The sequence below is a fragment of the Dysidea avara genome, chromosome 1, assembly GCF_963678975.1.
Source record: "Dysidea avara chromosome 1, odDysAvar1.4, whole genome shotgun sequence".
Classification (NCBI taxonomy): Eukaryota; Metazoa; Porifera; class Demospongiae; order Dictyoceratida; family Dysideidae; genus Dysidea; species Dysidea avara.
The window spans coordinates 30,863,750-31,127,005 of record NC_089272.1 but is presented as its reverse complement, the minus strand read 5'-3'; the positions used below and the strand labels follow the sequence as shown (position 1 = coordinate 31,127,005).

The 263,256-nt window shown below is 37.0% G+C and overlaps 9 protein-coding genes and 2 long non-coding RNA genes across 21 annotated transcripts; 4 read left to right on the top strand and 7 right to left on the bottom strand.

Moving 5' to 3' along the window:
- Window positions 1–11,678: 11,678 nt before the first annotated feature.
- Window positions 11,679–18,701, bottom strand: LOC136261777 (uncharacterized). Its single transcript, XM_066055834.1, has 5 exons — window positions 18,397–18,701; window positions 15,405–15,681; window positions 14,643–14,844; window positions 13,906–14,027; window positions 11,679–12,118 (listed from the first exon to the last, which is right to left on the bottom strand). The coding sequence occupies exons 1-5, from the start codon at window positions 18,601–18,603 to the stop codon at window positions 11,823–11,825; spliced, it is 1,104 nt and encodes a 367-aa protein (XP_065911906.1). The 5' UTR covers window positions 18,604–18,701; the 3' UTR covers window positions 11,679–11,822.
- Window positions 18,702–23,768: 5,067 nt separating this feature from the next.
- On the bottom strand, window positions 23,769–29,446 carry LOC136261556 (uncharacterized). Of its 4 annotated transcripts, XR_010703948.1 has the most exons (7): window positions 29,250–29,445; window positions 24,801–24,866; window positions 24,510–24,756; window positions 24,316–24,456; window positions 24,203–24,263; window positions 24,006–24,148; window positions 23,769–23,959 (listed from the first exon to the last, which is right to left on the bottom strand). It is a non-coding gene; the product is annotated as an uncharacterized lncRNA (long non-coding RNA). The 4 variants fall into 4 exon arrangements; XR_010703947.1 differs by having other exon boundaries at window positions 24,203–24,456; XR_010703949.1 differs by having other exon boundaries at window positions 24,006–24,461; window positions 29,250–29,446.
- Window positions 29,447–36,347: 6,901 nt separating this feature from the next.
- On the top strand, window positions 36,348–41,460 carry LOC136261782 (uncharacterized). Its single transcript, XM_066055846.1, has 5 exons — window positions 36,348–36,543; window positions 38,660–38,915; window positions 39,178–39,373; window positions 40,302–40,432; window positions 40,892–41,460. Exons 1-5 carry the CDS (start codon window positions 36,436–36,438, stop codon window positions 41,107–41,109), a joined length of 909 nt encoding a protein of 302 aa, XP_065911918.1. The 5' UTR covers window positions 36,348–36,435; the 3' UTR covers window positions 41,110–41,460.
- A 7,097-nt stretch (window positions 41,461–48,557) lies between these two features.
- On the bottom strand, window positions 48,558–127,783 carry LOC136261526 (protein mesh-like). 3 transcript variants are annotated; one of them, XM_066055548.1, is made up of 12 exons: window positions 127,503–127,780; window positions 124,563–124,847; window positions 123,816–124,131; window positions 123,509–123,769; window positions 122,784–123,390; window positions 122,298–122,539; window positions 121,340–121,891; window positions 120,896–121,150; window positions 51,562–51,660; window positions 50,997–51,113; window positions 49,811–49,969; window positions 48,558–48,923 (listed from the first exon to the last, which is right to left on the bottom strand). In XM_066055548.1, exons 1-12 carry the CDS (start codon window positions 127,698–127,700, stop codon window positions 48,733–48,735), a joined length of 3,282 nt encoding a protein of 1,093 aa, XP_065911620.1. In that variant the 5' UTR covers window positions 127,701–127,780; the 3' UTR covers window positions 48,558–48,732. The 3 variants fall into 3 exon arrangements, with proteins under 3 accessions (XP_065911620.1, XP_065911613.1, XP_065911625.1); XM_066055541.1 differs by lacking the exons at window positions 48,558–48,923; window positions 49,811–49,969; window positions 50,997–51,113; window positions 51,562–51,660 and adding exons at window positions 118,868–119,380; window positions 119,848–120,006; window positions 120,100–120,213; window positions 120,261–120,359 and having other exon boundaries at window positions 127,503–127,777; XM_066055553.1 differs by lacking the exons at window positions 48,558–48,923; window positions 49,811–49,969; window positions 50,997–51,113; window positions 51,562–51,660 and adding an exon at window positions 120,261–120,395 and having other exon boundaries at window positions 127,503–127,783.
- On the bottom strand, window positions 58,143–64,395 carry LOC136261547 (protein mesh-like). The gene is made up of 6 exons (XM_066055565.1): window positions 64,044–64,395; window positions 62,818–63,102; window positions 61,879–62,206; window positions 61,442–61,720; window positions 60,074–60,677; window positions 58,143–58,387 (listed from the first exon to the last, which is right to left on the bottom strand). The coding sequence occupies exons 1-5, from the start codon at window positions 64,245–64,247 to the stop codon at window positions 60,241–60,243; spliced, it is 1,533 nt and encodes a 510-aa protein (XP_065911637.1). The 5' UTR covers window positions 64,248–64,395; the 3' UTR covers window positions 58,143–58,387; window positions 60,074–60,240.
- Window positions 83,534–116,090, bottom strand: LOC136261518 (sushi domain-containing protein 2-like). Its single transcript, XM_066055529.1, has 12 exons — window positions 115,878–116,090; window positions 111,103–111,387; window positions 108,321–108,648; window positions 106,666–106,944; window positions 105,429–106,032; window positions 102,906–103,147; window positions 100,163–100,714; window positions 97,776–98,033; window positions 95,663–95,761; window positions 89,349–89,468; window positions 87,618–87,770; window positions 83,534–83,925 (listed from the first exon to the last, which is right to left on the bottom strand). The coding sequence occupies exons 1-12, from the start codon at window positions 116,070–116,072 to the stop codon at window positions 83,720–83,722; spliced, it is 3,321 nt and encodes a 1,106-aa protein (XP_065911601.1). The 5' UTR covers window positions 116,073–116,090; the 3' UTR covers window positions 83,534–83,719.
- An 80-nt stretch (window positions 127,784–127,863) lies between the features above and the next one.
- On the bottom strand, window positions 127,864–159,319 carry LOC136261507 (uncharacterized). Its single transcript, XM_066055519.1, has 5 exons — window positions 159,111–159,319; window positions 155,534–155,807; window positions 129,648–129,843; window positions 129,102–129,280; window positions 127,864–128,194 (listed from the first exon to the last, which is right to left on the bottom strand). Exons 1-5 carry the CDS (start codon window positions 159,219–159,221, stop codon window positions 128,013–128,015), a joined length of 942 nt encoding a protein of 313 aa, XP_065911591.1. The 5' UTR covers window positions 159,222–159,319; the 3' UTR covers window positions 127,864–128,012.
- On the top strand, window positions 158,450–191,561 carry LOC136261465 (cadherin EGF LAG seven-pass G-type receptor 1-like). Of its 6 annotated transcripts, none has more exons than XM_066055485.1 (34): window positions 158,450–159,692; window positions 159,748–160,174; window positions 160,281–160,325; window positions 160,380–160,440; window positions 166,901–167,184; window positions 167,453–167,746; window positions 167,801–168,063; window positions 168,727–168,842; window positions 168,968–169,068; window positions 169,118–169,218; window positions 169,264–169,371; window positions 169,429–169,507; window positions 170,460–170,570; window positions 171,723–172,005; window positions 173,945–173,990; window positions 174,441–174,518; window positions 175,042–175,156; window positions 176,098–176,223; window positions 176,278–176,347; window positions 176,541–176,646; window positions 176,707–176,750; window positions 178,815–178,947; window positions 179,053–179,159; window positions 179,215–179,326; window positions 179,504–179,660; window positions 188,146–188,212; window positions 188,807–188,873; window positions 188,923–189,020; window positions 189,350–189,476; window positions 190,239–190,280; window positions 190,341–190,409; window positions 191,042–191,105; window positions 191,220–191,309; window positions 191,367–191,561. In XM_066055485.1, the coding sequence occupies exons 5-34, from the start codon at window positions 167,121–167,123 to the stop codon at window positions 191,423–191,425; spliced, it is 3,297 nt and encodes a 1,098-aa protein (XP_065911557.1). In that variant the 5' UTR covers window positions 158,450–159,692; window positions 159,748–160,174; window positions 160,281–160,325; window positions 160,380–160,440; window positions 166,901–167,120; the 3' UTR covers window positions 191,426–191,561. The 6 variants fall into 6 exon arrangements, with proteins under 6 accessions (XP_065911557.1, XP_065911549.1, XP_065911567.1 ...); XM_066055477.1 differs by having other exon boundaries at window positions 158,450–160,046; window positions 160,101–160,174; XM_066055495.1 differs by having other exon boundaries at window positions 158,450–160,174; window positions 167,801–167,854; window positions 167,906–168,063.
- A 14,511-nt stretch (window positions 191,562–206,072) lies between these two features.
- LOC136261456 (adhesion G protein-coupled receptor L3-like) lies at window positions 206,073–221,871 on the top strand. Its single transcript, XM_066055466.1, has 31 exons — window positions 206,073–206,195; window positions 206,242–206,306; window positions 206,487–206,777; window positions 206,879–207,138; window positions 207,503–207,618; window positions 207,666–207,772; window positions 207,825–207,925; window positions 207,980–208,087; window positions 208,164–208,284; window positions 208,440–208,559; window positions 209,458–209,740; window positions 210,085–210,130; window positions 210,447–210,542; window positions 211,075–211,210; window positions 211,440–211,553; window positions 212,417–212,486; window positions 212,862–212,967; window positions 213,263–213,315; window positions 213,899–214,031; window positions 214,976–215,082; window positions 215,152–215,263; window positions 215,573–215,729; window positions 216,822–216,891; window positions 217,992–218,058; window positions 218,124–218,221; window positions 219,116–219,242; window positions 219,338–219,379; window positions 220,161–220,229; window positions 220,422–220,482; window positions 221,595–221,693; window positions 221,745–221,871. The coding sequence occupies exons 2-31, from the start codon at window positions 206,249–206,251 to the stop codon at window positions 221,801–221,803; spliced, it is 3,387 nt and encodes a 1,128-aa protein (XP_065911538.1). The 5' UTR covers window positions 206,073–206,195; window positions 206,242–206,248; the 3' UTR covers window positions 221,804–221,871.
- Window positions 221,872–226,500: 4,629 nt separating this feature from the next.
- LOC136261348 (uncharacterized) lies at window positions 226,501–249,923 on the bottom strand. Its single transcript, XM_066055342.1, has 3 exons — window positions 249,752–249,923; window positions 244,271–244,455; window positions 226,501–228,069 (listed from the first exon to the last, which is right to left on the bottom strand). The coding sequence occupies exons 1-3, from the start codon at window positions 249,833–249,835 to the stop codon at window positions 226,755–226,757; spliced, it is 1,584 nt and encodes a 527-aa protein (XP_065911414.1). The 5' UTR covers window positions 249,836–249,923; the 3' UTR covers window positions 226,501–226,754.
- An 8,214-nt stretch (window positions 249,924–258,137) lies between these two features.
- On the top strand, window positions 258,138–259,260 carry LOC136261450 (uncharacterized). Its single transcript, XR_010703904.1, has 3 exons — window positions 258,138–258,258; window positions 258,353–258,394; window positions 259,192–259,260. It is a non-coding gene; the product is annotated as an uncharacterized lncRNA (long non-coding RNA).
- Window positions 259,261–263,256: the final 3,996 nt, after the last annotated feature.

Here is a 263,256-nt window from a genome sequence, read left to right as displayed (position 1 = left end):
TTACAGTAGTTAAGCACTGACAAGATTTTCTGATTGTGATTTGTTGTCATCCACACCTACTAGACAAAGAACTAGCTGAATTTCCATTGAACTTGAGGGTGTGATTGCTGAACTACTGCCACCAGCTACAGTATCCACCTCCTCCAACTATAGAATGTTTTTTAATACATCTTTCTAGAAATTCTAGAAATGAAAGATGAGTGTTGTGTTCTAGTGCAAAATAACTGCTCTATTAGAGTGGCTAGTACTGTTGTATGAGTGCAGAAGCAAAACCAAGTCCCAAAACTACCCATATACATAGACAGGCTTTGAGCCTTGCAAATTACATGACATCTAATCAAAAGCCATGCTGGTTAAAAAGGGTGTGGCCTTTTAAGCTGCTTAAGTGATATCAATATAAAATTTACTGTAACAATGGCAGCCAAGAGAAAATTTATTTTCATAGACATTAGCTAATAATAACTTATATCACTACAGCCCCATTTCTCAGCTGCCAGTTTTGTACAGCTTTTTCACACAAGCTGTGTTTGAAGAGGTCACATCTATTTACACTGTATATATATATATATGTATAATACGTAGCTGGTAGTAGGAATACATCATCACATATAACTCCTATTAAAGAGAGAAAACCATCACTGATGAAATGATGAAACTTTATACAATATAGTCCTCGGACACATGTGACCATGAGTATGGTCCTATGAAAGAACCTGCATGGGTAGGGGACCACCATCATAGGATATGGATGGAGAAAATTTCAGTTTTGTATCTTTCTTCAACACCAATTTATGGTCTTCCAAGTTCATAGAATTGGATGTGTGTGGAAGACCCCTTTTTGCAAATCCGGTCACAATTATTGCTGTTATTCAATCACGTGTACACATATTTTTATGCTAAGTACAGTAGCTAGGCTAGCTACCATTTTACAGCACAACAAATGTAACTTGCACCTCAGAAATGGTGGTAAAATGTAAGTGTTAGTTCTTAAACGGCTTTAGCTAACCTTTATAGTAACAATTTGGAGTACTTTCTTTAATAATGAATAATGAAAAATGACCTCCCGCCCGCATGGAAATCTACATTTTTGTGAGGTAATCAAGTTTGCCAGGCCTTAGTCGGTAGTGCATGGTGTACATGATATGATATGAGCAAGGAAACACCCTATCATGTCTCACTTTCCTGACCGTTTTCTGCCCTAGGCCTTATGTTTTAGTATTATATATTATGCAGAATGGTGTGGGAAATTTGGTTGGCCAGGAGTCTTGACAAATAGAAAGTATATTACATAATTGTGTATCTCATCATTTGACAGTCTACCCACTTGGCATATAAAGATATAATCTGAGGTGCAGTTGCTGTAGTTATGTATGTTCAGTCTTATTGGGCTGCCTAATTTCAGTGGAGTTCACAAAATATAATTTATGATCCAGCACCTTCAAACCGTCCTGAATGGACACATATACTGAGAATGGTAAGGTCCTGTATGGAAAAGGTCTGGCCTGCAACCAACCACGTGTGTCTCATCTATGTACCACTCAAATATGGATTTACTATTGTTGCCAGTGACCTTGCAACAAAATTAAAGAGTTACCATGTATCACAACTGACTGCTATTTATGAATGTGGAACCTGCTGCAAGGGATAAAACTGTTATAATGTTTTGCATTAAATGGTAACTGTTGTGACTACCCAAATTGCCTCATAGCAGTGCTAAAGGTTCTTATTTTTGTGTGTGGCAGAGGTACAAAATTTAAATATTTTTAGGAAGTAGATGACAACATGGCAATGTGTAGTGTTTATTTTTCTAAACAGGCATTGAAAATCCCCAATGATGTACAAATTCAATATCTTTCAACAAAAGTCCCCTAACTCTTACATTTCCTCAATATCTTCATCACCATGGTCACCTGATACCATCATGTATTAGATCATGAATTCATTATAGCTGTACTTGCAATGTACACATTATCACCTTACATGAAACAATTTCCGCCTGTTTGTTTTCAGACAAAATTATGTACTACACGTGTGTGTGGTGAATTCCTAATAGTTGTATCCTTGTGGTATGCACATTTGAAGCAGGTGTATAGTAAACTATAGCCAATGCATGCGTACTACTTGTAGAATGGTACACAGTTACATGCTAATTGAAATACTGTGTTTATTATCTTAGAAATAGATGACAAGTGAGGTGTGTTTGGTTGGCAGTATTCCACTCAATGGATATATGATCACTCACTGTCCTACCTGTGCTGTGAGTAATGATCGTCATTACGAACCACTTGATGATGTCATGTCTGTCTGATATTTGAAGAAATCAAAGAAGTCAAATGTTTTGGAAGTCATGTTTCCTTGTCACTCCCTCCTTTTGTCATTTGACTCAAAATCAAAAATGGAGCAGTTAAATGTGACAAGTTAGTTTGTGCATTTCTGTCAATATCATTAGTATATGCAAAATGGAATATATATACTCTCCCATTTTATTGTAGAGGGTTTCCCCTGTCAATAGTTTTGTGAATCTTTCCTTACCTCAGATAAATCACCTTTGGTCAATCAATATCATTTGTGCTGATGTAGTTAAATGTCTAGCCACAGGCAATAATATGATTACTGAACAGCTGCACTATTTCCTGTTGTTTGCATAGGCAATGACATGTACTGTCTTTATTTGTGTAGGTAATGTTCTAGTTTTCCTCATGCGGTCAACTAATAGGACAATGAAGTTAGGCTACTACCTGCTGCAGTTCTACCTTGATAAAATGATCTTGTACACTGCCACCAACAAGGAAGTGGCTTGGGTGTGGAATGTGTCACATATTCATAGCTACAAGTACAGAAAAGATTTTTCACAAGTCGAGATAGTTGTATCAAGGTCAGAAAAGTTTGTGTCACTTGTTGAGACAATATTTTGTGAAAGTAGTTAGCATATACCATATTAAACAATAAACTTTGCTAGGACACAGTTAAAAATAAATTCACCAAACCTTGCATATTATAACAATATTAACTGCATAATCAATATTTGTTTGATAATCATTGATCTACGTACACACCAGTGAAGTTCACTTTCACCATGAATGGATAGCCACACCAATACACTACACATTTGTACCACAGTCATACCACTGATTTGCTCTGGCTGCATTTCACATTTCATGAGCGGATATCTAGAGACATGTGCCAGCCACTGGAAACACTCTGGCTCCTTGAAATTCCACTGGTCAGCTGAAACACACGGCTAGAGACATGTACAGCCTTAAACAAATTTCCAGATGTTTTCTACATTAATTTCTTTAGTTTTCAGTACCACAGGTGGTCTTGAGAGCCGAATATTAAGGCTGGAGACACCACATGACCTACTCAGCTATTTTCTGTTAATATACCAATTGCCCACCCACCACCCCTGCCACCACCCATGGTGATGTGCTTGTGTTACAGATGCCATCATGAGAATAGGTACTCAAAGTCATGGTTATATCAATAGTTAGGTTGCTATGGATTAAAGTGAGATAAAAACTATGGTTAGCTGTATTCACGGTTAAAATTTCAAACTTGTAGATTTTGATCATGACCTTCCCATCCTATAGTGCATTGAAGTGTTTAAAATTGTATATACTGTCACATCTATTGATGTGCATAAATCAACAGTTTCCCCCAAATTATGTCACATTTGCTACCTGATTCACCAAACTTAGTCTCATCTTACCTTCACTGTTTGCGATATGGTAACATATTTGCAACACATGCTTACAAGTATCAATGTGTGTGTGTGTGTGTGTGTGTGTGTGTGTGTGTGTGCGTGTGTGTGTGTGTGTGCGTGTGTGTGTATGTGTGTGTGTGTGTGTGTGTGTGTAGTGTGTGTTTGTGTGTTGTGTAGTATGTGTGTGTGTGTTGTGTAGTATGTGTGTGTGTGTGTGTGTTGTTGTGTAGTACAGTGTATGTGTGTGTGTGTGTGTGCTGTGTAATATGTGTGTGTGTGTGTGTGTCTATATGCGCGTGTGTGTGAGTGTGTGTACATTGAATTATGATGTTTCTGACAGGTATTCAAGCAACCACAATGGCTACTTCACCTTCACTGGAAAGAGACTTGAATTAGTGAGTCAACAAATGCAGGCCATTGCTTCCAGGTCCACCCTACATACTGTACATAATACTATCCTATATTCAAGTAGTAACATAACTGTTGTAAATCTTTATCTAATCAAAAACAGCCAAGCTGTAAAAAAGGGTGCGGCATCAAAAAAGCCAGGGTAAAAAAAGATGTGAAATCAAAGGTAGTGGCAAAGAAATGGCTGTGATGGTAGTTTAATGGCAAAAATTCTAATAACAACAATTCAGGTGAATTTGTGTTACCTCCTCTATTAGGATTTGGCACCAAATTAACCTGAATTGTCGTTATTAAAAATTTTAACCTACCATCACAGCCATTTCTTGGCCGCCACCTTTGATTTCACATCTTTTTTCACCCTGGCTTTTTGTTTTTCACCCTGACTTTTATTTGTTATGCTGGCATCAAGCATTATGCCAGCATAATAGGACTAAAATATGCCATGCGCGTGCCAAAAATATTAGCATACTACACCTTAATATGTACTACATTTCACATCAAGAAAATATGCAATGTTATTTTATCAAATGGTACGATAGTACTGTTTAAGTAGGGATTGCGGTGAAACTTTCGCGTGCTGCCCAAAATTCCACCTTCAAAAATCATCCTAAAAACATTTTACGCAACAAAACTCACCTTTATGAAATAATACTAGTCCATGCATATGATACATACTACAGCATTAAATATAACAAAACACTTACAGGTGGCCGGATGTAGAATTTTTTTAAAATCGCCAAAACTCAAATTTTAGTCTCACTGACTGCCTGACTGACCACAGTTGCAAGACTAGAGGCCAAACGAAGCAGCGTATGGTCACCATTTGTGACCGGGCCTGCGAAAATAGGGCATGTGGGCACATAAAAATTGCCTACTTTTTCAAACTTTGACGTGTCATAACTTTGTATTCCATGACTCGGTAGCCATGAAATTTTCAGCACTTATTAAACATTTAGTTGGCTTTACAATACAAGTTACAGAATGAAAATATTCTATCCCAATACTGCAATATGACATGTTATGTGACGGGGTGTAGTTTGTGCCCACATGCCCTATTTTCGTAGGCCCGGTCACATTTTATGTCACAATAACAAACTCACCAGTGGGATGTGCCTTTTGGGGTTCCGACGAGTGTAGGTCCTCTGCGCCTTGTCTTTTCTTTTATCTTCAATCAGGCTGCATGTCTTCTTCTTCATCCAACGAAACCATATCGAGGCATTAATTTTAAGTATCAACACTTTCTTTCAACAACGTATATAGATGCCACAGAATTATTTCAGAGCTGGATTTCAGAAGCGCTTCAGTCCTGGTGCTACTATGAGAGGTACATTTACTAGATATCTGCAACTTCACGATTGCAATCCAGTTCACGATAGGTTTGCGACCACGCCCAGTCGCCCACCAAATAAAGATCTATATTAGTGAAAGAGTACTGAGACCCGACCTCTTAACAATCTAGCTAGCTATTTATTTAACACAAACAAGATCACCTCAGGTCTAACCAGTTGCACACCTCTTGGCTGACTCGAGATATACTGTAACGCAACTGTAACTCTAATACAACAGTCACGTATGATAGAACAGTTACAAGTTACATTAATTGCTATGGTAGACATAATTATTTTTATTAGAAAAAGAAGCAAGCACAATTATAAACTTAGTACTATTGTTCTAAAGAAGACAGGTATCCCTCAGCAACAGCAAGGTTGACAGCTGGAGGCACACAGGGATGCTTGGATCTAGAACGTTATTCCCTGATACGCATTACTGAAGAGTGCAGTAAGGAGAACTCCAAACTACAGCGAAGCCTGCCCATCACCACAGAATATCGGGAACTCCACTTCTCATTGAGCAAATGGTAAAGATGTTTATAAGTGATGCTATCTGCCTTTCCCATACCTACAGATGCGGAAAATACAAGTGGACTAATCAAGACACACGGTAGTGTGTCGTGCGGCCCAAGAAGACGGCGCGCCACACCGTGAGTATATTGACAGGAAGAACGAAAACGTCATTTTCACACCTTTGTATCTCGGTGATCACTTATCTGATTGGAACCAAATTTGCTACACAGTTGCCCGCCAGCCAAGGGAGTCTACATTCCAAATTTGAAGGAAATCGCTCCAGCCATTTCCGAGATACGAGCTTCCAAAGTTTCGTTTTTTTTTCTTCGTTTTTTTTTTCTTCTTCTTCGTCTTTTCGCACACTTGCAAAAATTGCTATAACAAGCAAACGCGTACTCCGATCGCCTTGAAATTTGGCACACAGAAAGGGAGTCCAAAGGCGAATCCTAGCATCAAATTTGGTACAAATCCGATGAATGGTTCAGGAGTTATGACCGATTATTCGCGTAAAACAAGATCGATTTGTTGTCACGCCTACAGGGTAAACCGCTTCATGGAATGAGTTGAAAATTACTATGTAGATGGAGTAACCATCGTAGGAGTGCCTTTTGGTGGTTTGAAAGGAATCGAGATAAAGACCACGGAGATATGACACAAAACCCAACCTGTGTCACAGTTACGCGATCGATTTTTATGAATAAAAAAGTATTAGTTTTCACGCCTACTAGGCAAACCGCTTAGAGAAATGAGCTGAAAATCGGTGTATAGCTGGAATAATCTTCATTGAAAGTCCTTGTAGTAGTACAGAAGAATCGGATTACAAACCACTGAGTTATGATTCGAAAGCCAACTCCGTGTAGCAAATGCGAGATCGAGATACTCTAATAGAACAGTCACCCTAATAGAGCATTCGGCTAATTTATTTACTCCATTATAGAATTTTATTGCATCACAAGTTATTCTGTAGGGAGTTCAGCTGCAAACAGTTAATCTTATAGACAGTTCAGCAAGAAGACAGTCACCATGTGGAGAGTTAAGCAAATATACCACTATAGAGATTCAGAACATTACAAGTCACACTGAAGAAAGTTCAGCTATAAACAAGTCATGCACTGTGTAGAGAATTCAGCTACAATTAAGTCACTCTCTAGAGAATTCAGTTACACAGAATTCAGCTACACACAAGTCACTGTGGAGAGAGTTCAGCTACAAACAAATTACCCTTTAGAGTGATCAGCTACAAACAAAACACTTTGCAGGGTGTTCAACTGCAACAAATCAATTACCTTTAGATCGATCAGCAATGAACAAATCAACACAAATCTACCTGTAGAGAGATCAGCTAGAAACAAATCACCCTGAAGAGAGTTCAGCTACAAAAAATCACCCTGTAGAGACATCAGCTAGAAACTAGACACAATGTAAGGAGTTCAGCTACAAGCAATCACCCTGTAGAGAGTTCAGCTAAAACAAATCAACCTGCAGAGAGATCAGCTACAAACAAATCACCTTATAGAGAGTTCAGCTACAAACAGATTACCTGTAGAGAGATCGGCTACAAACAAATCAACCTGCAGAGAGATCAGCTACACACAAATCAACTTGTAGAGAGATCGGCTACAAACAAATCACCCTGTAGAGAGATCAGCTAGAAACTGCACACAATGTAAGGAGTTCAGCTAAAAACAAATCACCCTGTAGAGAGTTCAGCTAAAACAAATCAACCTGCAGAGAGATCAGCTACAAACAAATCACCTTATAGATAGTTCAGCTACAAACAAATTACCTTGTAGAGAGATCGGCTACAAACAAATCAACCTGCAGAGAGATCAGCTACACACAATTCAACTTGTAGAGATCAGCTACAAACAAATCACCCTGTAGAGAGATCAGCTAGAAACTAGACACAATGTAAGGAGTTCAGCTACAAGCAAATCACTGTGTAGAGAGTTCAGCTACAAACAAACCAACCTGTAGAGCGATCAGCTAGAAATAAATTACCCTGAAGAGAGGTCAGCTACAAAAAATCACCCTGTAGAGATATCAGCTAGAAACAAATCACCCTGAAGAGAGGTCAGCTACAAAAAATCACCTCGTAGAGAAATCAACTACAAACAAAACATTTTGCAGAGAGTTCAGCTACAAACAAATCAACCTTTAGAGCGATCAGCAACAAACAAATCAACCTGTAGAGAGATAAGCTAGAAACAAATCACCCTGTAGAGAGTTCAGCTAAAACAAATCAATCTGCAGAGAGATCAGCTACGTACAAATCACCTTATAGATAGTTCAGCTACAAACAAATTACCTTGTAGAGAGATCGGCTACAAACAAATCACCCTGCAGAGAGAACAGCTACAAACTAGACACAAAGTAAGAAGTTCAGCTACAAGCAAATTACCCTGTAGAGAGTTCATCTACAAACAAATCAACCTGTAGAGCAATCAGCTAGAAACAAATCACCCTGAAGAGAGGTCAGCTACAAAAAAATCACCCTGTAGAGAGATCGACTACAAACAAATCAACCTGCAGAGAGATCAGCTACACACAAAGCAACTTGTAGAGAGTTCAGCTACAAGCAAATTACCCTGTAGAGAGATCGGCTACAAACAAATCAGCCTGTAGAGAGTTCAGCTAAAACAAATCAACCCGCAGAGAGCTCAACTACAAACAAATCACCTTATAGAGAGTTCAGCTACAAACAAATTACCCTATAGAGAGATCGGCTACAAACAAATCAACCTGCAGAGAGATCAGCTACACACAAATCAACTTGTAGAGAGATCAGCTACAAACAAATCACCCTGTAGAGAGATCAGCTAGAAACTACACACAATGTAAGGAGTTCAGCTACAAATAAATCACCCTGTAGAGAGTTCAGCTAAAACAAATCTACCTGCAGAGAGATCAGCTACAAACAAATCACCTTTTAGACAGTTCAGCTACAAACAAATTACCTTGTAGAGAGATCGGCTACAAACAAATCAACCTGCAGAGAGATCGGCTACACAAAATTCAACTTGTAGAGAGATCAGCTACATTAACAAACAAATCACCCTGTAGAGAGATCAGCTAGAAACTAGACACAATGTAAGGAGTTCAGCTACAAGCAAATCACCCTTTAGTGAGTTCAGCTACAAACAAATCAACCTGCAGTGAGATCACCTACAAAAAAGCACCTTGTACAGAGTTCAGCTACAAACAAATTACCCTGTAGAGAGATCGGCTACAAACAAATCAACCTGTAGAAAGATCAGCTACACACAAATCAACTTGTAGAGAGATCAGCTACAAACAAATCACCCTGTAGAGAGATCAGATAGAAACTAGACACAATGTAAGGAGTTCAGCTACAAAGAAACCATCATGTAGACAGTTCAGCTGCAAACAAATCACCCTGCAGAGAGTTCAGCTACAAAAAAAATCACCCTGTAGAGAGTTCAGCTATACGAAGTCACCTTATAGAGAGTTCAGCTACAAAGAAACCATCATGTAGAGAGTTCGGCTACAAAGACACCACCATGTAGAGAGTTTAGCTGCAAACAAATCACCTGTAGAGAGTTCAGCTAGAAACAAAATACCCTGTAGAGAGACCAGCTAGAAGAGGTTACCTTGTAGAGAGTTCAGCTACAAAGAAACCATCCTGTATATAGTTCAGCTACATTTCAAGTCACCCAGTAGAGAGATCAGCTGCAAAAAAATATCCTGTGGGGCATAATGGGCATGTAATAAATATATATATATAATTTGTATAATTACTAATAAAATCAAAAATAATTGAAGTACTAAAATTCTTCTTTAAGTTCTTTTCTTCTTCCTGTAGTAAAGAAAAAAACACATGGGTTAAAAAAGCCCCAAAGCCAGCCATAGGCCGGCTTTGCAGTATACAAATACAAAAAGAAGTGATATCTAATCAAAAACAGCCAAGCTGTAAAAAAAGGTGCGGCCCCCAAAAAGGCCATGGTGAAAAAAGATGTGAAATCCAAGGTGGCGGCCAAGAAATGGCTGTGATGGTAGGTTAATGGTTACATTTTAATAACAACAATTCAGGTGAATTTGGTGCCAAGACCAAGCGGCACAATATTCACCTGAATTGTCGTTATTAAAATGTAACCATTAACCTACCATCACAGCCATTTCTTGGCCGCCACCTTGGATTTCACATCTTTTTTCACCATGGCCTTTTTGGGGGCCGCACCTCTTTTTACAGCTTGGCTGTTTTTGATTAGATACATGTTACATTGTAGCTAACTGTGCTACAACAAAAAAACTAAACAAACTAGTATTTTAATTTAAAGATTGTTAATTTAAAAGTGAAGTAGGGATTTATGCAAAAAAAAAGTAGTGAAACAAGAAATGAATGATGGTGTTACAGCATAGCTCAGTGGGAAAGTCCCTACTTTGTTTGGCACATAAGCTATTATTATTTTGTTCAATGCCAAAATAGGGACTTCCTACTGAGCTATGCTGTAACACCATCATTCATCTCTTGTTTCACTACTTTTTTGCATAAATCCCTACTTCACTTTTAAATTAACAATTTTTTAAATACTAGTTTTTTGTTCACACTTTGTAGAAATATGATTGAGATACTCTAATAGAGCAGTCACTACCTAGAGCATAATCTTGATTTAGAAAGCACAATTTTTAGCATAATTGGCTAGATTTTAGCACTGCTCAAAAGAATAATAGGCTATTTTCAAACTCTCTAAGGGTGACTTGTAGTATACAATGTAACTGCATGAACTCTATCATGACTGGCTTGTAGCTCTGCAATTAATATTCTACAGGGCGACTTGTATCCTAGCTGAACTTCCTACAGGGTGACTTTCTACAGGTTACTTGCAACTTAGCTGGACTCCCTACTTGGTAAAACTTGTAATGTAGCTGAATTCTCTACAGGGTGACTTGTTTGTAGCTGAACTCAGTATAAGTTAACTGAGCTGAATTCTATACAAGGTGACTTGTAACATAGCTGAATCCTAGCTATGAGTTCAAGCAGATTCCAGGAAAAAGCATTTAATAACAATTATAGTAAACATACATAAAATTGGTTTGTTATAGCATCAAGGACATTATGGCCATATGTACTATACATACAAACAGTGTAATAGTTGGCATGAAAAATACTTGTTGAAGTAGTAATAGTTAAGTGAGTTATATAAGTTATAGACTGAAAGATATATCGAGTTCAATATAAGGTTTAAAATAGCTATTTTCATGCTACAGTATATGTGTGACTGGGCCTGTGAAAATAGGGAATGTGAGCACAAACTACACACCTCCACATATGTGTGACTGGGCCTGTGAAAATAGGGCATGTGGGCACAAACTACACACCTCTACATACAGGTCATATCTCAATAATGGAATTAAATATTTGCATTCTGTAACTTGTATTTTATAGCCAATTATATTTCAAAAATAAAAGCTGAAAAGTACATGTCCATAACATAATTCTGACGGAACAACTGAAGGGATTTAGTCCCAGGTCCTCTTCATCCTTTTTACCTACTGTAAGTTTATTTATAATCTAATTTGCTCAATCTCTGGATGGTGCTTTGATTAAAGATTAAACAACCTTCTAGAAGGTCTGTTTCAGAATTAGTCAACTTGTTATCACACCCATACCTTCCTTTTAAACTAACACAAAATTACTGCAATAGTGACTTGGAGATGTACAGTGGCAGTATCTGGTCCTCTTCTAAATAATGCACTGCGTGTTAACGAACTGACAATAAGATATTAATTAGTAAAAAATAAGGAAGAAGCATAAATTTCAAATTGTATACACAGAAGCATATTATGTGTAAATGAGTGAGTTAGTAATATTCATCAGATTCTGACATCTCTGGTGAAGTTTTTGGTCAAGGTTTGACTTGAATGTATTCATACTCTTCAAACTCATCTGGTTGATCATTAACATACAACTCGAGCTCCTCACCTCCTGGTGGCTGGTCATTTACAGCCTTATGTTCTGGTATTTTATCATTATCATACACAACTTGGTCTGTCTCATCAACTACACTTTTGTGTACGGGACGTGGTGATTCTGGCAGTACACCATATGATGGGTTGGGCTCCAGTGTATTCACTAATACCGGTGATTTGATGCTACTTTTGGGTGAATGCATATCACCCCAAGTCTCTTCTTCACAGTCACCTATGTCATTAAGAATCAGTATTATTGCATTTCAGCATACAATGTTACACTGACATAGAATTTAAGACATGTATAAGCTATAAATTAATGTACAGGTAGGCCTGGCATGTCAATGAGCCCAGCATTTATGTAATAGTTAGACTTCAGACCACAATGCTCTAAGTAGTTTAGTAACCCGATGGGTCTGTGTCGTGGTGCCTGAGCAAAGCGAAGGCACTACTACAGGGCCTGAGGGTTACTAAATTACTTAGACGATCCCTGTGATCTGAAGTCTAACTTATTTAGCCCCTTTATGCAGTTGTTGTACCTTAACACTGTTGACAGCTGCTTGTAACAGAGAAATTTATCGTTAATTAGTAGAAACACGCCATCAACTGTGGTTTTAAATTAATTTTCAGGTTGTGATGTGTTTCCAGCGCTACCAATGCAGGTGCATGCATGTAGTAAACATGAAAATGGTCTAAGTAACTTAGATACCTCCAAAATCCACCACAAAAGGGTCTAATTACAAGTATCTATAGCCTTTATGGTGCAACAGGGCTACTACTGTACAATAACTGCAACTATACAATCATAATGTGGAAATAGTCCTTAAAAAAGGAAATAGTCAAAATCTATACAAGGGTTTGTGTAGACCAGCCTACCACTTTTTTGAACAAGGAAAACCCATAAGAAATGTAAAATATTAGATGAGGGATATGGTAGTTGGCAAACACATTTCCTCCTTTGGATATAAAGGCTGTTTTTGGTCAGTCTATCCTTACAACCGACATAATGATGTGATAAATTTAGACAATAAATGTTTATGTCAGTGATAGAAATATTCCCAAAATAAGCAGCTATGTAGACATGCTATAATCAGAGTATGCAACAGTGCCTGCAAGAACTGGTCAGATAGACATTGCTATTTTTAAACCAATAATTTGAACAATAATATCACATACTTTGCTTCACCAGTGCTCTTCGAACTTCATATTAAGTGATACTTATACAAGAAAACCTGTCTGTTTCAGTCACCTTAGGGTCAAACATTACATTGGTGGCAGGTCAACAGCTTTGGGGATTTACAGTGACAGGTTTGGCTTTACAGTCAAACAGTTTTCTAATTCACAAATTAGATTAGTACATATCATTGTGATGACCATTCTCGATGCAGTTACATATTGAAATTTGACTATATTTCATACCTAATAGTACATATTGACCAGGTAATAGTCATATATACTGAAGCCACTTACCAGTTACATAACTATGTACCAGTTACATAACCATAAATCTTTTTCTTCTAACTATATAATATATTTTTGTCCAAGCCAGTGTGACAGCCAAAATGTACTATATTGTATGTGCATACTGTAAGTTTCTTGCACCCCGCTAGCTACACAGGCTTTCACAGTAGCAGGTTTCTAGTGGGATAGTGAGGGATAGTAAAGTAAGCATACCACTACATACAGTAGGCTGCAGAAAAAAGTTAACGTTTCGTAATTTTAATTACGCTGTAGTAGCGTAATTACAAAGCGTAATTACGAATTATGCTCTATTGGTAACTATGAGTATATTGTATATATGGCTGGTGAAAAACTACTTTTTTGCATAATTACGGATTACGGTCAAAATGTAATTACAGTACAAACATGGTAATTACTTAGTAATCACACCGTAATTACAATTACGAAACGTAAACTTTATTTTGCAACCTACTGTACATGTTTAAGTATGCACGTATAATTTGTACACTGTACAAATGTAGAAATATTATGGTAAATATGAGACATATAAATGGTCACCTTTTCTACAGTGCTTTACTGGCTTATCACTGCTCTTAGTCACCATGCTATCCATTATACTCTTACACAGATTCTGTACATTTGGTCCAATGAAGTGGAAGTTGCCATGTGCACTTGAACCACTAAAGTGTAAAAGCATCACATGATACAATTACACTAACACTGACATTACACAACTAAGAGGCTACTACTGTGTACACAAATGGAGTCTACTGGCACAGGTACTTATTCTGCTACAATATTGAAAGAAAATCGCTTTCACAGTCAACTTTAATCAGCATGTAGACAATGCCACAACCTTGTTATTTCCTATTACATGTACCATAACTACACCATCATTCCTCATTCTACAGTAAGAATGTAGGAATTTGATGCAACCAACAATGCCCTTCCTTCATGAGTCCTTTTGTTTACCTTAGTACGAAGTATTCACTTGATTGCACAATAGAACTGAAAATTACTTTCACACTGTGACAGTTACACACTGTGACAGTTAACAACTTTCAATTTTATAACTGCAGCCACATACTGTCAGTCAGCTGCTGCAGCAGCTAGCAGTCATACACTAACACACATAGTGTGTACTACACATAGAAATACAGAAGCCAATCCAATGGAAGGATGGAGGGTACACAAGTATGACTACTTATCTACTTACTACATATACGCAAAACATGCACCATAACATTAGCAGATCAATAGTAACATTAATGGAACAATTATTACATGTCACTTACATTCCAATAATTATTTCCACTTCTGGGACAATTTTCTTTTGTAGCCTGTAAGCAAAGAAGTCACGAGTGTTCCAAATCCAAGCAACTTCTTTAGTGCCAAATGCTGTGTATCCAATAATCTTGTCTGACTGAACATGTAACACGTAGGGAGCTGGTTTGATAGTTGTATTTGAGCTGCTTATCAGTTGAACTAAATAGTGTTCTGTAAAAATGTTTTGTTACATGTCATACATACATTTTAGATATTTAAATATGCCAACTACTTAGCATGGGTGAGAAACAAAGGTCTTTAATTCTTAATGCAACGTGATACATACAGTAGTCCCACAAATGTCACTATTGTTTTGCATCTATTAATTGCTGCTATATTATATATATATATTATCCAGATACAGTATATTACTGTATCCTCTATTTCTACACATCAGCTACATACACATAACCAATACTGTACAGTGTAGTGTACATATGTATGCACATAATTGATGCAATATGTGACTCGGTCTCAGTGCAAAAACCAGAAACCATCACATATTAAGTAACAAGTCATACACTGTGTTTCACTGCCACATGATAATTAATGTATTTTGTAACTTAGCTGCAACACAGTCACTTAATTGTGTAGTAAGGGCTGAATATTAGCTGCTACAGTTGTACATGGCACATAGTGTAAGATAAAAAGTAAAGCATCACCACACAAAAGAAACACCATAGAAACACCACACAATCTATAGGCACATAATATCCATTAATGTAACGTACGTCTTATGTCATTCAATCGTTCAATCCAAGATGTCATTGTAGTTTGTGCTTTGAATGCAAACAGCAGTGAAAATGATTCATATATGATTGACATCACATGAAACTTGTAATTAGACCTTATGTGCTCCACACAAACTATATCTTTTAGTGGTTCACAAACACTAATCTTGTTCACAGATTTGGATGGAGTCAGCCAATGGTCCTCATCCTTATGGTAGTCAACTCTACAGTTCTCTATTTCCTTAATGGTAACAACCACCCAACCTTTCTTCCATTTCTATAAACAAAACAAAAAATTATTTATTGACCAGGTGACAGTCATGCTACACCACAGAAGCCATTTATATAGTAACCATAAAACTTTCCCTTCTAGCTACACTGTAAAATAAGGTTTCTGTAAAACAACTTTTGGGATATATTATAGCTGCCATTTATACCAGGCTCCTCTGAGCCTGGTGTTCTGTTACACCAATAGGGTATTTCAATTACAACCATGGGGCGTATAAGATATTTTAAGAGAAACTGGAAATGGACTGTTTTCTATTATACAGCCAATCACATTTTCACCAAAAAATTTCAAACATCATCATTCATATCATTGACACAAAGAACGTACAAAAAACATGGATATATGATAGTAATACATACATTCAGTATCATCAACTCTTCCTACCTATTATGATTTTCAGTTTGTATTTATAACATAACCAATAAGCATGACTTTCAATTGTGGGTTTCATTTTAAAAGGTTCTGAAATGAATTACTGCAAGGTTGTCACAAGAAATAATAGGGACCCAATAGTAGTGTACAAGTACATGATAATGCCATCACACTGTCATCTCACTGTAATTAACACCTACACAAATCTATTGCATGTATATCTTATGCATGTGCATGAGATACATTAGTAGTAGAGTCACATGCTATATGTCTTTCATTGTTTTGCCTTGTTCATTGTATGATTTAATGTATGTGCAATGCTGGAAGATATTTTTGTTTGTAAATGCTAGCCTGTATGCTCTTATTGACTTACAAACTTAAGGCCTTTTCACACTTAATGCGCATTGAATGCGGATCCAGCTGTGGTCAGACTGAGAATGGATCGAATGCGCATCAATCCATTTCACACTACGAGTGTAGTAACTGAATTCAATTCGCTTTCATAACACGTGATTAATTACCCAATCACGTAACAAAAACTTAAATGGCGTCAGTCATTGTACTACCTTCTTCGTATTCCTTGGAGTCAGAAAAGTATTCGCAGCGAAGTATGTTGCTAGTACAGTTACAAAACGTTGGGTGCCAAGAAGCTGGTTAATTCTTAAGAGGAAACCTGTACCGGGCACGATGATTTCAGAAGAGTACGCTATTCCTTCGACACTCACTCATGATTACCATATCACTTCCACAAGTAGAGTATAACATTAGGTATGCCGTCGCTTTAGTCTTGGCGCAATAGCCATGCTTTGCGCGAGATATCAGGAGACTGTACGGCGCCTCTTGCTAATTGAGCTAATGCGCATTAAGTCTGGCCAATTCACCTCTCGAAGTGGATTGACATGAAACCGGATTGAATGCGCATTGCGGTCAATCCGGCTCAGGTGTGAAATCGTTTGATCCGGCTTCGATGCGCATTCGACTGTAGTGTGAAAAGGCCTTTAATGTGTGACCGAATTGTGTTAATTTTATTAACTAATTTAAAACCAGGTGTACATAAACACCAAAGGGTATTGACGAACACCTAGAAGTGTTCAAAATTGAATTAGTGCAGTGCATACACCCAAGGGTGTTCCTACTACACCATAACAGGTGTGGGTGTTTAGGTAACACAGCAACATTGGTGTTTGAGAACACCCAACTTTAACACAGACAAACTATTCATGTTGTACAAATTGCATGTATTTTTGGGCTATGCCCTTGGGTACTAGCTACTAGCTATTTACTGTAGCTACATGGCTAGATACCATTGACCATCACTTAAAAAACAAACGGTCCCTGGAGGGCCACGCAAAACTGTCTAGCTAGCTAGCTAGTAGTTAAATACTGTAAAATTAATAGGCATTCCAGTATCTGAGATTTTTTAGCTAAAGAACCCTGGCACAAAATAACAACTCTCATTTAACTTGGGATTGCTCTGTCATCAGAGGATGAAATCACTATGGGGTTTGTCCACACGCTGACCATCATGGAAATCTTAGTTTTATTGTGTGCATTACATATAAGTTTTGTGTTGTTTTGTAATCTTTTTAAGCCTTGTAATGTATGTAGAATACTTTTAAAATCATACTGTCGGTTGGAAGGTAGTCACTGGTGCTTATTATTAAGAGCGTAGTTACTTACTTCACTCGGGTTAGCGATTTTCAGCTCCACAGCGATTTTCAGCTCCACAGCAATTTTCTGATGGCTGTGTCATCACCTCAAAAATATAAACCACTTCAAAGTAGGCATAACAATTCCGTAATTGAAACCACAACTCCACCTTAGGTATTGTTGCATCATTGTGACACCTCTGCTTTAGTTGTTTACCTTTATAAGTTGTTAACTTGATTTTACTTACTCGAAATAGCCACTTTCCTATGGGAATACACCATTGTATTGAGAAGTGTGCAGTAGGTGAAACATATTTGCTCACCACAAAGCATACAAAGGTCGCTGAGATCTGATAGGACCTAAGGTTACTCTCATTACATGTACAAACTTGCAGCTAGAAGCAACTGTAGTTTCAAGACAGTCCAGATTGCTAGATGGCTTCCTAATTCAATTGTGCCATTTTTCCCCTTTAAAATGTATGGGTAGCCCTGACGTACCTTTTTTCAGCTTTTAAGCACTGTGCATGCCAAAGTAGCTAATTCTAACCCAACAAATTATATATTTCTGAGATCAGCAATCAATACTCTATCTATTGAGCATATAAAATTTCCAAAATTTAAACATCGGGTTGGAATGCCTACTCAGCATGTGCGGGTTTGTATATAAATGCTTAAATAGTACCTTTAACTTATTGTCTGATTTGGTAGTTTTAACCTTCCTTTTCGATGTTCTCACTTTACGTACGCTCACGTAATCACAGAGCAATAGTGAATCTGGCTCCATCACTTTCCCGTGGCCGCTCCGTGGTTCATCATCCATATTCGATGTAGAATCGGACCTGATTTCAAAATCCTTGGTGCTTTGCCTGTAATCAGACGTCTCAGCCATGCTACACTAACTCGAAGTTGGGAAGTCTTGTATGTATTTAGACCAGGAAATCGAATCGCATGTATCATGAGCACGTGATCTACACTCGGTACGCGATGTAGGTCGATCTGCAGCCACAGTAGAAAAATCTTCACCAATTATTATGATTATGATTACCGAGCAAGGTTTCATCTTGGCCTGTGGCTTGAACCGCTTGGCATGTAACCTGAGCGTTTCTTCTCAAAGTTTAAATAACATTAACAAAAAAAAAGTCTTGGTCGCTGTTAATGCACCTATCAATGTCAAGCCCCACCTACCCCAGGTCGGGCAGAGGTGGGGATTGTTGGGGATTTGCAAATGCGAGAATGCAAATTCCCCACCCCTGGGGACAACTTTGAGTTACGAATCCCCTACTAATTATCCCGGGAATCACAACAGTATGGAAAAGTACGGAAATTCGTGTTGCAAATGCCCCTACCCTGGGGACGAGCTTGGGTGACAAATCCCCACCTTCTGCCCGACCTGGGGTAGGTGGGGCGTGACATTGATAGGTGCATAACTTATAGTGTTTATGTCCAATGCGCGCCTGCGCTTCTACTGAACATCTATTAGTATTAAATTATGGACAATGTACAATCATTACAGGTAACTTAATAATAGGCCGAGGGCCTTTTAGTCTGTCCATATCTAATTTGATGCCAGTAATTATCTAAATTGTTAATTTTATGAAAGACTTTGCAGCACAGTACTGGAGCTTTGAAACAGCTTGCTAAAAGTTGATTGTACAGTTTTCAATTATGCTCTTTGTCTGGACTTCTTGATCCTTAACTCACTGTAGCACTATTTTACAGCCTTGATCGTTCACCTTGAATTAATTTGGAATTGACCTGCTGCAAGTGACTGTGTATTCCTATTTACCAACACAAGAGTTGTCCAGTGTCGCAATACCTCAGAGTCAAGTATTTTGGTGAAACACTGTGTGAAAAATACAGACCTGATGACCATAACATTGTTCTAACCAGGGGCGTAGCCAGAATTTTTTTGAAGTGGGTTCGGATTTAAAATGGAATGTCTTAAGGGGAAGGCCTGGATGCTTTCCCACGTTTGAATGAAAATGATGCATACACAAAATGTGCCCTTAGGCAGTAATACAAAAAGATGTTTGTGCATCTAACTAGCTAAAACCTACACACTGCTGTTTATGCAGCTTATAGAAACTATAAACCTTTTGTATAACTAACTATAATCTTCACTTTCAGACAGCCAACCTCAATTTCCTAGCACACGGAAGCCCTCCACACTCGAGTCCCTTAGTTGGCAATACTTCTTTCCAGGTATGCATTATTCTCAGCCAGTCCTCCTGTTGATGGTCAATAACTTCAGACTTGGCTTGTACTCCAATATGTTCGTGACATCACGTGCCCACAACATGTAACAAATGAACAAACCATTCATCAGGTAAATATACACCAAAAATTCAGTTTGTGCTAACCTGACACATGTGTAACACGACCACTCAAGTTTAGCAGCTCATCCCTTGTAATATGTCTCAGTCAACCATTGAACAGTCCTTCGCCATTTCACTCGTGGGTAATGGTAGAACCAGGAACGGAGAAATAGGAAATGAGAAATGGAGAAATGGATGGAAATGGAATTCCTTTGCTGCAGAACACTCTAATTTTGTAATTTAAGGGGTAGTAGAGCACAGATTTTCTCACGGATTTGGTGGCCTAAGTAGCAGTGACTGCTGTATTAGAGTGTTTTGCAACTCAATTGCTAAAAAATCATAAGCATATACAGTAAGTGTACTAGGCAATTGTATAATGTCTTGGGTCAGATTTGTGATAGTGGATCATAGTAATGCAGATCATCCTAGTGGTATAAGTGGCTAGATTGTAATCCAGTTAGCTAGCAAATGCACTACCACTATTATGACATTAAGGCTTAAATCCAAGTTGGCATGTATACTGTATTATTAAAAAGCTCGTAATGACATTAGTATATGTAATAGGATGGATGGCTGTGGTATTAGGGATTAATAGTGCGAGCATTGTAAACAGGAAAGGAGTAAAATAGTGCTCGGCTTCGCCTCGCACTATTTCCTCCCTGTTTACAATGCGAGAACTATTAATCCCGAATACCACAGTCATCCGTCCTATTGCAAATTAATCCGACAACCATAGCAACTGTTACTAGGCAACTGAAATTCAAAAAATAACCACTGCAAAAGACCAATCACACTTAGCAACTAACTGTTGCCTGGCAACCGTTGCTATGGTCTCAAAATGACATTTACCTTAGCAATGATCACCTAGCAACCGTTGCTAAGCAACCATATTGTGTCATACCTTGGGGGCAACTATCACTATGGTAACAATAGTTGTCAAGTCGGACATTTAATTCTAATAAAAACACACCACACTATTTTAGCCAATCAAATTAGTATCATAGATTTTTGTCATGGGACCTTGACAAACAAGTATAATACTAATTCTATTGGTTAATTGCTTGACGTATTTCAATATAATACGTCAAGCTGCTATTGAGAGTTTTATACAGTAACACATTCAGTTGTTGGATTAAACTTGTAATAATACTCTGATCATGTTGTGATAGAGCAGTCACTTCAATTTAAGCCACTGATACTGCTGGGGTGATATGCATTAGTATCCATCAACAGAAATTTGACTATTATTATAATTATGTACTGTCTAAAAGAGTTTACAAACACATGCAGATAATCATACAGGGGGTGCAAGGGATATACGTAAGTAGAGTTCAAGTGCTTGCATAAAATCAACATCATTAGTGACTGAGGTAGATCATTACTGATAAAGGCAAGAAAGAATGTAAATATATTTCAGTCAGTTCTAAATGGTGGATTGATAGCATAACGACAAGATTGACCACAAGTACATGAGGTTAAGGGAGTTAATTGATGAGACTTCAACAAGACAGTGAATCAATTTAAAGAGCATAAGTAGTTTAAGACATTTCTTCTTTCGTTCAAAAGTTGCCCAGGATAGCTAGGTGGTCCAGCATGCTGCTGAATCAAGAAAAGTAATTCATAATGAAATAGGCTGCACTCCTCTGGACTTTGATAGATTTTATCATAGATAATATATACCTCCAGACACGTGTCCGGAGGTATATACTATCTATGATTATACAATTTCTTACCTTATGACTTTTTTAGCAATTGAGTTGAAAAACACTCTAATACGGCAGTCACTATATATACTACTTCGGTCACCAAAGTGGTGAGAAAATCTGCGCTCTGCTACCGTTTCAATTACAAATAAAGAGTGTTTTGCAGCAAAGTAATTCCATTTCCACCCATTTCTCGATTTCTTGTTTCCCGTTTCCTATTTCTCCGTTCCTGGTTTTACCATTACCCTTCACTCGCGCCATTTTAACCATGTATCACGTGCGCAGTTGATCACGTGATTCAATAGATATGATTTGCAATGGTTCAGCATTAATGTGATGTGACTCTCAAGAGTAGTACAGAGGAACCCCAGTGGGCAAGCAGCTACCGGAAGGCTCCAAGGCTGTAAGATTTGGTGTGATTTTTAATCAGTTTTAAAAAATTCTGCCTCTGAAAGGGGGGTTCGTCCGAACCATCCGAACCCCCATACCTACGCCCTTGCTAACTAGGCCTATGAACCACTGAATTGGTTCCCTACTGACCCGCATGATGACGATCATGTTATCTATAAATAAGTGAAAATAATGTATGCGGACACAAACGATACCCCCACAAGTCGTATCTCAACAGGTACTGGAATATAATATTTACATTCTGTAACTTGTATTATAATTGTCAATTAAAATGTTTAATAGCTAAGGGCTGAAAATTACATGCCCGTGCATAGCATGATGCCATTGACAGTAGTACTTTGTAGTTACTACTGATCGGTAGCTATTATTAGACAGTTGCCTTATCACCACTCTCTCAATGACACATAGTACAGCATAATCGTTATTTATACTGAACAGATTACAACAGATAAAATACAAATATGACCACAATACACACAACTATGAAAATGACAGATAACTACAGTGATACTACATGCATGTTAGCTACAAACCACAATGTAAAGACATAAGATGAGTTCAGTGATTGCAGCATTTGCTGAGAGGATGAGTAGCTGAGTCAGGGTTGATGGGTCAACCACTGAGAGTCACAGTTGCTGATAGTGTTGCTACATCATAAAAAGTTACAAGCCATGAAAGTGTGCAAAAGTAAGAAAATAATAATGTGCCCAGATGCCCTATTTTCGTAGGCCCATGCATTCATGCAGTGACAAATACACACTGTTTATCAATGGGTATCAGGGGCGTAGGGAGGGGGTTCCAAGGGATTTAGGAACCCCCTGTAAAATTTACACTTCTGCAAGCAGGAACCTAATACACCATTTAGTGTGGCAGCTAGGACAACACGAGTGACTAATAAAGTGTAATGACAATTGATAAAGCTTGTATTCATCTCCCTGGGAAGGATTTACAGAAGTAACGTGAGCCTTCTTCAAAACTTGTTAAGAAGATCAATATACTCTAATAGAGCAGTCAGCTATATTCTCTATAGGGCAGTCAGGTATAGCTAGTCTAATAGAACATACATGTAGGAATATCCATATCCATATGAAGTTTTTCAGACATTCTAACATTAAATGCAAAACTGAGCATGATCTTATACTGCTGTAGCTTTGGTGTGCAGTGTTTAAAGATATAGAACTCCAGTAATTTATCACTTGTGTTATGCAAAATGCTATGCATATTTGTATAGCTAGTTATATTGTTTCGATTGCAAGTCATGACATTTGTATCAGTGGATTTATGGTCCCTATACCAGAGAGATAACTATCACTTACAGATTACTATATGTGTCTCCAGTGGCGTAGCTACCATTTAGGCAATTCTCACTATCAAAAGATGAACAGGCCTGATTTTTGACACCCCTGATTTTCTACTCAAACGTTTATACTATACAGCATTACTGTATCACACACATAATAGAATCTATTGCTGTAGTACTAAGCAGCAAACTGAAGTATAAACTTTGTACCATATTTGGTATAAATGGATGGCCTCAGGGGGCATACCTTTTTCAAGTGTAACCCTTACTCTATTTAGCCCCAAAAGAATAACCTTTATACCTCCCAATAGTGTAAACATTATACTGCATAATTTATATTTTTAATAATTATTGTAAATACAAAATAACACATGTGTACAAATGTCTCGACAGGTCCTTTAACAGCTTGCTGGACATAGAGAAACCCTCGGAAGTCTCCAGATCAACTGTCAATCTCCAGACCAACCATGGCAGCTGCAGCTCAGTTGTACTTCTCCAATGTTGTTTCACTGGATCCTATTGCATGTACAAATGATACATTGTACACGAACACAATACTTACTTGGTCTATATGCTGCAGACACACGCTATTATTATAGTAGCTCCACTGCACATGGATTAACGCCATCATCATCGTAGTATAGTAATTCAACACATTCAGTCAACTTCACACATAGCCTAATGTCATCTCACAATGGATGCAACCTAAAAAGATAGACATATATAATGACCTAAGAATTAGAGTAGCTGTAAATGCACCACATTTAGTTCACTTTAACCAATGTTTTATACACATTATGATGAACAGCACATGTCAGTCCTGTATAATAAACCAGCATAAACAATGACGAATAAAACAATCACCTACTTACTATTTCAATAGTCTATATAAGCAGCTGTAGTGTAATTAGGTCCTTAATGTTGGCCGGTAATCATGACCACAACATAATGGTACCAGGTGACCACAATTACTTACCTTTTCAGATGCATGTCAAAGTACCCAGCTTGGTGGACTGCACTTAAAAGAAATGATATAATAGCAGCACACAAATATTACTTCACTTGCTTCAACAACATGATGGCATCGACAAGGATGCCCATTTTGGCACCAAATTATCCAGGTTCACTAAAATCCAGCCTCGTTTAGGTCGCTTCGCCAACTATCCCTTCCATATAAGCATTATAAACACAGGCGAGTCTTCACCGTGACATCTCTACGACTGCAACAATCATGCTGAGTCCATTTGGATGTACAGTCGAAGACCTTGCTCCACGGTAGGTAAAGATCATCGCTTTCGTACAAATGCTGTGCTCTAGTGAAACAAGAGTCTACAATGTTCAATGGAGAGTAACTCACTGGCAGTGTAATTAAGAAACACTTCCTCCACTTCAATGGCAGAAAACCGGTGGGCTACCATGGCGACTAAAAATTATTAAAAATTTACGACAGTAAACGGAAACGTACTACATTTTTTTAATTACAAAAAAATGCACAACAATTAATGTAGAAAAATGTACAGTTAGAGTTCAGGGTAGCTACAGTGTTGCTTGCTGACTTGATGATAGTAATATATGCACCACTCTGAAGTTAGTTGAAGTGCAAACAACTGCAGTGTGTTACAAGAACCATTTCAAAAGGTAGTCACTATCATAAGGCCTACAGTATAGTGGGTTTGATTTAACCTATCAAAGTGACTACCCCTTTTATTATACAGCATATTTCATCAATTGATGATACATATATGCATACTGTACAAGCACAAGTACATGTACATTTGAACACCAACAGCCGGTTCTTAACCAAACATGTGCAATTGCTGTTTCACATTAAACAATAACTTAAATATTTGATTTAAATGTCTGTAGCATAGACAATTCGATTCCAGGATGGTCTTGGAGAAAAGAAATTAAAGGAAATTTCTGATTTTGCTTGATATTGATAGTGAACAAAATTGCTCTGGTATTTAGAAGGATGGCGATCAGTTTCCCAGTAACAAACAACACAAGGTCCCCATTGGGTGGATAAGGGTTATGCGAGCAGATAAATATGACTGAGCAACAAAAGAAATTGATCACTAGCTTTCAACGTACTACTTAAATGTGCTGCCTCACACACATGCACACATGCATTTCACTTTGACACACACATAACACACTAGATGTCTGTATGCATGCCCTATGATACACACAAGGGAAAAAGCAAAGGCAAGCAAATAGCAAACACACACAGACACACAATGCACACATGCGACACACACACACACATGACACAACACACACGACATATGACACACACATGACATACGACACACACACACGACACGACACGCTTACACACATCACACACATACACACAACACGACACACTGCACACATCACACACACATATGACACACAGACCTACACACAAATGCATACGTTACATACACACAAATTATCAGAAATATTTATTGGTCCCATTTGGCTGCACACATGATATGCGCACGCGCACGCACGCACGCGCACACACAGACACACACACATACGACACAAACACATATGTTATATAAGCAACAATACACACAAACTATCGAAAATAATCTAATAGTCCCATTTGGCTGCTACAAGTAATTTGAAGTAGTCCCTGCTGCTTGCAAGTACGAGATAGTGTGATAAGTGTGCGTCGTGTGTGTGCAGCCAAATGGGACCAACAAATTATTTCCGATAGTTTGTGTGTAATGAATGACTGTCAAATACCTCCATTATGGGGAAAAATTGATGCATTAAAATATTTAATTTTGTCGCCCATTATAAAACTACATGTGATTTGTTATTTTGTAGTTTCTGACAACTTACTCATGATGATGGGCAAGACCCATTAAAGTTATGCATTTCTAAGGTAACCACTGGTCCAATGATGTCAACTTGGTTTTTTAAATTTATCCATCTCAGCATATTGTGCACTCAGAATTACTCTCAGAAGGTTGTAAGGGTAGTATAATCCCCGTGTTATAACTGCGACCAATGGTGAGGATTTGACACAATAGGTTTATCCTACTATGCAGGCATCTGACATTCGGCTGTGTCAAATTCCCTATATAAGCTGGGGGTGTAGTGGGGCAATACATTGATGGAAGTGTTGTGAGTAACCAAATATCATATCATTTCATAGCCATGATACATTTTACACACTCTGTGCAAACAACAGTTGTCCATTGGCCATTCTCAGTATTTCACGGACAAAGACATTTTGATGGACTGCATATTTTCAATGTGCCACAAAATTGAAAACTACAAAATTCCTGTGGCACTAAGGGTTGCCCAATTATTTCTAGCCCACATACACTGCCATAAATCCCATGAGACAACACACAGACACACATTAAACAAACAATTGAACAAATGGTTGCTCAAAGCCAAAACTGTACTGACTAGTCAGTACCATACATAATGTTCTTGTGCAGTGATGCAAGTAGCTACACAAGCACATTGATAATAGCTTGGGTAAGTTGGTTAGGGTACAAAACTAATACTAACACCTTCCAATTATAGCCAATCAATCAAAGCAAATAAGTTCAAAGCAATACTATTAAAAGGGCCTTGTTATTATATATACAAAGACTTACTACTCACAGGGAGACTTGTATCTCCAAGAGACTGTCTCAGGCAACCTGCCAGCATTCGAATTTTACGTTACCGACTTCTGTCTCGCTCGATTGTGACCAGGTGAGCTAGTCTACTTCATGGTTTAGTAATCCTAGGGTGAAATATTAGACTAGCCCGTCTCCACCGCTAGACAAAGCGAATCGGCTTTGCTCATGTTTTTTGGGTGCCTTTCTTCGTAAGACGGTAAATTTACTGAGTAGATTTCCGGAGGTTTAGTATAAAGGTTACTCCTCGTGAAGTCGAAGTATAAAGTTTAGGATAGTTATAAAAACCGGAATCGAAACGGGAAACGAAACGAAACGAAACGAGCCTACAGTCTAGTGGAGGACAATCACTATATTATGCACAGTTACACTATAATAACATTATATGCACGCACTACCTAGTGTTTATGCATCAAACAAGACTCCAGGTGGAAGATTTCTCTGCACGGCACTTATCGATTAGGCCACTCCAAATAAATTCTCTGTTTCCCGTCCACCACCCGCATCTGGTTACTGCTAGCTCTAAATATTCCATTATTCCGTATTCTTCCATTATTTCCCGGTTATTCTTGCATACTGATATGCTCAGTAAAAGCTATCTTGAAACAGCGTCAGCTCACGTGTCAGCAGTGCTATCAAGTCACCACAAACTTCACGTTGTGTTATCACAGTGATACAGGCGAATGATTGTTACATGGAAAGCCCAGAATGCAATATTGGTGGGGTCAATTCTACCAACTGTTGATCTGACATGACCACACACACGCACGCACGCACGCACACACCTTTGGTATTACCAATGGTTAGCCCCTAACCACAGGTCAATCAAAAAAACCTCTAAACGTACATGTACAGGCGAATGATTGTAAAATATGTACATGGAAAGCCCTGAATGTAATATTGGTGGGGTCAATTCTACAAACTGTTGATATCACATTACCACACACACCATTGGTACTACCAATGGCTACCCCCCAACAACATGTCAATCAAAAAAAAATAATCTTAACATATCAAACAATTAAGCGACTTTAAAAAAATTTTTTTTGGTTTACAAGATACACGCGTCTACACTGGAAGCAGGTTTTCAAGGCTCTGTCATGGAGCGTCAGATAACTTTACCCCGGTTCTAGCAGGAATGGCCAAGATGACATCTACTTTCACGTAAAACGCAACAGCTTAATACGGCCTTTTTCATGGTACAACAGGGCCGTAGCCAGACTTTTATCTGGGTAGGTTCTTTTAGAAGAAAAGTGGACCTTTTTATATGACATGATTCAGATTATATTATGGTGTGCGCACCCAGCATGCTTTGCATGCTGAAACTAGGGCGATCTGGGGGCATGCCCCCCCAGGAAAGTTTTTGAAAATAGATACTAAAAGGTTGAATTTAGTGGCATTTCAGTCAATAAAATAACAATTTTTTAGGTAAGCTGAAGACCAGCTGTATGGATGATATCTGGAAAAATATCTCTACTGCTACTGTAATTATACCATCTGCACATGCATGTGTCTAAATATAATATATTGGAATGTCACAGTGAATAAGAATGGGAAAGATAGAACACTCTGCCATGATCAACAGGGGCAGTGGAGCAGAACAAAGGGTGTCTTAAACAATGAAATTTACGCATTGCATGGAGTTGAAGCATGGATACTATTCGTGGGCTCTGCATGGAGGGAGTATGTCCACCAAAATCTTATATTTTAATGAAAGTTTGGTTTAGACAATCTACATGTACATTAAGTAGCTTTTAAAAGAAAATATAATTGTGACTGTTCTATTAGAGTGATTGTTCTATTAGTGTGATTGACTGCTCTATTAGAGTATCTCGATCTTGGCATTACATTTAATACAATTAAGCACTGAATGAGTTACTCGGAGCACTTAATTTAGCTTCTTATTAGTGGTAGCTATCTAGTAAACTGTAGCTAATGGACTTTTGCTCCTGAAAATTTGGACTTGTATACTAAAATTGTGGACCTTTTTGGTTAAATAGTTAAATTATGGACCTTTTTGCTAAAATTGTGGACCTTTTTACTGAACTGATTGTGGACCTTTTTCCAAGAGGGCGGTTCTTCAGAACCCCCCGAACCCCCCCCCGGCTACGGGCCTGTACAAAGTAGGGGGTTTAACATTACATATAAAACCATTGGCAATGAAAGTATTGGCTCACCCCAACAATCCAGGCGCGAACTTTTTAACGAATCCCGGTGATACAAGTCTAGATCACTCCTTGCTTGATACTTCAGCTAGTTATACCGTTCGTGACGAACGTTATACATGATACAAATAATTTTCGCTCGATAATTTTATAAAAATCACCATCTCAATCCAATAGTCGCATACCCCGGCTGAGCACTAATTATTAGTGAAGCGCGCGCTATATTGCGTGGGCGAGTTGCAATGGAGAAGCATTCCTTTCGTGAATGTTTAATTCATCAACTTTTCAATGGTCAATAGCCATTGTACATCATGCTAATAACACGTTAAACTATTTTGATCACATGATCCAACTTTGTAAATGTAATCAAATAAACATTAATTTTTAAAAAAAATGGTCAATATAAAACTTTCAAGTTAGCTGTTTGCAGATCTCCAGAATGTAAACCTGTGGAAAAAACGGTCACATTTTAATTGGTGAATTTAAAAAAATCTTTATCACGCACACACACGCACATGCACACACACACGCACACACACACACACACACACACACACACACACACACACACACACACACACACACTCACTCACACACACACTCACTCACACACACACTTTTACATACACAATGAGTTAGATTGTTTCATTGTTACAGGACTGCAGAAATAAGTGTTTTAGTGCATCACTTTCAGTGGTGAAGCTAGACAAGTTTCTGTTACTGTAGTTCCTGTCCAAACCACTTCAAAAATTTTCTCAGCTGAGTAGGTAGCTGTGTTATTGCTGTGTTTATCATAAAGCACTATACAGTGGTAGCTATGCATACAATGGTTTAACATCCATCAGCAGCTCTTTACTTTTCACCTCCCATTCATTAAATCAATCAAGATACTGTAATAAAATGAGCTGTCAAGTAAAGTTAAAGCACTGGTTTTCATATATGACACTTTTCTGACAAAAGCATTGCTTATGTTCTAAAATTAATATCTCTATAAGTATTAATTAACATGTTAGTAATCATGTATGGAGTAAAACTAGGATGCATGGATCAATGGCGGATCCAGGATGGGGCATTTGGGGCAAATGCCCCCTCCCCCTTCAAGAAATTGCATACAAGATCGAGATACTCTAATAGAGCAGTCAATTACTCTAATAAAGCAGTCACAATGCAGTGCAGCTTACTTATGAAGCTATAAATAGGATTTTATTTTACATAACATACGTGATATAATATATCTAATCCAAAACAGCCAAGCTGTAAAAAAAACAGTGTGGCCCTCAGAAAGGCTATGGTGAAAAAGATGTGAAATCCAAGGTGGCGGCCAAGAAATGGCTGTGATGGTAGGTTAATGGTAAAAATTTTAATAACAACAATTCAGGTGAATTTGGTGCCGCTTAGTCTTGGCACAAAATTCACCTGAATTGTCATTATTAAAATTTTTGCCATTAACCTACCATCACAGCCATTTCTTGGCTGCCACCTTGGATTTCACATCTTTTTTCACCATAGCCTTTCTGAGGGCCGCACTCTTTTTTTACAGCTTGGCTGTTTTGGATTAGATTTCACTTCTTTTTGTATTTGTATACCCCAAAGCCGGCCTGTGGCCGGCTTTTGGGCTTTTTTAACATATGTTTTTTTCTTTACCACAGGAAGAAGAGAAAGATGAAGAAGTTTTTAAATACTTTAACTAATTCTGATTTTATCAGTAAATGTTCAAATTATATATATAATAATACATTTATTATATGTTAATTATTCCCTACAGATAACTTGTTTGCAACTCTCTACAAGGTGATTTGTTTGTAGCTGAACTCCCTACAAGGTAACTTCTTCTAGCTGATCTTTCTACAGGGCGATTTGTTTGTAGCTGAGTTCTCTACAGGGTGATTTGTTTGCAGCTGAACTCTCTACATGGTAGTTTCTTTGTAGCTGAACTCTCTACAATGTGATTTCTTCTAGCTGAACTCTCTACAGGGTAACTTGTATCTAGCTGATCTCTCTACAGGGTGACTTGTTTCTAGCTGAATTCTCTACAGGTGATTTGTTTGCAGCTGAACTCTCTACATGGTGGTTTCTTTATAGCTGAACTCTCTACAAGGTGACTTCTTCTAGCTGATCTCTCTACAGGGTGATTTGTTTGTAGCTGAACTCTCTACAAGGTGACACTTCTAGCTTATCTCTCTACAGGATGACTTGTTTCTACCTGAACTCTCTACAGGGTGATCTGTTCAAAGCTGAACTTTCTACTGGGTGATTTGTTTGCAGCTGAACTCTCTACATGGTGGTTTATTTGTAGCTGAACTTTCTACAAGCTAACTTCTTCTTGCTGATATTTTTACAGGGCATATTTGTTTGTAGCTGAGTTCTCTACAGGGTGATTTGTTTGCAACTAAACTCTACATGGTAGTTTCTTTGTAGCTGAACTCTCTACAAGGTGATTTCTTCTAGCTGATCTCTCTACAGGGTGATTTGTTTGTAGCTGAACTCTCTACAGGTGATTTGCTTGTAGCTGAACTCTCTACAAGGTGACACTTCTAGCTTATCTCTCTACAGGATGACTTGTTTCTACCTGAACTCTCTACAGGGTGATCTGTTCATAACTGAACTTTCTACTGGGTGATTTGTTTGCAGCTGAACTCTCTACATGGTGGTTTCTTTGTAGCTGAACTATCTACAAGGTAATTTCTTCTAGCTGATCTCTCTACAGGGTGATATGTTTGTAGCTGAATTTAGTACAGGTGATTTGTTTGCAGCTGAGCTCTTTACAGAATGGTTTCTTTGTAGCTGAACTCTCTACAAGGTAACTTGATGTATCTACAGGGTCACTAGTTTGTAGCTGAATTCTCTACATGGTGATTTCTTTGTAACTAAACTATCTACAATGTGACTACTTCTAGCTGATCTTTCTACAGGGTGAATTGTTTGTAGCTGAACTCTCTACAAGAAAACTTCTTCTAACTGATCTCTGAACAGGGTGAATTGTTTGTAGCTGAACTCTCTACAAGGTAATTTCTTCCAGCTGATGTCTCTACAAGGTCACTAGTTTGTAGCTGAATTCTCTACATGGTGGTTTCTTTGTAACCGAACTCTCTACAAGGTGACTTCTTCTAGCTGATCTCTCTACAAGGAGATTTGTTTATAGCTGAACTCTCTAGAGGTGATTTGTTTGCAGCTGAACTCTCTACATGATGGTTTCTTTGTAGCTGAACTCTCTACAATGTAACTTCTTCTAGCTGATATCTCTACAAGGCGATTTGTTTGTAGCTGAACTCTCTACAGGGTGATGTGTTTGTAGCTTAACCTTCTATAAGGTGATTTGTTTGTAGCTGAACTCTCTGCAGGGTGATTTGGTTGTAGCTGAACTTTCTACAGGGTGATTTGGTTGTAGCTGATCTCTCTACAGGGTGATTTGGTTGTAGCTGATCTCTCTACAGGGTGATTTAGTTGTAGTTGATCTCTCTACAGTGGGTGATTTGTTTGTAACTGAAATCTCTACAGGTTGATTTGTTTGTAGCTGAAGTCTCTACATGGTGTTTTGTTTGTAGCTGATCTCTTTACAGGGTGATTTACTTGTAACCAAATTCCCTATATTGTGTCTAGTTTCTAGCTGATCTCTCTACAGGTTGATTTGTTTGTAGCTGAACTCTCTACAGGGTGATTTGTTTGTAGCTGAACTCTGTACAGGATTGTTTCTTTATCACTGAACTCTCTACAAGGTGACTTGCTTCTAGCTGATCTCTCTACAGGGTGACTTGTATAGCTGAACTCTCTACAGGGTGATCTGTTCATAGCTGAACTCCCTACAGGGTGATTGTTTGTAGCTGAAATCTCTTGTTTCAAACTGATTTCAATGTAGGGTAACTTTTTTGTAGCTGAGCTCTCTACAGGATGGTTTCTTTGTAGCTGAACTCTACATAGGATGATTTGTATGTACCTGAACTTTCTACAGGGTAATTTGTTTTTAGCTGAACACTCTGCAGGGTGATTTGTTTGTAGTTGATCTCTCTACAGGGTTTCTTTGCAGCTGAGATTTCTACAGGGAAACTTCTTCTAACTGAGCTCTCTCTTGTTTCTAGCTGTTCTCTCTACAGAGTAACTTGTTTGTATAGCTGAACTCTTTACAGGTGGTTTTTTGGTTGCTGAACTCTCTACACTGTGACTTGTTTGTAGCAAAATTCTTTACAGAGCGACTTGTATGTAGCTGAATTCTCTACAGAGTGACTTACTTGTAACTGAACATTGTATAAACTATAAAGTGACTTGTCTGTAGCTGAAATCTCTACAGGGTTACTTGTTTGCAGCTGGTCTCTATAGGTTAACTTGTTTGTATAGATGAACTCTCTACAGGGTAGTTTCTTTGTAGCTGAACTCTCTACACAGTGACTTGTTTGTAGCTGAACTCTCTAGAGAGTGTAGCCGAACTCTCCACAGGGTGCAAGACTTGTTTATAGCTGAACTCTCTTCAGTGTGACTTGTAATGTTCTGATTCTTCTGAATCACTACAGCGATATATCTGTAGCTGAACTCTCTATAGTGTGACTTGCTTCTTGTTGAATTGTCTATAAGATTAACTGTTTGCCGCTAAACTTCCTACAGAATAACTTGCAATGTAATAGAATTCTATAATGGAGTAAATAAATTAACTGAATGCTCTATTAGGGTGACTGTTCTATTAGAGTATCTCGATCTCGCATATGTTACACGTAGTTGGCTTTGGAATCATAACTCAGTGGTTTGTAATCCGATTCTTCTGTACTACTGCATGGACTTTCTATGATAATTATTCCAGCTACACACCGATGTTCAGCTCACTGCTCTAGCGGTTTGCCTAGTAGGCGTGAAAACTAATAGTTTTTTTATTCATAAAAATCGATCGCGTAATTGTGACACAGGTTGGGGTTTGTGGCATATCTCGATGGCCTTTAACTGGATTCCTTTCAAACCACAGGTAGGCACTCCTACGGTAGTTACTCCATCTACATAGCAATTTTCAGCTCATTCCTTCAAGCGGTTTACCCTGTGGGCGTGACAGACCTTCGACCTTATTTTAAGCAAATAATCGGTCATAACTCCGTGAACGTTTATCGGATTCCTACCAAACTTGGTACTGAGATTCGCCTTAATGAGCCCTTTAAGTGTGCCAAATTTTAGCCCGATTGGAGCACGCATTCGTGTTTTATGGCGGATTTTGCAAAGTGTGCCAAAAGAAGAAGTAGAAGAAAAAAACGAAGAAAAAAAAACCCAAACTTTGGCCGCTTGTATCTCGGAAATGGATGGAGCGATTTTCTTCAAATTTGGAATGTGGACTCTCCTACCTAGCCGGCACTTCTGTAGCAACTTTGGTTCTAATCGGATAAGGAATCACGGAGCTACAAAGGTGTGAAAATCGCGTTTACTTTCTTCCTGTAAATAAACTCACGGTGTGGCGCGCCGGCTTCTTGGGCCGCACGACACACTACCGTGTGTCTTGATTTGGTAAAGGATAACTAGCTATTATTGTTGTGAACTTTTTTTTTTATTTTGCTCTTCAACTTTTTTCAGCAAGGTGCCCCCCCTCTTTCCAGACTCTGGATCTGCCCCTGTGGATACCAAGCATTTTACTGAGTCACTATGTAAGAACTATTCCAAGGACTCATGAAAGTTTTGGAATTGGGTAAACTCCAGCAAAGGCAGGTGTGGCCTTTACATGATGTTATCATCACTGATGACACTGAAAGAGGATGAAGTTTAGGCCTGCATGAGTCAAATACTGTATGCTCAAAGTTTTGCACTAAAATGCTTTAATGCTTTTAGGAATTTTCCAAAATTTTCACCAATTATGCTCTTCAGTACTAGTGTTCCTTATGTTTACATTATACTCCTAAGTTAGCAACATTTCTTACAATTATCTTGGAAGATTTAATCAGTGAATGCTCTATTAGAGTACAGTATTTCACTATAAGTCCCCACCTCAAGAGAAGGGCTTCTATAGGGGATTTGATTTAGTCTATACCTATCAAATTGGTTCAGCAAACTGCACTCCGCCATCAAAACCCCCAGGGGTGGGGCTAGTCTCGTCCTCGCAGACCTATTCTCCGGGGTGGCGCTTATCGATTAGAGATTATAAGCGACCCATTCTCCTTATAATCTCTAATCGATAAGCGCCACCCCGGAGAATGGAGCGCTTATAATCTCTAATCGATAAGCGCCACCCTGGAGAATGGGTCTGTGAGGACGAGACTAGGGTGGGGTAAGTGTAGTCTCGAGTGCCAGACGGTTTGTGTGGGGGCGGAAATAAATCGTCTGCTAACGACTCAGTGTTGCACACATTCCGTGACCACTGCCGGAATGTTGGCATGCTGAGAGCCAATCAGATCGCTTTGCGGACTCTGTGACGAAGCAAACACTAATAATTCCAATTCTTTGTGTAATAAAGAACTGAATTTAGGCTACAGATTACTTTTTCTAAAGTTAACAACGCCATGATGGGCTTAGGATCTTTGATTCCTATAGTACAGGGCTCCTTGGAAAGCGTTGGTTTAGGAACGATTATGGTTCACTACGGATTTGTGGAAAGGCGGAAACGTTGCCGGAGGAAGACGTTCAGTAATGTTTCGAATACGTCACCAGGACATAACCGGTACAATTATCGTCTTAGTGTCCTCACAGAGGTGATTGGAACAATTATTACATCATCCTTGGCACAAAACAATATAAATACCGTGATGTAATGTAATTGAATTCCAGTGAGTTCACGGAAAGTGTGCAACAGTGACCAGACATTGTGGGGGTGGGGCTTGTCATTGATAGGTACTTAATAGCTAGCTATCGGATTTGACTAATACTGCCACCTAATGTATCTCGGTAGAGTAACAGTGTAGCTATGTATTGTCTCGCGTCGCAAGACCGCTTTTTTTTTTTTTTTTTTTTTTCTTTTTTTATTTGGTCGGGAAAAAAACTCGACCAAATGAAAAAGAAAAAAAAAGCTGTCTGGCCACGCGAGACTAGTGTATGTATTACTCCACATCTGATTTTTATACGTGAAGCTCGGTCGACGAGCTCGGTTGAAGGGAAAAATACTGACAGCACGTGCATTGCTTGCGGGGGTCTCATTATCACGAGACTGGGAGACGTCTCGCCGCGTCATCTGTATATATACTGTAAATATCGGTAATCACGAATATGATACCCTTTGATACTTTTAAAGACAGGCAACAGAATGGAGAAATCTGATGATCCGATTCTCACAGGTACGGTAGAAGTGCTTAGCCTTGTAATGGAACCAAACAGTCTCGTGTCAAGACTCGTTAGCAGATTTTCGGCAAAGGTACTGTAGCTACTGTACGGATGAACACATGCTTTACGTAATACATGATCTGTGTCAGGTCACATATCGCCATGTGTGTACTGTGTATAGCCAGCATCTCTGTACGAGCTAGCTTTAGCTCTATATATACTCACCTGAAGGATAGCTAGCTACAGTTTATTTATTTTATTTATGATTACTGGGCAGTCAGCACAGCTGGTGTGCCCATGTACTCAGACTCAGTGTAGATAGGATTATAACGATATACTTAGAGTGGTGTACCCATGCACCAGACAAAAAAATGTTGTTAGTTGGTAGTGCATGGTGTACATGATATGATATGAGCAAGCAAACACCCTATCATGTCTCACTTTCCTGACCATTTTCTGCACAAGGCTTTATATTTAGTATTATATATGCAGAATGGTGTGGGAAATTTGATTGGCCAGGAATCTTGACAAAACAGAAAGTATATTACATAATTGTGTATCTGATCAGTCATTTGGTAGTCTACCCACTTGGCATGTGATCTGAGGTGCAGTTGCCATAGTTAAGTTCAGTCTTATTGGGCTGCAACTAATCTATACTGTGCACTAATCTAGCATGAAGTCGTAACCTTTGGATTTCCATACAGTTTTGCCTTAAGGTTGCTAAATGATAGCAAGCACATGATCACTAATCTATAGTATATTAGAATGTATCAAAGGGTGTAACTAATCACTGGACTGAAATTTACTTGGTTTTTACACATTCTGAGGTTGGTTTTATTGAGTCTTGCTAGCTAAGGGCCTTCAGAAAACTTGCAGTCTGCTACTAAAATGATGAGTGTGATGAGTGGAGTAAGCAAAAAGTGACTTCTCACCACTTGTTATGCTCTACAGCATTTTTACACTTCTTAGTATTGTGTTTTGGAGATTGCAATATCTAGCAATAGCTAACCAAAAATCATTTTACTATATTTGTACTACCTATGATACACTGTATCCTTGAACTAAATACCTCAGACCCCTGGGACACAACCTATCCTTCCTAAGATTATGCTGTAGCTAAGTTCGTTCCTACATGCGATGTACAAACTCATTGTACAACTGTAGGTATTTTCTGCTATCATGATTAGTTCTTACATGTGCTGGTTGGTGTACTACTACTATATGTGACCAAATTTACAAGCTTACTACTATCTCCAACATGTTATTGTTGGTTAACCATAACTAGCACATTCCCTGCAGTATACTGATAAGGAGTATAGGTATATGTACTGTAGAAGAAAATAATAAATAGAGGAGAAATCACTAGAAGTCAATTTTTGCTTACTCTATTCCTCACACTCATCATTTTAGTAGCAGACTGCAAGTTTTCTGAAAGCCCTTGGCTAGCAAGACTCAATAAAATGTGTAAAAGCCAAAAATATGTCAGTCCAGTGTTCCAGTCCTGTAGTTCAGTAAAGTTACACCCCTGCAGTGTAAAACATGGCAATAAGTTTGCAACTGTGCTTAGAATACTGTATAGCAATTATTTCCAGTGGCCTTGTAACAGAATTAAAGAGTTACCATTTATCACAACTGACTGCTATTTATGAATGTGGAACCTGCTGCAAAGGATAAAACTGTTATAATGTTTTGCGTTAAATGGTAACTGTTGTGACTACCCAAATTGCCTCATAGCACTGCTAAAGTTTCTTAGTTCTATGTGTGTGGCAGAGGTAAAATTAGAATAATTTTAGGAAGTAGATGACAGCATGGGAATTTGTAGTGCTAATAGGCATTGAAAATACCCAATGATGTTGGTAAATACACAAATTCACAATCTTTCAACAAAAGTCCCCTGACCCTTACATTTCCTCAATATCTTCATCACCATGGTCACCATACCATCATGTATTAGATCATGAATTTATTATAGCTGTACTTGAAATGTACACATTATCACCTTGCATGAAACAATAGCTGCCTGTTTGTCTTCAGGCAAACTATCCGATATACACGTGTGTGTGTGGGGTGAGATTATATGAATTACTGTATCCTTGTGGTACAGTATGCACATGCATTTGAAGCAGTTGTTTGGTAAACTATAACCAATGCATGCATATCTACTTGTAGAATGGTACACAGTTAAAATACCGTGTGTTTTATCTTAGAAATGGACGACAAGTAAAGTGTGTTTGGTTGGCAGTATTCCACTCAATGGATATATGATCACTCACTGTCCTACCTGTGCTGTGAGTAATGATCGTCATTACGAACCACTTGATGATGTCATGTCTGTCCGATACTTGAAGAAATCAAAGAAGGCAAATGTTTTAGAAGTCATGTTTCCTTGTCACTCCCTCCTTTTGTCATTTGACTCAAAACCAAAAATGGAGCAGTGGTATTCTGAACTCTTAAATGTGACAAGTTAGTTTGTGCATTTCTGTCAATATCATTAGAATGCATATGCAAAAAGGAATTTATATACTTTCCCATTTTATTGTAAAGGGTTCCCCTAGCTTTGATTTCTTATGAAACTTTCCTCAGATAAATCACCTTTGGTCAATGAATATCATTTGTGCTGATGTAGTTAAATGTCTAGCCACAGGCAATAATATGACTACTGAACAGCTGCACTATTTCCTGTTGTTTGCGTAGGAAATGGCATGTACTGTCTTTATTTGTGTAGGTAATGTTCTAGTTTTCCTCATGCGGTCAACTAATAGGACAATGAAGTTAGGCTACTACCTGCTGCAGTTCTACCTTGATAAAATGATCTTGTACACTGCCACCAACAAGGAAGTGGCTTGGGTGTGGAATGTGTCACATATTCATAGCTACAAGTACACAAAAGATTTTTCACAAGTTGAGATAGTTGTATCAAGGTCAGAAAAGTTTGTGTCACTTAACATTTTGTGAAAGTAGTTAGCATATACTGTAAACAATAAACTTTGCTAGGACTAAGCTAAAGATAAATTCACCAAACCGTGCATATTATAACAAAGTTAAATATTTGTGACCAAATTTTTGATAATCATTGATCTATGCACACACCAGTGAAGTTTACTTTCACCATGAATGGATAGCCACACCAATACACTACACATTTGTACCACAGTCATACCACTGATTTACTCTGGCTGCGTTTCACATTTCATGAGCGGATATCTAGAGACATGTGCCAGCCACTGGAAACACTCTGGCACCTTGAAATTCCACTGGTCAGCTGAAACACGAGGCTAGAGACATGTACAGCCTTAAACAAATTTCCAGATGTTTTCTACATTAATTTCTTTAGTTTTCAGTGCCACAAGTGGTCTTGAGAGCTGAATATTAAGGCTGGAGACACCACATGACCTACTCAGCTATTTTCTGTTAGTATACCAATTGCCCACCCATCACCCCTGCCACCACCCATGGTGATGTGCTTGTGTTACAGATGCCATCATGAGAATAGGTGCTCAAAATCATGGTTATATCAATAGTTAGGCTGCTATGGATTAAAATGAGATAAACACTATGGTTAGCTGCATTCACAGTGAAAATTTCAAACTTGTAGATTTTGATCATGACCTTCCCATCCTATAGTGCATTGAAGTGTTTAAAATTGTATATACTGTCACATCTATTGATGTGCATAAATCAACAGTTTCCCCCAAATTATGTCACATTTGCTACCTGATTCACCAAACTTAGTCTCATCTTACCTTCACTGTTTGCGATATGGTAACATATTTGCGACACATACCTACAAGTGTGTTGTGTAGTGTGTGTGTGGTGTGTGTGTACGTTGAATTATGATGTTTCTGATAGGTATTCAAGCAACCACAGTGGCTACTTCACCTTCACTGGAAAGAGACTTGAATTAGTGTGTCAACAAATGCAGGCCATTGCTTCCAGGTCCACCCAACATTATACTGTACATGATACTATCCGATATTCGAGTAAGAACATAACTGTTGTAAATCTTTATTCAAATAGTTTACTATACCATACTATACACAATTACAACAGATATCATATAAAAAAATGAAATATAAGTTGTCTTACAAAATAGCCAGTAGTAGATATGTGGATGAGACGGAGTGTCTATTTCTAAGTGACTCCGTGTACAGTACAGCTGTATGTGTATGGTTAATGCTCCATTAAACACATTGTTAATCCCAAGAAAGATGTTGTATATATACAGTCAATATACCAGGTAAAAGCACTACTGTGTATGTGATTGTTGATTGGATTGTATTCATTTATCTTGAGGAATCTTTACGAGATTGACTTTGTGGTACCTATAAACTATGACCATTTTAAGATTTGCACTGATAAACGACTGATATTTACATACACTGTACTGATATATTAGTAGGTTATGTGTTCATTTACCAATCTTTCTACCGAATATCCAGGAATGAAGAATGCCAAGCAAACATTATACCCTGAAGCACACACTCATCCTGGCACCAAATGTGATATCCACTTGAGACACAATCAAAGGAAAACTCTAGCATTGCGAGTATCTCGTTCATTTGATAGTCTTGACATATTTTCTAGCAACGAGAAATTAACAGATCAGCTCCGGGATGATCACGATGGCACAAAGACACTACAACCGACAATACATTAATAGAAAATCAACAGTTATCAGAGTAAACCTGAAGTTCACTTTCTTCCAAGTTGTCACAGTGTATTTTTACTGTGTGTATGGCTACTGTTGTATGTTTACTGTCTGTTTATTATTTTCACTATGTGTATGGCTATTACTATAGAATATATCTGTACGTATTGTTTGCATTTCATAGATTGTAAAATATGTTACTATGGGGCATACGGCTATGTAATTCAATACTAACTTTACCTACTGTATCTTTCACAATTTTGTTCTTGTTATTGTACTATACATATTTCTTACATGTCATAATTGCACAACTGTGGTGATTTGTTTACAAAATATAATTATTTTTACTTTTCAAAATAATTTTCAGATCCACCACCAGTAAAATTTCAGTTCTTGAAATGCTTGCACTATTAAACAGGGTATAGTTGAATCATACAATGTCATGTATATAGTACCATAATTGTGTACATAGCTACGCTGTTATACATACCTGCTATGTTATGCATTGGTATTGTAGTAGCAAGTAAAGTGTATAGATAAGTACTGTACACTGCACCAGGCATGTAGATTTTTAAATTTTATGAATCATAATTATTTTAATTCTATTATGCTATGGCCATGCACATGTAGATTTTTTAGTTCTTATTTGACTTTAAAAATGCTAAATAATATCCCCTTAATTATATGACTTGTTATGAGATGGGGTGTACATGTATTTGGTGCCCATAGACATGTTTGGTATTTGCAGTCCTAGGAACACTTGCATGTGGCTTTTCATTGCCAATGTATTTTGATTTCAGTGTATTTTTATGAAGGCTGGTGTGTTCATGGTCACATGTGTGCAGTGTTAAGGATACTATTAGCATTCATTGAATGATGTACGTGTCATCCCTTCCTTTAATGACACATATTCATGTTGCTAAAGTGATAAAAGTGTATACACTCAGCAGAAACTTGCAAGACAGATAATGGAGCCAGGATAGCTGTGACAAAGTATACTATTACTTTTATTATTGTTATTATTAACACTTTACAGTGACCAGCACTGAAGGTCTGACAGCAACATGTGCTGCAGCCTTAGGATTACCTAACCTACTGTAATTTCAAGGACTTAGACTTAATCACTTGGCTTACTGACTGACTTAATGACTGATAAGGTGTAACTGAAAAGGGCCCAAAGTAAGGAACGAAATCCCTCCAACCCCAGGATTCGAACTGCAGGTCATCCAATGTCTAGTCGGTTTAGTGATTACTGATTGCTCAGTTTAGCAATTACTGGTATACATGATGTACGTAATATATACAACAATTACAATAACAAACAGATACAGGTGTATATTATACTGTATGGTCCCAGTAGAATATTGGTAACATGCTGTACAGATTTCTATAGTATACAGCCGGATGGTGTGAATTATAACAGCAATACATTTCTAGCAGTAGAATGTACAAGCTAACAAGCAAATATTATCCGGTTCACCAGATAATTCATGGCTATGTTCTCTGGTATTAATATCATTGACCTAAATGTAATCATTGCCATAAAGATGTTTTGCATTAAATGATAACTGTTATGGTTACCCATAGTCGTCATTAACAACTACAACTTCCCCATAATCTACATGCATGTGGCAAGACAACTTCTACTAGGTAGCTTAATATTTGGTTTATGTGTGGTAGCTAGTGTCCTTAATTTCTTTCATCATTTGGTCTGTAAGTTGTTATGTACTGTATATTAGTGTTTATAAAAATATATAGAAGGGGATTGTAAAACTACCAGGCTTCATTGCACACATATGATTACATGGGGTAAATACCTGTTTACTGTAGTACATAGCTAGCTATTACAATTTTATGCATATTGGTGCTATTGCTAAAGTGGTGTCCAAAAAAGTGCATTCATACCTGGCTATGCAATCTTAGTCAGTGTATTGGTAGACTGACAATACATTTTTATCGGTATACACACATATACCTCAGTATATATGACAAGCTAAGTACGTCCAGCATGGTTGCATGTGTATGTGCTCATCTGTACTGTGATGATGCTATGAGCATTCATTAACAATTCCTCACTGTAACATAATCATCATCTGTGGGTAATACCTAATAAATTGTCTTTGTTCTGTAACTCACCGTACTTGTCACCAACTCTTCTGCATATTCAATCAGATCTTTAAAAGTAACAAGTAGCACATTGCTGGTCATGCAGCTGGTATTAGTCATAATATAGTATATATTTTACTCAACAGCATGTGATAGCATATTGGTTTCTCTTTGTAATAGTTGGGCATATTAGTTTGAAAATATTTCCAATCAAATACATTTTATATCTCATAACTTGACTTCTACTGATACGCTTAAGGTGGATTATATCATTATACAGTATGTACAGTTATCAGTGGCTGAACTTGAGAAGGCTATAAGATTGCAAAGGTGGTCATATAGTTATTTGTTCTGTGTATAGTGTTTTCCAATTAAAAATTTAATAGCCTTTTTTGTTTGCATGCAAACCACATGCATACGTAACTACTATTGTAAATGATTATGATATTGCACGATACATGTATTGTACATGTCACACTGTATGCCACCAACTACGTGAGATTTCTCCTAGCACAATTGTACGATAATAGATTTGTGCTTATTACAGTTTCTATTGCTCACACTCAAAATTGCACATCATAATCAAATAAATTGGCCATTAAGTTGATTCCAAATAACAGTAACAGTAACAATTAGCCATTAACAATAAGTATAAGTACACCTACTATTTGCAAAAAAATTTCAATGTAGGAATTATCCCATTTCCTGTCCATCTGTTCATCAGGGGTGGCAGAGAGGGGAACTGTAGCCCCTGTCAAAGAGACTTATGGAGGAGCTTAACCCCTCTAAAATTATCTATAGCTGTACATGTCATTGAACAATTGTATGGATTGTATTATACCAAGTAGCTATACAAATGCTTACAGTAGCTACCTGTAATTCCAGTGAATCAACTGGATTCTACTTTAGCTACATGCATCAAGATCCATATATACACCCTATTAGAGCAGTCTCCCTAATATAAAGGTAAAAAATATATTAATGGTGACTGCTGAAATCACACTCAGATTCTAAAAGATTGGGGCATGCACTCAGATCCCTCTATACTAAGCCTAATAATAAAGCAGTCACCATAGTACAACAGTCATGCTAATATTAATAATAGCATTTTGATAACTGTTAAATGCACACTCTGTGTTCTGTGAGTTTAATTTTTAGAATTTCCTGGGGCATGCACTCAGACCCCTTAGAATCATGATAGTGAGTGAAGGCATGTGATAGGCTATACATACACCTTAGTACTAGCCCCCTAAAAAGGTGTATCTTCATCCTCAACTAAAACCGTATTGTGTTTCTACATGTGTATACTGTAAATACATACACATCCTTTGATGGACAACAGCTACAAGTGTGCGACCAGTTTCAAATTTTGACCTGTCATTTCATATACTATGGATTATGTGAAAATTCTCTGTCAATAGCATCCTAGCTGGGTGGTCAAGTTAAAATTGGTTAGAATTGGATGTGTGCGGAAGTCTGGTTTGTCAAATTTGAGACACACGGTAGTGTGTCGTGCGGCCCAAGAAGCCGGTACGCAACACCCGTGAGTATATTGACAGGAAGAACGAAAACGCAATTTTCGCACCTCCGTAGCTCTGTGCTGCCTTGATGAAACAAGACGATTTTTGCTGTGGACACTCCGTCCAACTTCAGCACATCACATTCCAAATTTGAGCACAATTGCTTCAAGCGTTCCCGAGATATTCGACTTCAAAAATTGGCTTAGTTGCTTCGTTTTTTTTTCTTCCTCTTTTCGCACACTTACAAAAACTGCTATAAAACGCGAACGCCAAATGCGATTGCCTTGAAATGTAGTACACAGAAGAGGGGTATAAAGGCGCATCTTGGTACCAACTTTGGCTGTAATACAATAAATAGGCAAAGAGTTATGAGCGATTATTCACGAAACATAACACCAATATGTTGTCACGCCTACAGGGTAAACCGCTTATGGGAAGAAGCTGAAAATCGGTGGGTGAATAGGTTAACTATTGAACCTCAAACCTTTTGTGGTTTAAAAGAAATCGAGCTAAAAACCATGAAGATACAACGAAAAAACCAATAGTGTGTAAAAGTTACGCAATCGGGATTAGCTAATAAAAAATAAAAACCACTGCTTGCCACGCCTACCAGATAAACCGCTTGGGGTAATGCTTTGAAAATCGCTGTACAGATGGAGTAATACACTTAGAAAGGCTCTTCAATGGTGTAGAAGAATCAGACTTAAAGCCACGGAATTATAATACGAAATCCAACTTGGTGCAGCAAGTGCGAGATCGAGATACTCTAATAGAGCAGTCATCCTAATAGAGCAGTCACCCTGAAGAGAATTCAAGAGATCAGCTAGAAACAAGTAACCTGTATAGAGATCAGCTACAAACAAGTCACCCTGTAGAGAGATCAGCTATAAACAATTTGCCCTGTAGAGAGATCAGCTAGAAGAAGTTACCTTGTAGGGAGTTCATGCAACTTTGGAAAGAGATAGTTCAGCTTAAGAAATCGCCTTGTAGAATTCAGCTACAAAGAAACCACCATGTAGAGAGTTCAGCTACAAGCAAATCGCCCTGTAGAGAGATCAATAGAAGAAGTTACCTTGCAGAGAGTTCAGCTACAAAGAAACCATCATGTAGAGAGTTCAGCTGCAAACAAATCACCCGTAGAGAGTTCAGCTACAAATAAATCTCCCTGTAGAGAGATCAGCTAGAAGAAGTTTCCTCAGCTACAAACAAATCACCCTGTAGAAAGATCAGCTAGACGAAGTTACCTCGTAGAGAGTTCAGTTACAAAGAAACCACCATGTAGAGAATTCAACTACAAACTAGTGACCCTGTAGAGACATAAGCTAGAAGAAGTTACCTTGTAGAAAATTCAGCTACAAAGAAACCATTCTGTAAAGAGCTCAGCTGCAAACAAATCACCTATACAGAATTCAGCTACAAACAAATCACCCTGTAGAGAGATCAGCTAGAAGAAGTCACCTTGTAGAGAGTTCAGCTACAAAGAAACTACCATGTAGAGAGTTTAGCTACAAACAAATCACCCTGTAGAGAGATCAGCTAGAAGAAGTTACCTTGTAGAGAGTTCAGTTACAAAGAAACCACCATGTAGAGTGTTCAGCTACAAACTAGTGACCTTGTAGAGACATCAGCTAGTAGAAGTTACCTTGTAGATAGTTCAGCTACAAACAAATCACCCTGTAGAGAGATCAGCTAGAAGAAGTTACCTTGTAGAGAGTTCAACTACAAAGAAACCACCATGTAGAGAGTTCAGCTACAAACAAATAACCCTGTAAAAAAATTTCAGCTACAAACTAATGACCCTGTAGAAAGATCAGCAAGAAGTCACCTTGTAGAGAGTTCAGTTACAAAGAAACCACCATATAGAGAGTTCAGCTACAAACTAGTGACCTTGTAGAGACATCAGCTAGTAGAAGTTACCTTGTAGAGAGTTCAGCTACAAACAATTCACCCTGTTCAGAGATCAGTTAGAAGAAGTTTTCTTGTAGATAGTTCAGCTACAAACAAATCACCCTGTAGAGAGATCAGCTAGAAGAAGTTACCTTGTAGAGAGTTCAGTTACAAAGAAACCACCATGTAGAGTGTTCAGCTACAAACTAGTGACCTTGTAGAGACATCAGCTAGTAGAAGTTACCTTGTAGATAGTTCAGCTACAAACAAATCACCCTGTAGAGAGATCAGCTAGAAGAAGTTACCTTGTAGAGAGTTCAGCTACAAAGAAACCATTCTGTAAAGCACTCAGCTGCAAACAAATCACCTGTACAGAATTCAGCTACAAACAAATCACCCTGTAGAGAGATCAGCTAGAAGAAGTTACCTTGTAGATAGTTCAGCTACAAACAAATCACCCTGTAGAAAGATCAGCTAGAAGAAGTAACCTTGTAGAGAGTTCAGCTCAAAGAAACCACCATGTAGAGAGTTCAGCTACAAACAAATCGTCCTGTAGAGAGATCAGCTAGAAGAAGCTACCTTGTAGATAGTTCAGCTACAAAGAAACCATTCTGTAAAGAGCTCAGCTGCAAACAAATTACCTGTACAGAATTCAGCTACAAACAATTCACCCTGTACAGAGCTCAGTTAGAAGAAGTTTCCTTGTAGAGAGTTCAGCTACAAGCAAATCATTCTGTAGAAAGTTCAGCTAGAAGAAGTCACCTTGTAGAGAGTTCAACTACAAAGAAACCACCATGGAGAGAGTTCAGCTGCAAACAAATCACCCTGTAGAAAATTCAGTCACAAACAAATTGCCCTGTAGAAAGATCAGTTAGAAGAAGTCACCTTGTAGAGAGTTCAGCTACAAAGAAATCATTCTGTAAAGAGCTCAGCTGCAAACAAATCACCAGTACAGAATTCAGCTACAAACAAATCACCCTGTAGAGAGATCAGCTAGAAGAAGTTACCTTGTAGATAGTTCAGCTACAAACAAATCACCCTGTTGAGAGATCAGCTAGAAGAAGTTACCTTGTAGATCATTCAGCTACAAAAAAATTTACCCTGTAGAAAGAGCAGTTAGAAGAAGTCACCTTGTAGAGTGTTCAGTTACAAAGAAACCACCATGGAGAGTTTTGTAATAAATATATGTATTATATTATAATTTGTACATTTACTGATAAAATCAGAAATATTTAAAGTATTTAAAATCTGCTTCATCTTTTCTTCTTCCTGTGGTAAAGAAAAAAAGGTAAGTTAAAAAAGTCCCAAAGCTGGCCATGGGGTATACAAATACAAAAAGAAGTGAAATCTAATCCAAAACAGCCAAGCTGTAAAAAAATAGTGCGGCCCTCAAAAAGACTATGGTGAAAAAAGATGTGAAATCCAAGGTGGCGGCCAAGAAATGGCTGTGATGGTAAGTTAATGGTAAAAATTTTAATAACAACAATTCAGGAGAATTATTGTGACGCTTGGTCAATTGGCACAAAATTCACCTGAATTGTCGTTATTAAAATTTTTACCATTAACCTACCATCACAGCCATTTCTTAGCTGCCACCTTGGATTTCACATCTTTTTTCACCATAGCTTTTTTGAGGGCCGCACTCTTTTCTTACAGCTTGGCTGTTTTGGATTAGATATACCTATCAGCAGTGTGTACGTAATATCTAACATTTTGATAAATGTCCAGGTTGACACACCCATCCATCTGTTGATTTAGTTGATAGCTAACATTTTGATACAAGACATTGTTATAGGAAACACTCTGACACAGTTATAACACACCTGTGTATAAAATGTAATATAATTATATCTCCTATTCATATCCTTTACAAGTAAATAACTTTGATTTCCAATGTATGACCTTGTCCACACCACCATCCTTTTGTATACAAACAGCACAATATTATGAACTACACTCAGCAATTTTAATATTTGTATATAGCTGCATAATAAAAAATTTACGACAGTGCATGCATACAAAAGTCCCTATATGCATCAAGTATAAACAATGACTAAGAACTACATACAATAAAAATAAGTTGCTAAAGAACAACACTACAAGTCAAATGGCTATAGCATTATATGTAGGATTTTGGCACCATCTGGTTACCAGCTTGGTAGGCATTTCCTCCTTGTATCTGAATCATATTTTGTTGATTAGGCTGATAGGAAACATTTTGATACACTAATGCTGGACTGCCAGCAGCAAATGGATGTTCCACTTCAGCAGGTGGTGCCTCGTATCCTGGGTTATTTACGATCAAATCCCCTAAAAAAGCAAGCAAAAAGTATTTTAGCAAAGTAAAAAAACCAAATTATCATTCCACCCCACTAGTCATCCTAAAAGTTAAACTCTTGGATACAGGAAAATGTTATAGTCCAGATGATCAGTTGTAGTGACTAGATCCCTAAATAGTTTTCAGCCCCAATTCAAGCATGCAGATGGAATTGTCACAGTCATATTGTCCCATCAAGAGTTTGGATCACTTTCCTTTTTTGCTGCTCTGCTCAACTTGTACATACTATAGTGTGTCTACAGGGAAAGCTGGTCTTCCGATGGCCTGTATAATACCCACACATGCCAGAGATGTCTGCAGTTCTATGAAGAACATTAACTGAAAAGCAGTTTATAGTCGGTACACGTTCACCTGAGCCCCCGCCAAATATAGTAATATCAAAGAGGAGAACATGTGTTCACTCCCAATGGTGGAACAAGCATGTTTTCATGTTGTAAACATGTTTGCACGCCTGAATCGTCCATACTAGATATTTTTAAAGCCTCATAACTCACTTGTTCTTGCCCGTATCAAAGCGCTTTTTTGATTAACAGTTCTGGCATTTGAAGGGCTTCATGGTGCTACTAAATGTTTGGGCAGCTGGCCCTTGTAACAAGAATTATTAACAAGAAATGAAGGCTCAGGGGAACGCAAACAGACTATTGTTGAAGGTAATTTTTAATGCAGAAAAGTGTATCAACTTTGAATTCATGCTAGTGCTATTTTGACTAGTTTTTGCACCCACATGGTTGGTCCTACAAAATCCACTCCTGTTTTTATCTTGTTACTTAATAAAAATTACCAGTATAAAAATGAGAAATGATCAATGCATATAGCTTGATCTACGTATATACTATATAATACTGCCATATTCACTCACTTTTGTCTTCTGCAACTGGTTTGGCACCCTTACGGCAACAACAGATCACAGTACAACATAGTACTCCTATCAGAACAGCTGCAACCAATGCTCCTGCTACTGCTGCTGCTATTGCAATAATGAGTGTCCTGTTATCATCATCATCATCATCACTAGGTACTGTAAAACAATAGGTACAGTATCGTCACGTAAATACACATACATACAGACAGTATCAACAATCATTACAGCATTTTTGAAGCTATTACACAGTCAGTTACAACTACTTTCAAGGGAAGCTCCAGGTATTTTGGTGACAAGTTTCCAAATAATTTTGCTGCATGCACAGGAAATATTTTGAAAGTTATGCATGCTGGTATTTTCACTAAAAATATTGAAACATGACATTTAAACATGTGCTGGGGATTGATATAGGCTGCTTATGCTGGTACAATGTTGGTAAAAGTGGAGCTATGTAAACTTTGAAACATGCAACAGACATGGATTCCATCTCCTGGGGACACATGCCTAGAAAAGTTAATTTTGGCATATTTTTAGCATGTTGGTTCAAGTGTAAATTGGTACTGTTTGTTATTGTTGATTGCTCTATTAGAGTATTTCCTCTTCAATACCTATGGAAACCTCAGAAACCCCCTGTATCTGCCCCTGACTCCAAGAGTGTTATAGCTACAGTTTTTAGTACATAATACTACCTTTATAGTAAGTTAAAGAAAAAGTGTAATTATAAAGCTTTTCTTTGAGGCTTCAGTGCTGCCTTGCTAGCCATTCAGTACTATAGTAACAATTCAAAAATTTACATATCCTTGAACCTTATGAGAATGATCTTACTTGTAATTTTCTAATGCAATGGATTTATTACCAGTTAATCAGAAACAACTCCACTGTTCACAGTGTAAAGAAGACTTTTGTGCACTCACCAATCAGACTCATTACTGCACCAATGATCATATGGTAAGGCTTCAGCAAACATGTACATACACTGTATAGTGTAAGCTACTGAGCTGCTAGTGATTTGTCAAAATGTTTGTCAACATGAATGAGTGATTAAAGCTTGTGGAAATCCACCAGTCAGATATGAAAATTAACGGAGGAGGTATATATAGCAACACAAAGCAGTGCACTGTACAAGTATTATGCATTAAATGAGCAGTACTGTTGTATTGTTACTGTATGTACATGTACGTACCACGTGTTTCACAAAGTATTCCTGTATAGCTGGATGGACAATCACAACTGTAAGACACTCCCTGTTTAATGCATGTTCCTCCATTCTCACATCGATTAACATCGCAAACACTGTACACTATGAACATGTGATAATAATTATATAAACATTACTACACTTTGTAGATTTACATAGTTATGTACAGTATGTTAATACTAAACAAACAATTCAGTAGTACACATTGTACAGTTTTTACCAGGAATGTCTGTGTATAATATACTTGAAAAGTGCATAGTAATTTGTCAAGATGAAATTTTCTATTCTTAGACTAGCCAAAAATCACATCAACAAAAAGACACTGAGACTTCGCAATTAAAACTTTATGTCTACACATTTGAATCCATGAAAGCACACATTTAGACACTACCTTAGCAGTGCAGTGACAAGGATGCAATAGTTCAAGTTTGCATTAATGTAATGTTATTAGTGCACAACATGCGATAATCTATTGTAAGCCTTGACAGAACAGTCTATGATTTAACAGTGTATTGTGGATTGGTAAAGAAAAATGGTATAGAATGCTTACCTGGTGAAGTACACCGGTCTCCTTCATACCCAAATTGACAGTTACAAGTATCATTAGCAACACAAGCTCCTCCATTTGCACAAGGTGGGTTACATACAACTATGAAAAACAATGTAAACAAACACTCAGTATAAATGTCGTTTAAAATTTCTGCTGTGATGAATGATCGAAATACACAGGATACAGCAATTCAAATAAATATGATTTTTTTTTAAATTCCAACAGTAAATTTTCAAAGTAATATGTACAGCATTAGACTCTATTTCTGGATCGGTTGTTTTGGGTGGGTAATAAATCTCATATATTCCTCCTTGTTTTCTAATATACTCAGTGCCTTCAGGCACAATATAGCACATGCCTCAAATCTAGTATGCATTCCTATCTTAGTTGGGGCACTTAATCGTGCCTCTGTATGAGCATGTATGGTTGCTATAGTGCTGTTATAGTAAGCTGCTTTTGTCAATGTTATGACAGCCATGAAACTAATTTGAGTGTAGTATAAAATATAAGCTTTTATGTAAACACTATGGATTTCATAAACCCACTGGCTCTTAGTAGTTCCCTAACTATGCTCATGTGCTATAGCCTTGGGTTTTGGGATTTATAAATTCCATGAATACAAAGCAAATTGCCTTGATTTCTTCAGTGGTAGTCACACCAATACACACAGCACAGATAGCCATATGGTACAGTACTGAATATGGCTTTATCACTATGTCAAGATACTCTTGGATTGTATGGGATACATCTACAGTATGGTGATGCAAAGTATACTGTACTAACCTGGATAAGACAGTCTCAATATTTCTTCAAATCCCATACTGCCATCTAATGTGGATAATCCAATGTCCATCCTACCAGTGGCGGCAATGTCATACAGGCAAAAAGTGTCATTATTGCAAGCTAAAATGGCTTCTGCTTCTAGTATTGGATCACCGAACACTGGACTAAAAGTAGGTGTGAAGTATGGATCATGAAAATTCTGCCAACTTTGTCCACGTTGATAAGTAAATAGGCTTTGGTTTACATGAGAAATAATCCCTAAGAAAGAAAAAGTCTATAATACAGTATTATTTTTACTATGATTATCTTGACGGCTTTGCCAATGGGATCACAGTCTGACTGCTACACAGAATACCAAATACACCGTAGGATAACAATTGTGATTGTGAAGGATTTGCGTGTAAATGTACACCAAGACACAACATAATTGATTTTAACAGGTATTTCAGATGCTGAAGCACCCTTTGGAAAAATCTGATTATACAGTGTACTGTATGCTAACTAGGCAGTGGATGTGATGGAACCTATACTTGAATTTGGGAAATCAAATGTGTTGGCAGCCAAGAAATGAGCAATGTTAATGTCAATAAATTGTAGTAATGAAGTTATATACGTACATATGACAAGAAATCTGACCACTGTACATGTGCCTCCTTTTGTTAGAAACTTGCATTATATTACAGAACCATTTAGTAGTCGAGTTTTCTATTTGGTGGGGCAGAAAACAAAATTGAGTAAATCATCCAGCCATTCCTGAGATATACATATATACCATATACCAGAAATTTCACAGTATGATTGTATATTTCACAATTTTGTCCTTAGTCAGGATTTTCAAGTTTTAAATTTCACGGATGCCTCTTAGTCCAGGATTTTCGCATTTATATTTCGCAGATTGCCTGTTGCTTGATTCAAAATTTTTGTTCTCAATCACACAGCTACAAAGGGTCTCCATTGATATTTACTTCAATCATCGTACAGATTGCTAAAGCATGTCTGAAACAAGTAGAACAGTAGCAACAATCTCTGAACAAGGCAACAAGGCAACCAGACTAATCGGTTTTTTACAACATAACTTAAAGAAACTATTCATGTGCACTTAAAGAACTAAGTTATAAACAATTTGTCTTACCTGTGCTGATATATGCTGCTGCAATTTGGGACCCATACCACCTAAAGGACATAAATAAAATAGAAATGATACAACATAGAGCAGCTAGATTTGTCCTGAATCGACCATGGAGAAGGAATATGCGAGATAGTATAACTGAAATGCTAACATCATTAGAATGGCCACCACTCCAATTAAGGAGAAAATGTGCAAGATTAACTCTATTATACAAGATTATCCACAACCTAACTGAAATACCTAACAGCTACTTACTAACATTATCACCTGTCACCATTACAAGATCTAATCATGAACAAAAATTCCTACACTATCATACATCAATAGACAACTATAAGTACTCATTTTTTCCAAGAAAAATACCAGAATGGAATGGACTACCACAAGACATCATCAACCAACAAACTATTGACAGCTTCAAAGAATTATTATGCAATCACTTTTAATGTACATCAGCACTTATGCCCCAGGCGGGCTCTGCTAATTAAACAATATAATAACATAATAAGGCATACCGGTAGTCTTGCAATAGGCCAGCTTCATTTGTGAGCCACGCCCACTTAAAATATTATTATATTGTGTACTGTGCAGGAATCATTTAGACAGTCTATGATTATAACGCACAGGTGTAAGTATATAAGTGTCCATATCATTACAAAACTCAGTGTATGTGGGAGCGTTGACAATGTTCTGGGATGGATTGTTCTATAGTTTAATTATTCACTGAAGGGAAGAAGGAAAATTTAAAACTGTCCACTCTAGTATTTATTAAAGTAGCCACTTCGTAGAAAGGAGGGAATGGGAGTTAAAAAAATTGGGAAAGTGTGATATGGTTTGTAAGCATACCACATATGCCTACAACACTATCACACACCAGGAGCCACACTGATTTATTAGTTTATTAGTAAGGTGAGTTGAAGTTTATAGGACTTACATAAATTTTCACTTGATAAAATTTCACAGTACAGTAGCTTTGCTGACCGTGAAAACCGTGAAAATTACGTACCACGAAAATTTACGGGTATACGGTATGACATTTCTCGGGGTTGGATTTTTCTTTTTGCATAATTTAATAAAGTCACCAACTATAAAACACAAATTGTGACCCAGTCTGGGAAAACCGGGCTTATCGCCTACTTAAAAGTATCGAGAAATGCCGGTTTTAAGTATTTAGTGTGTTGTAGCTCACCAATGGTTGAAGCTATGTGTACCAAATTTTCACACGAATTACTTACCTTCCACAGCATCCACTATGCAAGTAGCCAACAACTAAGTTTCCCACCATTTTAGATAGTTTTTAAACCGAGGTTGACTGTATCAGGCGAGCTGCAAAATGGGTGGGAGGTGGGGGCCTGGAAGGCACGCAAGATGGTGTTCAAAAATTGAAAAGGAAGGCGTAGGGATGAATTAGGCGCCATTGCGGTCTCAAAATTGGCTAAAATGAAAAGAAATCACATACAGTCATCCCCAGGCTGACCAGAGCACCATTAAGGCCCCATATCACATGTACGGATCGCCACTGGGCTTGGGAAAAGCAGCCAGCAAAACCAGACCACTCAAGTCTAGCTGATTTGATTGTGGAATTAGATAGTTTATTTATGTAGCTTTGTGTCCTGGGTGAAAAATCGAATCTGCTGACATGGACGATAAGACCGGTTTTCTCAGACTGGATCACAATTCATAAATTATTGATCACCTTGAAATTAGGTGCACTAAAACATATCATACAGTATGATAGTAGGGATTACAAAGGAGTAGGCATTGCCCATGAAAAAAAAACATCACCTCAAAACCAGCCTTGTTTTTCCCAGACAACGATGAGGCAGTATTGGTTAGGTAAAACAAAGCCCAAACAAACCTTCAGATTGACCCAAAATGCTTTCATCAAGTTGCTACGGAATTTTTCAAAAAAAATTTTAACAGAATTTTCTACTGACTGAGTGACTGACCGATTCCTTCAGACAAGCGTAACTCGATATCAGCTAAGGCTACGTGTATGCTACAGGTTTTATTGTTTCACTGTTCGACTTCTCTTTGGGCCGAGAGGTGTCTTTTGGCATACCGCAGTATGTACAGTGCATTCTTCATGGACTCACCAGTGTCCTTCTCTGTGTCCCATTCATCTTTGCTGACAGTGAAATGTGTTAATTTGGCAGTAGTATGTGATGGCTTCCCTTCGTAATGGAAATTTTCTGTATTTTTCATTGTGGCTACTTTGATTGCAGAGGTGCCTTACGAACGGTTTTTTGATTCATCGTGCTACATAACGGGTTGAACATAGCTGACAACGAAGCGTAATAAGTACTTCATTTTTCAGATGAAAATTAATATCTGGGAGGTGCGGCGTCTTTTCTTTCTTTTGATGAGGTATGTGTGGGTTCACCAGTCATAATAATTCTATTTTACAAGAAAGGTTAAAAAACAAGTACACAGGAATTTTCAACTAGAGTAGGGACCATAGCACATCGATAAAAAGTAAAAACAAGCTGGAGGAGTGCACGATATTAAATCACAATAAAACAAATAAGAAGTGTTATATTCCTACTGTGCTCAAGATACTATAATGGAAATGCACAGTAGGGTTATAACACTTCTTATTGTTTTACTGTGATTTAATATCGTGCACTACTCCAGCTTGTTTCAGTACTTTTATCAATGTGCTATGTTCCCTACTCTAGTTAAAAATTCCTAATTTTTTGTGTACTTTCAAAGATATACAATCATTCACATACTGAGTTTGGAGCAAATTTGATAAGCATCTACATGTACAACATTTTATGGACAATTTTCACATAGAAAAGATCAATTGTTGGTATGGGAATGACTTGTAAAAATGGCTTGCACAGAGAGGATTGAAGCTCTAACCATTTGTGGTTTACTATTAATTCGCCATTAAACTACTGTTAAAGAATGGCTAATAGCCAGCTTTAAAACTTGTAAAATACAAACAAATGTTAGCTATACTAGGTATTGACCATATTCCAAATAACGTCACACGAATTTTCTATTTGGGAGACTCTTATATTATCACCAATGGCGATTGAGATTTTGAAGCTTGATATAGAGGCTAACAAACAATATATGTGACCCGGTCTGCGAAAAGGGCTTTTATAGCCTTTCCAATTATCCATGTTTGGCTAATCATAACTCCTAATCTACTAAAGCTATCACCATGTAATTACACCCACAGCTACTGCCAGGTTAGGGCTGTTGAGTGACCAAATTGTAGGATTGTACTATATTCACCTGTCAAGTTATGGGTTACCATATATATGCAATTGGAAAGGCTATAAGAGCCCTTTTCGCAGACCGGGTCACATATTGAGGTGAAACTACCAGGTTTGGTTATTACAGCAAAGAAACAATAGTATTTCTTCTAAACTTTAAAAACCAGCTGAAAATTCTAACCCGGCATTACAGAATAGATTTTATACCCTTATAACTGCACCTGCTAGTTTTAGCTCAATATCTTCTTCCAGGATTGAATAGTGATTTGAATCTTAATAAGTCCCATTGGAACTCTCACTTGAAATTGTTAGAATACCCCAAATAGCTGCAGCCATTTTATTTCATGACGTCATTTGGAATACGGTCTATTGTGACAAAACAAAAGATCATTTACCAACAGAGTTTTTACAGCTTAACTATTTTGGTGTGGTTTTTATCACTTACAGCCTAATCCAAACTCATGAATCATTTCAATTGTTGAGTTAAGTGGCAGGTATTCACTGGAATTTCTTCTCATCAGATCATCAGTCATATCACCATTGAACACACCCATTAAACCAGATGTAGAGTTTCTGTAAGTGTCAGAAAGACTAACAAGTAGAACTGATATTATCCCATTCTCTGCTTTAGCCTGCACATATGCTCCACTGGAAAACAGTGCAGAGAGTGTTTGGTTGCCCATGTCAGAGACGGTGACATTAGTAAACTCCTGCTTTTGCAGATCATCAAAGACAACTCTTTCTCCATTAACAAGAGCATCCAACCCACGTCGGCTCAACTCAAACTGGACAGTGTCTGAGTCATCTTGTTTAGCAGCTATTGCTGTGAACACAGTTGCACGCACAGCTAATCCATTAGAATCTTCTGCTTCTTCCATTCTAGCTTGTAGTGTAAACAACTCATCTTCATGTTGCACTAGTGTGAATTCTCCTTTACCATTGAAGGTGTACTTGAAGCCATCCAGTGTTACCATATGAGGATCTCCATATACACAAGCTAGAACATAATAATGTACATATTACCACTGAACCTTCAGTGTTTAGAAAATAGTTCCAGCAGGCACATGCATGATAAGTTCCATTTTGTGGAACAAGTGTTGCAGTTGAAAAGGCTCATATGCAGTATTGATAAAGCATGCATATATGCATCATATAATTACTGCACTTGTAGGTACATCATTCAATCAGTATTAGCTTTCTTGTATCAGGTATGTGCAATAGTTGCATGAGTAAGACATCATGGTCAGATTTATGAACAATGTTTTGCTATAATTATTATTACTATTTTGGCAGAATGTTTTGCTTGTTTTTAATCATAGCAGATCTAGAATATAACAATCTTAATAATTATTTTATGTGCAGGGCACTGTGATCTACAGTATTACATAAGAGCACTTGTATTGCAATATAACACTAGTGAGTATGTATATATGTACCTGGTGGTTGTAAAACATATCTGCTACCGTCGTCAGATGGACGATGCTTGTAATATTCTCTACAATCAGAAAACTCTCCCTTACAACAGTAGTAGAAAGGACGGACATCATGATAGAAATGCCTCCACTTCCCAATTAAATTAAAGAAACCAGTTGGAGCATAAAGGTCCACAGTTCCACCTCCTGGTGGTCCAACCACTAGTTCTCCATCATCGTCATAACAACATTGTTGTCCTGAACCTTCATTTTCACTGGAAACAAAGTTAATACTCTATGCACTGTAATGTGACAAAATTTGTTTGAAAAGGGCCCAAATTCGCACACACACACACACACACACACACACACACACACACACACACACACACACACACACACACACACACACACACACACACACACACACACACACACGAAGCCCAAAGCATTCAAAGCCTTCAGCTACATATCATGCTAACACAGTTATACCTACCCCATGAACCAGTACTGGGGCACCTGTGCACTACTCAGGTGGAATGAGTCAACACAGGATAGTAATAACCTGCAAGAGGCTGTAACATGCTCCATAGTTGAAGTTGTGGGCACTCAAAGTCCCACCTGGACCTTTACTTGCTGTGTAATCACCATTTATCTCCCCAGTTCATACCGAGTGCCCTTTGATGTTACAGTAGAGTGGGCTACATACTTACCAGATCACCAGGTCCCCATTTAAACAGCTGGGTGGACTGGACCAAAGTGAGTAAAGTTTCTTTCTCAAAGAAACAACAACAATAGCAACTGGGCCCAACTAACCAAGAGAATCGAATCTGGAACCTTCTGATTACCGGGCTGATGCTCTAGCTACTGTACTTTGCCACTTAGCTATGCTCTCTCTCTCTCTCTCTCTCTCTCTTTCTCTCTCACACACACAAAGCATAACAAAGCCTACAGCAGCCATACGAAACACAGCTACTGCCGCCCAGCGAACCAGCACTGGGATTCCTGTGCACCACTCAGGCACTTGAGCCTTGTGCAGAAAAATCTTCCTGGGGCAGAATTAGTAACCCACAGGAGGTCTCACAGAGAGATGTCATGGAACCCTAAGTTCCACAACGGCCTCAACACCGCTAAGCGAGACAAGGACAGTTGGACATTTGCTTCCCCAGTTAATACTAGATACCCATTGATAATACAGCTGGGTGGGCTGCTTCCCCAGTAGACACCAGGCCACCAGGTCCCCATTTAAACAAGACTGGAGCAATGTGAGTTAAGTTTCGTGCTCAAGGAAACGACGACAACACCAAAGTGGCGTAACTGGGAAGCGAACCTGGGACCTCTTGATTACCAGGCTAACCACTTGGCTACGCTCACAGCCTCACACACATACACACACACACACACACACACACACACACACACACACACACACACACACACTGTAACTGTCAGTTGACAAGATGATAAAATACTGTAAGATAAGATGTGTGTGTGTGTGTGTTTAACTGTAACTAATAAGTACATAAAATTTACTACCTGTTTCTCCATAATTATGTTGCATGTAGCCTATTTTGGACCAAACCGTACTGTACTCTCTGTATATTAATCATAAAAAGTATGTGGAAGACCTAAGGCAACAGTTAAAGAAGCTTCCAAATTGTGAAATAATTAGTTTTTAAACATAGAACATGTAAAAACTGCACATGAATCCAAGAAACAGTTTAAACATGTCATTGAGTGTAAAAGTATTAAGTCAAGATACAGTACATAGAATCAAAACTGCACCAAATCAAATAAAACATTTTGGCAGTATTGATGAAATCAGTAGTGTTAGTAATGTTCATGATTATATTTTTCACTTTGATTGGGCCATATTTGCACACTTGTGAAACACTAGCAAGCAAGATTTGTATTTACTACTTATTGAATACTTTTAGCATAAGTATGTATATACACTGTACCTTGTAAAAACTACTTGACGGAAGCAGCTAGCAGTTCCAGGATGAAAATTTTCTCTGAATTCGTCACCAAGGTCTTCCTCTTCAAAAACACTGTCAGCTCTAGCTCTTCTTACAGTAGGTGGACATGGTGGTAGCCGTGCCAATATTTCATCTCCGATGCCTTCAGGCTACTCTTCAGACCACTCCATACACAATTCCCTAAGAAAATTTGATCCTGAGATTGTAACAACTTTGGACCATTGCTTAACTTTTCCTTTTAGTTCATTAAACAGTTCTCGTAAATAACTAGGTATGGTTGAAGGAGCGACAATTTCTGCAAGAGAAATTTGAATCAGAACACTTGAGATGTCATCATATTCAGGAATAGTAACATCATAGATGCCATCATTTGGAACACTTTCTGCAAGGTTAAAAAGAACATCAACATCGCCAGATTCTGTATCAATTAAAATGAGATCAATATTCACTGATACTTCAATATCTTCTACTAGGGCAGCTGGTAGTAGCATATCAGAGTCCCACAGAACAGTGACAGTGTCTTCTGAAACATAAAACTGATCCTCGTCTGCATCAGATGAAACCATGTCAGCATTTTCTGTATCCACTACAAGAAGAATAAATACCATGTGTTACACAGTATATGCATGAACTTCATCTTATCTATTTTAATATTTATGTGTACATGTGTTAGCTTTATGATGTATATGTGACCGGATTTGTGAAATGGGGTCTTCCACACATATCCAATTCTATGAACTTGGAAGACCATAACTTTGTGTTCAAGAAAGATGCAAACCTGAAATTTTCCATATCCATTAACCTATGTTGGTGCTCACCTATAACCACATTGCAAGTCAATAACTTTTTCAAATCTCAAGTTAGGAATTGTCAAAGTTCGTAAATTGGATGTGTGTGGAAGACCCCTTTTTGCAAATCCGGTCACATTATGATTCTATACTTTCCATATACATAAATCTCGTTTTTTGGTTTTAGTGTTTCATTGCATACAGTATACCAGTGTCTGAGGATGCAGAGTACAGTGTATATGTGTTGTGTCACTTGTACATCTACACATACTAAACACATGCAACTATAACTACAGTGTATTGTTACTTGCTAAATGAAAGAAGACCAATAGTACTGTGTCTATATAATGGGTGTGTTTACAAGCATGAGATACTGGATAAGGTCACAAGTATGCTCAATTTGTTTACATTTGCTGGGTGGTCTGGTTTAGAAAATTGTATGGGAATTTTGTTTGTGGTTTGTGGCATCAGAGTGTGGTCGAATACTATATACAGTGAATACCACCACACTATACTGTATGTGTGCTGGTGTAGTCACACGAACACTGAACAGTAAACGTACATGAATAGAAAGTAACTTTTTCTGATTCTATTAGTAAATCTGGGACAGTTATTTTAAAACCAACTCTTCCAACAACTTCCAATGATGGCAAAACACAAACTATGTAATCTTCGTCAGCATATAGACCTCTTGTTTGTATTTCATCAAAGTGACAAGTTATGGAGCTGTTCACAAGAGCATCAAAACACGGCCCAAACACTTGTATTAATGTTCCTCCCAGAACGCTACCATAACGGGGAAATGGTATTACTGAAATCGTGGTAACTTCTATCTCTGTTCCTGCAAAGAGAAATCCATCCATGCAAACAATAAACAATACTCATTCATACTGTATACAGGTATAAGTATCTTCTGCTAGTTTTAATGGCCAGTTTCTACCAAACCAAAATACTGTTTTATTATGCACACATGTAATGTAGTGATATACCATTCTTTACCATTCTCTCTAATGGGACCAGGTACATATAAATCACTACATCCTGCTATTACAACAGCATCCTCATCTGTCCTAAACACCCACACCCCAGGTGAACCGATATTGCTGGTTGATGCAATGTTAATAATTTCACTAGTTTGAGATTGAGGAATAGCAGCATAACGTAGCCCATCTCCAGCATTGAACCCAACTTGAGCTGGAGTACCACCTAATCCTCCACTGCCACCAGAAGCATCACCAGTTGTCCACTGAATTTCACCATCAGCATACAAGAATATTACAAAAGACTGAAGCCCATCAGTTGCAAGTATAGCTTGAAATGTGTTTGTCTAAATAATGAAACAACACAGTAACTGCATCACTGTATATTACGTACATTGACAGGTATAGCTTTAGCAAGTATGTAGGTAATGATTGAAATAAAAAGCTTTTATAAACGATATAGCAAACCTATTATAACTTAAAATGAACTCTTTTGCTTGAGCAGATCTAGTTACATGTATATATCCACAGTAACCTTCAATTCCATAATACATACAACATATGTGAGTGTGTGTGCCCATGTCTTCCGAAATATTGTAGACCCAAAAGTAATACACAGTAGTATAATAATAATAATAATAATATGCATGCATTGCATTGTGGTAGCAGTATGATCAACTATATACTAGAGTCCATACAAGTGAAAACATACTATAGTTAGAATAGATAACAAAGAAGAGTCATGCTTCAAGCATACTTGGTGTGCAGTTCCATGATTCAGACCATTACCTAAACTGACTTGTTCAAACAAAATGGTGAGCTAGCTAATAAAATTCACATACTCTTAGACTATTGTAACAGTATAGGTCAAGCAAACCATGAGATTTCTTAATTATACACAGCTATCAACTAATATAATGTCAATATATTATTATGTGCATATACAATTGCTGCATACCCTGTCTGTTGCCGAGTTGTAGTATCCAACACGGTCCCAAGTAGCAATGAAGAGAAATTCTGATGCATACCTTATTAAAGTGGGGAATGCTTGTCTAATTTCACTGTCAGCTCTTTCAAGTAAGTCTGGATCAGTAGTCTCTCTATACCATATTACACCAGTTCCCGTAGTGTCGACATCAGCCCAGTATGGCGCTATGAGTTCTTGAGACCCAAACAAAGGAAACGAATCTGGTGTGTATTGAGAAATACTAGTCGTGAAACTGATTACTCCATTAGTGTTCACCTGAAGTGTTGAAGTAAAAACTAAACATCTGATGCACAATCTTTAAGCTACATACTGTATATAGCAACTATGTAATTAGGCGATATCAATGAATACAGACATTGTACTTTTTATTCGGATTTTTTAAGTTGATTATGACTTTTCTGCGTACAGGTATACAATAAATATAGGTGTACAATCAATGAATCGTAATGAAGGTCCACTACCACAGGGCTGTAGCTACAGCTATGTACATACATGCAGCTATCTCCTGAAAAGCCAGAGCTCCATTAAGGCCCATAGCTACCACTCGTACAGCTCACCACTGTGCTTGGGAAAGCAGTCAGCTAAAGTAGATCACTCAAGCCCAGCTGATTTTGACAGCAAAAATTGATAGTTTATTTATGTAGCTTTGTGTTCGTGGTGAAAATCAAATCTTCTGTCATGGACAATAGCTCTGGGCTAGCAACCATTATAGAGGGTCAGGGAATATTGGAATAGACATACAAAATGGCATATGCAAGGGTTATCATGTCTACAGTTAAATAAAAATATGTCCATAAAAATTGTACGTATTATATTCTAGTCAGAGTCAAAAATTGAGGGCACTATGGCGTTCCATAATCGAGGGATTCTATTGAAGAAATGCTCAGTAACTGTTCAAACATGATTCATTTTAGCCGCTAGCTACCTTGACAGTTCTATAATGCAAATTAAAGGTGATGTAGCTACAGTAGTTTGTGACATCGAAGGAAGGAGAGGGATCTACTTACAAATTGTACAATAGCCATTAGCTACACTGTTACAGTAGTAGACCGCTCTTTTTCCTTTTTTGAGTGGTGGTCGGCGAGTGACGCCGACCACCACTCATAAAAGGAAATAAAGCTAGCCACTGTATAGCTAGTCGGCTATAGCTACGTATAGCACGGCTATAGCAATTCTAAAAAATTTGTATTACGTACATAAATGTTCCTGAAGTTTTCATCAAAGAAAGGAAAGTTTGAACTCAACGTGATCAGCGGTGATGATCCGTCATCATTCCTTCCAACTGCAGCATCAGGTCCCCCTTCACCAAACGGATAAAAATCGGCCAACGGGATGCATAATACGTCTTTAAACAGCAAAAATATATTGAGCAGAGCTAAGGACTTCATTGCTAAGTTCATAGGTGTGTCCCCTGTAGGTTTAGGGTGTGGTTTGTAGTGTGGCTACAGAAAGCAGATTGTCTCCTGTAGTTCCGGTTGTGAAGTCACGTGTATACATAGCAGCTGCAGGCAAAGCCATTACTGACAATATTTGTGACCAGATTTTACAGAACCGAACCAAATCGCACATCAGGCAAAATCAAACTAACACCACCAGTGGATAGCTACACTATCGTACTACAAGTTTTGACCCTCAGCACTACTCAAACTACACGAGGCTGGTTTTAACAGACGTCTTTTCTGGGTGGTGTGGAGTGCCCAAATGGCGGTTTCAGGCCTTGTGAAGGACCTGGCTTGGCAAGAATCAGTGGTTTACTGGTGGACAGCCTTATAATGTTGGCCAGACGTGTTCTCTGTGGATTTTGCTACATATCAGCCACTAAGGAGCCAGCACAGCCCTGTAATCTCGTGTCTGGACTCCAATCGTGGTCTGCCTCCATTTTGAGGCCTATCTTTTGCCCTCCCCGCCACCCTCCAGCCTCCACCCTCCAGCCTCCACCCCTTTGTGAGCACTCGTGATACTACTTCGCTCGTCCAACTGCTCAGATTTTCTGTCTTATTTGGCAGGAAACTGTACAAGCAGCTACAAGTACTGGACGTGGCTTGAAAGGTAACAGGTTGATGCATCTTTTGTGTAAATTTCATACGCGTGCTTGCTATCCTTGGAGAGTTATGCTGGCTTCAATTCTTTAAAACCGTTTATCTCGAAACTTCTAATGTGCGATTTGGATCGTTTTTCCAAAATCCAGTCACATTTGTACTTGGAGTTGGATGTTCTTTAAATTGTCTGTTAAAACGATGTAATTGAAACTATCGTCACAGTGTGCCGGCAAGTATAGGGTCCGCAATCCAAAAAATCAACTTTTACAAATCCATCCGATGTTCATTATAGTATCCCATTGCTCTTTTTTTTTATTCCCGCCTACCACTCCCAGCACAAAAGGCATGTGTGCTGGACTCAACTGAAACAACAATAATGGGGACAATTAAAAGTCCCTTGGGCCACTTACAAGGCCCAGCTCCGGGGAAGCATCAGATGATCTGTAAGAGATGGAACGGCTTCCCCGGATGCAGGGTCGCCCAGAGAAATTAAGGGGCCCAGGGCAAAGAGTTAAAGTGGGGCCCTTGACCCAAGTTGTAAGGTAAAGACTAAAAAAAAAAAAAAAAAGGTCACAACCTGCTGGCAATGACAATAACTACCCATCACCAACCATATCTCCTTATCTATAAGCTTGCTACACTGCTCCTCTGAAGAATACTATGACTGCTCTATTAGAGTATTTAGATCTGACTGCTCTATTAGAGTATATCGATCTTTTAAACAGGTATTCAGGGGGCCCTTCATGGGGCCTCCTGGGGCCCCTTTCAGGCTGGGGCCCGGGGCAAAATGCCCCAGTTGCCCCCCCCCCCTGTGGGCGGCCCTGCCCGGATGCATATAGTTGCAGATCTTAAAAGAGAAAAGAACGGTGGGGTCTATTCTACGGAACGGAACGGAACGGAACGGAATGATGGACTAAACTACGGAACGGAATGCTTTCTCAAATTGAAGCTTGCAGCTTACCATTGCTGTACAAGTTATCGGTGGCACTTCCAGCTGGTAAACAAACGTACCCCAAGAAAGATAAAACGAACTTAAGGATCGATTGTGGGTTCTTGCTGTTTATCTTAGGATGTATCAAATAGGGAACTTAATGCATGACTTGTTTTGCCAATATGCAGTTGTTTTTGCTTACTTTGACTTTAGAATGTACAATCTGGGGCTCAGCCTTTCTAATAGGCATAAATCTGGCAGTATGTAGCTACACTACAAAGGAAACAAGTATGGTGACAAGCTGAATCAACTCTGTCAGGCTAAACAGAATCTAAAGGAATTTTGTGCAGTTTGTGAAGAGCAAACATTCAGATACCTCAAGGAGGCTATATTGTGTGAACATCAATGCAGAACAGTGGACTACATAATGTCAGATATCTTAGCCTGAGTAGTGAGTTGAATCCAGGATGGGGTCTATTTTACAGAATGGAATGCTTTCTGAATCAAAACTTACAGCTTGTCTAGCCGCTATCATTGCTGAAGTTGCATTCATCAGTGGAACTTCCAGGAAATGGAATAGGATAATAATAAAATATTATTAGCTGTTTCATGCAGTGCATTGTTCTATTACCTGATATATCAAGCAGGTCTCTTCAATTCATTTATTGCATGACCAAGGCAAGTTTTGTTACTACAATACAGTAGCTGATTGGAAGTCAGTTGCTTCTGGTGATCTTGACAAGATAAATAGTTTAGAAGACCACTCAATTTCTTCAGTTTCAGAGCGTAATATCCACAGAGAAATTAACTAGAAAGTTACTGGTGACAGGAAAAGTCTAGGTGATCATGACTTTATTCAGTCTAATAAACTGAATATATGGTTGATTGAGTGAGGTATCACTTGCTAAATGTTCAGACAACCAGCGATGAGATGCATGCATGGATTCATTGAATTTTTGTTACAGTTGGAGATATTAAATATCCAAAAGCAAACTGACTGTATAATATTAATTCACTTGTTTTATATTTTCTCAATTATGAGCCTATATACAAATAATTAAATTTTTCTCAGTCGTAGAATAAGATGGGAGAGAAAATTTATCTTTGTTTACCTATATACTGTACAACTTCAAAGGAAATGAAGAATAAAATTAGTAAAACCACAACAAGGTGAATTACAAATTTAAATACTAAATATGAATTAGAGCCTTTAGATAATTATTGTTCCAAAGCAAAATTGTAGATGGAAAAAACAAGGACTGGTGAGATCTTGGTTATTTAATGACAGCAGTTGGAGATTATAAGGGTGGTAACTTCCTGTTCTTGAATATGTTGCAAAGTGGAGGTATACAAATCAAAATGGGATATCAATTTCATTATGAAAAATTTGTATACTTAAACAATCTAGCATTACTGTATTCATTTGTCCTCCACTTAAATATGCTACAACAGTGTCGGTACATTGGCAGTCTACCTTGAAATCTCAACTCTAGAGTAGATCCAACACAGAGCAGCCCACACTGTAACAAATACATGTGATCCCACTGTAATTTCATGGACAATGCAGCTGGACTGGGAATCACTTGAAAATAGATGAACAAATTTAACCTGTTTTGTTTGAAGTGAAGCATGTGAAATGTTACAGTTAAGAAATCCTAGGATTCTTAGGTGGTATGTAATTAATGTGAGTGTTCCATTTCCAGTCTGACTAGATACATTGAAATTACACACACATTTTGGTCCAAATCACATTTGCCTGGTGGCTATGGGCATGGTTTCACATGCATAGCTAGGCTTATAATTGAGATTTGGTTGATCTTGGAGTTTTGGCATTTGGCCTGATTCAAGGCTAGCAGTCAGACACATCCTTGAATTTGTGCAACAGATAAAATCAGTTCACTATTGAATACAGCATTAGTCCACTGCACTGGCTGTTAATAACTCCATGCATACAATTCAGTGATGTTCGCAGAATATAGCCCCTTTGCGATCTGCCAAAATATTTGCTCCTCTCACACTGCACAAAATTCTTCAAGTTTTAATTCAGCTGTCTCTTTCCTGTTACCAGTGTCTTCCTGCTTGCTTTATTTGTACACTGACATATGACTTGAAAAGCCGGCCTAGACTGTTTTCTAAAGTCAAAATGAGCAAACCAGCTCACATAAAGTACCCTTCTTGGTATATCCGTAGATGAACCAAGGATGAACATCACTGATACAGCTCATCCCACAATTAATACTTCGTTACTAATGACAACCAACAAGAACCCACAATCGATCCTTTAATTCTTTTTATCTTATGTTTAATCACCCACTGGAGGTGCCACTGATAACTCGTAAGGGCAGTTTCAGCAATGGTAAGTTGCAAGCTTCAATTTGAGAAAGCGTTCCGTTCCGTAGTTTAGTCCATCATTCCGTTCCGTAGAATAGTCCCCACCGAAAAGAACAACAAACAACGAAGCCACGCAAGAGTGCTGCTGTAGGTCATGGGAAAGTAATTCGGCTAAACGGCGATAAAAAGTGACTGCTTCCTTGCCCATACCTCCGGTTGTTGAGAAAACTAAAGGAGTGAAAGATGCCAACTCCACCTCACGGACACGATCACCATACTCCCTCTTCTTCTGTTGCTCATGACGTCTATATACAGATGGAATAGAAGTATTGCGGTAGCTCTGTGCATTTGGATGAAACACCCTTATGTCAAAAAAGGCACATTGCCGCCGCCCCCAGTATCCCATTGCTAGGTCCACCATGAAACCGGAGGCACAATTGTTGTCTTCATAGAAATATCGATTTTTTAGCATTTCGCGAGATACAAAATTTATTATTTTTAAATTTCGTGCTCCACACAAGGACCGGATAACACTTGCTACTTAGCTAGATATTTATCTAGAGTTAGGCATTCCAGCCTGATTTTAAAATTTTGGAAAAATGGACTTTTTATATGCTCAGTAGATAGAGTATTGAATGCCGATCTCAGAAATATATAGTTTGTTGGGTTGAAATTAGCTACTTTGGCATGCACAGTGCTTAAAAACTGAAAAAAGGTATATTTTTTCTCCAGGGCTCCCCATACATTTTAAAGGGAAAAATGGCACAATTGAATCAAGGAAGCCATCTAGCAATCTGGACTGCCTTGAAACTGCAGTTGCTCCTAGCTGCAGGTTTGTACATTTAATGGGAGTAACTTCAGATCGTATCGGATCTCAACAATCTTTGTATGTTTTGTGGTGAGCAAATATGTTTCTCCTATTGCACATTTCTCAATACAATGGTGTATACCCATAGGCAAGTGGCTATCTCAAGTAAGTAAAAACATCAAGTTAACAACTTATAAAGGTAAACAACTAAAGTGGAGGTGCCACAATGATGCAACAATACCTAAGGTGGAGTTGTGGTTTCAATTACGGCATTGTTATGCCGACTTTGAAGTGGTTTGTATTTTTGAGCTGATGACACAGCCATCAGAAAATTACTCTGGAGCTGAAAATCGCTAACCCAAGCGAAGTAACTACGCACTTTAAAGTAAGCACCAGTGACTACCTTCCATCCGACAGTACGTTTTTTTAAGTTTTAAAGTGTTCTACATACATTACAAGGCTTGAAAAGATTACAAAACAACACAAAACTTACTTATATGTAATGCGCACGACAAAACTAAGATTTTCATGACGATCAGCGTGTGGACAAACCCCATAGCGGTTTTCATCCTCATTGGAACTCGCACTACGGAGCAATCCCAAGTTAAACACGAGTTGTTATTTTGTGCCAGGGTTCTATTGGGGAATATACGGAGAATCTTTTTATTTAAAAATCTCGGATACTGGAATGCCTACTAGAGTTATTGTAGATTAAAAGTACGTACAATAATAATCACCGGGCACTCGGGTGGGTTGAAGCTTGCAGCTTAACAAGTCATTGGTGGCACCTCCAGCAGGAAACCAAACGTAAAACAATTTAAGGATCGATTGTGGGTTCTTGTTGGTTGTCATTAGTAACGAAGTACCAATTGTGGGATTGGCTGGCTCAGTGTGTTCATCTTCAGATGTATCAAGTAGGAAACTTAAAGCATGACTTGTTTTCACTACTATGTGAGTTGTTTTTTCTATACTTTGACTTTAGAATGTACAGTCCTTCTAATCGGCATAAATCAGTACTTGATGTCTAGGTATGCATAGCAAATCAATCAAGTTATATCTTAATCGCAGTAAAGCAAAATACATCTTATCTCTAGAGAATAGAATAATCAGATCAAAATATGACTGCTCTATTAGAGTATCTCGATCTTCACTGAACAGAAACCGCTAAGCGAGACTAAAGTCCCTTCCCCCTCCCTGCATGAAAGGAAATGAAAGCAGAGTGCCATCCGGCATAGTCGGTAGGTATGGCAGTAAAAAAAACCTTCTGTTTGATATTATAAGCATAGCTACCGGGTTAGCTATACTCATATGGTACGAATTGTTGTACCATATGCGTAATTATGGTTGTACCGTACGCGTATACGCATATGGTATGTACCATACGCGTACGGTACAAAATACGCATATGGTATAGAACATCTACACTACAAAAGAAACTAGCTAGCTAGTATGGTGACAAGCTGAATCAACTTGGTCTAGTAGGGTCCGCAACGCGAAAAATCGATATCTTCCAATCAACTACATAACTATTGTCACGTGTTAGGCTAAGTGTAACTTGAATAACACCATCGTGGCAGCCAAGTTTGTCACTTTCTTCTGGTAGAAAACGATACAAATGTCTTAAAATCACGTGATTTTTCACTGCAGCGGTTCGTAGGGTTCTTCGTATGCCACGATATTCACTCTCAACATTGTTCAAGTAGTCTATCATCAACTCAAAGTATTGGTGGTTTGATTTTATTGTTAAGTTTCTGGTGGCAGCACGACCTGTGCAGCTTTTTGACGACAGACAGAATGTTTCTTCCTCTGGAGCACAGAACAAGCAGAGCAGCAAGTGCGCCGTGGGTCAGCAATGACCAGTACTAGGTAAAGTACCTGCATGTGGAGTATGGTTATGATTAAAGCTTGTTAGCCATCTGGCTGAGCCATCTATATGCAGAAATTCGGCCAAAATGACGCGATTTTTGCAAACAAGTACCAGGATGATTGATACATCAGTGAGACAGTCTCAAACAGCAAGGATACGAAGCTTACGGCTATTTCGCCCAGTAAACGCATAGAGCAATCCAATACATGAAATTATTTTTTTAACCCGGGCTTGATGGACTGCCCTTGCCTACCACCCCCAGCACAAAGGCACGTGCTGGACATGAAATAGGCACTCACGTGGTCGATATTCAAATCTCGGAAAATACAACTATTATCTATTCCAATGACAAGTGACAATCACTTTGTGTGCATTAGATTCAGCATCTCGATTAGCCCAGCAGTCTAAGACTCTTCCTACGATGCCATCACAGCACAAAACCATAGATAATATATACCCCGTATTTACCGTTGGTGTTCCTTACTTTACCTTGGAGAGTGTTTAAGTGTGGTGACTGCGGTTGTTTTTGGCGTTTGTTCGATGGCGGGCATTAATTAGAAATGTCGGAAGAACAAACTGGAACTTCTCAACCAGAGAAGCGGCGTAGACCTGAAGACGATGATAACAATTGTCCCTCCAGTGCGGAGGATGTTTTGGATAACAGAGTGCAGTGTCAGTGGTGTGGTTCCTGGGAGCACTTTAAGTGTGCTAGAATGAGTAAAGGTGAATATGATATGTTGTCCTTAAACTCCCCTCGTATCATGTTTTTTTTGTTGTCAATGTCAGCCTAAGGTTAATAGTGCTTTTGAATTTTTTGGCAAAATGTTTGCCAGGCAGGACTTGTTTGATAAGAGGCTCCAAAGAATAGAACACAAACTCGATGGATTGTCTGAAGGAGTCTGTGAAGTTCAAGAGAGTAATGAGATGTCCACTGATGCCAATGAGGATAATAGTGTGTTGCTAAAACCTGGCCTTCTACCTAGAGTTGAATCGTTGTCTGTTGGTGGTATTTCATCTGCTGTGGCATCTGTTCTGAATGAAGAAAAAGATAAAGAAAAGAGGAAGTTGAATGTTATTCTTCACAATGTTACCGAACCCACTGCTGATCTTCACAATGTTACCGAACCCACTGCTGATGACGGTCAGTCTAGGAAGAAGGAAGATATTGATCATGTTTCTAGTATTTTTCACAAATCATTGGGTGTGCCTGCTCAAATCACTAATGCTGTAAGGTTGGGTAAAAGAGGCGACAAGCCTCGTTTGCTGAAGATCTCAGTTGACTCATTAAAGTCTAAGGCTTCGATTCTTCGAAATTGTACCAAGTTGAGAGGTAAAGACGTCCCTAAACATCTGTCCAAAGTTTTTATCACTCCTGATATGACCCCAAAAGAGAGGGAGTGCAATAAGTCTTTGAGAAATCAGCTTGCTGATCTTAACAAGAAAGGAAAGAACTATAGGATAAAAAACGGCAAGATAGTGCGGAAGAACAACTGAATTCTATCCGCACTGATAATCATGAGAAGATTCAGAATGTGTCTAGCTATACCATGTCTGCTATTACTTGTCTTTTACCAACACTCAAAGTATTATGAATAAGTTTCCTGAACTACAAGCAGTTGTGTATGATCAAAAAAATAAATAAATCACGTGAGCTGGTAGCGTTTTGGCCAGGGTCTGCTCGGCGTGTCCTACCAGACCCAGGAAAACCAGTTACCGTGATTGTTCTAATAGTTTCTGACTCTACTTATGCTGTTGGAGGCGGCAGACAACATTAACAGAGGTCTACCGAGTAAGGGGGCATCTCCAAACTGATTTTGGTATGCTTAACGTCATAATGACGTTAAGGGGGGTTCGGTCCATGACATTGTTAATTTTTATTAAAGCAGTCATAGTGTAAACAGCTATAGAACAGAGAAAGTGACGTGATTAAACAGCTATATACTGTTTGTAGACTATGTTTTCAGGTAAAGAATATAACGTTTTGTGCTTCTATTGCCAATGCATTGTTTTCATAGTGTGACAGTAAGGAGGGGGGGGGGTCTGAAGTTAGTGTCATTATGACGTTAAGCGTACCAAAATCAGTTTGGAGATGCCCCCTAAGACTCGAGATGTGGTGGGCACTATTTTGTATCTCAAAGTTCTATGTCGCAGACAAGCCGTAAAACTAAGAGAAAGCTCCAGGGTATATCCCCACCTAAAAGTAAGGCCAAGGGAGGTAAAACCAGCGAAGCGGATTGTCTTATTTGCGAAGAACCAATTCTGGAAGCTGATGATCACTGTATAGGAGATGAAGCAGTGTTTTGCGAAGGTCATTGCCAGGGCTGGTTGCACAGAATGCGCAGGGGTCACCCGCCCTGCTTTCGACAGGCTCGGTGACTCTGATGCCGTCTATCTATGTTCATATTGTATGTTAGTAAGTCAGAGCAATGAAATATCCAAGCTTTCAAATATCATAACTGAACTAAACTCTGCCATCGCTTCTCTGACAGGAACCATCAAGTCACTACAGTCTTCTGTCACAAATCAACCATCAATGACTACTGATACCAACAATATATCACAATCAGAACCCACCACTAGTAAGGTCAACAAAGTAGAAGATCAGGCTCAGGGAGACCGTAAGTTCAATGTCGTTATTTATGGTATAAATGAATGTGGTAAAGGTACCCCTAGACATGAACGTCTAAAACATGATGTTGACAAGGTGACACAAATTGTAACAGAAGGAGAAAACAGCATCAGTCCACTATCATTACGTGATCTTTTTAGACTTGGAAAATACCGTGATTCAACAACCAAACCACGACCAATACTAGTTAAACTGACCCGTACTATAGATGTTTCTCTTTTATTGTCTAAAGCTAGATCGCTCCCAAAGAATATCCGTATAAAACCTGACATGACACAAGATTAACGATTGGTGGAGTCTCTTTTACTCAAAGAAAGATGGTCCCTTATTCAAACTCATGGAATTGAATGCAAAGCAATCAGAATCCGATACAATAAAATCTTTGTTCACAACAAACTTCACGGCCAAGTCATTAATTCTTCCTATGTTCCTGCTCAGACTAAGTCTAGCAATACTGAAATGGAAGACGCTAACACCTGACTATCCCATGGAGTAGGTAACAGTCCTGTAAATAATATGAATGATTCTCTTAATATTACTACTAATGGTGATATCAACACAAACACTACTAATCACTGTAACGTTGACAATTTGATTAGAATTACCCCCACTTGTTGACTCTTGCTCTCCCAAAACTCAATTAAAATTTACCAATAGTAAACTTCATGTACTTCTCTGGAATGCACGTAGCCTAAAAAAACAAATCAATGCTTTTCAGTAATTTGTTTATTCTAATAGTTTTGACATAATTGCAATAACAGAAACATGGCTCACTGATCACATTTACACGAATGAAATATTCCCATCTAGATATACTGCTGTAAGAAGAGATCGTGATGGCAGAGGAGGTGGTGTGTTGCTTGCTCTTAAAGACTCGTTTAACTTGACTCAGCTCCCCTCTCCAAATGAACTTGAAATAATATCTGCTGAAGTTGACTCTAGTTTTATTGTTTGTCTCTTGTATCATCCGCCAAACTCCTCGGACCAACACAATTCTTTAATGATATCCTATCTTACTTCATTGGACAGCACCAAGAATTTAATACTACTTGGAGACTTCAACTTACCCGATATTGACTGGGATATCTACAGTGGTTCTTCCTCTTTAGCTGATGACCTAGCAGAATTTGCATTCAATCATAACTTAGTACAACACATCAGTGGCTCCACACATTCTGCTGGGAATACTTTAGACATAGTCTTATCCAATATTAACAGTCTCTATCATGCTTATACATACTCAGTTTTACCATCCGGTCTTTCATCAGATCACTACATAATAACTCTCCTTATTGATCATTCCTCTATCAGGCCTACAAGGGTTTACAAACAAAAATTTGATTATAACAATGCTTCCTGGGATGACATGAATGAGTTCTTCACCCAATACGACTTTGTCTTAGCACTAAACTCCAGCAACACCGAATTTATTTGGCTATTCCTTAAGACAGCAATTTAACAGTTCGTTAAATCTCTTTGTACCAAAATTACCTGTTAAAGAATCTAATCAACCCAGATGGTTTAACTCAGCTATTCGTCATAAAATTAAGTGTCTCCGTACCTCCAAAAGACAACTTACAAGACACCCTACTACCAGGAAAAGACTCAAAGTAACTAATTTACAAAACGAGCTACAACAGATGATAATAGAAGCCAAGGCCAATTATGAGACCAATCTTGCATTTAGTTACGCTCACACAAACAGTAACAAAATCTTTCAGTATATTTCTAGCATCAAGGGTCGAGAAAACTTTCCAGCCAACATGACTTACAATGATGACTGTGTATCCTCAGACTCAGATAAAGCTCAATTGTTCAACAACTACTTTTATTCTATATTCTCCACATCTGATGACGTACCAACAATGAAACAGATTATCAGCCCAGATCTCCCATTGTACAAGACATTAATTTCTCTAATTCTGATGTCCTTGAACTGCTCACAACCCTGGATGTCCGTAAAGCATGTGATATTGACAGCTTCAGTCCAAAAAATTTTAAGTATTGTGCCCTACCATTACTTCAAGTGATTTGCCATCTTTTTTGTACGAGTTTATCATGCAGTACCATACCCCAGGACTGGCGCACCCACTGTGTGATCCCCATATATAAATCTGGAGATAAGACTTCTGTTTTCAACTACAGACCCATTTCACTGTTGTGTATTCTCTCCAAGGTAATGGAAAGATTAGTGTACAACAATATTATTGATCATGTACAGAAACTCCACTAAATGTTAATTTGGTTTTCTTCCCACATTACAACAATTGTTGGTATTTGCTAAAAACGTTTTAGAGCCTAAATGTGAAGTTGATGTCGTGTATATGGATTTTTGAAAAGCATTCGATACTGTTTCTCACGATCGTCTTTTACAAAAACTATGGGCTGTTGGAATAACTGGAACAGTTTGGAAGTGGTTCCAAGCGTATCTGAAGCAACGATACCAATGCGTCAAGGTTGGGGTTCAGATCTATGTAATGTTTTATCAGGAGTTCCTCAGGGAAGTGTCCTTGGACCCTTACTGTTTGTCATTTTCATCAATGATTTACCCGAACATATTCAATTCGCAATTCCCTTTATCTTTGCAGATGACACCAAGTGTCTATGTAAGATTAGATCTTCTGATGACACTGAGAAATTACAAACAGATATCAACAATGCCTTTATCTGGAGTATTACATCAGAACTATTTTTTAATTATTCCAAATTCGTTCATCTTCGTTTCTGGGCCAAAGACTCATTAGACCATTCAATATATAGCATTAATGGACAGCCAATCCCTCGTTTATCACATTACAAAGATCTTGGGGTAATATTCACATGTGACTTCAACTGGACAGCCCACTATTCATCTATTTCTGCAAAAGCTTATAAAATTTTAGGTCTTATCAGGAGAACTTTTAAAACCAATTGTATGGAAGCCAAGAAAAACTTGTACATCTCATTAGTAAGATCCCAACTAATCTACTGCTCACAAATGTGGAGACCGCAATTAATAAAAGACATAACATCACTAGAACGCATACAGCGAAGAGCAACTAAGTATATTTTAAATGACTACACCTCTACCTATAAATCCAGACTGGAACAACTAAACCTCCTACCACTAATGTACATCTATGAAATAAATGACCTTATGTTCTTAATAAAATCATTGAAATCGCCATCAGACAACTTTGAAATTAGAGACCATATTACCTTTACCAGTAACTCTACTAGATCAGGGACACATCACAAGCATCACTAACATCCTTGAAAACTTGCAATGGCCTACACTACAAGAACGTCACAGATCAGCTAGACTAGTTTTACTATATAAAGTACTACATGATTTATTAATTATACCGAACTGTTATCTCCCATTTAAATCTACTGTATTACGGACCCGACACTCACACAACTTTAAACTAGTACCTTACCAACCAAGAATTGATGTATATAAATATTCCTTCCTCCCAAGAACTGTACCAGAATGGAATAGATTAGATGATGAGATTATTGAGACTGACTGTGTTGAAGAATTTAAGCAAAAATTAGCCCCTTCTATGTATATAGTTAAGTAACTTATCGTAATTTTATATATTTTTATAGTTTATTATTGTAATTGTACATATGTATATAATTAAGTAACTTGTCGTAATTGTACATACTTATATAGTTAAGTAACTAATTGAAATTGTACACATGTAATTGCACATCAGCATTATACCCCTGGAGGGTCCTGCTGATTAACAATAAATAAATAGAAGTGACAAGCAGATTTAAAGTCAGTCCACAACTGGTTGATTGGTGTGTCAGTGGTGTTGGAATGCAGATATTCATTGCTAAAGTCATAAAAGAAGTTTCTTATTGAGCTAGAGTCTGCTCTATTCAACAGGTAAGTTTTTCTTCTCGGTTGTTTTTGCATAAAGATACTAATGTTGGATTCAGTCAGTACAGCTTCGTGGTTAGAAATGCCAGCTATAGGTGTACTATAATTAATTAAAGAGGGTCTATTTGTTAAAAGATATCTAGTGTGTTGCTTAATCTGGTTGGAAAGTCAACAGTCTGAGTGAGTCCAAAAGTATTCACAAAATCCAGAAATGTACTATTTACTGATATAGGGTAGTTGGAACCAATTATATTAGAATCAGTCCAGTTTATATCAGGGAGGTTGAAGTCGCCGGCAATCCAGATGATATCATTCGGAGAGGATAAGATAATGCTTTCAAATGTACTGCATATAGCTTCAGAATCTATATAGTCAATAGATCAATTTGGAGGCCTATAGACACAGCAAACAATTAGTGATTGCGTGTTAGATAACTTTATTTTACAGGTGATTACTTCCTGGGTGCCAGAGTAAGGAATTTCGTGTGAAACTATGGTGTTATGCATTGTGTACAACAGGAGACAGCCATGATTCATAACCAAAGATTAAGTCAGGATGAATTTGATTTACAAGGACAGCAAATAGATCTTTCTTGGGGTAAATACTTTGACAATTAATCGTGAGACACTTCAGGAAATTAGCCTTATGATTACATGATGCTGTTTGATGAGGTAGTCGTTGAGAGTAAGACTGGTGCTCCATAGAATCCGGGAGCAGTAAGCTGCACAGATCGTGCTGCCACCAGAAACTGACCAATAAAATCAAACCACCAGTACTTTGAGTTGATGATAGACTACTTAAACAATGTTGAGAGTGAATATCGTGGCATACGATAAACCCTACGAACCGCTGCAGTGAAAAATCACGTGATTTTAAGACATTTGTATCGTTTTCTACCAGAAGAAAGTGACAAACTTGGCTGCCACGATGGTGTTATTCAAGTTACACTTAGCCTAACACATGACAATAGTTAGGTAGTTGATTAGAGGATATCGATTTTTCGCGTTGCGGACCCTAGGTCTGGCCACGTGAGACTATGGATGAACATCACTGGGACAGCTAATCCTGTCACGAACTAAACATTTAATTATTCTAATCATGTAATCAAGACACACGATAGTGTGTCGTGCGGCCCAAGAAGCCGGCACGCCACACCGTAGGTATATTGACATGCAGGAAGAAAGAAAGCGTAATATTCACACCTTTGTATCTCGGTGATACCTTATCCGATTGGAACCAAATTTGCTGCAGAGTTGCTCGCCAGCAAGGGAAGTCCACATTCCAAATTTGAAGGAAATCGCTCAAGCCCTTTCCGAGTTACGATCAGCCAAAGTTTCGATATTTTTTCTTCGTCTTTTTTTTTTTCTTTCTTCGTGTTTTCGCACACTTGCAAAAATTGCTATAAAACGCAAACACGTAGACTACTCCGATCGCCTTGAAATTTGGCATACAGAAAGGCAGTACAACGGCGGACTCTAGTATCAAATTTGGTACAAATCCAATGAACGGTTAAGGATTTATGACCAATTATTCGCGTAAAACAATATCGATGTGTTGTCACGCCTACAGGGTAAACCGCTTCATAGAATGAGTTGAAAATCGTTTTGTGGATAGATCAACCATTGAAGGAGTGCCTTTTGGTGATTTAAAAGCAATCGAAATAAAGATCATGGAGATATGACACGAAACCGAAGGTGTGTAACAATTGCGCGATCGAGATTCGTGAATAAAAATACTAATAATTTCCACGCCTACCAGGCAAACCGCTTAGAGCAGTCAGCTGAAAATGGGCATATAACTGGAATGGTCACCGTAGAAAGTCCTTGCAGTAGTACAGAACAATTGGATTACAAACCACTTCGAAAGCCAACTTCGTGTAGCAAATGCGAGATCGAGATACTCTAATAGAACAGTCACCCTAATAGAGCATTCAGCTAGTTTATGACTTACTCCATTATAGATTTCTATTACATTGCAAGCTATGCTGTAGGGAGTCCAGCAGCAACCAGTTAATATTGTAGACAGTTCAGCTACAAGCAAGTCACCCTGTAGAAAGATCAGCTAGAATTAAGAAGTTATCTTGTAGAGAGTTCAGCTACAAAGAAACCACGGAGTTCATCTGCAAACAAATCACCTGTAGAGAGTTCAGCTACAAAGAAACCACCAGCTGCAAACAAATCACCTGTAGAGAATTCAGCTACAAACAAGACACCATGTAGAGAGATCAGCTAGAAGAAGCATAGATTATATAGGGAATATATAATCTATAGAAGAAGTTACTTTGTAGAGAGTTCAGCTACAAAGAAACCATCATGTAGAGAGTTCAGCTGCAAAACAAATTACCCTGTAGAGAGTTCAGCTAGAAACAAGTCATCCTGTAGAGAGATCAGCTAGAAGGATCACCCTGTAGAGAGTTCAGCTACGAACAAATCACCCTGCAGATAGTTTAGGTACAAACAAGTTATCCTGTAGAGAGATTAGCTAGAAACCAGTGACCTGTAGAGAGTTCAGCTACAAAAACAAATCACCCTTTACAGAGATAAGCCATGCAAAGTAACCTTGTAGAGAGATCAGATAGAAACAAATCACACTGTGGATAGTTCAGCTACAAAGAAACCACACTGTAGAGAGTTCATCTAAAAGCAAATCACCTGTAGAGACTTCAGTTGCATGTAAAACCACCCAGCAGAGGAACAGCTGCAAACATGTTATCCGGATCCATAGGGAATAATTGATATGTAATAAATATATGTATTATATATATATATATATATATATATATATATAATTTGTATATTAACTGATAAAATTAGAAATATTTAAAGTATTTAAAATCTTCATCTTTTTCTTCTTCCTGTGGTAAAGAAAAAAAGATAGGTTAAAAAAGCCCCAAAGCCGGCCATAGGCTCGCTTTGTGGTATACAAGTACAAAAGGAAGTGAAATCTAATCCAAAACAGCCAAGCTGTAAAAAAAAAAAAAAAGAGTGTGGCCCTCACAAAGGCTATGGTGAAAAAAGATGTGAAATCCAAGGTGGTGGCCAAGAAATGACCATGATGATAGGTTAATGGTAAAAATTTTAATAGCAACAATTCAGGTGAATTTTGTGTCAAGACCAAGCGGCACCAAATTCACCTGAATTGTCATTATTATTTACCATTAACCTACCATCACAGCCATTTCTTGGCCGCCACCTTGGATTTCACATCTTTTCCACCATAGCCTTTTTGAGGGCTGCACTCTTTTTTTGCAGCTTAGCTGTTTTGGATTAGATGTTATGTAACATTACGTATAAAATATTTATTATGTCATCATATGCAGCATCGTATATATAAATATACTGATTTAACATTTAAAAATTACTCAAGAGAAAGTTCAGTTAAGAAGCAGTCAATTTCATTGCTCCTCAACTTCTCTTCTCCGTGACACAGTTTATTGGTGCAGTGAGCAGGGTATATAGCATTTTGGGCCAACTGGTAGACTTGACCGCTTCCAAAAACAGCATAGCTGTAAAAGAAAGGGCACGTCCATGTAAAGTAGAAGTAACTGAATATGAAATTCATCCAAAATACCTAAGTGATAATAAAGAGCAGAACATGTACTCATAAGTTTTCTATATACTGTGTAGCTACATAATAACCATACCAGTGGTAAAATAACAGTGTGTCTAACTTTAAGTAACTGGTACACTTGCAACAAAAAGTAGTGATACCAGAGTGCGGCCATGGATGTGTGAGGCCTATAGGTGTTTATGTCATAATATAAATCAGATATGTCATTGGTAAAGTCTAGTATTGACATGTAATTAATTATAAGTAATGCTACAAGTTGTTATATCCACACGTTACTTTTAATACTATTCAGTAGATACTCTCTATGCAAATATAAAGTGTATAGACTTTCTAATAACTATAAATAGCTTGACTTTGGCCACCTCTCTTCAGTTTATAGCAGTATACATGAAAGGTGGCCGAACTCAAGCTATTTAGGCCACTTCAACTAAACTTCTTGTTTCTTGGACCCGACTGACCCATAAAATTTGTAAATGAAATGTTTTTGTTCATTTTAAAGTTTAAAGATCACGTGTTCGATTATGTGAGTTTGTGGCATCAATGTATTGTTGGCCATCCATATCTCTTATGCATGGGGCAAGCTTGGTTATTACAAGAAGAGTTGTAAAAGCTGACTATGGATTGACATTTGGTCATTTAGATGTACTAACCACAACAAAATAGTTTTGTTATCGAACGCCGTAGCTACACGTGTTGCCATTAAAAATTATTACCACCTAATATTATTTTATTTATACCTACCTACCGACCCACTTTTCAACTAGTTTCAGTCCAAGAAACAAAAGATTTAGTTGAAGTGGCCTTATTGTTATCAGAAAGTCTATACACTTTGTATTTGCATAGAGAGTACCTACTGAATGGTATTAAAAGTAACATGTGGATATAACAGCATGTAGCATTACTTATAATTAATTACATGTCAATACTAGACTTCACCAATGACATATCTGATTTATATTATGACATGTACCACTTTCACACCTCAGATCAAAGGAAAGCCAGTGCATATGTATCACATATTGCACTGACTCAAAATGTTAACGAGATATACGAACACTATATCCAGAAATCATCAGATTTCTTTGATGTTTTACTGTTATCCTCTTCTCTTATATAGGGAATCAAGCAAGCTGCGATTAAATTCTGCCAAACAACCTGTGATTGTGGGATTCAATTTTAATACATTAGCAGTAGTTTGTTTTTTACTTTTGTACATGTAGCAATTAAAGTAACATAATTAACACTAGTCTCTTAAAATTGCTATATTAGCAATAATAAAATCAAACTACTGTTTGATGTATTAAACTTGAACCCCACAATCACAGTTTGTTTGGCAAAATTTAATCCCACGATCACAGCTTACTTGGTTCCCTATATAAGAGAAGGGTATAGCAACTAAAGATTTTGCCAATTAGGTGAGTCTAAATGCTAAAGTAGAACATATTAGTTATACCATGGGCACTCGTGCTTTGCCTGTATATACACACTCGCCCTCGGGCCTGTGGCCCTCAGGCTTGTGTGTATATATCAGGCAAAGCACTCTTGCCCATGGTATAATTATTACATAAACACCTATAGGCCTCACTCTTATATCATTACTTTTTGTTGCAAGTGTACCAGTTACTTAAAGTTAGACACACTGTTATTTTACCACTGGTATGGTTATTATGTAGCTACACAGTATATAGAAAACTTATGAGTACATGTTCTGCTCTTTATTATCACTTAGCTATTTTGGATGAATTTCATATTCAGTTACTTCTACTTTACATGGACGTGCCCTTTTTTACAGCTATGCTGTTTTGGGAGGCCTAATGTATTTCGCGGACTGGACTCACGGACTGGACTCGCGGACTGGACTCACGCACAGAGCTTTTAAACAATAATCCAGGCATTATCCATATCTTGTAACACTGGAGACACCACTATCGAGCTACAACTGCTGATACTGCTCTTCTTTACAAGTAAACAAACTAGCGGTGCACTAATTAATTAGAATACACTTACGATGCACAAGCACTAGAGTGATAAAGCATGGTAGAGGCTATTGTTGTAACTTAGATGTTTTTCCTTTATTGCTTTAGCACTAGTGCTAGGGTTGTAGAGATGACCCAGTAATAATTCTTAGCAGGGTAGCTATAGGTGGCAACGCCCAGCGAGATGATGGGGCTATGCAAATAAACTGACTCATCACTACAGTCCTAACACCAGTGCTAAGTACTGGAGCAACAAAGGAAAAACATCTAAGCTACAACAATAGCCTCTATCACACTTTATCACTGCTAGTACTCGTGTATCGTAAGTGTATTCTAGTAAATTAGTGCACGCGCTAGTTTGTTAACTTGTAAGGAAGAGCAATATCAGCAGTTGTAACTCGATAGTGGTGTCTCCAGTGTTGCAAGAGATGGGTAATGCCTGGATTATTGTTTAAAAGTTGTTTCCAGCTCAGTGCGTGAGTCCAGTCCGTGAGTCCAGTCCACGAAATACATTAGGCCATTTTTGGAGGCAGATTAATATTGCTTAATCAGCCTGTATTCTGTGTAGAAAATCTGTGATTTATAACATTCACTCATATCATTGAACAGTATAATTTTTAGTATCCAGCAGCACATTATCTACAAATTGAACTTTGCAACTGTATCAAAATTTAAACTTTTCACTAGTTGTAAAAATTAACAAGGTAGAGCATTCATAAGTTTGCACTGTACTAATGTATATGTTATATGCTTCATGTAAACCTACATGTACACCAAACTACTAAACAACTACACCGCATGTAGCACAAACCATGTACACAGTTACAGTAGGTTATACTATACTGCAGTATTATATGTAGGATTTTGGCACCAGCTGCTCTCTCTGATCATTAACGTGGTAGGTATTTCCTGCTGGTATCTGGCCCATATAGTGATCAGGATGGTAGCTAATATTCTGATACACTAATGCTGGGCCTCTGGTAGGAAATGGATTCTCCTTATTAACTACTTCAGTATGTGGTGCTCCATTTCTTGGTTTAGTTATATGCTTAACTCCTAGAAAAAACGTACATTAAAACATAGCTACATAGTCACATATGCAATTATAATTTAGTATGTGATCCAAAAATTAGTACTCATCATGATCACCATTAACACATTCCAGCCAATATAAAGGTGCAAGTACACAGACTTGATCATGATCAAATTCAAATCAATATCAAGGCACATGGTAGTGTGTTGTGTAGCCCAAAAATTAGCTGGCATGCCACACCTGAGTATATTGACAGGAAGAAAGAAAATGCAATATTCACATATTTGTATGTAGTTCCGCAATCCCCTGAACCAATTTTACTGTAGAGATATAGGGAAGTCTACATGCCAAATTTTGAAGGAATTCACTCAAATATGTAGTTATTTCCAAGATAGTAATGGCCAAAGTTTCGCTTCTTTTACTTTGTTTCTCCTACAACCTTCTTCTTTTCACGTACAAAATCCAACAAAACACAAATACATGCTCCAACCAAGCTGAAAATTTAGCACATTCAAAGGGGTTAGAGTCATTGCAACAAGGAAATTTAGGCCACGGATTCTGGAAAAAAATGTGTGTTTGCAGTACCTGTGGTGTTCAATACTCATACAAATGTTTCTTCCATACACCACATGGTTTCTGATTTATGCACAAATATTTCATCAAAATTTGGTCCGTCCTAAGTCATATAAAATTGAGTTTATATCTTACAATTTTCATATTGTTGATTGACCTTTCAAGTGATACATGAATTGTGATTGGATTTGAGAAAAGGTATCTTTTTCACACACAAATTTTGATCCATTGTTTGAACTTTGAAGCTTTGTAACTTTTTGATCATGGTGTATAATTGCCTGAGAAATTTTCCATGAGTGTAGTTACAATATCTGGCTACATTTTGACACTACAAACAAGTTAATCAGTATAAGGATTCAAATGTTACATCATTTTGTTTACTGGTATGTAAAATGTGCGGAGAAGATACCTTTTCACAAATCCAGTCACAATTATGGGATATCACTTCAATTAATGTTCATAGTTGTAAACTTCAGTTCTTAAAAAGCTGTTTAAAATTCTTAGTGAATAATCATTTGGTCATTGTCTATGTTTGATAGAATTTTTGTGGTACAGTAGGACTTGATGAAATACAATTTCCACTCGAGTACTATCCAATCCCTCGCTGATCTCGCCATCTGGCTGAGTCAGTGTGTTCATAGGAGCAAGTTATCAAGTCTCAGTCTGTCTATTAAGAATTTAAGAACAAATCTCTTTGTCGATTACAGTCCAGGCATTGGCAAAAGTCTAAGTGACAACTCAGCAGCCTTAATGTTTCACCATAGATTTCATGTGCAACACTTGAAATTATAAGCACCCTGCTCTTTCTGCAGCATATTACTTTCTGATACGGAAAATTAATGCCTTGGTATGATTTCGATGCTTGGAGAAGAAGACAACCAACCTGATTGAAGATAAAAGGAAACACAAGGCACACAGGGCATACACTCATCGGAACCCCAAAAGGCACATCCCACCGGTGAGTTTGCTGTTGTGGTGTAAAATGGTAATGATTCGCTGCTTCGCTTGGGCTCTAGACTTGCGACTGTGGTGAGTGAGTAAGTGAATGAGTGAATGAGTGAGTGAGTGAGTGAATGAGTGAGTGAGTGAGTGAGTGAGTGAGTGAGTGAGTGAGTGAGTGAGTGAGTGAGTGAGTGAGTGAGTGAGTGAGTGAGTGAGTGAGTGAGTGAGTGAGTGAGTGAGTGAGTGAGGTGAGTGAGTGAGTGAGTGAGTGTCCTGGGTATCGAGATGTATGGTGTCCTTGTTCATTGTACCTACGTAGTCATGTTCATAACTTAAAAAGGCATAGAATGGGTCTACAGTATGTAAGAGCACACTAACTTGACTAAGTTGATTTGATTGACCTATCAAATCTCACATATTAAGCACTCATACTGTATGTTTATGGACACGTGGTGATTTATTTGAAGTCCATCTGTCTGATCAGGACCATTTATGGGATTTGCTAGACCGGGTGGCTGCATTGGAGCTATAAATGAATTAATAGTTGCATGAGGTGGACTTTCAATACACTACACTAATACACGTTGCACTGTCTTCATTGTGTAAGAAAAACTTGTAGTTGGGAATTGTTATTAGACTCCTGTACAGCAATAACAGGCCACATAATTTCACTGCATACCTCAACATACATGTATTTAATTATTTCTCAATCTTGAACCCATTGTGGTCCCACAACAAAAATTTCATCAAAAATAGACCATGACCCAATGGATTATTCACTAAAAATTTCAAAGTATTTTAAGCTGTATTTTTTTTGAAATATTAAGAATTCAAGTTTTCAACTAAATACCTTTCAGCTTTAATTAAGGTAATATCCCATAATTTATGGATCACTTGAATTGTCAATCAACAATAAATTGCTAAAATATTGCATTTTAAGATACAGTATTAACACAGTACAAAGTTACAGTAAATTTTGTAACTGAAGACAGACCAATGTTTCATGAAAAATTGTGATCATAAATCAGAAACCATGTGTGGTTTATGGGGCTAAAGATTTATACGAGTGATGAGCACTACAGGTACTATAAACACACAATGTTTTATCAAAATCCAAGATGGAATCAACCGATATTAAAGTGAATCTCAGTACCAAACACTTTGGTGGAAATCTGAATTGTCATTCCTATATACTAGGCAAACCATTCATAGGAATGAGCTGTATAGGTGGATTGATTGTAACAGAATAAAATTTCAGTGATTTAGAAGATTTCACAATAAAAGCGCTGCAAAAAAACCAACTACGTGTAACGTTTGCATCAAAATACTTTAAAACATTCAGTAAATGCAGTAGCATTTCATCCTGTAGAGTACAAACAAGTCATTCTGTAGAGAGTTCAGTGCTAACAACTAGTTCAGTTACAGGGGGGTGTACAGTACATACACATGTCATATGCATGTTCACTACCCTTGGTAATATAATAGCTAAAATCATTAATGTATTTTCAAACTACTGATTTGCAATTTGGATTGATTTCCAAAATCCAGTCACATACTATACATCAAGTACATATATGTGACTGTCTCTGGGAAAACTGATCTTATCACTTATTTGCAAGTATCAAGAAATTCCATTTTTAAGTATTCAGAGTGTAGTAGCTCACCAATGGCTGAAGCAAATTTTCACACATTTTACACTAATTCCTTGCCTTTCAATACATTCACATGCACTGCACAAGTAGCTAACAGCTAAGTTTCATGTCATTTTAGATAGTTTTTTTTTCCAGGTTGACTGTATCAGGTGAGCTCCAATAGTGGGGGTGGTAGGAGGACAAATGGTTGTTTTCAGAATGAAAGATGAACATGTAGAAATGAACTAGGCTGAGTTATGGGTTATTTAAGGTTCAAAACTGGCTACTAAGAAAGGAAATTTACAATACAGGTCTTTATTTAACAGTACAACAACATTCACTCATCCCAAGGTTCTCTATCAAGGCCCCAAACCACTTACATGGTTTGCTATAGGGCTGAGAAAAAGCAACCAGAAAAAGACAGTCCACTTAAACCTAGCTGATTGTGATAGTGAAATTTGATATTGTAATCATGTGACTTTGTGTGTGGTGAACAATCCAAGCTATATAGTGCTATGGGTGATAAGACTGGTTTTCCCAGATCTGGTCTAAATACTGATATGACTTACTTGGCATATGCGTGTCTCCATTTTGTTTTCTTTTGTGGTAGTGAATGATCACAGTACGATATATTAATGTTATCACAACTGCTGCAATCACTGCTCCTCCCACGGTTGGTAGTATTGCAATGATGAATGCCTTATTATCATCATCTTCAGATGCTGTAAAACATAAGGTATAATCATATTGATGCATATACTGTATGTACACACCTGATGAAGTGATTATCGCTTTTAAAAAGTTATGTACATATATCCCTAGCCATAAAGTATGATGTGTAGTATATGTACCACAACAACTACGTATTAATAAGGTAATGAAGCAAATAATGCATATTTGTATACAGAGATTAGTAATCCACACAAAAACAGCCAAACTGTGAAAAATGCAGCCTTAAAAAGGCTGGGTGAAAAAGTTGTGAAATCAAAGGTGGTGGTCAACAAATGGCTGTAATGATGTTACTGTTACTAAATTTTAACAATGCACACAGCCATTATTAACATCATTGCAGCCATTTGTTGGCCGCTACCTTTGATTTCACAACTTTTTTTCACCCAGACATTTTAAGGACACACCTTTTTTCAGAACTTAGCTGTTTTTGTAATCATAAACATAGACTTGACAAAGTTAAAAATGATTACAAAGTGTCCTAATGAACTGCCTACATAATTGTGGGAAACTGTACTTGCAGCCTCAGGATCAGTGGTGTAGATACTATACATTATAGCAACAGCATGCCAAATGGCAAGCAATATGTCTGTATCCACATAAAAAAAAACAGTAAAGCTGTGAGAAAAGGGTCATGCCTTCAATAGACTTCTAGGTGATATTTATTGTAATACATGGCACACTACTGAGTGTCTTGATAGTTGTGAAAATTGAGCCTGTATTATCACGAGATTAAGATTAGCTGTTGTTGATCGCCTTCAGCCATACATAACTGATATGGATTTTTCACTGTTTGAAGTCACTTGAGCTAGACGTACCTTTTAGCCTACTGTAGCAGCTACACAATGCACATATCATGAACTTACTTTTGTACTCCTTTGTGTCCATTTCTTTCTCCACTACCATGTACGTAAGCATTATTTCAAGGTTAGTGCATCAGTGGCTTCTAGCACTAGCCTTTACATTTAAACAGGAATTGTCTGTAATTTTGTATTAATCAAGTACATTTGAAGTGAATACTAAGGCAGTTCTCCTACTGTTCTTCATGTGTAAAGAGCAGAGCATACATCTGTAGATGAATTGAAATGAAATGGTTATCTTGATAGACAGTAATACATATGTATTATGTTCAGAGCGCATCACATTCACATGCACTTTAAGACTGTCCAGTGTCGTTCTCTTATTTGATGTGATTCACTGATCATGAATTATGGTGCAATAAAAGTCGTCAGTAAGCATAAGGAAATTCTAAGGAATCATAAAAATAATCATATAAAAGTTCTGAAACAAGGGAAGTCACCTACAAGTGCTGCTTTACTACAGGCTGTAATGGACATTTAATTCCTACTTCAGTAGTTTTGAATTTTTTTAGCAGCTTGATAGTGTACATAATAGTATATACTTTCAAGGCTATAACATTGAAGTTCATTTGGTGAAAATTGTGTCAATGGATTGTTAGTGTCTACATAGGTACTGTAACCACTGACATCTTCAATGTGCAACTTTGCATTTCCAAACCAGTAGTATTGCAACTGAACACACATGCCATATGTACAAGTACACTATCTTACTTAGTGCTGTTTCACATAGTGATCCCGTGTAGTCAAATCGGCAGTTACAACTGTAAGATACTCCCTGCTTAACACATGTTCCTCCGTTCTCACATCGATCAACATCACAGTCACTGTACACTAAATGTATATGTACAGTACATATATGATATATTGACTGCATAGAAATGATATCACTACACTGTACAGAATTGTTTATATGTACATGTAAGTACATGTATGTATGTATAGTTCTATTTATGTATACAGTAATGCTCTGTACATACAAGTTGTTAGTGGAGAGTGCACATGCAGTGTTCAACTTTTATTGGGTAAGTTTGTATCTCTGTGGGTAATGCATACGTATAATTATTGAAAGGGTACATAGTACTGGTTAAGGATGCATTGATTTTCCAGCAAAATTTGTGGCAGAACAGACACAATCAAATGATTTTTTGTGAATTAGATGCTATGCTTAGCATATTTTACTTGAACAGTCACACTCAATAATTATTATCAACAGTACAAGTGGATGTAGTGATTGAGATACTCAGTAGGAATAATCACACATGTTAACATATACAGTACATAAGACAATATATCAAGACACACGGTAGTGTGTCGTGCGGCCCAAGAAGCCGGCGTGCCACTCGTGAGTATATTAACAGGAAGAAAGAAAACGCAATTTACACACCTATGTAGCTCTGTGATCCCTTATCCGATTGGAGCCAAATTTGCTACAGGTGTGCCGGCCAGCTAGGGGAGTCTACACACCAAATTTGAAGAAAATCGCTCCAGCCATTTCCGAGATACGAGCGAACAAAATTTCGTTTTAATTTCTTCGTTTTTTTCTTCTTCTACTTCTTCTTCATTTCGCACACTTCGCAAAATCCGCCATAAAACACGAATGCGTGCTCGGATCGGGCTGAAATATGGCACCTTAAAGAGCTCATTAAGGCGGATTCCCGTACCAACTTTGGTAGGAATCCGATGAACATTCACGGAGTTATGACCGATTATTTGCGTAAAATAAGGTCGAAGGTCTGTCACGCCTACAGGGTAAACTCCTTTGAGGAATCAGTTGAAAATTGATATGTAGATGGAGCAACCATCGTAGGAGTGCCTTTTTGTGGTTTGAATTAATCGGGATAAAGACCATGGAGATATGACACAAAACCCAACCTGTGTCAAAATTACGCGATCAATTTTTATAAATAAAAAACTATTAGTTTTCGTGTCTACTAGGCAAACCGCTTAGAGCAACAAGCTGAAAATCAGTATGTAGCTGGAATAATCATCATAGAAAGTCCTTGCAGTAGTACAGAAGAATCGGATTACAAACCACTGAGTTATGATTCGAAAGACAACTACGTGTAACAAATGCAAGATGGAGATACTCTAATAGAACAGTCACCCTAATCAAGTATTCAGCTGCATTTATAATTTACTCAATTATATTACATTGCAAGTTATTCTGTAGGGAATTCAGCTACAAACAAGTCACCCTGTAGTCAGATCAGCCAGAAGAAGGTACCTAATAGAGAGTTCAGCTACAAAGAAACCATTATGTGGAGAGTTCATCTCAAAAAAATTACCCTGTAGAGAGATCAGCTAGAAGAAGTTACCTTGTAGAGAGTTCAGTTACAAAGAAACAATCATGCAAAGAGTTCAGCTGCAAACAAATCACCCAGTAGAAAGTTCCGCTATGAACAGATCACACTGTAGAGAGTTTAGTTAGAAACAAGTCATCTTGTAGAGAGATCAGCTAGAAGAAGTCACATTGTAGAGAGTTCAGCTACAAAGAAAGTACCATGTAGAGAGTTCAGCTGCAAACAAATCACCCTGTAGAGAACTCAGCTACAAACAAATATGCCCTGTAGAAAGATCAGCTAGAAGAAGTTACCTTGTAGGGAGTTCAGCTACGAACAGATCACCCTGTAGAGAGTTCAGCTACAAACAAATCACCCTGTAGAGAGTTCAGTTACAAAGAAACCACCATGTAGAGAGTTCAGCAGCAAAAAAATCAATCACTCTGTAGAGAGTTCAGCTAGAAGAAGTCACCTTGTAGAGAGTTCAGCTGCAAATAAATCACCTTGTAGAGAATTCAGCTACAAACAAATCACCCTGTAGAAAGATCAGCTAGAAGAAGTTACCTTGTAGAGAGTTCAGCTGTAAACAAATCACCTGTAGAGAGTTCAGCTAGAAACAAGTCACCCTGTAGAGAGATCAGCTAGAAATAAGTCACCCTGTAGAGAGTTCAGCTAGAAGAAGTCACATTGTAGAGAGTTCAGCTACAATGAAACTCCCATGTAGAGAGTTCAGCTGCAAACAAATCACCCTGTAGAGAACTCAGATACAAACAAATATGCCCTGTAAAAATATCAGCTAGAAGAAGTTACCTTGTAGAGAGTTCAGCTACAAAGAAACCACCATGTAGAGAGTTCAGCTGCAAACAAATCACCTGTAGAGAGTTCAGCTAGAAACAAGTCACCCTGTAGAGAGATCTGCTAGAAACAAGTCACCCTGTAGAGAGTTCAGCTAGAAGAAGTCACATTGCAGAGAGTTCAGCTACAAAGAAACTACCATGCAGAGAGTTCAGCTGCAAACAAATCACCCTGTAGAAAGTTCAGCTATGAATAGATCACCCTGTAGAGAGATCAGCTAGAAACAAGTCACCCTGTAGAGAGTTCAGCTAGAAAAAGGTACCTTGTAGAGAGTTCAGCTACAAAGAAACCACCATGTAGAGAGTTCAGCTGCAAACAAATCACCTGTAGAGAGTTCAGCTAGAAACAAGTCACCCTACAGAGAGATCAGCTAGAAACAAGTCACCCTGTAGAGAGTTCAGCTAGAAGAAGTCACATTGTAGAGAGTTCAGCTACAATGAAACTCCCATGTAGAGAGTTCAGCTGCAAACAAATCACCCTGTAGAGAACTCAGATACAAACAAATATGCCCTGTAAAAATATCAGCTAGAAGAAGTTACCTTGTAGAGAGTTCAGCTGCAAACAAATCACCTGTAGAGAGTTCAGCTAGAAACAAGTCACCCTGTAGAGAGATCAGCTAGAAACAAGTCACCCTGTAGAGAGTTCAGCTAGAAGAAGTCACATTGTAGAGAGTTCAGCTACAAAGAAACTACCATGCAGAGAGTTCAGCTGCAAACAAATCACCCTGTAGAAAGTTCAGCTATGAACAGATCACCCTGTAGAGAGATCAACTAGAAACAAGTCACCCTGTAGAGAGTTCAGCTAGAAGAAGGTACCTTGTAGAGAGTTCAGCTACAAAGAAACCACCATGTAGAGAGTTCAGCTGCAAACAAGTCACCCAGTAGAAAGTTCAGCTATGAACAGATCACCCTGTAGAGAGTTCAGTTAGAAACAAGTCATCCTGTAGAGAGATCACCTAGAAGTATCACCTTTTAGAGAGTTCAGCTACAAACAAATCACCATGTAGAGAGTTCAGCTACAAAGAAATCATCATGTAGAGAGTTCAGCTGCAAACAAATCATCCTGTAGAGAGTTCAGCTATGAAAAGATCACCCTGTAGAGAGTTCAGCTATAAGAAGTCACCTTTTAGAGAGTTCAGCTACAAAGCAACCACCATGTAGAGAGTTCAGCTGCAAACAAATCACCCTGTAGAGAATTCAGCTACAAACAAATCTCCCTGTAGAGAGACCAGCTAGAAACAAGTCACCCTGTAGACAGTTCAGCTAGAAGAATTTACCTTGTAGAGAGTTCAACTGCAAACAAATCACCCTGTAGAGAATTCAACTACAAACAGATAACCCTGCAGTGAGTTCAGTTAGAGTCAAGTCACCCTGTAGAGAGAATCCTGTAAAGAGTTCATCTACGTACAAGCAGATCACCCTGTAGAGAGTTCACCTACATTTCAAGTCACCCAGTAGAGAGATCAGCTGCAAATTATCCAGTGGGGATTAATTGACATGTAATAAATATATGCAAGAGTTCATAATAATTATAATGAACTCTTGATATATGCATTATATATATCATTTGTACATTTACTGATAAAATCAGAATGAGTTAAAGTATTTATAAAATCTGCTTCATCTTTTTCTTTTTCCTGTGGTAAAGAAATATAAGTTAAAAAACCCCAAAGCTGGCCATAGGCCGGCTTTGGGGTATACAAATACAAAAAGAAGTGAAATCTAATCAAAAACAGCCAAGCTGTAAAAAAGGAGTGCGGCCCTTGAAAAGGCTGTGGTGAAAAAAGATGTGAAATCCAAGGTGGCGGCCAAGAAATGGCTGTGATGGTATACGTAGGTTAGTGGTAAAAATTTTAATAACGACAATTCAGCTGAATTTTGTGCCAATTGACCAAGCGGCACCAAATTCACCTGAATTGTCGTTATTAAAATTTTTACCATTAACCTACCATCACAGCCATTTCTTGGCCGCCACCTTGGATTTCACATCTTTTTTCACCATAGCCTTTTCAAGGGCCGCACTCCTTTTTTACAGCTTGGCTGTTTTTGATTAGATATATATATATATAATAGTTAGACATCGAAACACAGGGTTCTATGGAATTTAGAAACCCGAAAGGCCCTGTGTTGTGGCCCATGAATGAAGGGAGGGTGCTACTACGGTGTCTGAGGTTTTCTCTATTTCGTAGAACCTTGTGTTTTGATGTCTAACTAATTTAAACCACAACTCATTGTTGTACCTCCACTGCTGCTTGTTGTACCTTCACAGCTGCTTGTGATACAAGAAATGTAGTGTTAATAATCCCTTTACACCTCCCTGTATGTAACTTGTAATGCATGTTATGGCACTTGCTATCCAGTTAAATGTCCATGCATTGCCAATGTTACATACATGCAATTGCTGTGTTTTGTATCACCCCAGAGACAGGCAGCTGCAGGGATCTATTGAGACAATCTACAGGATTTAGATACCTGTAAGTAACCACTGGAATTCGAGTATTTCACCTTGCTGTGGTCTAAAATAGATAGTGTTTCACAAGATCTATTGTGTTGAATTGCTAGTTCTTAATGGATGGCTTAATGGTTCAGTGCTTTTGTTAATTTCCACCTATTTTTCTTTCTAGCATTTCTCTTATTTTTCTGCTCATAAATAATTTATTCTTCTCTGCAGCAAATTGACAATATATTTTTTTGATACAGTAACAGCAAGTAAGCAAAGAAGAACCCATTCTACCTCATCACAAATAAGCACCCATAACTTGCATGCCTTTTGCTGTATGAACACAAAACAATGATTTTCTTACTCTCCATGAATATACAAATGTTATGGCAAATGGTTTTATAGATTTGAGTTTTGTTTCAGTGCATAGTGAAGCAACTAAAACATGTGTAACTTTTTACGTTGCATGTGTACACTGTACTTTTACCCAGTTTATTTCCAAACGTCTTTATAATTTTGTAAATGGCCGATTTTTACTCAGCTGGTCACATATTAAGAATGGAGATTAAACCTTGCCCAAGCGAGAACACGTTGCACTCAGCAATGACTCAACACACTGATTATGCTGACATGTTGGATATAGCTACGTAAGATTTTGGTAGGAAATCAGATTACTTATCAAATTAATGTGTTAAGGTATATTTGTTATCTTTGTAAAATTCAGGTAGGCATAGTGTTGCACCAATCAGTAACCACATTAGCCAATTATTCTGATAACTGATATTAAGCAACAAAATTAACCGATAGCAAAAACCAATCTGATATACACAACACTCATTTCTCATCATTATTAAATGACTCATATTAGTAACATAAGCATTGATATACAGGCTAAAGTGTGAAGTTAGATGTATTCCACAAGTAAAAGCTATTCATTTTTACCAGGTTTTAAGTACTACTGCTATACAGTAAGACAAGTCGCTGGTACCACACAGAAACTTAAAACCTAAGTTTACTGTTGGGCATGGCTTAAAACTTGACAGTTTACTATGGGCATAGTCACCACTAAACCATCAACGCATAACTGAATTAAAACACCAAATAATTTATGTCTATAGCCTCCCCCACATCAACATACTACTACACAGCATAGTGGAGATTAACATCAGCTTTGATTCATTCAAAACTGATTAATCAGCTAGTAGCCAATATTGGCCCGATACCAATTACTGAACCAATTATCGGTGCAACACTAGTTGGGCATGCATGTGTATATACGTATGTACTTAGTTTGTTAAAGACACATACATGTACGTATGAATGCACCATAATTAAAGCACAAAACACCATACACTGTATCTGTAGAGTGCGCTACAAAGGCGTCTACTTACAAGTGATGCTCTGAACTTATAACAGTAGAAGTGCAATGTGAAATGATACTGGAATCCTTACCTGGTGAAGTACACCGATATCCTTCATACCCAAGAGGACAGTTACAAGTATCATTAGCAACACAAGCTCCTCCGTTTGCACAAGGCGGGTTACATACAACTGTCAAAACAACATATACACAATACAAATTTTAAACTTTAATGAACAATCAAAATACACAATAAATCTCAAATCTAACAGCAAAATATTACAAAAGCATATACATAGTTTAGTACAAACAAATACAATGGAAACAAATTTGTGCTTGTAAAACCATTGTGATTTTTTTATTATTATGATAGTTGTGGCCATTTGCAAAAAAAAAAATATTGACAGTGTCGATATGGTAAACACATGTGCTCCACAAAATAAATTATTCTCTATATTCCTGCATGGTATAACATGTACACTTGTTGAATGATCGCTGGAGTTTTACATCAATACAACACGTAGTGTTTTTAATTGTCCCTTTCTAGCTCAAATTAATAGGTTAAAATGCATTTGCAAGTTTCTCTGTAATAATGCTCTCTCTGTCTACTAGAATTGTGGAGGCTGATGAAGGCATGTTTATACATGGCATATAACAATATAATTGTTTCTTGTAGTATTTTTGTGACAGTTACCGATACAGTAAAATTTGCTATATTGGTACATCCTGTATGTAGTTCCAATTATGGCTTGCTGCAAAAATCTGCCCATCATTTTATTTGACATAGTGAATCTGTTGAACGTGAACCCCAAGTTGGTAAATCTATGGTATGCAGACATTATGGTCATTAAAGCTAAAATAGTAGAAATAATATCTTACTGAAACACATCCCTCAATTATCATTTTTGATTTGTATTAATTCTTATTCAAGAATTAACTACCATCTCAATAATGCTGCAGTAAAGTACTGTATGCATGCATAAACAAGAGCAGATTTAATGGGGTGCATGAGGGTTGAAGCATCCCCTCCAAAATTTTACTATGTGCTAGCTAGAAATATAGTAGAAGCTACAGTACAGGTGTAATTACATCTAAAGTATACATGGACAATGAATAGATGGAAACAGTCAGAAGAGAAGAGCTAATCATTTCTAGGAATCAACAAGAGGGGATCAAATTTATATTTCAGGGGTACAGCTGCTGCTAGTATTGAAATACAACTACTCTAATAGAACATCCATCATTAAAATTTTTAAACTATAAAGAACAATTGAACTTCAACTGCAGCTTTAATACTGTGCCATTTATAAATTATGAAAGCTAGTTATCACTGCTATAAAAATAATGATTTCACTTTAATAGTTAAAGTGGCTTACAATGCTTATTCAACAACAATTTTTGCCAAGTTTGATCTCAGAAAGCTAAATTTGCAATTTTTTTCTGTGAGGGTATACTCCAGTCCTCTCTAGATAAAGAATGCTTCAAACGCTGAGTGTGCTTCTCACACTGTACTACTAATAGTTCAACCAGTTGCTACTTTTCTTAGCACCCACTATATATATACAGATGTTCCTAACTTAGCACCTCCCTTTGGAAATCCTAGATCCGCTCCTGTATTAAGTTACAGAACTTTGAATAAAGACATATCAAGTGTTTCTGCAGGTCTAACAGGCCACTAACTGGATGGATAGGCCTGAATTTGTCTAAACCACTTTGCAATTCTCATGCTTTGTCACTCTTGTGTAGCTAGCCTAAACTGGCTTTTAACAATGTGTTCAGTTTACAAACATTCACTCATTCTTAAACATTCAAACAAAATTTGTAGATTACTGTATTGTATGTGAAGTGTACACTCCATTATTATGACTACATTACAGTGGAACCTCGATTATCCGAACTAATTGGGGGGGAAGGGTGTTCAGATAATCGAAAATACGTAAGATCGAATGTTCATACATTTATATACTGAGCTTTGCTCAACTACTCTAATAAAGCATAAACTTTTTGACAAAATACCCTAATCGAGCAGTCGATTTGGTGTTCGGATAATCAAGAGTTCGGATAATCGGTGTTCGGATAATCGAGGTTCTACTGTAATTGTGTGCAGAAGCTACTTTACAGCATGCACATAATTATTTTACAATCTATATTACAGTAATAGATATACACATACAGACTACAGGGCTGTGTATTATACGTACTAACCTGGATAAGACAGTCTCAATATTTCCTCAAATCCCATACTGCCATCTAATGTGGATAATCCAATGTCCATCCTACCAGTGGCGGCAATGTCATACAGGCAGAAGGTGTCATTATTGCAAGCCAAAATAGCCTCTGCTTCTAGTGTTGAATCACTGAACACTGGACTGAATGCTGGTGTGAAGTACGGATCATAGAAATCCAGCCAACTTTCTCCACGGTGATAAGTAAATAGGCTGTGGTTTTCATGGGTGATTATCCCTAAATGGAAAACTATGTATGATGGTATGTTCCAAAATTTAATTACATATTACCAAATACTGTATTGGAAATGATTTATGAAGAAAATATTCATAAATCCTTTATTCGTTTGACTGTAAACATTCATGTATTATTGTGTGAAGCAATTAGGAATTGGGCTTGCCTATAAATGTTCAGTCTTGGGTCCACACTAGATCATCAAATAACTGTGACATGTTGCATGCATGGCTATCACATAATACGTAATCTGGATATAGACAAAATTCTGATTTGAGTAGAGAAGTGGGTGGCATTCACGATGTTGTGCAGACAATAAGCATGCCATATAGAGAATCAGGTGTTTGCCCCATTTCTCTTGAGTAACACCAGATTTCTTCCAGTGTCACTTACTAACATTTGTGTCTCTGTTTGAATCATGTTGTGTGTGACTATGTAGCATCATCCACAACAGCTAGTAAGATGTAAAAACTATGATCAAAGCGATCTATGATCACGCTCATGCATGCACTTCATGATTTAAACACTGTTACAAATCCCAGTATAATGTATTCTCACTTGCCATATGAATGCTACATGGAATTATTCAAGTAGGGCTGCAGATTCTGTGCAAGTAACCACAGCTAGACCCACAAAAGGAATGAGAAAATTCAAAGGATTTTCAAGGGAAATTTTCAAAAAAGAAAAAGAGAAGATTTTTAAATCATAGACATATTAAATATGACAGGGGAAATATGCAAGAAAATGTTAAGTAAATCTGACAAAATTCTCAAACTTTCTTTTCTGCGAATGATTCTCAATATGACTGTTTTGCCATGTGCATGTAGTATTGATAAATTGATATGCAGTATGAATTTTGTCCAAAGCATATGAATGCTCTAGAATCTTTAATACTGACTGTTCTATTAGAGAATAGTACAGTGCTAAACACCTATACTGGTACGTAGTAGTCCTGCATTCATGTTACCAAGACATCATTTACAATACATGCTCACTATTATACATATATCATACAGTACAATAGTAGGGACCACAAAGGAGTAGGCATGGCCCATGAAAAACATCACCCAAAAACCAGCCTCACTTTTCCCTGACGATGATGAGGCAGTATTGGTTAGGTAAAACGAAGCCTTCAGATTGACCCGAAATGCTTTCAACAAGTTGCTATGAATTCAAAAAATATATATTAAATGGAATTTTCTAGTGACTGACTGACTGATGCCTTCAGACAAGCATAACTTGATAATGGGTAAGGCTACAGGCTTGATTTTTCACTGTTTGACATCACTTCAGCCAGACACGTGCCTTTTGGCATACTGCAGTATGTACAATGCTTTCTTCATGGACTTACCAGTGTCCTCCTTTGTATTCCGTTCATCTTTGCTGACAGCAAAAGGTGTCGATTTAGTGGTAGTGCATGATGGCTTCCCTTTGTAACAGAAATCATCCTTATTTTTCATAGTGATTACTATGATTGCAGAGGTGCTTTTCAAACAGTTCTTGATTTATAATGCTGTGTAACAGGTTGAGCATAGCTGACAACGAAGCGTAATGGATACTTCACTATTCAGACGACAACTGATTAGCTGGGACGCATAGCACCTTTGATGCAGTATGCGTGGGTTCACCAGTCTCATAGTAATTTTACTTTACAAAAAAGTTAACAAACAAGTACACAAAAAAATTTGGAATTTTCAACTAGAGTAGGGACCATAGCACATCGATAAAAGTTCGCCTCATGCTACGTATATTTGGCTCAAGATCACTTGTGGGGATATAACACTTCTTATTGTTTTACTGTGATTTAATATCGTGCACTACTCCAGTACTTTTATCAATGTGTTATGGTCCCTACTCTAGCTGAAAATTTCAGCTGTGACTTGGTGTTGTACAGCTCCAAGTATAAAGGAAATATATAGAAATACAATTACACCGTATAAATAAAATGGTTTACACAGTCAAAATTTCAAACTTTTGCATACTTCTTTTACTATAAACGTACATACAAGTAGTATGGATTACAAAATTTAAGTCAATTGTTGTTTGTAAATTGCACTGGCTTTGTATATGAACCATACACACTGTATGTACAGCTATATGTTAAGTACAATATAATATGTGTATAAACTTACAGTCTAATCCAAACTCATGAATTAGTTCATTTGTTGAACTAAGTGGTAAATATTCACTGGAATTTCTTCTCATCAGATCATCAGTCATATCACCATTGAACACACCCATTAAACCAGATGTGGAGTTTTTGTAAGTGTCAGAAAGACTAACAAGTAGAACTGATATTATCCCATTCTCTGCTTTAGCCTGAACATATGCTCCACTTGAAAACAGTGCAGAGAGTGTTTGGTTGCCCATGTCAGAGATAGTGACATTAGTAAATTCCTGCTTTTGCAGATCATCAAAGATGATTCTTTCTCCATTAACAAGAGCATCCAACCCACGTCTACTCAGTTCAAACTGGACTGTGTCTGAATCCTTTTGTTTAGCAGCTATTGCTGTAAAGACAGTTGCACGCACAACAGTTCCATTAGAATCCTGTGCCTCTTCCATCCTAGCTTGTAGTGTGAACAACTCATCTTCATGTTCCACTAGTGTGAATTCTCCTTTACCATTGAAAGTGTACTTGAAGCCATCCAGTGTTACCATGTGAGGATCTCCATACACACAAGCTAGAAATATTAATTTTGCAATATCACTGAATGATATTGAAAATATGCATTAACATGCACATGAATTTGTGTAATAATTGTTACCATCAATGTTTGTAGGGAGTATTGATGTACTGGTATATATATATAATTGGGCGTGCGCTTTGCAGTTTCTTGGCCGCGCGACTCACTACCGTGAGTCTTGATATATGTACATACTGTATTTGCAACTGCATGGGTCTGGGAAATCGACCGTATTGCCTACAAATGACATCAGGTTTGACTTCTCACCATAGACATAAAACTACATGTATGTACATGAAAATGCTTAATACACTGTAATTCTATTGAAAAAAATTGACCTGAGCAAGTATATATACTGTAGCGATCTAGGGTTGTACTTTTCCGGCCTATTATAGTGGCAAGCTGTATAAGCAGTCCTGGTACTTGGCAATGTGCTGGCCAACTTTGGGATGGCTGGATTCAGCTGTAAAACACCATGGTGTTGGGTAAAGGCCTGCAGTGTAAACTTTCTGTCATTTTAGCTGATTTTGAGCCCTGAATAGCTCTGAATAGGTCGTAACTTGGTCTACTTCATCTAAATGTGTACCTCTATATTTTGAAACAAACTTTGTACTCCTTGCCACCCCCACCCACCTCCTTAATAGGATTCCCACCTAAAAATTGTCTAAAATGGTTGAAAATTTGGCTATTAGCTACATGCACAGTGGAAACTTTGGCAGGTAAGGAATTGTTGTGCAACATGTGAAAAATTGCAAGAATAATTATCACTTTGAAAACTTTAGTAGACAGAATGGCTGGTTTTTCCAGAGACAATTATTATAATTATCTCAAAACTGCATATACAAGGACATTAGACTGAGAAATCATTTCACTATCATGATAAATTCTATACCCACTATTCATGATGCTTCATTGATCTTATAAACATGTGTTTCAATCATCGCTACTATTACATGTAGCACTATACATGTACAGTATTATTCAGCATCCCTTCAGGTTCATTTAGATGTATGGTATCAAACTTACTACTGTTATCCTCATTTACAGAAGCTGCTTGTGAAATGCATCCATATTTTGATGCTCGTTCTTGTCCACAATGGAAATATAGTAACTTGAGGGTGGATATACCAGTTACAACGATCAGCCAATAAATGATCCAACTTGCAATTGTGTACTTCCCAAAATGTCAGATTAGCAACACAGTGCATACTGTTAGAAGTTTATATGACTTTAAGAGATATTTTTATTGAACAGTTTGTATAGTACTGTTACTTGCTTTTTTTAGCTTATAATTATTGGCATACAATCAGCTAAGTTATAATCACCAGAAAATGTGGTTATAACATGACTGGTTGTATGCCAACAATTCCTCACCTACCAAAGCAGCCAGTAGCCAAATTTTTTATATATTTGTAAGGTAGGTGGGACTCCAACTAATGTGGCGAGTGGAGGTGGCAGGGAGGATGAAGGATGTTTTCAATGATACATGCAATGAATTGGTATTTGCGTACTGTACAAGGGGCAAGTACAAAACTCATAATTACAACACTGTTACAGTTGCAACAATGGTTGGCAGACACCTTGAAACTTGTAATAACATTGACAATATGAAGAAGACAATGAGAAGACAGCTAGGGCAATGAAGTTAAACAGTAGGTCACTCTGGGTAAGATTGCCTCTAGATCAAAACTATACATGGAGTTGGTTAAATATTAACTTTATATATACAGTATGTGTACTAGCTTGTTTATTGTCATTCTCTCATGTTGTTCTCAAGGCTGTTCTTCCATAATTTGTGGTTGCTTCATTTCATCATATTCAGTTACAATTTTAGCTGTAGTTCTCCATATCTATGTTAAAGCCTGCAGGGTTGCAACTGTTTATACCGGGCAAGAAAATGAACTAGATTGAACCAGACTCATATTCTTATTAGCAGTTCAATTTCACAGTAGTTCAATATGGCTCAGTTCAATACGGTATGCATTTACACTAACTTATTGATCACTCTGATTAACAGGCAAAAGCAGATCACTACTTACAGTAACTCTGGTCAATGTTTCAGTGAAATTTAATACAGTAGTGTAATCATGGATATAGCTTTGTGCTGTGGGTGAGAAATCAAACCTGCTGTGATCTTTACATGCACTGTGGTACAACATATAAAATGGACACTAGCATGTACACTGACCTGGTGGTTGTAAAACATATCTGCTACCATCATCAGATGGTCGATGCTTATAGTATTCTCTGCAATCAGAAAATTCTCCTTTACAACAGTAGTAGAAAGGACGGACATCATGATAGAAATGTAACAGCTTCCCAAAGTAGCCAATTGGAGCATAAAGGTCCACAGTTCCACCTCCTGGTGGTCCAACCACTAGTTGACCATCATCATCATAACAACATTGTTGTCCTGAACCTTCATTATCACTGGAAACAAATGTGCATACATGTAATGGTTGCAACACTGTAGGGAGTGTATTGCCTGCGCGCCCTCTGGCATCGTGCGTACATATCAGGTAATGCACGACTTACAGTGTTGCAACTAATATGTTACACTTCAAAGTAGCTTTTTAAGCTTTTGAAGGTGCTTTTTAAAGTAGTTCTAACCCTTTCAAGTTACTTTTACAGTAAGTTTTAAGCTGCTAAATTCACTTAAGTGGATGTTGCTCATATAGGTTTCATATACATTTTACTACAGTATTCAATAGTAAGAAGCATTAAAGCAGTACAGTTTGTGGAATGCAGTAATGAGTTGTCAGCACACTTTGCAGTGCGACATCTAGATGTTGCACTGCTAAGTGTGCCACATCACATTTGTAGCATAAAGAATTCCTTTGATCTGAGGTGTGAAAGTGTTACATTACAGTATGTACATGTAGGTGTAAACTTTCTCATACTATTTTACCAGTGTATACTGTACTTGTAGAGCTGTGTATAGCTATATGTACATATTATATATCCATTGGCTAGAAGAACCATGTTTTGTAACTAGTACTATTACAATAATAGCATGCTGGATCCTGAAAAACTGCTAAAAATAAAAGTGGATTTTTTTCTCCCAGGGAGTTAACATTTCAGCCAACCAGATGATTAGTGGTGACAGCAAAGGTGTCAACAACAGAAATGTACAATTTGGCTCCAGTACAAGCTTGGGAAAAGGTAGTAACAGACATCTTACTTTTATGGCTTCTCCATAGGAAATGTATGGTGAAAATTTTGATTTGCCATAAACATTGTCAAACATTTGAATGAAAAGATTTTGAAATGTTTTTAGTGGGTCAAGCAGTACTACAAATGAGCCAAATTTCAAGATCGTGTGTAATTGCACCCATGAGTTATTAAATGTTTTTGATGATCCAGCTCAATGCATACATACTATAATTAAGTGTAGAGGATAGATGAAAGCAACATGTGCTACCTTATCAGTTTAAATTTAAGGTACTGGATACAGTGCATATCACAATTAGCTGAGTAACATGACAGTGGATCCATTTGTACTGGTAAAGTGTCAGGAATAATGCATTACTAAAAGTAATGCATTATGTAACAGTTGTGACAATGTGGACTTCTAGTATAACTTTAACTATGTACTTTCAAAGAAGCCATAATCCATTACTAGTAGCTAGAAAAGTAATATTAGCATATAACGGAGTAATGTATATACGTAACACTCCCAAGTTATAATTGATAACCAGTTGCAGCTAATGACTATATTCCTGGTTAAGTGTGAGCTATTTTATGTTTGAACCACAGAGCTCAGCTGAAGATAAAGAAAGCCAATCCAGATGGATTCCCACAATGCGTGCAGGGAGATCTTTACTGTAGCCAGCTACGTATCTGACTATAACAAAAGTAACACGTTAAACTACATTTGACTGTAACTTATTACAGTATATTGCTCAAAAGCAAAGAGTAAAAATTGTGAAAAGGGATATTCCACACGCACCTAATTCTATGTATTTGGAAGACCATAAATTTGTGTTCAAAAACACACACAAGCCTGAAATTTTCACCATTTATTCAGCTAGATTGGTACTCACTACTGACCAAATTTGATGCTGATATCTTTTTCCAATCTGAAGTTATGCATCGTCAAATTTGGCACATTGTATGTTTGTGGAAGACCCCTTTTCACAAATCCGGTCACAAATATGTAATGCATCACATTGATAAAGTACACATTTAATCAAATACACTATTAGCTCTGTTTTGCCATTTCTGAACTATATATTTGCAATTGGCCTCATGACCATTTACAACTGATATACATTATGATAGTACTAAAACACAATGTACTGTATATACAGATTGTATGGGCATTGAGTCATATTTTTCTGAGAGTGATATACCTGACAATAAGTGTACATTAGTGCATTTCCCTGTATATATGCCATATATACCTTTCTTATGGACAGTGAATAGAATGCTCTATCATTAACAAAATATTAGTCCAATGAATGCAGTTAAGAAAGCAAAGAAGACACCTTCTAATGCATAAAAACAGTATGCATGGGGAATCGAGTAGCCAGTGCTATGAAGAATTTAAAGACAAGACCTCAAGGTGAGTAGCATGAATGATTGACAAGATTTGTATATGGAAACTGCACAAAAAGCTAGAGACAAATTTATCCTGACATTAAAGTTTGGGGACTATCACATTGGCAGCATGGCATTAAGAAGATACAGAGTTTATATTTCAAGTATTTACCTTGTATAAACTACTTGACGAAAGCAGCTAGCAGTCCCAGGATGAAATGTTGCTCTAAAGCCATCGCTGAGATTTTCCTCTTCAAAAACACTGTCAGCTCTAGCTCTTCCTACAGTAAGTGGGCATGGTGGTAACCGTGTCATAATTTGATCTCCAATAGCCTCAGGCTGCCCTTCAGACCACTCCAGACACAATTCCCTGAGAAAATTTGATCCTGAGATTATAACAACTTCGGACCATTGCTTAACTTTCCCTTCTACTTCATTAAACAATTCCCTTATATGACCTGGTATGGTTGAAGGAGTTACAATCTCTGCAAGAGAAACTTGAATCAGAACACTTGAAATATCATCATATACAGGAATAACAACACCGTGGACTCCATCGTTTGGAACACTTTCTGCAAGGTTGAAAAGTAAACCATCATCACCAGATTCCGCATCAATTATAATGAGGTCAATGTTTACTAATACTTCAATATCTTCTACTAGAGTTGCTGGAAGTAGCATATCAGAGTCCCACAGAACAGTGACAGTGTCTCCTGCAACATAAAACTGATCCTCGTCTGCATTAGATGAAACCATATCAGCATCTTCTGTTCCTACTACACATACATGTAAACAGAATTCATGTCATGTGTATGATGAACAGGTTGTTACTCATAGACCTACAGTACATACATCAGGGGTGGATCCAGAAGCTGGCAATGGGAGGCACAAACAGGCTTAGTTGTACATGGTTGGGGACTCTTGTTATTTGTATTTTTGAAGCAGCAAATAATCACCTCTTTGTGTTGTCTCACTGTTGATTTTTGCCATTTTGGCCTTTGTAGATGAATGGTTGTGAAGTCTTAAAGCTGTTTAAAAGGCTATGAATGTACGTCTTAAACACCAGCAACATGATAATTATTTTTAGAGGTGCTTAGTGTGCACAAAGGTGCTGGTTGATAGTTTACCAGTAGCTTCAGGTTCTTTACCAATTAAGAAAAGAACCTGTTTTATACAATTATGTATCTCTGCTATTCCTGTCAAAAGAAATATAGGCAGGTAAAAATTATCTCCAAAGCTGGTCCGTACAGCCAACTTTTGGGCTTGCAAATAATACCCAAAAGAAGCAATATCAATACTAGAACAATTAAACTGTGAAATTAGTGTAGCCCTCAAAGGAAAAAAATGAAATTGAAAGTGGCAGCAGCTTTAATTCTGGATTTTTCAAGGTATGCATAGATTAAACTTACACAAATAAAAAGCGACTTTTTTAGATTCTATTAGGAAATCTGCAACAGTTATTTTGAAACTGACTCTTCCAACAAATTCCATAGATGGTGAAATACAAACTATATAATCTTCATCAGCGTATAGACCTCTTGTTTGTATTTCATCAAAGTGACAAGTTATGGAGCTGTTAACAAGAGCATCAAAGCATGGCCCAAACACTTGTATTAGTGTTCCTCCCAGTACACTGCCATAACGAGGAAATGGTGTTATCGAAATTGTGGTAACTTCTCTGTCTGTTACTACAAAGAGAAAATAACACATGTGTACAAGTATTATGCAAACATTCAGTACATGTGTACACATTGTGTGACTGTCACTTAGTAAGGCAGTGATGTATCAACCCTGTAGAGGTTGATATATCACTACTGTAATGTTATTGTACTTTCCCATGGAGTACTTACAGTACATTCATACTGAAATGAAAATCCAGTACTGTAACAGTAGTACTGTGTAGTGGGATTTATAAAGGTTTGGATTTTCCCTGCCCAGAATATTACCCTAAAACCAACTTCATTTTCTCTTCATTGCAGCTTGGCAGAATGGCTTGAATGAATTGCAGTTAGGCACAACCAAACTCAAATGTTCCCTCAAACACTTCCCAACAAGTTTATATGGAATTCCATTTTCTGAATTTACCTTCCTACTAACTGGCCAATGCCTCCAGCCAGCATAACTCAACAATGGCTAAGACTACAGTCTTAATTTCTTTGCTGTTCAATGTCACTTCAGCTCAACACATTCTTTTATGCATACACTATGAACTTAACTTTGTCTCCTTTAAGATCTCATTGCTTTCTCCATTAATGCATAGATGCTGATTCACAGGTAGCAAATTATGGCTTCTGTGAGAATTGTATGTAATGTGGGTCAATTGCAGAAGCACTTCTTGTACTGTTCTTTGTTTGTAACATGATATAACAAAGCTGTAAACAAGGTGGAATAGCCACATTACTTTCTTCAGTTATTGATAGTTGGGGTGTGCATTCAGTTGCATCATCAATTCTGTAATGTGTACATTGCTTTTCTTCATTGCAGTATGCGCTGGTTTACCAGTATTGAATTATGTTTTTGCAAAGTAAACTAACAGGTACAGTACAGTGTATGCGTAGAAGGAAATTAGAAACTTTGCGTGATTATAGAAATGAAAAGCAATGAAAGTCATGGTTATACTATTGACATGACTAGTGATGACTGATTCAGAAGTGGAATTAAATGACTGTGCACTATTAATAATAGTATACTGTAGCTGCAGCTTGTTTTATTGTTTTTTTTATTCCATGATCTTACTCAAATGCAAAATTTCCAATTTTTTTTGTGATATACGTACTGTATATTTGCATGATAAAAGTTAGAGATCACTTGCATCTAACCACATTAACACTGTATACATGATATAAAATTTTGCACTACGTACATAGAAAATGTCTATATATAGCGTTGATAATTTGTAGCTCTACAATTACAGTATGTCTGTAATACAGGATGTGTACGTAGCTTTGAGAAAATTCTTACCAAGGCAAGCAATATTTGTTTTCAACCACTTTATTGGCTCTCCGCTTACTTTTTGTGTGTGCTAAGATTATTTATATAAAACTGTTGCACAAGATTTCATTACCATTCTCCACTGAGGGATCAGGTATGTACAAATCACTACATCCAGCTATTACAACAGCATCCTCGTCTGTCCTAAATACCCATACTCCAGGTACACCAATGTTGCTGGTTGACGCAATATTGATGATATCATTTGTTTGAGATTGAGGGACAGTAGCATAACGTAGGCCATCTCCAGCATTGAACCCAACTTGAGCTGGAGTACCACCTAATCCTCCACTACCACCGGAGGCATCACCAGTTGTCCACTGAATCTTGTTATCAGCATACAGAAATATTACAAACGACTTTAGCTCATTAGTCGCCAATACTGCTTGGAATGTATTTGTCTGCATTAATGAAACAGGAACTGTAAACAAACATGTATACTACATACTACATACTACATACTTTATCATTAAGTACAGTAGTACTTAATAAGTGTACGGTAGTACTTAATAAGTAGGGATCAGTAAGAAATGATATGGCTTTGTAATTACTTTAAACAGCCTTGCAATAAATTTTACCCGAAAAAAACACTGTAATGATGCTGTATATACCTTGAAGCAAAAAGTCGTAAGATTTGATGTACAGTAAATTTTAAAATGTTCAAAATTCACCTGCATTCTATCTGCAAGTCCCGGTAGTGCTAGGTGTACAGCTCCAGAAGTTTCAGACAGCCAAGGTGATGACAGTGGATTCATGAATCTGTTGTTTCAATTACGTTTTGTCCTCTGCACCATGCTGTTCACAATAGTGGATTCAATATGGAGCATTTGGGGCAAATCCCCCCCCCCCCCCCCCCCACTGACCTTGTGGAGGAGCCAACCATACTTCTAGTAAATACTAAAGCCAAGATTAGTTTATAAAACTCATGAAAATATGCATATTTTACTAGCATTGATTACAAATTCACCTGAAACCAAAGTGGTCCAAAGTCAAACTAGCTGTGAAATTGTCAACCAGTACCTTTGCGCATAGTAAGTTAGCTAGCTAGTTAGTTAGCTAAAACCTACTAACCTAAACAAAATGGCAACCTGTTTAATACAGTAGTAATTAGTTTGGGGGGGGGCACACACTTTGTCATGCAATCATATAACCTCTGTCATTCTTCTGAAGTAATTGTATAGTGACCACTTCATTGGTAACACACCTGGTGAGGTACATGTAGCTACTGTATATATGGCTATAATGATTAACTGTAACACATAGTTACGTACATAACTAGTGTACAGTACATGTGTTACATAACAATATTACTTTGCTCAATACTAGGAATGGATTATGGTTGCTTCAAAAGTACCACATTAAATTATAATAAGTATTGCAAAATGCAGTACTGGGTTAGTCCTAACACTGTAGATGAGTAATTATACAAATACTTCAACTAGTACTAGAATCATTAGAATTATTATGAAGAGTGAAAATAATTTTCCATAACAGCATTCAAGGATTTTAAGATCTGAAGCAGGTACATAATTTAGAAGAATACATGTTGCAATGCCTAACCTGAACAGAAAAATTGCTTCTTGCCAGTTAGTTGAGGGTGTGTACAAAATTTTTACATTCTTGTGAGCAGCAACTTTGCATGTAAATATTTCTGTATGACTTTCCTCAACCTATTGTCAATCACTAAAGCTAATAAGATATGATTTCCAAATCGATCAGTAGATCCAGCAGTAGGTTGCTCCCCTCCCCTTCCAAGTTGCATGGCATATAATAAAGTACACACATGGAATGTATGCAGCTAAATGCAGAGCAAGGGCACAGGCACATTCTCTTCACAGCCCTAGGAAGTTGCAGTATGAATTAACATGTACTTGAGCAGTCATGTATTCTAATGAAGCTATCATTGCAATAACATGCATTTGAATTTGAGCCAGAAACATATCTTTAGAATCAACACACACTGTATGTGACTTTATGTTCTAAATTTTGTTACAAGACCACCTAGAACACTTACGTACATGTCATTTAAGAACTGAGTACACATTTATTGTAGTCTAGATAGAGACTTTACTAACTAATCTCTTGTAGTTCACAGTTACTATATACTTGGATATATCCCTCTCTTGCCAGCACATGGATCCACCCCTGTTAATTAATGCACTTTTTGGTATGCAGTTCCATGATTCACTCTGAAACCTAAACTGACTTTTTCAAACAAAACATAAGCTTGTGAACATGCATGTATTCATTCCTGTATAGCAGCTACATTATGTAATCAATTAATTTTCTGGTGTATAGGTATTAGGTTAAAGATAGTTCCTTCTTTAACTTTACTATTAACTTAGTTTTCAATTAATAACTTAAGCATATCCATACACAGTACATAAATATAGCTGCAATAAGGACCCGCCAATTATGCTGGCATAATAATAAGCATAATAGGTGCTTAAAAGCATTGAGCATAATGCTAGCAAAATAGGCAGAACACTTGTGCATTACCATAAAATCTTGCTTACCAAATACAAATCACAGAAAAAGATCGATATACTCTAATAGAACAGTCAGAGAATAATCAGACATCTGACTGTTCTATTAGAGTATATCCATCTTTTCTGTGACATGCATTTTGACAAGCAAGGATTCAGAGTCTGTGCTTCGGAAACTTACTGTTTTCCCATAAAGAACAAATTTACTAGAAAAAACATGGGAACTGAGGTATAAATATTGAACATAATTTGAGCATAATAGGTAAATATTGAGCATAAATTTAAGTATAATAGGCAAAATTTTGAGCAGTGCAGCATAGCATAATAGGTAAAATAATGAGCATAATCGGCGGGTCCCTAGCTGCATACCTTGTTCGTTCTTTCTTTGTAGTATCCAACATGGTCCCAAGTAGCAATGAAAAGAAATTCTGATTCATACCTTAATAAGGTAGGGAATGCTTGTCTAATTTCACTGTCAGCTCTTTCAAGTAAGTCTGGATCAGTAGTATCTCTATACCAGATTATACCAGTTCCCCTAGTGTCGACATCAGCCCAGTATGGTGCTATGAGCTCTTGAGAGTTATCCAAAGGAAATGAATCAGGTGTATATTGAGAAATGTTAGCCATGAAACTGAGCACTCCATTAGTGTTCACCTGAAGTGTTGAAATTAACGATGTACAATATTTTGCTAACATGTACATATCATAAAGTATGACAGTGCTGTATATTGGGGATCATGAAGGTTTGGGCTTTTCTGTGCAAAAAAAAAATATATATATATATATATATCACCCCAAAACCAGTCTCACAATTCCTTCATGGCATCTTGGCAGCATTGGTCAAGCCCAAGAGTGTCTTCAGAGTGGCCAAAAATGTTTCTTAGATGTCACTTCAGTCCAACAAATGCCTTTTGGCATACTGCAATATGTACTATGCACACATCATGAACTTACCCCTTTGTGTCTTTTTGCTGACAACCCAAAGGTATTGATTTGTGGTACGCAATAAAGCTTCTCTGTGGCTCATGCAGGCTAGCTAGCATGCTTATATTATCACCCATATTTTTCTGGGTTGATTGCAAAGATGCTTCTTATACATACTGTTTTTTTAATTTTATTTATTAAGGCTTACAGCACAAGTGCTGAAAGTCTGTAGGGCACCTGGTCCTACAGCCTGTTTAAAGTTGTTACAGAAAGTATGTTTGAAAAGGTGGAGAAAGGAGACAAAAATCCATGACTCTACTTGGGCGGCCTTGTGATTAACTTTCAAACGTTTACAGGAGTCTGCCAGGTGGTCAGGATGTTTTCTCCTTGTCAATTTCATGTATATGTATCCATAGGAACTCTAGAGAGTGTTCTTCTTGTGCAATTCTGTCCAACAGGTGAAGCATAGTTGAAGACAAAGCATAATGGTCACTTTACTTCTTCAGCAATTGATTGTTTGGGGCATGCATTCAGATGCAAGATTAATTTTACGAGATGCCTGGTGCCATTCTTTCTATTGATGCAGTATGCACGGGTTCATTAGTCATAATTATGTTATAGAAAGAAAACAAACAGGTAGAAAAAATTTAAGTTGGATTTAGGGATCAAAGAAAAAGGTAACGAAACTAGGTATATCTACAAGTATAGGCAACCTTTCTTGTTTCACTACTTATTACTTGTTTCATCTTTGATCCCTAATCTAACTTTAACTTTTCCTTACTTGTAAGTGAATACGCTACAGTGATTAGTTGCTATCCACATTTTATGCATTGCTTTTCTGAGGTCACAAAGAAAACTACTGTTCTTCAAGCAGTAAGGTAGATAGGTGAAGCCTGGTCCACATATATACCATCAAAAATTCTTTAAATATCTGGTCTATTGGACAACAACTTTCAGTGGGATCAATAGGTGGCTTGCAAAGTGAAATAGACCCTTTTGAAGATTGCAATAGCGACAGTGGAAATGATACTGAGTTGAATGATATAAAGAGGGTGTAGATTGACAGTAAACAGATTTTGTGTGCAGGAATTTGTCTCTGATGAAAAAGATATCCCAGTGTGTGGAGAATTATAATTGGGATGAAGCTTTTTCTCTGAATTAGGACCCCAGCACTTTAGAAACTGCCTATTGATGAGGATGATGACAGCATTAAAATGTGCAGTGAAGAAGGAGATAGTTTAGAAGCGGAGTATATGCACATAACAGTACATATAACTATTTTTATGCTATTTAAATCGGTCAAAGATGTTTGCAATTCCTCATGTCAAAGGTCATAGTATAGACGAAGCTACCACATTCATAAATATTTAACATCAACATTGAAAAATACTGTATAAACAATAGTCACGATAAAACAAAAAAGTGCTATGTTACATATATTGCTGCCATAAACCAAAACCTTGTATTATTATATAGTACACATATAACTGGTCCCAAGGTGTTTGTATCATACAGGTCCCACTGAAGACAGTGTTTGGAAAGTCTTACAAGTGCTCAACAATGCACAAGTGCACATGTTGAAATGCTGCATTTTTGACAGTAAAGAATGATCAGATCTAAAAAGATGATCAAGGTAGGTGTCCATTCAGGTCGTCAAGTCTCTATCTTGAAAGCATAAAACTATACATGCTGTGTGAAACCATAAATGTGCATTGTATTACTTTTATTGAACTGAACCTACATTTTTGCACTAAACTACTGTATACTGTAACATTGTTTTAACTACATTTTTGAAACATATTTAATATTATCGAGAAACAAATTTATATTAGTCAAGCTGTCTCTTAAATTTCAGATGCACTTGTATGGCTTTCTGATTCATCTCATAATGTTACTTTAAAAGGTTCTAAACATGCCTTAAGGCGGTCATATCTCAAATTATACGTTATTCAACTTAAACAAAAATACGGTGCTTTCATCACAGCCACAAAGTAAACGATTCTTGTAAAATTTGCACCTGGTTTTTATCCACTTTTAAGGCTTAGCACAATTCATTTGTACCAATTTTACTGACAAAACATTTGCTGGTAAAAGCAAAGAGCAAAATGCTGGCAAAATAGGTGGATTTTTGGAGAAGCGGACAAGTAATAATAGCAACTTCATGAAAATGATTGAGATGCTCTAATAGAACAGTCACACATGCCTGTGTGAATATTCATTGATCTTCAACAATATAATTTTTATTTGAACACTATAAGTCAGAAAAAATACTGGAAAAAATAGGCGCAGAAAAAATCTAACTCGACCCTAACTCTTTGGTCAAATTATAAATGTAGAAGTGCACCTATAAACTGCAAAAATCACATGACCATCAGACTTTACAAATTGCACAACATGTGAGCAAAAACCACTGTACCTACACCATCAGACTATAGCTATTGGCAATAAGCCTGAGCATTCCTCAAACTATATGAGGCAAATTTGACTTTTTCGAGGTGCTCAATTTGCTGTTCAAATGGTATTTTTTGTCCTTGGTATAGACCTGTCATTCAAAGCAACGAGGGGTAGATGGCGTTGTACATTTGGCTAAAGGTTGCTGTGTTGATAAGGAGTCAGCACAGCCCTATAATTCTTTTCTCCAGCTTTCACTCATTGTCCCCATCCATTTTGAACCCCAGGTGGTATTCACTTCATGATAACTAAGTGTTATCCCACTAGGGACCAATGCATCAAGTCAAAATCTTTGGCGATTAAAATCCCACACTGTGACTTAATCATGCAATCAAGGCATACACCAATTGCAAAGGAGCCACAACAGCAGAATCTCTGCATTCAACCTACACTTGAAAAACCTTGACTAAATTCCAGCAAAGGCTTTTAGAATATTCACAATCCCGTGAGAAAGCTGACACCTATTAATACAGAGATTCAGAATCATGACAAGAATCAGGTGAGGCAAACTTGATTACATGTTGTTTCTCATCCTCAGAAACTGGGATTTGCATACGACAAGACCCCCTTTTCCCCCCACCCAAATACAAAAGGAAAAAAGTGAGACTATACATGTTACAGTGATTTTCTTCGATAATTAATGAATAATGAAAAAATGACCTCCTGCCCTATGCAAATCCCAGTTTCTGTGGATGAGAAACAAACATGTAATCAAGTTTGCCTCACCTAATTCTCGTCGTGATTCTGAATCTCTGTATTAATAGGTGTTAGCCTTCTCACGGGATTGCACATATATTGCTGGAATTTAGTCAAAGTTCTTCAAGCATAGCAGAGATCCTGCTGTTTTGACTCCTTTGGTGTATACCTCAGTAAATCACCACTGGTGGAGTGTGGGATTTTTATTGCCAAAGATTTTGACCTGCTGTATTCACATGCATTGGTCCCTAGTGAGATAACATTTAGTTAAAGAACTGCAAACATCCATGAACACACAATGAAACTTATGTGTTTGAATGTGTTTCATGCACCTGTAGCTGCAGCAGGCACAAGGAATTATACCACACCACACCACACATATGGCTATTGGAGTTACACCGCACCTTTTTCCCCACCCAAATATACACAAAAGGGAAAAGGAGTCTGGGCATGAGACTATAAACAGAAGGCTAGCTATCTGTCACTATAAAGGTAAAAACAAATACGAGTTAAATTACATTCCCTTTGTTGAGTAGCAAGAGGTCATTTCTGTACTATAAGACAAGTTAACTTTATAGCCACATCAAGTATATTATGCATACGTCACTATTAGCACCTTTGCAGTGGTGGAGTGTGAAAACTGATGCAGGTAGTGATGAGAAACAATAAATCAAGTTTGCTTGGCCTTAATCCTACACCTTTCTGCAAGCCCCACCCTCCACCTGGGGGCCCCCATACACCTACTGGGGGTTTGACATCTATATCTTGTCCCATCCCTGGGATTTTGACAGCCGTAGTTTGCTAAACCAAAAATTAATTTATAAATAGGTACATCATTTCCTCTAGAAACCCCTCTTTCGAGGTGGGGACATAGTGGGGTTTTGACAAGCTTAATTCTTAGCCCCAGTACTGAGGAATTTGACACTAGACTTTGTCAAATCCGCTGTATTGTCTCACCGTACCCGTGGTGGGGGTGGGGCATGACATTGATAGGTGTATACCGAATCATAAATGCAATGGTGCATGTATCTATAGGCGAATGCACGTATACAAAAACATATATGATTACGTACATAGATGTTCTTGAAGTTTTCATCAAAGAAAGGGAAGTTTAAGGCCAACGTAATTAGCCTTGATGATCCATCATCATTCCTTCCAACGGCATGATCTCCATCCCTACTGCCAAACGGATAAAAATCACCCAGCGGGATGCACACCACGTCTTTAAATAGCAAAAATGTACTGAGCAGGTCTATTAAGAACTTCATTGCTAAAATTATAGGCGTGGTATTGTTACAGTAGGTATTCCAGTATCCGAGATTTTTTCAAATAAAAAATTCTCCGTATATTCCCCAATAGAACCTTCGCACAAAATAACAGCTCGTGTTTACTGAGGATTTTCTGTCCGTTCGAACATTGCGTACTGCGTGTTTGACTTACTTCACATGGATAATAAGTCAGTACGTAATACGGCTGTACGCGATACGCAGTACGCAATGTTCGAACGGACAGAAAATCCTCAGTAACTTGGGGTTGCTCCGTCGTCCGAGCTCCAATTAGAATGAAAATCGCTGTGGGGTTTATCTACACGCTGATCATCATGAAAATCTTAGTTTTATCGTGCGCGTTACATATACGTAAGTTTTGTGTTGTTTTGTACTCTTTTCAAGCCTTGTAATGTATGTAGCTAGAATACTTTAAAATTTAAAAAATGTACTGTCGGGTGGAAGGTAGTCACTGGTGCTTACTTTAAAATGCGCAGTTACTTCACTCGGGTTAGCGATTTTCAGCTCCAGAGCAATTTTCTGATGGCTGCGTCATCAGCTCAAACCTGAGTATAAACCACTTCAAAGTCGGCATAACAATGCCATAATTGTAACCACAACTCCACCTTAGGTATTGTTGCATCATGGTGGCACCTCCACTTTAGTTGTTTACCTTTATAAGTTGTTAACTTGATGTTTTTAGTTACTTGAGTTAGCCACTTGCCTAAGGGTTACACCATTGCATTGAGAAGTGTGCAGTAGGTGAAACATATTTGCTCACCACAAAGCATAGAAAGATCACTGAGATCCGATAAGTTCTGAAGTTACTCTCATTACATGCACAAACTTGCAGCTAGAAGCAACTGCAGTTTCAAGACAGTCCAGATTGCTAGATGGCTTCCTGATTCAATTGTGCCATTTTTCCCTTTAAATGTATGAGAAAAAATGTACTTTTTCAGTTTTTAAGCACTGTGCATACCAAAGTAGCTAATTCCAACCCAACAAACTATATATTTCTGAGATCGGCAATCAATACTCTATCCATTGAGCATATAAAAAGTCCATTTTTCCAAAATTTAAAAATCAGGTTGGAATGCCTAGTTACAGACATCAGGGCGCCGATGCTATTTTTGCTGCTTACTTCCGGAGACGGATGGGTACTAGTGAGCTTCAACTTTTGACGTACAAAATATTGTGTAGGAAAATATCTAGTCAGCTAGTAATATAAGCAACAATGTAGTGTTATTATAGACATGTCATACTTTTTCCTAAACTATCGTAATAAAATGCTCACCATCAGTATGATCACAAACTGTGCCCATTGTTCATCATATGAACCCACTAATTGAGTTTAGTAAGTTAATTTTCCATTAAATTCCGTAACATGGATGGTGGATTTTGATAGTAGATAGGTTAAGCAACAAGTTTTGATGAAATCATTTGTTTTATTTATTTATTTATTTATTAATGCTTTACAGCACAAGTGCTGAAGGTCTGTAGGACACCTGGTCCTACAGCCTGCTCAAAGACTTTAGCTACATAAGGTGTGTTTGAAAAGTTGCAGAAAGGAGAAAAGAATCAATGACTGGACCTAGGTAGCCTCGAACCTACAGCCATCCGATTTACGCTCAAACACTTATAGGAGTCTACCAGGTGGTCAGGATGTTTTCTCCTTGTTATTTTCATGTAATTATATCCATATGAATTCTAGAGAGTAACTCATTATCTCTAAGTACCCCAAGTAGAACCAAATGGACACTAGTTTATTTATTTGCTTTGTGATAAAAATACCAAATTGTCTGTGGAAAAGTTAGCTATACCAAATCATTTGAGATATGGTGCCACATCAAAATCATTGCCTTAGGTCATGTTTTGAAACTTTTATACTAGCAATAGGTTATAAGCTCATTTCTAGCTAGTCAGGAAACCATACAAAGTGCATTCAAAATCTTTGTTTTGCTTAAATCGCATGAATATATTTCAAATTTACAGGTGCAATCAGCAAAATTTGGTAAAATGATCTGTTTTTAAATACTACTAATGGAGCCAATAATTTCAGTGTTAAAAATACAGGCACAATCCAATAGAAATAATATGTTGCATATTTATGGCTTCATATACCATGACTCTCCCTGCTTCTTAACATGGCAAGCTAATGACTGTAACTTTTGGATATGACCATTTCTTGCTCATCTATTCAGATGCAAAAGTTTCAGTGTCATTTCTATTAAGCACTTTATGGCTTCTCCAATACATTTTCTATTGATTTTACTTTTCAGGTTCTTTGAGTGTGATATGATATGATATTTTAACTATATCTAATGGAATAGTTTGAAATTAAGCAAATGTTGTACCAAGTTTTTGGTGCTTTTATATATAATAGTACGATTTTTTCGCTTAGTTGCTCTACTAACAATGTAGTTATGTGCACGTGGTTGATCATGACCAGATAACAATTTCATCATTTACCATCACTGTATGCAGTATAATCACAGTATGTAGAGTTGAACTCTAGTGTGTGTGTAAATGTTGAAAATATTCGTAGATGATCGTTTTAGAGATAACACATACGTATACATGTATGTATCAGGTAAAATCTACAGGCCTTGTCTATGCACCAGGATGTACATGCAACATCTATTTATTATATCAAAATGTCATTTTGTTATAATTACAGTGTATGTGCCTACTTAACCACTCATTCTATCAGTAGCACCTCATTAATTGTTCTTATCCAAGCTACCCTACTGTACACGCATGGGTACATAACTACCAGTCAAGATCCGTACCCACATAAGGAAAATGTATTACTGTATTATTACACACATAATATTCTGTACAGTATTTGATTACAATACATACATTAGCAGTTATATACTACATTACATTAGTAGCAGCATAGCAGACTATGTAAATATCTGTTATGCTACACCTAGATAAACCTACCTATAGTATTACACAGCACATAGGGAATACTTACAATTAGCATATAATGGCTTAATTATAATTATAAATAAGTGACATGATCAAATACAATTTTTAAAAACATTAATTACGGCCAACTATAATCAGCTAGCTAATAAAAATTATGACTATCACATATTACGGTATGCTATAAGAAGAATTAGTGTTATGTTGACGGACCACATATTGATAGTCATTTTGTGCTAAAGGTTTCAAGCTATCATTTTTCCCCTGGTAGTTGTAGCTTTTATTCTGATAAGGTAAGCTGGTCATCTTCAATGAGTTGTCCATCATTCCATCATTACAGGATGATATTTCATGAGTGGGAATTGTTGTTATTGTCGGACCTGTAAAGGAAATGTAGACATCACTTACTATATAGTAAAGAAAGTATATTTATTTAGGCAGGAGTTGGTTATTGTGATCAAATCATGAATTTACTTGAACAAACTAAAATTTGGAGCCACCTTGAAACATTAGAATCATAAAACATTGGGACACTAATAGAACAGTGATTTATACCAATAACACAGTCACACTAGAAGTCTAGTATTGCAATCACAATTTACATGTATGAAGTTTTTTGTACATACTTGGTAATAATCCAAGTAATGATTCTGAGACAACAGGTGAAGGAAAACTTAAAAGAGATTTTAAATAGACTTCAGTCCATACTACTGCTACAATCATGCATTAGTATGTAAGTGTTTGCTAGGCTTAGCCATTAACAGTCGGTGTACTAGTTCCATTGCAAATGCCATCCTTATACTAACTGTGTATTATCCAGTAAAAATGCATCCTGACACTTGCTCACCAATTTTGTATGTCTTTTTATCAGTTCTTCGACAACAACAGCAGACCATACAGACACAAAACATTAACAATAATATAATAAGCAATCCTCCTCCTCCTGCAGCTGCTATCAAGAAAATGAAATTATTGTCATCATCATCATCATCACTACTGGTACTTCCTGTGAGAATATGGCAATTGTTACTACTCGTAGCAATTTAGAAACACATTACCATGTCTGAAACCACTACTTGTTTTTTTTTTTAGTTCTTACCTGTTTCACACAACATCCCTGTGTAGCCAGTCAAGCAGTTGCACATGTAGGACATTCCAATCTTTACACAGACTCCACCATTTTGGCATTGATCAACATCACATGAAGTGTAAACTAAACACATATATAATTCACTAGTATATGCACACACAAAACACTACCTGGCTCTGAGCACTGATCTCCTTCATATCCAAGAGGACAGTTACAAGTATTATTAGCAACACAAGCTCCTCCATTTGCACATGGTGGGTTACATACAACTGTAAAACAAGAACATCATACCTATGAAGTCCAACCTAAAGAATTAAATGATACATAACCCCATTGGTAAATAAGTAGGTCTAGCGGCATTGAAATTTTGGTAAACGTCATGATATTTTCGTATTACTGTTCACCTTAACTTGAACACTTTACTAGTATAACTGACTGTTATATCAGAGTGTTTGATTGCTCTATTAGAGTATCTCATGTTTGATTTTCAAATGCCTAATCTTGCAACCTCATTATCAATGGCAACTATCAAAAACCACTACAATTCTAGAGCAGTCGGTGTGTTATAATTGTCAGTGTTAAATACCACAGTAATGATTATTGTAATATTTTATTGTTTAATGGAAATTTGGATGACATAAATATTATTTCAGTACTTCATGGTTTAATGAAAATACCAAGCCCTAATCATGACCAGTTGTTTGATGTCTATAAACAAGAGTAAATACTGTATTGATGCCAACATTATGATACCATAGTATGTCGTAGTCTGAACAATTTTATATAGGATATCACAAACTCTAACCTGGATAAGAGAGTCTCAATATTTCCTCAAATCTCATACTACCATCTAATGTGGATAATCCAATGTCCATCCTACCAGTGGTGGCAATATCATACAGGCAGAAGGTGTCACCATTGCATACAAAAATGGCTGCTTCTTCAAGTTCTGGATCACTGAATACTGGACTAAACACTGGCGTGAAGTTTGGATCATAATACGTTTGCCAACTGTCTTCGTGCAAGTATGTAAATAAACTTTGTTCCTCGTTAAGTATCCCTGTGTGTAAGAAAATGATATTTACAAATGCAATAATAATTTTACTCCATACAAACATAATAATAGTTACAATGTTGCTACTGTATGTAAAATGTATTATAATTAGAATTTACAAGATAGCTAGCAGCATGCAGAAAAATTTAATTTCATTGTCTTATTTAGTCAACAGTGTACTGGAACATCACTTACAGTCTAATCCAAACTCATGAATCAATTCATTCGTTGAACTAAGTGGTAAATATTCACTGGAATTTCTTCTCATCAGATCATCGGCCATATCACCATTGAACACACCCATTAAACCAGATGTGGAGTTTTTGTAAGTGTCAGAAAGACTAACAAGTAGAACTGATATTATCCCATTCTCTGCTTTAGCCTGCACATATGCTCCACTGGAAAACAATGCAGATAACATTTGGTTGCCCATGTCAGAGATAGTGACATTAGTAAACTCCTGCTTCTGCATATCATCAAAGATAACTCTTTCTCCATTAACAAGTGCATCCAACCCACGTCGGCTCAGTTCAAACTGGACAGTGTCAGAGTCATTCTGTTTAGCAGCTATTGCTGTAATCACAGTTGCTCGGGTCATAGATCCTGCATTGTCTTCAGCTGCCTCCATTCTAGCTTGTAATGTAAACAAGCCATACTTGTGTTCAATCAGTGTAAATTCTCCTTTACCATTAAATGTGTACTTAAACCCATCAAGTGTTATCATGTGAGGATCTCCATAAACAAAAGCTATATGAAGCAGAAATGTGTGTCACGTGTATACCAGTAAACAACGAGATGTTTGAATAAACATACACACTGTATGTTCTATTATAGAATGTTATGTTCAATAGCATGTACCATACACTTTGTCTGCGGGTTCACAACTTGAAAAAATCCTGTACGAGATTTTAATATATATTTCAAAGCAGAAAATCTGAAATATTTGACTCATGTGATGTTAAATACATGGAATTACTTTTGTGAGATAAGACTACAGGTTTCAAAACAGTTGTGGACCCTTTGTCTTACTGCCATTTCAATTTGTAGTTGTAAGACATTAATACATTACAACATTACAGTGCCACCAAATAAGAAGCTTCCCAAACCACACAATGTAGGTGAACATGTCAGTGACTAGTACATGCATGTGTACCTGGTGGTTTCAGAATGTATCTTTTTCCATTATCAGATGGTCTCTTCTGGTAGTACAAGTCACAGTTGGAGAATGCTCCTTTACAGCAGTAGATGAATGGTAGCACATCGTGAGTGAAATGGCTAAGAGTGCTAGTCCAGCTAGTAGGAGCATAAAGGTCCACAGTTCCACCTCCTGGTGGTCCAACTACTAGTTCTCCACCATCATCATAACAACATTGTTGTCCTGAACCTTCATTATCACTGGAAATATCAAGATTTAGTGAATTTACGACTCTACAGTAGATTTTGTGAACTAAAACCATTGCCTTTTACACTATGGTGCAGCATACAGCTACACAATTATGTTAGCTCATACAGTTACCAATTATTGCATAGCTATACCATATATAGATAACACAGGAAGTCATATATATATACATATATATATATATATATAATAGCTATGGCTACATACATACAAGCTGCATAATAATTTCTGTGTAACCTTGTAAAAACAATTTGGCGAAAGCAACTTGATACTCCAGGGTGAAAAGTGTTGCTAAATGATGCACTCAGATCTTCTTCCTCAAATTTATTGTCAACCTTAGCTTGCTCTATACTGAGTGGACACGAGGGCAGTCTCTGTACGATTTCTTGTCCAATTTCATCTGGTTGATCCCTGTACCAATTTGCACAGTATTTCAATAAGGAATTTGATCCAGATATGTATAGAACTTCAGACCACAGCTTAACCTCCCCAACTAATCTGTTATATGCTTGTTGTTGATGGTTTGAAATGGTAGTATGAAGAGGAACAAGATCTACTACTGAAATTTGAATTACAGCTAATGACACGCCATCATATTGAGGAATTGTAACATCAAAGTTGGCAGTATTAGGTAAACCATTTGCTAGTCTAGCAATAACATTAGTATCACCAGTCTCATTATCCAACTCAACAAGATCAATATTAACTGATACTACAGCATCTTGTACAAGTGACCGAGGAAGGATCACGTATCGATCCCAAACAAGGCTCACGGTGTCACCTGACACATAAAACTGATCAGTATCAGTAGCAGTTGAAACCATATCAGCATCATCTATTGCCACTATATGAAATACAATTATGTTAATGAATCAGATGTCCTTTTGGTTGGCCACTATACAAAACACATGTATAGTGCCAATGCATTGAAACAATGAAACAACTTATATACATGTACGTACATGAATAGAAAACTACTTCTTTGAATTCTACTGATACACCATTCAGTCTTATTGTAAACGCAACGCTTCCAAGATCTTGTAGTGGTGGCGATATACATAGAATGTAATTCTCATTCACAAAAATGCCTTCAACTTCAATATTATCAAAGTAGCAGGTAATAGGAGCATCAGCATATCCATCAAAACATGGACCAAATACTTGAACTGGTGTCCCTCCCAGCACACTTCCATAGCGAGGATACAGTGATATTGGCACAGTACCTAAGGTATTATATAAACATAATAAGCCACAATATTATAGTATTACCATTTTCTTCCTCAGCTAGTCTTTGGCAGCCTGCTATAACTACATCTTCTTCATCAATTCTGAACACCCATACTCCAGGAACACCAATATTACTGGTGCGAGTAATATTAATTATTGCATTAGTACGAGATTGAGGAATAGCAGCATAACGTAATCCATCTCCAGCATTGAAGCCAACTTGAGCTGGTATACCGCCTAATCCATTGAGACCACTGGAAGCATCACCAGTTGTCCACTGAATCTCACCATCAGCATACAAGAATATTACAAACGATTGAAGCCCATTTGTTGCAAGTACTGCTTGAAATGTATTTGTCTACATAAATAAACACATGTGTATATATATATTATACCAGTACCAACTGCACATATGACTGTGTGATACAATATCACTGCCCAGGGAACACAACATTTATCACATATTCAGGAATCAGAACAAGACAATAGAGCACTAGCACTTGGTCTACAGAAAGGCTGCAATAGCGAAAGCCTCACCAGATTGCATATACCCATCATACAAGGCAAGAAAGTTTGAAAATTTGTAATATACGTATATATGGTAGCTGCAAGTAAATTGAACAATATGAATAGCTTTAAAAGCTGCATGCGCAATCTCTACTAGGAACAACTAAAGATTACACCTGGGATTTGGTGGTTAACTTCAAGCATCTGATTGTTATTGCACAACACAGAAGTACATTCGCATACCCTTATATGAATAAATCATATGTCTCACACAATTACTACCTTATCAACTTTGCTTTCATAATATCCGACACGATTCCATGTGGCAATGAAGAGGTAAGAAGATGAAAATCCAGCACTCCTTGGGAAAGCTACTTTGATGTCCTCATCTGCTCTGCTAAGTAAATCAGGATCAGTTGTTTCACGATAGGAGATCCCACCAGTTCCTGTAGTGTCAACATCAGCCCAAAATGGAGCTATGATCTCTTTACTGTCATTTAATGGAAACTGATCAGGAGTGTATGTAGATATAGACCTTGTAAAACTGATTGCTCCATTTGTACTTACCTACAACAGTGATATATATAATATAATATATATATATATATATATATATATAAGAATATCTGCATAAGCTATATTCCAACAGTCACTATATACGTATACAATGCTATTAATAACATCCGATGTTTCCATTAAATATATTTTTGGTCGTGTACTTAAGGTGCATTTTTGTCTGGAGCAGTGGAGCCACCGTTGTGTGTGTTGGTAGCCCATAATTCTACAAGTCATCGTAGGAATTATGATATAATGTATTTATTTCCAAGTAGGTGATATATGCACTATCCCATATTTAGCAGTTATGTGATAATTATTTATGAATGAGGCAGCCAGTGGTTATTTCTTGAAAAAGTAACACAACTACTGCATAGGGGAAAGTCAAAGTCAAAACATAATGGTAAAAATAACCATAAATTTCATTATTAGCACTATAATCATTGTAGGCACTTAGTGATATGGTGTATGAATATATCAAGGTTGTATAAATAAATAAACAAAATGATTCATCACAAGGTTTACACATACATGCTCCCACTAACAAGTTACATATCACTTGAAGTACTGACAAAGCTAACTACTACATGTGTACTCCCACACTACAAATATCTTCACAGAATATAGTGTACTTGGGCACTTTGTACTGCTAACCTCGTGTAATAGCTCAGTACATGACATAATGTTGTTACTGATTTCTAAAATCCAACAGGATAAAGCAAATCAAAACACACCACTCATCACAGTGTGCTCAACCACACAAAAACACTATAACACTTGTGTGTGACTATCTCAGCCTATATCAACCTATGAGGTCAAGTGGCTATCACCACTATCATAACCCAGACAAGAGTACTACTGTGCTAAGCCATGTTTGGGTAAACACTTACCATGCTAATACCACTCTGCCCACATCAGAACTGGGTCACACTTAGGTGAAGGATTCTGATGGGCAGACAAAAGATATTATGCACTAAGTGGCCACTTCAACATAACTCTGCTACAAGTGCCTACATAAACGGAAGCTTTGCAAGTGTATCACATAATTGACACTTGGTATATGTATGGTTTCATGAAGTGAATCTCTAGTCTAATTGTTATGCAAAGGATAGTTTTCTCACTTCATTCTTGTTATTTGTGCACTTTTAGTTGTTCATTGTACAGAGGTACACAGCAATAATAGTGTAAGTGGATGATAGGCAACAAATCAACCCAGACTGTCTGGAAATGTGTTAGCAAAAAAAACTTATGTACAGTTATCATTTGATCTCCTATTAGTTTCCAAATTAGCACTAGTAGTGTTTTTACATTATCATATCACACTAAATATTTGAGGGTAAACTCTTCTACTGTTAAGCAATTAATGCGAGCTGGAAAATCAATGACAGTTTTGCAGTTAACCATGGGATATATACAAAGCAGGCTGAGCCTGTTTGAGGCTATGTAAGAGCTATGGATTTGCTTGCTTAGTACGTAATTTTATTCAACAACTCATCTGTTACACTTGAACAATGTGTTGCCATGATCACTTGAACATTCAGCAGTGCATATATACTGCATGTAAAATTTGATAACAACATAATAGCAATTATTCGTTACTTTGTCAATACTTTCTACTTTCTAAGTAAAGTAGAAAACATTAATACTTTAATATAGTGAGTGTTTGGATAGAAATGTAGTGACTTTTCTACTACTATTATAGTACTCCATGCCACAATACTTAAAAGGACAGCAGTAAAATTAATTATTAAAGAAATTTATAAGCTAATGACTGCTGACTCAGGCCATGTACACCTATATATATATATATACATAGTAATGCTAACGTGTTTATTTAACCCCACAAAGTTATCAGTGGGAGAAATGAGTTAATGTATGTCACATCAACTGATATTATACCTCCAGCATAGTAATGAACTATCGTAACACTTGATAGCTGAAAATATGAGCTACGTAACTACACGTAATAACTGTATACATTTAAATTTATTATTTAAATACCTTTTTATTACCCAATTTAATAATCGATTAAGCATTATAGGAGCAGGTATATACTACATGTACTACAGCTGGAGGGTATATAGGTGTATGTCAACTGTGCAGACTATTCCATCATGATAGTAGCAATTGCTTGGTTTAACCTACCAGTTTGGCACTGGAGGGTGAACTTGCTTCTACATCTTAATAGTTCTTGGTGTAAAGTGGGACAAATACTGAAGAGTGAAAAAGCTAACACATGCATATGCAAGCACAGACCACCTGCATGAATATGATATGCACTAAATTCTTGAATCTGGTTAAATCAGCTTTCTACCAGAGTGGAAAGTGTCAAAATTCACTAGCAATAATTGACGTAGCTGTTAATTGCTGTGTACTGAACATTTTGCATAAATTATCTACTGCAACAGCTGAATCTATTATGTTTACAGTGCTACAGCAGCAGAGACAAGCCCAGTGGAACCTTACACGTGGTTATTATATTTAGCTACCCTAAACATACAGGCTTAGCACTGCATGGCAGCTACTGTCAACTGTAGCTACACGATAGAGTTAATTATTGTTATTATTTACAGTGACCAGCACTGAAGGTCTACAGCAATGCTATAGCTATGATCTGATCAGCTACGTACGTAGCTACACACACTTATAGCTACTCAATGTACATACGTAAATATTCCTGAAATTCTGGTTGAAGAAGGGAAAATCTGAACTCAGTGTAATCGGCTGCGATGACCCATCGTCATTAGGGAGCAAGAATGCATCGTTCACGTGTGACCCAAACGGATAAAATTGTTCCAGTGGTATAGACGAAACATCTTCCAACAACAGCAACGAAACTCCCAGCACGACGAATAGCAACATCATTGTTGAACTAACAAGTCCACTGAGAGGAGGAGCTATTAGCGGTGAAGTGTTTGGCTTCACGGGTAGTTTATGTTACCTCGCTACATTCCACACATAGTCGTGAAAATTACGTAGCTGATACCTATCAAACCGGCTAACCTAAATTTCGCGACTCAAAAATGAGTGATTTTCACAAGCAATGTGTAATTGTGATGTTACACAAGTGCTGATAAAATGAGGTAGCTAGCTACTATGGCTAAAGTGAACAGTTCACACATACACATGGTGCACAGAATCTTACATAATTTTATTTACAAATACAATGCATTTGTTTTAATCAATGTCATTAAGTAATGCATTGCGATCTCCAAAGCCTGGCTTAGAAGTCTTTCTCTTTGTAGCATCTTCAACCACTGTGAAGTCATGTTCGTTATCAACAGAGGGTAATGTATCACTGTATGATGCTCTTTTTTCAATACTGACATCTGCTGGTGGTAACAATTTATCATCTTGACCTGCAACCATAGATAAAAGCAGACTAGACAACATTTGCATACTGCACAAAAAGCTACTAGTGACTAGTCCTGTATGATAAAATGGTTCCGCAAAAGAACATATAATTTTAAAAGTTGTTTGGACATGTGTCCATGCATACTGGCTGACATTAAGTTTACATATAAAAAGCGAAGTACTTTGACTGTAATCGCCACAGCTTGTACAATTTGATAAAATTTTGTAGTTTTCTTTTTCAGAGGTAAAATTGCAATGGTAAAGGTAAGCAATTTAGAAATCATCTGCTTTATAAAGAGGTAGCTAGTGTCCCTTATAGAGAGGGTACTGTTAAAAGAGGCTAATCAACTGTGTATTCATTCACAAACTAATCAATTGGAAAGTACCTTGGTGTAAGACGTGCTTTTCATTCATTCAAAATAGGTGTGGTGAGCTTCTGACCATGTTGGAAAAGTTTGATAAAGAAACAATTATAGTGAAACAATAATATTTTGTTTTAGTTTCCAAACAAATCCATCAGCAGGTAGCTAATCAGTAAAGTAATTAGTTAATTGACAATCAGTTAGCCTTATATTATCAAATCAAAAACAATTAGCTACAAATTTGTAAAACCACTTATAAAAACAGTGTCACATTTAAATTAAATCAAGGAAGGACAATAAAATACAACCCAAATGTACACAAAGAAACATCGATATTAGACAGTGTTGAACATCGACAGTATTGCACAGTAGAAACATCGATATTAGACAGTATTGAACATCGACAGTATTGCACAGTATTAAACATCGACAGTATTGCACAGAACCATGTATGAACTCAACACACACAACCACATGTAACTAAGTCATGCACGTATCCACACCTACGTGTAGTGTGTGCATACAAACTCTTAACAATGGTTGTAATAACCTAGAGTAGCTTTGGTTGAATGTGATGCTGTAGTAGCTAGTGATGTTGATGATTTGCTGCCACTGTATTTGCCAAGTGGCTTTAATGCCAAATTCCTGGCATACTCTGTCAAAGAGTCACAGAATCTTTCCAGACGTCGACCAGAGAAGACACAAAACCCTTCACCAGTGCTTGATCCACTACATAAAGAAATTCATATAAAATTTCCTCATAGATTATGTCTCAAGCAATTATGACTAGACAAATAGCTATTTTAACATCATCAGCAAAGAATACCTCTCTCCCTTTCAAATTGGTATAGCACTTTGATAAGTCCTACTTAAGATGTAGACAAAAACATTTGTCAAATGACATAAATGGCTTCCCACACAGAGACTGGTAACCCTAACTAATATCGATGTGATATGATTTCAATAGATTTAGTTACAGGTGATTGATATGTATGCTATGATCTGCATACCAATATCACATACCCCACTGCTTTTCACATTATCAAACTTCAGATAGATTCAAAAAAGCACATATAGTATATCAATGCTTACGCACCTCCCTACTGTGATTTCAACTTCTGATGACATTCTACGATACTGGAAACCTTGTATTTGTGTCAGATTCCACGACCACGATAGGGTGCTCAGTAGTGCATCATACACTAGTAGCTTCTCAGGGTCAGGTACTAGAATGTAGTCCCCTTGTTTCATTGTATCATTGATGGTGGTAGTGAGTAGCATGGGATAGTGATCTGTAACAACATGGGAACAACATATGGACTGGAGTTTGTTCATGTGTTCAAACATATGTAACATCTACACACATATGTGGCTCACACAAACACAAACACTATAACATAGACCACAGAAAAAGCACACACGTAACACAAGTGTACATAACTACAAAATACATAACATTCAGTTTTACTGAAGGCAGCATATTATGCTTACCATTGCAGTAAAAGTTGATATAATGATTTCCTAGAAGTCACATTGTTTGCACAATGTGGTTTATACTACCATTATACTGACCGTAAAAATAGTCTGGAAACTACCTTAGTTTAAAAAAATTTCCCTACCTATGTACATATGTGCAATTAACATGTGACTGACTGTCCACTGTATAAACAGTTACTGTATACATACATCCTTTTTGCTCTCTTTTCTAACTACACTGTACGTATCAAAACTGGGCTCAAATACGTACAAGATAACAGAGTTATGATATCAGATACATGTACACAGCATGTGTGAGAAATATTTAATATATACAGGCACCACTTTCAACATCTGTTTGAGTTTAACGTACTGTGTACTCATGGAACACCATATAATACACAGCATACTATAGCCTCTTGTTATCATAAACATCCAACTACACCTACATATGTACACACATACTGAAAATTTCTTTGAACTACACAGCAAGTTGATATCATGGGAATACACTGCTATTGATACTTATTCACCTATTGAATAGCATTTATGAGGGGACATGGTGTATGGTTAAATATGGTGGGAATATCCTGTCACTGAATAGTTAGCAATATTATAGTATATTAATTGCCACAACATCATTTCATGTGGGAAAACTTCAGTTCTAATAATATACAGGATACAGACTACAATGAAACCTCTAGTAAAGGACTTTCCAAATTGACACAATAGAAGAAACCATTACAGTAAAAAGGTAAAACATTGTTTGGTCCCAACAGGTCTACGTAACTCCATATATATACTTATACCTGAAGAGGAAAATATCTACATACCAAAATCAAGATTTTTTTTGCAGTTGGAGCCATTTTGTGTTTCCATGTTATGTTTCTGACTCAAAGGATTCTGATCCCCAGTATTTATGGGCTTTTGTTTTCTCATGGAACAATTGCAATAAAATAGAGTCAATTCTGGGTAGCACAAGAGGCTTCATTGTATTACTGGTTCCTGCTATTCTTGTATAAACATACAATACACTATTATCACTATGGTTGTTCTAGTACAAATTAATCATTTGCATTGTGTGATGACTGGCTGGTTTAGTTAATATAATATTGCTTCATTGCTAGACTAATTCATTTAGTATGTGTGTACCACACACATACTGGTACATACTGTTGCTGCTCTCATAGTAACAATTCTTAACAGATAGTGTTTGTACTACATGGTGGGCTGAAGAATGCACTGATACATAACATAGCATTGTCACAGACATTGGTGAGATGTATATTTCATGATAATTGCCACACCTACGTATTCACTGGTACACGTTACATTGGTGCACCTGTTGTTGATATCTGATCTGTGTACAGATCTGGTCCATTAGGCAATTACAACTGGTACATGGAAACTGTTTAAGATGTTAGTAAGCTAACAAATTGTTGATTAATAACTAGTCGGGTTAGTTAAAGGTTTTAAAAGTTAACTGAACTCTTTCACCTTCAAAACATCATTGGTTTCAGGGTACAAATGTTGAAGCCCACAGGAGATGCCATACAACGTGGAATTAGTAATTATTGTACAGTTTAGTTTCAATTAGTGAACTACATGGTTCATACCTTATATTGAAGTTGTGTGACTGAAGAATTCTAATAAAAAAAATCGTTGGGTTGCATTTTGCCATATTTGGGTAAAGAACGTTCACTGTTTGTAACCATTTGTTGTACTACTAGTGAATTAAATATCTTCAGGGCTATTAAATGTACACACATCAGTGTGTAAATATTTGTTCTAATACTGTAGTATACATAACAATGTTGTTTTTTTGTTCTGGACACACATAACACATGTACATACCTACACACAGAGGTAGTCACTGTATTCTGTATGTGTACTTAACAAAATAAACATGAAGTTAATTACAAGATAACAGTTTGTGTAGGAAGTGAAGTAGTTTATGTAGGTACCAGTGTGTATTGTACTGGTAATGTTGTGTGAAGGCAAACATAGCATGCAACCATATACACATTAGTGTGTACAAGGGTCACTTCAGTAGTACTACCATCTAATGTGCTGTACACACAATGATCAAGACATTTCCATAATACAAACAAGTCCTCTACTAGACTTTACATTCCACTACAATGTGATGGTACACTAATCAATGAAGACAACTCATCTTTCACATCTGCCAAAAGTTTTCGTACACACTACATTCTTAAACTTGTGTATCTCACTTTGGCTAGTATATTATCAATATGCAGTTAATACATTCTCCCACCCAAGTCAGCTATACCAGACCAGCATGTGTTAGATGATTAATTGATCATGTAGTCGTCAATGTAACATGTGATTGAACCATTGAATTCCAACATAAAAAAGAATTTAGTGATACAACGTGTGCCTACACTCTCAAATCTTCAGTGCTGGTTCTTGCATAGTAAAAACATTTAATTTAGCAGAAAGTGGATTAACATATTTATAAGAATATTATCACACAAGGTGACAGTGTACAGATCTGACAGTAAACATTCACTACATTATTTGGTTGTGCATTCCTTCCTGTTATCTACACACAGAGATACAAGTATCTTTTTATCTGTTCATAGTATTATTGTATATCATGTTGCCTTATAAAAATTCTTTCTACCAAAACGTGCACATCACTGAATAATTACGTGTGCCTAACAATACACACACATATAAACTGAAAGATCATTAATTTCGTCAATACTAAATGTCGCACTCAATTTCTAACTAGGGCTGGGAGCTTATACTGATTGTGAGGTTAACCGTGATTGTCTCTGAACATTGTGATGTTTATTATGTATTGTAAATAATTGTGCTGTTGTGACATCACATACAAATGTGTATTAGTACATTCAAAATGGTGGCACATATTATTGTGGAAGAACACAATCCAGAAAACAAACCTACACTTCTGAGACAGTTCACTGTATGAATAAAATTAATACATAGTTACCTGTTGAATATCTATAACTTCATTATGCTGTTTGTATTACTGTGGCTGCCTATGGCCTTAATTGTGTTGAACAGTTGTTCACTGTGTATTGCTTAAATAAATAGTTCATACAAAGTCGTGCATATACGATGCTATTACAGAGCCTGACATTACGGTCAGACATTTGCCATTTTCTGACCATTTTTGGCTAATGTCTAAACACTTTTAGAAAGTTTAGTACATACGTATGTCCGACCACATTACAGGATTTGTCAGATCATTTCCAAAACATAATTTCAGGCCCTGCTATTGATGCACGTAAGTTACAAAATCGTGATAATTATCACAATCATCATCCTACAATTGTAAAAGCAGCAAAATGTCATAATCGCTCAGCCTTATTCCTAACGTACAAATGCAATAACTACATTGCTATGCAGTCAGGTTGAAACTCGAAACCGTGCAAGTGGTATTAATATTATTGTACAGAAGATTGGCTAATCCTTGAAATTCTACATAAAAACACATCTATTAACTGTTGTATTTGCTGTTTCCTTGTCCCTTTATTCACCATTGTTCATGTTGTGACATACCCGCTGTATTAGGGAAATACCAGATTGCAGAAAGGATAAAATTTAGTTAATTTGGCTGTGGTTTTAAATCTGTCAATATTTAATTAAACTCATGGCAAACCCAACAAGATATCAGTTGAAGAACCACACCATACATTATGTATATCTCCAATTTAGGTGCTTGTTGCAAAACTGGATTTCATCTATACACAAGGCCTCTCTGCCTTTTCTTAATGAAATGCAAACAAAAGATATAAAGTAGTCATACCATTCTCCATGCAAATATCCATGGAACACTTTCACACCTAAGATCAAAGGAATACCAGAGGGTACATTTGCCGTGTATACATATGTATCTCTTTACAGGGATACAACTAAATGTATACCGACGTATATTGAGATGTATCCTGGGAAAGTGGTTGTACTTCAAAAGAGCAAGTCACTTTCATCAAAGCAAGCACATGTGAACATGCATTAATTCATTCCCATAATAAATTTCAGTCTGAGCCTTTATAAAACGAACAGGGTGGCACCACTAGACCTTATCCACACTAAGGCTGTGACCATTATCACGAATTGGAGTCTTGCCACAAGAAGCACTCAGATGAAGGTGTTTCACTATCCTTGCCATTCTACGAGTTGAGAAACATCAGTTAAAGGTGAGAACTAGATTGAGAACTAGTCTTATACAGTAGCATATTCACAAGCATTTTGGCATGTCTTTTAACACAGACCACACCCACATTACAGATAGCATGAGTCAACTACTCTATACCGAAGCTTACCCTTTTAGGCCTTCAGTAAAATGCATTGTAATTATCCTTTAAACAACACGATAGCATTAAAGTACTTGCAAATTTCCCAAACTTTGCACAAATTCTCATACTTTGTGCAAATTCCCCAAACTTTGCCCAACTCAACCTTCTCTGTAATATCCTTAGGACTTGTCATATATTATAACAAACATAGCTACACATTACATGCTGCCTAGCCATAATCCTGTCTTTCAGGCATGTATATAAAATGATTCCAGTAGTTGCACACATATTGACATGGGTGATTACTCGCCTGGGGTAGGCTAAAGTGTTACACACTGTATTAGCTGCAACATGGGCACTTGGGATTTGTGTGATATGTATACTCGCAGCCCTTGAGCTTTGGGCATACATCCTTTGTTCTCGTATTATAACTATTATAATATTATAGAGGAAAATGGTATCTAAGTTTAAGTTTCAGCCAATAGTTTAAAATCATATTGTTTTTAATGTGTACTATAGATACACATGTTTTACCCATTATGGTACTGAACATGATGTATGAGTGCATGACTATGTGATGTACACACGTCAGGCTTTACAGGTCCTGTAACAACATGTCTTGTACCTGTCAACAGGTTTATTAGACAGTGACACTGCTGGCTACCAGCGATTAACGATCCAACTGAAGTTAAGGAAGTGTGTCAAACTTGAATCTGTCTGAAGTTGGTGAACAACCTCTGGGTTTTAGCTAAAGAATTTCCATAACACAACAAATGACACATAAACTGGTAGATGATCCCCCCCATCCATGTAGTGTTTTTATGGAGAATTCAGAGTAAAGTGAAACTTCATCAATACCTATTAAAAGTCACCTCTATAATCAAACACACATACCACCACCAATAGTTGTAGACTTTTTTTACGAATTCGTAATATGCAAAGCAAATACATAGTTTATCATCACCACTACATGATATTCTATCAGACTGTTTCATTATTCTGTTTATCACATGATTTCTTGTATTTACATGTTGAAATTGAAATACGTAATAGCACCAGTTATACACAAGTTTAGAAAAGGAATGAAGTACCCACTTGATTTCACTAGAGTCTTGTTTGTATCAATATACTTTTTCTTAATACAGCAGAATACTCTAATAATGAGTCAGACAATGAAGTACAAATGTGACCGGATTTGACAAAACCAGGCTTCCACACACATCCGATTCTTTGACTCTTATCATTTGTAACTTGACAACTCAGTATGCTATTGACTTACAATTTTCACACAATGCTTTCATTGCATTATACAATAACAGGTCCAAATTGGTTACTGATAACATACTCCTACATTGTGTTATGGTTCTTTAAAGTCATAAATCTGGATGTGTGTGGAAGCCTGGTTTTGTCAAATCTGGTCACAAATAACAAAACACATATTTTAGCCCATTAGTACCTTGGCCATTCATTCCACCAGAGAGTCTGGTTACATCTGACTTTAGTTGGAAAGAAGAAAACATGTTTAAGAGGCTGAAAAGCCATCAGCCAGTAGCACTACACATGTGCTATGTAATATATTGACTTTGTCAAGTACATAGGTCCCAAATTTAGCTAGGTAGTACTTCATGACCTCATCAACTAAACCACATGCAGATCTAAGGAGGATTTACCACTTTATCCATAGTTCATAATATTAGAATATTACATATGTACAGTATACCTGTAAAGATCACCATACTCTGATACTAAAAGTAAGCTACTCTAATAAAACAATCACCACTATTTGCAACAACTAGCCATTTGACTCTTAAACATTTACAATATTGACACATGAGACTGTGCACTTAAATTGTAGAATGGCTGCTGCCTCAGTATGAGTGCCCTGGACACTAGGATATTGTTGCATGTAATGAGATCAAAAAATTAGAACCGACATTTTGTAACTACCATTTTTTAGGCATGTAAATTTTGCGAACAGCCAGTTTTCAAGTGTTTCACACTTTTATTTTTGTGAATGCACCTATGCATCATACCACGTAATCTTTGAAAACAAAATGGTACGTATCTTGTGACATATATATCACATAATAGAATTATTGCATGGGTGATTGCAACTAGATACGTAGTTACGTACCTAACTTGGCACAAAATCAATGGAGAACAATGGATATTAGAGGTTTTTAAACCAAAAAACCTTACGCTTGAAGACAAGCTGCCACCTTCCATACCAAAGGCAAGAATACAAGCAGTACAAAAGGAGACTAACAAATGAATTGTTTACGATGATTGGGCAAGCAAGAGAGGAGCATATGGTGGACTTTCAGATGAAGAAAGAGCCCATACATGGAGTTACCGCTGTCATTAACAATAGCACACAATATTTCCCTGGGTAAAAAGTTAGGCTGGCACTACATTGTAACCTGAAACCTCACAGTTTATTGTTTGGCAGGACTTTTGGTCACCACCAAACCATCAACACTTAAATGCCAAAGACCTGATGTCTGGCTCACCACATAACATAATACATTTAATAGCATTTATGCCAATATTACTGGTATATTTTGAAAGTGAATACCAACACCATGGTATCCCGTTACACGTACAACTACCTAGCAGCTCTTGTATCAACTGTAAGCAAGGTGTATGTCCAACTTTGGATGGTAACTACATATTAACAGTTGACACAAATAAACAATACTAAGTTGTTAAAAATGTGTACTAGCTGATTACCAGGATACCGTGAAATACCGCATACCAGGGAATTTTTGCAATACCAAATACCAGGAGTAAAAATGCAATACTGCCCAGCACTAGTTAAAGGACACTACCATCAATTTGCTAATTAATAATAATAAATCCATGGCTGGAAGGGTAAATACAGTGAACAGAGGAAGAGAAGCTCTGGTTTACCAGTACTCAAGCTACTGACTAAGAGATGAGGAAGACCCTGAAGGCAAAAATTAAGGCAGTTTCTTGAGGCAATTAAAATACATAGGAGTGGCAGTGTTGTAAATACTGCAGTTACAATTGACACAGCAATAGGTATAGTACTTCATATGATGCTAATTTGCTGGTGGAAAATGGAGGTCCTTTGACATAAATAACCCCTCATTTGGCTAGGCAGCTACTGGAAAGTAGTTAAATGGCATGGAACAATAAAAGCTAAAGTTGACCCTGCAGATTTTGAAGGATTAAAGAAGAAATACTTGACAGACATCAGAACCGAAGTTTACATGGACTGCTGATCTCATTATCAACTGGGACCATAGCCTTAAAGAATTTCTTGTTAAGGGTGGAAATAACAGGTAGTGATGACAAATGACAACTCTTGTATCTTAAGTGGCACGTTTCTTCCACCACAGGTGATTGACGCTCCTGCATGTCTTTAGTTCCAAAAGCAAACATTCCAGATGATTGGAATGTAACATACACACCAACTCACTGGTCTAATGAACAAACAATGATATTTATTTGCAGGCAATTCTGGCTCCATACAAGGAGAACAAGGGTAGAAAGTAAAACTCTCATTGAGCTCTTGTGATCAATTCAAGGCACAGACAACCAAAGGCTTCCTTCCAGCTTTAGAGAGAATTGGAAAAAAGCAGAGAGTTCTCGCTGGGAATGATGACAAAGGGTCATCGATCTCCGTTTATCATTGCTAAAACCACTGGCTTCAGTGGCTATAGAGAAAGTTAGTGAATATAGTGATTTCATTTCATGCAGCAGGTACAACAGATATCCTATCAGACATACTACAGAGCTGTGACACAGTATTTAACTGAAACTGATACATAGCAAATTTATTTGAACTTTTGATTTGTTGTACAATTGAAAATCTAGTTATCACTAGTCTAGACATACATTATGAATAATGTTTACAGTGGGACCTCATTTATCCGGACCCCAAATATCCAGACACTCGGTCAGCCGAACACCCTAGAACAGTGCACGTGATATAAGTAAAATGAATTAAAATGGCGTCGAAACGAAAGCATGTAGTATTAACACTACAAGAAAAGCTCCAGATTGTTAAGTTAGTGGATAAAGGTAGTTCCTATGAAAGTGTGGCAGCTTGTTTTAACATAGGCAAGTCTACTGTGTCGGATGTGTGAAAAGCGCATGAACGTGTGAAACAGTTCAATACTGAATTAGATGACTGTCATTCTAAAAGCACAAAAAAAATGATGCATTATTCAAAGATCGAACTATGAGCATGTTAACGTTTATGGTTCTTGCAACAAAGAGCAGTTGGAACACCCATATCAGGATTGATGTTACAAACAAAGGCACAAATGTTCTATTCACAGTTTCATCTCAACAATAACAAATTCAAGGCCAGCAAAGGATATCTCCACAGGTTTAAAGATTGATATAGTACTATAAAACTGACACTTCAAGGAGAAAGTCTCTCAGCTAGAACTGAAGAGGTGCAGCCATTTAAAGATTGGTTAATGAGTACAAACGAGATAATGCATTAACTGAGGGCATGAAACAGGGCTAAACTGGAAATTGCTTCAAAGCTCAACCTTGGCTTCTGGCTCAGAACAAACTGCAAAAAATTTTAAAGTAGCAAAAGATGGCTCAGTAGTTCCAATGAAAATGATGAGAGTCCACCTGCTCAGAATCCACCAATTCCTGAAAGAGTTATAGGCTGTTGCTTCAGAGTGGGAGGCATCAGATGTAATGATCCAGGGTATGAGCAGCTAACTGATGAGGCCATTGTTCAATACGTCAGAGGGCAGGATCATCCAGAGGTAGAAGAGGAGGAGGGTCCAGACAGCAATGGATATCACATTTAGCAACTTCTAAAGCATTCCAAGTTTGTATCAACTGGCTCCACCAGCAACCCGAAGGTGAACAAAGTCAAATTCTACTTCTGCAAAGACTACAATGACTGACTTTACACATTAAGTACACAGTATACTACTGTATGCACACCACACAATATCTTATTGCACTGTGTGGTAAAAGTAATCATTATATGCAAAAATCCTAATTGAAAGTATTTCTTGATGTTAACTCGAAGATACAGATTAACCAAAGATACGGATTATGCTTGGTCCAGATAAACGAGGTCCCACTGCAGTCTAAGGAAATGGTTTAATGGTTTTAGCAGTGAAACACTCAAGAAGATGCTTGCACAAGTAGGTCTTCGGTTACAGCATGTCTTGGAAGGATTTCCATCAAATGGAATTGTCGTTGCATTGGAAATGGCAAACCACAATCTGTAGCCCCTGTCTGCTTTTGCATGTCAACGAATAACGTCACACACACTGCATCGGAACTGCATTTGCAACAACTTGTACCATTCATGATCCCAGTTGCTGTATGCTGAATTGTAGACATTAACTTCATTTTCTTTGATGCCACAGATGCAGCACACCCAATGATTTGTAATAATTTTACATGATTAGTGGTTGGCTCTTTATGATTCTTATATTGCAGTAGTGTAAGCTGTGTGTATATTCAGGAATGAATGTTCCAGGCAAAGTTTATGAGCTTATCTGTTAGTATTCCACCTTCTTCAAGGATTTTCTGGTCTTGATCACTTGTCATCAGTACAGGTTGAATGCAGAGAAGATCTCAAATCCCAACTGTTGTGGCTCCTTCCTAAACTGCATGTTGCTGGGGATCAAGTCACCATTCGGTTTGGGATTTGATTCAGTAATCTCCACATTTTAGTTACATGTTTCTGATTCCCTATATTCACAGGCTTTAAGCCTTCTCACAGGTCCCCAGTGGGATAATGCTCAATGTATCTCCCATTCCAGTTGACAACATTATTACATCATTATCAACCTGAGCTCCATCTTCTTCTAAATGATTCCTAGCCAATTCTCTGTCCACATATTCTATTGTGCAGGTGCATGGCAATTCCAAGCCTCCTTTAGTTAAATCAGCTGAATACTTCCAGCTACCTGTTATGGTGCAGTAATGGATCCAGAATGGCTTAAGAAGGTAAAAACACACAGGAAAATTCTTATGAAACGTGACCAACAGCTACACCAGTGGATATCATAGCCACCGCATATGGATCCACAACATTAATTTTCAGGATGCCTTCTCACAACTGAGGACATCCCCTATAGTTGTAGTTCAGATATTCTGATAGACAGCAACAGTGCTTCGCACCTGAAACTTGTACATTAAAATTCACGAGCAAACATTTGGTACATCATGTGCTTCATTTATAGTAGCGAAGCTACCTGGGTACCAGATGTTTTTGTGTGGGAGCAGCTTATTTGCAGGGTAATATTATTTCATTAATGCATCATAAAAGTAACGTGTTGCTTTCACAAAATAACAACCCATTACATAATTTTACTAGCCCATGACGATATTGTACTCTTTGGTTCAAAAAATAATATTACACAATGTATTACGTATATTAGCAACGTGTTACCCCCAACACTGCACGTGATGGCTAACTACTTAAGTACTTCTCATAATCAGTAACTATTTTTGGTATATAGCACTGTAGCTAGCGAGTGTGATAAACACTGTAAAGTACATTACTGCATGCTAATGCCCTATGGTCTCCTAGAGGTGGCTACTAGAGTAAGATGCTTTTAGTAGAGATGATCACTGAGTACAATTTCATGTAATTTTATTTTTTGTGTAGCTATGACATGTATGTTCTATCCCATCCAAAAACAGCTTATAGCTGTAAAAAAAGTGCGCGTCCAAGAAAAGCAGAGTTAACTGTAACAAAAAGTAATGATATCATAATGCGGCCATGTGCGAGGTGTGCAAGTTGTAAAATTAATATTAGCTAATCAGATAATACAATGCTATTGTTAAAGTGTTAATGAGAACTATGTGATGCTGCTAGTTTTTAAGTGTGTGAGCATCTTCATAAATGCCACATAAATTTAATTCTCAATAAAGCAATGCGTATAGATTCTCTGATAGTAATAAATAGTTTGAGTTTGGCCACCTTTCCTTTGTTCGTAGCATTGCTGTATACAGGAAAGGCGGCCAAACTCAAACTATTTATTACTATCAGAGAATCTATACGCATTGCTTTATTGAGAATTAAATTTATGTGGCATTTATGAAGATGCTCACACACTTAAAAACTAGCAGCATCACATAGTTCTCATTAACACTTTAACAATAACATTGTATTATCTGATTAGCTAATATTAATTTTACAACTTGCACACCTCGCACATGGCCGCATTATGATATCATTACTTTTTGTCGCAGTTAACTCTGCTTTACTTGGACGCGCACTTTTTTTACAGCTATAAGCTGTTTTTGGATGCGATTTAAATACTTTTTGTTAGAATAAGCAATGCACTGTTGATAACAGTAGGTGAGTTTCCATGGTTTTGACAGAAACCCCAGATTACAGTGACAGAATATTAAAATAAAACAGTAATTTTAGTGGCCAGGGCCGCCCACATTGGGGGTAACTGGGGTATTTTGCCCCCTACCACAGCCCGAAAGGGGCCACTTGAATACCTGTTTAAAGAAAGATCGATATACTCTAATAGAGCAGTCAGGATCTAGACCCTTCCTTGCCCCTGGGCCCCTCTTTAAAACTCTTTTCCCTGGGCCCTCTAATTTCTCTGGACGGCCTTGTTAGTGGCATGCAACTGCAGTCAACTAACACCCATTTTAACTAGTAAACCCTTAACAACACTTTGCCTTTCATCTTGTACTGCATTGAAACGATCAAGATACTCTATTAGAGCAGTCACAAAACAGCTGTAACACAGCAATCAATATTTAGCATAGTTACAACTTCTGCTTAGCATCGGATTGTATAGTTTAACTTATTAGCTACTTACAGACTTTACAATATAAAAATATGGCACTTGTAGAAATGTGACTGTTCTATTAGAGTATCTCGATCTACTTCAAGCATTGACTAATTCAAGTGAAGAAGCTACGCCCCTGCCAAGAGATCTTGTGAAATGAAATGAGAATAGTAAAGAAAAGGCAAGTATGTACAGAGACAATAGAGGGGCGCGTAATTATGTCCTGTTGTAAATAAACGCCTTTAAAATTTATATTACTACTAAATAAATGCATCAGAATAGGCTTGTGTGGCTGTTGTCTCCAAGGTTGTCTCATTACTTGTCTTTTCGTGTTGAAGGGATTTAGTCGCAATTGGTGAGTTTAACTATACATGTATTTGTGTTGTAAAACTTAATTGTAAAAAGGCGATTAGCACATATCATGATAAACATGTATTTGTCACAGTAGAGTCTCTCACAAAGTCACGATTATTATGAGACATTGGACCAGGGTAAAAAATTTACTGCTATATTTAGAGGTTGTAGCATTTGTATATCTTAGTATCTTAATAAATAATCCCCATGATCACTAATCACTAATAGTACAGTGAAAACTGGTCATTATTCAGGCCGTAGGGACAAAATTTTCTAACCTTGCCTTTTATAGAGGTGGCTGCATTATGCGGCCTTAAAAAAAGGTAAGAAGCATGCTGTTCTAACTGGCTATAGAGATGGATTTAGTGTATGACAGCGTATGAGACAGTGAGTGCTGGCAGCAAGGGGGCAGCCAATCTGTTAGAGCACCAAAAGCACTGCTTCAGACATAGGCAGTTGACTGTCAGCCTCAAGTGTGAAAAGTTTCACTATTGGTCCTTATAAGCTCCTGATGAAGAAAGTGATGAAGTCATTATCCATAGGATATATTTTTCGGAGTATCCATTTCAGTTCTACAATATAGTAGCCAAGCATAAGATGAACATAACACAGCATTCCAGTAGTTTAGTGGTGACCACAACACTGCCTGAGTTAAACTGTGGTGAGATTTGAGACTACCAGAAGCCCTGGAATGTCTTCAACACATGAAATACCAAATATCTAATGCCTGGCTTTCATCCACAGTGGACCTGTCTTGGTGGCCACTTGTACAGAAGGGAAACAGCTGCCACACAGTCTTGCGAGCGAAACAGCTAGTTGCCACACCCCTTAATTATCAATTTGTAAAATCTTTAGCAAAATTGTGTGTGCAAGCAAGTGCGATGTGGCAGTGCCGTGTATATGGTTGCTGCCTAGCAGTGACACATCACGAGTATTGAAGTCACAATGCGTTACTGTATCATCCATCTAAATACAATCTCTGAATGTGTCATTTTGTGTAGAGAGCAATCTTCCACAAGAAGTGACCTGCAGGTTTCAGTGTATATTGTTAACCATTAATATTGTTCACAATATTGTGAACTATATGTACAGTGAAACCTCACTTAGTGGCCACCTCTTTAATAAGACCACCTCATTATATTGGCCACCTCTAGTAGGTCCCAAATATAGCTAAGCATTACTTATGACCTCATTAATAAGGCCACCTTGTTATTCAGGCCAAATTTTTTGGTCCCACAGCCTGCCATATTAATGAGGTTTCATTGTACTTATGTGAATTTTTATTTTTCGTAACTTTTCTTCAGGTTTACTGATGGGCACTATGAAGCATTGTTGACTGGTACGTGTATAATGTGGTGACTTGAAATGCTAAAACAGTACGTAGCATGTCTTGTATGTACATGTAATGTGTTGTAATGTGTCCACACATCCACACATCTTAGAAATAAATATAATTGTATTCTCTATAAATAGTCAGTTCCATTGTGCCACTGGGTCATAAGTTGGTTGAGTATGGATCATCCAGGGCACTTGAGTCACATTTTGTCCTGGCCAAGTGGATCTCATCCACTGACAGAATATACAGGATCAGATCACATGTACAAATTACGGTGGAACTTGTTTATTGCCACCTTCACTCATTCAGCAGGTAACAGTGTATAAATCCTCAATTGGAATTGGCTTTTCAAGAGTGGTTGTCTTTCTATACTAGTGGCCATTAAGATAGGTTGTACTGATAGAGTGTACATACTAGAGATGCAACAAAATCCTCCACTTAGTGTCGTTTGATAGTGATGCAATGGAGACTATGTATTATTGCATTTAAATACTATACTATTATATTGCAACTCTAGCACGTATTTATAACAGGAATGTTTGTTAACTGTTTAGACATACTGGAGCCACACCCACTCATCTGGATTCTACAAATGGAGTCATACTGACTTGTTGTCATCATACTTACTCGTTACTCCCATTGTGTTTGGATGAATATACATGCCGTCATGTGAGACTTGCTACCATGGCGGGCCACTAGAAAACATTTGCATAGCAGTTATATTACAGTCATTATTGTACAATTCTTACATTATTGTTGTAAAAAGTGTTTGGTATTCATGTGTCTCCTCTGTATGTTGTAATTACATGTGTAATTTTGTGTGGGGGTGCTATAAAATGCAATAATGCATGGTGACAATTGTATTAGGCAATTTTGCACACTTCCTTTTAATCTAGCTACATGTGCTAATTACTCACAGCTTGTGTCAACAACTGGTAACCGCAATTGTATTCTTGTGTCATTCTTTAAGCCGCACCCTTAGAGGACAAATTATGTGGGGGCGACTAATTTCAAAACGAAGGATGGTATGCAGCACCATAGATTATATCTATGGACTATAATCTATGGCAGCACACTTCTTGGTGGCTATATGTACTGATTAACTACATAGAGCGCCAGTTCATCAATACCCAGTGACCGCAGTTGTGCTCTGCGTCATTCTTTAAATTCCGAGTAAAATTCTTAGAGAGCAAATGACGTGGGGGCGACTAAATTCAAATTTCAAACTAGCCATTCTCGAAAACAAATGTTTCAATCTGAACGAAACTTTCAGAACAGTTTAAAGACACATTGCCCTACATGCCAAGTGAGTATTGCGGAAAACAACAATCTGGGATTTGTATTTGGCCTCTAGGTCGACTGAGGACGACTGAAACTTCGTTTGGTACTGAAATCACGACTGTAGAGTAATCATGTATGGTGAAATCGATGATGTGAATCTTGAGGTGATTGAGTGAATACTGAAACGATAACAGGGCGATCAATGTTAGGAATGCACAAAGGAACGCAAGGCATACACCTACGGTTGTGTCTAACCGTATGCGATAAAAAAATAAATAAATGAAACTTCCCCTTTGATGTTGGCAACCTCGATCATGAAACAATCGGCATGGATTTGCTTCACTGCTTGTGTGGTAGTTACTAGTGACACGATGAGTTCAACTCCAGAGTTTCAGAGGGGTGGATTACAGGAAGGCCGAATTTGACAACGTTCGTTCTTGTAAAATCCTCACGTAGTGGTCGCGTCATTTATTGTCTGCGGTGCGCGTTTCTGCTTTACTGGCCGCGCGAATTACTACCGTGAGTCTTGATTAGGATCATTTCTCATAGTGAACTATGTGGATACATACACTGTACAGTGAACCTCTCTTATCTGGGAAGTCATGCCACAGTATCTCAGAAATATCTGTAACTAAGCTTGTGCTTTCATCTAACTCAAAGCTCACAAGTGGTATGACAAATTTGGGCTGTCTAGACAATAAAGGTGTCCAGATAAGAAAGGTTCCACTGTACATATGTACGTACCACCATTAACAACTTTGCGAAATTATTACCAAGGGTGTATACAGGAATTTTGAAAAGGGTGCAGTTACATAAGTGACTGTTGTAATAGAGTTATACTACCCGACTGCTTTATTAGAGTATCTTACTGTTCAGATGCTTTTATACACTGCACTTCAATAACTAGGTACTTTTGTAGGGTTCCACCGATAATCAGATCGGTATCGAATCAGAGCTGATATTGGGCATTTTGGTATCAATCGGTATCAGTTATTTAGGTATTCCAATACCAATTGTGCCAATAGTCATCATCATAACTATGATCATAAATGCTATACTGGCAAAATTTGGGGTATAAAAGGCTGTAAATAGTGTTGAGTATTATTCTAGCATAAAAGGTGTAGGAATTACATTGAGCAACTGCTACTTATTATGTTTTCATGAAAAAGATCGAAATACTCTAATAGAACAGTCATTGCACAATAAAATATTTTAATAGAGCAGTCACATATAGATAACGTGAGAGTAGGGTTGGGTGATATTGAAAATTTCCCCCCACAGTTATTGCGGAGCTTATTATCACGATTATTGCAAATATCACGGTATTGAAATGAACTATAACAAGTAGCTGCACTCAAAACTGTTTACACAGTATAATGCATGGGTGAACTTTGTTTACCAGCTAGCTAGGAGTTTGGAAAAACTTATAGAGCATGGAGTGCATATAAATTTTGAAGGAGAGATAGCTAGTTTCTATCTATGTACATAGCTAGCAGATAATTTACTAAGGCTTACTAATGTCAGGAGCTTATAAGCGCCGAAGGCGCGAAGGAGCGTAACACTCAGGGTATAGCTGTGACTGGAATCGAGGCTGGTTTGAACAGACGTCTTTTCTGGGTGGTGTGCAGAGCTCCAATGGCGGTTTCTGGCCTTGTGAAGGGTCTGGCTTGGCAAGAATCAGTGGTTAACTGGTGGATGGCCTGATAATGTTGGCCAGACATTTTTTTCTGTTGATTTTGCTACATATCAGCCACTAAGAAGCCAGAACAGCCCTGTAATCTTGTGTCTGGACTCCAATTGTGGCTTGTTTCCATTTTGCAGTCTATCTTTTGCCCAACCTGCCACGCCCCACCCTCTACCCTTTGTGAGCAACCTTGATACTACTCCGCTAATCCAACTGCTCAGATTTTCGATCTTACTGGCAGGAAACTCTACAAGCAGTTACAAGTACTGGAAGTGGTCTGAAAGGTAACAGATTGATGCATCTTTTGTATAAATTTCATACAAGTGCTTGCTATCCTTGACAAGTTATGCAGACTTGAATTCTTTAAAACCGTTTATCTCAAAACTTCTAATGTGCAATTTGGATCATTTTTCCAAAATCCAGTCACACATGCATATACAGTACTTATATACATGTACGTACTGTATTCACATCATATGTACCTTTGTGCATAGATTCATACTTGCGTACTGTAGGTACATAGATAACCCCATTTATGGAAACCTCGGACATACACACTTGTGCAAGTCATATTTTAAATTGCATATTAATAACTCCCTCATATAACAATGGTACACTGCACCACAGGAAATTTTGAATGGAAAGTAAATTTGATGGAAAGTAAATTTGACAAAATATGATTCGTTAACTCTGAACTAAGATAAGTGCCTTTAAACTTGGTGTTTAAATCAAAGATTGCTGTGACTTTCATTGACATCAAAGCTAAGAAGTGTGGATCCATTAACATTTCCTTTAGTCAGAGTCTCCAGTTGTATGGTATACTGCTAACAAATGCATGAATTGGAAATGTATGTGAAACTTTCTACTATACATTACATACAGTTCATAAGCCACATATGTGACACTGATGTAATGGCTGGTAACATACACCAGTTCACACACACGCATGTACACATTGCATAGAAATATGCACGTACGCATGCAAATGCACCTCATTCACCAATACTGTTTACATACATAGTTTAAAATGCACAATACTATGTACACCAACATACAGTACGTACATCTGTCATATGGATGCAACAACAATTCTCAGTACTTAGAACACAAAGCACATGGACATGTAAAATGATGAACATAACAGAAGAAAAAAATTCAGAGTGACTATACCATTGCAGATTTATTGTGTATTGCTGATTGATGCTATTTATCAGTATAGCAACCTTTGAATATAGGCCACCGATAATGAATAACGGCACTTTACATAATAATATTATTATTATGGTAGTCAATACTTATATACACAGAACAGATGTATTTAGCACCGTTTGTCTCATGATATGCATTGTATCATACAGTACTACCCGGTAGTACTGTATATTAGGGATCATGGAGGTTTGGGTATTTTTAGCCAAAAATATCACCCAAAAACCAGCTTCACGATACCTTCATGGTGCCTTGGCAGTGTTGGGTACAACCAAACCCAAAAGTACCCCCAAAATGCTTCCAATAAGTTGCTACAAAAATAATTAATTATAAACTTTTTATTAAGTGGAATTTTCTGCTGAGTTGTGCTGACTGACTTACTCATGCCTTCACACAAGCATAAGGCTATGGGCTTAATTTTTTCACTGAACAACGTTGCTCCAGTCTGATAGGTACTTTTTGGCATACCGCATAACATACAGTGATGCTTTATGGACTTAAATTTTTTTACTGTAATAAACCTCATAACATCTATACTTATACAGAATGTCAATCACATATAAACGTTGTATGCCCTTTAAAACAGTGCGTCAGCCTGAAGTCTCTCCTTGTAACAGCAGCTGTAGCCAGCCAACAACGTTTGAATCAATCTAGTGTCTTATAATCTTTCCTCCTTTGTGTCCCATTTCTTTTGCTGACAGCCCAAAGTGTCAATTCGCAGTAGTGCGTGATGGTTCCCTACATTTATAAACGGGAATCATCCATGTTTTCCAGGTGACTGGTTGATAGCAGAGGCTCTTCCCCTACTGTTCTTCATTTGTAATGCTATGTAATGAGCTGAACATACCTTTTGAGTCAGTAATTGATAGTTGTGTTTAGACAAAAAATTTAACTCTGGTGCTACATATTCTTTCTTTTGATATGGTATGTGTGGGTTCACCAGTCATGGAATCATTGTGGGATTGGGTTATATGTCGTACTGAAATCGTCACACAATGTTAATAATCACGGAAGACTGAACGTGCTTTTGCCGAAAAGTTGAAAAAATCGAAGCTTGAACCGCTTCCTTTCACAAGTTAGACTTGGATCTGGTACAGCTGGGAAAAGGCAGTGATCGAGCCAGGTTAGCGGTAGCCAGTGCCCGTGGTGTCACAGCATTGTAAAGAACACGAGTGTCAAAGAAGCAGCTTGCGTGAATTTATACAATGGGAACGAGTTTTCACTTCAATAGGGCAAGACTTCAAACAAGGTTTCGAATATGGACACACCCACATTGCACGTAGTGCAAAATAATGTTTCTACATGGAAGCTTACCCATTTAGGTCTTAGTAAAGTCCATCCATAAGACGAAAACAGTTTAAAAACACTCTAGAAACACATGGGCGCTAAACAGGATTTTCCATAATATTTCTGGACTTCTCCGTTCATCGTAACTAACGTACGTACAACGTTAGATTCCATAATCAAATTGTTTTAGGCATGCCTATAAAATGAATAGAGTGGTTAACCACGTCTTGGCCTGGGTGACTGGTCACCCATTGGAGACTATCAGCCTGAATATGCTTGGAGGAGCATTGCAAATCAATGATCGAAAGTGAGATTTGTGATGCTTGAGGCCTTTTCTGCTAGCAAGTTTCTAACCATTTTAAAAACCTGCAATTAACAAGTCTCTTAGTGGATTTAAAGACCTAATTATCCTCCAAAGATCAAAGAATATTATGCATACCCAGGGGCTGATCCAGGGGGGGTGGATGGGGTGGCTAGCCACCCACCCTGGATTAAACTATATATCACGGCATGCAAATTAAGCATTAACAGCTCATACTAATCATATAAAACACTACTTGTACACATTTTTCTGCTATGTTTAGTTGCAAACTCTTTACATATTTGTTCAACATTCAGTTGAAAGCTAAATCCTTGCATTGCTAACACCCCAAGGTTGCCCAGTCTTTCATCCGTCATAGTGGTGCGCAACCACAAATGAATTTGCCTGAGACAAGAAAAGGTCCTTTCTGCTTCAGTGCTTCCAATCGGAAGTATTACCAATATGCACAGGAGTTCTCTTATATTGGGGAAGAATATTGGATCTGCATCTTCACTCAGCAAGTGAGTTATAGACTTCTCCTTTAAAGTGGCATGGAATTTATTGCAGTGAGCTTTCCATCTAGCAAGTTCACTGTCAAGGTCATCTTCTGCTGGTAGCAAATGACTCCATTTAGATTTTAAGATGGTACACAGTTGATGTTCGTCTTTTGTGGTAATTACAGTGGGCACCAATGCACACAGTTCATAATGTGCTCGTGTATCTACAGAAAATCTGGCTTCCAATTCACTTATAATTGAGTCTAACAAAGGAATGGTAATTGTCACTCTCCAGTAATCAGTTGGTGAGTTTACTGTAGGGTTTGGTCTAGTTTGACGGCCTCTTATAACACGGGGCATACTTTCGCTGCTGCTAATATCCCTGCATAGATTTAGAGCTTTATGATAAATTCTATTATGTTCAGCATTTACATTTTCACGAAGTTGCTTGTAATGCTCCTTGACTTCATCAACTTTTTTAAAACCAAAGTATACCTCTTGTAGTCTACCTTGTAAACATTCTGCAATTGGTTTAATCGGCTCCAATAATTCTTTTGATAGCAAAAATGCAACCACGTGCTCAAAGCTAGTAAAAATGTGCTTCAAACCATTAGCAGTGCTACGAGATTCAGAATCCCAGTTCCAAGTATTTCCATCAGGATAAATTTCATTGTCATCATCAGCAGGTGAACAAATATGTTCCCAAGTCTTAATAAGGTAAGGATACAATTCTAAAATTGTGGTGAAAGTATTATGCCGTTCAACCCATCTTGTTTTACACAGCCCATTTATCTTAGATTTCCTGGCAGATGGACACAAGCGCTGAATTATGTGTTCAAGAAACCGTTGTCTCTTTGGAGAGTTGTGGAAGTATAAGAACGCCTGATGACAGTTATCAATCATATTTTTTACAGCTTGAACCTTTGAAGAATGGCATATTACTAGATTCAAACTATGCAGGCAGCAACCTTGAAATTCTGCATCTGGTGCATTATTCTTTATATGTGCTTGTACACCAGAATTTGAAGAGCTCATGGAAGCTGTTGTATCGTATGCCTACCCTCGGCAATTTTTAACATCAATTTCATGTTTTTGTAAAACTTGCAAGATGCCATCTGCAATGCTTTTCCCAGTTATCCTCTGAAGAAAATGGAAGTCAAGTAACACTTCGTGCTTTATTGGCTTCACACGAAAATTTTCATTATCAATTTCCAAGAACCTTAAGCAAACCGACAAAATCTCCTTACCATGAGATGTAGCTTCATCAGCAATTAATGAAAAATGTGGACACTTCTGTATGCAGGTTCGATAAAATGCACGAATTTGGTCAGCAGCTATTTCCAGTATCTCGTTTTGAACGGTCTTACTGGTATATTTTGCATTCTTTGGACCAAGTATTAAGTGTTCGCTCAGTGCTTTATTGTTCTTTGCCAGCAATCTAAGTATGGCAATGAAATTTCCTTCATTTCTTAATGGCTCCTGTGTAAAGTTCACCTTATCCTGATTGTGACCTTGGAGAGAAATTCGTTGCTTTGCACACAATAATACTGTCTCAGCAATTGTTGGCAATACTTCAGTATTAAATTTAAAATTCTTAGAGCTTTTATCAATTAACTGACTATCGATTCTTGATTCAGGATTAGCCCACCTTCTTGTAAATTCAAAGGCATGATCTACTGCTCTCAAATGATATGCATGTTTGGCATGCCTCTCCATCAACTCCTTGGATTTGTTGTAATTCTTGAAGGGCGTACACACAAATGCACCGAGATGTGTCTTTTCACTGTCAGTTAAAAACAAAATGCAGGGCAAACACCATCCTCCTTGACTATTCTCCAAACCATAACGTAACCATTTGTAATCTTGAAGCCATCGAGATTGAAAAGTTATCTGTTTTCTTTTCCTTCCTCCAGAAACAGTGAAGTAGACTGTGTCAAAATCAGTGCTCCTTAGATTGCTTTGTGGTTCATCCAGTGTTTAGACTATGGTACGCATAGTATGCTTTGAAGTTTAGTCGTTAATGAGGTATTTAAAATCCAATAGATACCCGCAGGTAGGTATCTAAACTGGTTAGATACCAGTGACTATTTTTTTTGTCACATGCGTCACCACGTGTTTTGCTGGATTCCAGTCACAACAGCCATCAGAAATCATCTCTAGAGTGCATCGCTGGATAATAAAGATGATTGTATTCATCTAGGAAGCCTACCAGTGAGTTATTATAGCACTAATTCAATCAGGAAGCCGTGATTATGGCAGTGACCAGAGCCATACAAGCCATAGAGACCTGAGGGCGACCTATACATAGGCAGTCATTAAAGGGTAACAGTAACAGTGATGTCATAACAGTACTTCATCACAACAACCACAAAGACTATATAAACAACATCATATTAGACAAGTAGTGCAGAAGAAAATATGCCATGAAGTGCCAGCCAAAAGAACATCAAAGAGAAAAGTAGATCCAAGCAAGAACATGAAATGATATTGTCAGTGTTAGATGGTAGAGTGCAGCTATGGATGATATTGCAAAACCTGTGAATTGACATGTGGTGTATTGTATGGAATATACGTACTTATGTGGGGACTTTTACGTAGATAGGCAGTCTTTTATTACAGATGGCCTTTTAGACCGTCCCACTGTAATCTGCAACCATGGTAATTTTGTTATATCAAACAAATTGATGAATTAGTGGTTACCCTTTAACAGTCAACTACATAACACCAATTTTACTGTTAACTGGGCTGTAAAATAATTATACAACATATTTTAGCAATATGCTTCAACAACCACATACACATGTAAGGATACTGTACTGTATATTATGTGTACTACGTATGTGACTGTCTCAGAAGAAACCTGCCTAGTTCGCAATTTTTATTTTGTTTTCTCAGTTTTATCTACAGAATAGATCACCAAAGTTTCAGCCTATTGTACGTAGTTTTGAATTATAGTGCTAGACAGTAGAAGAATAAGGAAAATGATTTGTTTAGCAACTATACTGAAAATAAACTTCAGGCACTTACATTCGCTGCCATAACTTCGGTTTACATTAGTCTACAGCATTGGGATTTGGCTTAAAATGTTCACCATGGATTGGCAAATCAATCATGGTATAGTTTTAGCCCTGTAGTCACCCGTGCATAATGTACGAAGGTGGTTTTATTGAAGAAATGACAACAATCTTGTTTATGTCTACTGCATCATAAACAAACGTACATGACATGCATACCGTTGGGGCTACAAAATTGAAACAAAGATTTTAAAACTCTCCATGAGCAGGCGAATAAGATGGGTGTAATAGATTTGAGTTTTGCTTCTGTGAGTAAAAACTTGCATATTTTTTCTTTGTAGCATGCATAATTTTACAATTTCTTGTTAATCTCTCAAAAGAATGCTTGTGCAAAAACTAGGTGAGATTTTGCTGAGACGGTCACATATGTTGTGTGAGGTACGTAGTACTTACAATTATGTACATACTACAGGGGATCGTTAAAACCCGGACCGGACCAAAGGTCAATTCTCCAGGAATACAAAATTAGCCATTTTCTAAGTATTTACAGCTATTTATATCTTCTATAGCACTTATACACTACTCACCTTGCAGCAACTCTGCCAAGAACGCAATCGTGATGGTTGAGCAACACGAAGTATCCGCTGTAGAACAATCTAACAAAGTTAAAACACTTTCTAATGTCTTTTACTGCACAATCGCTACAAAGCTACGTGTTCTTTCTGCTGTAGTTGTATAGAACGAGTGGCTGCTCGAATTACTAGAGTCATGCCATTCACTCTAGGCATCTACTGCATCTATCTTGAAATAATTCAAGTAATGCCTACCTTGCTTAACTCCATGCATTAAGTTTGAGCTAAATTAGACAGTTAACTGTTAGTTTTTGCACAGCACAACTCTAATAAATTTGGGCGGCCACTCGTTGTTCTATGCAACTACAGCAGAAAGAACACGTAGCTTTGTAGCGATTGTGTAGTAAAAGACATTAGAAAGTGTTTTAACTTTGTTAGATTGTTCTACAGCAGATACTTCGTGTTGCTCAACCATCGCAATTGCGTTCTTGGCAAAGTTGCTGCAAGGTGAGTAATGTATAAGTGTTATAGAGGATATAAATACTTAGAAAATGGCTAATCTTGTATTCTTGGAGAATTTACCTTTGGTCCGGTCCGGGTTTTAACCATCCCCCATACTACAGTATGTTCAATCTAAAATAGTCTATTAAAATATATAGTAATATCTGTTAAATATTTTTTATTATTGATGACTAAATAATGTTGGCAACCACATGGATCATCACTCATTTCAGTCTATTGATAGTTAGTATGTAACAAACATTGTAAACAACATACATACATATACACACAATAAATTATTGAGAAAATGGCATTTTAAACAAGCTCTATAATTGTGTATAAGTGACCGGATCTTCAAGAATCCCATATGTTAGTGCAAGCCTAATTTTACAATAAATGCAATGGGTAAAATATTTACAAAACTGAAAAAAACATCCGTAATTGTTTGCGCACTTGTTTCACAATGAAGGAAGGTGATAACAGCAAAACCTATGGTAGCATCATGATCCCCAAAGCATAGGAATTTGAAAATCTTTGTTTTGTGTCAATACTCCTAAGGAGACAGACGATATGAGCGTTAGTTTGCCTTATATTGGACAAGCAGTCCGTAATAATTTTTTTTCTCATGTTTTTGCCTTCGCCCAGCTTGTAGGAAAGGTCTGGAAGACAAAACTTACCCAGTAATGGATTAGCCGGATCTGGGGAATCCAATGGTGAAAGTTGCATCTTGATAGAGAACTGCATTCAAAAGTTATGACCATATATTTAAGCACCTGTAGTTTATTTTCCGTATTGTCACTGTACAAATCAATTTTCTGTTGTTGCCAGTTTGTAGCATTGTAACCTTGAAAGTTCTTGGCTTCTAGAGCTGAAACTTCAGTCAGCCATTCCTTTGACTATCTAGATAAAGAGAATGTAATAAAATGGAATGTTAAAAAATGCGCTAACATATGCTTTTCAGTGTTTAGCACGCTCCATAATATAGTACCATTCCCACCAACAGTCTCATAGTAGGAATAATAATGCAACTACAGCATAAACTGATTTACAACAAACACAACAGGTGCAATACATGCTCGGCACATGAACACAGATGACAAATTAAGATCAGGACTCTGCTACAATAAGCATCCAAATAATAATTCTATACATACCGATCCATAGTACTGTACCACTAAATCTCTATCATGTATTGCAGAACTTCCTTACAGCATAATTCATATCAAAATTCCATGAATGAAGAATTATATTATTTTTCTGTTAAGAATTCATGGAAACTTTTATGGCTTTAGCCTACCAACAAAATCTTCCCCTTATGTGACATTATCAAGAGAGTTAGTAATCTTTTTTCTCTCTAGTATTAACTCTTATGATATTTGCATGTTAAGTATGTAGTTGTTCACACACACAATACTTACTAGCAATTCTTCTTAGCTCTTCTGCCCATCTCTTCATTGTGTTTTCTGATTCAAATGACATCAACAGAGAGTGATATTCAAACATCACTTCTAGTGCATTACTTTTTCTTGATCTTGGAATGAGCTTGATCCCTACAATATTGTCATCCAGCGATTCCACTATTCCATTGCGTAATGGTCCTGTTTGTGTTTTAATCTCCTTAGGGTAGTGTTCCAGGTAGGCATTAGTTGGGAAACTGGAGGACCGGAGAAATGTTAACCGTCTGGTCCATTTCTATAGAGAAGTAAATAGAACATATATATTATGTGGTGTACGTGAACAAGGCTTCCACACACATACAATTCTCTGACTTTAACCAACTGTAACTTGACTAGTCAGTAAGCTATTGACCTATTTTCACACAATTCTATCATAACATTATAAAATACAAGATCAAAATTTGACTCTAATGTAATATTCCTACACTGAGTTGTGGTGTTTCAAAGTCATAAAAGTGTATGTGTGTGGAAGCCTTGTTTTGCCAAATTGGTTCACATAATTATGGCTTTTGTGTATGAGTGCCAGTAAAAATTTCTGAGAATCTCATTTCACAAAATGTGTGTGTGCGTGCGTTGTATAGTGCGTGATTGAGTGTGTGTGTGTAGTGTAATGTGTGTGTCCACCCAGCTGTAACATCATTGGCTACATACATGGTGTAAACTGGAGAAGCAAATTCCAACTGTCCAAGTCTCACATAGTGGGAGAAGATCCAGGTGGGACTTAGGATGCCCACACGTTCACCTGTGAGACATAATACAGCCCCTTCCGGTTACCAGTCCTGTCCCAGGAGGAGTATTTTCCTGTGCTGACTCATGACACCTGAGTAGTGCACAGTGTCCAATTACTGGTCCACTGGGTAGGCGTGACTGTGCTAGCACAGCAGCTGAAGGCTTTGTTTTGGTTTGTGTGTTATGTGTGCATGTGTAGGTATGTGTATACATGCGTGCATGTGTGTGTAGTGATTGCCGTAACATGTTTGTGTGCACATCCATATGTGTAACAATGTGTGCACGCATGCATGCATCTTTTTTTTATATTACTAGATGCTCAATAGCCTAAAACAGTTCCTATTATATATACAAGTGGCTATTCAAACACCTCTAATGTTGCACTTTGTTAATTTAATATACAAGTACTTGTAAGAGTACTTATACTCCCTACACATACCATGAGCTAACCACTGGTTGATACAGATCAGTGACCCGTAAAGCTAGTATCAGATTTCAAGCAACATTTAAGAATGGAACTTTCTGTATCTCGATAATAAAAATTGATAGACTTTTGCTCTAGTGTGTTTCATATATCTTTCAAAAATTTCTTTGATACGACTAACAATTCTTGATCCCAAAGCATCTTGTAAAAAGACATTGGATTAACACAATGTACAACAGAAACCAACAGTTAGAAGACTTTTACTATGTCAATGATTATCATTCAGGTAATTCCTTATCAATATAGACACTGTGTGCAAACGTCATAAATGTTTTCTGACTATAATTTAATAGTTTCCTTCAAAGAATCACAATATTGTTACATACATGCAGTAAAAGTTTTGCCAACACTAAGTCACTTCTTGAAATTATTAAAAAAATTCTTTTGTTAAATGAAATAAAACTAGCAAATATAATTATTGTGATTGCTATGACCATATCAGTTTGGTTTAATTTTCAATTTTACTTGTAGCTCCATATATTCCAAGTCCTCAAAGTCTGCTACTGATATATGTAACCATAGATAATATATATCTCCAGAGGTATATATTATCTATGATGTAACAAAGTACAGTGGAATAATGTTTTAGCAGGTGGCTCATTTACACAGGTGGGTTACTATTATTATACTGTAATATACTTGGTGAGTTATTGGCCTTTAGTGGATTTCTATACATGCACGTGACTGCTTAAACAGGCTAAACAGGTTCCATAATTGTACATAAAACCAACCAGTAACACAAACGGGTACCAGATTACAACCAAATTAAGATCTATGCTACCTTCAGGCGTGTGTGAGTTGTTGCAGTGAATTGGACTAGATAAGTAACATCACAGCTCAATGGGTACCATATGTATCATTGTGTACATACTAAGAGGAAACAATGCACAACTACACGTAGTGCAATACTTAGTTAGCCATTATAAATTTAAAAGTACAAATTGATGATGGCACACTATGATATATCAGTGGGAACTGCCGGTATAATTGGAAGACTGTGGATATCTAAAACGTGACAACAGTGATAAACAAAGACCACTGGTTTATGGTGTGCCTAGATTACTTGTTTATCAATCTAAGCAACTTATAAAAGCCTCTATTTCTTTATGTATTTCTCCTTCCTTATCTTACAAGTCAAATCACTATCAAATAATAACATTTCCATTATTGCAACAGTATTCCCATGAAATGTTATCATAATTATGGACCAGACACACTTTGTTCCATTCACTATTTAAGGACATACTATAAAGGTGACAAATGAGAAGCCAGGTGCTACCAATCAGCAACTGTTATCTGATGTGACACTTTCACCAGTAATATGATCAAAGCCACTGATATCCTATCATCAGGATTATTAATTTCATGAAACCTCATGTCATTGTGTCAAGCAAGCACAGAAATGCTGGAAATCTTTACAAGGTAGCTTTATAGAGAGAATTGTCACTATAGTTACTGCAATATTCCAAAACGTGCCATTAAATTCCAAACTAACGTCTCCCAATCTGTCACATGATCATGCTTTTTGCCTTGGGCGTTTACTTAAATTGCAAGAGTAGTAAAATCTCTAGCTTTTGTAAGGCATTAGGTACATGTAACCTTGATAGTAACAGACGCCCTACTGAGTCTGTTCTAACAATCAATACTTCTTGACCACATGAAAATATAATAAAATTTTTGTGGGAAATAATTACTTAAGTTTGTCTGGTCTGATGAATGTGCATTGATTGCTCCATTCAGCACTTTCGACTCTGCAATTGATAAAAAAATATTACAAGACTCTTGTATGCCATCATCAAATACTGGAGTGAATACGAGGACATGATGATGAGATAACTAAGCACAACTTTAAGGGAGACGAGAAGACTGAATAAGTAAAGAAATCTGTTATGAATCACGCTTTATGGATTTAAATGTAAAGTGTCAGTAATACTTTTGTTGAACAACAAAGGTCGTTTTCTGCTATGTACAACAATTGTCACCGATAGTATGTGCATGTGATCCACAGCAACAATAATACAATTTGACTCTAGTGAGCCTGAAGAACGATGCAAGCAGGATGAGAAACAATGGACTAAATAATCTGATGGGCAATATACTCTCCCAGTGATCAGTTGATAACACAACACATTTATAGTGCATGTTTATAACACCATTAACTGTACACATTCAGTTCAATGGTGTCGAGGCTCCTTCCACATACGTCTCTATACAACACGCTGTACAGTGTGTCGTGAGGCCCCAGTAGCCGGTGCCTATTAATTTTACTTAGCAAGGCGGGTGACCTAAGTGAAGATGTTCAATATTCATCCTTTTCGATCATACCTTCCATTGTATATCGGTCGATTGCGGTTTATATTGTCGCTTGTCCACCACCACCTTCAGTAACTTCACGCGATCTTCAAGGACGATCTGTTCAGCGGGTTTTTCAGACATGTTCCAAACAGCAAGCCACGATGATCAATTTGTTCGCACATTTGAACGTGACGCCTATAAGTTAACCCCTTTGTGATTGATGGATGACGTCAGCGGAAGTAACCGCACGATGGACCGTGATTGACGACACGTTAAAAAGTGAACCGGCCCTGGACGACACAAGTCAATACGAGCAGTACATGTACACTCAAAGCTTTCAGGTTAGTTTTTGTGTCCATATCTGTGTGCCAACCCTCTAGTACGGACGAGCTAGTGGCTGCTCCACCCCCATCTGCTGCTATAGCTACAATACTTTCCGCTGATCTGTAGCCTCCCTCCTGTATGCTAGCTATATAAAGGTGTGATGCACATTGTACTATTAAGGAAAAAAAAAAAAAAAAAAAAAAACTATTAAGGGACACGTGACCCTCCTCTATTTGGTGGTCATCAGAGACCCAGTCCACAGAATAGCTAGTGACAGTGGTTTCACAGGTTAGATTTACCGCCTTAATTGTGTGATCTCCTGGTTATCTTGTTTGTTATATAGTCCTCAAAGTGCCGTTCCACCGACATCATTAAGCAGACCAGTCGTTTTGTATTATTGCCACCTGGCTAAGTGCGTAGGCTCAGTAGTTCTCAGCTGCTAGCTTGGAGCTCTGTGCTCTACACTATACTGGACCTTCAATGTGCTAATGTCTCACCGGCTGAGTTGACCTGTTGTTGCAAATGCCAAACATCATTTCTTGGCTTCCAGCTAAAGTGCTATTCCCCATCTTCAGTATCTGCATTTGAAGTTGGATATTTAGGCCATTTCTTCAAGTAACAGCATCAAATTTAACATATCAAGTATGTCACCGATCAAAGGCAGTCCTGTGCTGCCATCTCTTGCTTATGTCATAGGAAGATCTATGCTTACATACAGTACATAGGATGTTTAGTGGTTGATCACCAGAGAGTTATGAATGACACCAACGGTTTGTTAAACTGACTTACTGGCTATTTGGATTAATATTATTATGTGTTCTGTAACCGTAAACATTTTTATTATGTTCATAATTATTCTTCCATTTATCATTCAAGGAGATTTGCATTTACACATGTATCTCAGCATGAGGCAGCTATCAGGTAAAAATACTTTATAATAATTATTGTGTAACTCTGCATTTTGCTTTTGCTTAGCGTTGTACATGTGGCTCATATATTCATCAGTTACTACCATCTAGCACTGAGCAAGAACTAAGTAAGCCAACATGAATCGCAAAAATGAAAGAAAAAAATGTGTACACCTGTATATACTATAATAGGGCAGTAAAATATTCTAATAGAGCAGTCATGACTTTATTAAAGCGATCAAGTGTAACTCATGTATGATTTTTATGCCTACATGGCTTAATTATACCATTGTAAACTGTAAACTAAACATAATATGGATTCTTTGTGCTGATTATATATTACCATACTGTGAAGGATCACAAAGACACACTTCTGTGATCCTAACTCCCCTTACCACTGGGTTGTACAATCTGGCTAATGATTTTCTATTCATTTAAATGTAAATTTCTGCAAATAAGGCCACTTCAACTAAATTTCTTATTTCTCGGGCCCAACCGACCCATAAAATTTGTAAATGAATGTTTTTGTTCATTTTTAAAGATCACATGTTTGATCACATGAGTTTGTGATGTTGATGTATTGTTGGCTATCCATATCTGCTTTACATGGGGCGAGCTTGGTTATTACAAGAAGAGTTGTAAAAGCAGACTATGGATGGACATTTGGCCACTTAGATGTACTACCATAGCTAATAGTTTGTTATCGAATGACGTAGTTACACGTGTTGCCATAACTTCAGTTAAAAAAATTATTACCACCTATTATTTTTTTATTTATACCTACCTACCGACCCACTTTTCAACTAGTTTCAGTCCGGGAAACAAAAGATTTAGTTGAAGTGGCCTAACCAGAAAAGGACACGAGTGAATGTCTTTTCATTTAGTTCACATATTGCTTTCTCATCCTCCAATACTCAAAATAATGTAGTAATGCAGGAGGGTAGAATTTTATTTTGTTTCGTATTAGTGGTGGTACAAAAACTCCTTGATGCAGCTAGAAAAATGGCAATGCGAGCAAGGATGAGAAACTATGTAATTAAAATTTATATGGCCTTGATAAAAGTTCACTCTGCACGATGTAAATAGAGAGCTAACTCTGTTGTGGATTTTTTCTTTGCACTGTAATGTAATCAAAACATACTAAAGCTTTATGTTATAAAAGCCTGTGTTACATCATGATAATATTATAGTAACACTAATGAAATATTCATAAAGATACGTAGGAATAATATTTGTCACAGTAGCTAAATATAGATAGTTAGGTTTGTATCAAAGTTTACAGCACTGAAGCAAAAGACGAATATACATACATCCAATTGGTATTGCATGTTTTTTCAATATAGGTTAGCAATTTAAGTTGATATCACATGCACCACCAAAGAAGTAAATACTAGTTACATGCAAACTAATAAGTTGATAAGTCAAATCAGAAAATTCAAGCATGTTTTCAGCTGGCTATATAGTATATATGATCATAACACTTACCATTTATGCTGGCACAATAGGCTACTGTATGGAGGGAAACTTTGGTGCCATTAAAAATTGGCGAATTTGGCGAATGACCATGAATTCGCCAAATTTTCCCCATCCAAATATTTTGCTGGTGAAGAAAATAACAAACCAAGCCTCGAACTAATCAATTTTGTACTCGACCAAGGGCATCACGCTAGAGCCAAGCCTCCCTCACTAGGTAGCTAGCTACTCAGCTACTGTAAACGTGGCAAACCTCATGCACCTCGAAACGGGTGTGACAAGTAGCGAGTCCTACCATATTAAGTACAATATTCACTATTCCAGAGGGTCTAGATCTACTGTTGGTTGATAGCTGACTCCAGGCGCCAAAAAGGCATGGCACTCCCAGTTCTCTTTCAGACACAGCAATTAGTAGTCTAATTAATTAAACAGGGCTTGCGCTTTGCTAAAAATTCGCCAAATTTTATTTTGCCAACAGTGATATTTTGCTTGATTCACCAAATTTTTCCTCCTCCAAAGTTTCCCTCCGTACGGTATATAGCAAAGCACCAAGATTATGCCAGTGAAATTAATTTCAAGTTTTTTTTAATGTGCAATGTGCTCATGCCATAAGTACAGCTAAATGTGAACACATTATTACTACCAAAAACTTACAATCTTGTTACTTTGTTTCTTGGCTAATTATTATTCACACTTAAGTTTGCAGAAGTAAGATCAAGATACTCTAATAGAGCAGTCACTCTAATACAACAGTCAGAAAATGCTGATATACTTTAATAAAGCAGTCAGTTCTTGGGCATAGTCTTGATTTCCTATGAGCAAGCCTCTTAGGTGGTTAGTTACAGATTAGGTACAGTGTTTATAAATTCTAGATGATAAGTGCTGCCCTGGAGAAGGTCTACAGAACGAGTTGAATCTTCCAGGTGGGAGTTTCTTGTACTGTCAGAAATCCATAAGCTGGTAATGATACAACTGTCCTAAGGTCACTAAGTTCTTGAGGGAAGAATTGAATATCACTTCCAGAGCCATCAGATATGTTCATGTTCAGTTCATCACTGAATTTATCATGATGAAAACCAGCTGTTACCTTGAGTTGCTTAAAAAGGCCATTCCCACTGAAAACACGTATGGCAGAACAAGATGAGATTGCTTTTCTGTAGCCTGGTTTAGAATTCAGTCACCATCTGGATGTAGCTATCCAGTAACTCCTATACCTAATTACATCATTCTGAACATTCTGCAGTGTTGGGAGTAATGCGTTACTTATGTAACGCGTTACATAATATTATTACTTTTGTGGTAACAAAGTAATGTAACGAAATACGCTATGTAATATAACGTAAGATACTTTACTTACAAATGTAACGCGTTACCTAAGTAATATAATTACTGTAACAAGTCTAATATGACATAATATTATTACTAAATTTAGTAACGAAGTTACTAATCTCGTTAGTAATCCTCTGAGTAACGCCTAACCACAACGAAGTAACGAGGCCTACTGAATGAAGCATATTCACTAGCTTCTTACTTATAACCAAGATTTGCACATTGTCCAACAATGCAATCATGTCACGTGATAAGGTGGTAGTTTCACACGTGACAGCTTAAGGCTGTGGACACAAAGTAATATAATATGTAATATTATTACAGTTACTTTATTTTATGGGTAATATGTAACTGTAACTAAATAGTTCTGTTGCAAGTAATATGTAATATATAACTAGTTACTTTTACAAAGTAACTTGCCCAACACTGACATTCTGGTCATCACTTACTCATCATATTAAATAGAGTTTAAATATTTTAAAACTTTGAACACGATAGCAGCATCAGGCATTTGATTGTGGTAGACAATAATAGGAGTAGTTGTACCTTAATAGGAATACTTGCACATGCGCAGATGCACCATGTGCTCAAAAATTGGCAGTGGAGAAAGAGAATGTGTACCATCAGCCAGCATTCCTGTTAGCCTTGAGCACATTTTACTTGTAGTATTTATCCAAACTTTAATTGTAACTTGGATTACTGACTTCAAATTAAGCAAGGTTGTAATGATTACTACATTCACTGCTATATATACCGCCATAAAATGATATTTTTTGGATACTGGATATCATTTATTACTTTTCAATACTGCCCAGCACTAATTTCAAGATGCCACCAAAAGAACAGAATGTATAGTATGAGTGTATTTCTAGAAAATTTGACAGCCAGACAATTGCTGTATATTTTGTGGCTCTGCCCGCTCCAGTGCTTGAAATTATGTTTGACCACCAGACAAGTTAGAGTTAAAGCACCGCCACGCGTGTGTACGGAAAATACAGTACGAGGGTGTGTGTCGAGAGGCTAATACAGCACTCGGCTTCGCCTCGTGCTGTATTTGCCTCGAGACACCCCCGAGTACTGTATTTTTCATACACACAAGCAAGGCGGTGCTTTAACTGTTATATTGTACTTACTGGTCGCGTCTGGCTCAGTGCGATTTCTCTAGTACTCAAACTGCTGCGATTTTCGGTGATAAGGATATCAGTAAGTGTTTAACTAATATATTTTCAGTCGTAGAACGAACTAATAGGATTAGCTTGGCTAGTTTTAGCGATTTACAATGTCACTCATGTGATCAATTGTGCTGTCTTGGTAGAGTCGTGTCTAAAAAGCTTCGTGATCAGACGATCAGTAAGTGTTTATACAATCTATTCCTAGCCGTAGAATGAACTCGTAGGATTAGTTTTGCTGATTTTAGCGTGTTGTTTATGTAACATTCCTTAAATAAATTCTCCACATAACTGTACTGTATTTGCCCAATTAAGTGCATAACTGTACTGTATTTGCCCAATTAGCTGCATAACTGTACAGTATGACTCATACAGTACAGCTATGCAGTCGATTACGCGGCATCGCTTTAATCCTCCCACGCAAAGTACAATATTTGCTGTTATTGTCATGGTTATTACAAATACAGTCTTATTTAATTAGGCTATTATGGTCAACACCTCTGTACCCTCATGTGTGTGTGCGCCAAACTGGAAGCTAGAAGTGCTTCTACTTTGTTAGGTCATTCATAGTTCTAAATATACTCATAGCAGTTCAATTATTAGCACACTGTTTTGTTCGCTGGGTAGCTCCCACCCCGAGTAGTTACCGTCCTACCAAACTGACCAAACTCCTACACTTCCCAAAATAAGAAAAACAACAATAATCTAGCAAAATAAAGTGTCAAAGAATGTAGCATGCAATACAACATCTGTAGAAATTCAACAACTTATGCTGGAGCTGCTAACTGTTTTCATTCAAGTAGAATGCCAAACCCAAACATAGCACCACTGTACAATCTGATGGTTGGGGCACTTGACCAGTAGATGACTACGGGTTGAATCAGCTGTCTATCACTAATAAAGTCCTTGGTATTGTCATTATCTGACTACTCTCTAAGGAGCTATCCAACACCTGCTAATCAAATAGGTGTGCAGTTCTTATTACAGCTACAGTTGAAGGACCAAAAAACTCTTGTAGTATAAGAATTCTTGAAGTGTTTCAACTCACGTTTTGATGATATAAACTTCCAGTAGTTATTGCATCACTCTACTGCAATCACGAATTTGCACTTATACTCACGATTGTGGCTCAGGATCAGCAAAACCAAACAGTTAAAATAAAAATGTTTGCAACCCTGAGAATAAACCAGGCACCTTTGAAAGTGTCACATGCATATAAGTACCCAGATTTTATTGTACATAAAAGCCAGACTAGAGCAATTCATTATAAGCAGGATATTGTGGCTACACAATTGCAGGTTAGGCACTTGTGTACACATGAATCTGGATACTTGGGTGAAAGGCTGCCCCTTTGTTTAGTGGCTTCCTTTCTGGGAGGAATTTGGAGTACAGAACACCTCTGTGCACCAAATCCCTTCCTTGCCTAAGTATCTGTTTATCTTGAAAAATAAGGGCCTTGTAGACATTTGACCTCAAAAAATTCGGACTAGAAAAGTTTAACCCAAAGTGACAGCTGGGACCTAGTACACTTACCAAACCACAACCACTAACATCAGTTTGTGGGAGGCAAAGAGCTACTGCAGCACCCAAGTAGCAAAGGTATGTGTTGGAAGTTATAGTCAAGTGGTCAACATTAACCAGCTATTTCCTGTTCAGAGATTACCCATGTACACTTTCAGAGTCTATAACAACAAGCAACTCTACAATTGTTACAGTTGCTGGTATTTTCCTGCTTGGAATAAATGGTATGCCACTTTGTCCATTCCAAAAGTTGGAAGTAGCTTCACTGAAATTATACTCAGTACGGTAAATTTCTGTTTTGTTTTTATTTTTTGAAGTTTCGACACAAATAATGTAATTTGCTGCAGTAGTAAAGCTTCTAGTACTCACGAACATCTTATACTCACCCTTCCCCTGCACCTACTATCCCAACACATACTGTCAACACTGGACTGTTACATGCATAGTACGTACTGGTGACAGATCAGAACATTGTATATTATAATACTTGGGCTTACTCCTTTATAGACCGATGCACTATATAGCCACTAGGTTACTGCTCTCAGATGAACATCTCCTGTTTTCTCCAAATGCAAGATCACATTGGAGACAGTAGTGCTAACATGTCAAGTTGTAGGAATAGAATTTACTACTCTTTGACAGATGTACATATTGGCTCTACTTATGTGTGCTGTAAGTATAGTTTGACAAATGGATACATATACATAAAATTGACAAGGAGAAAACATCCTGACTGCCTGGCAGACTTCTGTAAGCGTTTGAGCGTTAATCGGATGGCTGCAGGTTCGAGGCCGCCCAGGTCCAGTCATGGATTTTTTCTCCTTCTATATAGCTTCGCAAACACACTTTATGTAACAACTTTAAACAGGCTGTAGGACCAGGTGTGCTACAGACCTTCAGCACTTGCAGCACTTGTGCTTTATAGTCTTAATAAATGAAGAAAACCACCCGTAGTTATGTATACAAGTAAAATTTAATGACCTACTGTTACTGACTGAGTTCTAACCAGATTTAGCATTAGCAGTTCTACAAAGAATGTGTATTTGTAAACGTCATGTATTGCATTTCAAGGATGTGTTATGTATGTTCTTCATAGACTATGAATTACATTAAGACTGATACATTACACCAACATGTCATCAGATTAAGCAACATTTGAAATTAGAGCTCTCCAATTAGCAGCTGCTTACAGTAGGAGCTGTAAGGTGTAGGAAGTGTATATGTAGTAACTACAAATAAAACCATCTGTACACACTCATAACAAGATCATTTTTCTCAAAGTGCGTGACAAATTTTACTTCTACTAAGAGCCATTCATGCTCTTTTGTGAGAAACCTTTCTTACTTTTAGTATGGCTACTGGCCTTTGAAATTGCTTCAGGTAAGCACACAGTTATCAAAATACTTGTTAACATTGTGTAGTGTCAATGCATTGTCAATGTTAAATGCATAGCTAGTCGCTCATGAATTGGTATCAGTTACTATAAAATATACACCACATACGTATAACTGCATAAATCGTATGCCATGTGATTATGCATTTCAAGTGATGTACACTCTGTACTGTATATATGCAATTTTAGCTTTTCGTATATAATATAATTATGTTATCAAATAAACACATGTATTGTATTCTTGTATATACGTAGCATTGTCTAGGAAAAATGAAGGGTCTAGAGCACCGACTGTAGAAGCTGTAGCACGAGCCATTATAGTATTGGAAGAACAGTTGGTGAATCTGAGGTGTCGGACAGTTCCAAGTGATACTGCATTGACGTGGACATTTAATGAAATGGATTTACCAGCAAGAGAGAATTATATATTGACTGGGTTGAACCATACATTGACAATAAACAATTCTAGGATTGAAGATAGTGGCATATATGGTTGTCATATAGCTGGGACCAGCATTAATGACACTGTCCGTCTTAGAGTAAAATCAGGTAGCTACATTTGTTATCAACCATTTTTATAATTTGTAATGTAAATACATTTAGTTGACTGCTTGCCAAGCATTGCTGGTGGGCTACAATGGGATGGTCAAAGTGCTGGTAAAACATCAGTTCAGAGATGCTCAGATCTTTACAGTGGCTTTCATTCAGGAGTGTACATTTCTAGAAAATGCAGTATGAATGGAGAATGGGAGGATATAGATTTTTCTAGGTGCACCATGCTCATGTCATCTTATCCTGTAATAGTAGCACAAACAAAGTTGACATCTAATAGTACCGTACCTTCTATCAATCTCTTTAAGGAAAAGGTATGCTAATGACTATATACGTCATACAGTGGCAGTAACCAACAACACTGTTACACATACGTATGTAGCTGTATATACAAGTACAAAGGATGAAAACTTCTTTTAATGCCTATGGCACACAACAGATCTATTACTCTGTGATTATTTTTACTTTATTGAGTAAGTAGTCGAGAGGGAAGTAATGAAGAACAACATGACTCTTCATGTTACAGCAAATAACATAAGCACAACAGTGTTATTACTGTAGCATGAAAACTTGCTAGTTACATTACAAAATCATTGTGAGTGAACACATGTTCACCTCTTTGATATTACAAGGACAAGGTGAGTGCAAACTGACTAGCTATTGTACTACGTATGAGTCACCAGTATAACTTCAAACGCATGATGTATTATATAGAGTCCAGTGTATAATATACTTATAGATAGATACTATGTACTGTATATTTACAAAGTTCAGTGGAACTTCCCTTATCCACTGTTCCACTGTAACTATTGAAACAGTGCTACCTCTGTGACACTTTCTCTACATCTTGTGTCACATGTTGAAAATACTGTATCAAATGTATCATTTGATTACGAGTAAAAGATATTCATTGTTTTTATAGTCAGTCTGCACTTCTCCTACACCAACAAACATGTGACATCATTGTTTTGTTACAGGTGTTCCGTTACATTAGTACTGTGAACTATGAAGTTGACGACCACAACATTACCTACCTATCTAATGAACCAGTAGAGAATGCCATAACAGTAGCAATAGTAGCAACCATCAAAAGGTAAAGTGTTATATGCATATACCATATACCGTGTACGCAATTATGTACCAATTATACAGCTAGTATGCAGCAGTATTGTGCATTGTATTATGTAGTCTGTACTGCATATATGATCTTCTATGCAGATCTAATGAGAATGCAACATCGGGTGAAGATGATTTTGATCCATTGATCCTGAATTATACATTAGATAACACCACTACATTGATAGGATTTGTACCATACTGTAAGTGTATATTAGAGTTATACAAAGTGTACAATTTGTACCAACACAGTTGAATGTGATTGTAATAACAGTGTCCAGCATAATACAGTGAAGAATGTTTGTGTTGGTCCTGGTATACCACCCTGTCGCATGGATGAGGATGTCTATATGGTTAGCTACATGCACACGTTGGTGTATTAATACTTAGCATTGTAGTGTCATCAACCTATATATGCTGGTAATGGAGTAAAGTGTGGTCTGGATTCTGATAGTGATGGATACCCTGATGTTCAGCTGAACTGTGAAGATCAGCATTGTCTGGAGGTATTGCCCAACAACACATGTTGAGTAAAACACTATCTGCAATATATTGAATTTTAGGATGAATGTCCATTTGTGTACAGTGTTACTTCTGATGGTCAACAAGATGGTTCACTTTGTATTACAACTGTGACATCTGGTATGTTATCAGAGCAGGTTGTATTATTATAAGTATATGATGCATACAGACATGCAGTGTACTATACACATATGCGTTACATGTGTTACCTATATGTGACCCAGTCTGAGAAAACCGGTCTTATCGCCCATGTCAGCAGATTTGATTTTTCACCCAGGACACAAAGCTACATGAATAAACTATTTAATTCCACAATCAAAATCAACTAGACTTGAGTAGTCTGGTTTTGCTGGCTGCTTTTCCCAAGCCCAGTGGCGATCTGTACGTGTGGTGTGGGACCTCAATGGAGCTCTGGTCAGCCTGGGGATGACTGTATGTGGCTGTACAGCTCTGTGGTGTTGAATAAGTACCTCTGCTGTGAATTTCCTTTCATTTTAGCCAGTTTTGATACCTCAACGGCCCAAAACTGGGCCTAATTCATCCCTTGGCCTTCCTTTTCAATTTTTGAACACCATCTTGCCCACCTTCCAGGGCCCCCCGCCTCCCACCCAATTTGCAGCTCGCCTGATACAGTCAACCTCGGTTTAAAAACTATCTAAAATGGCGGGAAACTTAGTTGTTGGCTACTTGCACAGTGGATGCTCTGGAAGCTAAGGAATTGGTATAAAATGTGTTACACATAGCTTCAACCATTGGCGAGCTACAACACACTAAATACTTAAAACCGGCGTTTCTCAATACTTTTAAATAGGCGATAAGCCCGGTTTTCCCAGACTGGGTCACATATATAATTTTACAATCTGCATGTATTAAATGTGCCCCACTATACAGTTTTAGAAAGATACAAATGCTATACATAATTGTGTAAGATTGTGTCTCTCTGTCTGTAACATTGTTACAAATGGAGTTTTATCTGTTGAATATATACGTAGCTACAGTATATGCATAAAACATATGATGGCTAAAATATAGCTACTGTACTAGTGGTGTTACGATGTTGACCATATGGTAGGAAACTTCACTGGATGTCCACCAGACGTTGATGACACTTGGTTCATATTCTGGCCTCCAACGAACACTGGTTCTGTTGCCACTCAAAAATGTAATGGAAATAATTCAGTTGGTGAGTATTCTTGCTGCTAATTTAGTTTTTTGGATACATACTGAAATGCACAATATGTACCATACATAGTGTATGTTTAAGAGAACTATTCAAAAGCATAATGAATTTTGGAGCATGGCATAATTATAGTCGTACAGTAATTGTCATAATTACTGTATTATTCACACTTTTGCAAATGTTATTATTTTAATTAACTAGGTACAAGATATGAGGGGGCTCCCTCTAAATGTCAAAGTGAAATAAGTTAATCAAAGCTGGCAGCCAATGAATGGCTGCAATAATGTTAATTGTCAATCATTATTACTAGTGATGTAATTATCATTATTAGACATTAACTTTTATACCCATCATTATTAAGACTGACATCATTGTAACTATTTCTTCACCACCACCTTTAGTTTTTTCAGCTTACAATATTTCTTTCATCTTTACTGTTTGGGGGCCACATCATTTTTCATAGCTTGGCTGTTTTTCAATGAGTAGATACAGGTGTATCACTTCCTTTCATAATTGCAAGCCATAAAGCCTGGCTTTTAGAACTTGTTTGTTTTACTTGTGAGTTGTTACATAATGAACTAGTGAACTCTCTACAGGGTTACTTGTAATGTGGCTGAACTCTCTATAAGTGTTTTCCTGGTAGGTGGTTATTTTTTATCTCATGTTGTATTCACAAAACTTGATTAAACAATAATTACACACATTTGGTTTTCACATTGTAACTCTTTCAAACTACAAAAGGTTTGCATTGCAATGGTTATTCCAAGTATACACCAATTTTCAACTCATTCTATCAAGTGGCTTATGCTATAAAAGTACGTAACTGAAAATTTTTTAAAAATTTTATGCCATAAATCTGTCTATGCTCATGGATTCACACATTGGTACGTATTGAAATTAATTTGTGACTGGGCCTACAAAAATAGAGCATGTAGCTGGTAACTAATTTTTGCAGGACCAATTTCATCAGTGTAACATGGTCTTGCTATATCTGCTCATGTGATTGTTACTAAAAAAGTGGCAGAAAAAACTTTGGCAATTGAAACCCTATTCACTGAATTCACTGAAGTTTTTTTTACCACTAAAGTGTTTTACTATACAGTACATGTATTGTAAATTTTCAATGTAGATTTGAATTCTTGTACATATTTATAGGTCTAGTGACAAGACAGTGTAAGGATGGTGGCACTTGGGGGAGAGTATTAGGCATTCGCAATTGTTTCTCTATTGACTTTGCAAGCCTTCAAAACACTTCCAGACAATTAGAACAATTCTATGTTGGTGGTACTGACACAGATGAGTTAGACTACACACAGTCAACCATCATATCAGATTCACGGTCAGTAAGCAGATGGCTTCGCTCTCTTACAAATACCACAACCTCTCTGGTACCAACGGATTTAAATGCAGCAAATGACATCCTGCGTGCAGTTCTAAGGTATGCTTAAATGTGTATAGTATGGGCCATAGGTGGCGGAAAGGAGGGGGCTAGGGAGCTGAATCCCCCCTCGGTCTGCTGAGGGGAGGCTTAGCCCCCCTAAGAATGATATCATGCCGAAATTATCCTTCTTGGAGTGGGGCTGAAAACTGTGATAAAGATTGAGATACTCTAATAGAGCAGTCACTTTAATAAAGCAGTCACAGTATTAAAGCAGTGTGTAGCGAGCTTTGCAAGGATTTTTATGTAGTTTATCAGTTATAAATGCGTAGCTCGTGAGGTGGGCAGCTATTGTCAGCTGGCTGTGACCTTTTTTTTTGTCTTACCTTACCGAACCAGAGACAATGTAGTGCCTCATTTCCATAAGTATGGGTCAGCCCAGTCCCCCCTCATATCAACTACTTCCTCCACCCCTGGTGTGGGCTGTGTAGTGTGAGTATGTGTACACAATAGTGACAATCGAACCTACTAATGTGGGCACTTTAAATGAGCCCAGACACTTGCATATAGTTAACATCTGAAGTGCATGTAGTTCTTCATTAATTTTAGTGATGAACACAGTCATTTATGATAATAGTAAGGACTCTTCAGTTGATCACAAGGTGTTCATGTTACACAGGTTCTGTATGTGCCTTCTTGCAGCTCACTAATGGGATAGTGGATAATAAATGACCCATTTATTATTCTGCTAGCTATCCCATTAGGGACCTGCAAGGAGACTAAAGACTGTGTAGCAGGGAGTCAGAAACATGTTGCTAAAATTGTTGAATGCAGAAACAAATCTCAAACCAGGTGGTGACTTGATCCACAGATAACTTGTAGTCTAGGCAAATGCCTGAAGAGTCACACAGCCTGGAATCCAGGATTTCCTCTGCATCCAACCAATACGTAACAACATAACTTCTCATGTTTTACTCACATTGGGTATAGCAACCATACATGCCTGTACATGTCTATATAATTTTTGACATATGATAATGTTAGGTGGCAGTTACTCTGTGCTACTGATGTTGCCACCAAAATTTATGCCTATGTACATACACTATTATGTGACCAAAAGTTTGGAAAATCACCCTTATGGTCGTGCCTGAAATAATTAGAATTTTTGAAACTAGCATGGTGCTGTTGTTAATGATAGCAGAAAATACTTCTAATTTTTTTCTTGTAATTCAAGGTATCTGTGGTTTATTCTACTCTTGATTTTAACTTATAATGCTGTGTTTCAGAACTAAATAAAATATTTAATGTGTCAAATGCACCCATAAGGGTGATTTTCCAAGATTCGATCACATATGTAACTGTCTCTAGGAAAACCGGTCTCATTGTCCATTTAAAAGTATCAAGAAACGCCAGTTTTAAAATTCAGTTTGCCAATGGTGGTAGCTATGCGTACCAAACTTTCACACGTTTTTCAACAATTTATTACCTTCCAGGCCATCCACTGAAGAAGTAGTCAACAGCTAAGTTTTCCGCATTTTAAATAGTTTTTAAACTGAGGTTGACTGTATCAGGTGAGCCACTCTAAAGGGGTGGGAGGTGGGGGGCTGAAAGGTGGGAAAGGGGCTGTTAAAGATGAATGCATTGGGGTGAATTAGGCCAAGTTATGGGCCATTCAGGACTCAAAACTGGCTAAAATGGAAGGATATTCACAGCACAGGTCATTATCCAATACCATGGAGCTGTACAGCTACACACAGACATCTCCTAGTTGGCCAGGTCTCCACAAGGCACAAGACCACTCGTATGGCTCACCACTATGCTTGAACACTTTACCCTGGTTAACTATGACAGTGAAATTTGATAGTGCATTCATAAAGCTTTGTGTTTGTGTGAAAAATCAAACTTCCTGTCTTGGGCAATAAGACCAGTTTTTACAGATCCAGTCACGTATGCACATTGTGCATTCTAGTATGAGCTATTACTGTGTTGTTTATTTTAGCGTGGAAGCAAACAATGAAAGTGGCAACTTTTATGATATTGCTGAGGTACTGTATGTATATGTACGTACATATGTTACAAGTATGCATTAAAAGCCTTTGATCTTTCAAATATACTACTGTAGTAATCACTAAGAAGGAGCCTGCTAGCATTTCAGATACCTGCTGAGCATATATACATTTAGGGAGTCAAACACAGTACACCTCACTGATCTAATGCCTTCCTAGGGAGGCATATATAAGTTGCTTCTTTTAAACATTACAATATGGAAAGTGATGCAACATATAATGACATGGTAATGTTATACTCAATCCACAATAATTCTTTTTATCCACTAGTATATATGTACCCCCATAATTTTCCACTGTAAGAAGCCACATCCTTGGCTTGCGAGAATTCTAAAACCACAAGGAACCTCAGTCTACATACAAATATACAAAAGTTTGAATGATGTCAAAGTTCTTGCTCTATTATATATCTTTTTTGCCTTTGTTCAGGAGTTGTCATCCTCCTTCAATAATCTCTTGAATGACTCAAACAAAGCTGCTTATGATGAGTATGATGACAATGATGAGGTACGTATACAACCCTGCTATGTGGCAGTCACTAATGTATTAGGACTACCTAAACGTACTGTAATTAGGATTACTGCTCAACTTGTATGTGCAAATGATGTAATCATTTTAAAGACATTGTCAGAATAAAATGCAATAAAAATTACATTGCGTGTCCCATGGGCTTGGCTTCATTCTTCTCTTTACTAACTACTGTAGTATTTCACGCTCTATTGTAGAGGTCGTGTTTGTGAACTATTTTATCCTTGTCTGAATAATTGTTTGTTATGACACTGTAGATAATCGCATTATGTTAAAATGTGCATAGACCTACTGTTAGAACATGTATGCTGTTGATTGCTTGATTCAAGTGTATGCTATTTTGTGGAACAGCAAATTGATTTGCAGATGGGGTATACACTGATATTTGGCTTTGTATTGTTCACTAGAATCACTACTTGATGTTTGTAATCCATATTATTGTGGGGATTAATTGTATTGTGCTATAATTGTTACAGTACTTAGTTCTATATACTTGTCACAGGGAGAACAAGAGGAAGCTCAATCTCTTCTAGATAACATTGACAACTTTGTTCGACTGTTTAAGTTATTACCTGGTGAAAAGAGACGCAGTTTGAGACTCAGTTACCAGAACTTCAGTAAGACTATGCTACCCTGTGATTGTGAACATGCAGTAATCATTTATGTTGTATCAAAGGATTTTGTAAAGTGTAGCTACTTAATTGGTGTGTCAATGAAGTATCAACACAGTTCTCTTTACAATGCCACCATGTTGGCATGCAATTACAACTGTTTTGAAGCCACAATGCCATAATATTATCTCGGTGTATGTTTAGCTGTATATCCTAATGGTTAAAAAAGCTACCACACACGTAGGCAATTATTATTAAAATATCATAGTTCAAATCATTTACTCTTCTATGTGTATTAGGTCACCATCGGTTCCAGCTATATTATGTACAGTATGCAGATTTTGCATGCATTATATTATGTAATTTGTATCCTTCAAGGCTTTTTACAAGACAGTCACCCATCAGTAGATATTAAAACAATTTCACAAGACTTAGAACTGCTCACAGGGGTGGTGGGTGAAGTACAGTACACGTATGTCACAATGACATAACATGTAATAGAGTATCACCAGGCTGTCAAACTTTACCAGAATAAAGAGGAGAGTATGTGTCCATTATCTAGGTGTGCTACAGAACTGAACTAGGGATGCACCAACTTGCCAGCATTTTTTGTTTAGAAAAATAAGCTGGTACGTAGCTACGAGCTGGTGTAAAAACAAAGAGCAATGCTACTGTATCTGTAAGTTTCTTAGAAAACTGGCACTGAGAAATATATAGCAACTTAGCACATTATGCCATGAAAGATACGCTAATAGAACAATGACATACGTAGTATTAGATCGACAATATGTTCTTGCTAATGGATAGATTGAGACTCTGAATAGAACAGTCCTCTATGTTATTAAATATTAGGACTGTCACACATGATGATGAAATTAAGATGCATTAATTTTATTACTACTTAGCAGTGTAGGTATACTCTGTATTTAAATGTTCATATTTTGTAGATGTCAGTTTTGATCCACCGGATACTACTCACTTGAATTCATCTGGTGGGATGCAATTTAACATTGGAGGTTCTCAGGTGTATATACCCCATGCTTCAATAAGGCATCAAGTGAGCATTGAAGAAGGTACGTATACAGACTACAGCTTGTATGAGTAAATTAGTTACATACATTTATTAGGTGTTCAAGCACCAGTTATCAACTATGTTGCTCGAAATCTTGCAAGTGTTTTGCCATCTGCAGCCTTAGAGTAAGATTTAAATATTGCTTGTCTATCTACATGCAAATGTACAGTAACTACATGTGTTTTATTGGAAATGTATCATGTATGTAATATTATAATAATATGTACGTACAGTTGAACTAAATCTATTATCACTCCTGTATTACTGTGCTTCACAAGGTACACCTTATTGTCTTATATATGGTATAATTGCTCACAGTAATACTACAACCATAGAAGGTCAAGTCATCTCTAGTAAGATATCCTTTGATCCTATTGATCTACCATCAGATGGTTATGTTACACTCACTTTTAGATTACAACATGTAAGTATTTTATACTCACTACATAAAAAGTATATCTACATTGTATGTATATTCATGCAGCCTATTGATGGAGAACCTAGATGTGTCTTTTGGGATTCTGAAGTGTACGTTACATACTGTATGCATATTCATACAGTACAATACGTTATTATATAGTTAAAGCAACTCTGTACGTGTGTACAGAAAATACAGTACGAGGGGGCATGTCAAGAGGCTAATACAGCATGAGGCGAAGCTGAGTACTGTGTTTGCCTCGAGACACCACTGTATTTTCCGTACACACAAGTATAGGCGGTGCTTTAAATGTTGTATTGTACTTCCTGGTCGTCTGGCTGGGAGCGATTTTCTCTAGCCAGTACTCAAACCACTGTGATTTTTGGTGATCAGGATATCAGTTAGTGTTTATATAATCTATTTCTATAGTTGTAGAATGAACTAATAGGATTAGTTAGGCAAGTTTAACGATTTACAATGTCACGCATGTGATCAATCGTGCTGTCTTAGTGGATTCGTACTAGTAATAGCATGGGTAGCAGTGAAATTTGGGATAAATACCACGAGTGTTGTATTGGAAATTTACCATTTCCAATACAACAAGAGTGGTATTTATCCCAAATTTCACTGCTACCCATGCTATTCCCAGTTAATACCATACTCGCTGCATATACGCATGCTGTGCATTAGCGTTGCTATGTATGCAATTTGTCACTATGTACTAAACACGCATCAACGCTAATTGGCGCTACATTGTTAACATCAATTCTAGCCAATGAAATTGCAATTACAACTTTTTCACTGCTACCAGTGAAGTACGGGATAAATTTCACTGCTACTATTGAGACTTTTGTATGGGCAGTGAAACAAGTATGGTATTAGTCTGTAAATAGCTTCATGATGAGACAATCAGTAAGTGTTTATACAGTCTATTTCTAGCTGTAGAACGAACTGATAGGATTAGTTCGGCTGGTTTTAGTGATTTACAGTGTGTTTTTTTTCATAACATTCCGTAAATAAATTCTTCGCATAACTGTACTGTATTTTCCCAAGTGTGCTGTATTTGCCCAATTAAGTGCATAACTATACTGTATTTGCCCAATTAGCTGCATAACTGTTCTGCATGTCTCATACAGTACAGTTATGCAGCTAATAAGTGGTGTATGGACAATACGAAACATGGCATCGCTTTGATCCTCCCACACAAAGTACAATATACGTATGTGTGCACATACTGGGATTACAGAACTTCGCAAGGGCGACATCAAACGAAAAAGTGTACTTACCATAAAGTACCATAAAGTACAATAATTGGGTGTGAGCTGTACTTTATTGCCTATACCGACTGTACTTTATAAAACTTCAAAGCTTAATACAGTTGTGATAGTTATTAATATACAGGCATCAGTGGTGTGTGGTCAACAACCCTCAGACAGTCAACATTATATCGATTCAGTATTCAGCAGTTTACTTCACAGAGGTTTATACACCCATTAAGTGACCTGTTGTACACTAGAAGGAAGCCAGAACACTAGTGATAATGTGAACCTGGACTATTAACACTCACATCAGTGTACAAGCAAGGTTCCATGTTAGTGTGTTTATGTACTGGGCTTCAAAAGAATTTAAACCTTGCTCATGCTATACAACAATGAAGTATTTGGCACTTGACTTTGACTCTAATAAAGTACTGGGCTTCACACCACGCTTTATTAGCATTTCAGCCATGTGCCTTGTGCTGTATTACCGAAAAGCACTGACTTATGGCAATGCTTCAACATAAAAATACATGTACGTATGTATGCCAACGTCTTCTAAATGCATTAAGTTGCAGTATAAACTCTGCATACTGTGTTTACTGATTAAATGCCACACCTTCAATAGTAGCCGGACTTGAGTGGTACAACAGTCGATTTTTAAAATAAGGGCTTCAAAATCATTTTCAAGCATCGAGGAGTGGTCGCCACATTGATTTTTATAACTTATGTTATATATGCCACAGCGTTCAAATGGTAACTGCTGAGAATTTGTGAATTAAAGTCCCACATAAATTTATGTACTATTACTATATGCATAATTCCTAATGCCTTATCTTGGTGGGTGCTGTAGTCCTGCACACCCTTCTACATATTATTATTCAAACCAGAAGTATATGATCCTTTGTAATATTGTAGCAACAACACTGGAGGATGGTCTGAAAAGGGAGTATTTTTGGATGTTGAGAACACGAACTCTACCACCGTAACATGTATTACTAAACATCTCACCAGTTTTGCTGTGCTAGTGGACTCCAGTGGAACCATTAATGTAAGCATGATGTCATTTTTGTGGGATTATTGTGAAAGATATAACACATAATAATGTGTGTGTAGTTGTGTTGCTTTATATAATCCTGATGTTAAACTCTCATAGAGCATACCACAGGTTGAAGCTAAGACTTTATCAATTGTCAGTTACATTGGTTGTGGTATATCTATCATTTGTCTGTTGGCTACCATAATCATCATATTACTATTCAGGTACACTGTATACATATACGCATGGTGAGGTACTATATTATACTTTTATTTTCAGAAAAACTATTTTCAAAGCAAAACAGCACATGATTCATGTAAACCTTGCTCTTGCATTGTTGTTGGGACTGGTTGTGTTTGTTAGTGGAATAGAAACTGCAAGTGATAACAAGGTAAGAAGTGTAAAGCTACTAGTGGAAATCAACCTGTACTAAACTGTAATATCTTTAATTTCTCATACAAAATCAACAGACACTTAGCTAGTTACGTTCTATATATACTGACTGATTGGTGTACACTAAAATGCTTGAATGAAAATGCTAAAATATCCATATTATTCTTATATTTAGGTGGGATGTATATCAGTGACAATATTGCTCCATTATTTCTTCCTTGCTGCTTTCTGTTGGATGTTGTGTGAAGGAATAATGATTTATATACTGCTAGTTAAAGTTTTCTACAATGGGTTCTTCAAACAATTACCATTTCATATTGCCATTGGATGGGGTAAGTGTGTGACTGCATGTGTATACGTTTATCTACACATTAGTGCTGGACGTTATAGATTTCTCCTATGTCATATATCATGGCAAAATGTTTTCACAATATGAATATGTATCACAATATGTGACCGAATTTGACAAAACAAGGCTTCCACACGCATCCACTTTTATGAATTGAAAGTACCATAACTCAATGTAGGAGTATGCCATTAATTTCAAATTTTGACCTCGTATTGGAAGGTCTTGGTGGAAAATTTAGGTCAATAGCTTACTAAGTAGTCAAGTTACAGCTGGTTAAAGTCAGAAAATTGGATGTGTGTGGAAGTTTTGTTTCATCAAATTCGGTCACATATACAGTATACCCATAACTGTTGATAGCTTACAAGTTACAATACTTAGTCTTGAGGTTGATACCTTTGTCATCTATTCAAGTGTAATTGCAGTGGCTCTTTGAACTACTGTTCATACTGCCCACTGCATTGCATTGACCGTTGTAAACATATCTGCGTATTTACCTAGCACCTTTCAAAATGGTAGAAAGGATACTACATTGGATGCACATGTAACCAGAATATCTAATGGTATAACTACTGTAACACTCTCAATGAGGGTGCAGTGTAAGGCTTGCAAAACTAGAGACACCATTTTACAAGCTTACATAGTACTGGGTAGGTCACGTGAGTTCTATCATGATAATAATTTCTAGCTACGTATCATATCACGCACAACATAAATAAATATATCACAATAAAAAATATATTCATTATATTGTCCAGTATTTCTACACATTTCAGTATGTACAGTATGTATTGACACACTACATTATACAGCATATAGTATAATTATATGCACCTCTATCCCATGAAGCCCTACATCAAAGTAAAAAAAACTAGGAGTATACTATGGTAATTAAACTCCAGGAATAGAAGTTAAACCCCAGTAGGTGAGAATCTTGCAAAACTGTATCAGAAATACTGTGTGTGCTATTTATCCTAATCAAACAGTACGGTAGTACTGTTAAAGTAGGGATCCTCCCAAAAATGATGCACACCGCCTAAAATGCCACCTTCAAAAATGACATCTTACATGATGAAAAATGACCGAATATTATCAATCCTTCTAACATCAAATACAGCATTACAAACAAGAAAACCCTAATATAGAATGTTAAAAAAATCGCTAAAACTCGGATTTTAGGCTGCCTGCCTGCCTGCCTGCCTGCCTGCCTGCCTGCCTGCCTGCCTGCCTGCCTGCCTGCCTGCCTGCCTGCCTGCCTGCCTGCCTGCCTGCCTGCCTGCCTGCCTGCCTGCCTGCCTGCCTGCCTGCCTGCCTGCCTGCCTGCCTGCCTGCCTGCCTGCCTGCCTGCCTGCCTGCCTGCCTGCCTGCCTGCCTGCCTGCCTGCCTGCCTGCCTGCCTGCCTGCCTGCCTGCCTGCCTGCCTGCCTGCCTGCCTGCCTGCCTGCCTGCCTGCCTGCCTGCCTGCCTGCCTGCCTGCCTGCCTGCCTGCCTGCCTGCCTGCCTGCCTGCCTGCCTGCCTGCCTGCCTGCCTGCCTGCCTGCCTGCCTGCCTGCCTGCCTGCCTGCCTGCCTGCCTGCCTGCCTGCCTGCCTGCCTGCCTGCCTGCCTGCCTGCCTGCCTGCCTGCCTGCCTGCCTGCCTGCCTGCCTGCCTGCCTGCCTGCCTGCCTGCCTGCCTGCCTGCCTGCCTGCCTGCCTGCCTGCCTGCCTGCCTGCCTGCCTGCCTGCCTGCCTGCCTGCCTGCCTGCCTGCCTGCCTGCCTGCCTGCCTGCCTGCCTGCCTGCCTGCCTGCCTGCCTGCCTGCCTGCCTGCCTGCCTGCCTGCCTGCCTGCCTGCCTGCCTGCCTGCCTGCCTGCCTGCCTGCCTGCCTGCCTGCCTGCCTGCCTGCCTGCCTGCCTGCCTGCCTGCCTGCCTGCCTGCCTGCCTGCCTGCCTGCCTGCCTGCCTGCCTGCCTGATCATAGTCGCAAGGCTGGAGGCCGCACATGGCCACCATTTTATGCCACAATAGCAAACTCACCAGTGGGATGTGCCTTTTTGAAGTTCCAACAAGTATGTGCCTTCTGTGCCTTGTCTTTCCTTTTATCTTCTAGGCTTCTTCCTACTCCATACAATGAAACCATATTGAGACGTTAACTTTTCCTATTAACACTTTCTTAGAGCAGCATATTTATATACCACAAACTTATTGAAGCGCTTATGCTTGGTAGATACCTGTAACTTAACAATACGTTCAATGCCATTAATCAATTGACGCAATCTGGTTGATCAATAACAATCGAGCACCAAGACCATACCTCTTAACAACCTATCACAATGACACACCCCATTATTATTGGCCTATCTGTATGCTAATAGTGACACACCCCTCCCTAGTGGTGAAAGGCTGACTCAAGATACTCTAATACAGCAGTCACCCTAATAGAACAGTCACACGTGTATAGCTACATGCTATAACAAAAAAATCTAACAAACTAGAGTATTAATTTAAAAGTGAAGTATGGATCCAAGCAAAACCAAAACAAGAGGTGAATGATGGTATTACGACAAAGCTCGGTAGGAAAATCCCTACTTGTCATTGAATCCCTACTTCATTTTTAAATTAATAATTCTTAATATGCTAGTACATTTTTGAAATGACTCTAATACACTGATAATTTTATGATAACTTTTACGTAGTTTTCATTTCTGTCTACAGTTAGTAGACAGAGGTACAATCATCATACAGTACGATAGTACTGTATAGTAGGGACCACAAAGGTGTGGGCATGGCCCATGAAGAAACATCACCCAAAAACCAGCCTTAGTTTTCCCTGACAATGATGAGGCAGTATTGGTTAAGTAAAACTATGCCCAAACAAGCCTTCACATCGACCCGAAATTCCAACAAGTTGCTATGGAAATTTTTTTTAAATTATTAAATGGAATTTTCTACTGACTGACTGAGTAACTGACTGACTATCTGAGTAACCGACTGGCTGATGCCTTCAAACAAGTGTAACTCGATAACGGCTAAAGCTACAGGCTTAATTTTTTCACTGTTTGACGTCACTTCAGCTGGACTTATACCTTTTGTCATACCGCAGTATGTACAATGCAGTTACCAGTGTCCTCCTTTGTGTCCCATTCATCTTTGCTGACAGCAAAATGTGTTGATTTGGTGGTAGCACTTGATGGCTTCCCTTCGTAACAGAAATCATCCATATTTCTCATAGTGGCTACTTTTGGAGGTGCTTTTTGAACAGTTCTTGATTCGTAATGTTGTGCAACAGGCTGAACAAAGTTGACAACACAGCGTAATGGATACTTCACTTTTCAGACAGTAATAATTGATAGCTAGGGTGTGTGGTGCCATTTCTTTCTTTTGATGTGGTATGTGTGGAATTTTATTTTACAAAAAGTTAGCAAACAAGTACATAAAAAATTAGGAATTTTCAACTGGAGTAGGGGTCATAGTATATCGATAAAAAGTACTGAAACATGCTGGAGTAGTGCACGATATTAAATCACAGTAAAACAATAAGAAGCATTATATCTCTACTGTTCTCAAGATACCATAATGGAAATGCACAGTAGGGATATAACACTTCTTATTGTTTTACTGGGATTTAATATTGTGAACTACTCCTGCTGGGTTCAGTACTTTTTATTGATGAGCTAGGGCCACTACTCTAGTTGAAAATTCCTAAGTTTTTATGTACTTGCTCACAATCATTTTCAAGTTTGGCAGACAAATGAGGGTTGCTTACAGTACCGGGCGGGGGGTGTATCAAGACACACGGTAGTGTGTCGTGCGGCCCAAGAAGCCGGCGCGTAACACCCGTGAGTATATTGACAGGAAGAAAGAAAACGCAATTTTCGCACCTCCGTAGCTCTGTGCTTCCTTGATGAAACAAGACGATTTTTGCTGTGGACATGCCCCCCAATTGCAGCACTCCACATTCCAAATTTGAGCGAAATCGCTTCACGCGTTCCCGAGATATGCGACTTCAACAATTGGCTCAGTTTCTTCGTTTTTTTCTTCTTATTTTTCTTTTTCTTGTCGCACACTTATAAAAACTGCTATAAAATGCGAACGCCATATTCGATTGCCTTGAAATTTGGCACACAGAAGGGGGATATAAAGGCGCATCTCGGTACAACCTTTGGCTGGAATACGATAAACAGGCAAAGAGTTATGCGCGATTATTCACGAAAAATAACACCAATATGTTGTCACGCCTACAGGGTAAACCGCGTATGGGAAGAAGCTGAAAATCGGTGGGTGAATAGGTTAACTATTGAACCTCAAACCTTTTGTGGTTTGAAAGAAATCGAGCTAAAAACCAGGAAGATACAACGAAAAAACCAACAGTGTGTAATAATTACGCAATCGAGATTAGCTAATAAAAAACGACTGCTTGCCACGCCTACCAGATAAACCGCTTGGGGTAATGCCTTGAAAATCGTTGTACAGATGGAGTAATCATCTTAGAAAGGCTCATCAATGGTGTAGAAGAATCAGACTTAACGCCATTGGTGCAGCAAGTGCGAGATCGAGATACTCTAATAGAGCAGTCATCCTAATAGAGCAGTCACCCTGAAGAGAATTCAAGACATCAGCTAGAAACAAGAAACCTGTATAGAGATCAGCTACACACAAGTCACCCTGTAGAGAGATCAGCTAGAAGAAGTTACCTTGTAGGGAGTTCATGCAACTATGGAAAGAGATGGTTCAGCTAGAAGAAATCACTTTGTAGAGTTCAGCTACAAAGAAACCACCATGTAGAGAGTTCAGCTACAAACAAATCGCCCTGTGGAGAGATCAATAGAAGAAGTTACCTTGTAGAGAGTTCAGCTACAAAGAAACCATCATGTAGAGAGTTCAGCTACAAACAAATCTCCCTGTAGAGAGATCAGCTAGAAGAAGTTACCTTGTATATAGAGAGTTCAGCTTCAACAAATCACCCTGTAGAAAGATCAGCTAGAAGAGGTCACTTTGTAGAGAGTTCAGTTACAAAGAAACCACCATGTAGAGAGCTCAGCTACAAACTAGTGACCTTGTAGAGACATCAGCTAGAAGAAGTTACCTTGTAGAGAGTTCAGCTACAAAGAAACCATTCTTAAAAGAGCTCAGCTGCAAACAAATCACCAGTACAGAATTCAGCTACAAACAAATTACCCTGTAGAAAGATGAGCTAGAAAAAGTTACCTTGTAGAGAGTTCAGTTACAAAGAAACCGCCATGTAGAGAATTCAGCTACAAACTAGTGACCCTGTAAAGACATCAGCTAGAAGAAGTTACCTTGAGAGAGTTCAGCTACAAAGAAACCATTATTTAAAGAGCTCAGCTGCAATCAAATCACCTATACAGAATTCAGCTACAAACAAATCACCATGTAGAGAGATCAGCTAGAAGAAGTTAACTTGTAGAGAGTTCAGCTACAAAGAAACCATCATTTAGAGAGTTCAGCTTCAAACAAATCACCTGTAGAGAGTTCAGCTACAAACAAATCTCCCTGTAGAGAGATCAGCTAGAAGAAGTTACCTTGTAGATCGTTCAGCTACAAACAAATCACCCTGTAGAGAGATCAGCTAGAAGAAGTTACCTTGTAGAGAGTTCAGCTACAAAGAAACCACCATGTAGAGAGTTCAGCTACAAAGAAATCACCCTGTATAAAATTCTGCCACGAACAAATTGCCCTGTAGAAAGATCAGTTAGAAGAAGTTACCTTGTAGAGAGTTCAGCTACAAAGAAACCATTCTGTAAAGGGCTCAGCTGCAAACAAATCACCTGTACAGAATTCAGCTACAAACAAATCACCCTGTAGAGAGATCAGCTAGAAGAAATTACTTTGTAGAGAGTTCAGCTACAAAGAAACCACCCTGTAGAAAATACAGCCACAAACAAATTTCCATGTAGAAAGATCAGTCAGAAGTTACCTTTTAGAGAGTTCAGCTACAAAGAAACCATCCTGTAGAGAGATCAGCTAGAAGAAGTTACCTTGTAGATCGTTCAGCTACAAACAAATCACCCTGTAGAGAGATCAGCTAGAAGAAGTTACCTTGTAGAGAGTTCAGCTACAAAGAAACCACCATGTAGAGAGTTCAGCTGCAAAGAAATCACCCTGTATAAAATTCTGCCACAAACAAATTGCCCTGTAGAAAGATCAGTTAGAAGAAGTTACCTTGTAGAGAGTTCAGCTACAAAGAAACCATTTTGTAAAGAGCTCAGCTGCGAACAAATCACCTGTACAGAATTCAGCTACGAACAAATCACCCTGTAGAGACATCAGCTAGAAGAAGTTACCTTGTAGATAGTTCAGCTACAAACAAATCTCCCTGTAGAGAGATCAGCTAGAAGAAATTACTTTGTAGAGAGTTCAGCTACAAAGAAACCACCATGTAGAGAGTTCAGCTGCAAAGAAATCACCCTGTAGAAAATTTTGCCAGAAACAAATTGCCCTGTAGAAAGATCAGTTAGAAGAAGTTACCTTTTAGAGAGTTCAGTTACAAAGAAACCATTCTGTAAAGAGCTCAGCTGCAAACAAATCACCTGTACAGAATTCAGCTACAAACAAATCACCCTGTAGAGAGATCAGTAGAAGAAGTTAACTTGTAGACAGTTCAGCTACAAAGAAACCATCATTTAGAAAGTTCAGCTTCAAACAAATCACCTGTAGAGAGTTCAGCTACAAACAAATCTCCCTGTAGAGAGATCAGCTAGAAGAAGTTACCTTGTAGAGAGTGAAGCTACAAACAAATCACCCTATTGAAAGATCAGCAAGAAGAAGTCACCTTGTAGAAAGTTCAGTTACAAAGAAACCACCATGTAGAGAGTTCAGCTACAAACTAGCCACCTTGTAGAGACATCAGCTAGAAAAGTTACCTTGTAGAGAGTTCAGCTACAAAGAAACCATTCTGTAAAGAGCTCAGTTGCAAACAAATCACCTGTACAGAATTCAGCTACAAACAAATCACCCTGTAGAGAGATCAGCTAGAAGAAATTACCTTGTAGATAGTTCAGCTACAAACAAATCACCCTGTTGAAAGATCAGTTAGAAGAAGTTACCTTGTAGAGAGTTCAGCTACAAAGAAACCATTCTGTAAAGAGCTCAGTTGCAAACAAATCACCTGTACAGAATTCAGCTACAAACAAATCACCCTGTAGAGAGATCAGCTAGAAGAAATTACCTTGTAGATAGTTCAGCTACAAACAAATCACCCTGTTGAAAGATCAGTTAGAAGAAGTTACCTTGTAGAGAGTTCAGCTACAAATAAACCATTCTGTAAAGAGCTCAGCTGCAAACAAATCACCTGTACAGAATTCAGCTACAAACAAATCACCCTGTAGAGAGATCAGCTAGAAGAAATTACTTTGTAGAGAGTTCAGCTACAAAGAAACCACCATGTAGAGAGTTCAGCTGCAAAGAAATCACCCTGTAGAAAATACAGCCACAAACAAATTGCCCTGTAGAAAAATCAGTTAGAAGAATTTACCTTTTAGAGAGTTCACTGCTTGAAGTATCTTAGTTTACTACAGTGGTATATCCCCAGTATATGGAACAGTTAATTGTTTGTTATTTTAGTAGTTTTTCAGTAAACCCGCATTCACTGATGTTTTACTGAGAGTTTACAACTTAGTAAAATAATTATGTTCCATATACTTAAGTTTACTGACACTTTACTATCAGTATAACTACAGTAAGGCATCTTAACAAATTAGTAAACTAAGAACCTTCAAGCAGTGGTTCAGCTACAAAGAAACCACCCTGTAGAGAGATCAGCTAGAAGAAATTACCTTGTAGAGAGTTCAGCTACAAAGAAACCATCACATGGAGAGTTCAGCTGCAAAGAAATCACCACTGCCCAAATTTCAAGGCAATAGCTCTTTCCAATCTGAAGTTATCAATTGTCAAAGTTGGAAAATTGGATGTGTGTGGAAGGCCCCTTTTTGCAAATCCGGTCACGTATGTATTATATATATATAATTTGTACATTTACTGATAAAATATTTAAAGTACATCTACTTCATCTTTTCTTCTTCCTGTAGTAAAGAAAAAAAACAAAGGTTAAAAAAGTCCCAAAGCTGGCCATAGGCCGGCTTTGGGGTATACAAATACAAAAAGAAATGAAATCTAATCCAAAACAGCCAAGCTGTAAAAAAAGTGTGCAGCCCTCAGAAAGGCTATGGTGAAAAAAGATGTGAAATCCAAGGTGGCGGCCAAGAAATGGCTGTGATGGTAGGTTAATGGTAAAAATTTTAATAACGACAATTCAGGTGAATTTTTGTGCCGCTTCACAAAATTTACCTGAATTGTCATTATTAAAATTTTTACCATTAACCTACCATCACAGCCATTTCTTGGCCGCCACCTTGGATTTCACATCTTTTTTCACCATAGCCTTTCTGAGGGTTGCACACTTTTTTTACAGCTTGGCTGTTTTGGATTAGATACGAATATCAACAGATTTTCATAGCTGTCAATTTATTTACAGGTCTACCAATACCAATAGTGGCAGTTACAGCTGGACTATCATATGATCACTATGATGATGATGACATGTATGTGTTTTCGAACTGCTCACATACAGGATTGTATATATGCAGTTTAATGTATTTAATACATCCAATACAATACACGAGCTATGTATAACTTAGCTCATAATGTACTGTATATTCATGTCAGCCTGTGCCATATACAGCTGTAACCAATAACTATTTGGTATTTTGTAATTAATAAGACATCAAGGTTTGGTTTCTGATGCAGTTTACCACTATTAAACTGAGTAATCATGCAGCCTTAAAAAAGGCTGGGTTAAAAAGTTGTGAAATCAAAGGTGGCGGCAAACTGCAATGATGTTAATGTTAGTAGTAGCTGTGTGCATTGTTAGTATTAACATCCATTTCTTTGCCGCCACTTTTGATTTCACAACTTTTTTTTCACCCAGGATTTTTAAGGCCACACCGTTTTTTCACAGCTTGACCATTTTTGTGTGGATTAAACTTACACTGTGCATATTGTACTGATGACTATTAAATGAATTAGAAGCTTGCAATTAAAAGAAATCAACTACTTGGCATTTTTCACTTCAACATTGTATGTGGCTACAATATGTATTTTATATTTTAAACTGAAATAATTCTTTTGCTTTGTAGTTGTTGGCTGCCAAAAGAAAGAGGAATTATGTGGGCATTCCTTGCACCAGTGATAGCAATCATTCTGGTCAGTATGTTTATGTATAGCTACTTCAATTCAGTACATGTATTTGTAGTGTAACACTGCTGTACTGGTGTTGACCATGTACACAATCTTTAAGACTTCAAGGAAGAGAATGAAGAATCATCAAATAACCAAAGTGGAAGTTGGAAAGTCAGTCACAGTAATTTTGACATAATATGCAGTGTTTTGTTGTTAATATTTGCAGTGCATAAGTGCAACACTATATTGATGCATTGAAGAGAAACATGTGCTGTTGCAAAGTTATAATATTATACTGACATACAGTATGAATGTGTTAACATTCACAATAATATTTTCCTTAGCTGAATGCTAAAATAATTAGTCTAAATGTAGTTGAATGCTGTATCTATTGGAGTATTATAAACACACTATTTCTTGCTATAGGCATTTCAAATGTTTGAATTCCCCAAGGGTTGATGTAACAAAGGTGCTGCTGTAATTTTTTGGCCTTTTTGTAGGAGACTTCTCTGGGCTGCTGTTATCCTACTGCCAATCCTTGGTTCTACTTGGATAATTGGGATGATATCAGTGAACAATAACTTCACAGGATTTTCTTGGATATTTACAATTTTAAATTCATTTCAGGTGGATCTAATAAAATTGTCTGGGAATCTTGTTTAATTACATTAATTATAATATTTCAGAATACAATCTATATAGATTGCTAGTGTTATGAAGCACCCAAATAGTCTCAGATTTGCTTATACATCCTAATGGAAATTATAATATTGTGAAAATTACAATTGCGATGTTGTGGTTTCAAGTGTACATGTTGGCAATGTCACTACCATCAAGACAGCTGCCTCAGTGAAGGAAAGCTTGAAGGAAGAGAATTTAGTACAACAAAGGTTGAAATACTCTAATAGAACAATCAAAATTCTAATAGAGCTTTAGTACTATTGTCAATATTAATAGAGTAGTATATAATTCTGGACATCTTTTTCATGTGAGTGAGTGAGGAGATGAATAAAAAAATTAATAAATGAATTACTGAGTGAGTGAGTGAGCGATTGAATGGGTGTGTGAGTGATTGAATTATTGAGTGAGCGAGTGAGTGAGTGGGTGAGTAAATCAGTGAGTGCGTGAATGAGCAAATTGGAGTGAGTAAATCAGTGAGCAGGTGAGGAAGCCTAATCTTGTAGAAACATAGTAGCGTACATAGTTGCTATGGATAAAAAGTCAAATACTTCTGAAATTACATATTGATAGCAAAATGTCGTAAACTATGAGCTATCAAAGCCGGCATGTATATTTTATCACACATGCCTTAATTGTTTTTACAGACACAGTCACACATTGTACAGTAGCTATTTCCATGATGTCATTAATTAAGTTTTATTTATTTAGGGAATGGTCATATTCATATTCTATGTGGTGCGAAATGAGCAGGTAATTTATTCAACTGCCTGTATTTATGCATTATATTATGGACAGTATATTTATGTATAGTTTAAGGAAGTGGTGAAGTCACGATTGGGAATGAATACTAAAATAGCTGGCAGAAGTTCTACCTTAAAGGTATAACAGTATTATAGTATATGTGAAATTTTCAATTGATGTATGGTATAACTGAACATTAATTATGATTTAATGCGGGTCTAATTTAATGTGGGTCTACTGTACATTTGGATAATCTTCCATTGTACTATAATGCATGTGATTTTAAAGTATTTATGTAGCTTGTAATAACTGAAATAACACAGGCCAAGTTGTAGGTTCGAATCCCGTAACATTTAATATTTACATTAATTATATGAATAGCTTATAAACATCAGCAACGAAATTATAATTTTGGAGGCGCTTAGTATGTCTGAAGGTGCTGGTTTACAGTTTGACTTTGGTTTCAGGTGAAGGTGCAATAAACGGTGATAATATGTACAGTGTATAATTTTTTCTCAACTGATAAGTATATATAGCTCCTCCACAAACGGAGGAAGGGTATATTTTCCCCAATGTCCTATCTTGGATCTGCCTTTTATTAAAATCCATTACTATAAAGTGCCATAGTTAGTATTCATAGCAGAAAACTATAAAGTTGGATGATCCTGTACCTAGTATAAGTGGCTTTTTACACTTGTGTACAAGAGTTTAAGGTTTGTATAAAATGTGGTGCAATTAATGTTAATGTGGTAATGATTACATTTCTATAGACAACTTCACGATACCGAACTTCCAAAACTGTTTCTCAATCTACATTGCTTTGTAATGGAAAGGGTAAGTTAGTTTTGAGTTCATTGTTAATCAATGAGGATGCATGCACACATAATTAAAGTACGCATTCCATACAGTTCATTGCATCCACTGAATGACATTTTTTTGTTCTATTAGGTAGTAATGGTAAACCTTATTTTACTCCTTCACAAACTGCTACAAAACATTTAGTTGAGGATCAGGGAAACTATTCAAGTTCTGTTCAAAGTAGGGAAGATGAAATTCTGCTTGCATAATATGCGACGTAATTTTGCATAACTGCAGGTGCAAGCTCATCAATTGAATCTGGACCTCATTCAGTTGAAGAAAAATCTGCTGTTTGAACGTGAAATGGGATTATCAACTAAGATGGTTAATTTTGTATTATATTAAGCACCGAACTTTTTATATGCAAGTGTATGCAATTATTTGTAACTAAATATTTTAAAATCACATGCATTATAGTACAATGGAACATTATCCAAATGTACAGTAGACCCGCATTAAATTAGACCCGCGTAAATCATAATAAGCTAGAATGCTATGCCACCATAATGTTAACATATTAGGTGGACATTTCAAACTCTGTAGGCTAATTCCTTGAAAATAGATCGATACTCCCTACCATATATATAGGAGCAGATAGTGGGAAATGTAAGCTCCAATAGAGCACTTCAATGTACTGTACATGTACAGTAGGGCTAAAACAAACCATTCAAATAGTTCATCATTCGTTCTAATCAAATATTCGATGCTGTGGGAGTAGATTTGACATTTTATCGACATACATTACAGTGGTAAAGCAAGAGACTTTAAAATTTTCTTATTGCAAAGTGGGGCTTGTAGCAATTGTACCAACAGATCAGCACAAATGAAGCAGCTTTATTTCCTACAAAAACATAATAATTAAATTGTAAGTGTTTGTGAATCAAATATTATAATACAGTTAGAATATTCAAATATTCGTGTTTTTTTTAATTATTCATTTTGTTGGCATTTAGAATATTCGTTTTAGCCCTCAATACAGTAGTTCCCATGAATTGATACTCTCTAATAGAACAATCATTTTAATGTTAGTGAAATATTCTAATAGAGCATTCACTGAATAAAATGTTCCAACTTCCAAGATCATTGTTTGAAAATGTTGTTAAAGCATAATTGAAACACTGAAGAGCTATCATAATAATATTTGTGAAAACTTTGCTGAATGCATGGCAATGCATTTTGGGAAAATTTGCATTTTACTTTGGCCAACTGTACAGTAACTATATCCCCCTGTTCTTTTTATATACATGCCACACTGTATTGATATAAACTAGCTACTTCATGAACATTGTACACACAATGCAGATTTAGCAATGCCAATGGGGTGATATGTATAGTCTGAGCAGTCAAGGTAAAGAATTGTTAACTAGTTGAAGCAAAGCTTCAATTACAGTAGCTATATATGTAGTCCCTTGACAGGCTCTACAACCATTCAGCATGACACATGTAACTATATAATATATAGATTCAGCCACATGAACCTACATGTATTTTTTGCTTGTTTTTTAAGGTTTAATTATGGTAAATTAATTTATTGTGAGTACATTTACTTCATTAATCAATAAGATGGATATTTCTATTCCAGTAGTTACTATAGTGCACTGGAAGATTTAGTGATAACAATTGGTACATATATAGTCATACTGTGTTTTAGCAGTGAATTGGTGCCACTTTTAATGCATTATTTTATTTTAAATGAATACATAAACAACATTAACAAGCTTTTAATTAAGGATACAGGTCTGCATTTAAACTCCACTCCAACATTATGATCTCAGGTTTGCCTACTCATACTAGCCATAATATTCCAAGTCAAATTAATGTATGGTAAAATAATTGCATGTTCCCTTAGAATAAATTTGGTATTATAGCAATAAGCTAGAGAGAAAGAATAAGAAATCATCTACATAATTGAGGAACTGGTTAAGGATGTGTGAGTACATATATATTATGTCCTCTGTGTGTAATGTGTACATTATAATTTTTGTGTACTGATGTATATATATCTAAACCAAAACAGCCAAGCTGTAAAAATAGAGTGCGGCCCCCAAAAAGGCCAGGATGAAAAAAGATGTGAAATCCAAGGTGGCGGCCAAGAAATGGCTGTGATGGTAGGTTAAAGGCAAAAATTTTAATTACGACAATTCAGGTGAATTTGGTGCCGAATCCTAGTGGAGGAGGCAATGCAAATTCACCTGAATTGTCGTAATTAAAATTTTTGTCATTAACCTACCATCACAGCCATTTCTTGGCCACCACCTTGGATTTCACATCTTTTTTCATCCTGGCCTTTTTGGGGGTCGCACTCTTTTTTTTTACAGCTTGGCTGTTTTGGTTTAGATAATAACTTAAGGGATGACAGTACATCGCTTCGCTCTACAGTGCAACCTTTCTAAAGACTCAATATCAGGTGCAGCGTCAGTGAAGGAAGACATAGATATAGGCGACAGCAGCAGAGACACCTTCAGTATATTGACACACCTCTCAGTGGGATAGACACTGGTAATCCCTTGGGTTTAGGCTGATAGTGCTTTCTATGACCTCTCTTGTCATTTGTAGAGTGGAAATAACGATCATTGTAAAATGTGTATTTTTAGCTAAATTAAAATACTTGCATGTGCTTCAAAGAATCGAATATTTCACTACAACAGTATAGGAAAATAGCTTTTAAAGACATTCTCATTTGTTTGTATATATATGAATTACTAGAAATATGTCAGAAAGTATGCCTAGAACGTCTATAAAAAAGCCTGTGAACCCCAAACTGTAGTACTACAAAAATTTTCACTTCACAGTTCATGTTGCCATTTCACCACAAAATGGCGGAACTAAAGGTTTTGACTTACATGAGTGGATCCGCTAACGTCTTAGCTTTCAATCAGTACCATTTACACGGAAAAAGAACGCTTCACTACCCCTTGATTGTGGCAATGGATTCTTGCCACACGTTTTTCTAAGCGCGTCTAATGTAATTATTTGTGCAACCGCTCTATACGCCAACGTACGTGTACGAAAATGAAGAGTAGCCTTGAGGCTTTGTAAAGAGAATTTGCGGGGGAAAACACTATACACGAACTATAAAACGGTTGAGAGGATACTTCTGTGCGTAATAAGTTGTTGAAAACGGTTTGTTCGAAAATCGCTTCTTTAGCAATGCATGGCAATGTAATTAGCTAGAGAATTACGAAATAATCCACCAGTTACGAAATCCGAAATTACAAAACTATGCATAATTGCATTATTACAATATATTTCCAGCTATAGGATATACCTAGTGCCTGGTTTTGAAAGAAGCACATCAACTTGTTAAAATTATTTTTACACTAGTTTGCTTACCTTTTATAAATCCATTTATGCTTGGTAGCTAACATGATAGTAAGAGTTGCTAATAGTACACAGTACTAAACATGTATCAAGTTAGTCATCATGTATAGTAGCTGTTAAGTAATCAGCTAATATTGTCAGAGTTAGCAAACACCAGTGTATTGTTTCATTGAATGTACTTTGTACTATACAGCTTTTTGACATAGGCAGTGGTCAGCGATAGTATGGCTTCTGATTTGTGCAGCTATGTGATCACATGCAATAAGTCAAGTACACAGTGGTACACAACAACATTATTGCTCTGGTATGAACTTAATATACTGTGGTTAAATTTATTTATTTATTTATTTATTACTGTGTAGGACTCCATCAAGGAGTATAACACACAGATACAAACAAAATCAAAGTAAATTCAGATTGTTTAACAAAACGTCCTTAAAACAGTTTATAGATGGCTGATTGACCACATCTTCTGGCAAAGTGTTCCATAATTTAATAGTGGATGGTAAAAAGGAAAATAAGTACAAATTGATTCTTGCTTGTGGGATTCTGAAACGTTGTGAATGACCTCTGGTAACTGATGACATTGATGTTAATGAGATAGATGGAACTTCCATTTGACAATTGATTATCTTATAAAACATGACTAGTTTGCAAAATGTACATCGTGATTCTAGAGAGGGCCAATTAAGTGATGTGAGCATGTAAGTAACACTACTTCTCCAGGAGTAAATATAGGTAATGATATAAGGTTTCCAAATTAACTTGTTAACATAAATAGATTGGATACACATAATAACACATTGGTTACCCTTGCAGGAACTAAGTCAGAAGATCAATGGCAAAGTGAACCTACAAGAAGCAAATTTGCTTGAGAATGCATTTAAAAATAGGTCATGGACATGAAGAAAGACATAGGAAGGAAAGTTATGTAGTTTTTATCCCCCAAAAAGTACTCACACTTGGCTCTAGCCCTGCATTTGAAAAAAAAAATAAGATGATGATGATGAACAAAATGGCATATTTCAGAAATTTTTATCTATTCCTTTTGACTTCATATTTTCCAGTGGACCTAAACTTCTTCCAAATTAACTTCTAAGGCTTCTTTTGTGGTTGGGGAGCTTTCTGAAGTGGTGTTTAGGTGTGTGTTCTATTAGGATTTTGGCAAAAACATATAGGCGATCTCTATTATGGACCACTACCGTGGTTCATGATAGGCAGTGTATGGCATGCTGTGGTCAGCAATAGTATGGCTTGTGATTCACCATATATGCATACACACTTGTGCAGCTATATGATCACAATAAATCAAGTACGTAGTGGCACACAACAACACCGTTGCTCTAGCTGGTATGAACTTAATATACTGGGATTCATAAGGCACAAAGTAACAAGAGACATGATAGTAATTTGCTCAATTCTAAGGTACAACCACACAGGTGTATATTTTTAAATTATTCTATATCTCCTTAGTACAATCCAGGCATTAGCAAATTTCTTTGTTATCCCTCCTCTATAGCATAGTGGCACTATACAATATCTGTTGTAATATTTAGTTTCTTGAGTAATGTAAAAGCTTTGAAAATGGTCTTGTATTCAGTGAAGGAGATAAGTACTGTAATATTCTGTTTTGAATTTGACTTTGCACATAGTATGGATTGGACCATTAGATTTATAAGCATATTCACAACTATAGTTTATTCATGGCTATTGAAGTCTGATGCATTTAAACATCATTCGTTATCAGCTGGAGTTTCAATGCCCTGTGCTAAATTTGGTCACCATACCAGTAAAGCCATATCCACAATCAAAGCTATTTGTATGCTTGTGTCATTACACATAGATTCAAATCCTCAATAAAGCCTTTGTGATGATCATCATCCAAAATTGAAACTTCAAATAGTTCATAACAATTCAATGCCTGAATATAGTTCTCCACACTTACAGTATACCACAGAAACTGATACTGCCTGATACATAGCTATTTTGTCCTTGGGTTCATATATACACTGTAACTATTACATACACACTGTACTGATGTGTGTGTATTTGTGTGCATTAATACCAAAATTGATGCTACATGTACTGTATCATGGCTTTATGGCATAACGCTATGGCTTTATTATTTATGTACAGTGATAATTTCTGTTTGACTTGTATAATCATTTATATGGTTTTGTATAATAAGACTGTCACACTCTAATCATATACTGATTTGATGAAGTGTGTATTATGTACCTTGTCTGGGGTGTGTAGTGCATGTATTGTTGGCCACACATCTGTACAATGGACAGGTATAAACATGTACTTACACCTGTCTGTTGGATGGGTGTTGTATGCTTTGCTTGCGCTGTACAAGTCACACACTATACAGGTGTTTTGTCATCATGCAAACCACATAAAATGATCTGTTTGTCTGTACAGCCTGATGTCTTCTTGTTAAGTGAATTAATTTCCAGGGAGGGTACTATTTCCCACCAACTCATGGACAATGGCTTCTTCTAATATGCCTAGAATCAATCGCTGCATGGAGTCTGGTGAGTATGCTATCCACTGAACATGGTGTCGATTAAAAACACTGTACTTGTACATACAACTTTAACTTGCACAGTTTGTGGTACAATGTTTCTAAAGAGTTTTGTGGAAATAGGTATATAAACAAATTGGCATGTGTGTACTGTGTAAAGATGCAAAGACTGTATATAGCAAATCGTTGTAAGCGTGTAGAAATATATACATCTGCCTTTATATTTGCTTACAAAATTTTATATAGCCACATTTTAATGCAAACATGCAGGGCCACCCAGAGAGATTAAGGGGCCCAGGGCAAAGAGTTAAAGTGGGGCCCCAGGGGCAAGGAGGTTTCCACTCTGAATTACAACTTCACCAGTCAAAGACCAAAAAAAAGTTATTACATGTGACAATGACAATAGTTACCCCTCACCAGTGTTGGGACAGTTACTTTGTAAATGTAACTCGTTTCATATTACATATTATTTACAACTGAACTATTTAGTTACAGTTACATATTACCCATATAATAAAGTAACTATAATAATATAATATATAGGTATTACTTTGTCACTGTCCACAGCCTTAAGCTGTCACGTGTGAAACTACCACTTTATCACGTGACATGATTGCGTTGTTGGACAATGTGCAAATCTTGGTTATAAGCAAGAAGCTGGTGAATAAGCTTCATTCAGTAGGCTTCGTTACTTCGTAGGGCTATAGGCGTTAATCAGTGGATTACTAACGAGATTAGTAACTTCGTTACATAAAGTAATAATATTAGCTACGTAATATTAGGTTCGTTACGGTAACTTCATTACTTAGGTAACCCGTTACATTTGCAAGTAAAAGTAACTTGAGTTAGATTACCTGTTTTTACAGCATATTTCGTTATATTACTTCGTTACTACAAAAGTAATAATATTACGTAACGCGTTACTTGTTACCCAACACTACCCCTCACCAACCATATCTCCTTATTTATAAGCTTGCTACACTGCTCTTCTGAAGAATACTGTGACTGCTCTATTAGAGTATCTAGATCTGACTGCTCTATTAGAGTATATCGATCTTTTAAACAGGTATTCAAGGGGCCCTTGATGGGGCCTCCTGGGACGCCTTTCAGGCTGGGTCCCGGGGAAACCCCCCCCCCCCCCCCTGTGGGAGGCCCCTGCAAACATGCATGGATAAATCCAAGAATCTATAAAATATTCATAATATTGTCAATGTTTTACATTGCATATATATAGCTAACATGCATAATATTACAGAATTATAAATGTATCATTTTAATGTACAAGAAATATGGCACTGTTTTAGCCTGTGTGCTAGGAGCTGCATTTTTATGCATATACCATTGTGGAAAAGTGTTTATAAAATGGCTAGTATACACATAAGTACAACCCCACCACACCTTATAACTCACTTAAGTAGTATCACATTAATAATTCAATTTGGTATTGTGAGTTTAAATCATAAATAAAAATACCTGTGGTTTGTGGTCAATCTTCCAGTGGTTTATGAGACTATAAAAGCAATGCAGTCACTCTGACTCAGTACTGAGTTATGACATGTGCTAATAGTCATGTTGAAATTAAAGATTGCTGCAGTTGTGGTGATCCTCTTCTTAACAATCATTGTGGGAGGCTTTGCTACAACAAGCACTGGAAACAAGGAAAGTGATTCAGATGATCATCTTTGTTCGATTGGTAATCAATCTTTCACTTCACTTTTAGATGCATTGAATAATGTCACTGATAATGTAATAGTTCACATAATAAGGGATGTTGTGCTGTCTTCTGTTGTATATTTAGAAGGTCTTAAAAATGTCACAATATGTGGGCACAAAAATTCTTCTGTGAATTGTAATGGCATTGGAGCACTGCAATTTAGCTCTTGTAACAATATCACCATTGAAGGTATCAACTGGGAGAAGTGTGGTTGTAACAATGAGTCTACCTATCCAGGCGTGAAGATTTACAACTCATCCAATGTTGTGGTTCAAAGTTGTTCATTCCATAATTCAGCAGGACAGGCTGTTGTACTGTCAAAAGTGTCAGGAGATATATACATCAGTAATTGCATGTTTACCCATAACACTGCAATTGCAGATCATGGGGCAGCCATACATTATACACCTTCTGAAAATCGGCTACTCTTAATTGGCAACTGTACTTTCTCTTTCAATGTGGCTGCTAACAGTGTAGTTTACATTGCTAGTTCACACAACCAGCTTTACAATCGATTCATTTTACAACATTCAGTGTTCTCTAGCAATCGAGGAATACCCATTTATCTTTTACATCAAAATCTGCAAATTATGGGTGATGTACTTTTTGAAAATAATCTTGCAAATGCTGGAGGTGGAATATTCAGCAACCACTCTGTTGTGGCTTTCATCGAATCCAGAGTGAGCTTTAATAATAATTCAGCAAAAACTGGTGGTGGAGCTATTTTTCTTAGCAATTCAAGAATCCATTGTCAAGATACTTCTGTTATAAAATTTGTTAATAACAGTGCCACATTAGGAGGAGCTGTACACTCTGTAAATCATTCCCAAGTATCATTCAATGCAAATTGTTTTCTAACCTTTGAAAACAACAAGGCTCAGTATGGGGCAGGGCTGTATTCCACATATTTCTCAGACATGGTACTTTCTAAAAACTCAAGAGTGACATTCAAAGGTAACCAAGCCACATTTCATGGAGGAGGCATATATGTCACAAACCACTGTAACATTTCATTTGGAGGAAACTCACTTGTGGTATTACATAATAACACAGCTAAATATGGAGGAGCTATAATCTCACTTAGTTTTTCCCATCTATTATTTCATGAAAATTCCACAGTGCTGTTCAATGGTAACCGTGCCACTTTGAGTGGAGGAAGTGTATATATTGGAGACCATTGCAGTGTATCATTTGATGCTAACTCAACAGTCACCCTCAATAATGGTATTGCAGAGTTCGGAGGAGGACTGTCAGCCCTCAGTTATTCCAATGTTTACATTAATGGAGATGCAATAATGACTTTTAAAGATAACAATGCTACATATGGAGGAGCAGTATTTTGTTCAACTTACTCAAATGTTTCATTCAGTGGAAACTCAACTGTATTGTTTACAGGTAACACTGCTGTACATGGAGGTGTAATTCGATCTATACAATATTGTGAAGTACTATTTGACGGAACCACAACCGTGATATTTGAAAATAATCAAGCTGTAGCCGGTGGAGGAAGTGTATACATTGACAACTATTGTAGCTTATCCTTTGATGGAAACTCATTTGTCAAGTATCTTAACAATAGAGCTAAATTTGGGGGAGCCATGGTCACTGCAGTTTACACAAGTGTACTGTTCATTGGAAGGTCAAGAGTGGAATTTATAGATAACAGTGTGACAACAAATGCAGGAGGTTTGTATAGTGTGATTCATTCTAATATATCATTTGGTATAAACACAACGGTAACATTTCGTAATAATACTGCTTTATATGGAGGAGCTCTGTTTGCTGAAATTTATTCTTATGTATCATTTGATGGAAGCTCTTTAACAACATTCACAGATAATCATGCTACCCGGAGTGGAGGAGGTATATATATTGCAACAAACTCTAAGGTTTTATTGTATGGAAATTCCTTAGTGACATTTGTTGGCAACAGTGCCGCATTTGGTGGAGTTATGGCTCTTATAGATTATTCTGCCATATCATTCAGTGGTAACTCAACTGTGCAATGCAAAGGTAATCATGCCACTAAAATTGGAGGTATTGGATATAATCAAAATCATTGTACTGTTTCATTTAATGAAAATTCCCTAGTGACATTTCTTGGTAATAGGGCTAAGCTTGGAGGAGGTGTTTCTTGTTTCAAAGATTCCGATGTGTCATTTAATGGAAATTCCAAAGTGTTGTTTAAACATAACAGTGCTGAATTTGGAGGAGCGATGTACTCCACAGGTTATTCTGACACCTTATTTGATGATAATTCACTGGTGGCATTTCAAAATAATGAAGCTGACACTGGAGGTGCTATGTACTGTGCAAGTTTTTCTACTGCATCATTTAATGGAAACACTAGAGTGACATTTACAGGTAATATAGCCATCACTAATGGAGGAAGTGTATACAGTGAAGACCACAGTAATATATCATTTGATGGACACTCCATAGTCACTTTTAATGTCAATGAGGCTACTAATGGAGGAAGCCTCTACTCCACAAGCTATTCTGGTGTATCAGTTCTTGGAAACACATCAGTATCACTTATCGATAACAGTGCAGTGACTGGTGGTGCTGTACATTGTGATACTTATTCTGATATTGAATTTGAAGGTAACATCTCTGTAACATTTACACACAACACTGCACAAAGTGGTGGAGGTATTTTTCTGCAGCAATCCAACATGACATTTGGAAAGAATTCATTTGTGATGTTTATTAATAACACAGCGACAAGGAGTGGTGGAGCGATGCATCTTAGTAAAACTTTCAATATAACATTTCAAAATGGTAGCGATGTTACTTTTCTCCTTAACAATGCCACTTTCCATGGTGGAGCAATATATGGAGAACTAATTGAGAGCTCCTACACTAAAATATTATCCAATAGTTCAGACATTGATTTTCACAATAACACTTCTCTGATAGGCACTGATGTTTACATACATGTAGAATTATCATGTAACGAAACTTGTTTAAACAACAGCGTTATGGGTTTACAAGTTACTCACAACAATCCTCCTCGCAAACTTGCTTTGTATGACCCAGCTACATGCATTGATAATGACAAGAGAACATGTAAAACATATATACTGAAAAATGTAATGCTTGGTCAAGACATTAAGGTCAGTGCCTGTGTTGTGGGATTCTATGACCAACAAGCTGGAGGAGTTGACTTCTTAGTTAGTGGAGGGAATGATGATTACAGTATGGATGGACCAAAATTTGTGTCTATTGCCTGCAAGCATTTTGAAGGAACAAGCATAATTGGAAATGAGGTCTCTAACACAACCAACTTTTCAATAACAATTACATCATATTCTAATACAGAATCTGATATTGCTGTTACACTGATAACTGAATTATCATCTTGTCACCCAGGTTTTCACCATGACTATGCAACACAAAGATGTGTATGTTACAATGCTAGTGATACTGTGTCTTGTTCCGGTAGCACATCTGTAATCAAAAGAGGTTATTGGTTTGGTTTAGTTAATAACAAGTCAACAGTTTCAGTTTGTCCAAATAATTATTGCAACTTTACCTGTTGTGAGACCACTAATGGATACTACCACCTTTCACCAGTGAGATCAAATCAGTGTAGTTCATACAGATCTGGACTTGCTTGTGGTAGTTGTGAGGGAGGCTACACTCTGTCATTTGATTCTGTTGAATGTGTCAGCATTAATAAATGTACAGTAGGACAAACAGTACTGGTAGTCACACTATCAATGATATACTGGATAGTCATAGTTATACTAGTGTTTATTATGACATACTATCATGTTGGGATTGGCTATTTGTATGCTATTACATACTATTACAGTATGTTGGATGTTTTACTGGGCCAAACTTTATTTTTGCAGGAAAATTTGTTTACCACAATTAGTATTATCTCCAGTGTCGTTAAGGTTACTCCAAGATTTCTAGGACAACTTTGTTTGGTACAAAACATGAATGGAAATGACCAACAGTTTATTCATTATGTACACCCACTAGCTATCACAATTGTTGTTGCAATCATTTGCCAAGCAGCAAGAATGTCTTACAGGTTTTCAGCATTTGTTAGTAGAGGAATTATCCATGTTATATGTTACCTTCTACTATTATCATACACTTCTGTGGCAACAACATCATTACTGCTATTAAGATCATTGACATTTGATAATGTTGATAAGGTTTACACTTACCTGTCACCTGACATAGAGTATTTTCATGGTCGTCATCTACCATATGTTATTGTAGCAGTGTTATCTACAATAGTGATTGTGATTGGTCTACCACTTCTACTGCTACTCGAACCATTCCTTAATAGCAAGGTTAACTTTACAAGATTAAAGCCATTACTAGATCAGTTTCAAGGATCTTACAAAAACAAGTACCGTTGGTTTGCAGCATATTATATGATCTGTCGACTGGTGATCATTTTGATAGTGATTGCTAACCCAACTAACAATAACACAATCTCATTTTTGCTGGTTAGCTCAACTACAGTACTGGCCTTAATTCATTTAATATTTAGACCATATGCAAGTAATGTTCTTAACATATTTGATGGGATGATATTACAGCTGATGAGTTTGGTTTCAGCTTTGCCACTAGTAGGTAGTGCCTATCCAGATGTTTTGCTAGCAATTGTCATAATATTTCTGATACTACCAATAATAACTTTTGCTACAATGGAATTGATAATAAATAAAGGAATTATTTCCAAGATTGCTGCACACTTTAGATCTAAACCAGTCAATACCAGTTTCAATGATGAAATTCCAGTGAGTGATATTGGTATTACTGTGGATGATAATATGAGAAAGAATGCTACTATTTGTGAAATGTGAGTGTATACACCATTCAGCTTACATTCATTACATTGTCACCATTACTACAACTAATAACCCACCTAAATGCAATTTGTGCATTATCTATGCAACCACTTAGCCATCAAAGTCCAAATCCTACAAACCATGTAAACCAACCATTAAGCTACTGCTTAGTACTAGTAAAATCATACAATAAAAGCGATGTGTTCTTTTGAGAGAATGTCAACTTAAAAGTAATCATCTGCTACATGTATGTAGCTATATATACTTGCAGCATTGTGTTACAAGTACATGTAACTTAAAATTTTACAGATTATACTTTCTCACGAAGCAAACATTCGAGTCCCTTTTAAAAATGTACAACAGATTATGATAATAGTTGCAATATTACCCTGTAATTTGTCATATTTCATTTGTTGTAGTTCACAACACAGAAACATGGAAACTGATAATGTAGCTACTTACAACCATTACCGTGATTCCTTTATGGAAGTGTTAGATGAGATTGAAGTTTGATCAAGTGGTGCGTGCACAGGAAGAAACGTTACACTACATATATACGTAGAACTTAAGTATGTCTACTACTTAGTGACACACACAACATGTACATTGCATTTGACACTAGGACTGACAATAGTTATGTTTCTCATGCATAAATTCATTTGTGTACATAAGCATGATGGATGCAGGAGGTGAGTCTACTCATATTTCTGCAAGTAATTTATAATTATACCACTATGGAGTTTTCATTAGCTAGTATACTAGAATAGCTCAAAGAATAGTCCATGCACATGCGATTGAAGGTAACAACTGAGTGGCTACCAAATATTCTTCCACAACATGTTTAAACAATATTTTTTTAAACCATACATCGCACCTTTAAGATGCAGATATGAGATTGTGATGTGCTATGTTAATTGCCTGTGAAAGCAAACTAAAATGACCACGCAGTTTGTTTGTTGAAATAGCAATGTATACTGCACTTTTTGGAAAAAGAGAAATGGCAATATTATTGTCAATTACTAGTATCATAATACATGTACCATCAGATATACAGAGTAGAGTAGTAGAGTGCTGTGCATAATAATTATACAAATTTAGAGTTACAGTATTGATGTAAACATTTCCTGGTGCTTTTGACAATAAAACAGCTTGCCCTGCTGAGCTATGAAGGAACAATTTTGAACTGCAATATTGGATGAGCTGTAGAACTTTAGCCCTGGATAAGTAGCATACTGTTAGAACCACACCTATTGTATGTCTTCAACTGTTACAGTATTTCAGATAGAGTGCACTCCTCCAAAACCATTACGGAGTATTCTTATTTGTAAATCTTACAATGAATATAACACAATACCATCCATTTGATTTTCTTTTATTTATTAAGGCTTTACAGCACAAGTGCTGAAGGTCTGTAGGACACCTGGTCCTACAGCCTGTTTAAAGTTGCTGCATAAAGTGCGTTTGAAAAGGTGGAGAAAGGAGAAGACTGGACCTGGGAAGCCTCTAACCGGCAGCTATCCGATTAACATTTGAATACTTACAGGAGTCTGCCAGGTGGTCAGGACATCTTCTCTTTGTCAATTTCATTATGTATCCATAGGAACTCTAGAAGGTGAATTCAATAATTGTATTATAGTGACATTATTGAGAACATCTACAATCAAAAGAAAAGACTTACTTCTAATCACACAACAGGGAATCCACTTCTTGAAATAGTAGTTCTCACCTTCCTGAATATTCCCTATGAACAGAATTACTGTAACAAAAATTAATTTAGTTTAATATCAACACCATTACAGTGTCCTAATACGGCACCAAATTGACATGCTACTTTACAGTATTATAGTCCCAGAAACCAAGTGTGCACTAAAACATTGTTACAGTGATTAACTTTCATCATAATTATCATAACTTATGTTTCCAAGCACTTCTATAATGTCACGGTGAAATATCTACATTACTCATTAAGTCTGTACTAGGGTGTGGTGATCTACTTGTATATTAATATGTACTGTATAATGTATGCACCCTTATATAGCAATAGCTGTAACTACTAATCATGATGCTGTTCTATCAAATAAGTTAATAGCTACAGTACAAGTACATACAAGGAATTTTAATTTCAATTAAGAGTACTAGAAATAAAAGCAGTGAACAAGGGAGGTTGTCTACACCTGCAGATATGCTAGTGAACATTAAACTCCTACATCATTCTATAGCCATGGCTGAATTAGGGATTAAATGTCCATTAGTGTATTTGTAGGTGTAGGCAATTTCAATTAATCCCATACATTAAGTAGCCAGACATTTAGCAACAGTCAGTCTATAGACAATTATTTTAAATATGAAATGAAAATTCTGTAGCAACTTTTCGGAAGCATTTTTGGCCACTCTGACTACTGAGACATCTCTTGATTCAGGTATTTTATGAGGCTGGTATTTTATGTCATGTACATATAAGTATGTACAGTATAGCTATTAGCAACATATAGTCACAGAAAGTACAATGTCATGCAGCTATATGCAGTTTGTAAAAGGATGCCATGAATTTTGTTGTCAGTTTTAAAACCTACACATTCTTTTTATCATAGCTAATGATACAAAGTTCAGATAACTAGTGAAAAATAAACCAGTTTCTATGTTGTAATGTAGGAGTGGAGTGTAGGAAGCTGAGCTATACTATATATACGGTTAGACCACTAGTACTTAAGTAGTTGTTATCCAGTGTATGTAAAGGTCACTCATGACTGCTGTTAGTATTCTCTGCTTTGTTTGGATCCTGTTTTGTGGAGTTAATTCAGGTATGTACATTTAAGCATGATTATACTATATTAAAACTTTCAGCTATATACATTATTATATTGTGCATAGTTTTTCAAGGATCATTAATCAAGTACTATTGTGGTTTTGCATGCAAGTACAGTACTAGTAGAGATTCTGAAATCTATACATACACAATAATGTACACTTGACCTATATAGGTTCAACACAGTCATCAAATGTACGAGCAGTGGCTCGAAATGTTATAGCATTAGAAGGCCAGAAAGTAGACCTGAGGTGTATTACAAGTCTCACAAATGTGCTGAGATGGACATTTAATGGAGTGAATCTGGTAGATGAAAGAGAGAACTTGATAAAATTTAAACCAGTTGGTTTGAACCATTCATTAATTATTCTTAATGCCAAAGTTGAGCATAGTGGTGAATACAGCTGTCACATTGTTGGGACTGATGTTAACTTAAAGGCTACCATTGTCCTTACTGTACAGACAGGTTTGTACTTATAAGCTACATGTATGTATGTAATTACTCTATATTGCACCATATTGTATTTGAATACAAATGTTGTAGTTTACTTTTAATAATGCTTGCAGTTGGTTGTTCATCAAGCATTGCTGGTGGATTAATCTGGGATGGTCAAAGAGTTGGAAGTACATCACTTCAGAGGTGCTCATACCTGCATGAAAATTTTCGTTCGGCAGTGTTTATTTCAAGAGTATGCAATAATAGAGGACAATGGGAAGATGTAGATTTTTCTAGTTGCACAATGCATTTCTACTCCAATCCAATAATCGTGGCACAAAGGCAGGTATTATCTAACAGTGAATCTGATATTGATGGATTTAGAGATGAGGTGTGTTTGTAAACTAGCTTGTAAAAAACTGGGCATATCAGTGCATATAATACATACAGCATGTCTACAATTCAAAATAATAGTGCTCTGTAAAGTAGTGCCACAATTACTGTACAGTAACACTGCATGTGTTTGTAATTGGTCAGTCATATACATCTTGAAACCAGAAATTTGGGAATATTGTACATCTGAGAGGAAATCAGCTCACTAATAATTAGTTTCATAGCTGAAATTTTAGCGCTTTAGTTATTGATGAGTGAGCCTAAATATAGAGTTGTGGAATATGAAAGTGATAGCAATGTTTTTAAAGTGGTTCTATTGCTAAACTCCTACATAGCATGTGACACTGTTTTGTCATTCACAGGTATTTCGTTTCATTGGCACTCTAAACTATGAACTGATAGATTACTATACTGTCACATTGCCAAATGATGCAACAAAGGAAACAGTATCCATAGCAGTGATCTCCTCTGTTTACAGGTAAAAATAGTGCCTAGACAGTGTTTATGTACGTCATGTTTATGTAGACCAGATGAATATGAAAGTTCAGGTGATGAAGTTGACCCAGGTCCTCTTTCACTTAATCAACTCACAATAGACAATGCTACAACAGTCACACAGTTTATTCCTGATTGTATGTAACTTGATGGTCACTGTGTTTTACCAACTATTTTGCTTCATTTCAGACCAGTGCAGTTGTGGTAGAAATGCTATACCTACATCAGTGAAGCAAATATGTGTTGGCCCTGGTGTGTCACCCTGCGTTAAGACAGATAGGGGCTATCAGGTGAGGTAATTCTCTTTCAGCATAACTGCTAACTTGTTAAATTTTCTTGGCTAGTGTAACCATCCAATCTATGCTGGTAATGGAAGAAGATGTGGACTAGATTCTGATAGCGATGGGTTCCCAGATGTCCAGCTTGATTGTAGAGATGAGAGCTGTGCACAGGTAAAATACAGTACAGAATAGCTGCATGGTTGTGTACTGTATGCTTTTAAATTTACCTAACAATTAATCTTTGTAGGATATTTGTCCAAATGTGTATAGTGTAACAGCTGATGGTCAGCAAGACTGTTTTGCTTGTGGGAAGTATGACCAATGCAACCCAGGAGGACCCATTCCTGGTTTTGATATTAATGTAACAGGTTAATAATAAACTTTCTATGCCAAAAATATGTACATAATCATCATTTTTATCTATACTTATGGTCTGAATGTACAGGTAGACTGTGTGTACATGATTATGTTCATTGATTTATTTGATCACTAGTTGTTTTTTTTTTGTATTTCACTTGTTTAGTAGTACGAAACAATTTCACTGGATGTCCATCAGAGGTTGATCACAGGTGGTTTATATTGTGGCCCCAAACAGCAGCTGGTTCTGTGGCTACACAAAAATGTAATGGAGTTGATTTAGTTGGTGAGCACCTTATGTATAATTATAATTGTAAAACCCACAAAAAGAATTGAGTATAAATACAATATCTTACGATTAATAATTACTGTTCATTAAATATAGTCGGAAAATGTGTTCAAATTCAGTTAGTGTACAATCAACAATACAATTCTTTTATTTGCAACTTGCCTTTGTAGGTAAATCATTGGTACGTGCATGTATGTACATACACTTCCTATGCACGTGCATACACTACATACATGACACTCTACACACACACACACACTACACACACACACAAACACACACACACACACACTCACACACACACTCTACACACTCACATACACTACACACATTACACATGAAAAGCAAAGTAGCAAGGCCTAGCAACCATGCAAATCACAGCCATTGCCACCCAGTGAACCAGCACTGGGACGAATCTTGTGCAGACAAATCTTCCTGGGGCAGGACTAGTAACCCGCAATAGGACACGCACACACATGCACACAAACATGCAAAATCCAGAATAAAGTGAAGCTTAGCCTTCTCAGCTGACAGGCTATCACAATTGCACATACCCAGTTGACCAGCACTGGGACACCTGTGCACTGCTCAGGCGCTAGGAGTCAGTGCAGGAAAATCCTCCTGGGGCAGGACTAGTACTCATAGGAGGCTGTGCCATGTAGGTGTGGGCACTGCATCATAAAGATCCACACTGAAATAATATACCATGCCATCAAAGTTGGAACTTTCCTTACCCCAATAGTAACAGGTACACGAGGAAATGAACATAAGCTTAATCTATCCCACTTCACTGCTGATTCTTACAAATTTAACCTCTTTCCAAGATTGATAAATTTGTGGAACAAGTTACCAATTTCTAATGATTCAGTTGATTGCTACTATACACACTTTATAGGTTTAGTTACAAGACAGTGCAGGGAGGATAGCACTTGGGGAAGCATATCAGGAATTCAGGATTGTTATTCCATTGAATTTTCAACACTCCTTGGCAGTACTATAGATTTAAGAAACTTTTATTTTGGTGATGTTGATTATGATGTTTATGATCAGACTCAATCTCACACCCTTCTTGATTCTTTATCAGTCAGCAAGGAACTAAGATCTCTCACAAACTCTTCTAATCCGATTACACCGAACGATTTGAATGTGGCTAATGATATTCTACGTACCATCATAAGGTATGTGGTTGCAAATATGTATAGTATGTGTCATTGCGTACTCCTATTATGTATGTATCATGTATGTGTGTATGTGTGTATGTGTGTGTGTGTTTATAGTACCATCATATGTACGTTATAATAATTCATTACTTGATTTTGCTTGTATGTACATAATTATATGCTCATCGCAAACTACCTGAAGACAACATTTTGTTCTACAAAATTTTCAACTACTTGCATTAGTACATGCACTGCTGTGTGCCAGCTGCAGATTGTGAATTTGACTATTATGTGCTACAGCTATTGTATATATATAATATTTTATATGTACATGTGTACAGTAGATGTTTACTTATTTCTAGTGTTGAGGGATACAATGAAGACTATGATTATCACAGTGTTGTGGAGGTACACAATAATACAATGTATTAAGTAATACAATGCAGTATGTCTACGTGTGTATGTGTATTGAGTTTACATTTCAACTTTCACTTGTTATCCATGCATACCTAGTCATCAGCATACATGCACCATTGTATTAATACTTTGTAAACTTTACACAGTACTATTGTTATTACACCAATGTTTTGTTCAGCTCACTCTATACATCCAAATCTACAGCCACAGAAATACTTCATATACTCAGTAACAATTAGTCTCTTGTCACACCTCAACAAAGGCTAACAATTTTCTGCAAAATTAAACATGCTCTATCTTCATGCAGGATTTATCATCTGTGATCAGCAATCTTTTAAATGCTTCAAATAGAGTTTCGTATGATGAATTTTATAGCTATCATAACAGCACAGATGATCATGAGGTATGTGAATCATCCTAATAGTATTATTGCATGCCAGTACTGCTTAGTTTGTATATCTATTGTAGGGAGTGGTCTTCATGGCTATAATGATGCTAATGCTAATGAATACAGCTATAACTACAGGGTGTATACAATGTAGTAATTAATTACAGTATGTACAACAATTATTAATATTTACTGTAATTCAAACAAAAATGTGAATGGGTCTGTAGGATGTAAAAAGGGGTTTAGCTATAATTTCCAAGTTTGACGAATCATAACTCCTCATGTTTTTAACCTATCACCTTCAAATTACACCCTCTTAATAGTGTGGTATGCTAAGAGCATTGCTGTATGTGATCAGATTTTAAGCTGGTACTTTATTCAAAAGTCGAGTTATGGGTTGCCAGGTACAGCTGGTGAACATGCAATTATTACAAGCCTGTATCATATAAGACTGACCAGTATCATATCATTTAAGACTGTATTATATTGTATCAAAGGTTACAAGACCTCTTTGTGGATCTGTTTACAAAATTTGTTCTATTTACAGGAAGAAGATAATGAAGCAGAATTGCTCCTTGAAAACATCGACAACTTTGCCAGTGTGTTTAGATCATTACTGATAAACAGCTTCAGCTTGCATCAACAGTCATCACAAAACTTCAAATTTAGTCATCACAATTTCAGTAAGGAGATCTAGATACTGTAATCTGAGCTATAATGGTCCACTACATGTACAGTATGTTGTACGGTGAAACATGTATATTCCAGTCAACTTTGGGCTGCATTAGGCAGGCTACGTTGTACCCTAATGATACATGTAATTTGGGGTCATTATATAGTCAGTTTAGACTAGTGACCTATTATGCTGTTGCTGTATATAGCTTGTCTGATTTATAAAATCCTTGTATTTAGATATCAGTTTTGAATTACCTGACTTGGAGTCATCTGGTGGAATAGAATTCAATGTGGAAAAATCTCAGGTTTATATACCGTATACTTCAATAAAGCACCAGATGGATACTGAAGGTGAGAATACATGCATGCATTGTCTGACCTAAGACTCCTAAAATATTGTAATAAATAGTACAATTATACTGTAATTACAATGTAAGTAGAGATCGTAATTGTATTTCATTAATGCATTAAGTTTTTGATAAACCAATGAATGTGTACGTTGTACTGTTACTATTGTATCAGTAATGTAACCATTGCACATTCATTTGATAGCTATGATAATAGCTGCAGAATCATTAGTGTAGTTTTGTATACAGTTTTCTGGAGTTTAATATGCAAACTTGCACATAATCTAACAGTTGTAAACCAAGAAACGAAAAAAAATTGTCACAATGGGCACTCGAACCATGGACCTCCAGCCTGAAGAGCAGCATTCTTAACCACTGTACCACTGATATAAACTAATGTATGAGGGATTACAAAGTTAAATGAGATAGTAATAAGCACACCACAAATAAAGTTTTGGATCTCTTGGTCAATAATGGAGTAATGCAACAAGTCTGACAATAAATCGTATATCTTTATCTTAGTCATACTGAGTGCTGTTATTGACAATGATGCACAAATAAAATTTAAGATTCTGAGTGCAAAGGTTTAGGTAGAAAATTACCTGTCACACACACAGTATTGGCAGTGCAAAGTAATCAGTCAATAATGGCTTACGCAAATATAATTTATTACAAATTGTGAGCTCAGTTTTCCAGTCAGAATAATTTCTATGGACAAGCATGGTCTCACATATACATACATGATAATATGCTTGCTTGCATTAACCTGCTTATCTATTACATACAGCTAGTAAAGTTTAAATGCCTTTACTGTATATGTATTTAGTACTGTATAGTTGCATACTACTGTAACATATTCATGTACAGGAATTCAAGTGCCAGTTGTAAATTATGTTGCTGGAAATCTTGCAAGTGTTTTACCTGCCAGATCACTAATGTAAGAAATTGTATTACATACACATGCATGCATAAATTAATGGACATAAATCAAAACTATTCAAGCGCCATTCTTCCTGTTTGTTAAGATTTCTCAACGTGTACTGCAATGAATTACGCAAAACAATTTACCAGCATATCTCTTTGAAGAATGTTTATTATTAATAACTTCAAGGTGAAACTCACAGGATGTATCCATTCACCAGCATAATGACTTTGTGTGAAAGTCCTTTTAACTAATTTTTTTTTAAATGGTACACATTTCTTGCCTTATAATGAGACCCTATATTGTACTTCATAGTCCATACTCTACATGTACAGTATGTAGTTTGTATTGTGCAACATTGATTGAAGTCTATATGTATTAATTTTGTAGCAACAAAACAGTTTTAGAGGATCAGGTCATCTCCAGTCAGATTTCATCACAACCTATTTCACTACCACCAGATGGTTATATTAAGTTCACTTTTAAACTAGACAATGTACGTATATTTGTTCAGTGCGTGCACATGTTCTCATTTGTATATACAATGTATGTCTGTACAGTATGCATTATATTTAAATTCCGCACCTTTAATAGTGAATAGTGCTATTATCAATTTTGAAAATAAAGGCATAAACATTGTTTTTGAGCATTGAGTGGTGGCCAATTTTGAATAGTTACCACAGAAACTAAGGTACAGTAATAATAAATGCCACCGTACTTAACCAAGTATATACATAAATACGGTAGTTATACAAACATTGAGAGTATACTGCTGTGTATGTTATTTGTAGCCTATTGATGGACAGCCAAAATGTGTATTTTGGAACTTCACATTAGACGTGGGGTATGTTGGATATGTGTGTACACTAACAATCAGTATGTACAGCATTGCTGCAGTTGTGTACATAGTTGCATTGCATATACATAATATTGTGCACATGCTAGTTGATATTTGTAGAGCATTACTAAATTCACTATCATCCTAACACCTCTAGCTAGCAGAAAGGTTAGGGTCAAAAAGTTATTAACACAAGTATATACTCCTAGACCACCAAACATGCAGCATCTAAAACTGGCTCAATGTCAACACTACACAGAGTTTTAAACCACATCAGTCGATCACATGCTGAATTTTAATAAGTCCACTTTAAATCACAGCATTCTTGCCAAGTAGATTGCACAGCAACAGCAACAGCTACCAAAAACCTTAACCACTATCTCTAATAGTCAACCACCCATAGTTTTGTCAGAGAAGAAAATGTTTTAAGGAAGCCTAATAATGGATGATATTACTACTTTGTCGGAATTTGATAGTTTGCAAAAACTCATTATTCTGTGATGTATCAAGTGCATCTCTTGTTGGTACAGTTCTGTGTATACATACGTACATCATGTATGTAATGACAAAACATGTCCACTGCATACAGTAACCAAACTGGAGGATGGTCTGAAGAGGGTGTGATTTTGGATCTTGAAAACACAAACTCTACCACCATAACATGTGTTACTAATCATCTCACTAGTTTTGCTGTACTGGTGGACTCCAGTGGAACTATTAGTGTGAGTGATAACATGAAGTTTGTTAGTGTATGTACCTAATGTAGAATAGAGAGCTTGTGTGCAAAATGTGTGTGTTACTAAAAGCACTTTCAACTGTTGCTATTCAGCCATATTTAAGGGCAGGTTTCAATAGTTGTACAGTATGCATGGGGTTAATAGTCTTGCTTCGTCACCTCATGCTTCCCACAATGACTATCTGTCAGACACTAGGATAAGGTTGGAAACAAATATTGAAAACTAGGTTTATCACAGACAAAATTAATGTAGTGTTAATATTTGGTACATTAGTCATGAATGGGCTTTAATGCTTTGGGGTTTTAACAATGGCTATCATATTTTGTACGATCAACTAACGTTGCAAACACTTTCCATTCAATCACTGAGAACTATTGTAGCTTTTGCCCTCAAACATGGCTGACAGTTTTAACAATATTATGTAATGTGTGTTTGATATGAAAACCCTCTATGTAGCGGGCTTTAGTACGCTACCTTGCCCTCTAGTACTTTTAAACTGAACTTCCTATTATGCTTTCTAGTAATTCTTTCCCCCTATTTATATATTCCTAAAATTATGCTCAGGAACCAACTGTCATTCCTAAAAGCATATCTGGGAGTGATACAATATGTGGGAAATTCAATGTGAACTTTTTAATAATAATTTGAGAAACAAATGAGGTATGATATGATCAAAATACTCTAATAGAGCAGTCACCTAAGTACATTTTTTTTGTAACACTTAGGGTAAGTAATGAGAGTTTCTCAATCATACTTTCTAGCAGTGGTCAAGAAAATCATTATGCTACAAATGAAATTCTTGTGTTTCCATTAATTGTGCCAAAACATGTGAATTATTTCATCGCCACCCCCAACTCCTAATATGCAAATATAATGTTGATGGATCATAACAAATAGCTGAATGCGCATATCAATACTTTTTTCATTAGAAAATATCATCATCAGAAGCAAGGGCTTTATCAATTGTCAGTTACATTGGTTGTGGTGTTTCCATTATTTGTCTGTTGGCTACCATAATCATCATATTACTATTCAGGTATAGTCTGTGTGCTTACGTACAGTGTTACTGTTTGTTATGATATTGGTAAATGTATATGATTTGTAGGAATAGTGTCTTCAAAGCAACCCATAACATGATCCATCTGAATTTATCAATTGCTTTGTTGTTGGGTTTGGTTGTGTTTGTTAGTGGAATAGAAACTGCAAATGACAGCAAGGTAAGAAACTACACACACAGTGTAAGTTCTTGTAGACATTATCACTGGCTTTATGGAGTGAAACATTAATGTCCTGTCTATTCCATTGACCACAGGACCACAATTTCCTGACCTTAGGTGGTCTGTACACAGGTAGGGTTTCTTTTACAATGACCAGTTAGACAGGTGACTTTTCATTTTACTATTTACAGTGATCTGCTTAAACAGGTTTCACTTTAAAGCACATACAATGAATGAAGTATTATTATTTAAAGAAATAAGTGCAAAATTATGGAAAAGTTGCATTATATAAACTATCTATTAATTTAGGCAGGATGTATATCAGTGACAGTGCTGCTCCACTATCTCTTCCTTGCTGCTTTCTGTTGGATGTTGTGTGAAGCAATCATCATCTATATACTGCTGGTTAAAGTTTTCTACAATGGATTCTTCAAAACACTACCATTTTATATTGTTCTTGGATGGGGTATGCTGCACAAATGTAATGTATTTTATCTATTGACTAGAGTCTATAATTATTACATACATGCGTACATGCCACTTTTTCACCTCACTTTAAAGAGGCTATATAGCACTTCCATCAGTGCTCTGGAATGCATTAACGACAAATGGGGGTAGTATATTGAAGGTACAGTACTCCTAGGAGAGAGTATATATTTGATATGCAATATACTTAGTCTACCTCCATTTCTCATTAATGCAATGCAGGGATTTCCAGACATCAGCAAAGATCTTCGATGAAACTATTATCTCCTCTGCTACAATATGTGACTGGGCCTGTGAAAATAGGGCATGTGGGCACATAAAATTTATCTAATTTTTTCACGCTTTCATGGCTCATAACTTTTGACACCATTAAACTATTCCTATGAACTTTTTAGCACTTATTACTCAATTAAGTGGCTTTACAATGCAAGTTATAGAATGCAGACATTCTATTCATTGTGGGTTTTAGTTTTGAGTTGACTTGGTAAAGAATGTACTGTATTTTGTGTTTTATTGAATAAAGAATGTAACAGCCAGGTTAATTCATATTGTTGTTTGATTGATAATGACACTTGGTGTGATGTCACATATAGCACATGGCATTCCATTAACATTGTAAACATAATCATTTAGTTTATTTCATGACTAGTAAAATAAGTACTAGGCACACCTAAAACTACAGTATGAGCTTGCATGCTTGCATTTTGGATTTCTGAACTTAATTGGGTATCACAATCAACATTTTCTGCATGCTTGTGTTGATACAGTTACTTTCGGCCTTAGTGACATCTATATTCACATGGCTCAATAGAAATACATTCACAAAGCATGTCTGCAGTTGAGTCCCGTGGCCTGATATAGCTAGAGTATATACACTTGCACTGTAGTCCTTGTACTTAGTGTATATATCAGGCAAATGACTAGCGCCCAACCACAGAATTATACACACATGCATGCACACACACACAGACTACAGACACACACACACACAGACACAATATCCATACATGGGATATGCAATGATTTACAGATTGTACCTATTTTAAATGTACGTTCATATGATTATTTACAGGTCTACCAATACCAATAGTAGCAGTTACAGCTGGACTATCATATGATCACTATGGTGATGATGATGATATGTATGTTAATATACATGACTGTAAACAATTTGATGAATCATTATGAAAGCGTGGTTATACTAATTAAAATATTTAAATGCCATATTCTCTGAAGACTTGGGCAGCAGAACATGGGGGACTTGAGGGCTGAAGCTTCTTCCTCAGTCAGCTAATGGGCACCCTCAAATTGAAAGCAACACTAGTTTCTAAGAGTGGGGGTAGAAACAAAAAAAGCAATAATATTATACTCTAATAAAAGTTTGAATGTTCTAATAGAGCAGTCAAACTGTTTCATAAACAGTTTATTCCTAACACTGCAAATACTTTTTTTGCCAATATACCTGGGATAAAATCACTTACACATTACCATTTATCACTGAAATTGAGATCCCATTGTAACATTTCTTCACATGTCTAAGGCCTGTTTTGTACTGTTTAAACTGTGAATGCTGTAGAGCTACAGTGATGTATGTATTAACATTTCCAAAATAGCTTTTATTGACTGCAAATGTCCTAATGAACTCTATTCTTAAATAGTTTTGGCTAGATAAGTTAATGTTTTAGTTGGGGAGGGGAGACTATACTCCCCAGACTTCCGGTTGTTAGGCATTCTATATAACATATAGTTATTATGGTCAAACCCCCTTACATTGACATCTCTCTCCGCTACCATCTAAAGTTTGAGTATTATAATATTATGTTAAATTACACCACTGTAGAATACACTTAACAATAAAATGTCCCTGTGATGTAAATACTGTACTACATATGTGACCAAAATTAATACTTAACAACTGCATAAGCTTCTTTCACCAACCGTAATGGAACTTGACTGGCTATAATAAGAACAATTGTATCAGTATAATAGTTTCTATGCATGTAAGTATGTGGTATTACATTTGTGCATGTCATAAACAACAAAAGCTTGGAAACTGAGACTAAGTCAGGAACTGAAGGAAATTTATTCACTGATTAGACATTGTTCAATATTGGCTACATATAGTAAATTATTCAAACTTTTTATTTGTTAAACTACTTTACTTTTTGATTACCTGCCAAACTTTTATTGTTTCTGGTATACATAGCTAAACATTAAGTTGTAAATAAATTTTAACCTGTAGTTGTTGGCTGCCATCAGAGAGGGGCATCATGTGGGCATTTATTGCACCAGTGATAGCCATCATTATGGTATGTTACTGTGTACACCTATCAATATAATTATTTACTTAACATGTTCATCTCCATTGTATTAGTGTAACACTACCATCCTTGTGTTGGCCATATACACCATCTGTAAGACCACAAGGAAAAAGATGGAGAATCACCAAATGACCAAATTTGAAGTGGGAAAGTGAGTAACCTTATATGACCACGATGTACTGGTTACATTATCTGTGTTCATGACTTACAATACATGCTATGTAGCCTGTAGAGCAGTTATCCTGATGAGTGACTATGCATGTTCCTACTGTACATAGACGTGTACCACACATTGTTGATGGGACAGTAGAAGCTTAAGTTAATTATCTGATATGAATGCCTCAGCTTATTACTGTAGTAGATTAGCAGAATAATAAGAATACGTGTATCTGAAAATTGCATCAGTCCAGCAAGCATTTTATGTTGTCCTATGACAAATTACACATTAGTAAATATGTAAGTACCAGTTTCCGAGAGTTGTACTGTATATAGTCCAACTATTCATGTCAGATATATTCATGCTAAGCATATTCTGTGTTTAGTCATGACCATAGGAGAAATCATTGCATTTTACAGGATGGTGGATTAATTTTGTAGATTGTAATCTATTTCTAGGTAGTTAAACATACAGTAATTGTGGCTATAAGTGCTACATATTATCAAGAGTTCATAATACTAGTAAGTAAGGGTACTACTGTATAATATTATATTATGAACTCTTTCTATAAACTTATGGCTATATACTGTAGTCCCTAGTAAACAACCCCGGCCCTTAAGGAACACAAGAAGTCATGTTGTTTAAATACTGGTTGAATGCAAGAGAAATCCTATATAGGCACTTGCCAAAACTGGAACCTGTTTTAGCAGCCGCCTGTATAAAGGCCAAAAAGCCATTCCCTGGTGAGACATCTATATGCATTAATCTGCCTGTCTAAGCAATATAGTACACTCACTGTATATAGTGTGAATACAGTACACACAAACTTGAGCTATGCTACATATAAATAGATCATTGGACTGTTGCAATTTTCTGTTGTTCCCTCAGAAAGCTTGTTTGGGCTGCTGTTGTTCTTTTACCAATTCTGGGATCCACATGGATAATTGGGATGATATCAGTGAACAAAGATTACACAGCATTTGCTTGGATATTCACAATCTTAAATTCATTTCAGGTATATACAGAAACTATTACATTACCTTGTAGGCACTTACATTATGTTGTCTGCTGGTGTACATCCACTATAATTTTAATTTTACTTTTCTACAGGGAATGTTCATTTTTATATTCTATATTCTGAGAAATAAACAGGTATGTATTTTTTATATAATACAAGACCACAGGCATATATATGTACTTGTATAGAATGTGTCTATAGGATGCAGTAAAAAGATGATCAGTGTAAAATGTACATATCTACATGAGCATTTGTACATGCAGTGATATTCCATTGATACTATACATTACATGCCCATGACTGAAGACTACAGCGTTATATAATTATTTAATCATAGCATTATCTGTTAGCGGTGTAGTCATGTGCCATTGCACAAATAAGGCCACAGAATTTGAATCAATTAAACTGCAAAGGATTAAGATATGGCATACTCTAATAAAACAATCAGAAATTCTAATAGAACAGTCACACTACCCTTAGCTCCAATAGACACACCAGGGCTAACTTTGTTTGGATGAGGCATTCATGGAAAAAGATAACAAAAAAGTTTTTGAGAATTCTGAGCTCTAACTCACCACATTTTGTAATTTGTTAGAGTAGTATCCACCGTGTTAGTGCTGCTAGCTACTAACACCCTGAATTTTAGGCCATTGTAAATGTAAGAATAGCCAATGGTCTAGCAATATCCTATAGTAATGAAGATAAAGCTGACCCAAACACTAATGTTTGACTACTAGAATCATGGAATCACAGTAAACGGCACATTCTATCTATGACTATGGAACCAATTCTATTATATGTTATAAAAAATCAAAAACAATTTTTACCCAATCATGCAAGTGTGCCTTGTCAACCAATATTTTTTTCAGATACAGTGTTTTCAGCATGATACTGTATTTACTGTACCCTACACAGTTAAGAGAAGTCATCAAAACCTACTTTGGGATACAAACAAAGAATGCTGCTAGAAGTTCTACTATAAAGGTCAGTGTAACATTTATTTCAGCATACAGTAAGTATACTGTAAGTTAGTATATATATATATATATATATATATATATATATATAACATTACAGAATAAATGCATTGTTTGAATGGATATCAATTATGCATGCAAGTTTTTAAGAAAATTAATAATCATGATTGTGTCGCATAATAATTTATACTTCCTTTAGTTAACTTCTCAATCCACCAAAGCCAGCATCTCTCGATCCATACTGATTTCTAATAATCAGAGTAAGTTTAATGCCAATTGATGCAAACACAAATGTTGTATTACTATTGCTTTATCAGCATAGAAAACAAGCTACTGTACTGTATCTGTATTTCTGAGCTGCAGATTTATGTGTACACAAATCCTTATTCTATGTTACCCATACTATTAGATTAATTTAGATGATTGCCCAAATTAATTTGAAACATTTTAAATGATGTCGATTCAATAACATGGTGGATATTTCACTCCGGTGAGGTTCAAGAAAAATAAATTTCATGTAGGCATCAGCAGTATTATTTTAATATTAGTGTTGCTGCATGAATACATGTTTGGGAATTTCCACAGCTGTAAGATGGTAGGTCCATACAGCAAAGAAAGACCTGTTCTTTTAGTGGCATTGCAAGGTAGCCAACTGAGGATTTAGTTACACTATGAATATGATATTATAGTTGTTAAATACTTGGCTTGATGCTTGCCTCCATAAAATTGTCATATGATATCCTAGTAAAATATTTAGGTATACAATACAGTTTAACACTTCTCTGTGTATGTAGCTATACTACAGTACATTGTAGCAATACACTTCCCTTGTACTTGAAATTTTCTGCACTTCAAAAGAAGTAACATTTCTTATGGAATTTTTTCCACATAATATAATTGTGCAGATTCAATTAAGCTGAACTTTACGACTTTAAGTAAGCCAGCTTGCACCTTACATAACAAGCACATAATATTTATCTTTCCACAAGTAAATTTGACTTCCTACCATTAATAATGTCAGTCTGCAAAATTATTTCCTATGAACAAGGAGGTGTCTCTCCACTTTTGTCAGTCTGCACTTTTCAGTAAAAAATTTTAATCAACTACTTTGATGTAACAGATATAAAATATCTTTTTAAACTGTTGCTACTTAATTAATAGCTAACTTAATCTAAAACACCATCTCATGCAAATCTCCTAAAATTAGAAAAGTGGTGAATCATGCCTCCAGACCCTCCAGAATGGCATCCATGTATGTTTTACACATGTTCTGTACTCTGCCTGTAACTTTCATCGCCAAAGTTTGCCTCCTCAACTTTGACCCTTGTATAACAAAAGACTTGATAACGTTTCTGATACTATTATTCTACAGGTAGCAGAAATGAGGCCCACCTTAATCATTGTCAAAGCACCATCAAAATTTCAGATGAAGACCATTCAAGTCATGTGAAATTTACTATTTCAACAAAAAGTAAGCTACTGTAGTTGGCTAATGTTTATTCTGGCATTTTTAACTTCATAGGTGAAACACCATCAAGTGAACTTGAAATTTATTCAACTGAAGAACAATCTGCTGTTTAAACTATTAACATTATTACCATGGTTCTTTCTGTTGATTTAAAAATTAAATGGGGATCCATGCACCTAAACATAGTGAAGAGACCTGATGGTTCATATATACTGTATGCAAAGCCAAGGCCAAGTTAGCGATTACCCCACATAGTTATAAGTGGAGAGGGAGGGGGTAGGGAGCTATTAGAGGTGTGCGATTATCTAGATATATTCGATTATCGAGGTATCATAAGACTTATCGAGATAAGGATGATAGGTTTATTAATCTAGATAATAGTAAACTTCTGTAAATTATTTGTATAACTGATGGAGTAGGCACCTCCTGGGGGCTCCAACTCTCCTACCACTTGGGAACAGTGTTAAGACTAACATTTTTCACTTTTTAAATTAATAGTCTTCAAATTGCAATTTGCTCACTTTACTGGTTACAATATTAGCAGTTTTTGAAATGTTTCATTTATCGAGATATGTTAGATAATCGAGATAAGTTCAAAGGAAATATCAAGATATGTATAAATTAGTCATCGCATACCTCTAGGAGCTATATAACAGGATTAAATAAATAGGATTACAGCTTAGTCCCAGTTTGATTGATGCAGTTGGGATATCTACCAGTGTATAAAACACATTATCATGCATAGCATGCTCCAGTTGTGGGATCTAGGGGCCTATCTTTCAGGAAATAGCCATCATGTGATTTCATTTGCAAGCGTCTATACTGTAATGAAAACATTTAAAGCAACTACCACAAGCTTGGATCCAGAAGCAATTTTAGCCAATAGTGGACTGCCGATGACAAATTAGCAATTATGAGGTTGCAACTGAAGGCATTTTTTATCAAACGGCTGACCAAGATTTAGCACTTTCAAAGAGTTATTACTAACTTATTAGCTTATAATTTAATTTCAAGGCAAATCCCATCTCTCCTTCCTAAAATAAATCTGGACTAAACAATTTTCTATTGTATAATTATGTTAAGTGAGTATACTTTGCAAACCAGATAAGATAAAGTACCTTTCGTTGCGCTGAGAACAATATACATGATGCACGAAGCCATAAGCTTCAAACTTTTAAATAAAAGTGATGAAGCGAGCACTAACAAGGATCACCATATGTCAAGAGTTCATAATGTAAAGTGAAAGGGACTATGTTTTTATTATTCACCATTTCCAAACACATATTTTTTCACACTTTATATTATAGTAGAGGAAAACAGTGATAAGCACATATCTTGGGTCACAACATTTTGTAAACACTAAAACTACAAATCAACCTGTAGAGAGTTCAACTACAAACAAGTCATCCTTTGGAGAATTCAGCTATATTACAAGTCACATTATAGAGAGTTCAGCTACAAACAAGTCACCCAGTATCGAGTTCAGTACAAAAAATCTACCTTTAAAGGATTTAGCTACATTACAAGTCAACCTAAGCTACAAATTAAACAGTTCACCCTGTAGAAAGTTCAGCTACATGTAGCTATATTACAAGTTATCCTGTAGAGAGTTCAGCTACAAAAATTCACCCTGTAGCTAACAAGTCACTCTATAGACGACTTCAGTTACATTACAAGCAAGAGATAGTTTTATGAACTCTTCTTATGCAGTGGCGGATCTAGATGGGTTTCTGGGTTTTCGACAGAAACCCCTTTTTAAATTTAGCTCAGTTGTAGTCTAAATTCGTAAACATTGTTGTACTCAGTGACAATTCGTCATAGCAAACAACTAGCTATATACCACTGTATTTCAGTAGCATACATGCAGCTGTACTTAACTAACACCATTTATAGCTATTATACCCTCAGCAACACTTCACTTTTCATCTCCCACTGCATTAAAACGATCGAGATACTCTAATAGAGCAGTCAAGCAACTACTCTAATAGAGCAATCAAAGCTACAGCTTGTAGTCACCATCTTTGCCCTAGTCTCGTGCCCAGACCCCTTTTCCCCGGGTGTGGTGCTTATCGATTAGAAATTATAAGCGCCCTCTCGGAAAGAGGGCGCTTATAATTTCTAATCGATAAGCGCCACCCCCCAGGAAAAAGGGTCTGGGCACGAGACTATCTTTGCCCTATAGTTAGCTATAGTATTTACATGGTATATTTACTATATAACTACTTACTCCTGGCCACTGGCACTGTGAAAAATGAGGGATATAAGATGGTATTTCCAGTGGCTTATTGAATACAAAAAAGCTTACTAACGATCACATGTAAGGCTTTAGTTAATGTGTTAAACATACTGAAACTACATATGTGATGGTATAGTGGGGGCATTATATTAGATATAAGCTATTTTAGGTAATGTGGTAAATAAACTGAAACCATACATGCAATACTATAGTATGGATTATACTAAAGTATAAGATGAATATAATACAGGATTTATATTAAGGCTTATTTGTATTCAATAAGCCATATTATATCCCACCTTTTTCATAGTGTGGCACTGGATGCCAGTGGACCTTCAGCATACACTAGATTTTAATGACTACTAGTGATTATACTGTACATATCTTGTTGTATGTATGCTGTAAAGCAAATAATGAAAAAAATAATAAATAAGTACTGTATATATATATAGTAGAGAAGAGGAATATGATATGCATATACAAACACAAAGCAAGACAATAGCAAACATTACACCACACACAAACAACACTGCAATTACATAGATGACAAGAAATGGCATGTAAACATACTGCAGCTGCCACATAACCCAACATGCAACTGTTATTCTGAGGCTGCTGGTACAACTTCCCGCATCTACGTATATGCAGGCACTGTCAGTTAATTAGAATACTCTGTAAACTTATTCATGTCTAATGGTTGAATCATAATGGAGTAGGCAATTTTCAGTGTTGATGACTTAGCTAGTCTACATACCTAATCTTTGCCAACAATTCACAGGATTTCCCCATAGGATAGTTAACAAAGTAGTCTTGACTGCTTTATTAGAGTATTTTAATGCAGGTGGCTGCTCTATTATGTGTTTCAATCGTTTCAGTGAAGGATCCAACAATGCTACAAAGAAGTATTGTGCTGTAATATCCAACCTGTATATTCACATAATAACCTTTATCAGGCATTTTCCATTGGTTGAATGTTCCCATTCTTGTTTTCCATTTCTGTCTCCTTCCCGTTTTCCTAGAATTCTACTTACCCCCACAAAACTGCTGTATAGCTACTTTTATGGGATTTCAGCACAGCAGAGGGGTTGGTATTGGCATATTTGTGGTCCCTCCCTTGGTTTGCAAGAATGTAGCATCTCCTAGCAACCAACTGGTAGAATAAACAGTAATGTGCAGCTCAGGAAGTAGGCTTTACCTTACACTTTGAAAGGACATAATGTACTGCTAAATCCAATATAGTTGTAAAATGGGCTATTTGTCAGGAGTTTGTCCATTCTCTGACAGTTTATCATAAGCCCTGCTTGTACTGGTGATATAATTTACTACATTTCTTTATTTTCTTTCTGATATTAGAAGTTGGCCACATGCATGGAAAGTCACAATAATAGTATATTATTTATTGTTGGGGGTGATTCAGGAAAAACAAGTCAAGTATTCTTTGATGTTTGGTTGGTTGTATTGGTTGTTTTGATCCATGCTCCTACAATAAGAGAGGAGTATTTAGTAGGGACCCGCCGATTATGCTGGCATAATAATAAGCAGCATAATAGGTGCTTAAAAGCATTGAGCATAATGCTAGCATAATAGGCAGAACACTTGTGCATTACCATAAATTCTTGCTTACCAAATACATATCACAGAAAAGATCGATATACTCTAATAGAACAGTCAGAGAATAATCAGATATCTCACTGTTCTATTAGAGTATATCGATCTTTTCTGTGACATGCATTTTGACAAGCAAGGATTCAGAGTCTGTGCTTCAGAAACTTACTGTTTTTCCATAAAGTACAAATTTACTAGAAAAACATGGGAACTGAGGTAAAATATTTGAGCATAATAGGTGAATATTGAGCATTAATTTAAACATAATAGGCAAAATTTTGAGCAGTGCAGCATAGCATAATAGGTAAAATAATGAGCATAATCGGCGGGTCCCTAGTATTTAGCAACATGTGTTCTGTTTAAGGAGAGGGATATAGATCCCAGTCTATGCAGGATGCATTGTGGTTAGGTTTTGTAGGGAGAGACTCAATTCATCAATAGCATATTGGTCATCAATATGTGGCCTATATGCACCAATAAATTAACTTGTGACTATTATCTACTACTATCTGTGCCAATTCACAGTTTGTTTGCAGTGCTGTTATCTCGTATGAAGGAATTTATTTAGAAATAGCTATCATAACTCCACTGTAACCATCCAGTCTCACTGTCTTTTTGATAAACAATGTAGTAGTTCCGTTCACCAGATATAACTTAGTTATTACTAATGATAGGAGAGAGCCACATTTCAGTTCCCACTATGATACGTATGTAGCTTGTATATAAGGATAAATTCTTGAAGATCTGCCTTCTTATTCTTGATAGACTGGAAGTTTATATTTACTACCTGTAATTTATTTAGGTGGGGAATTATCAGAATGACTAACAGGGGAAGGGATACACAATATTGAATTATTTTGTATCTGATATACACAGTGTACATTAGGGTCTCTAGTGAGTAGCTAGTCAATTTGAAGCTTGATCAGAAAGATTAGTGTCTTGTGATGTTTGAACAGTAATAGTAGAGGATACAGTAAAAAATTGCAATTTTGGAACATAATATTCAGTTACACATGTAGATACGTACAACTGTATTGTTTTATTTTGTATTTTTTGTGCACTTCACATTACACTGTATATCCTTATTAATCAAGTCTACTAAGTAAAAAGTTACTTACATGCGTACTGTATGTGCATAATTACAGAGTATGTACTGTAGCTAGGAATGTATGCATGTACATATGTAGCTTTGTATACACTTTTGGTCTGTATTTTATGTGATTTTATGCATTACTATCATCACCTTGACTCACTCTTATCTTTCTTTTGTAAAAGCCAATTTTAACATTAAAAGGAAGTGGAAATCCAAAAATGCTATGGCAGCCGTGTTCAACATAATCTTCATATGCATGAAGCGTGCCTGATTTCTGTTGTATTTCCTGTGACTTTTGTGTTAGTTCTTTTGATTTTTGGTCTATTTCTTGTGACATTATCAAAATGGCATCTTTCACAGATTCAGTTTGTGCCTGAATTCTGTTCTTTTCAAATATTTCTTTCAACTCTTTTTCTGCGCCTTGCAACTGTTGCTGCATTTTGTGCATCTCTTTTTCTTGGTCGCTTTTCATTCTTTCAATCTCTTTTATTTTACTTTCCTTTTTGATGCATTCTTCATCTTTTTCTTCCTTCTGCTTTTTGGCTCTTCTTAACTCCTCCTCTTGCTGAGATATATATTTTTCTTTGCTACTCACTTCATTTTTAACTGTTTCCAGCTCACCAATAAGTTTAATGATAGTGTCTTCTTTTTGCTGAGTTAGTTTATCAGAAATTTCTGGCCGTTTCTGCATTGCTTCATTATATGCATCTCTGGCCCAGGAAAAAAGCATGTGAGTGTAACAGCTTTTGTCATTATTACCATACACAGTTTCTATATGTGTTATAAACTCATCACACTTTTCATAATAGTATTGTTGATCATGAGAGTTCCGTGACTCTAAAACCATGAACCTATCTTGTACCTTGTCCAGAAGCTCCTTCAACTTTGGAGGACATTCAGTATGGCTTTTCAGTGACATTACCTCTTTTTTTCTTTCTTTTTCCTGTTCACCCATATTTTCACCATGAGTAAATATCACAAATGTGTGCTTCCAGATAGACTCAAGTTTATCTAACTCCTCTATTACAAGCGCATCTGCCTCTGTAAATCTTCCTGCTCCATTTACACAAACTGCAATTGCATGAACGCCGTTACTTGCTTGTAACAGTGCTTTGCTCATTTCTTCAGCATAACTTTTGCTGTTCAGTTTTGTGTCAGAATACCCCGGTGAATCTATAAACTTGATCACAGTGTTATTTACACAATGACAATGAGAGTGACTTTCTGATGTAACAGCAAGCAAGCCTGATTGAGTTTTGAAGAGTTTAGATTGGAAGAAAAAGTTGCAAAGTGTACTTTTTCCAACACCCGTAGCTCCTAATACCCAAACAGCATAATCGTAGTCATCTTCTTCGGGTGGTATATACTGCAGTTGAGTTGACCAGTTTCTGCCTGTCTTCTGTATGCTTTGTGAGTGTGACTGGGTTACTGCAAAATCTTTATTTCTGTGTTTAAAAAACAAGTTATATTTCATAATAATGATATATTATTAAGGCACTCTGTAGGTAGGCACTATATCAAGACACATGATAGTGTGTCGTGCGGCCAAGTACAGCCAGTGCAAGTACGACAGAAAAGTGTGTGTTTTACAGGAACCAAGGAAATGCTGTTTTTCACACATCTGTAGCTTGATAGTGCCTGAGCAGAAATTAACAATTTTTCTGTGGAAACTATCTCGTGGTGGGGCATCTCCTGTTTCAACATTGAGCTGAATCTTCCCAGCCATTACTGAGATATTTGCCTTCAAAGTTCGTATTAGTTTCTTTGTAGTTATTTATCTTTGCTACACTTAGAAATAGTTGCTACAGCTAACTCATGCTAGTCATTTTCTTCAAATTAGGAGGGCAGTAAGAACATAGTGCAGCACATATAGCTACAGTCCAAATTTTGTACACATTGGATAAGAACAAATAATTTAAAAATCACTCTGTACATAGGCTTAAGTCTATTATGCTCCAAAATCTTCCAGTTATTCTTTCTGGAAGTTCTTTTTTTATTCATCTATTATTCTCAAAAATTATTCTCCATCTACCAAAATTATCCCTGAAATTAGTGCCAGATATAAGTATATTAATTACGAATTTATATAATTGACTGTTATAATAGAATTATGGGCTCAAAGTTGACTGCTCTATTAGAGTATCTCAATCTTTTCAGCCGTTTTTATGCTTGCACTGTTTCATGGTGTATTCAAATTATTTTTACATCAGGCAACAAGGAAAACTTATAATTTTGTACCAATTATTCCTGGAATTCATCTGATTATTCCGGAATATTCCCTAATTCTTTCAACCACCTATTATTCCAGAAATTATGCCGGCATAATAGACGCATGCCTACTACATGGAGTAATCATCGTAGTGCATACCTTTTGTGGTTTGAAAGAAATCACGCTAACAATCATGGAGCTACATATAACAAAAATGCCAACCATGTGCACACAACTGAGCTTTTCTAATAAAATAATTATTACTTTCCGTGCCTACTAGGCAAACTAGTCAACTGAAAATAGGTATATAGATAGGTCATACAGTACGATAGTACAAGTATATTAGGTTTGGGTTTTTCTGGCCAAAATTATCACCCAAACACCAGCATCACAATACCATCCTGGTACCTTGGCAGTATTGGTTAGGTAGAACCAAGCCCAAAAGTTCCTTTAGTACGACATTAAATAAATTGTTATGAATTTTTTTTAAAAGGAGGATTTTTTTACTGTCTCACTGAATGCCTGCCTGCCTGCCCGCCTGCCCGCCCGCCTGTCTGCCTGTTTGTGTGATGCCTTCAGGCAAGTATAACTTGATAATGGCTAAGGCTATGGCTTGATTTTTTCACTCTTCGACGTCACTTCATCACGAGATGTGCCTTTGGCATTCTGCAGTACATACAATGCATTCATCATGGACTTACCTTTGTCCTCCTTTGTGTCCCAATTCATTTTGCTGACAGCCCAAGGTGTTGATTCGCGTTAGTGTGATGGCTTCCCTACAGGAATCGTGAATTTGTAAACAGGAATCGTCCTTATTTTCCATAGTGACTGGATGTGCTTCTTCATTTGTAAGGGCTTAACATAGCTGGAAGATGGCCATTTTACTTTTCAGTCAGTGATTAATACTGTAGCTGGGGAACGTGTTCAGCTGGAAGCAAAGCATAATGGTCACTTCACTTTCAAGTCAGTAGTTGATAGCTTAGGAAAGCGTTCAGACAAAAACAAACTCTGGCATCATCCTTCCTTTTGATGTGGTATGCATGAGTTCACCAGTCATCAAGACACACGGTAGTGTATCGTGCGGCCCAAGAAGCTGGTGCGCCACACCGTGAGTATATTTACAGGAAGAAAGTAAACGTGATTTTCACACCTTTGTAGTTCCGTGATTCTTTATCCGATTGAACCAAAGTTGCTACAGACGTGCCGGCTAGGTAAGGGAGCCCACATTCCAACTTTGAATCCAGCCATTTCCGAGATACGAGCGGCCAAAGTTTGGAGTTTTTTATTCGTTTTTTTCTTCTACAGTCTGTACTTCTTCTCTTCGCACACTTTGCAAAATCCGCCATAAAACGCGAATGCGTGCTCCAATCGGGCTGAAATTTGGTACACTTAAAGGACTCATTAAGGCGAATCTCAGTACCAAGTTGGGTAGGAATCCGATGAACATTCACGGAGTTATCACCAATTCTTTGCGTAAAATAAGGTCAAAGGTCTGTCACGCCCACAGAATAAACTGCTAGAAGGAATGAACTTAAAATTGCTATGTAGATGGAGTAACTATCGCCGGAGTGCCTTTTTGTGGTTTGAAAGGAATCCAGTTAAAGGCCATCGAGATATGACACAAAACCCAACCTGTGTCACAATTACGCGATCGATTTTTATGAATAAAAAAACTATTAGTTTTCATGCCTACCAGGCAAACCGCTTAGAGCAGTGAGCTGAAAATCGGTGTGTAGCTGGAATATTTATCATAGAAATTCCTTGCAGTAGTACAGAAGAATCAGATTACAAACCACTGAGTTATGATTCCAAAGCCAACTACGTGTAGCATATGTGAGATCGAGATACTCTAATAGAACAGTCACCCTAATAGAGCATTCAGCTACGTATATAACTTACTCCATTACAGAATTTTATGACATTACAAGTTATTCTGTAGGGAGTTCAGCTACAAACAGTTAATCTTATAGACAATTCAGTTACAAGCAAGTCATCCTGTAGAGAGTTCAGCTACAAATATGTTGCTGTAGAGATTCAGAACATTATAAGTCACACTGAAGAGAATTCAGCTATAAACAAGTCACCTTGTAGATACAACAAGTCACTCTGTAGACAATTCAGCTACAAACAAGTCACTGCATAAAGGGTTCAGCTACAAAATAGCTACCCAGTAGAGAGTTCATCTAGATCAGCTACAAACAAGTTACTTTATGCAATGTTCAGCTACAAGTAAGTCACTCTGTAGAGACTTCAGCTACAAACAAAAGTCACTCTGCAGTACAAACTAGTCACAGTGTAGCTGGAGAGTTCAGCAACCAATCACAAAAAACCACTCTGTAAAGAGTTCAGCTATACAAACATGTTATAATTCTATGAGAAAGTTATAACTCTATAGAGACATCAGCTAGAAACAATTAGTCATCCAGTAGAGAGATCAGCTACAAGACATCACCTTATACAGAGTTTAGTTACAAAGGAACCACCATGTAGAGAGTTCAGCTGCAAACATATCACCCTGTAGAGAGTGCAGCTATGAACCGATCACCCTGTAGAAAGTTCAGTTAGAAGGATCACTTTGTAGGGAGTTCAACTACAAACAAATTACCCTGCAGATATTTCAGCTACAAACAAGTCGCCCTATAGAGAGATCAGCTAGAAGAAGTTACCTTGTACAGAGCTCAGCTACAAAGAAACCATCATATAAAGAGTTCAGCTGCAAACAAATCACCCTGTAGAAAGTTCAGCTACGAACAGATCACCCTGTAGAGAGATCAGCTAGAAGAAATCACCTTGTAGAGAGTTTAGCTGCAAACAAATCATTTGTAGATAGTTCAGCCAGAAACAAGTTCACCCTGTAGAGAGATCAGCTAGAAACAAGTCACCCCATAGAGAGAGCAGCTACAAAGAAACCATCCTGTAGAGAGTTCAATTACAAACAGATAACCCTATAGAGAGTTCAGCTACAAACAAATCACCCTGTAGAGAGAGCAGCTAGATGATGTTACCTTGTAGATAGTTCAGCTACAAACAAACCACCCTGTAGAAAGATCAGCTAGAAGAAGTCACCTTGTAGAGAGTTCAGCTACAAACAAACCACCGTATAGAGAGTTCAGCTAGAAGAAGTTACCTTGTAGAGAGTTCAGCTACAAAGAAACCATTCTGTAAAGAGCTCAGCTACAAACAAATCACCTGTACAGAATTCAGCTACAAACAAATCACCCTGTAGAAAGATCAGCTAGAAGGAGTCACCTTGTAGAGAGTTCAGTTACAAAGAAACCACCATGTAGAGAATTCAGCTACAAACAAACCACCATGTAGAGAGTTCGGCTAGAAGAAGTTACCTTGTAGAGAGTTCAGCTACCAAGAAACCATTCTGTAAAGAGCTCTGCTGCAAACAAATCACCTATATACAGAACTCAGCTACAAACAAATCACCCTGTAAACAGATCAGCTAGAAGAAGTTATCTTGTAGATAGTTCAGCAACTTAAGCTACAAACAAATCACCCTGTAGAGAGATCAGCTAGAAGAAGTTACCTTGTAGAGAGTTCAGCTACAAAGAAACCATCATGTAGAGAGTTCAGTTGCAAACAAATCACCTAAGAGAGTTCAGCTACAAACAAATCTCCCTGTAGAGAGATCAGCTAGAAGAAGTTTCCTTGCAGAGAGTTCAGCTACAAACAAATCACCGTGTAGAAAGATCAGCTAGAAGAAGTCACCTTGTAGAGAGTTCAGTTACAAAGAAACCATTCTGTAAAGAACTCAGCTGAAACAAATCACCTGTACAGAATTCAGCTACAAACAAATCACCATGTAGAGAGATCAGCTAGAAGAAATTACCTTGTACATAGTTCAGCTACAAAGAAACCATCATTTAGAGAGTTCAGCTTCAAACAAATCACCTGTAGAGAGTTCAGCTACAAACAAATTGCCCTGTAGAGAGATCAGCTAGAAGAAGTTACCTTGTAGAGAGTTCAGCTATAAAGAAACCATCATGTAGAGAGTTCAGCTGCAAACAAATCACCTGTAGAGAGTTCAGCTATAAACAAATCTCTCTGTAGAGAGATCAGCTAGAAGAAGTTTCCTTGTAGAGAGTTCAGCTACAAACAAATCACCCTGTAGAAAGATCAGCTAGAAGAAGTCACCTTGTAGAGAGTTCAGTTACAAAGAAACCACCATGTAGAGAGTTCAGCTATAAACTAGTGACCTTGTAGAGACATCAGCTAGAAGAAGTTACCTTGTAGAGAGTTCAGCTACAAAGAAACCATTCTGTAAAGAACTCAGCTGCAAACAAATCACCTGTAAAAAAATTCAGCTATATACAAACAAATCACGCTGTAGAAAGATCAGCTAGAAGAAGTTACTTTGTAGAGAGTTCAGTTACAAAGAAACCACCATGTAGAGAATTCAGCTACAAACAAATCGCTCTGTAGAGAGATCAGCTAGAAGAAATCACCTTGTAGAGAGTTCAGCTACAAAGGAACCACCATGTAGAGAGTTCAGCTGAAAAGAAATCACCCTGTAGAAAATTCAGCCACAAACAAATTGCCCTGTAGAAAGATCAGTTAGAAGGAGTTACCTTGTAGAGAGTTCAGCTACAAAGAAACCATTCTGTAAAGAGCTCAGCTGCAAACAAATCACCTGTACAGAATTCAGCTACAAACAAATCACCCTGTAGAAAGATCAGCTAGAAGATGAAGTTACCTTGTAGATAGTTCAACTACAAACAAATCACCCTGTAGAGAGATCAACAAGAAGAAGTTACCTTGTAGATTGTTCAGCCACAAACAATTCACCCTGTAGAGAGAGCAGCTAGAAGATGTCACCTTGTAGAGTGTTCAGTTACAAAGAAACCACCATGGAGAGTTCTGTAATAAATATTATATGTTTTATATATATAATTTGTACATTTACTGATATATTTAAAGTACATCTGCTTCATCTTTTCTTCTTTCTGTGGTAAAGAAAAAAAGATAGGTTTAAAAAGTCCCAAAGCCGGCCATAGGCCAGCTTTGGGGTATACAAATACTAAAAGAAGTGAAATCTAATCAAAAACAGCCAAGGTGTAAAAACAGGGTGCAACCCTCAAAAGGCTATGGTGAAAAAAGATGTGAAATCCAAGGTGGTGGCCAAGAAATGGCTGTGATGGTAGGCTAATGGTAAAAATTTTAATAACGACAATTCAGGTGAATTTTGTGCCAAGACCAAGCAGCACCAAATTCATCTGAACTGTCGTTATTAAAATTTTTACCATTAACCTACCATCACAGCCATTTCTTGGCCGCCACCTTGGATTTCACATCTTTTTTCACCATAGCCTTTTTGAGGGCCGTACCTTTTTTTTTACAGCTTGGCTGTTTTGGATTAGATAATAATGTTACAAAAAAGTAAACAAACAAGTATAAAAAATATTAGGAATTTTAAGTCAATTAGGGATCATAGAAAAAATGTAGGGAAACAAGGGAGGTCACCTACACATCCAGATATACTAGTGGACATTTAATCCCTAATTCAGACTTGGGTATAGACTGAATTTGGGATTAAATGTCCACAAGTATGCCTGCAGGTGTAGGCAACCTCCCTTGTTTCCCTACTTTTTTCTATGATCCATAATTGAACTTAAATTCCTTAATGGGTGGCTACATGTAACAGGTATAATAGTTATGTTATAAATACTAGTGTGTTTCCTAACAAACAGGTCAAGTGAATATATCAGTTTTAGTTTCATGAAGCATGATATTAGCTGTGTGTGGGGTAGAAAGGATTGTTATGCTGTCTTATTGGAGTCGTGTGTAAATAGCTTCATGATTAGACAATCAGTAGGTGTTTATACAGTCTATTTCTAGCCGTAGAACGAACTGGTAGGATTAGTTTAGCTGGTTTTAGCGATTTAGTTTTTGTAACATTCCGTAAATAAATTCTCCGCATAGCTAACTGTACTGTATTTGCCCAATTAAGTACATAACTGTACTGTATTTGCCCAATTAGCTGCACAACTGTTCTGTATGACTTCATACAGTACAGTTATGCAGCTAATAAGTACTGTATGGATAATACACTACGCGGAATTGCTTTGATCCTCCCATACAAAGTATATACAATAATTATAGGCACTTAAATATTTAATCCCAGCTTTGCTGGATATCAAGTATGTTCAAGAAAGTAATAATGCACACAAAAACAGCAAAGCTGTGAAAAAATGGTTTGGCCTTAAAAAGCCTGGGTGAAAAAAGTTGTGGAATCAAAAGTGCTGGCCAAGCAATGATGTTAACACCGATAATTTTTAACAATGCACACAGCCATTATTAAAATTTATTAGCCTTAACATCATTGTAGCCATTTTTTGGCTGTCATCTTTGATTTCACAACTTTTTTCACCCAGGCGTTTTAAGGCCACACCATTTTTTCACAGCTTGGCTGTTTTTGTATGGATTTCACTTCTTTTTGTCTTCATAAGGCCAAGTTTGGGGTTTGTTTTTACTCACATTTCTTCTTTTCTATACAGACACAATAATGATTGTTGAAGACAGACTTAAAAATGTATTGTGTTGCATGATTTTCTTCAATATTTGGTAAAGCTGCATCACATGTTGCTGTCAGACCTTCAGTGCTGGTCACTGTAAAGCTTTAATAACAATAACAACAATATTATTGTACTACTCTAATAGAGTGCACATTTTTTGAGGATTTTTAATAGAACATCCATAGATTGTTCTAGAACAATCTAGTTCTTCTATTAGTAGATCACAGAGTCTTTTTCTTCAGTTTAATAATTTACAGACTCAATTAATTGATCAAGCCATGGGAGTGTAAGATAAATTCTGCATTGAAGAGGTGTTGTGACTAAACACAAATCTGCTGATAAGTGGTGAATGTATATCATGCATTCCTAGTAGTTGTGAATTGTTATTAGAACCATGGCTGGTGGAAATTGGTCAGACCAAGTATTGGCTACAGTCAGGGTTACCACTAAAGATGTGTGCAAAAAACTTATTTACAAAGCATACTTTTCTAGGTTGCCTTGGGATGCTCCATTTGAGAACAATTGAGCAACTTTTGAGATTACATCTGAGTGTGTTTTCAGACAGAAACTTATATTTTCCGTTATATTGTTTGATGGCTGTTCTATTAGAGTATTTTATTGCTTGACTGTTCTATTAGAGTATACCTTTTCATGAATAAAATCTGCTATGGCCGCTGCCATAGTGGCCGTAGTGTCCTGAGGTCAGCTTAGTAACTTTGTTCGCCAATCACAGCACAATATGTTTTGCTGAGGTCTATTAACCAGATTATACTATTATTTCATTTCTATGTAGACACATGCATACATCATATACAGTACAAGCACAAACTGTGCAAACACTATGCATGTTTGCACATATACACCACATATTGGTTGCACTTGATGTAAACAAGTTAATATCACAATGCTCTTGTAGGTGAGCGGTAGTGACCTTACTAGGTATTAAAAATTTCTTGCAGTGCCCCAAACAGAGGTACTGGGGAGTGAAGGATTATCATTGACATCATAATCAATCACAATAATTGATGTAATGTGAAATTAATATTAACTGCTTATGTACTGTATCACCGACGTTACGTTGATGTGCATGATTTATCTCACAATGTGATTACCTCTTTTGGTATGTTGGTAGACTGTACTGGCATGTTTGAGTACCACTACAGAGGCAGAGGGAACAACTTTTAGAAGGGAGGACAGGTGCATGTAGCCAAGATATTTTCTGATGGCGGGGACCTGAGGACATGAGGACATACACATTAGTGCGCTTTTCACATGCAGAGCATGCCAACTATGGAGATCTGCTTGGGTATGCATAGCTATGCCAAACGGGATGGTTTAAAAAAAATTTCTTTTGAAATTGAATAAGATTCATTTAAATAAGGAACTACTGGAGTGACTTAAAGCCAGGATTTGGTTAACTGCATAGATGATTTTTCAAGTAGTCATTCTTCCATACAAAAGCATAGCTAGTAAGAACAGTTCACATTATATAAGTTACCTATTAAGATGGAAAACTGGAGGAGGAGGCAGCATCATCAGACAGACCAACATGGTGCAGTGGATTCCTTGTGGCACTCCAATACATTAATTGTGTACTCCCACTGGCGTCTTTGGACAAAGGACACACGGTTACGAACCATAAGAGTACCAATGTGTTTACAAGCGTTCACATGTGCGTCTACTGCAGGTGTGAAAGGGACTTTGTAAGGTACTTCCCCTACACCGCAAAGTTGATGATGGTCGGGCAAGCAACTGTGATGGTTGGGTAAATTCCCGCTATGCCCATCCCACTGATCATGAAGTTTGAGTGCCACACACCCTATATATGGCTGCTGTTCGGGTTGATGCGTCTATAATCTACTGGCTGGGTATGGCACGTGTATGAAGTGGTGTGGCCAAATACGGAAATGGTACATCACCTTTGCTTACTATGTGAAGGTACTGTAATTGTAAGCTTTATAGACATTTTGTATGTGTGAAGCATTTCAGCCCTTCTCTTGACTATGTCTTGACTGAAAATGAGTGAATTTATTACAGTTAGCAGTTAAGGTGCATGTGTAAAGAGGAGCCTCAGATGATGGTTGTTACTTTATATGTTGTTTGTATTAAAGGTAGGCAGCATGAGAAGAACTGAAGTAAGTTTCGTCAAGTTTTGCAAAATGTTGAAATTCACCTTGCATGGTGTATATTAAAACTGCCGAAAGAAATTGTATTACATATTTTTAGTGCCAATTTGTTGTTTATACTATGAGGTCTGAGGTTATCCTGCATTGTCATTTATCAAGGTCTCATTTTTGTGGTCTGTGGCTACTGCATCATCAAAACACAAGGGATGGAACTGTATTGCAGACATCTGTATTATGTCCAGCTATAGTTGTGACTCTTGACCAGCTGCATACTGACTGGCAGTGTTATAAATGACTGAGAGCAATTATTGTGGAGCTGATCAGTGTTGGATGGCTGCGTCATTGGAAGTCCCAGGAACTTTGGCTGCAGGTAGCTATAGAAGATAAACATCTGTATGAATAAGGTATTTATTGCTGTGTGCTGACTGGCAATTTGTCTGGATGTAAGATGTTTGGTGTCCAATAGTTTCACATGGCCAGGTCATTTTCTTTTATTTTACAGATCAAGTACTACTAACAGTACTAAGCACTAGTATCTAGATTATGAGGAAGGTATCCTGGTTTTCCTATGCGCAATGAGATTGTGTAGAACCTCTCATTTGTGACTGTGCATGGTAAATGTGTTCTATAGTGCATGCCAAACTTGTTACCAAATTCTTCTCTTCACATTGAAAGTGTTGTTTTTCTTGGCAGGTCCAGTGAAATGAGACATTGATTTATTGGAGGAAGGCATGCCAGTAGTTAGGATTACTGGTGGTTTGCTATTTGCTGTACAGGCTGTTGGTAAATAGGCCACATACAGCTTTTGTGAAGGAGGTCATTCACAAACTGGTAGGCATGTGCACTGTACTACATACACTTTACACTAGCACAATATACACTCAGAGTGAATTATACATGTGTACACAACATATTGCTTGTACTAACTTCATATTGGTTGTACTAATGTAACTTTGTATTTGTATTGGCTGTAATAACTTCATATTGTTACTCTTAAATCCAGATTTGTGACCCAGAGGGAGTGGATTTTCTCCTGGGCTAGATGAAATGCCACCCCCAGAACTGGCTGTCAAGTGCTGGACGGCTAGATGACATGCAGGATTTGCAATGCTGCTCAGAGAAATCAGGGGGCCGAAAGTAAAAGTGAGTGTCACCTACCTAGTTGGCTTATATCAGGTCACAATGAGTATTTCTATCACATGTAAGTGGATAGTGTCTGAAGCACAAAGCATACTCATTCTGGGAGGTCTGAGGGCATGCCCCCCTCCCTGGTAGCACTGAGGATTGATGTTTCCTGAAGCAGACGATCACCATTAAGAAGAAAAGCCTACAATCATTATTATGTCTATTTGCCAACATGGGACAGTGCTTTATTTTTGTGAAAGTGCACTTTGTGAAATATTGAATTGTATTGCTGCATGTCAGTCATTGTTTACTTGCGTGACATGTGATATGAGCAATTCAATTAATCAAGCTATTGCCACGTGTATCAATTAGCTGTTGTGTTTAGTTATATGATAATGAGATATGAGCAATAAATTGCTGTCTGGCTTTGAGCACCATGAACTTCAGGTCTCAATATGGGAGTGACAATTTCTATGAGTAAAGGTAATCACGTGATACCACATGGATGGCACTAAATGGAATTATCCTGAAAACACTCTCCCTAGGGAAATTACATTCTTCACGCTTTCACAGTACATTATACCTGTATGTGAGTGCTGGGATTGTGTCCACGCCGCGTCATTAAAAGTTATTTTTTGGATTAGGCACTTTGGTAAGCAAAATCCTCTGTACAGGCAATCCAGTACTAGAAAACTTCTCTGCTAGTATTACTCCACAAAAGGCGGTTATGTTCAATGATAATAAGGCGATAACGCTAACACAAGCCGAGATATCAGCATAATAAAGTGAACCCGCCCTTATTTTTGTGGTTGCGACAAGAAAACGACGTAATTACAATTCCGGCACCCGCTGTACTGTACATTTCCAATGGAAATGATTGTGTAATTCAGGCTAAAATTGCAAAACCGTCCCTACACGTAAATAACTCACAGTAGTAGCCGTGCGTGTTTTAATTGTGGTGTGCACTTTGTAATTTCTTGGCCGCGTGCCTCACTACTGTGAGTCCTGATTTATGGCCAATCAAAATTTTCACAGTACATTTCCTATGGGGAGGCCATATAAGTACAGTGTTCATTACAGCCTTTTCCCGAACTTGTAATGGAGCCAAACCGTACGTGTCTGTTGTTGACACCTTTGCTGTTACCACTAATCATCTGGTTGGCTGAAATGTTAACTCGGTTGAGTAAAAATCCACTTTTAATTTTTGGCTGTTTTTCAGGTTTCAGCTCAACTTATACTTGTAGGCAAAGGTGTAACCATAAACTACACTATCCTACAATTTCAAAAATTATTCTACCATGTGGTGGGCTGTATGATCTTTTCTCTAAAACACTGTAAGTGCTCCTATTATGGGGTATATTATGAGTCACAATAAACATTTGTTAGCTACTTCATAAGTTTGCTATTTTATATCCAATTATGGTAAATGTTGTGGAATTATTTACAGGTACTCTAATAGTATCACCATAGTTGACTTGGTTTTTGCACTTTATATCATCATATTCCTTACTAAATGGTGAGGGGTACATGTAGCTAATCTCGGACAGTATTCCTGCTTAAAGAACTATGTTATCTCTTAATTGGATTTGTGGTTAGCTTACAGTATGATCACTGTCTATGTTGATCTGAAGTAGTATCATTCATTTCTTCCTAAATCTGCAGGATTTAACCCTCTGAATATATTTTAAGCTATGCGACCCATCTACTTTAATATTCTCACACTTGGTTTACCCTGTAGCCGTGACAGAACTTTGTTCTTTTTTACACAAATAAATGCTCATAACTCCTTGAATATTCATCGTATTCACATCAAACTTGGTACATGACTTCACCTTTGTACGTTCTTCATTTTGCGAGACAATCAAATCACATGTTTACATTTTATTGCAATTTTTGTAAAATGTGCAAAAATAAATCAAAGCCTCCATAGCCCCTGTAGCTACAGCATAAGAAAAAAAAACAAAAAATTTTGAACAAAATTTTGAACAGCTACGTATATCTCGCAAATGGCTGTTGCGAATTTAATCAAATTTGCTGTATGGCCTACCCTATCTGGCAGACAGCTATAATGCAAATATGGTGTGCTTTGGAGAAGGGGCCATGGAGCTATGCACGCGTGAAAAAGCTGTTTTCTTTCTTCCTGTCGATATAAGATTTTAGTTAGTTGAAATTTAATGGTATCAAAACGTTGAGTTAAGTTAATTACTGGTAAGCTGTTGAAAGTTTGAGGAAGTCTGTTGGAGTAGAAGTTTCTTTGCTGATTAGTTGATGTACAAACATGTTCAAGTTTGTTACTGCATGGAAGAAGATGTAGTAGAATGATGACATAATTTGATGAAGATCTGGATATCGAAATGATCGGATGGATTTTGAATTGATTTTATGAAGAACAGAATGCCACACTGGTCATAAATATACATTAATGGTAGTAGGTTGAGTTTGCTAAGGCGAGTTTTATAATCAGAAACATAATCATTGAGAATGTATTTGGTGCCTCGGTGCTGTGTTCTTTCAAGAGCAGAGAAATCTTGGATAAGATAGGGATGCCGCAATGTGGAACAGTACAGTTGTAGCTGGGATCTTACTAGTGCTACAGTATGTACAGAGTCCTTTTAGTTGTAATGTTAATAGAGTGGCTGAATGTACAGTGTACGTCTAAGTAATCCAAAGGTTCTGTAAGCTTTGGATGAAATGTGGTGGTAGTGGTTTCTCCAGGACAGGTCGGTGGATATAATAATTCCAAGGCCACAGTAGGTGTTGCTAGAAATTATCGGGGAATCGTCAATGTTGTAAGAAGTAGGGAATTTTGTATTAAAGGAGAGGTGAATAAATTTCTTAGTGAATATATATACTACAATGTAGCACACAGGTTTTCTTGGCTGCATGACACACTACCGTGTGTCTTGATAGTAGAGATCATTACAATTAATGTGCTGTACAAGGGAGATTCAGTTAAGGCTATCCAAGGACCTGTGAGAAAGCTTAAAGCCTGTGAATACAGGGAGTCAGACACATGTAAACAAAATGTGGGAGAATACATGCAGAAACAATCACAGACCCAGTGATGACTTGATCCCCAGCAACATGAAGTGTAGGTATGCGCCAAAGGAGCCACAACAGCAGGGATCTGTGATCTTCCCTGCATTCAACCTGTACTTAAACATTGACTTCTTGCCAGAAAATGGCTTTATTCAGTGAATGCTATCCCACTAGGGACTTGTGAGAAGGCTTAAAGCCTGTGAACACAGGAAGTCAGAAACATGTAACTAAAACGTGGAGAATACAGATCACCATAATAATATTCCAAAGAACTTTAGCAGGCAAATGTATTTTCACTCTAGACGTCATTAATAATTTGAGAGAATGCATATGCATAGTCACATACAGTATGTGCAATCAAAAGTTTGGACATTACTATGAAATATAATCAGAAAGTAATATCAAAAGAAGGTGTGGAATATACTGTACAGCCTGGACAGCATTCTTGTCTAGCAGACAGAAACAGGGGCTTATGTATACCAGCATGACATGACTGCTTGCTCTTGAGAAATATATATTCTCTCAAGAAACAGAAGTAATGATAAATTGTCAGGCCCACAGTCATGGACACCTATAAAATGAGCTTGGGTAGCAAGCATGATACTAATACACTGTACAGTCCTTATCCAATTTTGATCAAAGTGTTAAGGATGAAGAAGATTAGGTGAAGAAGATTAGGTGAAGGCGTAAGAAGGTGGTTACGTAGCTGTATTATTAACTAAATAGTGAGAGTCATAAAAGATGACATGTTTGGTAAATACAGTAGCTGATGAATATTGTAAAGTAGAGATCACAAAAGTTTGCATTTCATTTTATGTCAACCAAAATCTACCCTTACTTTTCTTCTTATGACACATTGAAAATATTAGTTATGTATGTTTCACTAAGCATGCCTTTAGAGTGGCTTTGCCTTTAGAGTGACTTGAAACATTTCCAATAATTAAGTTTCTACAGAACTTTTTCTAGCTAGAACTTTATTTTATTTAAGAGAATCTTCCATTCTATGACTGACTGATTGGCTGATTGACTAAACACTAACCTGCAGACAAACATACCTCAATAATAGCTAACTCTATGGGTCAGATTTTTTCATTGTTGTAGATAATGCTTTGGCCCAACATGTGCCTGTTGGTATGCCACAATGTGTGCATCATAGACTTGCCATTGTGTTTCATTTTTTTGTGCTTACTGTCCAAAGTGGTTATTCACTGTACTATATAATTGGCAGAATATGACTGGTTAGTCACCACTAGAGTACCTACAGCAGCCCTTAAGATGGTTTGTTATGTTTAGAGCATAGAAAAGATCCAGCAGTTTATCTTCTGATGGCTTCTATACACTTGAAAAATTCATCAAACATATATTATCCTACTGTACAACATGGAGCAAATAGGAAATACATACATGACCTTAAAACATATGCAACTACATCATTCAGTAATAAACTGTATATCTTCACTAAAATCACATGACTATATCAGATATCAAAAATTATATGAGACAGCTACTTTGTTTGCAAGGAATTAGCATAAGGGTGAGCATTTTGTCTTGCATTTGTAGTCTCGTATGTTTGTTATCATTATTTCCTTTATAAAAGTTCACAATTGGTGGAACACTTTGTAAAAAGTCATAGCAAACAAGTGTAAGGAAAAGTTACAGGTGTGGATCTTACAAGTTAGTAGGGATCATTTCCCAAACTGCAAATTTGGGAAATCCCTCCCTAATCCCTACTTTAACCAGCAACTGACTAACACAGCTAAAGGCAGGGATTAAATTTACAATAAAAATTCCCTTCGTGGTAAGTGGTTATCACAAAGATAACAATGTGGCTATGTTTTATGCTGTTTCCAGGAATATCCTGTTTTGGTATGCCATTTTTGTCATGAATGTACTTGTGCAACCATATTTGGTGTATATTACTTCATGATCAGTTCCTTGGCTCCAAGTAAGCTTCAGATACAGAACCTCTCAATAAATGAATACACACTAATGAAATGAGAGCTAAAGTTTCTGTCTACAGAAATGTAACTAATCAGCATCAGCCATAATGTCATGCATAGAACAATAAGATTTTTAAATCAATTTTACCACCATGACCTTGTTAAAGCTGAAAAGCCAATGGGCACATTGCATTGACTTATTTTGGTCTTACGTAATTATATGAACTTTAATTTGTCAAATATATGACAGATTTTCAAAATCCATTCACAAGTATTATGCTATAGCAGAAGATCAAAGTATCCATTTCTGTAACAACTACAGTGTACTCTAGAATTATAGTAGAAGAGATCAACCATTCATATCACATTTCAAGAATGAGCACCTTTATTCAACAGAACATAAAAATGCAATGCCAAGCAAGAGCATAGTTTAACTGCATATCAAATGCATACCACAGTGTGCCTACTGCAAAAGTTTATCCTAATAACATTGATTTATAACCTTTTCTGCTAAGAACTCCGGATATACTTGATATGGGGTGTACATTTTATAATTTACAATCCATAATGTGCCTGTATACACATTAATATCATAAGTATAATAAACACTTAATACAAATTTTGGATTCAGACATGCAGAGTGTATCCTGCATGTACATAAGCATAGGATTGTGCTTGTCTTTTACCTGCTGACTAGTAAAGTTAGCCTATCATTGTGCTCTTCCAACTTTTTCTTAATTTTGGCCTTTTCTTTTTCTAGTTCCTCCTTTTCTTTTCCTGTTGCACTGTATCCACAGAATTGACCATTGATACTAATAATGCGGTCACCTTCACGCAGCCCTCTATTCCATGCTTTGCTCGAACTATTTACCTATACCATAAGAAATTACATTATGCATATAATTTAGCTTCATATCATGAAAACTGTACAAAATACAAATCAATGGCCACTGGATCATAGCTAATGCTATAATTTGTTGTATGTAGAGTAGTGCATGTGCTGTGTGTTGGTTTGACATAATTATTGTTCATTTGTATTTCATTGTACTCATGCATATCGTAGTTGTGTCAATCAATTTACATGATCAACAATGCTATTTTTGTTGACTCAGAATATCATACTGTATATATAACCTGTTTATGTACGTAGTCATGTAGGTACTGTGAATGTATGCAAAACTATTGTAGTTTTACTTGCTTGTAAGTAGTTGTATAGTTGCTATAGTGAATTTAACGTTTATATTTCCATTGTGTATCTAATAGCTTCAAGTTTGCTACAGCATACTGGCCTAACTGGTAGTCATCATACTAGAATAGATTTTGCAGCTGATGAAAAGAAGGTATACTATTATAGCGCTTACTTTATTGCTTTGCAATTATCTGGATTAGCAATTTTTGGCTACACAACAATTTACTGATGATTGTGTCACCTGACTACAAAATATAAACCACTTCAAAGTCATAATGACAATGAAACCACAACTTTGCCTTAGTATTGCATCACTGTGATATCTTATCCCCCCCCCTACCTTTATAAGTTGCTATAGTTTCCAATCTTTTTACTTACTTGATCATGAGTAGTCACTTGCCTTATGGTATGCATGTATTGACAAGTTTGCAGTAGATGAAACATAATATTATCATTTTCTCACTGACCACATGCAAGGTATACAAAGATCACACAGATTCAAAAATTCTAAAAGTTACTATCAATGCATGTACAAACTTCCAACTAGAATTTCAAGGCAGCATTTGTACCATTTTCCCTTTAAAATGTGCTGGGAGCCAGTTTAAAGCACTGTGAATTCCAATGTAACCGATTCCTATCCAGCAATCTATTGCTATATTTCTGAGATTGGCAATCAATAGCACTATTTTCCAAAATTTAAAAATTGGGCTAGAAACGCTAATTTAGAAATTTAAAAACTCCATTAGTAGCATAAGTGACGTATTATTGAACAGTATACCTACTGTATTATCGAACATTAAAATCACGCAATTAATTTGGAAGTTTACAATATCCTCCCACATAATTATTTGTAAGGTGTTTATAGAGAACCCCAATAGTGTAGCATACTCTTGATGAGTTTTCCATCCTTTATGTGTGGACATCACAACAGTCTGGATACTTATCGCCACCAGTGATGAAAAGAAGAAAAAGAAGACAGGATATGTCATGAAAGAACTACGAGAGTGATTTTGGCTGCGGAATTTACTGAATGTTTTATCATTTTCCCAAGTAAAATATGTATCCTGAAGACTGTACAGCAGGTGTTATTGTGAATAAAGATGATAATGCACCTATCAATGTCATCCCCCCCCGGTATGGTAGGGGAATACAGGGGATTTGACAAAGTCTAGTGTCAAATTCCCCCCCAGTACTGGTGCTATGAAGCTTGTCAAAACCCCACTATGTCTCCACCTCTATACAGGGGTTTCTATATAGGGTTTGAATTACCTATAATTTGTTGTTCAACAAACTGCTGCCGTCAAATGCCCCAGGGTGGGGAAATATGTAGATGTCAAATTCCCAGTACGTGTATGGGAATCCCAGGGGGAGGGTCTAGGTGCATAAGACTGTGTCGTAGTTCGTAACATAGATGTTCATAATTATGCTGATTTTCTTTATATGTGCGCTTAAGACTAAACGATTGACCATTGGCATTGTAATACCCCACAAGTGCATGCTTGTATCGAAACTATACTTCAGTTAAAGTATCTTTGTACTCAGAAAAAGTACAAAACATCCAATAATTAATCGGAAATTATTGGACGTTTGATAATAGGTACCGGTGTTCGATAATTCGCTAATTAGCTACAGTATGCAGAAATCAATTCATAACATGGACAATAAGCAGAATCAAATGCTTAAATTTAACTACATGAGATACTCTAAGAGAAAGGTGCTACCTCCTGGTAAAAAAATCAAGGCTGTTGTTACTACTTAGCTATAAGGAAAATGTTGTTATTTTAGACTATATAGTCTATATGTGAGACCTACAAAACAAGCTCAAAAAATCTTCAGTATGGACCGCAAAATGCTACATAGCTAATTTAATATTTACTGACTAGTAACCTATTATTGAACCAGGTTTATGCTTTACTTCATAAAAATCTCAAGCAGCTTTATATCTAGTGGGGAGGATGAATTGGAATGCCATTACAGAGTATAATTTTTTTACAAAAAAAGAAAATAGAATCGCAGTGGCTAGCTACTATCGGTGTCAATAAGTGCCACCAAAATCTATTGACACTGACCACAGCAACTCAGCACTCTATATAGGTGTATGAAGTTTTTAGTGAATTCGAGGCAAGCTATAAATAGCTACAGAGTTGGAGCTGGTTTGTGACCATCCCAGTGAACCCTAGCTTGTCTCACAAAAAGCATACCTTCATTCATGAAGGACACCATGAATAGCTATTCCACAGTGGTAGAGGGGTCGATTTGTAGAAGTTGATTTTTGGACTGCAGACCCTAATATCATAGATTATCGAGAGAGGGGATTGAAAACTATCACGTGATTCATTAAAATTTGTTGTAACAATCAGCCTTATGCAATTCTTTATCACTAAGGCCATACGTAATTGAAAGTTGTTGCTCGGACCTGACTGACCCGATTTTGCACAGAGTTTAATTAAGAAAAGAAAAAAAAAAAGATCACGTGACACCTAAAAATTATTTTTGTAATTGCTGCAAAAGATTGTAGAACAGTTAGTTGGTACAATTTTGATCTCAAATAATTATAATGTTAGCTATCTATAAGCGTAGATCACTTAAAACCAGCGTGTTCCTCACCCCCTGGCTAAGAAAATCCATGATAGCTATACCTGAATACATCAGTCAAATCACTTAAAACCAGTGTGTTCCTCACCTCCTGGCTAAGAAAATCTATGATAGCTATACCTGAATACATCAGTCAATGGTGGATCCAGGATGGGGCATTTGGGACAAATCCCCTCCCTCCCCATCCCTTTGTGGAGGAGTCAGCTACTTCTTTTGATTGGAATAGTAAATCTTGTTAGGTTAAAATCAACAACTCGTGAAAAATATGCATGTTATTACCATTTATTGCAAACTCACCTGAAACCGAAGTCAAAGCAGTTGTCGAACTGTCATCCAGCACCTTCATGCATACTAGGAGCCTCTAAAAATAATTTTCATGTTCCTGGAGTTTGAGAAATTCGCCTTTTAAACAGCTTTTAAGACTTCACAACTATCTACAAAGGCTACAATGGCAGAAATGAACAGCGAGACACTACTTAAAAGTGATTATTTGCTGCAAGAAAATCTGCTCTCCCCAACCACTTACAACTTAGCCTGTTTGTGCCCCTCCCCTTGCCAGCTCCTGGATCCGCCCCTGTTAGTGCTCATTGAACTACAAGCTATGTTTATCCGTTTATAATAGTTATGTACTAGATGGGATTTGACAGGTCTGCATACTGCTAAATGTTTCTTTAATGTGACATAATGATCTATTTTGAAATAGTATTATGGCTTGTAATCAGAAATCATAAACATGCATGTCTTTGTTTATAGCTAGCTAGCTATTTTTTAATTTTTTTAATTTAATTTTGTTAGTTTACTTTTTATTTATTTATTTATTTTAATTTAATGTTTCTATTTTATTTTATTTTTCTTTCTTTTTTTTTGCCTATCGACCGACTGATTTTGTTGTAAAATAAATCCGAGCAATAACTTTTCAAATAGGTATGGCCTAATTAGTGGCACAAAATGGTTTATAGTATACTCTCTGGTAATGCTAACTTGTGTATATCTAGGCGTTCCATCAACTATCCGCTGTCTGGTCGAGTTTTATTCTCGTGCGCACTCTGGCTCCTCACCGATGATGATAACATCATGAAAAGTATGACAACATACAAGAGATAATGGAGGCCAGACTCAGGGGTACCAAGTTGAAATAACAAGGACCCTGGCAAGGCATAAAAAAGAAAAAAACACAATAACAACACATACATTACAACAACACCAAGACACAGTACAGCACAATAATTAGTCCAATAGATCAGTAACGTCCCATGATGTTGAGGATCTGGCATTGAAGATCCTATACGAGCAAGATAAAGCAACTTTTGCTGCTTGCTGAAGGATGCTACAAACAGAATGTTTAATTTGATTGATGGAACACTTCTGACAATTTTGCTGCTGCTGCTGGCATAAAATGGCCTAAACAGCCAACTTCAACCGTTACAAGCTCAATGGAAAGAGATGTACGTTTTAAGATCTTGTAGCAGTGGACCATAGCGATCTTGTTTTCTCTGGCGCTAGCAGCTAAAAAGTGGTGCTTGGTAGCTATTAGTAACTACAGAAAGTTCTAATAATGTGACTGATGGAATCAGAGGAGACTAACACCAAGTCTGGTCTACTTAACGATGATGAAAGATTAGAAAGAATGGTGCTAAGAAAGCTCTCACTAGCAAGATGGCCGGGGACATCAGCATAAAGCTTAGAACTGGGTGACAAATCTTTCAGAAGACTACGAACAAAAACTTGTAAAACCAAATCATGGCTCCAAGTGTATCTACCTTGGTCAAGAGTCACAGAACAGCCAGTTAAAACGTGTGGTTGGTTGTGGGTTAGGTTGACTGACACAGAGCACAAACTGGATTAGTAATCATTTTCCATCTAGCCAAATTCATTGGTGCACCAGCCCACAAACTTTACCAGCAACAGGAATGGAATTGGATAATTCTTGACAGATGTAACCCTTCACTGATGAATGTCATACACCCCCGAAACGTATTAAAACTTCGATGATAAAGTCCTTTGGTCGTTATGACTGAAAGCGGAAAAACATGTTCAACTTCAAAACCATTCATGCCCGGCTTTGAGTGCAAATTTGTGGCACGACCCCGGCTTACCCTCCATAACATTAACAATGATCAGGAGGCTCTGCTTCGAGTTACGAAGACGCCTTGTGCTACTTTACACCCCGAAGAAAACAACTTTTCTCTACAAACGTTTATAAGAGAGTTTACAAAAGGTGTAAATTATTGTAGGTGAGGAGTGCGTCCGTATAAAATTAGTTTTCTATCCCCTCTCTCGATAATCCATGTTATTATGTACAGTAGGTAGAGTTCAGTGCATAGATATAACGTATACACAAACGAGCAAAAAAAAAAAAAAAAAAAAAAAACAAGCTACAAACCTGTCGAACTATGTCACCGTCTACGAGAAATCCATTCCATGGTTGTAGTCCATTTATCGTTATTGGTATCGGTCGTTTTTCCATTAGCTCTTGAGTTCAGCGCGTACCTTTCAAGTGATAGCTAGTCTACAGGAACTTTAGCGTGCATGTAGCTATATCCAGCTACTGTATATATATATATATTGCATTTGCAGTTACGTATGTAATTATAGTGACCGTGCAGCATTATAGTTTCATCCGGCGGCATGTCCTCTGGCAGCGCACGCCCTTTACTTATTTTGTTTGCGTTACTTGCTGCTCTCACCAAAAAATTGACATTGTAATGTACGGAGTTAAGGAGTCCCCTTCAAATACCAACAGACCAACCAGGATCTGGCTAACGTTACCCAAGCACTCTTCAAACAGATCTAGCTACCGCTTGAACGAAATTCTATCTGAGATTGGAAAATTCAATGCTGGAAACAGCAACTAAACCAAGACCAATTAGTAACTTTTCTCCGACTAGGAGATGCTTCATTGGCTTTACCTAAAAAAAAATGGTGAGGGGCCTGGTTGTCACCATTGGTTGTCACCATCCAGGACTGCGTATTTAGTCTATTGAAACTTTGCCTTTTAGGTAATCCTAAGGCTGCAGCACATGTTGCTGTCAGACCTTCAGTACTGGTCACTGTAAAGCGCTAATAATAATAACCTCATAACTTCTAGCTACATACTTCGTTTGATAGTTTACAATTCACAGCTTTCTTCTTGCTGTGCTTGTCTGGCAGTTACTTTCGGGTTGTTTTGAGATCAGAGTGTGCTTTATTTGGAGTCATGACCGAGGAGAGTCGTCCCAGCCTAGTGTAGACGATGATATGGAAGTAAATTTACCACCGCCCCATAAAAGAGGTCGCCTGAACGATTCTCCGGATCCAAAAGTAGCTAATAAATACCGAACAGGATACCCTTCCTATTATCCAATTGGGCAGAAACATAGCAACTGAAATTCAACATAAAAAAATGTAGTATAATGCGATTCACTAGGTCTACATCACCACTCATGTTTAATTATCAACTCAACAATCAAGTCTTATCCACTGCAGATCAACATCTTTATCTTGGCGTACTACTGGACAGGAAATTATCATGGTCACCACATATATCCCGCACTGCAAGTAAAGCCACACAAACTCTAAAGTTTCTAAAACGTAATTTAAGCACCTGCTCTACAGATGTAAAAGCTGCAGTTTACCTTTCAATGGTCCATCCCTCAATGGAATACACAGCAGTGGTCTGGGATCCTCACCATACTGGGGATATGCAATATTTGGAGAAGCACAACGCAGAGCTGCTAGATGGGCACTCAATGAATATGGACGATATAATTCAGTTACATCTATGTTGGAACATTTAGGATGAGACACTTAAAAAAAGGCGCATGATAACAAGGCTACAAACACTATTTAAAATTTTACACAATGACTATGCTCTCGAAATCCCACATCACTATCTCCACTCAACAAGACACACCAGACAGTATCACCCCCAACACTTCATATTCCAAATTCATCTACTGTAACGTATCAACAGAGCTTCTACTCAAAAACAATTAATGAAATTAGCAGAATGGAACAACCTACCCACTGCAATAATCAAACATGATGATTTGAATTTATTTACTGATAACTTACTAACATTATTATAGTCATTGTAGCTAGCTAATACTTGTAAATCTTGTAAATTCTTTTTTTCCTGGGCACATCAGCAGAGCTGCCTGCCCAGTAATAATAAATAATTAATAAATAAAAGGCCAACTATTGAATATTAAGTTAGATATTTGTGGACATTGCAATCAAAAAATGCTCGTCTACGAGCAAAGCATTACAATGTGACTTATGTTCTGTGTACATGGGTGCATGCCACTTGTGAAGGCTTGTACTAAAAAGCAATACGGATCAATTAACCAGCTGACTAGTCAGTAGAGAACGTGATGTTTCATTGTCGCCTAAATAATTGTGTCGCTCACTCAAAACTTAATAACCTTGAAACAATGCTTGCCTCTGGTAGTGATGGTAGCATTTTGCAATCCCTAGTGAAAGAGCAAGATGAAATTCGAAATGCTTTAGCACAGTTATCAACAAAGGTGAATGAACTTTGTTCTATGAATCAAAATCTTGAAAGTGAGATCAAGGCAACTGCTGAATGAACTAGCCGAGCTCCTAACATGGCTAGCTCACCACCTGCATTTGCAATGAGCCCTAGTGCAATTGTTGATGAATACCTTGACTGTGAAAGGAGAAAGATCAATCTAATTGTGTACAATCTTGCGGAACCATCTGGGAAGTCTGCTACCGAGAGGACAAGTTAGATTCCGAACAGCTTGCTCACCTATTCAACTCTGAATTTCATATTGAAAACATTGAGATAACTAAGTGCATTCGTTTGGGCACACCAAACCAGAATAGAGCTAGACCTGTGTCAATTACAATCCCCAATGCCAATGTTAGAATCACTATTCTATGAAATGACAACTCTCTTCATAAAACTGAGAATTTTAAAAATGTTTACATTTCACCAGATATGACTGTTAAAGAATGTAAGGAGGCTAAGAAATTGAGGGCAGAATTGTAAAGATGAAGACCTCAGGGTGAACAAAACCTTGTGATTCGACGAGGCAAGCTAAGATTATTACTAACACTCGTAATCTACCACCAACTCTAAACACCCACAATCCATCACCAATCTCAACATCTAATTGACTAGACTCCTGTAAGATAGGTACTGTTAAGAAGTTGACTGTGTTTTATACTAATGCCGACCAAGCACTAAATAAGAAGAAAAATCTTCTAGTGATGATAAGTATTGATAAACCTGATGTTATAATTCTCACTAAAGTGATTCCAAAAGTACAAGTTAATCCTATACCCCTGTCACAATTGGCAATTCCTGGATGCAATTTTATGTAAACTTTGATTATAATGCAACAAATTTGGGTAAATCAGGTCAAAGAGGGTATTATTGTATATTTTTCTACTGTTACAGTATTAACTACAAAACAGATTCTATTTTTGAACAGGGTATTTGAGGAGTATCATTTGGCTGAGGGTATTTTACCCGATACTGTATATATAGAAGTCCCAGTGTTAATAAGGCTGAAAGTATGGAGCTGCTTATTGATTTTATTCAAAAAGTGTGTGACAGACGTCCATCACATTTGTTGTTAGTTGGAGATTTTAATTATAGTGATATTAACTGGGAGACATTTACTGTGAATGTTTCTGGCTCTGATCCTAAGTCTTCTGAAGACTTTTTGGAGGTATTATTTACCTGTACGCTACACCAACATGTGTCTGAGCCGACACGATTCAAACATGGAGTATCACCATCTTTGTTTGACTTAGTGATAACTAATGAAGAGGGTATGATTAGTGATTTTGATCATTTATCCTTACAGTTTACTTTCAATTTAGCAACACCTAATGACAACCTATAATGCTGGAGATTATAACTCTCAGGGCTAAGGTAGCTAGTATTGATTGTGAAGGAAGCTTGGGAATATTTCTATACTACATTTGATGCAGCTATCAAAAGTTCTGTCCCATTATCTAGTACTAGGCCCAAGTTCAGGAATATTTATACAAACAGAGAAGTTCTTCTACTAAGGAAAAAAGATTATACTGTGGAGAAAGCATTACAAAACACATTGTACCTTGGATAATGTTAGATTCGCTAGAGCGTGCAATGAGCTTCGCAGTGTGACTTGTAACCTGAAAAGTAATTATGAAGAAGGTTTGGCAAATAATATTAAGAGCAATCCTAAAGCATTCTGGAAATATGTCAACTCCAAACTGAAAACTAGGTTACCTAGGACCAGTGACAACAGTGAAGCTATCTCCAACCAGGAAAAGGCTGATACCCTCAATGAATATTTCTCAAGTAGTTTACTCAGGAAGATCTGAATAATATTCCCTCCTTCCCTGATGTATTTAAAGGAACACCAATGACTGATCTTCAAGTCCCAGAGGATGATATATACAACAAGCTGTGTAACTTAGATGTTAATAAATCACCTGGTCTTGATGGTTGGCATCCTCACTTTTTCAAAGAAGCAGCTTTTGAGTTGACCAAACCTTTATCAATATTGTTCCAAACGTCTTTGGACACTAGCTCACTTCCGAGTATGTGGAAGATAGCAGATGTGGTACCACTACCAGTGTCTAAGAAAGCTGACCGATAACTTCCATCCAACTATAGACCAATCAGTTTAACACCTGTGGTTTGTAAAATTCTGGGATCAGTGATAAAAGATAAACTATTTGAGTAGCTACTTATTTATAAATAATCTGTTAACCAACCAACAATATGGTTTTGTATGTGTAACACAACTTCTCACAGCTCTATAATATTCGACAGAATCCTTGGAGAAGGGTACCCCTGTGGATGTAATCTATTTAGACTTCAGTAAAGCTTTCGACTCAGTACCTCATGAAAGACTACTCTTCTAAAACTAATAGCGTATGGTATACAGGGCAATATCCTAGAAAGGATAAGATCATTTTTCTCTGAAAGAAAACAAGCTGTAGTAGTTAATGGTGTTAAGGCAGTTACCAACAATGTTCTTAGTGGGTACCCCAAGGATCAGTGATGGGCCCTCTCTTGTTTTAAATTTATATTAATGACCTCCCAAGTGTGAATCTCCAGCATTGTTGTTTGCAGACGATGTCAAGATATATTTTCCTATTGTTAACTAACAAAGTTCTACACAACTGCAGCGAGATCTTTTAATATTAAAGGAATGATCTAGGAAGTGGCTACTTAATTTATAGCTTTAATATAGCAAAAACAGTGATCATGCATCTGGGGAACATTAAAACGTGTCATACATATTTCATGGATGGTCAACCATTACAAGTTGTGTCTGAGCATAAAGACGTGGGAATAATAATTGATTCTAATTTGAAATTTCATAGTCAAACAACTGCTGCTGCAAACAAAGCTAACCATATTTTAGGACTTACATGTATTAAAAGAACATTCAACTCGCTAAGCACCAGATCACTTCCTATACTTTATAAATCTCTAGTAAGACCTGTGATGGAGTATGCCAATGTTGTCTGGGGACCTAATTATGTTGGCAACTGTCAGATTTTGGAAAAGGTACAAAGAAGCAGGGGTGTACCGAGGGGAGTTTCCAGGGGTTTCAGGAAACCCCTTGGATTTTACACACAACTAGAAATTGAACTTCAGGTTTCCAGAACCTGGAATCTATCATGGAACAGGACACATTTTAGCCTTTTATCTTAGTTAAATAATAGTTTCTCACATGATAGCAACACTTATAGCATTATTCAGAATTATGATTTTTGTGAGATATTCTAATGAAGCAGTCAGGCAATAAAAACTACTCTAATATAAGTCACTTAGCTGTAGTGGAAACCCCTTTTCAAAATTCCTGTTTTCGCCCCAACCAATAATGTACTGGCACTTAACTACTGGTGCCCTCTAGTTACGATTCCACCATTGTGTTATATCTGTCACTGTTGTGCCATATTGAGTAGATTTGTTGCTGTTGTTCTTATGTACAATCAAAATTCACATGGCATATAAATACATTCACAAAGCATGTCTGCAGTTGAGTCCCTTGGCCAGATATAGCTACAATATATGTACTTGCACTTGGGCCTGTAGCTCTTGTACTTGGTGTATAATCAGGAAAATGACTAGAGCCAAACCACAGAATTATACACACATGCAAGCACACACAGACACGCACACACAGTATCCATGCATGGGGTAGTTATCAGAAATGCAATGATTTACACATTGTACCTATTTTAAATATTCATATATATGATTATTTACAATACCAATAGTAGCAGTTACAGCTGGACTATCATATGATCACTATGGTGATGATGATGATATGTATGTTATATACATGACCGTAAACAATTTGATGAATCATTATGAAAGTGTGATTATACTAAATATTTAAATGCCATATTCTCTGAAGACTTAGGCAGCAGAACATGGGGTACTTGAGGGCTGAAGCTTCCTCCTCAGTCAGCTAATGAGCACTCTCAAATTGAAAACAACACTAGTTTCTAAGAGTGGGGGTAGAAATAAATAAAATCGATATACTCTAATAAAGTTTGAATGTTCAAATAGAGCAGTCAAACCATTTCATAAACAGTTTATTCCTAACACTATTTTTATGCAAAGATTTTTTTGCCATTATACCTGGGATTAAATCACTTACACATTTTACCATTTATCACTGAAATTGTAAAGTTGCTTCAAATGTCTAAGGCCTGTTTTGTGCTGTTTAAATTGTGATTGCTGTAGAGCTACAGTGATGTATGTATTAACATTGCCAAAACAGCTTTTATTGACTGCAAATATCCTAATGAACTCTATTTTTTAAATATTTTTGGCTAAATAAATTAATGTTTTAGTTGGGGGAGCGGAGACTATACTCCCCAGACTTCCTGTTGTTAGACATTCTGTATACGTATTTACTATGGTCAAACCCCCTTACATTGACATCTCTCTCCACTACCATCTAAAGTTTGAGTATTATAATAATGTTAAATTACACCACTGTAGAATACACTTAACAATAAAATGTCCCTGTGATGTAAATACTGTACTACATATGTGACTAAAATTAATACTTAACAACTGCATAAGCTTCTTTCACCAATCCTAATGGAACTTGACTAGCTATAATAAGAACAATTGTATCAGTATAATGGTTTCTATGCATGTAAGTATGTGGTATTACATTTGTGCATGCCATAAACAACAAAAGCTTGGAAACTGAGACTAAGTCAGGAACTGAAGGAAATTTATTCACTGATTAGACATTGTTCAATATTGGCTACATATAGTAAATTATTCAAAATTTTATTTGTTAAACTACTTTACTTTTATTATTATTAATACTGTGTAAACCTCACATAGAGTATATAACACAGATAATGGTACAAATGAGTTTTATAATTACAGAGTGGTAGATGTTGAAACACAACATCAAGCTTGATTTCTTTAATTTTATTCATCGCATGGTTTTACAGGTACATGTTGCTTGGAGCTGGCTGATTTTACTTGTTGTTTTGGAAAGTAGCTGCTTCTCTTAGAATTATCTTACCATGTATAACGTTTTCCTTCCTTATTAAGATTAGCTAGTTCTGCGTAAAGTTTGATTACCTGCCAAACTTTTATTGTTTCTGGTATACATAGCTAAACATTAAGTTGTAAATAAATTTTAACCTGTAGTTGCTGGCTGCCATCAGAGAGGGGCATCATGTGGGCATTTATTGCACCAGTGATAGCCATCATTATGGTATGTTACTGTGTACACCTATCATTATAATTATTTACTTAACATGTTCATCTCCATTGTATTAGTGTAATACTGCCATCCTTGTGTTGGCCGTATACTCCATCTGTATAACCACAAGGAAAAAGATGGAGAATCACCAAATGACCAAATTTGAAAGTGAGTAACCTTATATGACCATGATGTACTGGTTAGTACATTATCTGTGTTCATGATTTACAATACATGCTATGTAGCCTGTACAGCAGTTATCCTGATGAGTGACTATGCGTGTTCCTACATAGACATGTACCACACATCGTTGATGGGACGGTAGAAGCTTAAGTTAATTATCTGATATGAATGCCTCAGCTTATTACTGTAGTAGATTAGCAGAATAATAAGAATACGTGTATCTGAAAATTGCATCAGTCCAGCAAGCATTTTATGTTGTCCTATGACAAATTACACAAATTCTCAATTAGTAAATATGTAAATACCAGTTTCCGAGAGTTGTACTGTATAATTATAGTCCAACTATTCATGTCAGTTATATTCATGCTAAGCATATTCTGTGTTTAGTCATGACCATAGGAGAAATCATTGCATTTTACAGGATGGTGGATTAATTTTGTAGATTGTAATGTGTTTCTAGGTAGTTAAACATACAATAATTGTGGCTATAAGGTGCTACATATTATCAAGAGTTCACAATACTAGTAAGTATGCTAGTACTGTATAATATGAACTCTTTCTATAAACTTATGGCTATATACTGTAGTCCCTAGTAAACAACCCCAGCCCTTAAGGAACACAAGAAGTCATGTTGTTTAAATACTGGTTGAATGCAAGGGAAACTCTATATAGGCACTAGCCAAAACTGGAACCTGTTTTAGCAGCCGCCTGTAAAAAGGCCAAAAAGCCATTCCCTGGTGAGACATCTATGCATTAATCTGCCTGTCTAAGCAATATAAGTACACTGTCTAAGTACACTCACCGTATATAGTGTGAATACAGTACACACAAACTTGAGCTATGCTACATCAATGGATTGTTGCAATTTTTTTGCTGTTCCCTCAGAAAGCTTGTTTGGGCTGCTGTTGTTCTTTTACCAATTCTGGGATCCACATGGATAATTGGGATGATATCAGTGAACAAAGATTACACAGCATTTGCTTGGATATTCACTATCTTAAATTCATTTCAGGTATATACAGAAACTATTACATTACCTTGTAGGCACTTACATTATGTTGTCTGCTGGTGTACATCCACTATAATTTTAATTTTTTTTTCTACAGGGAATGTTCATTTTTATATTCTATATTGTGAGAAATAAACAGGTACTATATGTATTTTATATAATACAAGACCACATGCATATAATTATATGTACTTGAATGTATAGAGTGCGTCTATTGGATGCAGTAAAAAGATGATCAGTGTAAAATGTACATATCTACATGAGTATGTGTACATGCAGTGATATTCCATAGATACTATACATTACATGCCCATGACTAAAGACTATAGAGTTATAGAATTATTTAATCATAGCATTATCTGTTAGTGGTGTAGTCATGTGCCATTGCACAAATAAGGCCACAGAATTTGAATCAATTAAAACTGCAAAGGATTAAGATATGGCATACTCTAATAAAGCAATCAGAAATTCTAATAGAGCAGTCACACTACCCTTAGCTCCAATAGACAAGCCAGGGCTAAAGTTTTTTGGATGAGGTTTGAGAACTTTGTATATAACATGGAAAAAGATAACAAAAAAGTTCTTAAGAATTCTGAGCTGTCACGTTTTGTAATTTGTTAGAGTAGTGTCCACTGTGGTAGTGTTGCTAGCTACCAGCACCCTGAATTTTAGGCCATTTTAAATGTAAGAATAGCCAATGGTTTAGCTATAGCCTATATAAACTGACCCAAACACTAATGTTTGACTGCTAGAATCATGGAATCACAGTAAACAGCACATAGCACCGTCTTCTATCTATGACTATGGAACCAATTCTATTGTGTTATAAAAAATCAAATCATTTTTTATCCAATCATGCAAGTGCGCCTTGTCAACCACTATTTTTTCAGATACAGTGTTTTCAGCATGATACTGTATGTACTGTACCCTACACAGTTAAGAGAAGTCATCAAAACCTACTTTGGGATACAAACAAAGAATGCTGCTAGAAGTTCTACTATAAAGGTCAGTGTAACATTTATTTCAGCATTCTGTAAGTATACAGTATATATACAAATGCATACAGTGGAACCTCCATTATCCGAACTATTTTGGGGGAAAGGGTTTTCATATAATCGAACAGTTCGTAAAATCAAACTTCCATTCATTTATATACAGAGCTTTGCTCAACTACTCTAATAAAGCATACACTTGTGGACAAAATACTCTAATTGAGCAGTTGATTTGGTGTTTGGATATTCGAGAGTGTGGTTAATGGGTGTTCAGATAATCGAGGTTCCACTGTAGTTTGAATGGATATAAATTTTAAGTGTTTGTTAAAGGATTAGTTGGCAGTATCATTGCCAGTATGCATGCAAGTTTTTGAAGAAATAATCATGATTGTGTCACATAATAATCTATACTTCCTTTAGTTAACTTGTCAATCCACCAAAGCCAGCATCTCTCAGACTATACTGATTTCTAATAATCAGAGTAAGTTTAATGCCAATTGATGCAAACATAAATGTGGTTTTTAATATTGTTTTATCAGCATAGAAAATAAGCTACTGTACTGTATCTCTGAGCTATAGATTTAACACTTATTCTATGCTCAAATTAATTTGAAACATTTTAAATGATATCGATTCAGTTGGTATTTCACTCTGGTAAGGTTCAAGGAAAAAGAATTTTCATGTTGGCTTCTGCAGTTTTATTTTAATATTAGTGTTGCTGCATGAATACATGTTTGGGAATTTCCACAGCTGTAAGATGGTAGGTCCATACAGCAAAGAAAGACCTGTTCTTTTTAGTGGCATTGCAAGGTAACCAACTGAGGATTTGTAAAATAACTGTTACACTATGAATATGATATAATTATAGTTTTTAAATATTTAACTCAATGCTTTCCTCCATAAAATTGTCATGTGATATCTAGGTATATAATACAGCTTAATACTTCTTTGTTGTATGTAGCTATACTACAGTACGTTGCAGCAATACACTTCCCTTATACTTGAAATTTTCTGCACTTCAAGAAATGTAACATTTCTTATGGCATTTTTCCCACATAATATAATTGTGCAGATTCAATTAAGCTGAATTTTCCACTTTAAGTAAGCCAGCTTGCACCTTACATAACAAACACATAATATTTATCTTTTCACAAGTAAAGCTGACTTCCTACCTTTAATAATGTCAGTCTGCAAAGTTATTTCCTATGAAAAAGGAGGTGTCTCTCCACTTTTGTTGGTCTTCGGTTTTCAGTAAAAGATTTTGATCAACTACTCTGATGTAACAGAAATAAAATATCTTTAAAAACTGTTGCTACTTAACTAATAGCTAACTTAATCTAAAACACAATCTCATGCAAAGCTCCTAAAACTAGAAAAAAAGTGGTGAATCATGCTTCCAGACCCTCGCAAATGGTATCATGTCTGTTTTACACATTTTCTGTACTCTGCCTTGTAACTTTCATTGCTGAAGTTTGCCTCCTCAACTTTGGCCCTTGTATAACAAAAGACTTGATAAAATTTCTGATACTATTATCCTACAGGCAACAGTAATGGGTCCCACCTTACTCATCATCAAAGCACCATCAAAATTTCAGATGAAGACCATTCAAGTCATGTGAAATTTACTATTTCAACAAAAAGTAAGCTATTGTAGTTGGCTAATGTTTATTCTGGCATTTTTAACTTCATAGGTGAAACACCATCAAGTGAAATTGAAATTTATTCAACTGAAGAACAATCTGCTGTTTAAACTATTAACATTATTACCATGGTTCTCTCTGTTGATTTAAAAATTAAGTAGAGTCACTGTAGGGATCCATGCACTTAACATAGTGAAGGGACCTGATGGTTCATATATGTATATGCCAAGAGACCAGTGTGTGACTACTTAATTCCTTCGGAGTAGTGTACTTCAATTATTGTTTCAAACTTGAGCTGAATCCATTAAGCCATGCACATGACTGACATATGCGCTTTCAAAATTCATCCTTGGCTATATAGTTCCTTGTATTTTTCATCATCATCTTTCACAACACATAGAAAACTTGCTATAACTCAGTCAATTTACTTCAGCATACTGCAGCACATTTTACAGACCAACTTTTGTACAACTACGTTTTGAAAATGTAAAAGTGATTTTATTGGGTAAACTACTCAAAGGAATAACTTGAAAATTGATCTGTACATGGAGCGACCATGCATTCTAGTGTAAACTTATCATTATTGCTTGAAAGAAGTTACAATTGCAATCATGAACTTATAACAAAATGCTGACAATGTGTGGCAATGTGCAGCTGCATGAATTTTGTTAATAAAACAGTTTTACTTGTCATGCATATCAGGAAAGCTATAGTTAATAGAATCTAATCCAAAACAACCAGCTGTAAAAAAGTGTGCGGCCCTCAAAAAGGCTATGGTGAAAAAAGATGTGAAATCCAAGGTGGCGGCCAAGAAATGGCTGTGATGGTAGGTTAATGGTAAAAATTTTAATAACAACAATTCAGGTGAATTTTTGTGCCGCTTGGTCTTGGCAAAAAATTCATCTAAATTGCCGTTATTAAAATTTTTACCATTAACCTACCATCACAGCCATTTCTTGGCCGCCACCTTGGATTTCACATCTTTTTTTACCATAGCCTTTTTGAGGGCCGCACACTTTTTTTACAGCTGGCTGTTTTGGATTAGATTTCACTTATTTTTGGATAGGCCGGCTTTGGGACTTTTTTAACTTGTCTTTTTTTCTTTTCCACAGGAAGAAGAAAAGATGAAGCAGATGTACTTTAAATATTTCTGATTTTATCAGTAAATGTACAAATTATATATATAATACATATATTTATTACAGAACTCTCCATGGTGGTTTCTTTGTAACTGAACACTCTACAAAGTGACTTCTTCTTGCTGCTCTCTCTATAGGGTGAATTGTTTGTAGCTGAACAATATACAAGTAACTTCTTCTAGCTGATCTCTCTACAGGGTGGTTTGTTTGTAGCTGAATTCTGTGCAGGTGATTTGTTTGCAGCTGAGTTCTTTACAGAATGGTTTCTTTGTAGCTGAACTCTCTACAAGGTAACTTCTTCTAACTGATCTTTCTACAGGGCAATTTGTTTGTGGCTGAATTTTCTACAGGGTGATTTCTTTGCAGCTGAACTCTCTACATGGTGGTTTCTTTGTAACTGAACTCTCTACAAGGTAATTTCTTCTAGCTGATCTCTCTACAGAGAGATTTGTTTGTAGCTGAACTCTCTACAGGTGATTTGTTTGCAGCTGAACTCTCTACATGATGGTTTCTTTGTAGCTGAACTCTCCACAAGGTAACTTCTTCTAGCTGATCTATCTACAGGATGATTTGTTAGTAGCTGAACTCTCTACAAGGAAACTTCTTCTAGCTGATCTCTCTACAGGGAGATTTGTTTGTAGCTGAACTCTATACAGGTGATTTGTTTGCAGCTGAACTCTCTACATGATGGTTCTTTGCAGCTGAACTCTCTACAAGGTGACTTCTTCTAGCTGACCTTTCTACAGGGAGATTTGTTTGTAGCTGAACTCTATACAGGTGATTTGTTTGCAGCTGAACTCTTTACATGATGGTTTCTTTGTAGCTGAACTCTCTACAAGGTAACTTCTTCTAGCTGATCTCTCTACAGAGAGATTTGTTTGTAGCTGAACTCTCTACAGGTAATTTGTTTGCACCTTAACTCTCTACATGATGGTTTCTTAGTAGCTGATCTCTCCACAAGGTAACTTCTTTTAGCTGATCTCTCTACAGGGAGATTTGTTTGTAGCTGAACTCTATACAGGTGATTTGTTTGCAGCTGAACTCTTTACATGATGGTTTCTTTGTAGCTGAACTCTCTACAAGGTAACTTCTTCTAGCTGATCTCTCTACAGAGAGATTTGTTTGTAGCTGAACTCTCTACAGGTGATTTGTTTGCAGCTGAACTCTCTACATGATGGTTTCTTTGTAGCTGAACTCTCCACAAGGTAACTTCTTCTAGCTGATCTTTCT

Coding starts and splice junctions, on each gene's coding strand:
- LOC136261777 (XM_066055834.1), bottom strand. CDS start 18,603: ATGGCTGAGACGTCTGATTACAGGCAAAGCACCAAGGATTTTGAAATC. Junction 15,682..18,396: donor AATCAGACAATAAGTTAAAG/GTACTATTTAAG, acceptor TTTTGTTTATAG/AAATGGAAGAAAGGTTGGGT. Junction 14,845..15,404: donor ACGATTGAATGACATAAGAC/GTACGTTACATT, acceptor ACATTTTTACAG/AACACTATTTAGTTCAACTG.
- LOC136261782 (XM_066055846.1), top strand. CDS start 36,436: ATGGAGAAATCTGATGATCCGATTCTCACAGGTACGGTAGAAGTGCTT. Junction 36,544..38,659: donor TTAGCAGATTTTCGGCAAAG/GTACTGTAGCTA, acceptor GTTTTATCTTAG/AAATGGACGACAAGTAAAGT. Junction 39,374..40,301: donor GTTGAGATAGTTGTATCAAG/GTCAGAAAAGTT, acceptor TGTTTCTGATAG/GTATTCAAGCAACCACAGTG.
- LOC136261547 (XM_066055565.1), bottom strand. CDS start 64,247: ATGAACTTAGCAATGAAGTCCTTAGCTCTGCTCAATATATTTTTGCTG. Junction 62,207..62,817: donor ACAACTCGGCAACAGACAGG/GTATGCAGCAAT, acceptor TTCATTATTTAG/ACAAACACATTTCAAGCTAT. Junction 61,721..61,878: donor TGGTCCCATTAGAGAGAATG/GTAAAGAATGGT, acceptor TTCTCTTTGCAG/GAACAGAGATAGAAGTTACC.
- LOC136261518 (XM_066055529.1), bottom strand. CDS start 116,072: ATGAAGTTCTTAATAGACCTGCTCAGTACATTTTTGCTATTTAAAGAC. Junction 106,033..106,665: donor AAAAGTCGCTTTTTATTTGT/GTAAGTTTAATC, acceptor ATGTATGTGTAG/TAGGAACAGAAGATGCTGAT. Junction 83,926..87,617: donor TGGAGACACGCATATGCCAA/GTAAGTCATATC, acceptor CGTTTTTTCTAG/GAGTTAAGCATATAACTAAA.
- LOC136261526 (XM_066055541.1), bottom strand. CDS start 127,700: ATGATGTTGCTATTCGTCGTGCTGGGAGTTTCGTTGCTGTTGTTGGAA. Junction 120,007..120,099: donor AGGGATGTTGTGTGAAACAG/GTAAGAACTAAA, acceptor ATATTCTCACAG/GAAGTACCAGTAGTGATGAT. Junction 119,381..119,847: donor TAAAAAGACATACAAAATTG/GTGAGCAAGTGT, acceptor TTTCCTTTACAG/GTCCGACAATAACAACAATT.
- LOC136261507 (XM_066055519.1), bottom strand. CDS start 159,221: ATGTCTGAAAAACCCGCTGAACAGATCGTCCTTGAAGATCGCGTGAAG. Junction 155,808..159,110: donor CGACCGATATACAATGGAAG/GTATGATCGAAA, acceptor ACTTCTCTATAG/AAATGGACCAGACGGTTAAC. Junction 129,281..129,647: donor GTTGAAATCACAGTAGGGAG/GTGCGTAAGCAT, acceptor TTCTTTATGTAG/TGGATCAAGCACTGGTGAAG.
- LOC136261465 (XM_066055494.1), top strand. CDS start 167,121: ATGCTCTTTTGTGAGAAACCTTTCTTACTTTTAGTATGGCTACTGGCC. Junction 169,508..170,459: donor TATTACAACTGTGACATCTG/GTATGTTATCAG, acceptor ACCATATGGTAG/GAAACTTCACTGGATGTCCA. Junction 174,519..175,041: donor AGTATGATGACAATGATGAG/GTACGTATACAA, acceptor TACTTGTCACAG/GGAGAACAAGAGGAAGCTCA.
- LOC136261456 (XM_066055466.1), top strand. CDS start 206,249: ATGACTGCTGTTAGTATTCTCTGCTTTGTTTGGATCCTGTTTTGTGGA. Junction 214,032..214,975: donor ACTCCAGTGGAACTATTAGT/GTGAGTGATAAC, acceptor TTTTTTCATTAG/AAAATATCATCATCAGAAGC. Junction 215,083..215,151: donor ATCATCATATTACTATTCAG/GTATAGTCTGTG, acceptor TATGATTTGTAG/GAATAGTGTCTTCAAAGCAA.
- LOC136261348 (XM_066055342.1), bottom strand. CDS start 249,835: ATGGAAAAACGACCGATACCAATAACGATAAATGGACTACAACCATGG. Junction 244,456..249,751: donor ACGGTGACATAGTTCGACAG/GTTTGTAGCTTG, acceptor CTTATGGTATAG/GTAAATAGTTCGAGCAAAGC. Junction 228,070..244,270: donor CTAACTTTACTAGTCAGCAG/GTAAAAGACAAG, acceptor TTTTAAACACAG/AAATAAAGATTTTGCAGTAA.